General features: G+C 39.0%; 3 protein-coding genes across 6 annotated transcripts; 1 reads left to right on the top strand and 2 right to left on the bottom strand.

Annotated features, from left to right (window-relative positions):
- Window positions 1-13,468: 13,468 nt before the first annotated feature.
- Window positions 13,469-26,966, top strand: IL7 (interleukin 7). Of its 2 annotated transcripts, XM_051611896.1 has the most exons (5): window positions 13,469-13,981; window positions 19,563-19,705; window positions 23,389-23,475; window positions 24,238-24,390; window positions 25,821-26,966. In XM_051611896.1, the coding sequence occupies exons 1-5, from the start codon at window positions 13,972-13,974 to the stop codon at window positions 25,971-25,973; spliced, it is 546 nt and encodes a 181-aa protein (XP_051467856.1). In that variant the 5' UTR covers window positions 13,469-13,971; the 3' UTR covers window positions 25,974-26,966. The 2 variants fall into 2 exon arrangements, with proteins under 2 accessions (XP_051467856.1, XP_051467857.1); XM_051611897.1 differs by lacking the exon at window positions 23,389-23,475.
- Window positions 26,967-29,705: 2,739 nt separating this feature from the next.
- Window positions 29,706-71,730, bottom strand: ZC2HC1A (zinc finger C2HC-type containing 1A). Its single transcript, XM_051611147.1, has 9 exons — window positions 71,658-71,730; window positions 57,307-57,380; window positions 56,471-56,587; window positions 56,125-56,260; window positions 53,765-53,913; window positions 52,124-52,220; window positions 51,037-51,145; window positions 36,254-36,355; window positions 29,706-35,554 (listed from the first exon to the last, which is right to left on the bottom strand). The coding sequence occupies exons 1-9, from the start codon at window positions 71,671-71,673 to the stop codon at window positions 35,389-35,391; spliced, it is 966 nt and encodes a 321-aa protein (XP_051467107.1). The 5' UTR covers window positions 71,674-71,730; the 3' UTR covers window positions 29,706-35,388.
- A 27,350-nt stretch (window positions 71,731-99,080) lies between these two features.
- Window positions 99,081-147,553, bottom strand: PKIA (cAMP-dependent protein kinase inhibitor alpha). Of its 3 annotated transcripts, none has more exons than XM_051610759.1 (3): window positions 147,452-147,553; window positions 106,313-106,490; window positions 99,081-101,641 (listed from the first exon to the last, which is right to left on the bottom strand). In XM_051610759.1, exons 2-3 carry the CDS (start codon window positions 106,461-106,463, stop codon window positions 101,562-101,564), a joined length of 231 nt encoding a protein of 76 aa, XP_051466719.1. In that variant the 5' UTR covers window positions 106,464-106,490; window positions 147,452-147,553; the 3' UTR covers window positions 99,081-101,561. The 3 variants fall into 3 exon arrangements, with proteins under 3 accessions (XP_051466719.1, XP_051466718.1, XP_051466717.1); XM_051610758.1 differs by lacking the exon at window positions 147,452-147,553 and adding an exon at window positions 147,102-147,281; XM_051610757.1 differs by lacking the exon at window positions 147,452-147,553 and adding an exon at window positions 146,225-146,778.
- Window positions 147,554-272,799: the final 125,246 nt, after the last annotated feature.

Raw genomic sequence — 272,799 nt, 5'->3', positions numbered from 1 at the left:
GTAGTAGCCTAAATAGATTTGTAGACCAGAACTTTTAAGAGTAACTAGGAAGATAATAGGAATTTCAGGAACTGGCCCACTTTTGCACAGGTTATTTAATTTATTTTTTCTAATTGCATTATTTCCATAAATGCAGAATCTAGATCCAGGACACACCTGAAAAACATAGCACATTAGGAAAGTTTAGGCCATTTGGAAGGTATTAGTAGAAGTTAAAACTACTATGAAAAATCATCTAATCCATTTATGAAGCACATATAATTCCAGATAGCTACATACCACAGGAGGTCAGAGTATTATGATCTCACATAAACCAGCAGTTATAGGAATACTTCTTAGAACTTCTAGAAGTACACAGCACATCTGACTGTATTAAACCAGTATCCATTAAGGATATGGCCAGTGATGAGCTACTGGGAAGTTCCATACACACTGCAGTGCACAAATTCCATGTGTAACATCAACCACTTACATTTCCAAATTGGTGAGACAACAGCCGCTCTTATCAGAGTACAGTATTTGATGTAATCCCCCAAACATGTTTTGTAGCTAACAAAAAGGTAAACACATCTATGCAGGATTTAACTTTTTCAGCCTACCTAAACTGCCAAGTTTCAGCTGGTATGTGTTGGCCAAAATCTGTCAGAATAAACAAGCATTGCGTAACACGTCTCTCCCAACCTCTGAGCTGGGCTCCACTCACCTAAATTAGGAGACAAAAGACAAGGATTCAGAACAACTGTCGGACACTTGTGGCTTAGGAGATGAGACTGAAGATATATTCTCATTTTTGCAAGTTGCTGAATTTTGGCAACCTTATTAGTTAAAGCTCTACGCAGAATTCTCAAATCTGATTTCAGTTAAGATCAAAACTGCATTCATCTCTACCACAGAAGGGGGCAGTCAAAAGCAAAAAAGCGTATTTGTTGCATAAATCTTTTATTCTGAGCTCAGTTTTTGTTCTACAAAAGCATTTGAAATAGCATGGCATCTTCAGCTGTACAATTATTTACTTCAATGGAAAAATATCAGAGGCTTTATGACCACTAGTATGACTCAATAGCTAAGTGGCAGAGTTCAGAAGTTTTTGGCTTACTGATCTGTTTGACTTGAAGCTCCACCAGAGATACTATCTACAAATAACACAATTCTGGTTTCTAACAGGCCATCATATCCCATAATTATCTTCTACTTTGTGAAACTGTGGAGCATTACCTCTACCTAATGCATAATTTTCATCAGGGCAAGAGGCAAATGACCTATTAGATACAAAAAAATTACATCTTCATGCTTCTTCTCCCAAATCACAGGAACAATCAGGAGGACAGTTAGTAGTGGTAGTTCTGAGTGGGTAGTCATTTAGCCTTAATGACAGTAGTGATTGACAGTGGCACATGCAGTTAATTGCATAATACTCCCTGAGTTGCATGCCATTGGCTTCTGTTAGCATTACACCTACCAGTCTATCAGTTTATCTTTCTACAAACCAAATGAGCTGTCTTTCAGCCTTGGAACTTCTACCGATACAGCTTTTCTCTGTGTATCTTATTCACAGTTATGTATTTCTGAAAGCAATCTGCATTCATGCCCCTACAAGGGCAAAAAAGTGATTGCCTCACAGATGGCACAGAAAAGGGAAAGCAAACAAAATCTTCGCTGGTTATTGGAAAGAAGGATATAAATCAGATTGCTGTTTGATAAAGAACAAAGTAAATAATAAATTACATGAATAAACAGCATGCAAATGATTCCATCACATGCAAAACCTTTTCTTTTGGCCCTACCTATGTGGAGCAGTGAAGTACTTTCCAGCAGCGTTTGCTATGTGCTTTCCACGCTGCTCCAGAACAGAGGTCCTTTTTTCCCATCCTACTGCAAGCACCCCCAAACAGTGAGGGAAGGACACCCCATAACATCTGCACACAGAGGCAGAGCCAGCAAACCCTGACGGGTAGCTGTAAAAGCCAGCACAAACATTTGCTACGGCTGACAGATCATATCAAGATTTAACTGGAACAATAAAAATGCTTTGTGTGAGCTATGCCAAATTTTCTCCTTCTTGTGGGCAATTGGAATTAACAAGTTCCATGCATCTTCTTAAGCATTTTTCTTCAGCACTTGTCCTTTCATACTGTTTTCACTTAACTTTTCATAAAATAGCCTATCAATAATATTTTCAGGTAGGAACAGACAAGGCTGCCCTTACTTTAAAGGGACAGAATAATAAAGCAGTGGCCAAGGAGGTGCTGGATCATCACTTTTACATATAATTAAAACAAAGCATTACAGTCATCCTGGGGGCTTTTTCGAGCTTAAAAACTCTACTCTGGCCTACTTCCTCCCCTCCAAATAGCCTCGGAAGGGAAATCAGAATCATAGAATATTAGAGGCTGAAAGGGACCTCCAAAGATCAAGTCCAACCTTTTTTATTAAGATATTTTTAATAAATAATTATTTGTGAGATATCCTGATAAAAGAAGCAAGAGATGTTTCAGTGAAGCATGTTTTATTTGCTTTTGCCATACCTGGATAGTGTAATTTTGTTAAATCTCATAGCTCTTCAGCACTTAAGACAGAGACATTGAAAAATAAAAGCTGTATGTGAATCCCAGTCCTCACTTGCAGGAGTATTTCCAAATTGTAAGAAACAGATGATTTAATTTTTAAAAAAACCACAAACACCACTGGGAGGAGCAGCAGCCAGATCTTCCCTGATGAGTAGGGCACCATATAAGCAATTTCAAGCTCTTGGGGCCAAAGCATCCCACAATCCAGACTGTCTAGCTTATAGCCTTGTGCCAGAAATCGCCACATAAAGTGGTGCAGCACAAGCTGCACCTTGTCATGTCATACATGCTGGCAACCCACTTCCAGTCTTCCCCTTTTTCATGTACATCTGACATCTGATTCATCATTTTGTTCAGCTGCTGGCTCTCAGACTGACATGCAGCAAATGGCAGCCACTTCCTATGTGGCACAACCAAAGCCTGTCTACCTCCAGAGCAACATGCAGAGAGCTGTCTGGGTAAAAGAGGAGGGTCATTTCCAGCCTACCCACTTTTTCCTTTCTTCCTATTTGTCTGGTTGCCCTGTTCAAATAGGACCAGTCAAATGTGGTGATATAATTTAACAAGCAAAAATCCATGTGGGAGCTGGCTGTGGCTGACACCCATGGTGCACTGCACACATATGCACAATTGTGTCATTTTCTTCTTAAACAACTACTTTCCATGTTTGCACTGAGTGCAGTGATACCAACACACTGTGAAAGGTCAAGGTGCTGAGCAGTGGCTCAGTCCCTGACAAACACACATAGCTCAGAACGTGAGCAGAGCTTCATCCCAGATTTACCCCTGGGGTTATCAGCACAGGCAAGTCATTAATAGACCCACCTTTATCCCATCCAGCCATCAGTCCATCTCCTGCCATGACAGCCCAACTCAGGCTACCTCTTGCAGAAGGAATTTATCACCAGGCTGATTTTGTTCTAGCAGGCATCCTATGGACAACCAGGAATGATGACTAGGGAAAAATAAACGGGCTAGTCCTGGAATTTATTCAAAGAGAATTTAAAACATTTTCATAATTAGTGTCACACAGAGAAAGTCATGGCCACTTCATCTTCTTGCTGTTTCAGATTATTTTTAACACTATTTAAAAAGAAATATTAATCTGACATATTTATGATCTTCAATTCTTATCTCTGGTGGGGTAAGATAACCACAAAGTATTCTCACAAAGTGCTTCTGGAGGGAAAAGCAAAATGCTGTAGCCTTCTACTCCCCTGCGCCCACAGACAGTGCAGACAACCTGGGAAGGGAACGTTGTCACACCCCAGCTCCCTGTGAACACCAGCCACCTTATCATTCACTTGGAGCCTGTTCCTTCCCAGCACTCTCAGCCTCACACACCAGGACGTGCATCTCCGGTGCACACCCTGGGTGCAGGACTGAAAAGGGAGGGAAGGAATCCCTGAGTAATTAATAAGTTTGTTTACCAGCTGGTCTGGCCGGGTCCTGCCTTTGCATGCTCCCTCTGGTTCTTTCTAAGGTGCTCATCCCAGCTGTTCTGCAGGGCTCAGTGGCTGACTCCAACCTTGACAATCCTGAGCACTTTTTACTTTTCTGGACCTGGAAGCTTTTTGAAATGCTCCTAGAAAAGGGAATTAATAGATTTAATTTGCATCAGAAGAAGGTGAGAGGCAGGTATCCCACTGAATTCAGAAACCAAGGGATGGAAGTTGGTATCACATTTGATTTCTACAGATGTGCCTCGGGAAAAATGCCTTGATCATTTTTTAAAGCTTATGTTGGAAACACCTCCTAGGCAGGGAGCAGAAGGATGTCCACTTGTTCCCTCTCCCTAATGGGGCTGCCCTGTCTTGTTTGCACTGAACAATTTCTTGACTGCCTGGGTATATCTCCATCTGGGACCTCAACAAGCTTGTAAGGTCAGTGTGGCATGTAAGTTTCCTTGGTGGGGTCCTAGGATATTTGCCTATCAAAAGTTACTGATGATGGAGGACTTTTTGCAGGGCAATGGCTAAGAAGATTGTAGGTTGTGTGTTGTGGGTTTTTTTGGGGTGTGGTTTTGTGTGTTTGGGTTTTTTTGTTTGTTTGTTTTGTTTGTTTGTTTGTTTTTATGGTTGGACTCAGTGATTCTAGAGGTCCTTTCCAACCATGACTATTCTGTGATTCTGTGAAGGTACCTTTTGAGAGAGTCAGTGAGAGGCAGGTTTCCAGCATCTTAAGCCTCATTTCCAGCACTCAGTTAAAGGTTATTGCAAGATCCTTCCTCAGGTAGCTTCTAGATGAACAGAGGACACTTGTTACATAGCAAAGGCAGCCAGGTGCTGCACACAGGCTTCAACCAGTGTGAACAGGAAGGACAGAATACAAAGAGACTGTTAATTGTTCACAAAACAGAAGTGGAAAAGCTGAAAATCGCTAGCACTTCACATACACTAGATAATTGTTGGTAACGTATATACGCACCAATATCCACATGCCAGAGTGCACCGAGAACCTAGCCCAAGAGAGATCAGTCCTTGGGAGATGGTGTCTAACTGGTGGTGATGACAATGGTGCCCATGAACCACTACAGAATCACAGAAAGAATGATAGAATGGTTTAGGCTGGAAGGGACTTTAAGGATTATCACTTTTCAACTCCACTGCATGGGCAGGGATCTCCCACTAGATCAGGTTGCTCAATGTCCCATCCAACCTGTCCTTCAACACTTCCTGGGATGGGGCATCCACAACTTCCGTGAGCAACCCGTTCCAGTGTCTCACCACCCTCACACTAAAGAATTTATTCCTCATATCTGATCTAAATCTACCCTCTTACAGTTTGAAACCATTCCCCCTTGTCCTATCACTCCATGCTCTCAAAAGTCCCTTTCCAGCTTTCCTGTAGGCCCCCTTCACTATGGCACAGGAATCTCTTTCTAGCGCGTTCCTCAGGAAAACCTAAAGACAGTCTATATGATGCCATGATATCTGCAAGGTTCTGCTCCCATGGAAGATGTGGCAGTTTAACCACTTTATGTAATGTAGGGGCACAGGTTGCCAGTAATGGACTAGCACTCCCAAAGAGGCCTATGTCCCCCATTTGTCTCCCTACATGTCCCTGGCTCACAGTCTTACTTAGACATTTCTTTAGCTGCCTTGTAGCTGTGCCCTAATCTTCACCATACACAGGAAAAAGGCACTAAATTGTATCAACTGGGTCAGACGAGATAACAGACGACACTGGGTGTGACTGGAAATGCCACAGTTTGTCAGTACCCATATAAAAACACATAAAATATAACAGGTGGCAAAATGGAATTCTGCCTGTGAAAGGGCCTGTGAATTACTAGCAAGTTGTTTTTCCTTCCAAAACTGTATGGGCCAGAAATAAAAACATTTTTTTTTTTAAAGGCAAGAATAAGCATTAAAAGATGTACAGTGTATTTCTTCAATACTTCTAGAGAGGAAGGAGCTAAAAACTGCTGAGTCAGGAAACCTTTACTATTGATTAACTTACCTTCATTAGCTGCATCTGCTACTGCTGTTTTTCCTTTAAAATTAAATGCCTTTTTTCTAGGCATCTACCTTGAAAGAGATTCAAATCTTCAATACAAAGGGGAGCATTCTAGAATATACGTTTCTGAAATCACATCAGCTTATTAAAGACTGATTAGACAGTAGTAATTGTGGTGCCAGGCAAAGACAGCCTGGACAACTATGTTTAGCTTTGGTTCTTCACCATCATTTGGAAAAATGTAACTGTTGAATACTTCAAGAACAATTTCTGAATGTAATTAAAAAATAAAAATAAAAAGCTACTATTCACTTCCATTGTTATTTGATCCATTTTTGTATGTTAGAACAACGTATAGCTCTTCAGACATTTTCATTTCAGGTTACTTGCTGTCTTTGAGAGCTGATGTTACCTCTGCTGAAGGAGAGAACATGTATCAGAGCCACTGAAAGACTCAAACACCGCAGAACAACCACACACACATCCATTCACTGCTTCAAAGACAGCCCTTTAAAACGGTTATGGTAAGACAAAAAGCACAGTACCTGCACACTTTTCTTATGAAATATGTTTGCTAGGTCTTCATGCAATATTTAAGTGTACTTTCTCTGGAAAAAAAAAAAAAAAAAAGAAAAAAAAAAAAAAAGAAGAAGAAATTCAAGTCTCTGCAAGCACCGACTGTTTTGATTTGCCAAGTGATGTTTATCGGGTAAACTGCATTAGCACACCATATTTTAATTTTGCTTCATTCCTAAGCCACCCTCATCTGCTCTAACCACACATGGATCTCATACTCACTGCAAGCAAGGGAGAAAGACACATTTGTAAAGGGGATCTTCAAAGAAAGAGATGTGTTTGGAAATATTTTAGGGCAACTTCAGATAGCAGCAAAATAAATGTCAGAGCTAAGTTGAAACTTCGAAGTGGGAATGCTCTATTTTTAGCTGATCTTTGTATCTGCAAACTAATCTTTTGCTTAAAGTTAAGCATGTGAGTTAGACATGCTGAAATCAGGGCTAAGCAGGCTCATGCTTGGAGGATACGGTCCACAATATCCACTTCTACAATGAGTGATCCCTGTTTTAAACAATTTCTTTGTATTGATTGATTTTTTAAAAAATCACTTTGAAGAACAGACTCCCTCTTCAAGATAGTTTACTACCATGCAATAAATGCAGCTCCTTGGTAGTAAAGAATGCACTTCATTAGATTTTTTAAGTGGATCTATCCATGTTGCTGGATCAAGCAAGTCAAGTAAAAGTTGTCAAGACTGGGACGGCATGGTTAGCAAAAGAAAAAAAACCTGAAGTTCACAGAAGTAATTACATTTAAGTTTGTTTTCACAGTTGGAGAAATGAGTCAGCTTTTTTATGGATGAAAGACACAGTAGATAGTATATCCTTTCCTAAAACAAGCATTTATTCAGATAAGGGATTTTACAAAAACAAAAGAAAATATTTCAGATAGAAAAAGTATCTTTCCATGAATTTAATTACACACCTAAACTCTTCATCAGAATGGTTGCAATGGAACATACAGATTTATTAACATACATCCAAAGCAAAGAGAAAATAACCATGACCATCTTGTAATATATTTCCAAGATTTAAGACCTGTAACTTACTCCACAGGTAGACTCTGTTTCAACAAAATAGCAGATACTTAATTTTACTCCCTGGCACAGTAGCTTCACCAAAGTTACTGTCACTTTTCAGGGTGACCTTCTGCCTGTTTTTAAAACCAGAAGGAGGACTCCCAGTTCTTTTAAAAAACAAACAAACAAAAAACTCCCAAACTAACAAAAAAGCAAGCAACCAAAAACAAACAGGAAAAAGGAAAAAAAAAAAAAAAAAGAAATTGAGTATTTAAGGGACAGTTTGCCATGGGTATTACCCACCAACCACATTTTCTCAGGATAAATAGTGGGTCATGAAGGAGAGGGAGACAAAATAAAAAAGGAAGTTCAAGAAAAGTCTTTTTGTACTCATATATGTAACATTGTAAAAAAGAGCCACCACTAAAAGACACATACATTCACACAAATAATAAAATATAATTGCTTGTAATTTTGAAAAATCACTCTTAAAAGCACAACACCAAGTGAACCTCCAAGACCCTGAAATGCAATGAAATTTTCAGAATTTCAATATGGGTGAATATCTGCAAAGACCATTGCTGCGATCACATCGCCTCTCCCCTCCATGAAACTGCACTTTTTAAAGTAGGAAAAGCAAGAGAAAATGCATTGACAGAAACCCATCACTCCCGCCTAATTCTTCCTTCTGTGGCTCACTAAAGCAGAAGCAGGGTTTTCATAATTTGTTCCAACTGAAATAATAATTTATTCCACTTTCCAGGTCCTTGTCTAAGGCACCTAAACAGGTAACAGCTTGGCTTGAAACCTCCACTCGGTGAAGAGAACAACCCCACTACAGCCTCTTCATTGCCACAGAGCTGATGTAAGCAGCTAATGTCACCGATGGGCACAGTAAGGGCTGGACTGAGGACACACCCTGGGCACTGACAAATGGAGACCAGAAATGGTTCTCCCAACGATGGATGCTCCTCAGGTGCCTGCCAAGCACCTCGCCTGCAGCATCGCTGGGAGGAGGAGTAGGAAGAAGAGGAGGAAGAGAAGGAGGAGGAAGGCTGCGTCCTGCGCTCCATGCCAAGTGATGGTGGTGCTGGGGCGCAGTCTGTCGCACCACGGGCTGTGCAGGGACTGGAGCTCGTAAAGAAAAGCTGCTCTGCTTAATTTAAAGACAGATGTTTGAGAGTGCATTTTGGAAATTGAGCCTTCTCCTCAGTGAACTGAGCTAGCACCCCTCTTCCTATCTGTAATCAAACTTCAATTACAAACCTCAGAACATGGTGGCAAGGGCTGTTTATTGCCTCTCAGGTTGAGCGTGCTGACCCACAGGCTGGAAGCCCAGAGGGGTACAAGCCTCCTCACACCACTAGCCCAGCACAGGCAAAGCCCAATTTATGCAGCAGGCTCTGGGATGGATTCATGGCTGGGAATGTGGGTAGTGCCTCTGGCAAGCAGGAGCAAGGAGCTGGCTTCTCACTGCTACTGCCTTACACCATACAATCTCCTCAACATCGGTAGTGCTGCTCTTAGGAATCGTCCCTTCCCAGTGGTAGTTTATCAAAATCCCTTTATTTGGCTTGTTGCTCCTGATAAAATCTTTATTGGCATCCTCCTGTACTGCAAGGAAGGAAGGTAAAATAATCACTGCTTTCTATTGAAGGATTAAGCTTTTCCACAGCTAGATAACAAAAATTTCCTGTGAACTCCCAATGCTTTGCAATTCTTATCTTTATATATTTCCATATATGTATTTTTTTTTTCCTAACCTCCATTGGGAAAATTACCTTGGATTCTCACATTAAAAAAAAAATATTAAAAGAGGTGAGATAGATACATTACACTTGAGTGACTGTAAGATAAAATTCTGCATTACAAAGTAATGTATCAGTCATTTCATATTTTTTCAGGACACACCCCAGTGACAGTACAAATTATTTGTGCAGAAAAAGTAGCACCAGTAAATCAACAAAATGGGTGTCCTGGTGCAATGAAAAAAATTAGGTCCCTCGGTCCTGTTTAAATATGACAGATTAGAACTTCCCAGACCTGAGTATCAACAGGAGTTTTGGGTGCATGATAAACTTAACTCTGAATCCCCGTGAACTGAAGATCTTCTTGTGGTTTTGGTTTTGTTTGGAGGGTGAGGTAGGAGTAAACATGTCTCTTCTTCTCTCCGTCCCCCATAGTTAGATAAGAATAATTTAAGTACCAGACACATTTATTCTTAAAAAATAAGAACATCAATTTCAGTGGCCAGGCTTTCACAGAATCCCAGAATCCTAGGGGTTGGAAGGGACCTTGAAAGATCATCTAGTCCAACCCCCCTGCCAGAGCAGGATCACCTAGAGCACATCACACAGGAATGTGTCCAGGTGGGTTTTGAATGTCTCCAGCGAAGGAGACTCCACAACCTCTCTGGGCAGCCTGTCCCAGTGCTCTGTCACTCTCACAGGAAAGTTTTTTCTGATGTTTATGTGGAAAAGTAACTTTCCTGAGTTCCACCAGTTTGTGATGACTGCAGCATGTATGTTTTACTCCAGAATATTTTTTTAAAAAAAAATTGTAACTTTTCAACTAATTTAATCCAATAATACATTCACTAATGGTACTGTAAATTTGCAAGCAGCCAAAGTAAAATCTAAAGTGATAAGCAAGAGATCTTTTCAACCTGACATGCAGCAGCTGTAGGAAGACAGCAACATTCCCAGAAGTACTTAAGTCTTTTGAGAACTGACTTTTAACAAGAAATCATGTGCTTTGCAATCATGTAGCTATCCAGAAATATTGGTATGCCAGTGGAGGTTAATATATAATCCCAAAATTTCTGAACTTCCAATATCTGACCAGGTCAGGAGACAACTGGATCTTCAAATTTAAACTTTTTTAAGGAAACTATCCTCAGAATATGTACTGAACAGAATCACAGAATATGTTAATTTGTGAACAGATAACATTTCTGGTGTCTTTCAGTTGTTAGCTATGCAATTCACAATAAATTCTTTTTCAGTTTTATAAGTTATTTTTTAAACTACTCTGAAAGAGAAAACAGCACACAATAGCACTAATGCCCTGCATTAGACAACATCTTTACAGAAGTCTCTTATTTGTAATTTTACTTAGTAAAATTATCTACATAGTATAGCTATATTAAATTATATAAATTATATATTATATATAAATTATATAAATATATAAAATTATATAGGTATTATATATAAAAATTATATTAAATTATATAACTTATTAAAACACCCATATAAATTGTCAGCATATTAAAAAGAAGTGGGACACCTAACACCTGGGAAGTTCTACAGAAATATTTCAGGTTTATTCTCTCCCCCAATGTTTTATGCACAGCCACAGTCAAGCTGCAGCTTAAATCAACTCCAGAGGAAGAGCTTTCTGTTTACAGTTGTGCACCAACTGCGTTTCACAAAATGGGCAAACCAGTATCAGTCATTTAGACTAGGTAAGTCTCAGATGGGATAAACTGTTATACCTTCAAGATTCCTTGCATGAGCTCTTCATTAAAATGGGTTGTTAAGATTATTAAATCATCTTAAGATTATATAATTAGTCTTAAATTATTTAATATTTCAATGGGTTGGTGTTGGTTCTTTCTTTTCAAAACAGGCAGTCACATCTGCTGAACACAGTCTTCTGAAGACTCGCATTTCATCTTTCTGCAGGTAATCTTTTTAGAAAAAAATAATTGCTAAATCTCTAAAAGAATTACTTTGAAAATAAAGTGCATACAATGATTCAAAATATTTTAAAAACAACATAAAAGTTACAGTCAAAACTTGAATATTTAACGATCCTACACACACAAATACATCAAAAACATCTATATCGTAAGTGTATATGCCACAGTCCAGGGTTAGGTCACATAACAGGGATTGACTGAGAACAAAAGAAATTACTAGGTAGAAAGCACAGATCACACCATCTATTTGTTCCTTTAACTAATGAAACGGTTCCACATATATTCAACAGACAGACTCTATCTTCTTAAAAACCAGCTGACAGGACCCTGCCACTGCTGAAGAAAAGAGTAAAACTCTAATTACTTTCCAGCATCATCTCTCACAGTCATTTTCTCTTTAATACATAAAGCTACTATGCTGACCTCTTCAATCACTCTATTAAAAAAGAAAAAGTAAAAAAAAAAAAATGAAGCAATATCAGTCTTCTTTATGTTTCAGCCAGAAAACTAGCACAACCAAGGCAACTGAAGTTTATATTTTGCACCCTGACAAATTGTGAGCATCTGCATAAAATACCTCATTTTGTGAGCAAAAGAAGTTGGAAGAACTGCTTGCCTAGAAGAAAAGTTGATTTTGAGGATATGGTTTTGCACGACTAGAGCTTCATAGTGCAGCTTTTTCAAAACCTTTGAGTCTTCAAGTGCCAGACCCAAGAAACAGCTAATCACACATTTACTTGCGTTACACTAGATACTGTTCCTCTCAAAAAGAAGACTTCTGTGGTATTCTCTGACCTGCACACACCAGCAAATTCAAATATACACGGAAGACTGTTTTCAGACAGTATTTGGCAGAAGAGGGGAAAAAAAAGACAACAAATGAAAAAAAAAAAAAAAGAGCGACAACTTAAGACCCATCTAAGAACTAGATCATGTAGCTCTTAGTGAGGCAAAATCCTTGTCAAAATTCAAGATCTGAGCCATCTGTTACATCCAGCCTGCAACACGTTAAGAGAACAAGCAAGGACAAGTGCTTGCTCTTGGTACAGAGCTGCGTTGATATCAATCACTGCCCTTCGCCCAAATAGTATGGTAGTGAAGTAAAACTATTACTAAAGTCAATTTGCTCAAAGTTGAAGGGGTGGAAAACACCCTCACTCTAGTCTCATGTCAGAATACCTCAGAAGAAGGAAAGCGATTTTTTTCCAAAGAAAAATTCATAAGAAATGGATACTCAATCTAAAGCACAGTGTAGTCCCAGAAAAGGTAGATGCCTAATCACCATCTCGTATGTGCATGAAGTTGCACAATTCCGGTATAAAGAACAGGAGGAAACCCTCCTGAGCAGTCTACGCCTTAGCTAAATCCATGTATTTGCTCGTTGATATTCACAGTCCAGTATTGGCCCCCCTTTGATAAGCACCCTTATAAGAAGGGCTTCTGCATTGGCCCCCCTTTGATAAGCACCCTTATAAGAAGGGCTTCTGCAGAGCAGAAAAGTGATGTTGGACTCAAGAAGTATTTTGTTTGGGAGGGGATGTGAAGGGAATGCTACACAGACATTTCGTACCCTATTTTATTCCAAGCCTTTTCAGCAGAGCGTCACTTTTTGCATTCTCAATTAACCTACAAAAATAAATAAATAAATAAATCTCGCTACTTCTGTGTCTTTTAGCACTCGAGCTTCCTCTACACCAAAACCCCTTCCTGAGTCACTCAACTTGTCCTTTTTAATCCTCTCAGATTTCTCAGAATGAGCTACCGCGGGGAGGGGGGGGGGTGGGGGTGGGCGGGGCAGGGACGGGGCCGAGGTCTAAAGAAAATCATCCACCTTGCGCTTTTGACCCGACCGCAGCAGCCTGGGGCAACCCTGGACCTGCCATGGAGGCCTCTTGGGAGCTCTCCTCCCACGACCCACCCAGGAACAGCCGAGCGAGCGACAGGGCGCTGCGGAGCGGCTCAGAAACCGAGTCCCTCTCCTCCAAAAGAGCGACTCCAGAACACGCCTGTTGCGCCTTTTTCCCACCCCTTTTTTTTTTTTTTTTTAGGATTTCCTCCCCGCGGATGAGCGGCTCTTTCCACGCGTACTGCCAAGGTCCATCCTTCCCTCCCTGGCCGCGGAGGCACTGGGCGTGTAGCCGGGGCCCTATGTAACCCCCGCCGAGACGGCACGGCCCCGCCACAGCCACTACGGGCCGCCCGCGGGGATCCCGACGGCTCCTGCCGCTGTCGCCCTCCTCACGGGGCTCCCCGGACCCGCTGCCGGTGCCCGCCGCGGACCCTCCCACGCGGCGGAGCGGGGATGCCTCCTCCCCTGGCGCCCGGCCAGCCGCCCGCGCCCGCCTCGCCGCGCTGAGGCCGCAGAGCCCGGGCACTGGGAGCACCGCGGCTGCCGGCGCAGCAGAAAGTGAAAGTACCTGCCGCCGGCGGAAGCCCCATGGGAAAAGCAGAGCCCGGCCGGGAGTCCCGCAGCCTCCCCTGACAGGCGAGCGGGGGTCGCGGGCTGCTGAGCCCCCGCTCTGCCGCCGCGGCTCCTCTCCACCCCCGGCGCGGTGCTCCGCGGGCTGCAGGCTCCATGGGCGGGACGGCGCCGCCACCATGACCGCCGAGCCGCCGGCGCAGCTCCCTGCCACCCCTCCCCGCGGACCATGTTCCATGGTAAGGAGCGCACCGCCCCGCGTTGCTCCGCGTTGCTCCGCGGGCGGCGGCGGGCAGAGCCGCGCGGGGCGCCCCGCTCCACCTACGCCCGAGCCGGACTGGGCTCCGCGCCGCTCCGCACCCCCGGCCGCGCTGGTTCCTCACCGGTTCCGCTGTCTCTGCGCTCCCAGCTCCGCCGCCTCGCCTGCTCTGCTGGCGCGGTGCCGCCCGATGCCCTTTTAAACCCGAGGTGACTGCCGGGGAAATTCCCAGTTTTGCTTTTTTTTTCGTTTTCCCCTTAGAATGAAAGTAAAAGCGCCCGGTACCGAGCCCGCCCGCTGCCGGGAAGCGGGGCCCAGGAGTGGCGGAGGCGGCGGGACGGTGCGGGGCGGGGAGCTGCGGGAAAACATTGCTCCGCCCCGCTGCGCGCTGCACCGCGGGCACCTGCCGCAGGTGCCGGCCGCGCCGGGAATGCCGCGCCTCGGGCCCCCGGAGCCTCGGCTCGACCCGCCCGGCCGCACCTTCGCACGGCTTCAGCGAGGCAGAGGGAGGAGAAAACCCGCGGTCGAGCGCTTCCCTCGGGGATTGCGGGCTGCGGAGCGGGGTCTGGCGGTCGGGGCGCGGCACCCTCGGGGATGCTGAAGGGAGCTCGATGGGCTCCGGGAAAAAGTGGCATGCACAGAAGGGTTTAGTTTTTTCAATTAAAAACAAACCCAAACCAAACCAAACAACAACAACAAAAAAAAACCACAAAAAACCCCAAAACCAACCGAGAGGGGCTTTTCTGTATTTGGAAATACTGGAATACTGATTCTTCCCGGCTTTTCTGGGCAAATTTCTTGGGGCTTTCCAGACACCATTTACGAGTTTTTTGGGAGCTCACTGAAAGGATGGGGTATTAACAGTAACAGACACTCCTTTTCTTTCGAAGTGCTGGTCATACGGTGCACAATCAATTCCCCTTATTTTGAAGTTGCCTCATTTAAGAAAATTCCTTTTCATTTTCAGTCTAAAGCTCCTGGAACTTTTAACCGCGCTTGGTTCCAGAGGACTAATTTTGGATTATCTGAACAGGTTTCCTTGTGATCCTTCGATGGGTCAAGGGGCTTAATGAGTGTGCAACATCTCTCACAATTACCTGCTTTGATTCTGTAATTCCTCACTTAAAAAAGAGACAATCTGTATGATACACGGAAAGTAAAATAAGTGACTGCAGTTTTCTTTCACCTATTATCTCCACTTGTTGCTGAACAAACCAAGTTTAAGTGATGGATTCTGTTAGATTGATTTGAGTTTGTTATTTTTGTCTTTTGAAGCAGCATATCAAAGTTATTTGTATCACTGTTCTATGAAAACAAGCATTGCAGGGTTTTTTTGCACTAGAATCAAGCGGTGCAACTGGTATATTGGAAAAATGTTGTCCTATGTTTGAGTTCTTGCGGGTTTTTGTAAACTTCTTTTAAAACATTAAACCTCAGTTCTACAAACTGATTATTTGCTTGGCATAGATAGAGTTAGCACAGAGATCTACAAAGGTGTCGGAGACTGAAGATCATAATAGATTCACCTTACCTAGTTGTTATATTTACTATATTTACAATCCATTTAATTCTCAGGCTAGATTTTTTTGAGCTATTAATAAACTTTTGTGATCAGTAAGTGAGAAGGTTAGATAATTTGGTTTTCAGGCTATCAAATTTCCCATTACAAGTTGGCAGGCAGCTCACCACAGAAAGAATTTTGGAATTCACCTTGTGCAGGTAAAAATCTTCCAGTCCTGTTTCTAGGACAGAAGTGTACGTTTTCACAAAAGTGTGTTCACAAATAGTCAATCAGAAAAATTAGTGCCTTTGGTAGTCAGGGTTCACAGTCACTGTGGTTCTTGCATCATAGAGGTTAGGTGGCTTGGGAAAGGTTATGATCAAGTTTCATTACTTTCTTCTTAGTTATTTTCAGTCTCTCCAGGCTGGGATTTACTAGTGATACCCAAAAGCCTAGAGACACCCATCTCTGAGTTCTGGACTGGCTGTATGCAATTCTCTCATCCAAGCTGAAGAGGAAGGGAAGTAGTAGCTGGGGTTGGGACATTCCTTCAGCCATTCCTGGCTTCAACTCCACAGTTACTAAGTATGCAGTGTTCCTACTGAGTAGCAGAGATAGATAGAAACAGCTCATAGTAGTACAGGAACCTGCTGTGATCTTTGCTAATCCTCAAACTTCATTTTCTAGCTGTGTTTTGTTTGGTTGTTTTTTTTTCCAAACCTTCTGTGTAAGCAGCATCCTAGCTAGTCTATCTGTACACCAGAGTCCAATTATGAGCTTCTTAATCTCACTATCATGGAATCACATAATCATGGAATTGTCAGAGTTGGAAGGGACCTCTAAAGATCATCCAGTGCAACTCCCCTGCTAAAGCAGGATCCCCTAGAGCACATTACTCAGGACTGCATCCAGGCAGGTCTTGAATATCTCCAGGGAAGGACACTCCACAACCTCCCTGAGCAGCCTGTTCCAGGGCTCTGTTACCCTCACCGTAAAGAAGATTTTCCTCATATTTAAATAGAACTTCCTGTGTTCCAGCTTGTGCCAGTTGCCTGTCATCCCGTCACTGGGAACTACTGAAAAGAGTCTGGTTCCATCCCCCTTGCACCCACCCTTTAGATACTTGTAGACATTAATAAGGTCTCAGCTCAGCCTTCTCTTCCCAAGGCTAAAGAGTCCCAGCTCTCTCAGCCTTTCCTCAAAAGGGAGATGCTCCAATTCCCCAGTCATCTTTGTCGCCCTCTGCTGGACTCTCTCTCTAGGATTTTCCTGTCTCTATTGAACTGGGGAGTCCAGAACTGGATATATTGTTCTAGCTGTGGTCTCACAGGGGCAGAGTAGAGGGGGAAAATGACCTCTCTTGACCTACTAGCCATACACCTCTTTATGCATCCCAGGATTCCATTGGCCCTCTTGGCAGCAAGGACACGCTGCTGGCTCATAGGTAATTTGCAGTCTATCAGGACTCCCAGATCCTTCTCCTCAGAACTGCTTTCCAGCTGTTCCACCCCTAACCTGTGTTGCCACATAGGGTTCTTCCTTCCCAGGTGCAAGACCCTCCGTACACTTCCCCTTGTTGAACCTCATTAGGTTCTTCTCTACCCAGCTCTCCAGCCTGTCTGGGTCATGCTGGATGGCAGCACAGCCCTCTGGAGTGTCAGCCACTCCTCCCAGTTTGGTATCATCAGTTAACTTGCTGAGCATACACTCTGTCCCCTCGTCCAGGTCATTGATGAATATGTTCCACAAGACTGGACCAAGTATTGACCCTTGGGGGACAGCACTGGTTACCGGCCCCCAACTCGACCCTGCTCCATTAATCACAACCCTCTGAGCTCTGTCACAGCCAGCCCTCAATCCATCTCTCTGTCCACTCATCTATCCCACACTCCCTCAGTTTCCTAATGAGGATGTTATGGGAGACAGTGTCAAAAGCCTTGCTGAAGTCAAGGTAGATGACATCTGCTGCTCTCCCCTCATCCAGCCAACCAGTTTTGTCATCATAGAAAGTGAGCAGAATGGTCAAGCATGATTCACCCTTGGTAAATCCATGTTGACCACTCCCAGTAACTTCCTGTTCTTCAATGTGTTTACAGGTAATGTCCAGAACAAGTCACTGCATCACCTTCCCAGGGACAGAGGTGAGACTAACCGACCCTGGGTCCTTTGTCTTGCCCTTTTTGAAGACTGGAGTAATATTGGCCTTCCTCCAGCCCCCAGGCACCTCTCCTCTTCTCCATGGCCTTTCAGAGATGCGGTGCAGCAGTAACATCTGCCATCTCTCTCAGCACTTGCGGGTGCATCCCCTCAGGGCCCATAGACTTATGGATGTCCAGTTTGGCCAAGTGGTCTCTAACTTGGTCCTCCTCTACTGAAGGAAAGTCTTCCTCTCTTTAGACCTTTCCCCTTGCTTCCAAGGTCTGAGATTCATGAGGAACAGCTTTAGCAGTGAAGGCTGAAGCAAAGAAGGCATTCAGCAACTCTGCCTTCTCTGTGCCTTCCAGCACTAGGGCACCCACCTCATTCATCAGCAGGCCTACATTTTCCCTAGCCTTCCTTTTTCTACTGATACACTGAAAAAACCTTTCCTTGTTGTTTTTAACGGCAGTGGCCACGTTGAGTGCTGCTGGAGCCTTGGCCTTTCTAATTTTCCCCCTGCATAGCTTCACTACATCTTGGTATTCCTCATAAGTTGCCAACCCCCTTTTTTAAAGGCTGTAAACCTTCCTTTTGTTCCTGAGGTCCAGCCAGTGCTCTCTTGTCAGCTAGGCTGGTCTTCTTCCTTGTTGGCTTGTCTTTTGGGTCCTGGGGATGACCAGCCTCCCTGGGCTCCTTTGCCCTTCAGGACTGTCTCCCAAGGGACACTCTCAACCATGCTTTGATACAGGCCAAAATCAGCCTTTCAGAAGTCCAGGGTGGCAGTTCTGCTGGCTCCCCCCCTTTGCTTCTCCAAGAATTGAGAACTCTGAGATCACTCTGCCTGAGACAACCTCCAACTTTTACATCCCCCACAAGACCTTCTTCTGTTAACAAGCAGCAGGTCCAGCAAGGCACTTTTCCTATTTGCCTCCCTCTCCAGCTGTGTCAGGAAGTTGTCTTCCTTCCACTGCAGGAACCTCTGGGACTGTTCCCTCTCTGCTAAGTTATATTTCCAGCAAACATCTGAGAAGTTGAAGTCCCTCACTAGAACAAGGGCTGGTGATCATGAAACCTCTGCAGGGTTCTGTATTCAATCTCCGGTTCTGTATTCAATCTCCCTCATTCCCAGCATCACGCCAGTCACCTGCAGCCTCCAGTTACCCTGTCAGTCCTTTCAGACTCTTTTGTTGTTTTGTTTGTGGGGTTTTTTTCTGCCCATCCTCACAGAATTAATATTTTACTGTATGTAATGCAAGGACAGAAGGCTAGCTGTCTCAGCATAGCAAGATAATCCACTGAACAGAAATACAGTGAGAGGCAGTGAGATTTACTCCAAAAGGTAGCAAAAATCTTGCAGAGGAGCATGTGTTGCCACCTTATCTCTTATTATTGCCACTGGTATAGATTTGTACATTTGGTTAGCTGAAAAATGGGCTTAAACACACTTCCCACATAGAGATGTGTTCATGGGCATTTGTAGAATTTGTCATAAGAAAAATTGACATTTAGGATGAGATTCAGCTGCAGATTAAGTCCCTTGAATGTCTACACCTACTGGAATAAGACACTTGTTTACATATGTGCTCAGTGGCTATACTCCAGTTATGTTCAGTGGAGAGACCTTGTCAATGCTTGCAGTGAAGCTTGGAGATTAATTCATCCCAAGTAGACATCTAGTGGCTGGTCAGCTCAATAGCTGTAGGCTTTTAACCATGCTGGCTAAATCATCCTTCAGTATGAGGGACTTTAGAGATTTAAAGAGTGTCTTAATCTGGAGCTGAATCCTTCCCTCAAGGTACAAACAATTTGGTTGTCCGAAGATACCTTTTAAACCATTTTAGCAGGTACAGAATGTATTTGTTAAGACGGCATATACTCTGTGGCATTTAATATGTATTTAACCGCTCTTTTTCTAATCCAGCCTTTTTTAGAACTATCTTTCGGGTTCTGCCACTGCTCCTTGTTCTGTCTCCAGTGAATTCATCTAGTTGTGCAATGGGAAATAAAACAACTGAAATCCGTATGAAGTATGAAAATATACTAAGCCACGACATCAACGAGCTGGTAGGTAATAGCTCTTGGGCTTTCAAAAAATGTTGATTATTTTTTCATTATGACAAATAATAATTAAAAAAAGCTATAACATTGACATATTATAAAAATCCAATTTAAAATCACCAGTTATCCTGGAATAGTGTCTTTATTTGAGGGGATGCTACAAATCAGTCGCTTTAAGATCTCTGAAATCTGTGGCTGCTGCCTATTAACATGTACTAATACTGTGTTATGGGTATTCGTACCTGTGGACCATATAGTTAATACCACTTGACCCTAAATAATCTAATCTAATCTAATCTAATCTAATCTAATCTAATCTAATCTAATCTAATCTAATCTATTACATTAATAAGTACTATTCTGAAGTAATTTCATTACTATTTCTGTTTATATCTTCTTATCAAGAGAAGAAAGCATTACACAACCTGTAATTTGTTCTAATTGTAGACTTATTGACTGAAGTTTCATGTTGTCCATTAATAAAAACGCAGAGACACAAATTTCGTACAATAAAAGTTTTTTTGTATTTTACCTATTAATACATCTTATTTAGACAACAAATAATGAACTTTTCTAGATAGCAGCAGAGAAGAACTTAACTTTCTCCATTGTAAATCTCCTCCATTATGGCTTTATCTGCCATATTTATTACAGCTTTGCAAAACAGTATAACAGTTTATTGACCCATACCCCAAACCTACCTTCCAACTCTTCATCATGAATTATTAACAATTAATCTGTCAATAACACTTGCATGGGAGAAAGCACTTTCCACATTGGATTAGCAGACTCATTTCTTGGAAAATGGGATTTTCCTAACAGTTTGTCACTAAACAAGAATTCACCATTCTGTTGCAGTCTTACATCAAGATCTATTTGCATGAAGTACAAGTGATACACAATGCTTTTCTGAAGGTGAAATCAGGAGCCATTGTATTTCTTCACACTTACAGTCCACCACCATCTTTCAGAGCATTATGGCAGTAGTTTCCAGCCTTTCTCTACCAAGACAGATCAGCCCTCATCTGGAAGCAAAATACTTTTAGGATCAGGGAACAATAATTTAATCTTCAAAAACATTCTCCTCATGTTGTGTTTGTTGAGATTACAAAGAGAGAAAGGTACTTCTCCATAGAAAGATTACTTTATCCTGAACAAGGCACCAAGGTTTGGGGAAATATTCATGGCCATGTTAGAACAGAGTGCCTTTAGTTTGTCATCTTTATTTCTGACAAGTGTTTGCTAGAGGACAAAAAGAAACCTTCTTGGTGAGTGGTTTTAAGATAGCTGACCTGTAAGAGGAAACAATACGATGGGAATAACAGCCTCTGGGAGGCAGATCCTGCTGTCTTTCTGTGGTGGACAGCCATGAGGTGCATCCCAGCTCTGCTGGAGCTGCAGGGTCAGGGAAGCTGGGGGGACATCCCTGGCTGGAGGTGGCAGGGCCTCGTGACGACCCAAATTGCAGGATGAAGCTTGACGCACTCAGTGCTCCAGGGTGCCATCAAGGATTTGAATGGAGCAATGCCATTCTTCCAGAAACATTTTGAAAGCCTTTCTCTTTTTAACAGAAATAAATATTATACAGTTTTTTAGGAGATAGGTAGAGTTTTTTAAGAGACTGTATGAGAACTAGAACTATTATCTTATTAAATAAATAAATAAAACCTTAATGAATTAAAGGTATTCGGAATGTAACAAGCTCTGAAGCTTTTACTTTCTAGGCTAGGCATGCACAAGCAACTAGTGTGCAAAGTTCTTCATTTCCCTGTTTATTTTTTCCCAGGTTAAGAGAGATTAATTTGTCTGCTATGTAAAATCAGTGTATGGTCTTGTCACTGTAACTTAACACTGAATATTATGGATAGTACTTTTTGGGTGATAGCACCTGCCCACTAGGCACTTTCCTGCAACTGCAGAGCCAAAGTCAGTAACTTTCAGTCCCTCAGCCTGATGTTTGGAGGCAGTTATGGAGATGACTAGTGGATTATATACTAGACCTCCGTAAGTTAATTTGATTTTCACTGAGGGCAGGCTTTCCTTTAGCTTGCTTTAGTCACAGACAATAAACTGCCTTCAGAAATGGTTACTGTACATTATACTAAAGATTATCTGAGGAAGTCAGTGAGAATGGTAAAATCCATTAGGACTTAGCAAACAAAGCCACAGATACATAGGTTTTAGAGTGATTATTTATTTATTTATTTATTTATTTTTACATATTTGTGATGTGTGACTGCAGTAAAACGTAATTCTATTGTGGTACAAGCAGAGTTGTGCATTATCTTCCAAATGGTTGGTTTGGTCTTTTGTTGTTTGTTGCTGGTTTGTTGTTTGGTTTTTTGTGTGTGTATGTTGTGGGTTTTTTGTTTGGTTTGGGTTTTTGTGTGTGTGTGTGTGTTGTGGTTGTGTTTTTTTGGTTTGGTTTGGGTTTTTTGGTGTGACAGAGAGTATTTTACTCCCTAAACTCTTGGTTTTGAAAACACTGCCTGAATTAAATTCTGTTCATCTTAGGTGAACTTCTGAAGTACAGGCAATGTTACAGAAAAATCAGCAGAAAAACTTTCAGTTTTCCAGTGTGTTCACATGCACGCCCAATGTGAGGAGAGTTAACACAATATTGTCGAGAGCTGCTATTTTAAAGCCCTGCTGGCTGTATTAGGTTATCTGGATACAGGCTGAAGAAGAAAGTGAAGGAATTTTGCTGAGTTGGGTTCAGTGATGACAAGTGTGAAAGTAGAAAAGACAACAGAGAATAAACCATTGTTAAAAGATTATGGTCATACAAAGGGAGCAAGTGATACTGCTTAGGACTTGTGTTAGTGTATGTGCAAAGTGATTGCTACTATCTGCTTAGATGCCTAGGGCATGTATTTATTGAGACAAACATTGACATGTATTTGATGTCTGCGTAAGATTTAAATATTCCTGTATGTTTTAAAATGCCAGAAAAAAAAAAGGCAATTCAATAGAATATGAAGGTTTAAAATAGATTTGTGTCCAGTTCTTGGTTTCCCAGTATGAGAGAAATACAGAGCTATTGGAGAAAATCTAGCAAAGGGCCACAAAGATGATGAAGGGACTGGAGCATCTGTCCAATAAAGAAAGGTTAAGAGAGCTGGGACATTTCCGCCTGGAGAAGAGAAGACTCAGGGAGATCTCATCCATGTCTATAAATACCTTCTGAGAGGGTACAAAGAGAACTGAGCCTTTTGGTGTTGCCCAGTGATAGAACCAGAGGCTATGAGCGCAAACTGAAACACTGGAGGTTCCTTCTGAACATCCAGAAACAATTTTTCACTGTGAGGGTGACCAAGCACTGGCACAAGTTGTCCAGGGAGGTGGTGGAGTCTCCATCTCTGGAGATATTAAAAATCTACCTGGATAGAATCCTGGGCAACCAGCTCTAAGTGGCCCTGCTTAAGTACCAGATGACCTCCAGAGCTCTCTTCCAACATCAGCTACTTTGTGATTTGATGTGATTCTGTGAATATGTTTAGGAATCCTAGCTGGATTTTAATTTTCCTTGCCTGTTTTCCAAGGAAAAGTTCAGAACTGTACCCTGACCCTGCTACACCTGAGGAGACACTACAGAACTATTTAATGTTGACATCAGCAGGTGTTCATGAGAAACTTGGCTCACTTGATTAAAAGTACTTCCGTGTTTAAACATATGTGATATTTTACAGGTAAATATGTCTGCAGAGTATCGTGACAGGTGCTGCAAGAATAAAAAACATGAAAATAGCAAAGTGTTTTTCTGCAATGATACTCAGGTAAAATTTAACTTCTCAGAATGTACTATAGAGAATACAAACTCAAATGGGCTCTTTGTACAGGTCAGTCCCTGAATAACATATTGTGATAGTGAGTAATTGTACCTTTAAATAGTCAAATCATGATATTGAGCCTTGTTCCTTTTTTGAATTTGGAATCACACTGTTTTTCAAGTAAATTGATATTTTAAAAATTAAAATATTAAGCCATTTTATATCCAAGATTATTTTTTTCCTACTATAAAGATTCTTTAAAATTTTAAATCCAAAACAGTACTTTCTTTATTTTGTCAATGGAAGGAAACATAAAAAATTCCCAACATCTGTTTTCATTTTTCTACAGAAAATCCTGTAAGCTAAGCTTCTTATTTCAGATCTGAAAAATTTAAAAATAATTTTTTGAACAGATATCAAATGACAGAAGGAACAATTTTCAGCTGTTGCCACAAATTTCATCACAACTTGATGAAAGGACTGACTCCAAAATTCATTCACTGTTTTCCTAACTGCATTGGCTGATTTCATTATAGCCATGACTTCTCCCAGCAGCCTTATGCTATTATTACTACTAAAAACTGATACTTTAAATATTTTGAAGAGTTGGTGGGTAGGTCAGATTAGTCATGTGTTTTATTAGAAAAGATTTGCAGTATGAAAGCGAAAGAAACTAATGGTAACTGATGGAGGGTTAAAGACAAACCAACATTAAGAATTATTGGTGCACAGACTTCTCAGGATGTACTTTTCTTGCTCTCTTCACAGGAAGTAGAATCACTACAGAGTATGGCATGCAACATGCTCAAATTCTTTCATAAGCAAAAAATCAGCAAAGACTTTAGACGGAAAGCAGCGTTAGTCTCATGTGGGACATTACAGGTTCTACAGTGCAAATGTGAAAGAAATAAAAAAGAAAAGGTGAGTGGTGGTGATGGTCTACAGTTTATTGGGAGTATGTGGCTTATTCCTTAGAGCTCTTAAAACACAGACCATTTTATCTACCTCTCAAAGGCTCAACTATCATGCATGTGCTATACATATGACAACTTTTGCTCTGTGCAGCATATGTCTTGGAACAGATATCAAGCCCAGTGCCAAGACTAAGTAAGACAATGATCTAGAAGCCTATAATGATGATCTGTACCCTGGTTTAGTACTGAAATACTTGACTTAATTTTCCAGTAAAAGACTAGAATCACACTTGTGTGACAAAGGCTTTTAACTTCTCTAGTGTAAAATCATAGTTGTTACTTCTCATTGGGGTTCTACCCTAAGATTAATGTCTAATTTGGTTTGTTTCAACAAACAATTATTGGGAGTTTCTCGTTTCCATAACTCTTTTGATGTTTATTTTAACAACAGTACCTCTAACTAAAAAGAACAGTTAGATATGAAAATATTTGGATTTGTAGTCACTGGCAGAACCTGCTCTTTGATGTGTCACTCAAATCTAGCACAATTGACCTACAGACTACCATAGCAAAAGAAGAGCATTCTTTTCTAAAGTTACCTGTTGAACACAAAAAAATATTGACCAACATCAAAAAGACTCACCATAGGCACTAGAGAATATAATTATTTATGATTGGCTTAAATACTGGGGTTGAAGGTGGCATTTAATTAATTATTTTTCTCTTTGAAATGGGGAAACTCATATAATCTAGGACCAGATCTTGAAAGTAATGTTGGTGCCTGTATTTTGCTTAGCCACCTATGGTGAATCCAACATTTGCCTTATCACAAAAGGTATCCCTGTTAAGTTGTAGAAGACAGCGATTGTCATCCTTCAAACTCCTGCACGACCTCGTGGAGGCCTCATTTTATTTAAAGACCAGTTAAAGTAATTTGGTAAAAATGACAGTCACTGAGTATGGAGAAGAGCCACAGTCGTGTTGTCTCTGGATGAGATCCTGAGCACTAGGCCACAGCACCATCCTCTGGGGACAGGTCTTCTACCCTTCTCAAGGCACCACACATGCAGTCATCTCTTTTGAAGTTTGGCTCATAATTGAATTTGCTTTATTGTTCCAGTCTCTCAAATAAGAGAAGATAAATTTTAACCCCCTCACAGAGGATGCACATGCTCTGGTTTGCACACACCCATGCCAGCTGTCCCTGTTTGCTGTGTGTTAGAGCTGCAGCCTCCCAGTTTGGTAGGCAGGGGAGGCAGCAGCCCTGTGCACAGAGCAAGAACATCACTTCTTGTGAGTAGTCCAGCTTTCTAGCTTAATTCCCCTGTAAGGCACCTCCATTATTTAATGAGATGTCATGGAATCAGTTTCTTTTAAAAGATGTGTATATGAAAAGAACAAGCAATTCTCAACAATCCAAACTTATTATTTTTTCAGGTTTGTACACAGGTAAACATACATAGTAAAGAAGATACAGAAACAGGTGAACAGTCAAAAAAAAAATGTAACCAAGAATTTTGTGAACTGAAAGAAAATATATCTAGCCTTCGATCATGCTGGAATAAATTTGAAAAAATAATTTCCAGGTGATTCCAAGTGAATCCTGCTCTTTTCTTTCAAAGTGGCATTACTTGGTATCTTTGCATTTTATATGCATTCTTCGAGTAACTCTGCTCGCTTATATGAAGACTTTATGCTGGAATGAGGATGGAAAGCTACTGTACCTTGTTCCTGGAGATGGAATAAACAGAAATGGCTAAATCAAGCTGCTGAAGTCAGAGAATCACAGAATGGTTTGGGTTGGAGGGGGCCTTTAAAAGCCATCTGGTCCAAGAAGTAGAAGTAAAACACAAAGTGTTGGAAACAAACAACTCCACAGAAGGCTGTGTCTCACCTTCGTCCTCTGGAAACTACTTTGAATCTTCTGATCTTTTGAGTAACTTTATAATACCATGGTATGAAAGCAATCTTTGTACCTGTCTACTGCAATTTATAGTAACATCTTACAAGCTGCAGGTGAAGAAGACAGTATGGAAAAGTATCTGGTTTCTTTGTCTGTATGAAACACATCAAGGACTGAAAGGAACAATTTCCCAAAGAAGCAGCTGACCTTGGGTCTGTTCTGCTGATGGAATAGTGTTTTCAGCATAGGTATCTAATGGGTCTGCAAACTGCTTTATGTTTTGAAAAATAGGGAAAAGGTTGACTTTTTTAAAAACTTAGGAAGAGTACTGTTTTTTGAGAGATGCAGCACACTTCTACTGGCTGAAGTAAAGGCAAGACAGTGAGACCTATGGAAGGTGAAAAAGGAGAATCCTGCATGTAAGTTTGTTCAGCTGACTGGAAACAGCACTAGCCTTGTGTATTTGGTTATCCTACAGTTAGCTGCAGGAGGAGCTAGCATTTCTTAGCTCAGATTGTGATCTCTTATATGCAACTATTTTATATAACGTGTTCAACATGTTAGACAAACATGACTTAAAATGTGTGAATATTTTAAGAGAATAATATATTGGCATTTAACTAATGAAGTGTTCATATTTAATTTTGGATAAATAGAAGTATTTTTATAGTGGTTTGTAACTCTTTGGCAATTTCTTACTTTGATATTACAACTCTTTTGGTAATAAAATATTTGTCTTCTACGAAATTGGGCTGTTGACTTTTCCAGGTGTCATTACTCCTCTTTAGCTTTTGTTCACAGCTAGACATCAAAAGCACAGCTGATAATGTAACCTCCAGCAGCTTGGGTCTTCCCATCATAAAATACCTATTTGTTAATTGCTTATAAGCTGGCTAGTTTAGGTAGACATTTCCATACCAGGTATCTGCCTTGGACTAAAAATCTTTAGTCAAGTCAGCCTGCTGTTTCCTGGTTCTGTGGAGGGTTACATATATTGTTTTATATGTGCTAGAAGAAATTTTTTGTGGATCTACTCAGAACATTTTTTGCTCTTCAGAACAAAGACCTTAAAAAAAGATGGGATGTGCTTCAAACTACTGTAACAACTGTACAGATCTCCTTTGACTGGAATAAGATCTGCTGTACTGAATCCATAAAACACAACATGCCTGCTAATGGTGAGGGAAGAAGTAAAGAGCAAAACAAACATACTGTTACCCTTTCCTGGAATACACCTCCTCCAATCCCCCAACTATTTATGGTGAAGAGACTTCTTGAGGTAGGAGTAGGATCTTGGTAAAACTGTGATTGAGGTTTCACATATTCCCTTTAGCTTTGGATGTAAGAAATTGCAACTCCAAGCACTTAAAAAAAACCAACCAAACCCAACCCACAACTCTCACATTACGGGAAATGCAAACAGATTTCCTAACATCAATCTGCAGATAAGAGAACCACTATTGTAAGGACTTCTCTGGAAATCCATTCTCTGAAAGAAGTCCCAGGAGACTGAAGATTAAATTGGTCTCTGAGACTGAAGCACAATTGTTTGGGGTTTTTTGTTTGTTTGTTTGTTTTGCTTTTTTTTTTAAATTCAGGAACAGTTGAAAGCCACGGTCTCACAATAATCACTTCACAAGGAAAGGTCAGTGGGAATTAAAACACATATGTGACATTAGCTACTACAAACCTGGAAATTCAGACAGCTTGAATGACTTTAGCTGCTGCCCACAACTTAAAACTTGAGGCAAATCACATCATTTCAGGTCTATCTGGGGGAAAGACCAAGGTTAGATCCAGAGCAGAAACCTGAGTGATTATGATACTGTGGGCTTTTTTCTGATTGCTTCTCTTAATAAATATCCTGCCTTTCTGATTCTTATTGCCATATTTTATAAATTAGCACTCACACACTAACTACTGAACACAATGTTTTCTGCTCTTTGATTTGTTCCTTCCATTGGAGAACCTCCTCTGCAATCTCCTGAAATTACAAATGTGACAGCTCTGCAGGAAGGGGTGAAGGGATGAAAACCTTGTAGGGTATCAGCACTACATCCGCCTTGCTGCCACTGCCACTTATTTATTAATTTGGACACTGCAAAGGAGGAATATGAGTAGGTCAAAACCATGATTTAGAAATAGATGGAATTTATGTGAAGGTGGCAGATGAAGACAACTTAGATATCTGAATTAGTAAAAAGAATGTTAGTACTATTGTTGCAAAGGATTATGAGGAAGCAGAAAGGGGCAACTAACCTCTACAAGTAAGGTAATCTTGCACCTTTCTAACAGCAAGAATGAGGCAGGTGCTCTGTGGTTTATAATGAGAAAGAATAATTTCTGGTGCTTTAGAAGCCAGATCATGAAGACCACTGTAAAAGAATACTCAAATCTCACTTTACACCATCAAATGGGTCTGTATTATACCTGTAGTTCTTTAGCATAAGATGCAGGAGTAAAACTCTCCTCGCTAGTTATTTGTTTCCTTCCAGTTCCATCTCTTCAGCTTTGTGCTGAGCAAAACAGATGTTGGCTTTATGATAGGTTTTATTCGGTAGCTACTTAGGTTTTTGTTGGGGCTTTATTTGTTTCTTTGTTTTCTCCTGTCTCCTGTCTAATTGTAGTGGTTCATGGTGAGCTAGAATAAAGAGGAAGCCAGCATGAGGTCTACCGTGGAATCTCAGTTGCAACAAGAAATTTTGCAGACTCAGCACATAAATTAACTTCATCCAGAAAGAAAGGAAAAAGTATCTACTTTCCTCTGAAAAGGGTGTGGTGAAACAAGCAGAAAAGCCCAGTAGGAGGAACTTTCCTCTAAAAAGAGGAAAGAAAAGAAGAATTGGTCTCTACACATCTGTATTTAGCCAATAAAATCAGGAAATCAAACCCTTTTTACAATTTCTGCTCACAGGAAAAATATAACTTCAGCGTTTTTTCCTGCTTAATCATTTAATCAATAAAACAGTGCCCTGACCTTATGAAGGAGAACAAACCCAAATCAAGCTTAGGTTATATATTATACCCTACAGTTAAAAATAATAAGAAGAAAAGATTTAATACAGATGTCACTGTGATAGGCTCTATATAAACTGCCCTCTCCATATAGTTGGGGAAAAAAAAGGTAGAGAGTTAACTTTATGTAAGCTGATCACACTGACTTAAATATCTGGTATAGAGTATTTTTCAAGGCAACTGAAAAAATCCAAATCTCATCTAGCAAGTCAATTAAAAAAATATATTCTTTGAAAGGAATAACCAAGTGATTCTTTCCCAGCCACTAGGGAGAAGACAGCAAATGGTTCTCACACCAGGTCTGGTGTACTTGAGACCAAAGACATCACAATGTTTATGAGGTTGTAATGTTACCTACCCTTATGCTATTTTATTAAGACAATTTCACATTTGGATACAAAAAATTGTGCATCATGGAAAGTTTTATTGGCATATTTGCTTTATGGATAACAAGTGGCAAATAAGCATTAGGTGGTGATTTACATTTATTAAAACAGAACTGACAGTTTAAAATAAACGTATACCAAATAAGATGCAAACAAACCTAAGAATTCTGCAAAAAAAACCCCACAGGATGTTCACAAACAAATACTCAATGTACTGAGGGGCAAGGCAAAACTTAATCAATGCAATGCTGACAAAATTAATCACCTCAAATGCATGAATGAACACTAGCTTTAAAAACATGGAACATCAATAAATAAAATTATGAAGATACATACTAAGTATCATATGAAGGATGAACACGAAGATTTAGAGCAATCATATAAAGTTGGTATTGTAACAGTCATAGAATACTCAGCACTTTACAGGTCGGACCCCAATCCATTCACACTTCTGCTAGAAATCCAAAACCAAATATAGAACTATGGTAATCCATGCACTCCTATGTAGAATTTAAGTTCAATATTCAGCTATATTAAACTGAGTATTTCATTTGCTGACTCAAAAGCTAATATTGACATTGGAGAAATATTTCCCTATTCATTACTTTTGTAAAGAAGAGACACATTTTTATTGTTTTATATTTTTACAGAAAATGTGAATAGGCTGTTTTCTGGCAACATGAAACAAAATGCTGCTATGTACGATCCTCCAAAAATGCGTATTCTGGAATGATATAAGCAAAAAAGCCCTACCAAACAAAATAGTATGCAAGAATAATCCTTTACATTGTGAATATTAGAAAGAAAATACCAACCAAGTAACTCCTGAATACAGGTAGGGAATCTCTTACCTAACATTTCTTCCAACAACACAATTAGTTAACTCAAACCTTACTCAGTGAGTTGAAAAAAAAAAAAAAAGCAAAACAACCCAGGAACAAAACTGCAACTTGGAATGAACTGTTCTTGAAAGGCAATAAAACTATTTTCATCAGAACCACTAAAACCAATTTCACCAAAGATGAAAATTCTAAACTGACCAAGTCATTTGTGACAGAAACTACCACTTCTTGAGAACTTTGCAATATATAAACAATACCATTTCACACTCAGACTAATTACATAGCCTACATCAGGGTGCACTGCTACATGCTTTGTTTATTAGCATTTAAACTACTGCAGTCATACCTCTTTTCACTGATTTGGTAAGTGCGCATCATGAAACAGTTCTCTGTGTGCACTAAGTTTCAGCTGCAACGACGAATTAGGAGCTAGTCTCTTTCAGATGACAGAGAACTTCCAGGATGCTTGAAGACTGGGTGAGGTTTTCAAAGACATTTTGGAGTTTGCAGCCTGGAGCCGGGGGAGCTGCTGCCGAGCCCCGAGCACCATGGAGAGCTCCCGCGGCCACCGGCTCCCGCCCGGCCCCGAAACCCCCGGGCTCGGGCTCAGCCTTGCCCAGAGGCTCCGGGGCGTCCCATGGCGATTTCAACCTCTTTGGCAAATCTAAAACCTTCTGCCTAACTGTTCAGCTCATAGGTACAAGCTGAAACGGTGGTAAAGCACCTCCTCATAGCCACTTCCCCAGAGTGCTGTGTAAGGCTGAGGGTTCAATCATCCATATAATAACGATACACTTAAGTTGCCATATATTTAAAAGCGATTCCAGTTCTGAAACTACTACCTACAGTGCAAGTATCATGCATAAATACAAACCTGTGTAAGATACATCATATAAAGGTTAAGCCTTATGCTATGCTCTTTTTTTTAGCATTGAAGCTGGTATTTTATAATTCCATTGCACTTGTATCAGTCTCGTTCCAATGATCTCACAGCTCCTTTCTGGTCCCTCATTAACTAGATACATACAAAAGCAGAATGCAAGCACCCACAAAAATGGGAATGATAGACCTCAAAAACTGCCAACTAATTTCTTTAGAGGGCATTTTACCTTTGATTTTTTTTTTTAATTGAATGGAAGAATCTTAGTAAGTACATTAGGAAGATACAGTGGCAGACATAGGGTCAGACATTGGTACAGAAACCATGAAAATCACATAAATAAATTTCACTTTAAATGGACAGTAACTACATTAGTCTACTGCCTGTGGCTTCACAGTCCTCTAGGAGCGTTCAGTCCTGTTTTTCATCAACCTTGCTTTAGCAAAACAACTTTTTACATCTGTATAACTTACAAGGCCCTCACAAAATACACGTGCTCATGTGCACACCCTATATATATATATGTTCTGTGTGTGTATATATATATACACACAGAGAGAGAGCGAGCGCGTGTGCTGGAAAGAAAGATGCGAATGGAGTAATCATGCAGTCCTAGTTTTACACATGAACTCTTAAGCGATTTAGGTTTTTAAGTATGTCAACAAGGCATCCAGGAGATAACACTAGCTAAATTTAGACTTATCTGTGTAGTGCATTAGCAATGCATCATTCATCTAGGGGCTTTATCTTCACAACTATCAGTATTTTGATTCTTAAGACAATTTGGAACATTCCTCCCTCAGTATACGAATCTATGGTTCTTCCTCCCATGAAAACCAAGGCATAAAGGCAGGGGGGGAAGATTACAGTAAGAAAGTTTGGACCTAGGTTATTAATAAATTTGGGAACTTCCTGACACATGTAATGTTCCTAAAGATTAATGAGTCCATCTCCCTTAACTAGTTTATTTTGTCTTTAAATATAACAAACTTGTTTCCCCTATTTGGTTCTGCAGCGGCATAGTGAAAGCAAATTTACTACTTCCTAACAAACATTCAGTTGAAATGGAATTACAGCAATCTCTACTGATAACCTGTGTAATAATACAGTCTATAGTCTGTAACATCAAAGACTTCAGAAACCTAATATCATTCAGTAGCAAAACCTCTTGATAAAATGGAAAAGGCCTCTGATAGTCTCACTATACAGTAATAAACTGCATATTCAATTACATTTTCATTGTCTGCTTACCTTTATTGTAGATTGAAATAAATAGACATTATCCAATGTTACTATCAACGATCATTTATGTTTTAATATAACTTCTTGTAAGGTCAAATTAAAAATCCAGGAAATCCTTCTAAAATATTTTTTTTTCAGTTCAGGTTAATCCCCTGTCTAGTCCTTGCTATGAATCATGTAAACATAAATTAAGTAAATGACATGTTATTCAAGTAATATACTAAATGCTTCATTTGAAGAAAGGAGTTACATAAACAGCTCAAAAAGCAGAAGTAATAGTAACTGCATATGAATTGATTCAAAACTAGGAAACCTGCCACCTACAATTCAAAGGAGAAACAGTCCATATGTTTTTTGTAAAGTTACTGCAATCCTGGAAAACCTGGAAAATATTTATTTCCTTACTTAATTTTCCCTTTGTAGAAAGCATTTTCAATAAATGGTGAAACTCATTTTTCCAATAGAAACAAGAACTGGAAATTCATGAAGTCCCACAAAGGAATAGATTCTTCAGTAGATTCACTAACTGATAAAACCTATTCTGGACGGCTGTCTTTGCTGATGGACATTCAACTTGCAATAATTCAGTCTGCACACTTTCATTGCTCAAGGCCAGTGCAAATTTTCTAAAGCAGGCTTACCTATGCAAAGGACACAGGACTCCAATTTTTCCAATTACACATACGAATATGCCAAACTATGGATCACAGAACCTAAGCTTTTCTTTGAATATTCTTTGACTAAGGTTTTGTCAGTTCTAACTATCATTACCAATCTCCATCCTACCATGCTCAGTACCCAGCTTATACAAATTATAACAAAACAAGACTACACTGAATAAAAGAAAATTTCTAAAAACAATTTTGTATAAAAACTGTAAGAAAGTTCCACACAGTTGAACTAATTTGACAGTCAGACATTGGAATAGTCTCACAAGGGTAGCAGAAGATTCCCCCACATTGCACCATTTTAAGTCTCAGCTTGCAGGGTGCTGAGCCATCTCATAAACTGTAGCCTTACCTAGAAAGGTTGGACCAGATGATCCTTGAGGTCCCTTCCAATCTGGCATTCTATGATTCTTATTCTAATTCTAAAGCATCAATTGTTTGTGGCCTCCAACATGTCTACATCAAGTCGCTTAAATCTCTCATCCTCCAAGACTGGGCTTTGGAGATGCTTTTCTTCAATCATGTCCTATTGCTGGTAATCACAAGTTTTGAAAATGAAAACTACAATCATAATACTACCATGGAACACTAAATTATATTTTGCCTAAGTTACAAAAAGATTCTCTAAATTTATACTAATGGTGTTTGTGAGTTGAAAGCGACCATTTCTGACAAAAGAGTGTATTTATTGTGGGAAAGGCACAATTAAGTTACTTCAGATTTTTCTTTCACACATAACTATAATGGTGCCAGTATTTCAAAGCAAAACTTCACAGAAGAAATTACTACATTCAGATACAAGTTAAGTGATTTGGCTTTTAATATCTTGTGTATTCTATAAAAAATGCAACAAATTCCAGGGCCTGACTCTTCTTCTCAACAAATTAATGCAAACTTTGTTGCTAGCTAGAAGAGGCTGCTGCTCAGAGCACAAGAACACACAAGATTGCAAAAAACTCCATGTAAGATATTAACACATAAACCTATAGAGCACAGTTATTCCATTATGCACTCATCCACGAGCTGTGCTATTTGCACAGGAGTAAGAATAAAAACCAGTCACTACTTACATCAAGTTCTACTGTTCTAGTAACATACATTTTTATGGAACTTTTTTTTTTTTTTTAAGGAATACATAAAGAAGAGTGTTTTCAAAATAAGATTTCAACATTTAGATAGGGTAAAAACAGACTGTCCTTCAGGAAGTGTGAAAGAGAAAAAAGGAACAGGACCTTTGGAAATCTTTGAAGACAAAAAACACAAGACTTTTAGTTTTGCTAGTCATGGTGGAGCACAGTGGAGGAAAACAAGTACTTCTGAACAAAAGGAACTTAAATGACAATACCATATATGTCCTTAAAAATACATAGAAATATTAACAAGTTCTTACTGGAAAACAGAACGTAGAAAGTCACAGACAAAAACCTTGCTTTTCTTCTTAAATGTGAACAGAATTGTCAGGTAGTTTTTCCATTTTGATTCTTTAAAAAATCCTAAGAAGTAACTGGAAAGTCCAGCTAAGATATTACTGTTAAAGAATTGGAAGGGATCCAGACTTTTTGCACTTAAAACTAGGAATTGATGAGGACCTGCTCATATTTTCACTTAAAACATAGCATCTTATGTTACTGTCACATATGAAGGAAATGCCTCCACAGAAAAACTCTGGAAGCCCCAGTTCTCAATGGCTAGCTCCCAATGGGTACTATCCTACATAAGTGATTTAAATAATCCTTTCTCTAGTAGGATTTATGAGAAAAATAACAATGTACCACTTGTGCTAAGTTACTTAACATTTTTTTAAGCCTAATTTTAAATATTTCCAACAGAGTTTAGAGTATTTCCTTGAACGGCACAGTTTGAAGTACCTGCTATTTTTATATATAGTATATATATTTGTTTATAAATAACTGTGTAACCACAAGATTGCACTCAGAAAATTACAATAAGATGTTTCAGGATGTTTGCAGCATGAAGTTTAATTGGAAGGAGTCCTCTAGCTTCTCATGCAGCAGTACATAGCAGATGCTTCTGACTTCTCATTTTCTTTTTGCTTTTAAGCAAATGGTTCATACAACCATTCTTCGAATTCCACACTCACAGCAAAACTTCGCCCATTCCACTGGATACCTTGTTCCACATTCATGACAGAACTTTGATAACTGTACAGATGAATTTCCTCCATTGACTGAGGACGGGCAGTCTCCACTGTCATATCCAATTTTACCATCAGACCTGAAAATCCCCAGATAAAGAACATTCCCTGTAATGCAGTTCAGTACAACTTGATGCAAAATTATTTTAATCCTTGCAATGAATTATTGCTATCTTTACCCTCATTTTCAAGCTTATATTTTCTATTTGTTTACAGTGGTATAGCTTATAACTCTACCCAGACTCCCCTAATCATCTCCAGATACCCACCTTCCCTGCAAGAGAACTAAAAGGTCCACAATTTTATGAGCATGGTTAGATATTTGATTCACTATTTACATAAACTACAGTGTTAGAAAACTTAAAACTTAGCTTGACAACGCATGAAAGGCTAAAACAGCAATACAATTTTTATCCTACCCTTTAAATGGGCAGACACTAGGCAATCTGTGAGCTTAGCATGCAAATTTCATTCAACTTAAACTGAAGGTTTCACTTCTCATTTGAAAGAACATTCACTTATTTTTTTCAACAGCTCGTAAGAGGTTTCTGACATTTCTAACACTGTCTTCTGTGCACATCTGAAACAGCTGATGACAAAGGTGTTCTGTTAGATGATACATAAACAAAATGCATTGAAAATGCAAAAATGTATTAAACATGCCAAATAGAATCAACTATGAATCTATCAACTGAAGAAAACAGTATTTTCCCCAACTTCTTTTAGACTAAGTACTCCCCTTTAATGAAGCTGATAAACTCCACAAAATTAGAAGCTACCTTGAGTCTGAATTGCTAGTTTTTCTTTTGTTTGGTAGAGCACCTGAGCTCATGGTTCTTGCCACACTAGGAGGGGTTGATGTCCGTGTTTTTGTTGCGCCTCTAAAAAAGAATAAATATACAAACAGATATATACAGTAATATGCATTTTCAAATTTTATATAGATACATAAGAGTTCAACAATCTACACATCAATACCATCTTTCTGACCAAAAGCTAATAGAAGAGCTTCAGCATCAATGTGCATGCTTTGGACTGAGCATGACTTGACTCTTACAATGACAAGCTAAATGGAACAGTAAGTCCCTTCCCATTCCTGTGTTTCACTTGCTGTCACACCAAAATGCAGGTAGATCCTGCACTACTGGTTGTTTAGTGTGGGCTAACGTCCATCTTGACTGACTACAAGTTGCTTTTGAGGACTGGGAAGGCTTTCAGAGAAATAGAGAGCAGCTGACTGCAGGTCTTAAAAGTTTGAAAAATGTGGAAAGGATACCACATTCCAAATACTTTATGATCAATATGAAGTGAGTCTCAAGAATTTTTTTTTCTTTCAAATCCACAGACACTATTTAGGATGCATACTTCTCAGATAACACTGTGAAGCCTCTCTCTTCAAAACATATTTATAAATATAGATAAACACCAATGCATGCAGCATGGGCAACAAATAGGAGGAGCTGGAGGCCACTGCACAGCAAGAAAACTATGATATAGTTGCCATCACAGAAACATAGTGGGAAGACTCGCACAACTGGAGTGTTGCAATTGACGGCTACAACTTTTCAGAGGGACAGGCAGGGAAGGAGAGGTGGTGGGGTGGCCTTCTATGTTAGGGATCGATATGAATGCCAAGAACTTAATGATGTGAATGACAATGTTGAGTGTTTATGAGTAAGAAACAAGGGGAAGGCCAAAGAGGCAGACATCATGGTGGGAGTTTGTTATAGACCCCCCAAAGAGGATGTAGAGGATGATGAAATATTCCATAAGCAGCTGGCAGAGGTCTCACGATCACCAGCCCTTGTTCTCGTGGGGGACTTGAACTTCCCAGATGTCTGCTGGAAATACCACACAGAAGAGAGGGAACAGTCCCAGAGGTTCCTGCAGTGGAAGGAAGACAACATCCTGACACAGCTGGAGAGGGAGGCAAATAGGAAAAGTGCCCTGCTGGACCTGCTGCTTGTTAAGAGAAGGTCTTGTGGAGAATGTAAAAGTTGGAAGTCATCTTGGGCAGAGTGATCACAAAATGATAAAGACTTCTCAATTCTTGGAGAAGCAAAGGGGGAAGACAGCAAAACTGCCATCCCGGACTTCTGAAAGGCTGATTTTGGCCTGTTTCAAAGCATGGTTGAGAGTGTCCCTTGGGAGACAGTCCTGAAGGGCAAAGGAGACCTCAGGAACAAAAAGAAAGTTTATGGCCTCTGGGAAAGGGGGTTGGCAACTTATGAGGAATACCAAGATGTAGTGAAGCTATGCAGGGGGAAAATTAGAAAGGCCAAGGCTCCAGCAGCACTCAACGTGGCCACTGCCGTTAAAAACAACAAGGAAAGGTTTTTTCAGTGTATCAGTAGAAAAAGGAAGGCTAGGGAAAATGTAGGCCTGCTGATGAATGAGGTGGGTGCCCTAGTGCTGGAAGGCACAGAGAAGGCAGAGTTGCTGAATGCCTTCTTTGCTTCAGCCTTCACTGCTAAAGCTGTTCCTCATGAATCTCAGACCTTGGAAGCAAGGGGAAAGGTCTAAAGAGAGCAAGACTTTCCTTCAGTAGAGGAGGACCAAGTTAGAGACCACTTGGCCAAACTGGACATCCGTAAGCCTATGGGCCCTGAGGGGATGCACCCGCGAGTGCTGAGAGAGATGGCAGATGTTACTGCTGCACCGCATCTCTGAAAGGCCATGGAGAAGAGGAGAGGTGCCTGGGGGCTGGAGGAAGGCCAATACTACTCCAGTCTTCAAAAAGGGCAAGACAAAGGACCCAGGGAACTACAGGTTGATTAGTCTCACCTCTGTCCCTGGGAAGGTGATGCAGTGACTTGTTCTGGACATTACCTGTAAACACATTGAAGAACAGGAAGTTACTGGGAGTGGTCAACATGGATTTACCAAGGGTGAATCATGCTTGACCATTCTGCTCACTTTCTATGATGACAAAACTGGTTGGCTGGATGAGGGGAGAGCAGCAGATGTCATCTACCTTGACTTCAGCAAGGCTTTTGACACTGTCTCCCATAACATCCTCATTAGGAAACTGAGGGAGTGTGGGATAGATGAGTGGACAAGAGAGATGGATTGAGGGCTGGCTGTGACAGAGCTCAGAGGGTTGTGATTAATGGAGCAGGGTTGAGTTGGGGGCCGGTAACCCGTGCTGTCCCCCATGGGTCAATACTTGGTCCAGTCTTGTGGAACATATTCATCAATGACCTGGACGAGGGGACAGAGTGTATGCTCAGCAAGTTAACTGATGATACCAAACTGGGAGGGGTGGCTGACACTCCAGAGGGCTGTGCTGCCATCCAGCATGACCCAGACAGGCTGGAGAGCTGGGTAGAGAAGAACCTAATGAGGTTCAACAAGGGGAAGTGTACGGAGGGTCTTGCACCTGGGAAGGAAGAACCCTATGTGGCAACACAGGTTAGGGGTGGAACAGCTGGAAAGCAGTTCTGAGGAGAAGGATCTGGGAGTCCTGATAGACTGCAAATTACCTATGAGCCAGCAGTGTGTCCTTGCTGCCAAGAAGGCCAATGGAATCCTGGGGTGCATAAAGATGTGTGTGGCTAGCAGGTCGAGAGAGGTCATTCTCCCCCTCTACTCTGCCCACTTCAATAGAGACAGGGAACTCCTAGAGAGAGTCCAGCAGAGGGCGACAAAGATGACTGGGGAATTGGAGCATCTCCCTTTTGAGGAAAGGCTGAGAGAGCTGGGACTCTTTAGCCTTGGGAAGAGAAGGCTGAGCTGAGACCTTATTAATGTCTACAAGTATCTAAAGGGTGGGTGCAAGGGGGATGGAACCAGACTCTTTTCAGTAGTTCCCAGTAATAGGACGACAGGCAATGGGTACAAGCTGGAACATAGGAAATTCTATTTAAATATGAGGAAAATCTTCTTTAAGGTGAGGCTGACAGAGCCCTGGAACAGGCTGCTCAGGGAGGTTGTGGAGTGTCCTTCCCTGGAGATATTCAAGACCTGCCTGGATGCAGTCCTGAGTAATGTGCTCTAGGGGATCCTGCTTTAGCAGGGGAGTTGCACTGGATGATCTTTAGAGGTCCCTTCCAACTCTCACCATTCTGTGATTCCATAAAATAGGAGGAGGAAAGGATAGAAAGCCTATCCAGGTGTGCATTAGGGCCACATTTTTTTCTAGTCTGTCAGCATTCTTAAAGTTGGCTTCAATAGTAAGATCACAAAGCTGTTTTCCTCAAGACTCAAGGGTTTTATGAGAAGTCAGTATGCAATTAATAGTACATCCTACACATACAGAACACCTCACTGCTTGCTTTGATGAGTAAAGAAACACCAGAATCCCCTGAAAATTCTGAATAGCAGTAAGTAAAAGAGAGAGGAAAGGGGCATCCCCTTATCATCAGTGACTGATGTCAGAATTGCTCATCATTACTCAAAAGAATTACCACCCATTGGAATTTCTTCTTCAGCAAGACTTCAGTGACTTTGACATCTTATGTATGACCAACAAAGTTTTTCTGTTCTCATTCTTGAACACAGACAAATAAAATAAATTTAAGTTGGGACTGGCTCATGGACATTAACAAGTATTAAAACAAGATTCCACTCAAAAATTTAGCCATCAAGGGCCCAATCAGCAACAAAAACCCAAAAGTGCCTCGGCCTTTCTTTTTTTTCCTTCATATGAAACTAAACGCTCCTTTCAAATTATGAACAAGTTAGGCTTGGTTTGGTTTTCAAAGCATATATAAGGAAATACATTCAACTCCAGTAACTTCAAATGCAACACCCACAACTGATGAACAACATATTGAGAAATTTTCTTAAGTATTACTGACTTAGTTTTCTCTGGATTTTCCACTTGGAACCTACTTACTACTTTTTCAAAACCAACAGAATTAATTTTTAAACTCAAGTCTCTTCACGGGTATACTTTGAATCAATTATTTTTTAAAATAATACTAGGAGTCCTCAATACTTGAAAGACAGTAACATGAAAAACTGTCCAGCATTCTCATCTGTTTTTCAACTTTTCACTTCTCTAAAATAGGTATAACATAGCCTCTACCCCACAAAGTACTCTGAAAATTCCCTGATGTTGTTATACTAGGTGTATACTGGAGGTATTTTCCAATAATCAGTGGTTTAACTACACAAAAGGTATGGTGGTGTTTAATAGAGCATACAGACCACTGACTGAAACAGGGGAAAAAATTTAAAAAACGGAAATATTGAAAAACCACATCAAAAGTGCACTGTCCAGCCTGTCTGCAGCAGAAGGTAGACTATCAGGAACAGATAAAAGATCATTCGTTGAAGGATTAGCAAAGGTATGTTAATTCTGAAATGTTTAAACATAACATTCTGCATAATTTCTGTACATTTTTGTTCTCCAATTAGTTTTGTAAAAATACAGAAATAAACCAAACCCATTATCAGGCTAGAAACTTTAATGTGAGTCCTAAAATTAACTGCAATGTTTTCTGCCACTTTGATGAGTATATCAACCAAAGTAGCAGGCTGCTCCTGCCTATAACTTTACTCGTCCCAAACCCAGACACATAATTAGCATCAGGTTTCATGAATGTTTGACAACAAATCTTGAAATGGCATCCTTAAATTGCAATCTGATCTCTAGAGACAGATGCCTCTAACAAAGTAATTATCTCTACTTTTGTCTCTACAGCTTGGTCTCTTCTGATCTGTTCAACACCTGCTACTTCTATCTACTTGTCCAGTTCTGTTGTGTTATTCTGTTTTGTTGGATTTTTTGTTTGTTTTTATTTTTGCAAGTTACATAAATCCTTGCTCTATGTTATATCTCATGAAGTATTAATGGAGTCTGACTGCAGATGAGGCTTTGTACCAATACTACCTTGAACTCTTAAAAACTGGATGCATCTTTGAAGACTTTTATTACCCATTCTCAATTTCAAAATGAGCAAGATTGAAGGGGATCTCTCTTTCTAAAGCAGCTCATGTTGTACATATAGTTGAATTACCAGTGCTTGCAAAGCAACAAACTGAAAGACCTTCACAAAGCAGCTTGCCTTTTTCTATTTACACATTCACAAAGTGCTTGGATTTTGCTATAAAATACTGAAATATCAAGCTTGCTTCCTAGATAGGGCGTTTCCAGATATTCTTGACAGCTATCTCTGTCATCCACAACAGCTCATAGTTCTTTGCAAAATCATAATGAGTTCCTTATGACTAACGGCATGCATGCCAAAGTCCAGAAACCTTTTTATTAATTAACCATCCACATTGCTGTGCTGAATTTCACGTCTGGTAGCTATTCACATTTGTCCAGTGCTGTTGGCACATAACGTATTATTGAATAACCTCCTGCAAGGAAGGCAGATTTAATTCATTAACACAATGGACACTTGAATAAGAAAAACAGTCATGTTACAAAAAGCAGAATAAGTGTCTATCCTCTTAAAGAAGGTCTCTTAAGAAGAAAAACCCAATCAATGCTCCAGGGATAGGGGCTATCCTAAGAAAGGTTAGCAAGCAAGGTTAGTAAGCACTAAGTCAAATGTTCAACATCTTAGTAACTGTGAGGGACTGGCCCTCAAGACCAGTACTTGCTGGAATTGGTGATGAAAGGCTATTGTAAACCCTCAAAAAAAGTCTCATTTGCATCCCAAAAGGCCTGCCTAAAAGGATGGAGAAAATGATGATGGCCTGAATATGGCTTGCAGGCTGCATGGACAGTGACTGAGATAAAGACCGAGGGTAGGGGCGGAGGTCCACTCTAGCTGCTCAGTCTTATGAGTCAAACACACTTGCTCATCCTTGCAAAACAAGGAACCTAGGTCTATAAAACAACTGTGGGCTTTGGGAGCCTCAATGACACCAAGTCTCCCCTGTTGGCTGTCCCAACTCTGGATTCAGGACTGGTGATTTTCTGTTCTCTCTCTCTAAACTTTTCTTCTCCTCCTCCCTCCCTTCCTAAAATCAGTAAGTAACACAAGGCCTAACCACAATTTTTTTTCCTCAGGTTGTGCAGCTTAAACATACATGTATTGTACTCTTGTGATCTAAATGTCAGCCGTTTTGATTGTGCAGCCGAAAACAGTAACTGAAGTATCCATATTCCCTCTATAGCTTTAAGTAAACCTAATATTCAAACACAGACCTTGAGTGTCGTTTCACCTTCATCTGGTCAAGGGGTGTTGGACAGTCGAGCATTTCCTTGGACCATGACATTTTAATCTCTCTCCCTGGAAGGGCCAGGTCTGAGACAAAGGTTGGATCCAGCTGCACCTGGGCTCCTATCTGAGAAGGAGTTTAGAAAGCAAGGGGGTGCAATGCCAATCTCCCTGAATTGCCCTACCCAAGTCATGACAGTAATGTATTAGACAATGAAAAACTGACCTAATTTTGATGGTTTACAGGATTTATAAGCTCTAAGCAAACATGCAAAGGAACAACAACAACAAAATGTTGGTTACTCTAAGAAGTGATTCTTCTCCTTCATTTCTTTTGCTTTTTCAAATAGAAACCTAAGTTAAAATATTTTGGTACTGTGCCAAAGATACTTCAGCTTTGGTTACAACCCTAAAAGGGCATTAAGAGATTTAGACAAACTTCTGCTATTTCAAATGTTACATTCCCTGTACATACCACTAATTCAATACTAATTTATCCTTTGTAACATGCTTTAAGGTGTTTTTTAACCAAGAATCAGCTCACTTGAATTTGGCATCTTCCAAATTATACCAAAGGGTTAACTACACTTTAGTATCTATTCCCTTTTTAAAAGATTGGAATACTTTTTCTTCCAAACTTGGATTTTAAAGTTGCTGAATATTCAGAAGTCTTTATATGAGATAAACTGGATTTAATAAAAGACCTTACCTCATTACAAAGACTGCCTTGCTTACATTCTTGGATCATCACAGCTATCTTACAGAAGTAGGAGCTAAATGTTTGACTTGAAGAAATAAAATTACTTTGTCATAGAACATTTGTCTATAAGGCAGGTAAGTGTACAGTTACCAGGCTTAAATGCTTACTTCAGCTTTACATCATGCAAATTCAGTTTCATCTCAGGTTTACAAAGATAGTTCTTTACTCTTAGTCCAGAATCGGTCAGTGACAGAAGAAATAAAATCTGACAAAAGTCTTCACCTTTCTTGTTCTACTACGAAGCTGTTTACCTAGCATGAAACAGATACTTATACTAATTAGATTGCATAATATTCTCCCACAGCATTTTTATTGCAATCATATTGGCCAGCAGAAGTCTGTCAAAGTCACACTTCTACTATTCCGATGCTTTGGAGGAACATTTCTGCAAAACAGATAAACCCCTCTGATTTTTAATATTTATGTCTTCATAGGCAACAACTCATTTGGTCTTTTTATAGCACTGTCTTTTTTTGTATCAGTGTCATAAATCTTTTGCACATCTCTTCTAGTTTGCAGTGGTGGGCCTAACTTGTCCATCTTACTAATAAAAAATATAAAGGGGTACTCATAAGGAGATTGCTAGATTGCTATTTAGGTTATTGAAAAAATAAAATAAAATATAATAAAATAAATTACTCACAATTAAATACTTATATTCCCAAATAATTCTCATTGACTAAAAAAATGTAGAAAACAGACTTTAATAATCCAGCAAAAAAAGGATTGTTCTTACTTTAAAGAGGAGAGGATTACATAGATTTATGTTTAGGTTTCCAATGCATTTAAGTTTTAAAGTTTTTTTTAAAGAAAACAAAAAACCTAGTGCCAGTTATCCTCACAATCTGCACAATGCACTCACATTTGGCATTTTTTCTTTTAAGAATCACAGAATCTTAGGGGTTGGAAGGGACCTCGAAAGATCATCTAGTCCAACCCCCCTTCCAAAGCAGGATCACCTACAGCACATCACACAGGAACGCGTCCAGGCGGTGTGAACATTGCAATCCACATTACATCTGTAAAGGAAACCTTCCTATAAGGAACAAATATAAACAATGCTAAATGATACTCATGTCAGTCTTCTCATGTTCTAATGAAAAGAAGCAACATAAGAGAATTCTGAAAAGACTGACTGTTATGTTAAAAAGGCTCAGTAATATGGCAGAAAATAAACCCCCAGTGCATTCCATCTGATCCTCAGATACCAGAAGGGGTGGGGGCAGCTGGGCTTAGATTCTGAGTGATGCCCAACGCAGCATTAGTACTGCAGTAATGCCCGATCCCTATATTGGACTAGCACAATTCTGGATGCACCACTAGCATCACACTACTTGCCTAGCTGCACTCCACATGAACTAGCATGGCCACACTTAAAAGGACTGGTCACATTCAGTGACAACTCTCATGGCCAGATCAATGAATAGTGTAATTTATTGAAGCAACAGATAAACAAATTCTTTGGATTGCTGGTGACAAATTAGCTGTCTAAAGTATGTGCAAATACCAAGAATATGAGCGAGTAATACAGTCTGGCTCCGAATGTGTAAAGTGATACGAAAGAAAGAGGAAAAGGAAAAAAGAGGAAAGAGGGAAAAGGAGCTCTAAACGGGTTTCTAAGTTTACCAGGGTGCACTCAGTGTCAAGTGTTTGAATCTTGCCCAAAGGCATCCCTATGGAGGGGAAGAGAGAGGCTCAGCCAGTCAACTGATCCCAGAAGTCAAGGGTCATCCTAGCAATATCTTCCTTGATATCAATGGTATCTTCCTTAACATCCTTCCCCTCTTAGGCCAATTTTATAGTTATCATCTTAGAGGTGGAGCTTGAGTGACTCTAATCATACATACCTTTGTCATGATTGGTGTAGAATTCTCTTGCTTTACTTTTAAAGGTATAGACTAGAGAAAATTCAGAGCACATGCTCAGTGAAGGGTGGTTGTCCCTATGAAGGCAAGTAGCTTTTGGGATGGATGTGTGGTTTAGTATTATAATGAGATTATAATAAGCAAAGCTCACTAAAAGACTGTCTTTTGCCAAAAAAAGTGACAGATTATTGGCCAAGGGTATAAAATATGCAACTTGTCAGTTCTAGAGGACGTTCAGATCCCTATGTTTATCAGAGAGTCTAGCCATGATTCCTCCAAATGTGCAGCTTATCAGTTCCATAGTACCTTCAGGTTCCCATGTTTACTACAGAGCCTGGCTTTAGTGTCTCCACTTCACCCTTGGTGTGATGTCCTTTTAAGTCAGCACAACAAGCTCCCATGATGTTGTGAACAACTAGAATTGTCTCGGGAATTACTGTGGCACAGACTCTTTGCACGTTAGCTGCATTCCACTCTAAATGTTCTGTCAATTTTGTACCTTTCCTTAAAAGGTGACTATAGGTTTGATTTCTGAATCACCTTATCACAGCTTAATGCTTGGCTGGCAAATAAACGAACAGCGTAAGATGTTTTCTTAGATCCAAGTAGTGGCCTTGGTTCTGCACACCATTCTCTAGCCATAACTACAAACATTGAGCAGTATCAGTCCAAGAAGCAGACAGCTACTGAAAATATGCTGTTAATTTCAGTAAGTAGAGATACTTAGAAGAGACTTAACCAAAAAGTAAAATTACTAGAAAGAATATTGGTTCTATCCTGGCTCAAAACAGGTCACACTTCCACCAATCATCCCATACCACCACAATAAATTCTTATTTATCTATCAAAATATAATCCTAACTACAATTTCTGTGGAATTAATTTTCCTTTTGTCAGTTCTTTGACATCAAAAAGACAAAGTCCTACTTTCATGCAAGTGAATTAAGGTTTTCCTACTGACTACAGTAGAGAGTCATATGTTCTTCTTGCACTCACACTTGCTTCTCTAGCACACAGAAATTATGCCCTTATACTACACTTTCATTAATACTTACAGCTGGCTGTGCTCTTACACTGTACAAGCAGAAAACTCTCACAGCAGAGCTGAGTTGACACATCCTGAGCTACATGTGCAAAACAAGCCTCACTAACACTAACCTAGCTTACCTTGATGATGCTGTGGTGTGATGTCTCAGCACACCCTTACTTGGAGAGCAGAGGAGGAGAATTCAAATCTAAATTTAAAACAGTATAGCAAAACAAGACTTAAAAGAAAGGAGTTCAGAAAATTTGTTTGCATTCCTGCTCATACAAAATAAAAAATTATAGTGCGATATCAAAGTCGAATTGTATACGAAATGAAGTTCAAGAATCTTTTTTACAGAACTAAACTCCTTTGAGACCCAGTTCGTTTCAGCCTTCACCTTTAACACACAACCACGAACCAGCTTCGTGCGCTTGTCACAAGTTTCAGGCAGCAGTTCAAGAGTGCCGCCTAAAGAGCAAGAGGGAAACTGCACGCCTGTGTATGGCAATCTTGGCTGTTAATTACCAGTCGTTTCTTGCCCCTTCGCATATGCATCACAGAGAACAGGTACCATGATTCTACAGAAAGAAGCACTGTCAGATTAAATTGCCTCCCCTCCAACATACATACAATTAATCCTTGATGCTGGACAACATAATTGTAATTCTACTATAAAGCCTCACTACCTCTCTGCCAAACCTGAATTTACAACAATCTAGGCAACAATGGAAGGTTTCACTTCATTAATATGTAAACCCCCCCAAAAATTACAATTTGCCATAGGGAAAACTGAAGGAGCCTAAAATATAAGATGCTTGAATCTTTAAAATCTGTGTCACTACTGTATTAACTATTCTTACACTCTGACATGAAGTTGACTGTCTGTCCCTGTTCTGATACATAAGATACTGTTGAATTACCTATAAAATTGTATTTCCCCCTCACACCCCATTACGGAGGCTGAAACGATTAAGGGCAAAATTATCACTAGTAACCAATCTGAGCCACCTAATTGTTCCATGTTGTAACTGCTCCTACACCTCTTTGCTTCAATGGAACTCCCAATGAACTTATTCTCAGAAGTGAATGCAAAGTACCCAGAAGAAAAAGAAAGAATTGCTAGGTCTCAGGTAGAATTCTTAGAAAAGAGAAATAGCCATCTATGTGAAGACTGGTTAGTACGACCAGCAAGGTATAATAAGGACTGTTTGGCAAAGACAAGAACAGAACATTAATTTTTTAGGAGAAGTGAGAAGGACTGCAGGCAGAAACACACTAAACATGTCTAACTCTTGCAAAAGCACATCCATACTCATCCATCCATCCCTGCACATGTTTAGTTGTCCAGATGTGGCACTTGGGGACATGGGTTAATGGTTGGACTTGATGATCTTGAAGGTCTTTTCCAACCTAAGTGATTCTGTGAAAAACAGGAAACTCTGTAGGCAATTAAGTGAGGTTATAAGCCTCTCAGCAGAGATCATTGTCTTGACAGCTATGCCAATCAGAAGTCAACTATTTGCAGTTAACAGCATGTGAACAGAGAGAACCTGTGCAAACATCTCTCCATATATTAACTGCTATTTGGCTTGGTCACATCACAAGTCTTCCTCCAAGCTTCGTAAGAGGAAATGGCAGACTACACAAGACCAGGTAGTAAGTCCAGTGAGCAACTGACTGGTAAAATGAAATAAAGCTTCCTTGTTAAGAACTGAAGTCCAAAACCTGTACACCTTCACAAACCAATACCGACCACAATTAAAACTCTATCAACAGGAAAAATACTTTCCCAGACCAGTGGGATTCATCACTGAGGTCAGAAACATGCCTTGATATTATCTCAGCTGACTTGTTTTACTGTGGTTTGCAGACATCCTTGTTTGCCACTTATCACTAGGTGTTAATTCAACTTCATCTCAGCCATCTTGTGCCTTCTCCACATTGTTTGGAATCCCATTATTTCCTTTTCCCAGGAAAAGGACAGCCGTCTGCAACCAGTATTTCCAATTCATTTTTCTTCCCCGTATTGTTGGAAAATAACTCAGAAATTTAGAATGATATGATTATTTTTATGTAATATGTACTCTGTATATATGAGTTTACAATTGCAGTCAGAAAGGCACATAATTGCTACCACATCTAGCACTGAGCAAGGACATCCTGGAATATCTAGGCCTAGAAGAAGAAAAGAATCAAGATGTTTTGAGGGTGGTTTGTGTACGTCACTAACTCGGCAAAAAGACTCAAGGTCTATTTGACCTAAGGAATGCAAGATGTGATAAAAAGAACTAAAATCGAGGAGAGATTGTAGTCTTGGGTGATTGGAGTTACAAAACTTGTGATACTGTGTCCTTTCAGTGAATTTAGCATATTATGTCATTATAATACTAAAAATCAGATCCCAGGGTCAAAAAGATCCCTGCCCAGGAGAAGACCCTTCCCCTGACTATACGCAGTAGTATAAATAGTGATGTAAACATATTATAGCAATATGTAAATTGCTAACCAATCGCTATAGGGAGGATAGGCTTGAAAGCTTGCTAACTTTATAGTTTTATGTATAAATAGGTTGTGAAAAATCTCACTTGTGTTCTTGATTTGTGGGAAGGCACCAAGCACCCAGCAATAAATAACAGTGTCTAGTTCCTGAACAGTCTCTTTTGTCTGCATTTTGGGAGCTATTTTAAACAGTAACAACATCATCATTCATCTCTCACACTGATACAAGGTTTCACAACAGTAACCTAACTCCCTGTCTGTGATAATATTCCTTTATAATCATGCTATACCTATCCAAACCAATCCCCCTTGCTTCTGATAGTTTCCTTTTGCTCACATTCAACTTACATCACTTACCAGAAATGCACAAGATGACCCCTTCCCTTATTCTTGAACCCCATCCATTTGTTGCTTCTGAAATAGGAACGCTGTCTCTGATTCCATCACAATTAGCTATGACAAAACTCTAACTTGATGATTCTCTGTAGTTTTGCATTTCTCACAATAACCTAGACCACTATTTCCAGATTTTATAATTCTGAGAAAATATAGCAAAAGAGAGCAGCAGGAACAGAAAAGATGAAGTCTGATGTAAGGCAAAGAAAAGCAAAGATCTTAATCACACATGGCAACACAGCAACCTTTTTTCTTTTCCATCTCCCATTATAATGTGCTTCTTCATCTAACACCAAGAGTAACATTTGTGAGAGTGGCTAAACCATACGGATCTCTAGCGCATGTGGTTTCTCATTCTATTGTGTCATCTCACAAATAAAGAACTCTACCTCTTGTTTAACTTAATCCCACAACACAGATATTTTTTGTTGGTTTCCTCAAGTCATTCCCTTCCTTCCCTAATCAGAAAACTTGTTTTTCACTAATAGAAAGACTCTGTCCTCTCAACTTACCTTTCTACTCCTTGGATGGTCTTGTCCTTAACATTGGAGACTGAAAGGCTCATTCTCTTTTAAGCTGAAGCTGTTTCATCAACTTTACATCACATTCTTTACCTTCTTCCCATTCTTATCAACCCTTTTGGTTTCACCCCTAAAGCAGGCTTTTCCAGCTCCATCTCTTAAGACTATAAACATATATAACCTCTTCCATCTTAAAATCCTAATAATCCTTATGTGAGCAAAGGGTCCTGATGGGCCCACACTGAGAGGGCCTCTACAAGAAACCTGGACTGCCTAAGGAACAAGTCAATGACTTGTACTTACTCAGCTAAGTAGAGAGATGGGTGCTGTGTGAGCACAACAGCAGAGTATAACAAATGCTGCTCCAGTATGCAAAAAATTTGTTTAGAAGACAAACAAGTGCTTGCTTAATTTGAACAAAGTAGAGGTATAAAGGTTAAAATGTAATTATTTCACTTAGGAAGCATGTAAGTTAAGCACTACATAATCAATGTGAGTAGATAACCCAAGGGGAGTTTGGAGATCTTTTGTGGGTTAGAACCATGTAAAGCAACCTGTACCTAGGTAACCATACCAGTAACACCATATACTGCTGAAGTTACCTAGATCTTTTATCAGAAACATCAAGTTCAGGTACAGACTGGGCAAAAAAAGGGACCAATGGATAAAATAAAATTTAAGGCAGATGGCTTGTTTGGGAGGAGAGTGGGAGGAAGAGTGAAAATGGAAAATGTGGAAGAGTGAAAATGGAGCAGGAGGGGATGGGAGAAAAACAGGAGTATCAGTAACAGCCCTGATCACACCAGCACTTTCATTGAATGCAGATTACTTTCTGGTAATCAACATCTACTGCTTCTTGTTGCTGTTGTAGAGCACTGGTTTCTGTTGCTTCATTTGTGCTCATTCATCTGATGTTCCTTGAGTATTTTAAGACAGGAAAGGGAAAACGTTAAGTATCCATCCTTATGTACTAATAGGGAAGATCCTTTCACTATCGCCTTGTGATCTGTGGCAGAGGCCTCTTATTTCTGCAAATTGCAGGAAATACTTTATCCTTTTTAAAGTCTTTAACTTACTAAGAAAAAGTTATTATTCCATCCACTTCTGCATATTCTGTAACTTTTAAATCTACTTGATATCTATTTTTGTCACTTTACCTCCTTTGCTGTTATTTTAACATTAGAAAATGCATCCTTGCCTACTCCAGTGTTCCTTAAACATTAATTGTATTTATAAATAAAGGCTAAATTCAAAACACTGCACTTCTAAAACTTGCAGAAGAAAAATGCAAGTGAAACAGACCACAGATACTTTGATAACTAGCACAACATAAATACTAAATAAACCATAAATTACAACATCAAATGGAAACTTACCCTGCTTGTGGGTTCACCATTCCCAATGAGTTTTTATGAGCTGGTGATAATGTCTGAATTTTGCTCCCACTGGATCCAGATGAAGCTAGTGCTTTACTTGAAGAAGCACCTTGCAGTTGAAAGCAAGCATAGAAATAAAAGAAAATGTAAGATTTTGCTGTTGGAGTGATAAAATTCATTATATGTATTTAGTATCTAGATTTAAACAAATTTTAGAAAAATTGAGATATGAGCAAGTGGAAAAAATTAATACCAGGAAAAATTAAGTATGTGAATTTTCTATAAAAGTCTTGAAACAAATGATACTTCTAATAAAAAAACCCTGGATCTCATATACTTTATTCAGAAAGAAAAAGGAAAGAAAAGTCGTCTACAATGTCAAAGTATCTACCAACAGAACATTCTCCTATCTGTTGATGTCTGAAATCAGAATAAGATCAGTGTTTGCATAATCAAAACATACATGTCTGACTATGGATTTTCACCAATTCATTATGATGTTCAGCATACAAATTAGTTACAGAATTAAACAACCAAAAAATCTCAAGTGAGAGATCAGTGTTAGATACAATTACGCGTTACTACACAGAATAATTTTGCAGGCTCATTTCAGAAAAAAAAACAACCCACACTCATTTGACCCAATGTACAAACTACAAGAGGATGCTATGTGCTTAAGAGTGTTGTTGAATAGATGCCAATCAGTGCCACTTCCAACTTCACTTTAAACCAGCGCAAATGAGTTTTTAGAAAACACTGTATCAATTTCAACAATAAAGTAAATAGCCATCGTATATGTAAGTAAAAAGAAAGCACAGTCCCAAAAAATTGATTGAAAAAATGTATTATGAAAAACAGATGCCATCTTATTGCACTCACGTAACACATACCTCTTCTTATAAATCTTTTGTCAGTTTAAATAATAGAATCATTTTGGTTGGAAAAAGTACCATATCTACATTTAAATGAGTGGGCAACGCTGTAGAGATCCTTTGAGCTATTAAAATTATACTACTTTTACTGTATAGTCTGAGAACTAACATAAAGAAAGGAAATAGAAAATTCATAACACTCATTTCATACCTACCAACAGTTTTGCTAACAGCACTTGGCTGTGGTAATCGTGATGATGATGGTGCTGCTGATCCTACAGAAGGCATCTTCTTAACTGCAGCAGGTTTGTACTGTAACAAAATACAACCTAGAAATTTAAGCAATTACATCAAACTACCCATATAACATGATAGATAGGCAATTATCTCAGATACCATGGGAAAGCAATGATTATGTACTAGGTAAACTGTTTCTGGTATGGGATCATACAAATAGTTTCTGCTCATCTGCTTTCCTATAAATACAGATGAGCTAGTCAGAAAGATTACCTAACTTCACTTAGTGGTTTTGGTTTTTCATACAATTGTATGTCTTTCTGTATTTTCTGCTCTCCTAAAGCTTTTATCATACTTTTCCATAGCTGCCTGGTGAGCTTAACACTATTATCTGTGCTGGTTTTGGCTGGGAAAGGGTTAATTTTCTTCACAGTAGCTGATATTGGCTATTTTTTTGGATTTATGCTGATATGTTGATAATACAGGGATGCTTTTGTTATTCCTGAACAGTGCTTACACGGAGCCAAGACCTTTTCTGCTTCTCACACCACCCCATGACTAAGTAGGCTGGGGATGCACAAGTTGGGAGGGGACACAGCGAGGACGGCTGACCCCAACTGACCAAAAGTGATATTCCATACCACACAACACCATGCTCAGCACAGAAAGCTGGGGAAAGAAAAAGGAAGGTGCAGACATTAAGAGTTAAAGTGTTTTGTCTTTCCAATAAACCGTTATGTGTGATGGAGTCCTGCCTTCCTGATCATGGCTGAACACCTGCCTGCCAAACCAGGGAATTAATTCCTTGCTTTGTTTTCCTTGCATGCACAGCTTTTCCTTTACTTATGAAACTGTCTTAATCTCAAACCACGAGTCTTCTCACTTTTCTGATTCTATCTCCATCCCACTGGGGGCAAGTAAGCAAGCGACTGGGTGGTGCTTAGTTGCTGGCTGGGGTTAAACCACATCACCTCATTACCAGTTAATTTTTAAAAGGGAAAAATCTTTTTTGCCTTTCAATCTTATCTGTGCACTCCTGACTAGTCCTCGCACTGATTCAGAAAATAATGCAAGAATCACTAAGTAACTGTTTGTGCCTGTAACGGCTTCCAGAAAAAAGAGCATTACCACCAAATGAAAACACACCTACACTTCAATCCCTCATTTGTCTCCATCTCAGGTTAACTACTGCAGCTCTTACTTTAATATGCCTGAATTACTCTATGCTTCTAATTCACCAAAATATTGCTGTCAGTTGACCTGTAGTCACGCATCTTTGTCCACTTTAGGGACAGTCTTGAATTGGACTCAGAAGACAGAAGTTTAACTTTCTTTACCAATGCTGCATCTCTACTTCCTGCTGCTATCCTTGCCTGTCATTTTCACAAATCTCTGAATCTAATTTATGACTGGTTTTGACTTTACAGTTGCTGCCATCTGATTTACAGATCTCTGCAACTCTTTTAAGAAAGCAAAAACCTCTGCCATGCTTAGTGTCTAATATTAGCCTAGTGGAAACAATAAAGTTACAGAATAAAATAGTTAATTCAATTTAAGAGCAACACAATACTTAACAAGTTTGATGCAAGCTACAAGTTAAGAAAAATGTTATAGTTCACCTGTGGTCTAGTAGGAAGCTTCCCTTTGGTGTCAGCTGCCAATTTCCCCTTATTAGTAATTCGTGCTGCTTGTTCCTTACAGAAATTGATGTGTCTGTCAGCAGCATTTTCATTAAATCTTCTTTGACAGTATGGACACTGAATGTAATCTTAAAAACATAAAAATCTAATATTAATAATTTTGTTAAAAGTGATTTAAAGTTTTTTAAAGACCAGCCCCACTCCCAGAGAAAATTAAGGTCTCTTGAATCTTAAAATGAAACATATTGCTGGGGAAAAGAATATTGTTCTTATGTAACACAAAAGATTTTTCTTGTTTCATGGGTAAGAATGAGAAGAATGACTGAGGGTCAGAAATAACTTAAGCAAAATCAGAAACACTTTGAGAGATGCTATTCAGCAGAGAAGGTGCCCAAAGAGTATATGGACATGGCAGGGATGGAAGCTGGAAGGAAGTGGAGAAGAGAAAAGGTTAAACAAAAAATTCACAAACGCAGTTCAGTTTGTTCAAAAATGAAAATGCTTTAAAACTTTTCCCACACAAATAGTGAAAGACAAAAATATCTGTTTTTCTCTGGTAGTTTTAAAAGGACTGCAAAACACTAACTGCAATACTGGAAATTATAATTTCAAAAAATCAGAAATTCAACAAAGCAAAAAAAGAATCAGAGGAAACGAAATAAAAATTAGGAGAGATCTATGGAGGCATGCAAAACGGTAATCTGTGGCTCCATTATTTGTCAAGATTAATTTAGTCACATACAAACAGTACTACTTGCAGGAAATATTATTACTAATATTGGGGAAAAAACAGTAAGGCTACGTAAATGTTTAGAATACTGAAAGATCTTTTAAAGGAAAGACCAGCAGCTAGTTAGTAACAGGCATTCCAAAGACAGAGCTGAGTAGGAGGGGACAGTTATGCTCCATGGTACCATGCACAATTGTCCATCTCTCCTATACACAAAGTGGAAAAGGAGCAAGGGTGGCTGTCCCTGCTCTATTTTTGTTGCATTCTATTTCTGGGAAGGTAATCCATAGATCATTTTGTGCATCTTCTGTTCATTCCTGGTTCCCTTCTCCTAAATCTTACTCACTGCAGCAGGATGAAACCAGAAGACTACAAACAGCAAGACAGAGCTTGGAAAAAAGCAAAAAATGGGCAGAAGTGAAACAGAGACACAGTATCTTTCTCTTCCCTTTACCACCTATCTATTTTCCATTGAGCTCAACAGAGTTATTTCCTTTGCTTCAAACTCATTTGTGGTCTCTGAAATCAAGTGAGCACCATTTTAGTAGCTTTCCAACTTAAGATTTATTTCTGGGCTCTTCTGCTTGTAATTCAGAACCTATACAACTAGATTATTACCAGTCCTTTCCATGATTAAGCCTTATGTTTCTTACCCACGGCATTAGCTATTGGTTTTACTTTAAAACCCATATGGCAAAATAGAGTGTACTGAATGCTGAACTTCACTTCTTAATATAAAAGCACAATTAAAATCCTAATACAAAGCTAAGAGGATTCCTGTAGAGAAACAAGGTGGGGAACACCCACATCCTCACTTGACCAGAAGCAAACTTGAATTTTTTTGTTTTGTTTTCCCAGTCTTACTGAAAATAGTCTTTGAGCTGATAGTTCAGCTACAAATAGTTCAGCTCTTAGGACAAGAAGAAGAAATATATCCTCCAACCTCCTATCACGTCACCAAAGTTAACTGAAAAGTTTATTTTCTTCTTATTAACATGAGAAGAACACTTTAAAAACTTTACCAACTCTCCATTCGGAAGGGACCAAAGGACTGTTACTCCCTTGTTAATGTAAATCCCACGTCTCACATAGCCAAAGGCCCCACCACATGAGGAAGCACCACATGCACATTAGAGCATACACTGCCATGCACGAAACTAAGTATGAATTCAGCAAGAAATGGGAGACATTACACTTGAAGTACACAGTCAACATGCATTCCTACAATATAAATAGATTGTGGGTGTCCAGCATCAGCAGCTAATTAAAAAGGTAGCCTGCTCTTTCTGAGCAGTTCCACTGTTGCAGACAGGAACAAGTTGTTGAAACAACTTGTTCAGTCTATGGTTTATGAGATGGTAGCAAGCTGCAAGTTGGTCACAACTACCCTTGGATGCATTAAAAACAAAGTCATGGGCTTTGAAAGCTACAGCAGATGCTAGTCAGCCACCCAGATCCACTGTCACAAACCAGCATCTTCATAGGGATAATTTGATAGTCACCTTCAAGAACTTTTGAATATTGTATTCCAACAAATGCATTACCAATTCAATGTTTTAGAAATTAAGTTTAAAAAAAAATCTCCAAAGACCTTGATTGCTTTACATACCAGGGTCATACGATGGTGGAGGTGGAGGAGGCAGTTTTCCACCATCTTTAAGATTAAGTCCTTTGGCTGCTCGTATAGTTGCTATAAATTCCTCGTGTTTTCGTTTCCAGTTGGAAGGTTTTTTGGGTGGTTCTGGCTAAGAAGCCAAATAAGAAAGAGTTTTATAAGTTTGAAGTTTTCACTTCAAGCTAAGTACATGCCTTATTTTAGTATACAACATTATAGTTAGATTTCTTCCAGATCCTACTTTATCTAATTATCACGAATTGCCAGCAGAAATAAGCCTTATTATAATGTATACACAGTTTGCCTAAAATGCTCACATGCAGATTAAATTATAACATACCCGTGGCTTTAGAGGCTTTACTGTGGGAATGTCAGTTCCTTCTGCTCTCTGTCGGCTGGAATCAAATACCTTCCTTTTCTTGGCAGAAGTTTTTTGGCAAATGGGTCCATGCTTTTTCTATAAGCAGAAGAAAAACATGAGAAGATTTGAAAATCCAAGTTATTAACATGTTATTTCCCTCTTTCTCAATATGCCAATCAGCAAACAAGGCCCAACTCCTGATGAATAAGAACAGACTGCTTTCACTCCAATATTTATGCCAGCCATTACTTTTAGAAAAAAAACAACAGGATTTTATGAATGCACACCCACAAAAACTTGGGCAAGGACAAAGAAAAATAGGATACACCCGTGTTTGCTCCTTGCAATAAAAATTTGATGATAGGTAGGCAGCATTTGCATTGAGTGGCAAGACATAGCATCTGAAATTTGTTTTCATATTTAAGGGCAAACCAATTTTTTTCAAGACTGGAGAGCACAGTGTTTTGAAGAAGGCTAACAAAACTCCTAATTAACTAGCTGAGACTGCATGACGCTAGGGCTTGAATCTGCAGGCAAGGAATGATTCTGTGACCGTAGAAAAGATGTTTTTAAAAGCATGTACTTTCAGAAAGTGATGAGATCCTGAAATAAAATTAACCTCCTCCTAAGGAGCTTTAAGACTGAAACAACTGGAATAGAAGATTATTTAGCAAAAAAATACAAATACAAAAAAAAATACAAAACCCCCACCAAAACGAAATGTCTAAATCTACTTTATTTAGCTATAATGACCACTGCTTAACTCCCATACCAATTTATGAGATCTAAGAGCCCACAGTGCTCATACCACTTACCAGTGCTGCTGGAAAGAAAGTCCTTCCACAAATCTTACATGGCAGCAGATCTCTAGTTTGCACTGTAACCTCACCTTAAAAACAAACAGAACATACTTATATATAAAAATGTGTTTAAATTGGTGATAAAAATTCTTCCCAAATTGCTAACCTCACATATTTAACAATAACAACAGTTGTTATTGCAAAAGCATACATTCTTTGAACTGTGCAGGTCAAAGAAGAAAAGATGATAATCAAGTTCTTACACTCTTTTGGAAGCAGTTAAGCCCAGTAACATGTCAGCATAAATTCTGATTATTTACAATACGAAACATTTAAAGGGATGCCTGGATGGCAACATGCAAATGACAGATTCACTGTAAGTAACAATGATAGCCCAAAGATACACCCATAATTGCCTGGGAGCAGCATGCCAGTACCAGGGGGAGGGATCCAAAATGGCAGTGATCACACCTCCATAACCACAACTGACTGGGGAATAAACCACACCAAGCAGAGAAGTGTAAAACGTGTCTCAGCTGTCTCCCTAAATGAGAACCAAAACATCAGACACCTGAAGTGTATGTATACAAAAGCACACAGTCTGGGAAAGAAACAGGAGCAACTGGAGTTCCATGCCCACTCAGTTATGATATCACAGGAAAAACTGAAACACGGTGAGTTAACTCACATGACTGGAGGACCATGACAGATGGCTATAGGCTGTCTCGTATAGACAGGCAGGGTAGAAGAGGTGGAGGAGTCGTGCTCTATGTTAAGCAAAACCTTGAATGTATAGAAGTCAACTACAGTAATTATGGTAGCCCTGTTGACTGCCTCTGGGTCAAAATCAGAGGGGATATCACCAAGGGAGACCTTACAATAGGCATCTGTTACTGACCCCCATACCAAGACAACATGATCAATGAAGCAATATTCAGGTTGCTCAGGCAAGCTTCAGGTCAACAAAGCCAGGAGACTTTAACTACCCAGACATTTGCTGGAAGAACACCACCATCACAGTTCACCTGACATCAATCAAGTTCCTGGAATACGTAGAAAAATGCTTCCTCGCACAAATGTTGGATGTGCCAATCAGGACTGAGGCACAGCTGGACTCACTAACCAAGAAAACCTGTTTTGTAATATCTTGGCTGCAGTGACCACAGTATTGTGGAGTTTGGGATACTGCTGAGCATGATGAAGGTTAATTCCAGGACAAAGGTTTTAGATTTTAGAAGAGCAAATTTCAGTTCATTCCAGGCTCAGTTGAAAGGGATCCTGTGGGAACCTTCCATGGAAGGTAAAGGAGCTAGGGAGTGCTGGGAGTTTTTCAAGAACACTCTCCTAGGTACACAAGACCAGTTCATCCCCTTCACAGACAAGGGAAGTAGGCAGAGCAAGAGACCCCTTTGGCTTAACTGGGAGCTTCTGGGTCTGATCGGAACAAAACGGGGAAATGTGCCAGAAGCGGAAAAGTGGAACATTACCTGTTGAAAATTGCAAGGACATTGCCAGCATAAGCAGGGATGCAGTTAGGAAAGCAAAAGCTCAACTTAAGCTGAAATTGGTCAGAAATGTCAACAACTTCAAGAAAGGTTTCTTCAGATACATTAACAAAGCAGAAACAGAAGGATCACATTGGCCCACTATTCAACAAGAGAGATTAACTAGTCACCAACAATGCTGAAAATGCAGAGATCCTCAAAACCTTCTTCACCTCTGTCTTCACCTGTGCTGTTTGGTCCCAGGCCACAGGAAACAAAATTCAGGTTGATGCAGACACTGACCTGCCATCAGTGAAGGAACAGTTGGTATGTCAACTATTACACGAGCTTGACCTATACAAATTGATGGGCCCAGATGCCATCCACCTGAGGGTGGTGAGATGGCTGATGTCACTGCAAAGCTGCTCTCCATAATCTCTGAGAGGTTGTGGAGATCAGGAGATGTTCCTGAAGACTGGAGGAAGAATGATGTCACCCCCATCTATAAGAAGGCTCCAAAGGAGGACCCAGGTAATTATAGACCCATTAGCCTCACTTCAGTCTCTAAGAAAGTCATGGAGCAAATCCTCATGGGGACTGTTGCAATTGTGTCAATTGAAGCATGTGATTGGGAAAAGCCAACATGGATTTACCAGGGGCAAATAGAGCTTGACAAACCTGATCACCTTCTACAACAAAGTAACCTGCTCGGTTGATGCAGGGCAAATGGTGGACATTACCTGAACTTCTCCAAGGCTTTTGATACGGTCCCCCATAGCTTCCTCCTGGAGAAACTGACTCATACCACCTTGAAAAGTGGTCTGTACAGTGGGAGGGGAACTCACTGACAGACCATACCCAGAGGGTGATAGTAAATAGTTCCTCCTCAAACTGGCAACCGGTCAAAAGTGGAGTCCTCCAGGGATCGATATTGGGCCCAATGGCATTTACCTTCTTCATAAGTGACCCGGATGTTGGAAACAAGAGCACCCTGATGAAGTTTGCTGACAACACCAAGATGAGTGGAAAGGCTGACACTCCAGAAGGGAAAGCCACCCTCCAGGATGACCTAGACAGGCTGGAAGAGTGGGCTAGCAGAAACCTTATGAAGTTCAATGGGGAAAAGTATAAAGTCTTGCACCTGGGAACACACAACCCAGGAGTGTAGTTCAGACTGGGATCCACCTGGCTGGAGAGCAGCCCTATGGAAAGGGACCTGGGGATCTTGGTGGATAACAGGCTCAACATGAGTGAACAGTGTGCTGCAGCAGCAAAGAAAGCCAACAGGATGACGGGCTGTAGCAACAATGGCACCACCAGCAGAGATTAAGACATCATCCTACTCTACTTGGTGTTTGCTAGACCACACCTGGAGTACTGTGTTCAGTTTTGGTCCCTGCTCTACAAAAAGGATGCAGACAGGCTGGAGAGGGTCTAGAAAAGGGCCACAAGGATCATCAGAGGACTGGAGGACCTGCCGTTTGAGGAGAGGCTGAGAAAACTGGTTTTTTTCAGCCTTGAGAAACAAGGCTTTGGGAAGACTTCATTACCATGTTCCAGTACTTAAAGGGTGGCCACCAAGATGATGGAGACTCCCTATTTACAAGGAGTCACATGGAAAAGACACTGGGTAATGAGTACAAGTAGCACCTGGGGAGATTCCGACTGCACACAAGAGGAAAATTATTCACCATGAGGACAGTCAAAGATTGGAATAGTCTCCCAAGGGAAGTGGTAGATTCTCTCACATTGGACAGTTTTAAGTCTCAGCTTGACAGGGTGCTGAGCCATCTCATACAAACTATAGTAGTACCTAGAAAGGTTGGTCGAGAGATCCTTGAGATCCCTTCCAACCTGGCATTCTATGAATTTAGTATTTTTGTGTCTTTGGAAAAGAATCACCTATTACAGCATCAAATGCAAGTAGCATCCCATCACTTGTTTTTCTCTACTAAGTTCAAATTTTCCACCTTCTCATGGAAAAAAAAAACTCCTGAATGCTATTTTCACTATTTTATGCAGATTATTACTGACATAAGCATTTCTCATGCCGCCATTCAGGCACTGGTAGCAAAAATATAAATAGTATACTTGACATACATGAGATTCACAGAAACAGATAAAAGACCAACAAATCAAAGTATCCAAGCCTATGCAAGCAAATACATTCATATAGTATGCATTATGCAACAGAATCATGGCAGAGATTAAAATCTCCACAGGGTTTTGCAGTAACAGGCATCTATTATATTTAATGCTGTACCAGATACATTTGTGTATCACATATACACCAATAAAAAGGCTTTAACTTTGTATTGAGAATTACTAGTTTCTTACACTGTATACTCAGTCTGACTATTGCAGACATACAGCTCCCTCTATTAATACAAAGGCAAACCAAAACCACTTTGAATTTACTTGTATTTTAGGCAAGTTAGTGGCTTAAACTAAGGAAGTCATGAGCTACATGCAATTATTTGATTGGGTTTTGTTCCCAGTTCTCCAGTGGAAAAAAATTTACATCTAGATATACATACTTGCCAATTAATCGCAGGACTAGTTCCAAAGAAAATGGAAAATTTAACAAAATGTATCATGGCAAATAAATGAAGATGCAAGCAGTCATGATTTCCACTGAAAAACTCATTTCCAAATATAAAGATTAAAACTGAGTGAGATTTCTAGTTCCCATATGTAACCATTAGGTCTACTTTTGCCTATTTCAATTACCTGAATGAAGCTCATAATCAGTATTTAACTATGTATAACGTATTAATTGTATAATACACTACAGAGCACAATGCATTTTAAGAATCATAAATCATTTCAGAAGTGTTCTCCAGTTTAAAACATTTATGTTCACATCTTTAATTAGTTTTATACTTTTCTCATGTAAACGTGAATAGACCCTTGCAACTCAAGTCATAATCAAGCTTCCACTTGTGTCATCTAAATGTATTTGTGTTTAGTTATACATAAGTAGGAAAGACAGAAAATATGCAGATGAACCTTGTTTTTCTTCTGTACTTGCATCTGAATCATACTTGGATGTTATCAACATTTACTAGGAATTATGTTTTTATTGTTAATTGTGTTTTTTCAATTTATATTTTAAACAATCATGTCTGATTTTTTTCCCATAGGCCTGTTTTCTTAAATGCACAAGTCTAAGCATTATGTTACTCACAAGTAGTAACGTGTACACTGGTCACATATACTTAGATGGATGGAACCTACCCTCATAATTTTTCTCAAGGGTAAGCAGCAATGGTTGGAAGCTTTTCTGTTCTCCCACGCAAAAACACAAGGTATGCACAGATTCATTTTGTTTGTTGGCTTCATTACTTTTTTTCTTCAGAATTCTCAGCACTCAATAGTGCTAACAGGTACCACTGCAAACCCACTTCTGCTAAAGAGCTCAGCTTCCTCTTATCACGTTATTCTAATACGAGCCTCAGCTTTGCAGAAACAAGTGACAGAGGCATTTAATGGAAATGCAAGATGACAACATTTGTGTCTAAGGTATCAGCTGAACTCCATCAGAATTACTGATCTTGAAATCAGGGGTATATTGTAAAATTAATTATTTGACTGAGAGAAGAATTCTTCCAAATATCTGCCTTACTAAAAGAAGAGAAGCTACATTTTCCACCATATTCTTCTGTTCACTGAACTCTGGATTTTAAGCCTGTGTTTAAATTCATCATTAAAAGAAGTAGACTTGATAGACCCTCACCTGATCAAGCAGTATTTACATACGACATACCAATGCATAATGAATGCCAATTAAAACTCACTGCAGCTACAGAGCTGGATTTTCTTACAGCATTCCTAACCTTCCTTTGCTGCTGGCAGGTACTCAATCACATTTGCCAAGAGCTATTTCTCCTGCCAGCACCTCCTTCCCCCTAATACAAATCACTGACCCAAAACACAAAAGGAAGTCTTTCAAAAAGTGGAAGTTCCTTAAGTTTTATTGAAAATGGGAAGCCTATGGTCCTTTGTATTTTCACACTTATCCCTTCTATTTCTTAATCCTTTGTACATGAATTTTCTCTCCTTTAAAGTAACCCTCCCACCCAAAAACCCCTCCACCACAAACATAACAAATCCACCAAATCTTAACACTTTGCTCAGGAAGTCCACAAACCTTCCCTTTCAGAAGGTTTAGCGATGTCATTAACATACAATCAGATAATTTTAAAATAAAACACGGGCATATATTTGTGAAAGCTGGAAAAAAGAGCTGTTCTGTTTTGTTTTTTAAAGGCATTGATACATAACTTATGTTGTCATTGGCTTTACACTCTATTCTCCTACTGTTTGCATCAGACCAGGCCTCAAATAAAAACAGAGTTCAACCTAGTAAGATGCCAAGTACATGAATTAAACAACTAGATCAGGAGTCTTATTAGCAGCACTACAATACTCTCACCACTCATGTTTCTAAACTGTTCCTGTGAGTTCTCTTTCTCCTTCAGCTACTTCCAGAGTACAACAACCTACCACATTATTTTTTTCTACCCACAAATGAGTAACTTATTGCACACATTCCTTTTGAATCTGACACAGTTCAGTTACCCATACTTTCTGTTATTGAAGTTGGAGTTTAACTGTGAAGTTAAGGTGGACCTCAAAACCTGACAGGCTCCCAGAAGAAGCACAGTGCTTTCAATACTCTTACAAATTACCTTACACTTCCTTGATTTCCACAGAACAACTTTTTTCCTTTCTCTACTTGCATGTTCAAATACAGCAACTGATTACAGTGGAAAGTGTGAGCCATCAGTCCTCCAGTTTATCTTTCTCAGTACAACATGTGGATCCATCAATACATAAGAGTTCAATTTGACACAGTCACAGGCATAATGCTAGCTCTTGCTGCCATTTACAAATTAAGCAGTTGTGTAAATAGACCCCATACAGAAAGGGAGCAGAAGTCTTCAGTATGGCTGAACAGCTATTAATTGAGGTTATGTTACAGTTTTCTCTGTTGGAGAACTTTGTATACCCAAGTGTATGTGCACTTAAGATATAAAGTATAGAATGCTTCAAAGAAACAAGACTGCACTTAGTATGAGTAACAGCATTTTGTTGTCTTGTAAAATCTGTTTGATTGCCCTTCAACACCTTTTATTTCTATTTACTCCCACAACAGTAACAGTACTAAACTATCAACGGTGATAAATGGAACCATGAGGCCTCACTGAATGCAAACTTGCAAAAAAACTCATGATTTCCAGCCTTGAGACTACTACCTATTTGAAACCAGTAAGTAACCTACAACTGTTGAAAGTCATCACTCGCCAAATTTTCTCCTGCAAAATTTTATTTGTTGCTTTTAGCATAACTCCCCTCTGACCTCCAAAAGCAGAGAATTTTCCAATTATGTGTTCTCTATATATCATGCACTGTATTTTTTACGTACATGAAATAACTGGAATCTATATCATCAAGCCACAGCAGCTAGTTCTTTGGGGACTGCCACCCTCCAACATACATCCACTAATCAGTACTGACTGGCTTTTATTTTTTAATCAACACGTTAACTAAAAAAGTCTCAAGAGACTAAGGACAAATACTATGAACAAGAGCCACCCCAAACAAGAGCCACTGGCACAGTGACATAGATAGGGAACACTTCTTCAAACTGTCAAATACAATTTATAGCACTAACTTTTAATGAGTAATTTTAAATACTATTAAATAAAATAATGAAAAGACAAATGTATAAAAGTGCAAGCTTTGCAAGTTTTCATTATTTTGCAAAAGGTAATTCTGAAATGCAAATGAAAGTCAGACAAATACATTATACTGCTTAACAACAGGCAGCACTTATACTTTGGTGAAGTCTGCTTGATAACTAACAATGTGCAAGATATACCCCACCAAGCAAACCCCTTCTTGACTATGCTACTCAGCAGTTTGCAGGAAGAGTGAGAGAAAGGAAGAGGAAACCACAGTAAGCTCTGTCTCTTAGTATTCAGTCTCACATACTTTGAAATTTTTACACAATTAGGTTATTTGCAATTATATTAACAACTATAAAACCAACCTACTTTTATCTATCTACCCCTAATTTTAGAGGAAAGCCTCATGAATTCTTTCCTACTTCTGTATTGACAATGCAGTCTCATCTTGTATAAACCTGTCACTTCTGCTTCCAAAAGATAACAAAAAGCAGCATAACTTCCATTCCTTCACACTGACAAGCTTAAGACTTTCATAGTACTTCACCGTGTTTTTATATTAGCTCTTCAGTCTGATAACACAAGTACATTATATTTGCCAAAATTACTACTACTGCATTCAACATGAGACTGATGATGGTGAACTAGGTATTACTTTCTCCAGAATAACATATCAAGGAGAGTCACACTACCTCCAAGTGCCAGCCTGGAGGAGAACTCAAAAATTAACTGCATGCAGTCAAGAGTAGCTGTAAGGGCAGCACATGCACAATTCACTCTATGGTGTACTTCTCTTTTCTGTAGCTGTCTGCCCTTGTTTCCCCCCTCATATAAGGCATAACTTTTAATGTGAAAACATGCCAATGTCCCACTACACATCCTTAAAAATAACCAGCTCTCCTGGACTCATAAGGTAAAACAGAAACATAGAATGGTTTGGGTTGGAAGGGACCTGAAAGATCACGTAGTTTGAATCCCTCTGGATGGGCAGGGACATCCCCCACTAAACCAGTTGGCTCAAAGCCCCATCCAGTCTGGCCTTTAACACTTCAGGGATGAGGCATCCACAACTGCTCCAGTATCTCGCCACCCTCACACTAAGGAATTTCTTCCTAATGTCTAACATAAATCTACCCTCTTCCAGTTTAAAGCCATTCCCCCTTGCCCTATCACTACAAGCCCCTGTTAAAAGTCACTCCCCAGCTTTTCTGTAGGCTCCCTTCAGGTACTGGAAGGCCACTATAAGATCTCCCCAGAGCCTTCTCCAGGCTGAACAACCCCAACTCTCTCAGCCTGTCTTCACAGGAGAGATGCTTCAGCTCTCGGATGACCTTTGTGGCTCTCCTCTGGGCTCACTCCAACAGCTTCATGTCCATATCCTTCCTGTGTTGGGAGCTGCAGGATTGGACACACTGGTGGGGTCTCATGGAATTCTTCCAAGCAGATCCTTAAACAAGTTCAAGTCTGCTCTCATGAAATTCAGGGCTGAGATCCTGATATTTGCCCAGCTCCCTTCTCTCAGAATCCGGAATTCAGTCATTCCATGGTCATTGCAGGTAAGACTGCCCTTGACTTTCACATCTCACATAGGTGCAGTGCCTCTCCTTGTGAGCTCCTTGATACTGGGTCAGGAATTTGTCATTGATGCATACCAGAAGCCTCCTAGATTGCTTGTGCCTCACTGATTTGTCCCCTCCAGCAGGTATCAGCTGGTTCAAGTCCCTCATGAGGGCCTCTGAATATGAGGCTCCTTCCAATTATCTGAAAGAGGCCTTGTCTTCTTCCTGATCAAGTGGTTTGTGGCAGGCACTCACATTTCCCACATCGGTCTGCCAGCTAACCCTGACCCATAAGCTCCCAGGTGGCTCCACAGCAAAGATCTATGCATTCTCACTGCTCTCCCACATAAAAGGCAACTTTTATGACAACTCCTTGCCATCCAGCTGGTTCTTCCTGAAGAGCCTGTACTCATCCACTGCAACACTGCAGTCCTTCGAACTGTCTTACCACCTACACATGATCCCAACAAGACTGTAGCCCTGCAACTGCATGCAGACCTCCAATTCCTCTCATTTGCTCCCATACTGTCAGTGTTAACATACAGGCACTTAAGAGAGGCAATCAGTCGTGATGATTACCCAGAAAAATCTATGAGCTTGCCCCGTAATGTGTATGGAAACAAAACAAAACCAAAAGCAAATAAGCAGTAGTATTTGATCGATCTGACTTCCAAACACATTATCTGGTCTTCTATTAATGAGCTTTAAGATTAACTAAAGCTACTAAAAAGCATGAGACAAGTTACACAATTCTGCTTTGGAATTAAACTCACTATTCTCCTTTATCAGGCTACAAGCACCATGATGACTACAAGCAGGGGGTCAAGTGAAGACTAGTATTCTCACACTAGCCTTAAACCAAGACTGCTTTACACCTGTGACCCTCAAAGAAATTCTGGACTTACATACTCTACTACCCAAAAGTAATTGGACAGAGCAATCCCAATCTAAGTCTGTTTGCTTATCAGAATATTACTTGTCTAACAATAAAATAATGTGTCAAAACCAATGTTGACAGTAAACTTAATTTATAATGTATTGATTTTTAGTTTGCTCTTCCCTTGGAATGTTTTTAAGAAGTTCACTCCTCACGCCCTCCAGTCAACCATTTAACATAGTCCTGGAACTAGGTTTCACTGAAACGCAACAACTGCTTTTGATAATAACCACATCTTGTGTGTGCAGATTAACTACAACCATCTTTCCACTATATTCAACCAACTGAACGCAAGAATTCTACAAAAACTGTAGAAAAGGGTGTAAAATATATTTTAAGTTCTAATATGCTGAAGAAACTAGTCTGAAATGTTCAAATTCCTGTCTACACATAATACCTCTTTTCCTTTACTTGCCTTAGAAAAAGTAAATACACTGACCATAACTATACAGTGTATTAAATTTAAAAATTAAATCACTTAACAGAGAGGCAAGTATGCCTAGTGAAATACAGCAGTTAAATGCAAAATTATACTTATCATTGTGTTTTAATGGCAACTGGTGACAAACAACTTCTTTAAAAGGATACACATTACTATTAGTTTTGCATGTCTATCTTTAATAGTTTTCAACGTGCTGATTTAATAACAGTACTGTAAAGTTAATTCTTCCTTCTGTTGGACAGATAAGATACCTAAAAAAAAGCTGAAGTACTCCAAAACAAACCAGGAACCTCTGTCAAATGGAACTTAGGAAAATGGCTGCCTGAGTAACGAAGCTGTTGCATACATCCAGTGAGAAAAGACAAAGATGAACACTAAAGGAAAAGGAATATTCACATTAATACTGATTTTTGTTTTCAAAACAAAACTAATTTTCTACACTGCTAGGGAAAAAAAAAAAAAAAGAAAAAAGACAAAAGACTGGGTATCAGCTTTTTTAGAAATTCCATGAAAGCAAGCATAAGCACTTGCTTTCAACAGTTACATTACTAATATAAACCCACAAACTAGAATGCTTGCACAGTTCAGGGTGAAGTGGGGTGTCTCAGACATTATCAGTGCTGGTGAAAGGTCCAGGGACAAATGCTGTAACAGCACACATCTGCAGCAGATACTATACAGGGAGCCTTACTCCTATTGAGACCTCAAGGGCACACCCAGATGGCTCCAAGTCTAAATGCTTAATCATAGTAGTCCCTACTTGGCATCTGCAAGGGAAAGCTCTGGGTTTGAGACTGCAGGCTATTGCCTGAGCAAGCAGCCACCCATCCCCTCCCAATCACTACCAGCCTTCCCCGTCTGCGGGAGCGCAGGCTGAACGAGAACGCTGAGGCTGGGTAAGCGCAGCCATTACCTACCAGAGGGAGCTGGACTTTTGCCCTCGGACACAGCTGCCCCTCTGCCCTTTACTCCTTAGGCAGCAGCAGTTCTGACCAGCGGGGATAGGCTGTGAACAAGTGTGGGAAGCAGCATTTAGTCAGCTCAAGCAGCTGTTCCTGGCATCCTCCCAAAAAAATCAACAAACTGGAGGGAGAGAAGCCGATCAAACGCCACCACTGGACTGCTCTGGTTTAAATGAAGTCAGGAATTCAGTGCTTGCATTCCCTCCTCCATTTCCTTCAAGCAAAACACAGAGCAACACACATACCAATGTGACAAGCTTTTTTTCTTGCCATACAGCAGTGAAAGCAAGAAGCAAATGTTAACCCATCAAAAATGGTTCTGAGATTCAACACATGGTGGACTACTTAGGAAAGGACTTTTAAACTCACCTTAGAAATCACTACATTTTCAGGCACAGTCAGTTTGTTCCTCTCAGTATTTTCATCAGTAAAGGAAATGAAAATTGAAAATCAGCCCAACAGCACACAGGCTCCAAGGTACCAAATCCTGAGCTAGCAACTTTAGATTTAACAGCAAATTTGTCACTTGTAACTAGTGTTTGCTGATTCCATTTACAAAACCTTGAAGTTATACATTCGACTTTCAGGATCAATGTAGTAAAATAACAATATTGACATACTAATAAAATAATAAAGAAACAAACCTAAGAAGAGCAACAAAAGTAAATTTTAGAAGAAACTTTGAAGTCACACAGAAATCTACTTTGCCATTCCACTGAACATTCAAACTCACACATAGTAAGAAAATGCAACTGGAACACTAGAAATATTTAGCTTTTTAAATGTCACTAGTTCCACAAGCCAATTCATACCCACTCAACTCTCCACATTATGGAAAAGAACTGTTATAAACCGGGTAAAGTTATTTCTTATTAATAGCATGGTTAAATAAACAGAAATAAACCAGGTCTTGCATTTATAAGCTGAGCTTCAGAAAATAAAAGCACCAGCTTCTGAGGGCAGAAAGTCCAGGCCAAGAGTCCTCCTGAGCCTCAGGGGGTCTTCCACAGTCATAAAAAACAACAGCAGACCGCTGCCAAAAGACAAATCCTGCCCACCACCATAATCGCATCCCTCACATACACAACTGTCAGGACCTGCTGTAAAATCAGCTGGAAGAATCGATTTTACTAAGCACTAACATCCAGTGGGAGCAGGCTGAGCCAGATCTCAGAAGCAGCCCATACTTCCATGTCAGATGGATATGACTCTGCAACTGTGCTTCTAAACACAAATTCAACCATTTACAATGTTCTTCTGAGTTGCTAGTGGAGCAATAACTGGAAAAAAGCATTATGTCCAATGAAATAATTTGTTATTATTATTGGTTTTGCCTACACTTGTCCTGCCCTAGTGACACCTTTCTACAGAAAGTTCATCTGAGCCTAACTTTGCATGCATCAAGGCAGACAGCTTAAACTGAAAAACTGTAAATAAAAGAGAAAAAAACAAAACCTTGATCCAAACGTTTTGAAGCACAAAAGAAAATATTTTGTGTTGTCGCAATTTGTTTAAAGAACAAAAAACACAGCATGAGTTGACTCACAAAAACACAAACTACTATATTCTTCGGTTGCAAAAACTTTAGCATTTAAGGATGCTGGATAACAGTGTGGAATATGAGTATTCACAGTGCAAGGATATCTGAAGTTTTAGAAGTGTTTTATTCCTTGTGCTATTCTCAATCTCATGTGTTCAGAAGAAGCACTTCACATCATGGAAAAATGCTTTGATAAGCTCTAGCTTTTGAAAGTACGTTCGAGAAATGGCTCACTGAGAGAACATGAGATTTCACCTATGATTTAGCAGTTTGTCCTTCCATCACTCCCAGTGTCTACAGAAATAAAAACAAAATGTAAAACATTTCCAGCAAAGTCAGAAGTTGGACAAATTCTACTGCAAGAATGGCATGTTTTTTCAGGCTTCCGCTCTTATCTGTAGATCTGCTTTCTTCCCACCCTCTGTATGGAGGTGCAAGAGCTTATGCAACATAGCTGGCCTTGCTAAATTAGCTCACAGGCAAATCAATTGATGGATGGGCTGCAGATGATATGCAGTCCCAGCTGCAGTCAAACAGAAAGCTGACTCAAAATTAAAGCAAGCTTTCCCCTTCTGGGCAGACACCATACGATTGCCACAGGATCGTCACAAGATTCAACATGCTTGATAAAGCATTATCGGATAAGCCACTTTTACTAGTTAATTACTACTACATTAATAGTTAGAAAAGCATAAACAGTAAATCAAATAAAAGAGAAGCTCTTTAGATTTTAATGCCAAATCATGTTCTCCAGATTTATAGCCTTGATGAAGTCAGAAAGCACGAGAACAGAGGCTGATGACTGGAAAATACACTAAAGACAGAAGACAGGTATTCAGTGAGAATCACTTCCTCTCTCCAGCTGTTCTAGAGAGGATAAAGAACAAAGGCTACTTCGTATTCAGGTCTATTTAAGCACTCTGTTACCCCTAGTGAAGCAGAGCATAGAAGACTTAACGAGTGTTTTGTGGTAGTTACTCAGGTCTGTATTTTTTCTTAAGTAATATGGTTACAGTAGCTTGCAGGACACAGCAATGACAGGCCTACTGGAATGCTGAGATAAGGAAGCCGTAATTTCATAAATTCCAAGCTGAATCCTATGCTATGATGGAGACTCTGAAGGCGGATGATACCTTCATTAACATAAGCGGCACAAAACAAAGTTGCAAATACTCTGTCAGCGCACGGATACCTGTTCTCCGCTGCACCGAACGTCTCCGCTGCACTGAACGTGCATCTTAACACCCACCTTAACCATCCGTTTGCAAAACAACGGCGCCTGGCAAAGACGCCCGGCCGACTCGATGCCCTACCCACCCCAGGGCAGCAGGCTCACGGCGGGGAAGCGCCGCAGCTCCGGGGCTCGGCGGGGAGAGGCGAGCAGCGCCCGAGACAAAGCGCGGCCAGGCCGGCCCTGCCCGCCGCTCTCGCCCCCCAGCCCGCCGGACTCGGCGCCGGGGCCCGCTGCCTCCCTCCTGTGTTTGCGACCCCAAAACCACGCTGTCCCACCTCAGCTCCGGCACCCCCCGGCACCCCCGGCCGCGGAGCGAGGCGAGGCCGCCGCGCCGCCTCGGGGGGCTCCGAGAAGGGAGAAGGCGGCGCCCGGGCCGCAGCTCCTGCCACCGCCCAAGCACGCCCCGACACCGCACAAAGGCGCCACACGACGCGGCGGCGGCGCCAGCCCCGGCCCGGCCCGGGCGCCCGCAGGCTGCCCCGGGAGCAGAGAAGGGCTCCCCCGCCGCTGCCCCTCACCTTCCAGCCCCTCCATGGCGCGGCCCCGCTGCCGCCGCCGCCGGCCCTGCTGCTGCTGGGGCAACGCCGCCACCTCCCGGCCCGCTAACAAGCGCCGCTCCCATTGGCCGGGCGGGCGCGCCTGGGCGGCCCCTCACGGCCACCGCCCGGCGCTGGCGGGGCCGCTGTGTCCCCGGGCTCTGCCTCCTCCCTCATCCCCCGCTCTGCGTCCCGCCCAGGCGTCCCGCCCGGCCCAGGCAGCGCCACCCGCCCTTGGGCTGCGCCCCGCCGGGTCGTTCTTCCCGAGGCAGCCGGATACCAGGTCTGAGCATCTTCCTGCAAAGCCCAGTTCCCGCCCAGCCCTGGCACGGCCTGACGTGTCGGGTGGTCCGGAGCGCTGGGGTTACGCGGCCGCCCCGATCGCTTTCCTTCCAACCGCAGCACTTGTGTCTGAGGAAGGAAAACGGGGGGAAGAGCCGCCCGGGCGGGCAGCGCCGGGGCGGGCAGGGCTGCCGGGGCGGGGCGGGCGGTGCCTGCGGAGCCGCCGCGGGCGGCCCCGGGCTGGCGGGAGGGCTGCGGGCACTCACCGACCAAGAAATAAGGAATGTCGTCTGCAGGTTCTTGTCCTGAAACGAATTTCAAGCCATGGATACCTCCCTCTTTTTTCCTCCTGTTGCTTTCTTAACTGAAAAGTGGTGCTAATGTAAAACAAGGGTCTGAGGGTGTCTCCTGCTGCAGGGGAACATTTGCTGTTGACTAATGAATATGAATAATGCTCGATACATACGGAAATTCTTCTCTCTTTTTTCTTCAAGACATTATGTTGCAGTTAATTCTTAAAGTCTTTTGTTTGTCTTTCTGATGGCAATATGCCGTGAGTAACTAATAACATTTTTCTGTATAAACTACAATAAATTTTACATAAATTACTACTGTATAGTTATATCTAAATTATTTATCTTCTTATGTTAGACAAGTTGTTTGATACAGATTTGCTTGTCCATAGAATCATAGTTATTGTCCCAGTCACACTGTATCTGGGAATGTAACTAAAACAAAGCAAAAGAAACACATTACATTAAATTGGAGATCATGATCATGTTGCTTCTCAGCATCCCCTGAGCACACGACAGATAGATCTGGATGCTGCATGCCAAACTGACAGCATGCAAACCATGATTAATACATGTTTTAAACATGTTTTAAATCATCCTTTGAGACCAGAAACTTGAATATATGGGGTAGTGCTAGCTGCAGTTTTTTCTAGGTAGTTTAGAACCATACTAAAAATACTTTTCTCTATGGAGCTTATGCTTATAAAATTGCAGGCCATGACAGAAGGAACTAGTTTGCCACCATGTTGCAGAGTCCTAAACTTTGAAAATTATCCATCAAATCTTTGATGTAAGACACCAATGCTTGCTAGCAAGCATTTTGCGTTAGGGTAGCATATCAGAAGTGCACTCCCTGGCATGGTATTTCTGTAATTGGACTGCAAAGTGAAAAAAAGAGGTCTAGGATAATATAATCTCTCAAAAAGGCAAATCTTTTATAATGTAAACATGTCATCTTTATCTTCTGTTCTCAATTTACTGAGGAGTTTCGTATTAGAGGAGCATTTGGTTTGGTTTCGTTCATTGTTTGTCTTTGAAATATGTCGTTATTTGGGGGGAGGCAATAACTTCAGCTCACCCATTTTTACGTATTTACAACGTGATGCTGACATCTGAACTACCTGTCAAGTTCCCCAACATGGTCTATAGAGATTTGTCTCTGTAGCTGATATATTCTGTGGGATTGAAGATGCAATCTGCCTGGCCAGATGTTATGCCTGTTTCTGGATGAGACACAAGTAAATAGCCAACACCCACATTAGAGCAGTCAAATCCTATTCTAGATTTCTTCAGGCTGAATCCTGTTCTGAAAACAGACTTAATGCTTAGTTTTGCTCTGCAGAGGTGCCATTGATTGACTTTGTCATCCTATTACTCATCTAAGAAGTGAAAGAAATATGAGCTGGCTTATAAAATGAATGAGCAAGTGGCCATTCTACTGCAAAGCTAAAGGGTTCTCCTGGCTCCTGTGGCTGGTGTATGAACATTTGATGTGTAAGTATGTGTATAGACAGTGTACCTTAAAAGACTCATGATGCTGGAAAGTAGCTGTCTTTTAATTGTAGTGCCATGTGGGGAACAGGGGACTAGCACTCTAATGTCATATCCACTGTGCTACATGAATGCTTTCATAAGTTTACCTTAGCTTCACATTGAGAAAAACCCCAAGCCTGTGTTATTCTGCTGTAGACCTGCTACTGCAAATGCAAATCTGTTCTGCAGTGACATTCCTAAAATGTTTAGAAGTTGTAGTTTGTTTGGTTGTGGGTTTCTTTGGCATGTGTGTGGAGGGTTGATTTTTGTTTGTTGTTGGTTTTTGCTTTTTGGGGGGGGCAGGGGGTTTGTTTGTAGGGGGATGTTGTTCGTTTGTTGGGTTGGTATTTTTTAAATATCCCATGCCCATTAAAATGCTTTGTCTTCCTCTGATCCAGCAGCACTGAAAAAAAAAACACCTCAGCACTAAAAACACAGCCCTGTGTGAGGGATTGGGTTGTGCTGTCTCTCCAGTGCTATATGAAATCCTTATGGGTCCATTATACAAGTGTCACTGGAGGAAATGTTTTTATTACTTAAATGAGCTCAAGTCCTTTCATGGTTTTGTAGCAGTGATTTTAAAAATAGAAGGGACAAAATGAGGAAAACAGGCATTCCTGTTTGATGCTTTTTGGTTTAACTGAAATATGAACTGTTGCTTGTTACTTTTTCTTCTTCCTTATGTTTACAAGAAATCCTGATATTTTGGTCCCCAAGATAAATGAATGCTTAGAGACTGGACCAAAACAGCAGCTATGGAAAATGCTAAACTGTTAGAATAAGAAGAATTTCTAGACAAGTGTGTTTCCCAAATTGTTTGTGCTTCTGCCAGACATGTTCTCCCATCACCCTTTTCCATTCTTTGAAGTACCTCATACCTCATACATATCCCAGAGCAGAGGGGAAAAACCAGAGTTCAGACTACGGTGTCACTCTCTTCTAGTTAGGATAACAGCTTTCTTCTGCAAGCTAAGTTATGCTTGTGGTACCTGTAAAGCTGGTACTGAGAAGCTGAAGTCTCAGGACTGAGGAAACAGGAAGATTATGAAGTTCTTTGCTTGCATTTTACATATTTGCTTACAATTTCTTTTAAAACAGGATTGCCTTTGTACCACCACCTCACTAACCCAGCTGCACAGTTCTTTGTGAAAGAGCTTTTTTTGCTTTGTAAGATCCAGAACTCAAAAAATCAGTAACTCTAAATGTATGCATTAAGCCTAAATTTCTGGTCTCTTAGGACTGAATTTTTCTGCTGAACTTTTAGATTAAAAAAAGCACACACTTTTTTTTGTAATCTGCTTCCAAGTCCTGATTAGAGACATAGCTAAAGTTTCACTGCTATTTTCTTATTTTCATGTGTTGCTGTTTGCAACCTATATATATTTAGCAGTCTTCAAATGTCGGGGTGTTATTTTTTATGGTTCTACTAGCACGGTAGTTCTTAAAAAAATAAGTGGGAAAATCCGAGTACAGAATATGTAAGCCAAACAGATTTAGTAAATCCCCTGCACTGTTTGTGTTTCATATTCAACACACTTCCACTCTTCAGCTTGCTGGTTTAGGATGCAATCTTGTTTTCTAACTCGTGGCACAAACCAGAACTGAGAGATTACTGAGAAACAAAGCAATGATACAAAGGTGGTTTTGCAAAGCTGTTTTATATGAGGGAGTTCCACAAAGCACTTCATGTGTTTCTTTTCCCTTAGTGGCTTGATTAGAAGATGGACTTTGCTGGGTAGGCATTGAAAAATTGCTTGCATCTAAGTATTGTACAGGGAAATAGACCACATGGCTGGTGAAATATTCTGCTCTTCTGGAATTCTGCAAATGCCTTGTAGCAATTACAATTAAAATGATACATTTGTATCATGGTCCTGTGGATAGGATGAGGTGGTTTCATCCTTATAGGAGATTTTTTCTCTAATTGAGAAATTAAAATGGCATTACAGTTTTACCTATGTTTATAATAACTTGTAATTTTATAGTGTTTTTCTTTACTATGCAGAGGGAAACTTTATATTAAATTGTAGTAAGAGTAGAATATATTGACTCAACATGGATTTTGTTTCAGAATAAAATACTTGGACATATTGGTCTCCTTTTTTATTTACCACTGAAGATAATCAGCTTCTTGCCATTTTCTGACCCAGAATGTGATCTTCTACAGAAACCCAGACAGATTATGCATCCCTTACCACCCTGCGATATGCGAAGGTATTTGCACGTTTGCACTTCGTCTCTTGGGGAATACGTAGTCACGGATATGGTGGTAAAAATCCTTCTTAAAACATTTTTACATAGCACGTATATTTTTTACAGAGCAAAGAAGGAAAACACTGAAGTTTCATCTAGTTTTAGATGAACATTTAGTTTCATCTAATCCAAGTGTCATTAAAGTGGATGTGCTTTCCTTAAGTTAAACAAAAAGAGCCCTATGAATGAGTTCTAGTTGTAGCTGATCTCCCAGTGATTGTCTTCAGTATTTTTCCTTCCAAAGCCACAACCTCACTCCGTAGGTGTCTCTCCTCTTACCAGTAGCAATCATGGTGAGAATTCCCTCTGTCTCATAATGATTTGTGATTGATTTTTTTTTTTTTTGCCCCCAAATGCAGTTATCTGCAGACCCCACATTGTTTTCCAGTATTAAAAAATTTCAGTGACTACATCTACTTACAATGAGGGGTGAAAATTCACTCTTCAGCCTTTCTAACACGCAACTCAACAAGGTATTGCAATAAATGGCTTCTTAGGTATAGATGTTTGGAGAAAAAAAGTAATTTCACCATATGATGCAAACTCCACTGATGCTTTCTGATTCACATGAATAATTTACAGGAGAGTCTTGACACATTTGGCACAAACTAGATTGTAAAACATTATTTGTGATGTTGAGTAGTTGCTCCTGAGTGACTTTAGTAATTACTGTAAGTTCTAACCAACGAACTCACAGAATGTTCCACTTTAATGTGGATTTACCATCTGGCATGAAGTTTTTTGGATCTTTATAAAAAGTTACCAAATATACATGGAATTCCACAAGAAACAGAAATATTAGTTAATGCTTTAATTTTGGGCAATGGGCTCTTCATTCTGATGGAATCATTCTGAACTGATTCAACAACTGGGCTGTCTTATACTTCCATTTTAATCACAGGAATCAGAAGTAGAGAGGACATGCTAGTACTGAATCATCTTCACAATTATTCTTAGATACTTTGTGATATTTGATCAAACTGTAGAATTTAGGAGTGCAAAAACCTTTGATTATTTGATTAGACATACCTTAATATTTTCATCTCCTTTTTGGTTAACTGTGAAATTTCGTATTGATTTAAAAGATTTGCGTACCTTGGTCTCAAAACTGAAAATGAGTGAAAGTTTCCATTTTTATCCACTGCTATGAGAAACACTTTGAACTCAAGAGTCTGAATTAAGCTGATCTTTGCTCTGAAATACTCAGTATAAACAAGCCTATTTGGATATAAAAGTTATCAAAATAATGGGCAGCCACTATGGAAGTCTTTTCATCTCAAACTGTTACTGTCGCTGGCAGGGGTAAGACATGGAAAGGGGAAGTGAAATCACACAAAAAAGCACAAGCAGAATGAAGAGCTGCAATTATGTCCCGATTCTTACTCAAAATCACGTTCCTTTTGCATGAAGAAAGCCGAAATACTTGCAAAATAATAATAATTATAAAATTATGTGAGTTTGGTTTTTATTTAATACTAGGTACCAAAGGAGATTTTAAGAAGACAATATTCTACATGGATTACAACAGTCTTTATGATCACCGTATGGTTGGTGGAGTTTTTGTTTTCCTTATATCGCTTTCATGCTATTCTTGAGGAGTTTGTTGATTTAAAATGGGATTAAATTGTATTTTCTCAACAGCTAACATATAAAATAAGGTTAAGATAAAATAAGCAGGGAAAAATTCCTCAAATTTTAATTATATTTTTTTATTTTGTGTGTGTACATCCACATCTGTTATGTGCCTCTTCTTAGTCTTTAACCCATGAACATGTTTCAAGTGCTCTGTTTAGTAGATTTTTATGTCCATTTGGGAAGGCCATTTAGATTTTATATGTATCAGATAGTGCCAAGTATTGTGAATTAAAATGTAAAGGAATTACTCAGAGGTCAACCCTAGGGAGTAATGATGGAAAAAAATGGGTGTTTGCTGACAGGCACTGCTGGTTTTCACCCTCCTTATTGATTCCTTCCTTTAGTTTTTCTTCAAATGCTTTTGGAGAACTGATTATTGGAGAGGTTGGGTTAAAACTGAAAAGGAGAAACAAGGAAATAAAACTGAGCTTCAAGTCCAAATTTGCATCTAGCTGCCACTAAGCCAGCACACATCTTTTATAGCTCTAGGATACTAGCTTGCTACCTCTTGAAAATTTCACAATACAATATCCTTTTTCCTGACACTCTGGCTGCCTCACTCTAGTTCTAGGAACCACATCATCCACTTCCTACCAGCACAAAATTCTTGCTTTCTGTAAACCTAAATTCACTAGCAGTGGAACAGAAAGACATTGCTTAGCAGGTAGAAACCCCACTAAATTCTATTGCTCCTTTGAATATCTTAAAATCGGTCACTTGTGCTTCTGTCTTAGCTTGACTTTCTCTGGATCTTTCAGACTGCTATTCCCTATGTCCTCTGTCCAAACTTTCATGTGTTTCCCTCCAAAGCTTTGCTTACAAAAACAATTCCACCTGCCACCTCAGTTTCTGTTCCTGTTTATTGCTTCCTTCCCTCAGGCCATTATTCCCCTCACTAGTTTCTGTATTGCAAGCAGACCCAAATGAGGCCATTTGCATCTCTGATCTGGCTTGGAAGATTATGTTATCCCTTGTATACGACTTATAAAGCATAAACAAAATTTGGGAGAGAGGAGTCAGTAGAGACTTGACTACTTTTACCTACTTTTTCCTGCAGACTGACTTAAGCTAAAGCACAAACAAATGTGATTTGACCTTGTAAAAGGAGTTTCTTGGGCACTTCAGCATATCTCAAGTTCTCATGTCTGTCCAGTGTCAGACATAAAACCTCCATGTGCAGTTGGTATAGATGGAGGCTGTTCAGCCAGGCTTTGGGAGCAAGGGCTATTTGCACTTCAGTATGTGACTAAATGGACTTCAAAGCACATGCAGACAAATGTGGAGTTTTGCTTAGGGCTTAGTGGCTGAGTCACTCACTGCAAAGCAAGCCCTGTTTGTGTCTTACAAGTCAGCACTCTGTGCCTGCTGAATTTAGCCTTTACCCCATATTTAAATACCCTCCCTACTGACCAGACCTACATCAGGTTACCTCAAGTTTCGGTGTATTTGCTCTTGTGTCAAAGTAAGCAGGTGGTGTCCTGGGCTGCATTAAACAAAGTACTGCCAGCAGGTCAAGGGAGGTGATCCTGCTGCTCTACTCAGCACTGGTGAGGCCATGCCTGGAGTGCTGCGTTCAGTTCTGAACTCCCCACTGCAAGACAGACATGGACATAGCGGACATGCTGTCCCTTCCAGCAATGGACCGTGAAGATGGTGGAGGGGCTCAAGCACCTCTCCTGTGAGGAAAGGCTGTGAAAGCTGTGACTGTTCAGCCTGGAGAAAAGAAGGCTTGGTCTCATCGATGTCTAGAAATACCTGAAGGGAGGGTACAAAGACAACAGAGCCAGGCTCTTTTCAATTCACAAGTTGTGAAATCTCCATCCTTTGATATAGTCAAAAGCCATCTGGACATGGTCCTGGGCAGCCAGTGCTGGGTGTCCCTGCTTGAACAGAGGGGTTGGACTAGATGACCTCCAGAGGTCCCTTCCCACCTCAACCATTCTGTGACTGTGCGTTTCATTCCAAATGTGCAAGTTCAGCACAGTTCCTGGCAGAGCCTTAACATCCTTTTTAGCTAGTATTTCTATGTTTCCATAAGTCCTCCATTGAAATCTCAAATGCTATTTCCATCAGCTGATGTCTTTAAACATCTATTATCTTAATCAGTCATCTTTTGTGTATTTTATCCTCTAGTTGTGTGTATGTCAGTTCAGTTAATACGCTTGATGCATAAACATCTGATAATTGCAAAGAAAACAAGCATTATTTTTTCCATAAACAGAAATAAAAATTAGAAAAAAATGCTGCCACTGACATTTTTTTAGTTGTTTGTTTTTTGTTTATTGCCAGTGATATGCAATTACTGGATAGCTATTTTTGTATATAACAGATTTCTCAGTACTAGCAGAAGGGCTGAGGTTTCTGTTTCATATCTATGGAGATACAGAGCAGCATGCAGTATTCTACTTGATACAGTAATTTAAAGGAGCTCTGCATCATTCCTAGTTGCACTGTGAATTTAGATACCTATGTTTGCTATCACAATAGCATATGCATGCCCTGCGAGGCCAATTCTCCACTACTTTGCTTGCCTAAGAAAATTTATTTCTTTCCAGGTCTGATAACAAGGTTTGTGTTCTCAGCCCTAAAACTCCTGCTATTCCCAGTTTGAGGAAAAAAAAAATGGAATATGAAACATCCACATAACTCCATTAAAACACTATGAAAACAGCAGAGAGGCTGCATTTTTATGACTAATGTCCTTATCGTGCTATCAGTAATTCTTTGGGAAGTGATGCTGACAGTAACAAGGCTTTCTACAGGTGTAGGAAACCATGCAAGAGGATCTGATTGTAGGAGTTGGCAAGGAAACTATTTAGGGTTCATTTTCATAAGGGCAAATTCTTCCTTTTCCAGTACTCATTCTCAGCTACAGTTCTTTTAAATGACCAGTAAAAAGCATTTTTTTGGGAATGGGAATAAATATGGTAACAGTAAAGCCTGTGCTGCTACAGTGACAGTGGTATCTGAGAGCCTCTGCCCTGAGAGGACATTACCCCTGATCAGCAGTGCTGCGTCTCCTGTCTACTCAGTTCCCCAAGAGTGTAAGTTGCAATTGTTTTGGGTGCAGGAGGCTCCTGGCTTACAAGAGGAGCTTTTAAAGTGTTCCTTCCTTAGTGAAATACAGTCAAGAAAAGTGCTTGAAAACCTTGAAAATCAATGTTATTTCTTAAAAAAGAGGAAGAGGATGAGACTGTCATGAGCTGTGATTGCCTTAATAGGCATCCATCTGCTATGTGACTTCATAGCTTGCTCCTCTATGTGGCATCCATCTGCTATGTAACTACATAACATATGACTACAAATGGCTTTCGGAAACTCTCAAAGAAAAGTACCTCGCTCTGTAACTCAGCCTTGAAGGACGTAAACATTAAATGGGACAAGCTGAAGTGTAAAAGGAAGATTCACCGACAATTAGTCAATATGGGAAGCTGTTCTTTTTCCCCACATAAATTCTGTACAATTGTTGGAACATGCTTCAGTCTGGGATGCCTGGCTGATCATGCCTACCAAGGGGCTGCAAGAGAAAGCGAAAAGCCTGTGTGTAGTTGGAGAGGTCCAGCCTAAGCTGTAGCAGAAAGGTAACATGTTTTGTGACCAGCAGGACTGAAAATAAAGCTCACCTTTTCCAGAACTGGAGTTGCTAAAGACACACTTCAAAAAGAGGAACCAGGAAGGGAAAGTCAGAGGAAAAGTATTCACAGGAGCAGTGAATAAGACATGTCCTTGCAGAGAAATCCAGCTGTCCAACCCTACTCTTTAAACATACTGCAGTAAACCAGAAATGAAACGATTCCTGTGCACACTGTCTGGCTGTCTACTCTGTTCTATGGCCTTGTAAATGTTTCAATTTCCAAACATCCTCTGTCATGTCTTTGAAAGCATTTAAACCATGAAGAGTACCTCCAACAGATTTTACACATATTACTGTACTTATATTTGATTGGGCAGTGAATGGTGTTGACAAAGTTACCTTCTTCTTTACATACTGAGTGAAGAAAAAATATTCCACAATGTATCAGATATCATATCTTAGAAGGGCTCTTGTCTGTAGTATGGGATCAACCTTCCTAGAATACAGCATTCAACATCTAAATTGGAGGACCCAGGCTTGTGCCCTTGTGCCCCCAGGCCCACAGGGAAGTAAAAATTTTGTGTGTATCAGCTCATCGTTCCCACTTAGTATAATGGTTTCAATTAGAAGGAAATTGCATTTGCTGGCCTAAATAACCTCTGTTTTGGACAATGAGAAAGTCAGATATACTGAAGAGAGCATTTAACCTCAGCAAATATAGGTAGTAAGTTCCAAAGAGCATTGTATTTCAGGTAAAGAGGATTTAGCATATGAGACCTTCCTCTTTTCTTCTCACAGTAAAAAAGGGGAAGGTGAGGTAGAGAGGTGGCGTCACCTATGTCAGTCACCAGGGTGGATATGTCCCAAGGGTAAAGCTGGGAGGCACATAGAAGATGTCTGTTGCTGATATATACAAGTATGTTGAATTCATTACTTGCCATGTAGTGTATATATACATGCAGTGGTTATTTTTTTACCCTTACATGGATGACACCATGTTTCTACTTGGGTGACAGTTTTGTGGGAATGTCTTGCAGAGTCAAGCTATAATGAAAAAAATGAACTCAGTATTTTATTTTTATACTTGTGTGATGGTGAAGATAATGATAATAATAATATTCCCTCCTCAAAGTCTCAAAGCTCAATGGTAAGTAGATATCACAGAATCATACAATAGTTTGGGTTAGAAGGGACCTTTAAAGGTCACCTGCAATCCCCCTGCAATGAGCATGGACATCTTTAACTAGAGCAGGTTGCTCAGGGCATCCTCCAACATGATTTTGAATGTTTCCAGGGATGGAGCATCTACCACCTCCCTGGGCAACCTGTACCAGTGTTTCACCACCCTCATCACAAAAAATTTCTTCCTCATAGTTAGTCTAAATGTATCCTCTTTTAGCTTGAAACCATTACCCCTTGTCTTATCACTACAGGTCCTGCTAAAAAGTTTGTCCTCGTCTTTCTTACAAGTCCCATTTAAGTACTAAAAGGCTGCAATAAGGTCTCCCCAAAACCTTATCCAGGCTGAACAGCCCCAACTCTCCCAACCTTTTTTCACAGGAGAGGTGTTCCATCTCTCTGATAATTTTTGTGGCCCTCCTCTTGACCTGGTAGAACAGGTCCATGTCTTTCCTGTGCTTAGAGCTCCAGAAGTGGACAAAGTACTCCAGGTGGAGTCTGACCAGAGCAGAGCAGAGGGACAGAATCACCTCCCTCAACCTTTTGGGCCCACTTCTTCTGATGCAGCCCAGGATATGGTTTGCTGTCTGGACTGCAAATGCGTATTTTTGGCTCATGTTGAGCTTCTCATCTACAAGTATTCATAAGATCTTCTCTGCAGGGCTCCTCTCAATCCCTTCCTCCTCCAGCTTGTATTAATACTGGGTTGCCAAACCCAGGTGCAGGACCTTGCACTTGGCCTTGTTGAACCTCATAATGTTCACATGGGCCCCCTTCTTGAGCTTATCCAGGTCCCTTTTGATGGCATCCTGTCCCTCACACATGTCAGCTGTGCTGCTCAGCTTGGTGTCATCAGCAAACTTGCTGAGGGTGCTCTCGATCCCACTGTCTATGTCATTGATGTAGATACTAAACAGCACTGGTTCTAGCACGGACCCCTAAGGGACACCACTCATCACTGATCTCCATCTGGACATTGAGCCATTGACTGCTACCCTCTGGATGCAGACCTCCAACCAATTCCTCATCTACTGAACAGACCATCCTTCAAATCTGTATCTTTCCAATTTAGAGAAGGATTTTGTGGGGGAGCATGTCTAAGGCCTTGCAGAAGTCCATCCAGATAAATGACATCTGTAGCTTTTCCATTGTACACTGATGTAGTGACTCCATCATAAAAAGCAATTAGGTTGATCAGGCAGGACTTGCCCTAGATGAAGCCATGCTCGCTGTCTTGAATTAACTTCACTGTCCTCCAAGTGCCTTAGCGTAGCTTCCAGGAGGATCTGTTCCATAATCTTCCCAGGCACAGATGTGAGGCTGACAGGTCAGTAGTTCCCAGGATCCTCCTTTCTACTCTTCTTAAAAATGGGTGCAATGTTTCCCTTTTTCCTGTCACTGGAAATTTCACCTGACTGCCATGACTTTTCAGGTATCATGGAGAGTGGCTTGACAGCTACATCAGTACTCCAGGATGTCAGGTCCCATAGATTTCTGTATATTAAAATTCCTCAGGTGGTCATGAACCTGGTCTTCTCTTACAGTAGGAGGAACTTTGCTCCCTCACTCCCTAACTTAAGGTTCATCCACTCCAGAGGTGTGGCAAGAGAGATTGTCAGTAAAGACAGTGGGAAAAAGGATTATTGAGTATCTCAGCCTTCTCCTCATCCACTCTTACAAGTTTGCCAGCCTTGCTTATCAGCGGGGTATGCTTTCTTTGACCTTCCTTTTCTGGCTGATGTACCTGTAGAAGTGTATTATTCTTTGCATCCCAAAGTTCAGCCCCAGCTGTGCCTTGGCATTCCTTACCCTATCCCCACTCAACCAGGCAGCATCTCTGTATTCTTCCCAGGAAGCCTGTCTCTGCTCCCACTGCCTGTGCATTTCTTTCTTGCCCTTCAGTTTGACGAGCAGGTCTCGACTCAGCCATGCTGGTCTCTTGCCTTCCTTGCCTGATTTCTTAGATCTGGGGACCGGGAGCTCTTGTGCTTTATGGAAAGCATCCTGAAAGATCTGCCAGCTCTGTTCTGCTCCCTTGTCCCTGAAGGTAGTTTCCCAGGGGATCCTACTGACCAACTCCTTGAGGAGCTTGAATTTTGCTTTCCTAAAATTCAGGGTCCTGACTTGACTTTACTCTTTACCTGACCCATATCCCTCAGGACTGTGAACTCTATCAGTGCATGATCACTGCAGCCCAGGCTGCCTCCAGTCTTGATGTCACTGATTAGCTCACTTGCATGAGGGGAATAAAAATAATTAAGGTTTTGTCAGAAGGCATGGGGTTTTTTTTATTATGTTCAAAATTTATTATTTGGTCTTCTGAAATTTCCAATCAACATGCTGTTCTCAGACACTGCCATATGGCTCCAGTGCCATAAGCAGCAACAATATTGTATTCATATGCTTGAGTGAAGAACTGAGCTCTGAAATAGCTTTGCTGGATTCCATGGAGGATAATTTTTTAGGATAAAGACATTTTGCATAAAAGGAGCTCCAGTCCAATGCTGAAACCCCCACAGTGGACCTGAAGTAGCAATTATGCAGCAAACATGCCCCAGAAATCAATACAAATATACAGAGATGAAAATCCTGCTAAAATATAAAGCTTTTTTCCAGTATGGGCTTGATGCAGAAATTATAGGGTACAGTTGATTCCTGCTTTCAAAGGCTATAAATAAGTGTAATATTCACTTCAGCACTGTTACTCTAGATTTATATCATAGGCACTGAATTTGCCCCGGCAGTCTCACATCTACTCAGGAACAATGTATTGTGGAGAGATGGAATCAAGGAAAAATTTCCACTTGTAATTTTCTTTTTTCAGATGACCACTCAGTTTCAGTGTCTGACTTCATCAGTTTCTCTAGTCATAGTTATAGATTTATGGTATACTTTTCTGTAATATATTTCCTATTTCACAGAATCCCAGAATCCTAGGGGTTGGAAGTGACCTCAAAGGATCATCTAGTCCAACCCTCCTGCCAGAGCAGGATCACCTAGAGCACATCACACAGGAACATGTCCAGGTGGGTTTTTAATGTCTCCAGCGAAAGAGACTCCACAACCTCTCTGGGCAGCCTGTTCCAGTGCTCTGTCACTCTCACAGTAAAGAAGTTTTTTCTGCTGTTTATGTGGAACCTCCTATGTTCCAGTTTGCATCCAAATTTCTACGCATATCAGATATAGTTCTCTGTTAAACATAGCTGTATAAGCTCTATTGTTTTTTTTCTGTTTGCCTGAAGTGTATTTTCTTAGGGAAGAATAAGTATTTATTTATAAAAGTCTTGTCAAAATATGTTTTCAAAATACTGTAAAAGTAACTCCCTAGGTCAGGAAAGGACAAACTCCAGTGATTTTGTAGACTTTTTCTGCCCCCAAATTGTGTTAATTCAGTTGTATGTTTCCCTTGATAAAGGATGTTTTGGGATTTTTTTTATTAACTAGCAGCATCATACATGAAAGAAACAGGTTGTAGTATAAGGGCAAAGACCTTAGGATGGGGAAGCAGTTGTTAACTAACAGCTTCAGAAGCAGCTGTTTATCACTAGCCTCTTCCAAAATTAGCCTGGAATATTAATTCCACAATTAAATCTGCCACAGATTGAATAGCTATAGTTTAAGGAGGTATTATTACTGTTGTTGTAGGGAAAATGTTGATTATATCTAGAATTCAGATCAGTTCTGATTTGCGATCTCTCTTGTGAGAGCTGAAACGGGTTAATAAATGTTGGGCTGCGCTCACAAGGCAGATGCAACTACTGCAATTCCTTGTTCTCTGAGGATGCCCAGTCCAACTCTGAATTATGGACATAGAAATGTGATTTACAAAAGTCATGTGCCTGTATATAACCCTGTAAAGAATAGCACAAGGTAGTGTTTAAGACCTGCTTGTCAAGGATGTAAATCTCTGCCTTTGGGCTTAGGGGTGCCCTTCTCTTCTTTTGCTTGACTTATTAAGCATGCAAATCACTTTGAGTAGTTTCCTTTGAAGATGAGCTTATCAGTCCTACTCTTTTTCCTTAAAGAAAACAATCATTGTGGTTTTGGACCTGCTGTGGGGTAGTCTAGTGGTTAGGGCATTTGCCTGGGAGAAGGTAAGGCCTTTAATTTCTCTTGACACAGTGGGAAAATGCTTTAAAAAGGAGGCTTGAGAGTCTCCACACTAGAATACTTTCTTGCCTTGAAGGTAGATGATGGATATTGAAAGTCTTAGACAAAGGATGGGATTTATTCTCAACCTTTGATGACATGGATCAAAGCTTTAATCTTCAAACTCTTGAGGAAAGAGGCACAATTCTACATGCTTTGATTAAGTGGTGTCCGAGGAAGACTGAATGTTAGACCGACACAGTGTACTGTCATGATCATCTGGCTCTAGTTTTGTTTCACATATACTTTGGATACTTTCTTTAAATAATAAAATGCCCCAAAGCTTCTGTGGTTTTCAACAGGAAAGGAGGATAGGTCTCACCTTCAACCATAAATGGACAGAGCATCTAGACCTTGAGCTATGTTTAGGTCCCTTATTGAAGGTTCTGAGTTTTGACTTTAAAAGGTCAGCTGGCAAAAGCAATTAATAGCTGTCTAAAAGTGAGAGAACCCAACTTTCTGGAAGAATGAAGGTTTTAGGAGGCAGTTCTGGCCTTGGTAGTCTCACATTCAGTGGATGTCATACTCAGCGCCACTAAATGAGTTTAGTCAAAAGAAATCTCTGTAGGAGAACTCTTCCCTCCAACATTTATTTGAACTTTCTGGTAAGGATGAATGAGCATATCAGCTTAAAGCTAAAAGATAACTCAAAGAAAGGGCCAAGGTTTTTCACGTGTGAAGCTTCAAGGTTATGTGCTGCACCTTCACTTCATGTACAGTGCATTTGTACTTCCTTGTGATGCAGCCAGACAGACTGACTCATAGAAATCAGATTTCAAAGCCCAAGGTGTCAAACTACAGCATGAAAGCTTTTAAGAGAAAATTGCTTACTTTTCCTGTAATGTATCTGCACGGTACACTATCTTTACGGGAATATAAATGCTAACATGACATTACATCTCCATAATGTACATGTGATCAGGCATACAGCTTTGAATTAAATAGCTCACCTATTTGAGCAAAACCAAAAATAATCTCAGCCTGGCTGGATTAGTCGAGTATTACAATGTTCATGAAAAATGTGTTCTGCGCTTCCTGTTGCTGAAACTGAAAAAATAATGACTGATTTGCCATGTGATTTTAGTTGGCGAATCAGGCAGTTTTTCTGCTTGGAGAAATGTTATTGTTCTACTCATTATAGAGCATGGAGATATGTAATATATAACATCAATATCTTTCTCTAAATATATCTGTATAAATATAGCTAGTATATCTCCATATAGCTGTACCTAATCTGTATGTTTAGATACATAAATACAGATATTTCATTGATGAGCTGCATGGTTTAAGGAATAAGTAGCAAGAAAGGGAGCCTTTCACTGGTCTTAACTCATTCACATCTTAAGTGGGCAAAACCTCCTAGCTGAGTAGTGGAATAGATTGATTTTCTTGGTTGGTATGCCTTTACATTATGAACAAAACTCATCAGCTTTTCCTGAAACCCTTCCTAATTATTCTCTGTGCTGTAGACAGACCAGAAAAATAACAAAACCTGAATTTTCACCTCAGTGCTGTAAGCTAGAGTGCAAATGCTTCTCTGAAGCTGCAGGTCAAATGTAAAAATGTTTGAACACTGCTTTCCTGTTACTCAAATAGGCCAAAACAGGCTAATTTTTAAGTATTAGAAGTAGATGTTCCAGGCTCAAACAAGCAGTGTATTCAGTCTTCAAAAACTGTTAAAACAAAGTTCAGAGATAAATGTCACTATATGGCACATAACCAGTAAAAAAGGAAATCAGTTTGCGTACAAAACACATATTGGTAAAAAAGCAATAGATTATATGTGATTATATTGTTTCCTCCTACTAAATATCATGTTCAGTTCCAGACATCCCCACGGGTCTAATTTGTTATGATATATTCATGTTATATTCACTTTGCAGCACTTTCAAATCTTAAAATAGAAAAGAACATGGCAGTAAATGGAAAGGGAATATGTTTTTAAGGTGACATATATTTCCCTCCATGGGAAATGGCTCTTCTTCCCCACGTAAGTCTCAGCAAAACACCTTTTAAGCCAGCAAAGCCCTTCTGCTGATTATTCCCAGCTAACGGACCAAAACCAGGCCTGCTGCTCAAGGGCAAATGAAAGCAAAACAACAGGTATGATACAAGGCAGGAAGGATGGGCAACAGGTTATGCATTGCCCCTGCTAGTTACCGCCCTAACCTGGGGCTCATGGGTGCCAGTTGGCTCTGCACATTGGTATGTTCATGCATTGCGGTGGTGACACTGACTGGACAGGGGGTCACCGGGGTATAAAAGGTGATGGGTTCAGCAGGCGATAGGGGGGCTTGCTTAGACTCTTCTTGCATGCAACCCCTCTGCTGCTGCTCGTCGGGCCTGCCCCGGGGATCGAGCTTGAGCCTTCACGGTGAGCGTGCCGGGACTCTGACCCCTGGAGAACCGGGTCCTTCCCGCAGCCGTCGGGGCCGGAGACCCCCGTTTTGCTGCCGGTTACCGGGAAACCAAACCGCTGCCGCCGCTGCCGAGCCGCGAGGGGCTGCCCCCCGAAACCACGGATTTCGGGGCCCTGCTGAGGGAGAAGCCGCTGCCGCCGGCTGAGAGGGGGAAGGAAGAAGCCGCCGGGGACTCGCTGGGGGCTGCAGCCCCACGCGGGAGCCAGCTCCGGGGGAACCGCCACCGCCGCTTTCGCCGCGGGAGGGTAATGAAATCGTATAACCCCCTTTTTCCCTACGATTCCTCTCCCTATACTTGCACACACGTCGCGACCTCTCTTAGCGACTGTCGTCGGGCTTGCCCTCCTCCCTCCCTCCCTCCCTCTCCTTTGATCCACAGCCCTCTCGGAAAGAACGCCTTAAGGGCACAGCGCTTTTGCATTACTTCCCTGAAGGGCACAGTACTTTTGCATACAACCCTGGTAGCCATTTGCCATTTTTTACATTTTTCCGAAACCTCATCCCTTAGTGTAACCGTTCTTTAATAAACCGGTTAATTCGTAAATATTGGTCTCAGTAACAATTCGTGGGCATGGTGAGGGTGGTATTCTCATCTCCACCCTAAAATACAGTCCCGCAGCGGCCGTTCCTCTGTGAGAGGCGAGGCCCACGTGTGACCCTCGGTCTCATTTAAAAAACCCTCCTACTTGTGTGTGTGTGGGGGGAAGTCGCAAAGCCCCCGGACTGCTGGTGGCCTCTGTCGGCTCGCGACATTCCTGCCTCCTTCTACCATGTAAATGCAGAGAAATACAAAAATAAGAAATACCCTTTCACTTCCCTTCAAAATAAAATCACTGGCACAACCCAATAAACAGCTTTTTATTATATGAAATCAACTTTCAAGTTTTCATGTGAGAAAATTTTCAAATATCAAATATCACTGAAGGTTTAAAAGTGAAGACTTGCAGCTGAAGGCACTTGTCAGCTCAGTCATGCACTTTTACATGCAATACGGTTGCTAATGAGAACAAACTCCACATGCCTGTTACCAGGGTTACTAACATCCTTTCTTTAGAACCTTACACAGATGGTCAAAGTAGTGTCTTTTGGGGTACTGCTTTGATAACCATTTCTGAGCATTTTTTTCCAATTTAGTAGATTATTGTAGACTGAGTAGTAGCATCACAGTTTACCAGCTGCAGCTTCATTGTAAATAATCCTGTGTCTAAATCTGCAGAGCCTCATTCACCCAGGAAGCAAATACTGTAGCCCCACTATAAATATTTTACAAATCAAGTGGTTACTAAAACATAATCGTGACTATAGTGAAACTGGAACACTTTGGATATGAGCCCTTGCTATTTCATTTCATGTGAAAGGACAAAATGAATAGAAAATCAGGATGAAAAGACAGGCTTGTGAGTCTTGATTCTCCAATGTATAGGTGTAAGGAAATATTCATGCTAGAAACTGAAGAGAATTGTCTGTGTAACTAAGCTAGGTAGTCCCCCTAAACTCTTCATAGGGGGCATAGTCTCACTTGCCCTAAATAAAAACAGCAGAGAAAAAAATAATAATCCACTTTAATATGGGAGATAAAAGTTTTATGGCTTCACAACACATGAATAACAATCACTGAAGTGCTTAGAGATAAAGAATACTGCTTCAGAGAACAGAGCCTGAAGAAATGGGGATTTTCATGAGACAGCAGGGAGGGACCAAAAAGAGGCTGTGAACTCCTAAGGAGATGTTGACTGGGTCAACAGCTGGGTAGCTGTGGGTAGCTGACATGAAAGCAGGTGTCCTGCAGGTCAAATGCTGATAAAAATATTATGTTGCTTCATCTGCACCAACAGAATTGATGGTAAAATCCATCAATATCTCCAGAGAAATACAGTGACAACACAAGGAGCTGACATTAACATTAGATCTTTTGTGGTCTAAGTTTGCTAGAAGGATGCTATTTAGTAAAGGGTATGGATTTTATCTGTAATAATAAATAAGGGAACTTGTTTTGCTTTGACTCTCATAGGCCAGTAACTAGTACAAAATACGACAAATAAAGGAATGTCTGCCTGTTTTTTTCCAGTCCTTGAATATTCATATATATCAGGATTGGACATGGTTTTCATCAGGGATATTTATCATCGTCAGCTTTCAAAAACATGGATGCTTTAAGGAAGTATGTGTTACCAAAGAAAAGGTACATAATTGGTCATGTTTGACAAAACTTATAGCCTTCTATGAAGAAGTAACTAGGTGGATGGATGATGGTAGGTTTTTTTTTTCAGTGAAGACCAGTGATAGGACAAGGAGTAATGGATACAAGTTGGAGCATAGGAGGTTTAAGAGGAATATCAGGAAAAAAATTTTTACTGTAAGAGTGACAGAGCACTGGAACAGGCTGCCCAGAGAGGTTGTGGAGTCTCCTTCGCTGGAGACATTCAAAACCCGCCTGGATGCCTTCCTGTGTGATGTACTGTAGGTGACCCTGCTCTGGCAGGGGGGTTGGACTAGATGATCTTTCGAGGTCCCTTCCAACCCCTAGGATTCTATGATTCTATGATTCTATGATTCTATGTGGTTTATCCTGATTTCAGTAAAGCATTTGACACTGTCTCCCACAGCATCCTGAGGCAGTGTGGTCTTGATGATCAGGTAGTGAGGTGGATCATGAACTAGTTGAAAGGAAGAAGTCAGAGTTGTGGTCAATGGGACAGAATCTAATTGGAGGTCTGTGTCTAGTGGAGTCCTTCAGGGGTCAGTACTGGGACCAGTACTATTCAATATTTTCTTCATTGACCTGGATGAGGGAACAGAGTGTGCCCTCAGCAAGTTTGCTGATGACACTAAACTGGGAGGTGTGGCTGACACACCAGAAAGCTGTTCTGCCATTCAGCAAGACCTAGACAGGCTGGAGAGTTGGGCAAGGAGAAACTCGATGAAATTCAACATGGAAAAGTATAGAGTCTTGCATCTCGGGAAGAACAACCCCATGTACCAGTACCGGTTGCGGGCTGACCTGCTGGAGAGCAGTGTAAGAGAAAGGGACCTGGGGGTCCTGGTGGACAGGAGGATGGCCATGAGCCAGCAATGTGCCCTTGTAGCCTAGAAGGCCAATGGCATCCTGGGGTGCATTAGAAAGGGTTGTGATTAGTAGGTCAAGGGAGGTTCTCCTCCCCCTCTATTCTGCCTTGGTGAGGCCGCATCTGGAATATTGTGTCCAGTTCTGGGCCCCTCAGTTCAGGAAGGACAGGGAACTGCTTGAAAGAGTCCAGCACAGAGCCACAAAGATGATTAAGAGAGTGGAACATCTCCCTTATGAGGAAAGGCTGAGGGAGCTGGGCCTCTTTAGCTTGGAGGAGACTGAGGGGCGACCTCATCAATGTTTACAAATATGCTAAGGGCGAGTGTCTGGAGGACAGAGCCAGGCTTTTTTCAGTGATGTCCAGTGATAGGAAAATTTGTTGCTATACCTCACTGCAATTTGCTGATTCAACTCACTGCAGCATTAGGTCACTTTTCAGACATTAGGAAAGAAGGTAGAAACTAGCTTTACTCACCAGCGCCGTGGCAATACTGAATATGTATTATCATAAGCAAACATGTTGTCATTGAGTTGAATGGACAATCCTTTATTTTTTGCAAGTATTGCCTTTAGAAGGGCAAGTATTTTAGATTGTGGACTTTTCCAGAGCTTGTAACACTTGCCAAACCATATTAAAATGCAGTGGAATTAACACTGAATCAAATAAATAAGCAGTAACAGAGTATTATGGATTAAGAATGATTCCCTAGAGAGGTCTTTTGGACTGGAGTCAGTTTGCAAAAACGTGTTAAAAAGCTGTATTTCTTTGAAGAAAGAAAAAACTAAAACCTAGATGAGACTGTCTGTCAGCAATAGGGCACAACTTGGCAGGTGAGGAGGAAGAGGTGGTAGGACTCTAATAGCTGCATGGTATTGTTCATCCTCAAAAAGTCTTCTAACACTTCTGCACCTTTGTAGCACAGTAAGACAAGTATGTTTTACCAGCTTTTCCTGGTGTCATGCCTGGGATTAGTGATACAATTTAGAAGCATATTTTATCCTTTCATATCCTCCAACACTAAGCCTCTCTAGGAGGAAATGACAGATAAGCTTGTTTAAAATATTACTAAAATGAAGTGGCTTCTCATCCACCTTTCCATATGAACTCATTTTCTACAGTAAAAACCTGCTCTCTTGTGTTTCTTTTCTCTTTGAAACATTTTGGGCAAGTTGTGGCAACAGCCACCAAATCCCTTCATTATTGGTCTCTTTAACATTTAGTTGCTTAGCCCTGATAATGAAATTAGCACCAGGAAAGAGAGGTCTATCATTAGCACGCTGTAATGCTTCGGAAGAACCCTTCTTGTTCTTCTGAATTTGCCTTGATGACATTTGTTTTTTTCTGTTTGTTTGCTTGTTTTTTTCAGGAATTCCAGTAAGCACAAACTTCAGAAGAGTGTTACTTGGTTTTGCTATGATGACTTAGATTAATTTCAAGCCTATTTGATATACTCAGGTTTTTAATTTCTTGATAGTAAAGATCACCAGGAAGATACAATCTTTTGACTGTGTGGTCAGACTGGTGAATGCAGGCTGGGAATCTGCGGGCTGTCCTCTTAGTAATCAGAGTTTATACGAAGACAAGAGAGTAATCAATTTTTTAATTTCGGTTCATCTACTGGAATCAGTTGCAAGTGCTCCTTTAAAACCCTACTGTAATTCTAGCAGTTATGCAGATCTTATTTGTGATGCCAGATCCCAGGGAAGCTCTGAAAAAGCACAGATGTTTTATGAGATAAAGAACGAAAGCCAAGTCTGTAATTCAATCATGAAAAAAAAAAAATTCAATACCTTTCTCTTACATTTTCCAAAGAATTTTCTCAACACCTTAATCATTCCAGATCCACCATGGCTGTGTGGACAGGTTTCTATAGGTTGGTTTCATTTCCAATCCTTTCTTTAAAGTACTACCCAGTACCACCAGGAGGTGTCCGTGTGCTATTTATGGGTTACTATCCGGGGAACTTGCTTCTTGTTTTGTTTTGTTTTCGTATTTTTTTTATTGGGGGGGGAGGGCTCCATAACAATGCCACAGAGATAGCAGTTTCTATAGCATCACAACTATGATATAGGATTCACGTTTGTACTTCCACATTAGGATGTCGTGTTTGTGTCCAAAGGGATTTCTTAATTCTTGCACTGAATCACGGCTGAAAAAGACCTGTTAAATCAACCATCTTCTTCCCTTACAGCATGCCCTGTTCTCTGAAGTACACTGTTTAATGTATTGAGGGTATCAGTCTGTTGCTAGGGAAATGATGACTGTAATAAGGTGTTACAGTCTAGATTTTGACTGCATTGCAGGATCAAAGATGAAGCTGTGGAAACTAAGATCTTTTACTGAAACACGCTGTGTCCTATTTGCACTTCCAGGATTAGTAAAAAGAGATGAGCATACACTACAAAAAACTAAATATCACACAGTATTTTTACCTTGCATATTCCCATTTGGTCTGTGATATTTCACTGGAAAATATCAGTGTATTTTCAGTGCAAATATAGGCATTAAAAATGTACAGATCCAGAGGACACTGCAAGTGACTACAAGACATCCTATTACACTACAGCCTAAAGTACTGCTGTATTTGGATATTCAGAAGCATATATTAGAATTAATGGTAAATCTGTTTTAATTTGTACATTACTCAATGAAATACTCTCAGCCTTGTCTGGTGACAGAACGCATGGTTCAGATGTATTCCACAGTCTTGTTAAGATTCTGTTTCAACCAAATTAAAATTCAGTGTGTTGCAACAGTCATAAGCACTATCTGCAGATGCTGTATGTGAGGGAGGGCAGAGTGCAGCAGTGACACTTTTTTCATGGCTGTACAGTCAGATTTCTGCTGTCTTTTGCATCTTGCAATCAATGAGTGTTTTGATAAAGTGCATGCCATCCTTGTTAAGGAGAAATCATAATCCTGAAAAGGATTTCCAAATGCAATGGTGTGTTGTATGGGTTATGGTCAAACTTCTTAAAGGGTTAAGATTTATAAGTTTACAGAATCTCATTTAGTAGTCACATTTCACTTTCAGGATACCTGTGTAGAACTGCAAGCTTAACCTCCATGCCCCAAATCCCTCCCTCCCCAAATTTACCCGTAGTCTTACTCTTTTATATTAATCTATTACAACATTTCACCAAAAACACTAGCATGGCCTCTTCAAAGAGTATTTATTGGATTCCCACCAGCAACGGCAGTCCCAGGATGTTGCTGAGTAGTTCCTAACCTAAATGATTCATATATGCCCTGTTCTATTGATAAAGATAAATATTAAAGCATTAGATGACATCATTACTGTACATGAGTTTTTAACTTTCACACTGTGTTCTTGCATCAATAGTCACCTAAATCACTGAACTGAAAAGAATATGAACAGCAGAAATAATTTTACAGATGAGTCGACTGAACTAGTGTGAAACACAGTGAAACTCCACTGAAAATGAATGATAAAACATTCCCACATCACAGATATGACTAACACATTGGCTAGATACTTGCCATTCAAGGTCCCAAGTAACAAGAGAACTCTATATTGAGACAAATGCATGCTTTTGCTGATGCACACACTGCAACACTGTATCTCATTGCACAATCACACCTGTTGTTTTTTTTTAGTGAAAAAAGGGACATACAAATGGAAGCCTACTAGTAATGAAACACATCTGTCAGCATGCTACATGGCAAAACACCCCGTTTTTTCCTTTGATGGCTAGGAAGCCATCATTCCTGTGTTTATACTTAAAAACACTTCTGTCTGTTTGCAATATCCGTGTTTGATGAACACAGTGAGACCTAATTTACATGCTAATGCAATGAAACATGCAGAGTAAGACTCACCTGCTAACACGTGCATTGTTTGGGCCACAGTAGTACAGACTGAATGACAGGGAGCTTTAATCCTGAGAGTGGTTTGCAGAACTGCTCAAGATTTGATCTCTCTACAAGTATCTCTCATCCATCTCTCAGATTATGTCAATATTTCCTTTAAATTACTGCTGAGTTACTTTTTAATTTCATCTCTCATCCCTTTGTATATTAACAACTGATTAATTTTTCAAGATCGGGTGTTTGTTTTCCAGAAGGTAGATTTAAGCTTTACCTGATTAACCATTTATGAAATAGTTTTATTATTTAAAAAATACAAACAGTTATCATCTGCCCTGTGAGCGCAAGAGCGTAGTGTGGATTTTCTGCAAACGTTTTCATCTCAAGACATTCTGGGAGTACCCAAGTGGATCTGCCTTGATCAAGTCTGTATCAGGCAATCACCCATTACACTGCAGTCAGCTGATCAGTATGGATCAGCACCAAAGCACATATTAATAGCAAATAGGATTGAAAATACATACTGATTGCTAAGTTGCTAAAAGCTTAGTTAAGAACTCATAAGTAAATTAATCACTAGCATTACTCTTTTTATAAAAAACGCTTGGTTTCAGGGTACTGCAGCAGAAAGTGCAGCCTGAAAATATTGAGAAATCATTTGTATATGGATGTCATGAGTTAATAAATCTGTTCTGTTCTTCATCCTAAAACATCACCAGCTCCAAGCCATAATGTAAGAATCTATGCAAAAGGGTAGAGTGTGAAGTCCTGCTGCTTTCAAAAGATGGGCATGCTTCTGGCACACTGTATTTGTTTTTAGCTTTACTCTCTCAAGATTTGTTCATGTTTTGCCAAGTCACCATTAGATTTATTAGTCACATACAACAATAGGAGCCGAGTCAGTACCCTGATATCCTATTTGTCCATACAACTGTTTGACCATTATTTTATGTCAGAGAGTTACTGGCCATACATGACATTAATAAAATATTAGTGGAAATGTACCAAGCATCCATACTGACCATCTCTGTCCTTTTCTTGCATTCAGTATAGTATGCCTGATCATGACAGAAAAAAGCAGGAAATAATAAGAGTTCAGCCTGAGCCTGCAGAGAACAGTGAGAAGGTTCCTGATACTACCTTGATTTCTATAATTTTCCTAGCTGTTAAGTTTCTGCTTTTCAGAAAGTATTCTGTATTCTAAGTTATCAAATAAATCTTTCTTTCATTAGAACTTGGTGATTCTCATTTGTCTCAAGGTTAAGGGCCACAGATCTGTGCATGCTTCTCTTCTACAGCACTGCTGAAAACCTGAAGTTGGTTCTGAGGTCAAAATATCACCTAAATTGAATAATTTTTCTCCTTTTTAGCTACAACCAACACATCCTGACTGTCCATCATATAATGGAGGAAACTATTTTCTGCATTGGGCTCCACCTGTCTTCTTACTATTAAGAAAAGATACCCTCCTTATATTGCTGGCCTATCTTGTTGAACCCACACTTCCAGGCTCTATTGCTTCTCTCATGCAGAGAACTTTGAAGCGGATTCCCCTTTGTGCGTTGACCAAAAAGATGAAGAGAAACAACCTTTCCACTACAATACTTTAGTCAGCTCAATATAAAGAGAATCCAATACACCACTCCATTATCCATGTATTTCTAGGGTATTATTTTACACGAGGGAAGTGTAGGACAGAAAATAAAGCAGCCAGGTAGAGAGGCAGAGAGAAACAAAGAAACACAGCAGCTTAACATAGAAATACTGCTGAGGTAAGGCAAAGTTTATCAAATTCACATATCAAATTACATCACAGTTACATTACTGTGCTCAGTTTCAACTGCAGCTCTCAGTCTTTCCTTTGTAAAAAAATAATAATTGATGTTTTTGAAACATAAAATGCAAACATTAAGCCTATCTGGATTTCTTCACTGTTTAGCTGAGGAAAGCATTCGTACTGTAGAAGTTCCAGCTTAACCACTTAAGTAGTTGTTCCCTTCTTCTGCACACCAGATAATTTCATTGTCCATTTGCATGAGATTTAACTCCTCAGGACCTGTCATTCATACCAGGATGCACTTTTTCCCTATTCCAAGATTGTGAAAAAAACATGACAAATGAAACAGCAGGGACAAGCAGCAGGTATATTGACTTTTTCATATTTACTTAATTGTTGTATGGAAGGTCATGGTGAACATTTGGTTTAAAATGATAGTTCCATGAAATAATGGTATGTGCATCCCTGCTATCTTTTAATAGGAGCTTTTTCAAGCAGTTGGAAAACATTAATGAAAATAAGCAGAATAAAGAAACACTAGTATCTCTGTCCAATTCGAGTTCTGGAATCTTGGAGTTTCAAGTGAACTTTGACTCTAAAGAATCTAAATCCTGCAAGTGATTGCGAACACAGTCATAGACTTGCTCATCAGCAACAAGAATGTGGGTAGAGAGACTATTTTTTGAAGCAATGGGGCTGGCAGGGTGAAGGAACCACTAAAAACATACAACCACAGAGACAATAAAAAAACCCCAAACCCCACCACCACCACTAAAAAAACCAACACCAACACAAAACTTAACAAGTATTTTATTAAGCCGATAGTCCAGACCTAACTTTGTTGCTTTTATCTAGCTTTTGATTTTTTTTTTCCTAAGATAATCCTGGATTAAATGAACTTTTGAACATTTTACCTACAATGAGAACAATAAAATATAAAGAAGATACTGGAATAGATGCCGGAATGGCAGGTTTGCTGGAAAAAAATAACTAGCAAAGGGAAAAGATAACCCAGTTAAAGTTCAATTCTGCCACTGTTGTCCCTGTCATATGATACAGTCAGGCAGAAATAAAGATGTGGCTATACTTAAACCAGCTCTTCTGTAATTGCTTGGGCAATAATGGTACTCTAGATACAGTGCTGTGATTTGGCACAGAGTAACCATATGCTAACATAAAGTGAGGTCTGCTTATAGATGCTACAGAAATACCCTAAATAAAGAGAGCAAACAGAGTTAAAGGGATAAAGCAAGCACTCAAACACTTTCAGGGGACAAGGAAAATCAACAGTCCTTTACTCTATTGAAGCTAACAATGCTATTTTCCATCACTAAGAGATGTGTTTGAAAAATCAGCAAAGGCCTCTATAATTGTTTTGAAAACAAGAGAAGAAATAGAAGAAACAGGTACAAAATAGAGAAGAAAGGCCAAAATTAATTTTATTTCACAACACAGAAGAATTAAAAAGGAAAGTGTATTGAAATAAAGGAAAGCATTGAAGGAAAATAAGGAAATCCAACTCTTCAGTGTACTGTAATTACTTATTCCACTGTTGCCTTTTTCCATGACATTTTATTGATGATGTTTCACGGATCATCAATAAAGTAACATTATAAAAAGCCCTAGATTTTTATTTCCTTCTGGTGTTTGTGCTAGATTGACAGTAACTAGACCATGTTAAAGGGGAAACAGTTCAGTTTGAAGACTTGATGCAAGAGCAAGGGGGGAAAACAATTAAAAGAAGATAAATAATAATGTGTTAACTTTGAAAGGAACACCAAGTGAAACAAACAAATAAATAATTAGTTTAAGGATAATAGTGTTTTCAAATAGTATTTAAAAGCAAATGGACTACTTCTGTTACCAAGAAGATTGGGCATTTGACAGCAAATAAGACAGCGAGGCATTCAGCTTCCAAACAATAAAAGGTGACAGTTAATATCACACTAATTAGCCACAGGCATACTGCTGGCTTTTTTTTTTTTTTTTTTTTATTAACACTAATAAATGAGCTCATAATACTGATCAGAAGTGGGGTTTTTTTCTCCCCATATCTCACAAAAGAACTTCTGGTGACAAGTACTATGATACATATGGTAGAAACACCCAACTCTGGCCACAGAGATGTTTTCTTAACTGATGATTAATATATTCAGGAAGCAATCACACTATTTATTAGTAAAAGTTTACAAACATTAAAAAGTGCATAACATTTGAAACCAACAACAACACAAAAATATATATTATATATATATACTATATATAAAGAAAGTGACATCACCTCCAGTTAATAAAAGAAAACAAATCTGACTTTGTGATTGATGCTTACGTGATTGCCATGGTTTACTACTCAGTTACTACTCACCTTACTCATACAGAGGATGCTCCATTTTGCAGTATTGAGCTTCATGTATGGCCTTGTCTATTAGGGTGGGATGGGGGAAGGAAATCAGTCAGCATAGCTACTGCAGAACAGGTAATTAATTTGAGGATATTTTAAGTAACATTTTAAGTGATCCACAGGATGGACAACCTATCCTGGTATTTCAGTGAATGTCCAGTTTGGACTGTTGTTTTGAAACAGATGAAATGAGAAAAATCCAGTCTTTTGGGTGCTAGATGCCAAGTGTCTCACTTCCCTCTCCATATCCTAGCCAAAAGGCTGCTATACCAGCTTCTAGCACTTCGCTGTACCTGGTGTAACAGAGTACTGAGTGTGCAAACCCAACAGACTGATCAACTGAGGCAAAGGCAAGGAATAGAATAAAATAGTCTCCCTGACTGGATCCAGCCCAAGATCCAGTAGTTGGTCTATCCCGCAATCTAAAACTCATTTCAGAATACATAATTGGCAATAACCTATGCCAGTTATTATCCTGTGTAAACAGGGCCCATCTTTAACAATGTGAACCAGGAAAATCTCTAGCACCACGGAATTTTTTTAAATTTTAACCTATATAAGGTTATAAATGTATTCTTAAAACTACCATAATAATAAAATACTTGGACTAACATTTAAAACAAAATATGTCAGAGAAAGGTTAAGAAATTGGGAGTAAAATTAGAAAAATGGGGAAGAAGAACATAGAAGATTAAATTTGCGTCTCTGATATGCAACTAACTACAGGCAAGTGGCAAAACTGTACCAAGGACACAAAAAACACTGAACTATTCACATTAACAAATCATTTTGAAGGCTCATCTAGTAACAAATTAGAGTGTTGCTGAGTAATTTAGGTTTAGGCATGATCAATTTAGCAGTTGACTTTTTAAATCTATCATGTGCACATCACCACATTATGCAAAAAAACAGCCCTTTCAAAACGCGTGGTAGAAAAATTCACAGTAACAGAAATATTCTTCATAAGCAGTTGAGAAGGGGCAGTGTGGAGCATTTAAGTTGTACGATACAAAAAACATTGTAAATAACAGCTGTAAAACAGACTCAAAGTTCTAAAAACAGTGCTTTCTTTACAGTTCTTTTAATGGGTGAACACTTTGGCCAGAGAATTTTAAACTCTGAGGATCACACAAGCCTTTGCCTAAGATACACAATTAGATCCTCTAACATTTCAAAGGCCATTTGCTACAAGATTTACCTGTTCTACCTTCTAGAAGTGTTCCCATCAAGGAGTCATTATGAAGGGATCCATCTGATGACACTATCCCAAAAAATCAATACATGTTCAACCATTGCTAATGACAGAGGTAGAGAGAAATCTGTCTTCTGCCACAGCTTGTACCCCCATTTTTAGCATTGTGTTGAGCGGGTTCCAGCAGTGAAGACACATGCACTTTCTTTTCCACCAGCTTGCTCATGGAAACAAATTTGTTCCAGCATGCGCTTGTAGCCTGAAAACATCCAGCAGCTGCTCCAGTCGGTCAAAGTCGGATGTCAGCTTTCTTGCTTTGCTGCCTCCCCTTGGGCCTCTCCCGTTTGCTCGCTTGGATTTCGTTGTGCATCTCCTTCTCCTTCTATAACACACAAAGAAAAGTCAACTGTTCCATCCTAATGCAAAGAGGTCTTGCTCCCAGAACCCCAACTGATCATCCACTGGTCTCAAAAACAGAACAAGAAGAAACTGAAATTGAAATCTTGCATTAAATATGAAACCTTATACTACAAAGCCATACTTCACATCTTAAGAGACACCTTCTAAAACAAATTCCTATCTGCAACCGCCACTATCATTTTGAGTACAGACCTAAAGTAGCTAGAAATGCAGAATTTAACAAAAAAAAGCAGGGTTTTTTTGACAATTTATTCACTACGATACTATAATAATATTAGACCAAAAAACCTCATTACACCAAGTCTGAGCAGAGTTTAATATAAAGAGATGCAGCTTCAAATAAAAGCAATAGTTTGTTAAAGCTGTATTCATTCTTTGCATACATTTTCAGTACCATGCCCCAGGGCTTTCAGTCCAGCTGTCTCACTGCAAATCACAGAACGATCTGAGGAATAGAAAACATCTTACAGTGGCACAGTGAGCAGACAGCTTATAAAGCCTGTTGAAAGCAGGCTAAGTGCATCGAGAATGGTCTAGTAGTATCCATATGCAAAGTATTGTATTTCACCTAACAACTGAAGTCCTAGTAGGTTCAGACAGCTCAAAGCTAAGTGCAAGTAAGACAGAAGACCCTGAACACCGGACTCATTTCCTATAGGCACATAATGTTAGGAGAAGAATAATTTTAAGGTGTAAGTTGTCTCTTGTATCTTGCAAGACTTCTGAGTAATTTGTACTGAACTGGCTTGACACAGTAATTAGGAGAAAAAAATTCCATGGACAAAGCTGTAAAGAGGTTTAAGTAGAGGTAGTAGTGTCTCTTTAATGTATAAATTTTTAGAATAAAGGTGGGATTCTCAATTAATTTATTTATTGTTTCCCCATTTAAAATCACACTGTACATCTGCAGGTTTATTTCTGTTCATGGAAATAAGCACCATAAACACCTTCTCTTTTCTATACAGAAAAAACCTTACATTGCTAATAGAAAAAAGTTCTTCGCATTGCAAAGAGCATTGCAAAAAGCTCAGGCGTGATAGCTGTGTTTTGTGTGCACACTGAGTATTTAGGCAGCAAAACACCTCTGAGGGTATTGGTTATCATCAAATTGAACCTGATGAAAAGCTGCATGGAAGGTTGATTAACCCATTAAACACTGAGGTTTGTGAGGTTTGCTCTATTCGTTATGAGTTGAGTAAAATAAAAAATTGTTTTTCAAGGCACTTGCTCAGAAAACTCTTTCTTTCTTGGTTTTATTTCCCACGTTATAAAAAATTCCATCAGGATGGATCTACATGCAGTTATTTCCAATTGGACAGAAATCCTTTTTACCCAAGTCGTCCAAACACCTTCTAAAAAGCCTCCTACTTTTGGTCTGATAATGCAGAAGTCCAGATGAATGGAATCTGATTTTTCAATTCCTTTTTTGTCTGCTCCATACTCTATCCATTTTAAGTATTAGGAAGCCTTTAATATCCCTTATACTGTCTGATTGAGTCAAGCTTTCCTGAAATAATTCAAGACCAGGTTATTTAGTTATGAATACCTGTGAGATGAACTACAGTTTCCAGTTTCTTGGAATTGCATTGGTTCCCTTGAGAGAGAGTTGAAAACGTGAGCTACCTGCTGATTACATACTGAAGACTCTCTTGCTTTCTGTCTGATAATTTCTGTTGCAGTGTTCTACTTATCAGAGGTACACACTGTTGCTTTTACTAAATTTAGATACAATGTGTTGCCAAAGAGTATTTGAAACCTGTATTTTGAAAGTCGGGTAAACACATCAGTTCCATAACCATTAGCAGGTTGTTACCTAATTATAGACAAAGAACACTGGAACAGTTGTTAGAAGGGAGAGTATTATACAGTAAATATATGTATTATATATAATTATGCAGTAAACTCTTGATTATCAGTCACTGGCTCATCAATGAGAGGACTAATCAGCACTTCAGGTATTAATAGTGTGGTCTTTGAACAAGGCCTCACTGCCCAGTACTGTTCAAAGCTGTTCCTGCTATTCACAGGAAATGTATCTGCAGGCTTTTCAAAGCGAACATACTAAATATGCTTGGGTAGCTTAATTTACATATGTTTTATAACAATCCCTTTTTAAAATTTTTTTAATCAGCATTTATTCTGCCATTACTCTATGCAGTTGAAAGCAAATGTACTTGAACTTTTCCAAGAAAATGCATATTGCTTTAATAAGAACAAAAGAAAAAAAAAAAAGAAAACTTGATATCTACATTGGTATAATTAGGTAGTACTTAGCATACATTTTTTGACATGCATCTTGAAAGAAGAAAGATATAACCACCAAATGTGTGTTTTCCTCTTAATCCTGTCAGGTGTGATGCTCAATGCCTCTGCCTTAGGAACATCTGAGCTGCAGCAAACCTGCAAGAGCATGGTGTAGAAGTTCTGGGGCAGTTTTTCTGTGCTGGAGCATGCCCACAGAAGGGCAACAAAGCTGGTGAAGGGTGTAGAGCACAACTCTTACAAGGAGCAGCTGAGGGAACTGAGGCTGTTTAGACTGGAGAAAAGGAGGTTGGAACATTATCAGTCTCTACAACTACCTGAAAGGAGGCTGTAGCACGGTGGGGGTCTGTCTCTTTTCCCAAGTAACAAGTTATGGAAAAAGAGGAAATGGCCTCAAGTTTGCCAGGGGAGGTTTAAATTGGGTATTAGGAAAAATTTCTCCCCTGAAAGGGTTGTCAAGCATAGGTACAGGTTAGCCAACAGTGGTTGAGTCACCATCCCTGGAGGTATCTAAAAGACATGTAGATGTGGTACTTAGGGACATGGCTTAGCAGTGTTATGTTAATGGTTGAGCTCCATGATCTCAAAGATCTTTTCCAACCAAAACGATTCTGTTCTATTCTACAATTCCACATATGCATCCCACAAGCACTAGTATATTCTGAACTGGAATTTGGAATGCAAAGTATTTTTTAGCCTCTCTTCTGTATGGAAAGACATGATGGGATAATTCACAAGTACCTGTATGAATTATAGTATAATGCATTTTCCAGCATTTGTGGTTTGGAGGCTTTAATCTGGCACCTAAGTTAACTACTAATGCAAAATTCAAATATATTTTAAATGTATCTCATTCAAACCACATAACCTCCTGAAGAAACATGCAGGAATTTTTGTATCTACTACATAAGGTAATTTTATTAGCAACTGTGTACACTTCTGCAATGATGAAGTTACCCAAGCTTCAAAAGAGGTCTCCAAGAAAAACCAAACTACAGAGCTAACTGCATGTACACAATGCATACCAACATATATTACAGGCAAAAAGTCACATTCTTTCTACAGCCCACAAAAAAACACAGTTCTGGCTTAAATTACTTCAACAGATTAACTTAAAAATAGGGATTGTTTCCTTTCTTCTACATGGACAAGATCAAAGACAATGTTGATACGTGTAAATTTGAGACTTAAGAAAATTATAGCAATAAGGAAGGTTGGCATTATGCATTTCAAATGCCACCTACTTTGTATTTTTCAACACTTTACACATATTCACACATTACAATAAATAGACACGCCTACGCACGTACTAATAAAGCTTTTCTTTTAAAGTAGAATTAAAAATAAAGGCCTTGCCCAGCTAGAATTGCATGCACCTAGAAGCTATAGGCTCCAAACTGACAACTGCAGAAGGGACTTAGGACGTACATTAGTCTGAAAGCCAAAAAGAATCCCCCTCTCCAAATAGCCTTACAACCACCCAAACCTCATGCTGCCCACATCTGACTGTCCAGTGATGTGACTGTCTCTCAGAACTCTTGTTGTTTTCTCTGAGAAAAGTATGTGCACAAACAGGGCAGACCTCTTTCCTAAAATGTGAAAAGGGCTTTCGGATATCTCTAAGATCCATTCATTAACCTCCACCCACATAACATGAAAATAATTAAACAGGTATATTTCTGTTTTTAGTTAATGTGAGGAGGCTCTTCACTATACGCTGTCCCTCCTTTTTTTTCAACTGAAGGTGCACAACTAGCTTAAATTTTTTTACAATATTGGAGGTGAAGTAAATTTTAGGATTGCATTAGTGCTAATGACCTTAAAAGGAGGACAAAGTACCAGCAGCAGGGGAAGAGAGACCAGTTACCCAGAAACAAAGATCCAAGTAAAACAAAACAAAACAAAACAATACATTGCTGTTGCCCTGTCCTCTTCCAGCTAAAAACAAAGTAAATCTCCACAATCACCGTTTCAAGCAGACACATGGCTTCTTCTACAGGCTTCAAGCTAAAAAGCTTCCATTAAAAGATATTATGAAGAGTTAGATTTTACTAAATACTTCCATATTTTCTTCCTTGTATTTGATTTTCCATAAAATTTATCCTGAGAGGGACCTGCCACTAGGCATTCACTGCAGAATGACCTTTCTTTTTTCAGTAATACATTGTACTTGCAAATAATCACCCTTCTTGTTTATGAAATCTGGGCTTCTTATTGCAGGCAACCCCTACTGATCTTTCATTATCAGAAAAAAAAATATCACTGCTGCTGAGGGACATGGGAATAATGCATGCATGTAAATTTAGTTTTGAGTACTACTATTTTTATTTTACTTTTAAATAAATATAATAAAAGACCAAAATGTACTCACCTGATTTGTTTATGTCAAGCTCTGATAACTTTAAGGATAGTTCACTAGAGTTCCCACCTGGAGAGGATACAAGTATGTCATGTAACGCATTTCTTCTACCTGTTCTTCCTGAAGCAATAAAGTCTGCATATGTAGATTCCACATCAGTCATTGCTAACAAGTATCCACATAGCAGTACCTGGATGGGAGAAAAAAACAAACACTTAGAACACCAGAAAAACACATGACATTATGGAACAGGAATAGAAAAAATTGAGTGACCTCACAGTGGAGTAGATTGACTATACAGTAAGAAGCAAAAGGTTATGCCTCAGTCTCAAAATTTAGAGAAATTGGAGAAGAAACAGTAGAAAGCAAAAAAATCTGTGCGGGTTTTATGCAATCTGTATTCAACAGTATCTTAAACAACTTCATTTTCCATACTTCATAAAGTGCTAGTGAGTACTTTATAAAAGCAATGACCTCAGCAACATAATTTCTTTAGAGAGCTGTCTCTTCTTTTAATATTAGCTGGGAAGTAGGAGGTAGGTAGGGGGTGGAAGAAAGTTCTTTTCTGCACAAAATGCAGAGCATAAGGAGTAAGAAAGTACAAATTGATAATGCTTTTGCATGCAGAACACCGTGCTCATACACAGGCACAGATATGTTCTGTGTATTTTCCTTTCTGTTAGTATGATTGGTTTTGGCATTGTATATAGATCCTGTCAGACTCAACAAATTTATTTTGGTGTGGTAGCTGAACCAAAGTGAAGGCATAATACAAAGTCACTGTAATGAGTGGAGACATGTGAACAGAGCAAGCTGAAGATCCAAACAATAATGCAGAGATTAGAAAGTTATGCTCTGTAAGCAAGCTATAAACTCATAACTTTCATTTCAAAACAAATTATTTCTCATGTTCTTATGGAAAACTGTGATGATGTGAAATAACGTAAGACCTGCCAAAGATACAAGCAAAGTCTTCTTTCTTACAGAGCTGTAACCAGAGCTCAAGGAGGGGGGTGGAAAAAGCACCTTCTCTTGCTGATCATTCTGCTTTTACTGTAGTTCCACTTGTACTCTCAAAGGCTTTTTGCAAAAAGCTAGGCTACTGTGCTTCAAAAGTAGCTTCCCTCATGTTCTGTGTTTGGATGTAGCAGAGGATTCAGGGAAGCATTCTACCAGAGCAGTACTCCAAAGAGAAGAACCACTAAACAAAAACAGTACTCCCAAGCTGCATGCTTCCTTATTACCAGTATTTCTACAGTTTTGCATATTGCAGAGAAAGGACACAGCCATAAGTACAACATTGCTTAAGCTATTATAACTTAAGTAGCTGAAGCTTCACATTTACAGAGTGTACAAATCTTTTTAATCAGTTCTTACTGCTGTTTCTGGACACTGAAGGAACCTCTGAAGTCATCACAAACAGTAACGGCAGGAAAAGCCTCAGCTTTCTCTCTTTAACTAAAACCCCCTCATTTTTATAAACACTTTTAATTTAAAAAATAGATATATGAAAGACAACAGCCAACCCTTCACCCCCCTAAACTCTGAATAACTTCATAAATCCTGTCCATCCTTCATCTTCATTCTAGTCCTCACCTCCCCAACTTCAGTCAGCTGTATGAGGGTGTATATATATATATATGATGTGTTTGAGAAGCCAAGAAAAGGGTTCTACACCATATTATATTTAGTCTAAATATAACTATATCAAGTATCATTACAAGACGGACTGACTTAAAAAGAAGTTCATTGCTATCGAGCTTTGGTGTTCCATGCCAAATGCTGAATGGCTCATAGGATAATTTTACTCCTAAGAACAACCACTATGAAACAGGAAACTGCTTTTAAAAAACCCTAAACAGCACCAACAAAAAACCCTAAACAACCAAAAAAAACACCCCACAAAACCTAACAACAAGCACCTAGCATTGACTGAAAGCCTGCATGACACACATAACATAGTGCAGTGCCTCTCAATCAACAAATACTTTGATGAGCATGAGAGCATGTGCATTTCTTCCCATTAAGTGCCCTCTTATTGAAACATTTTAAGAATATTGAAAGAAATTCGAGGTCTATCACTTGTTCCTTGCCCTATGTACAGACATCTCAATACCAAATAGATCAACTATCATAGAACCATAGAACGGTTTGAGTCAGAAGAGACCTTAAAGATGGCAGGGACACCTCCCACTAGATCAGGTTGCTCAGGGCCCTATCCAACCTGGTCTTGGATACATCCAGGGATGGGACTTCCACAACTTCCCCAGGCAACCTGTTCCAGTGTCTCACTACCCTCACACTAAAGAATTTCCTCCTAATCTCTATCCTAAATCTCCCCTCAGTTTTGATCCATTACCCCTTGTCCTCTCACTACAAGCCCTTGTAAAAAGTCCTTCCCCAGCTTTCCTGTAGGCCCCCTTCAGGTACTGGAAGGCCACTATAAGGTCTCCTTGGAACCTTCTCTTCTCCAGGCTGAACAGCTCCAATTCTCTCAGCCTGTTTTCATAGGAGTGGTGCTCCAGCCCTCAGATCATCTTTGTGACCCTTCTCCGGACTTTCTCCATGAGCTCCACGTCCTTCTTATGTTGGGGGCTATGTAGTAATGAAGCACATAACTTGCAAAGGTGAATAGTAACAGTGAGGACAGTTGTGATAATGTAAGAAAACAGCACAAGTTTTCACTTATCCGACCTATTCACTGAAGAATATAACCCAACAAGATCAGAAGGTATTTTAAGTGAAAGTTACATGAATTATATTTGTTCATGCCTGTTATTGCAACTGGGCTGTAGAAAAGGAAGTGCAAAACTTGAAAGTTATCAATGTGCAGGCTTGGATTTTGTTATTCGTGTGACACCAGCCTGAAGTCATCAGAGCTATAACTCCCACCAAGACATTAATTTCATTTGAGCATAGAAAAAAAACGTAACAAAACAACAGAGAGAACTACTACTACTACTACTACTTGCTACTTTGGAAGCTGCATATCAGTGCATCAGAAACAGAATACGCAGAGAAGGCTAACTAGGACTGAGGTGGAACAAACTACATGGCTGTAAGGGTGGCAAAACAAAGCAGTGCTGTATTCCACGAGCAATTCCCTGGACTGTACAAACTGCATTGCACAGAGTACTCTTCTGTAAAATTATATTCTTCACTAAATATCCCACAAAACATGGAAAGCACTGAGGGAAAGTTTAGTTTATTATATTAGTTTATACTCAAGCTTAGTTTATTTTAGCTATGAAACAAGCTATTAAGCCATAGGAAAATGCTCTTGTGGATAAGTTTGTTTTAAAAGTTTGTTTTCTATAGGCTCAAATGGCATTACTAATAACATTTTGATCAAAAAAGAATGTTACCAAACATACAATTATTAACTCTTCCAAGTTTTCCTGTCTGCATCTTCTCCTAAATGTCAAACACCATTCTGTTTTGTATTGGCATTATCTTTAGACATTACTGCATAAATATGGAACTCCAATGACATCACCCAAGAGTTCCCCTTCCAATGAATGGCTGAATGCCCAGCAGTCTGTAATTATTTACTGAACCAGTGATTAAGGAATTACCATTCACTCCAAACCCCCCTTTTTTTCCCCCTTCAATCTCTGTGGAAAGAGTGGAATTTGCTACTAATTCTGGGAAACATAATTTTAATTTCCTAACTAATTGCATTTGCAGATATTCCTGCATCAAATCTTGCATTTGCAGTCCTACTAGTTCCAGCCATTTAAGTGTTTTTTTTTTTTTTAAAGTTGCAAAAACAGTCCTCTGCTACATGCTACTGAGCTGAAACAAGAAGGCTGCAAACCTTACTGCTTCTGCCAACTGAACCAGCAAACTAAAGAAAGCAGTTCTATGAGCAGAAGGACCAATGAAACCTGCTGTCACAGGATTGGATTCCTTGTTCAGTGATAAGATACTATCCCATCTGAAGTCTCCCACAGCTGTGCTTTGTCTTTGTTCCCATGTAGAGCCACTTTGCCTGATAATGGGTTACAGTTTGCAATACAGCCCTGGGGTGGCATCTTTGCTTTCCTCAGCTTCATAAAATTACTAGTTGTGGGGGTATCTTAGACTTCTGTCTCTTTCACCTCACAACTTCTTTCTCCCAAAGTTGTGTTGAAAATTAGCTAAAATGACTTAAGAATTATGGAGGGTGAGGAGGGCAAATAGGCATAGTTGCTTTCTTGAATTTTAGCCAGTTTAACAAGACATCTCTGTATTAACAACAAATATTCTGGATAACATATACTGCTACACCTGCAAAAGGCATATATTCTAAACAAATGAAGTAATTTTATGGGTAAGCATCATAGGGAATAGAGTTAGTATCCAGAGAATGCAGGAGAAGAAAACAAGGATGGCAAGAATGTTATAAATTAATAGGTACAGAAATAATCAGTATTCGTGTTTTCAGAAAGTTCCCAAAATAGCCCTTGATCTCCACAATCCAACTTCTGTGTTAAAATTTCTATTTTCATGCTATATATAGAAAATCATACCCCACAAGTTTCTGAAGGTAACTGTCAGATTGCTACAACTGTTCTTCTATGTACTTTGTTTTTACTGAAAGAACTTTTAAAAACCTAAACATTCAGTGATGGCTTCCCAAATGAAATCTGAACTTGACTGCATTCCATAATCATTCAGTGAAAGCAAGTGTTACACAGTGCCATTGCTCTCAAGAGTTTGGAAATGCAAGTACAGAAATCATGTGGCATACCAATATGAATTAAAAATTAGTGTCAGCACAGTTTATGGGCTAGAAGTACCCAGAGTTATTGAATTTAGCCTGTTAAAAGAACTAGCTATGTACAAGAACCCCAAAGGCATTTAAAATGCCTTCACTAATTGGTATTTATCATAATTTTAAAAGGAAGACAGAATAACAACAGCACTTTACACATGACTTGTCTATGGGATTTGGCATACGTTGTTGTTGGCTACCATAGGAGAGCTGCCATTTCCTTGGCAAACTTGCAGTGTAAGAGGTATGATCCTTCAACCTTTACTCCCCCTCTTCTCCATATATGCTTAATGATAGCATTGAATAAGGGATTTTCAAATAAAACTCTCTCAGGCTTTGGCTGCTAAACATTGTATCATGCTCAGCTCATTATTTAAATATAATTATCTATATTCAGCTTTCATAAGGGAACAAAAAAATAAAAAGAGAACTTGTCATTTAATAGCATGTCTGTTTGAGAGAAGGTGTGTAATTATGCTTTTAAAATAAATTTTGGTTCCAAATCTAGCCTTAGCTTAGAGACAGGACTCCTTCCAGTGAGGAGATTGCTCTATTCCATAGCAACCTATACCTAGATTCCCGCCTCATGCATGGTCTGCTACAATGAAAACAGAAATAGAGAAAAAAACTAACCAAAACATTGAAAACAGAAATAGAGGAAAAAATTAACCAAAATATAGTTTGGTTTAACAGTTATAACTTATTTAAACTGTTGTGCTATACAATAGTATTGCTTTTGCACAGTGACTTCTGCAGTGACTGCCTTCTAGAAAATCGTAACGTAAATGTTGGTCATTTACCTTTATGACAGCATATTTTTACTGTGAACAGAGTTTAAGTTTTATTCATAGTACTAATAAAATCTTAATGGAAATCGGTGGGCAATTCAACAGGTTAAACAATTAAACAGAACAAATAAAAGAACCACCTGATACTATTTTTTTAACTAGAAAAAAACAATTACAAAGTTGTTTTAAATCTGTATTAAAAAGCACCATGAAGTTAGGTAACCCTCAGCTCATAACCTATATGAAGAGATCATTCACTAAGACATTTCATAGGTTTTCTTTCTCCATTATCTAAGTTATGCTTTATCTAACAAGATCTACAGAACTAAAAGCCAAATAGTTAAAATTCTTACCATGTTGCTGCTCAGGCAAATTTTGTGATGCCCATGACCATAAGGATTTGGTCTCTCATCTACCACTTAATTTCAGTTCATAAATGCAGTTTTATCTTCACTATACCATAAAAATTGGCAGTGAAATAACAGCAGCAAATAACACCCCCCCCAAACATAATAAATGAAGCAATACTAGAGAGACCTTGGTTCTTTGGAAAGATACAGTATGTAAGTTGTAATTCCCACAGACAAGTACTGAGGCTTTTTGGAATTAATTATAAAAAACAATAAATGTTTTGATATTTTGAAATTAACATCCTATGCAGGAAACAAATCACAACATTTAAATATCCAGATGAGTACTTTGTGTTAGGCAATGGAAGAGGGTGAGCCACCGTCTACCATGACTTGTCACTGCTCAGCCTTAAGAGAATACTAAATGGCAAATAACACGTTTGATAAAAGAGGCATCTATTGCTGTGTGACTTTTTTACTTGCAGTTGGTGAATGGACCTCTTGGCCTCTGAAAGGAAGAAGCGAGTTAAAGCATCACTTTGCAAGATGCTCTGATACTCTGTTTAGTTATTCAACTAAACCCACTGCTATAGCACCTCATAACAAAAAAGATGGATAAGGGCCTCAAGTAAGATGGAAGCTGTCAAGCTTCCCATGTGACACACATCTGACAGCCTTGCTGAGTATTTCCATGTCTATCTGAGCTTTGGGAAAGTTGATGTTATAGGGGTCTGGGAGGATGAGGCCAGGTATACAGCACTGCAGTTTGTTTAGAATGGTGTGGTGCTCTGAACCAGGGAACAGGGTTAAAACAATACTGAAAATTACAATGTTTTTATTCAAAAGGAATGGCTTCAGCCTTTCATAGAATCACAGAATGGCTAGGTTTGGAAGGGACCTTAAAGATCACCTACTTCCAACCCCCCTGCATGGGCAGGGATACCTCCCACTAGATCAGGTTGCTCAAGGCCCCATCCAACCTGGTCTTGAAGACCTCCAGAGAGGAGGCATCCACAGCCTCCCTGGGCAACCTGTTCCAGCATCTCACCACCCTCACAGGAAAGAACTTTTTCCATATGTCCAACCTGAATCTCCCCTCTTAAAGACTGAAACCATTGCCCCTTGTTCTCTCACTATACACACACTATTTCGTCCTCTGAATAAAGACTGTCCACTGGGGCCTCTGTATGGCAATCTAGCAGCACTCCCTTCAGAACAAGAGACAAGCCCACAGATGAGTATGAAGACACAAAATATTCTCCTCAAAAGGAAAGAGGGAGCTCTTCCTCAATGGCTTGATTACTGGAAAAGTCCAGCCTGTTAAGGATTCACAACAGACTGACAGCTTGGAAATAGTCTGCACAAAAAAGAAAATGCTTTCTGCAGAAATGTAAAGGGTATGTCTGCTTAGAATCATGACATTTAGTGGGAGAGAGGGAGGAAGTTGTGTGGGCTTTGCTCATGAAGCACCTCTGTATCTTCATAACCTTGCCCTTAAGTCAGCATTCCTGCTATAAGCAACTTATTTCAGACACTTATTTCAAAAAGTGCCAGCCTGCATAGCCAGTGCTTTAAAGGTATCAATCAACACAATTCTCATTAGAAAACATAGCTGAGTCGCTGATGTCTATTCTTCAGAGGACTTGTTATAAACACTACAGTGACTACTTCTGTAACAGACACATCTCCTATATTTACTGCTACATAAACCAGCATGCATAAGGCTTTATGGGGGGAAAAAAAGAGGACTGAACAGTCATGATCAATAGTCTGCAAGCATTTTGGGTCAAACTACTGTGAGCCACTGTAATAATAAAATCACAGGATGGTTTGAGTTGGAAGGGACCTTGAAGATCATCTACTTCCAAACCTCTGCTATGAGTAGGGACACCTCCTGTAGAGGGCTTTTTAGTGAGCAGTGGACATGTGAGCAATCCAGCCTTTATTGTAAACATCTGGGCCCCTGAGCAAGGACATTCCCATGGTTACCAACTGAGAAAGTGAGCAGCGAAGTAAACAACTTCCGGATGTGCCAAAGAAGGAAGTGAGGCAGAGAGTCATGACTGCCCATGCGCGTGCTAGGAACCAATCACTGCTTAGGTCATGGCAGGCTTTGTGAGAATTGACCAATGACAAGAGTGGTTTCGGACACGTGTACACAGCAAGGGGCTATATAAGAAAGGTTGGCACATAAAATAAACGGCATTCACCTGATCATATTGATTCCTGCGTGTCTGTCCATGATGACCTCCCGCAATCTCCCACTAGGATCAGGTTGCTCAAAGCCCCATGCAACCTGGCCTTGACAGTTCCACGGAGAGGGAATTTACAGCTCCTCTGGGCAATCTGTTCCAGTGTCTCATCACCCTCACAGTAAAGAATTTCATCCTAATATCCAATCTAAAACTACCCTCTTTCAGCTTGAAACCCTTCCCCCTCATCTTATCACGACGTGCCCTAGTAAAATTATGGGTTTAGCCAACTTTTAAATTAAGGTCTGATAGCAAAATAGTTCTGTGAATCACCTGCAGAACAGTATGAGCCTTCTAAACAATCAGTAGTACAAAGGCAAAAATGTGGAAGCCACTCAGGTAACAGGATATGTATTCAAACAGATTTTCACATTTTGGCAGCTTAATGCTATGGAAGGGGCTAAAATGAGAATAATTGGACTAAACTTAAATGCCTGTGTACACATAAATACGTATGTACCTATATGAGGTGATTAATCTGATCCATATTAAGGATTTATTGTATAATGAATGTAACTAGCACCTAAATGTGCTTATCTCTTCCTAGATACCTTCCTGAATAGAAAACAATCTAGAAGGTGAGCAGATCTTTATTATACATTCATCAAGTTATGTGACATTAATCCTGTTCTACGGACTCAGAAGATTCTAGTCCATTGAATTTTTAAATTCAGCATATATAAAATGCTTATCCACACAAGTTATCCTCTTGAATATATTCCCCCATCCTGCAGATACACATCATGCTAGATGTTACTTCAGTAGTACTAATGCTTTCAAGGTCAAAGCAAAAAAACCCCACCTAATTCTCATTTAAAAAAAAATCAAACAAGAAATGGCACACAGAAGAGTACACAGTGCTTTTATTGTGTAATTTTACAGTTAAATGGGAACCAGCTATTTTTTAATAGCTCCATGGTGCAAGGCAACTTCCATTCATTTATAAGTGCTGAAATGCTCAGCTGAACTATAGCTTTGAATGACTAAACATCCCTAAGTAATTTATTATAGTTGTGGTAATTCTTAACAGCCAACCATGAAACTAACAAGATTTATGATCTTAAGCTAGCTATAAGCCAAGAGACTTAGGCCATCTCTTCCATATATGCCCAATCTGATAAAATACATGGCTTTGTTATGCTAGGGTAAGAACTAATGTGAGATTGCTCTTCATCGTTTTAAAATGTCAGTAAAGATAATGGTTAGCAAGAAGGTATTAGCTAGCACTGCCGGGACTCATTTACACGTGTGCTGAGTTGGGGGATTATGATGAAGTACAAAACCACAATATGGGCCTGAAAAATCAGGTTTCAGGTGGGGAGATACCATCCAAAAAGTGTACTCCGCCTAGAGGTCAATATCAGAAAGATTAATAGCAGATGGAGATGGTGAAGAAGCAGTAATTGCACTAGAGAACACAGAGTTCAGTTAGTGAAACCAGTTAGGCCTGCAAAACCAGAAAGATTACTTCGACTGTGGTGGACCCCTCCAGCTGTTCTACCAAGAGGTACCTGGCGAGCTAACTTGACTCAAAGACTTCACACAGAGACACCAATTTCGCAGAATCACAGAATCATTCTGGTTGGAAAAGACATTTAAGATCATAACGTCCAATCATAACTTAACAACCATTACCCTAACTCCATTGGACATAAGTTCAATGATTAAACCACATTCCTAAGCACCACATGTACATGTCTCTTAAATACTTCCAGGGATGGCGAGTCAACCACCTCCCTGGGCAGTCTATGCCAGTGTTTAATTACCCTTTCCATGAAGATTTTTTTTTCTAATATCTAATCTAAACCTCCTGTGGCAGAGCTTGAGCACATTTCTCCTTGTCCTATTGCTTGTTTCTTGAGAGACCTACCCCTACCTCTGTATAACCTCCTTTCAGGTAGTTCTATAGAGCAATAAGGTCTCCCCTCAGTCTCCTTTTCTCCAGACCAAACAACCCCACTTCATTCAGACACTTCTCATAAGGCTTGCACTCTAGACCCTTACCAGCTTTGTCGCCCTTCTCTGGACTCGCTCCAGCACCTTGATGTCCTTCTTGTAGTGAGGAGCCCAAAACTGAACACAATACTTGAGGTGGGGCCTCACCAGTGCTGAGTATTTCCCTAGTCCTGCTGGCCACACTATTTCTGATACAAGCCAGGATACTGTTGGCCTTCTTGGCCACCTGGGCACGCTGCTGGCTCATATTCAGCTGGCTGTTGATCAACACCCCCAGGTCCCTTTCTTCTGGGCAGCTCTAAAGCCACTCTTCCCCAAGCCTGTAGTGTTGTATGGAGTTGTTGTGACTGAAGTGCAGGACCTGACACTTGGCCTTGGCACATCAATCCAGGCTGACCAGGTCCTTCTGCAGAGCTACTCTCAGCCAGATTAACACTCCCTCCTAACTTAGTACCATCTGCAAATTTACTGAGGGTACTTGATCCCCTTATACAGATCATTGATAAAGATATTAAACAGAACTGGCCCAAACAGTGAGCCCTGGGGAACACCACTTGTGAGCAGCTGCCATCTGGATTTAACTCAATTCACCACAACTCTTTGGGCCTGGCCATCCAGCCAGTTTTTTACCCACTGAAGTATACACCACTCTAAGCCATATTTGACCAGTTTCTCCAGGAGAATGCAGTAGGAAATGGTGCCAAAGGCCTTACTAAGGTTCAGGTAAATGACACCCACAGCCCTTCCCTCCTTCACTACGTGGGTCACCTTGGTTCATCAAGCAGGATCTGCCTTTTATGAACCCATGCTGACTGAGCCACATCACCTGGTTACAGCATCACAGTAACACTCTGGTTGGAAAAGACCTTCAAGATCATTGAGTTCAACCACTACCCCAACTCTGCCACCTTTCCCAGCACCAAAGTCAGACTGACAGGCCTATAGTTCCCTGGATCCTCCTTTCAGACCTTCTTGTAGATGGGGGTCACATTTGCCAATCTTGTCTACTGAGACCTCCCAGGTTACCCAGGATTGCTGGTAAATAATGGAAAGTGGCTTGACAAGCACTTTTTGACTTGAATTAAGGTTTCGGCTCTCTAAAAAGACATTGTATGAAGAGGTGGAGAGTGAAGCCTCGAACATCTTACAATGGATAAATAAACTGGTCAGGTGTCTAACAATACTTGATACTATTTCTTTTTATAGCATCCTTGTATTTACTAGTCACCAGAAAGACTGCTTTTAATACTGTGAAGCCTATTTAAAAAAAACAACACAAAAAAGCACTTTTCTCTTCCTGGAGTATTCCGTCTTAAATATTTTAATTTTCCATCCTTGGCACACAGAGTATTTTCACAGTTTACTGCTGGACCAAGATCTAACACAGTTATGGTGCATACTTTATTTCCAGGCAATACTCATATTGTTACAACACCTCTGAAATTGCAATGGATGAGGTTATCTTAGAAGACCTTTCTTCTTATCTCACTGCAAGAGATTTGGCTTAATAGAGTCACCATTTCTATTATACTGCTCCCATTCTCAAGTTAACTGAAATCTGTGTTTTGTGACATTCTGCATTCTGACAATCTGATTGATGTGTCTACAGCCTTTGCATCAGCAGTTTGTAGGCAACAAAAGCATTTCAAAGGGAAGTATGCAGTTAGAACAGCAAAAAGAAAATGTCTAGCTAAGAGTATCATGACAGCATTCAAAACTTGGCCTATACATTGTCCTGTGGGGGTGAAAGTATGCACCAGCACTTTCATAAGGTTTCTTCCAGACCTATTTGCTGGGATTCTTCAATGTTTCAGTACAATGTGTGGTCTAGCTATCAAGTATTCAAGATACCTATATGTTTCACAGTTTACTTATCTCTAACCTCTTCCTTAGTATTAAAGACAACTGTCCCCTTCCAGGACACTTTCCTCAAATCTTTAAGACATTATCAACTACAAGACAGATGAACATTTGTTGAATCACATATCTTTCAGCAGGTTCTGGTGCAATAGCTCTACTGTCTGCATGTGACTACCTTTTTTAAATCATGCAGTCATGACTCATCGTGGAAGTATGTGTTCCAGCATCCAGAACAGATGAGCTTGAGCTTACTACTGTTTATTCTTGGGCAGTGGCAAAAACAGTACTGGAAGGAAGGGATTTACCTTTTTTGATAGCAAGATCATCCACAACTGTATGTTACCAAATACCGAATATTAGTTCCTACATTTGCTTTTAATATAATGACTACCTCTTGCAAAAACAAAGCTACTGTAGTATAAAATCTGCTTCTGCTAAGATCTCACATTTCACATGCAAGTTTGGAGTTTGCCAACAATACACTCAATGACACCATACTTTTCAGATAAATACCACTGGGCCTGCCTAGAAACCCGGGAACAGTTTTTAATATAAATATTAGAACCTTTGTGCCAAAATACATTTATCAGTATTTCATCCATGGTATAGTTGGTCAATTTTTGGCTCATCAATAATAAATTAACTTATCTGAGTCAATTTTTTCCTGTGGCAGTAATTTAACATCTACTTCACACTTGAATTAGTTTTTCCAGCCAACAGACATTCTGCCTTTTGTTTAATTACTATCCAGAAGTTACAAAACCTCACAGAATATGGCTGACAACATTTCAGTTTTTTAAACTTAAAACCAGTTTAATTTATTGTACCTCACATGATAAATTCATATTTTATATTGCATGTCATTTTACTTCAGTCTCCCCTTAGCCTGAGCCTTACATTTTTCAAGGTTTCCATAATTTTTGCATTCTGTTCCCATGTGTACACTGTCTACTTTAGAGGCTAAGGACTGCCTGGGTCTGTTGCTATGCAACAGCATAGCCTACTTAGGGCTTCCTGAAATAATCTTCTGAAACGTGCTTTTTTTAGACTTGTTTCTAGCAGTAATACTTTACCCTTTCTCTCTAACAGACCACTGATATTATTACCACAGTATTAGGCAGTGGTCACCTGGGAAATTTTGGTAGCTGCCCAGGATGATAAAAAAATAGTATTATCGCTTGCAAAATTCAGGCCATACCTCTTGTGCTAGCACAGGAGGGTAAATATCTCACTATCTCACATATTGGTTTATGTTTGTCAGATGTTCTTCAGGTATATGAGAGCCATATATTTATACAGAAAAAACATAAACTTAATTATTGTATGTCTTACTCTATATCATTCAATAAGCCATCAGTCAGAAAAACAATAAACCCTCTTTGGATGAAGTCTATTTTAAATGTAATCAGCTCAACAGAAGGAATGTATATTCAAATGTTCCATGTTGTAATTCATTATAAAATAGGTTGATTTTGAAGCCCTTTAGGACAAGGTTCCAAATTTGTGAAATCACATTACAGATACCATTAACTGGGGATGCATTTGCTTTTTGATGAACCTTTGAGCAGTACTTGAGAAACTGTCCTGTGAAGCACTTAGCCTTTGCAGCCTCACACAGCATTTCTCTTGTTACAACCTTCTAGTGCTGCTGCTGCAAGGGTGGACCAAAGTGTTTTGTTTTCTTATTGCTGGCTTATTGGGAATCTTAAGTGAATTAATTTCCGTAACAATACGTAGAGCAATATAAACACAGAGCTCTTGTTAAAGCACCAATCAAGTCTATTCAGAATTGAGGTAGAGAGAAGAAGGATGTTTCCCAGATCCAGAGAAAATAAGAACAAGGCCCTTGCAGAGGCAAGTCCACCTGCAGTTTTTAAAGAAGGACGTGGAAGAGAGGAGCAATTTCATATTGCTTGAAAGAAACTAAGTCTTAAAGATTACTTTTTCTTAAAAAGAGTAGATTGTGGTAGGTGCAGGAACGGGCTTCTCAAAAAAACCCCAAAACAACACATGAGGCGGTGTAAAGGGGTGATTTTTCAAATCCATATGCATAGCCACATATATAAATAGAAGCCAAGCTATTCCAGAATATGATTCAGCAAGGTTTAGTGAGTGTGACTCTCCCAGAGTGATGCATTTCAAGTCTCTGTTCTTTAAAAGCACATAAAAAAGTACAGCTTGGGCTCAAGTTGGTATTAATACTGTTTGGAAAGCAGAGAGGTCAAGACCTGAAGAGCAGCAATCTGAAAATTATGCATGATCAGCTGGAGGAGAGAAAAGCATTAATCAGGAAATCTTTTATAATGGAAAAATCCTTTAGTATGTTTAGATTGCATGTTACACTTTGCAGTATTAATGGGCATTTAAAAGACAGGTAAAATAATTTCTATCATAGAAAGACAAAAAGAAAGCCCTAACATTTGCCAGTGGAGGAAGACAATAAGGTGGGCAACTTACAAGAGGAGGTGGCAGAAGCATATAAAGAAAGTAGAATTTTCTTGACATTCATAGAGCTAATTGATTCAGCCAGCTATAACAAATCACTCAATCACTTTAAGAGATGGCCTATTAAAAAGCAGACAGTAGACATTTTATATGCATGCCAAGAAAGTTATCCAACTGAACTAAGACATTTTCTGCAGTCTAAGTTCTTAATTCTAGCTTGCAACTCTTTCACAGCAGTTGCTGAGTACTAAGAGATGTTTAAAGAGCCTAAGAAGAATCTGAACACAAAGTTCTTTCTACATGCATATAAACAATAAAATGCAATAAAATGCAAGCCACATTTTTTGGATATGAGCATAAACTCACAAGTAGGAGCAGAAACAGATCTTACAGAAAGCCTTATACAGATCCTGAGAGGAATTAATGTTGTCAGACCTCATGAGTATGTCCATACTTGGCCTGGATAGCTTACCTGACCCTTTACAGGCTGTGCAGAGCACAGAATCTCTTCTTTTATGTATCTGCTGGTGTATTGTAGATAATAATACCAGCTGTCTGCTTATGGTAAGAATTCATATGTGGGCAGAATATTTCCTAAGACTCCCAACTCTGAAACCCTGAGAAAGCGAAAAACTCTCTTAAGAATAAGAATCAGCTGCAGATGTCAGTTTCTGGATACCATTTTTTCCGTAAAAGGCAAGCTGTAGGTAAAACCTCCAAGAGGAAGAAGGTAACTATATAAAATATGTTGCTCCAAATCTAAATAGAAAAAGACACACAGATCTCTTCCAGCCACTACACAAGTGCCTTGTTCAAGTAAAAACTAAACTTTAGAAGATAATAAAATAGTTAAGTGAGAACCAATGAAGAGAAAGGACATACATGCAGGCCACAGTAAGAATACGCATAGATATTAACTCCTTTATAACCATTATCTTCCTCTACCCCATCCCAGCTAAAGCTGTCCACCTCTGGACCTAGATGAACATGAGAAGGACCATACCAAGAAGGTTTCTTATACAATGATTTGAGTGTTCAGGGAACTTTGAAAATGACGGCATCTATCCATGTAAATTTACATAGATATACCATTAAATATTCACTTAATCTGCATAACTACTTGTATCTAGATGTACTTACAAGCAGAGTCTGTGAGCTTAGTAATTTTTCTACAAGTTGTATAAGAAGTACCTCATATTCCAAATGTTTGTCTATCTTTTAAAAATATCATTTGGTACCAAAAATAATTAGCTTTAAAGAACCATCTGTGGTGGATTGACTTTGGCTAGCTGCCAGATGCCCATGCAGCTGCTCTCTCACTCTTCATCCTCAAGAAGAGAGGAAGAAAAAAAGAAGAAACAGACAGTGAGTCCAGATGAAGACAGGGAGATCTGTTACCAATTACCAGCACTAGCAAAACAGACTTGACTTGGGAAAAATTAATTTACCGCCCATTATATTAGGTTTGGATAGTTAGAAACAAAGACAAGTTAAAACAACACTCTACCTCCACCTCCCTCTTTTTCCCAGGCACACCTTCACTCCTTCAGTTCCTGACTGCTCTTCCTCCTCCCCAGTCTCCTGGCAGCCCAGGGGGATGGGGAAGGGGAGGGAGCAGTCAGGTCAGTCCATAACAGTTCCTCTGTGATGCTTTTTCCTCCTCACACTTTTTCCCTGCTCCTGCATGGGTCCCTCCCACAGGCTTTTCCCACAGCCTCCAGCGTGGGCTCTCCTTGCACTGCAGCTCTTTCAGGAAATATCAAGCAGGTCTGGTGTGGTACATACTGGCAAGCAAATACCACCTCCACTGTGTTCTCCTCTACTGGCTGCAAGGGAATCTCTGCTCTGGTGCCTTGAGCATCACCTTCTCTTCTTCCTCCCCCTTTTTCTTCGTGTTTCCTCTGCTGCTTCTTAATCTTGTCTCCTCTTTCTTCACCTGTGTGGCGTGTTTTTTGTGCCCCTTCTTAAATACGTTTTCCCAGAGGTATTACCCCTTTGGCTGCTGGGCTCAGTTGTGCCCTGCAGTGGGTCCCGTGGACGTGACCAGAATGGTCTGGGCTCATCATGGGGCAGCCCTGGCCTGTCCTCACAGAGGCCAACCCTGCAGCCATCTCACTGCCAACACCTGGGCACTGATACCCAGTATACCCACCAATACAATTAACACTCTTCACAAGGTACTACATAGATTTAATTGTCCACGAGAAGCACTTAGTATGCTTTCTAGTGTATTTGTTAAAACTTCCCCAACTGCTATCCTTCTGTAATTTTCCTTCACTTCAGACTGGGAAATCACAGGCACACAATGATCTACCCTGTTACACATACCTGGTCTCTCACAGATGATATGAGGCAGTTTTTTTCCAAGTGAAGGGTGTGTGGCAAGTATGTTAATACCATGAAAGACAGACAGTAAGGCATTACGTTCTACTCGCCAGTCTTTACAATGACAGACCAAGAAAATCTCAGTGTTCTCAAAGATCATGATCACTGTAGCCATGACTTTTATAGGCACCAGAAGGAATGTGTTTTTCCTCAAGACTGAAGCCCTTGTTTTACATGAGAGAAGACAAAGAATCTTTTCTATCTTATTTTAAATAACTTAAACATGATATAAGCTTTGACATTTTTAGGTTCTTGTACCAAGAAAGCATTCACTATAGAAACAAAACTGCAAGATTTTTCAAGATCATACCACATTACTGAGTTGAATTAATGCCTCTCAGAATAGCAAGAGTGTCAAGAACGCTTGCAGGAGGTGCAAAAGGTGACATGTTTGCTTGTGGTATACTCTAAGCATTGATTAGTTTCTTTAAAAAGTAAATACTCCACAAGAACAACAGGTAAAAAGAAGACACTTGCCCATATGCCAGTACCATGTTACGTTTGGGTGAATGAACACAGTGTAGACATTCATATTTTCAGTTTCAGGTGGCCAATGTAAGATACCTTGTGCTTCAGAAATGAGTAAGAACCAACATTTTTTTAAAGTAGCTTGGGATAACTAATGAAATAACTAGCAAACCCAAGCCTTTTATCACTTCAGAAAATTTGACTTCATATGATGTTGAAATGTAGGGCACCATCCATGAAACCTGAGGATGCAGTGCAAACTTCAACACCTGAAGTTCATGAAAAAAATACTTCAATTTTAGCCAAGTCAGAAATTCACCCATACTGTAAATAACATCACAAGAAGAAAGAGATGGGGGCCAGAAAGCATTTTTCTTTCTACTACTAGGCATTTAATGCCCGCATTTCTAACATGACCATTTACACTGGATGAAAAGCTTAACTGAACATGTGCTTCACAGGCAACCTTTCCGTAAGTAAATTTTAACTTTTATTGCAATGTCTTTGAAATTTGCCATCACAAACACTAAAAATGGTATATTCTACTCTGCCCTTGAACAAAATGTTCTATTACTACTACATACCGTATGCCTACAGCCTTCTCATGATCCAACAGAAACACAGAAGCACAGAATCTTAGCGGTTGGAAGGGACCTCAAAAGATCATATAGTCCAACCCCCCTGCCAGAGCAGGATCACCTAGAGCACATCACACAGGAACGTGTCCAGGCGCATTTTGAATGTCTTCAGAGAAAGAGACTCCACAACCTCTCTGGGCAGCCTGTTCCAGTGCTTTGTCACTCTCACAGTAAAGAAGCTTTTTTCTGATGATATGTTCCAGTTTGCACCCACTGCCCCTTGTCCTATCACTACACATCACTGAAAAAAGCCTGGCTCCATCCTCCTGACACTCACCCTTAACATATTTGTAAACATTGATGAGGTCGCCCCTCAGTCTCCTCCAAGCTAAAGAGACCCACCTCCCTCAGCCTTTCCTCATAAGGGAGATGTTCCACTCCATCATCTTTGTGGCTCTGTGCTGGACTCTTTCAAGCAGTTCCCTGTCCTTCCTGAACTGAGGGGCCCAGAACTGGACACAATATTCCAGATGCGGCCTCACCAAGGCAGAACAGAGGGAAAGGAGAACCCCCCTTGACCTACTAACCACACCCTTTCTAATACACCCCAGGATGCCATTGGCCTTCTAGGCTACAAGGGCACATTGCTGGCTCATGGTCATCCCCCTGTTCACCAGGACCCCCAGGTCCCTTTCTCCTACGCTGCTCTCCAGTATTTTCAAACAAATAGTATTGATGTTTGCATAACAGATAATATTGCCTATTTGTTTTCATCACAGACTCCAATGAAATCAGAGCTGAACTAAAAATAGAAAAGCAAAACATATCTGCATTTCAGAAAAGCTTTTCAGCAAAGTCTGAGTGAAATAACATTTAGATGAGATAGATGTTAACTATACTGTGCCTGTTTTAAATCTTTCTTTCCAACATGCTCCTCCTCCCCCTAAGAAATTTGCTTGTAACCTCTTGTAAGGAATATATTTAAGTATGACTTTCAGGATCAACCAATATTTTCCCCCTTTTGTATTCTGCCACTCTTCTTGCTCAAGCCCCTACAGGGATTATTCATATATTAATACACAAATATTAAAATCAGTGAAAATTCTACTATTAATTATTACATTTAAAACTTTTTAAAAGCTTAAACATGCAAAACACTGAAATTAAAAAAAACCACAAAACCAGTAAGAATCTGGAAGGCTAATTGAAATATAAAACCATTTCCCCAGAGCTGACCTTTGGATGAAGCCTGACACAGCCTGGGCACTCAGTTTCTGTGTGAAGCACTGCTTGAATCCACATGTCTTGACATGTGCTCCCTCATTTCCACAGAGCTATTTTGTATTTGTCATTACTGGAATAAGACATTTGTAGGCAAGCAGCAGTGATCTACATATGCCAAGATGTTGTTTGAGAATCAATACAAATTGTTTAGCCATTTGACTTACGTGCCAGACGAGGCAAATTCACCCATAAAGTCAAAGGGAATTTGGCTATTTGCCTGAACTCCCATATATATCACATTACATAATGTGAGGATTCTTAGGTCCATTAAAGCTATTTTTAAGTAAATTATTCTTCTATTTGGCATACTTCAGTATACCATTTAAGGGACTACCAACGCTAATGGGTTCAACAGGAAGCAACACCAAACAATCCAATTTTCCCAACAAAAAATACATACAGGATTTCTTTTTCTTTTCTTGAAAAAAAATATACTTGACTGCAGAGCATGTGGAAAGTCGTGCACATTATCTGAGTCTGACAATTGAAACAGGATATTATTTGAAGGATTAAAATGAAAAGCTATGCCATTCTTATAACAAAAACAGTGGCACAGAAAAAGACAGACACCATATTCACCTTTGGAATTTAAGCACAAAGAAAAGAGTTTATTTTTAAAAAACAAACAAAATCCCCACACTCTCAGGAGAAAAGCAACCACACCTCTGCCACTCATCATAAACAACCCCAAACAAGTGCTTCTTACCCAATGAAGGTTACTTGAAAAGTTTTCAGTCAACTTTCCAGTTAAATGATAACACAAAGAAAAAACAAAACAAAAAAGACAGCAACTTAAAAAACCCCAAACCAGATAAGCTAAACTAAACAAACCACTACCTCTATCTTGATTAAACACAGATGGTGATTAGGTTGCCAACAAAGGCAAACTGTTTCAGTCTGATTATTAAGCATATAATTAAGTACTGCAGTGAGCTCTAATGTTACTGCATAAAGCTTTTATGAAGCTGCATAGCATTTTATCTTTCAGATGCTACAACAGGCGTAATCAGGTATTTCAGAGCTAAACATTACAATTTAGACAATTTTTGCTCTGTTCAGCTCCATATTAGATTGTTTCTTCCACATTCTCTGTATTAAATTTGGGCACTCTAAAACAACAATAATAGGGCAGAGCAGCTTTATAGACAGTCATGCCTGATATTAGACAAAAAGAAGGTTCTTTCTTAGAAACAAAAGGCTGATTAGCTACATCTAGAAACGTACCTTTAAGTCAGATCACATGCTTCATTTGAAAAAAATTACTCTCAGTATACTATTATAAGGCTGAATACATTTTCCTTTGTCAGAGACAAAGCTATGCTAAGTTGCAAGGCTATTTCAATTTGCTGTGAAGAAATCTCAAAAAAAATTCGTGTTAATCTTGGTTAATACTAAACAGAGCAGCATAGAATTTAGTAGCTGTAATCCTACACTAGCTATAAGAAAACAAGAATTATAAATAGGTAAAGTATAAACTGTAATTGTGCAGGATTATTAGACAAAAAAAAAAAGTGCTCTATATTAAAGTGATTATGTTATGACACTAGGACTAATGTTGGCAAATATACCTTCTCTGATTCTCAGGAGGAAAAAAATGCTTCCTGAGTCCAGAACAAGAATTTCTCACTAGCTTTCCTTAACAAGCCTGTGCAGAAAGACTTCGGCAGTTGTTGAAAGCGAATACACTTCGGAGAGGAAGCTACAAGGTCTGCTAGATCAGTGCTGGTAACATTCACATCCTGGGGGGAGTACACACAAGTTGTCAAGAGAAGCAAGTCATCGGGTAAGGAAGGCCAAAACACAGATAGAGATGGACCTGGCCAGGGATGTTAAAAATAACAAGAAAGGTTTCTCCAGGTATGTCAGCAATAAAAGGAAGGTAATGGAAACTGTGGGCTTGCTTCAGAAAGAAAATGGACACCTGGCCATGCAGGACATAGAGAAGGCTGAGGTTCTCAATTCTGCAATACTCAATGACTACTTTGCCTCAGTCTTCACTGGTAAAGGCTCTGGTCACACCATCCAAGATAGAGAATTCGCGGTCATGGACTGTGAAAAGGAAGATCTCCCCTCTGTAGGAGAAGAGCAGGCTCATGACCATCTGAAGGACCTGAAGATGCACAAGTCTATGGGATCTGATGGGATTCATCCGTGGCTCCTGAATGGACTGGCCAACAAAGTTGCAAAGCTTCTTTCCATCATATTTGAAAAGTCTTGGCAGTCTAGAGAAATTCTCACTGACTGGAAAAGGGGAAACATAACTCCCATTTTCAAGAAGGGAAAAAAGGAAGACACAGGGAACTGTAGACCAGTCAGTCTCACCTTTGTTTCTGGCAAGATAATGGAGAAGATCCTCTTGAAGGTTCTGCTACGGCAGGTGGAAAGCAAACAGGTGATTGGTGACAGCCCACACAGCTTCACCAAGGGCAAGTCCTGACTGACTAATTTGGTGGTCTCCTACAATGGGGTCACTGCATCGGTGGAGAAAAGGAGAGCAACCAACATCATCTACCTCAACCTGTGTAAAGACCTTCAATAGTGTCTCACATGATATCCTAGTATCAACAGTGGAACAGCATGGATTCAATGGATGGACCACTTGTTGGGCAACTAACCAGCTGGATAGTCACACTCAAAGAGTGGTGATCAATGGCTTTATGTCCAGATGGGAGACCTGTGATGAGTGGTGTTCCCCAAGGGTTGGTACTTGAACTGGTGCTATTTAACATCTTTGGCAGTGACACGGACAGCAGCATTGAGTGAACCCTTAGCAAATATGCCAACAACACCAAAGTATGTAGTCATATTGACATGCTGAAGGAAAGGGAGGCCATCCAGAAGGACACTGACAGGCTTGAGAGGTGGAAACTGCATGAAGTTCAACAAGGCCAAGTGCAAGGTCTCACACCTTGGTTGGGGCAATCCCAAGCACAAATACAGGCTGGGTGGAGAATGGATTGAAAACAGTCCAGAGGGGAAGGACTTTAGGGTGATGGTGGACGAGAAGCTCAACACGAGCCAGCAATGTGTGCTTGCAGTCCAGAAAGCCAACCGCGTCCTGGGCTGCATCATAAGAAGAGTGGCCAGCAGGTCAATGGAGATGATTCTCCCTCTTTACTCCACTCTCGTGAAACCCCACCTGGAGTACTGTGTCCAATTCTGGAGCCCCTAACATAAGGACATGGAGCTCATGGAGAAAGTCCAGAGGAGGGCCACAAAGATGAACTGAGGATGGGAGCACCTCTCCTATGAGGACAGGCTGAGAGCAAGGGCTGTTCAGCCTGGAGAAGAGAAGGCTCCACGGGGACCTTACAGCAGGAAAGCTGGGGAAGGGCTTTTTTCAAGAGCTTGTAGTGAGAGGACAAGAGGTAATGGATCAAAACTGGAAGATGGGAGATTTAGGACAGAGATTAGGAGGAAACTCTTTAGTGTGAGGGTAGTGAGACACTGGAACAGGTTGCCTGGGGAAGTTGTGGAAGTCCCATCCCTGGATGTGTCCAAGACCAGGTTGGATAGGGCCCTGAGCAACCTGACCTAGAGGGAGGTGTCCCTGCCCATGCAGGGAGGATGAACTATATGATCTTTACAGTCCCTTCCACCTCAAATCATTCTGATTCTGTGAATTTTTACACCCTCTGCTTGATTTCTGTTGTTTCTTGTTTCACACCAGTACAATTTGAATGATATACAGTTATTAAATTAATTTACTTCCCAGGACTACTTTAGATTTCACAGACTTCAGCATGTGATGGAGCATTTCTTGAGTATCTTCTACATGGTAGATTTGATAGAAGGAGAAATTTCATCTGTCATGCCTGTTGTCATGTATTTGTGTTATTCTGCCCCAGAGTACATTAAACAACTCATTAACACCTAAATACGAAATTGCTTACTTGGTTTGTGTCTTGTCTTAGTGAGAATTTAACTTCATGCAGCAGCATAAGGAAAACAGAAGCAATCTCTTCACAAAGAACACTATGGTCATGTCCAATGGGTTCAGGAGAATACAGCCTTGCCACAGTTCAGTTCCTCAGGAAGTCTAAGAACCTTGTCTTCTGGGCAGCTGAGCATTGTTCTGCTGCATTTGGACACTTTCTGTGGTGCAAGTGTAACTGAAGCTTTGTGACTTGCATAATCTTAGATCAGTTTATTCCTGAGTAAACAGAAAAGCTTGTCTTGTGCATAACACCTGGAGCTAGAAGGACTTCCAGAATCACTCATATATTTTATTTGAGAGTCATTTAAAAATAACAAAAACTACCTAAGGAGCATGAATCAGAAGTGGAGGCTTTTTGCTTTTCAGCATACAAATGCTAAGACTACAGAGTCAGGCATCCTCTTGTCTGTAAAAAGGCACAGGACCAGAAGGAAAGCAATTGCTCTTGTACACAATAAACCAGTTTCAAAATACCTTTTATACTGGTCGTTCTGTCCTCTGTTTGGATATGGGTTCAGGTCCCTTGAGGTTGAGGACAGTGTGGAGTCAAAGTCTCCTCCTTCCTTGACATGAGGCTATTATATGGAAGATGAGCAATGAGATTCTCTTCTTCCCTGTCTCCACACTGAAGGTATTAAGTTAACTCAGACCCTGAGTCAGGATGGACAGGTCTGTATAGGCACACCTAGTAAATCAACAGGTCTCTTCGAATCATAGAAAAACTGGTTGGAAGGGATACCTAGAAGCCACCAAGTACAACAACTGTTCACTCTAAGCCAAGCTAATTTCAAACTTCAGTCTGGTTGCTCAGGGGCTCCAGATGAATTTTAAGTATCTCCAAAGGATGGAGGCTCCCCAGGCACTTTGAACAACCTGTACCAATACTAAACCATTCTTGCGTTGAAATATTTCCATTTCATGTAGTTGGAATGTCTCTCATGGCAACTTGTTACCATTGCCATATACCTTTTTGTAGTATACCAATGTTGTCCTCATTAACTTCTCCTTGGGTAGTGCAGTTAAATTTCCTTGTAGTGTCTTCTTCACACTGAACACACCCAGTTCCCTCAGCTTCTGCTTGTACATCCTGTACTCCAGCCTCATTATGTCTTTGGTAGCTTCCACTGAACTTGAGTTATGTCTTTTGTACCCAGTGGTCCAAATGACTGCAATGACACACTGCTGCTTCATCTTAGTGAGTTTAGGATCAGAGAGTCCCAGTTACCAGATCATAAACAGTCTTATGTGAGAGACAGATGGCATGCACATAGAAAGAGTCTGGCCAACAGTTGTAGATGCTTATAGCTTTTAAGTAAGAAAGATTACAGTCTTGAATCCAGTCTCCTAAAAGATACATGTAGTTCTGTCCTGGTTTGAGCCAGGATTAAGCCAATTTTCCTTTAACTGTATTTCTTTTTCCTTCAGTAAGCTTTCTTTTAACTAGTAGCAGAGTGTTCCAACTAAGACTGGTAACAGCTGGAATGTTTTTCTAACTGCTGGGTCTTCGAGGTCACGTCTTTGCTCTGCTGGCTCAGACACTATGGGGAGACCTATGACCCCCCCGTAGGAGGCTGAATTAGACGGACAGCAAAATTGACCAGAAATATCCCATTCTATATATCTATGTAAGCTCAGAGGAAGGTCAGAGATCACAGAAGACAACTTCCTTCCTGCTTCTCCTTCCCTTCTCTTCTGTCCACGGCTGGTGTCCAGGGAGGACTCCATCCATCCATCACCATTGACCCCCAGGCTTGAGCTCTCCTGACCCTCATCACTCTCCACTTTCTCCAGCAGCTCCAGGACTTTTTGGGACTGTTCACAGCTAAGGAGATGCTGTGGGAGTTGCTGGGGGGAGTGGGGAGGCAATAGGGGTTCTGTACATTTCCTGAACACACCTGTACATAATTGTATATATTTTCTTTTATCATTGGTGTTTAATTAAAGCTGTGTAGTTTAATTTTCAATCCAGAGCATCTCTCTCCTAATTCTCTCTCTCCTTCCCTACCTGGGTGGGAGGGGATTGACAGCATTGTTGTCAAACTGAGTTAAATGGTGACAAGTTCCAAGATACCTTCTTGGCTCAAGAGCCCAGTCTCATTAGAAGTACTGTAGAAACAAATGGTACTTGTTGACAAAAATATTGTTTAATTTGTGATTAATGAATTTAAAAAGTTGTCACTATCACCATCTTAGGTGAAATACAGTCCTCAACTTACACATACAACTGAGTCTTGGCAAGGTGATTCCCTGACATTAGTTCCTTGCTCCTGATTTGTAACACAAGTAACTAGATATTTTCCTCTTAATCGCACATCTGCATAGAATTAATAACATCAGATTTTTGCTCTCTACTTGGTGGAAGATTGCAGTCCAGGTTTAGACTAAAGTTGATACTCCTTTGTGTCCCGGTACAATTCAAAATGTCAACATAACAAGCCAAAGCCATTAATCTACAAAGGAATATTCTACAGCACTGATCCACAAAGGATGAGAGTTCTTACTCTTCAGAGGGCAATCTGTTCTCTCAGCTTTTGGTCTCAGGCAAAGACCACCTAGATACCTGCTCACAGGCATAAAATGTAAGCAGACACTGCATGAAGCAGACATAGAATGACCTAACTGTGAGATCAAGACAGCATGTTTTAAATTACAGTTTGTGTAATTAGGCATGGTAAAAGCCACCTTCTCTTCTGGAGAAAGACCTGTTAATTACTCTGAAGTCTGCCTTCTGCTGCCACTTGTTGCCCTGAAGGTGAAGCTGCCCTTTACCTCTTTCTCTTCCCCCTGCTCGGACTTCAGATTCTATTTTCTGTTTGGAAGAGGGGACCAATACCTACTCCTCCCCTTCCCAGATCCAAGTATTCAATTAAGAACATGTCCCTTGATATTTTTTAAGCCCAAAACAGTGCTGCAGACTGAGTAGCCATTAAGATTTTATTAATTAAGGTTGCAGAAAGTAGAAGCATAATCTGATACAAAATTAATGCAAAGCATTCTCAGAACACTAGCTTTAATTAACTTTACTGGAGAATTTTCACTGGTTGAATACTCATCAAATTCTACCCATACAGTCAAAAATACTTAATTTTTCAAGAGAAGATGAATAGTTGCAAATTTAACTCCTAAATTTGCAAGAATAGACATTCTTTGGCCTTAAGCTCGATGACAGCTGAAAGAGAAGTCTGTCTAATAAAGTCTTACATGTACATCTTCTCTACAAGGTGGGTAGCATCCTACAGGAGGCAGAACAATGATCTCCATTATAAACTGGCACACAAGAGAAACACACAGGGCAAGAAGGCACTGAAATAAAATCTTATTTTAAAATCAATTTTTTAAGTAGTAAACCAAAAAAGCAGTAAGGAAGTCCATCAGTTAGTAGCATCTGGAAAAAACATCATAATTATTTCTGCAGTGAGGTCTTGTAATTAATATATTGTAATTACGAACTTCTAAAGCTTTTGACTTAGCTTGTTTCTAAACTACAATTTTGTAAGATAAGCTAGGAAAAAAAAATAATAAAGCAATAGATGTATAGTATGAATCAATCACTCATACATGGTCCAGAGCACAAAGCTGACCTTCAGATCTCTCCTTTGAGAGAAAACAAGAAAAAAAGGGAGGTGTACAAGAACAGTCAGCTGGAATTGGCGGAGGCTGAAGACAAAGGATTCCACAAAGGCAATTCTCTTACGGAGTTCTGGCCACAGCATTGAAAAACAAGTCCTTTATAAATCAGGGTGGTTTTTCTGTTGTTTTATATTTTTAAAAGCTGCTTCTCAGAGACTACTCAAAAGATCTCACTCATTATAATTGGTGACTTTTTTTTGTATTTCTCAATTTTGTGCTTTTTGTGTCATTTTCAATAATTAATTTGAAAGACACAGCATCCTCTGACTGCAACTTACTCAAGAGGTTCTCTTCATGCTACTAGATAACATGTATGTGGCACAGCTGGCAGTCTTCTCTTTTTGCAGCAGTCAAGTCTTCATTATATCTATTACAAGAGAAGTAGGGAAGATAACATGACATTACAACCCCCTCTTGATTTTTAGGCAACATCCTGATGTTTGCAATAATTTTATCCTGTTGTAGATGGAACAAGGAACTGCAATGGAGAACAGCATGTACCAAAGTTCAAAATGCAAAAAGACAAGTACAACGAAGTTCATATTGCTCAGTACAAACAAAGTAGAAAGAACCAAGACACACAATGTAATCACACGGAATTAATTAGGTGTAAACATTAGGTGTTTACATAATTAGGTGTAACATTCAAAAGGAGGCAAAGTCATGAGTCATACGGAAAGAAACAGAAATGACCAGTTTCAGCATTTCAACGATTTCATACTTTAACAGCAAGACAGTGATCAGTTTGGTGGATTTAATACAGAAATTCACAATGAACATGAAAACAGATGCATTACATATAAACAGTCAAAAAAGCATGAGTCATATAGGTCTTCAAAATGGCCTGGGAGAACTCTTCACACATTTTGTTTTGTCTTTGAATTCATCTAACAAACAAGCTTTGTGAGCCTTATGAAGAGGCATTTTAGGGTATTGTTGACAAATTTGCTACATTTAAAATAACCCATTCTGACTACCAACACTTTTGAACAAGTAAACTTAATTTGCATTTTTTTAGTTTCAAAGTTTTAAGATAAAGTTTGAATGCTTCTGTGTTAAGGTTAAGTATCAACAGGAATTCTCTTTCTACTTCCTACTGTAGGAAAAACTTCCCCCTTGCTTTTCTTTCTTGGTGTGGGGAGAGATCAAGGAGGAGAGAAAAAGGTAAGGGAACACCCACAAATATTGCAGAACATTGTAGAGAAAGCAAGGGAAAGAGAGAAAGGGAAAAACAGATACTTGGCACAGATACCTGTAATCAGATAGACACTGTTTTTTTTTCTGAGCAGGTAATACTCTTCTAACTACTCCATCTTTTAGAAATCTTTTCACAGTGAATCCAGAAGCAGCTGCTTACAGCCTGGTCCAGTACTGATCTAAACACCATAACTTGTTGGGAAGACATTCATCATACCTCCATGACAGGCACAAAAAAGTTCCAGTGGGTAAGACTAACTAACTAGCAAATGTGGCAGGTAGCATAGAAGAGGTGTTTGAGTTGGCAGATATGAAGCAGCATGAACTTCAGTCTTCAATGAGTAAAATACATTATAAAGCCTATTTCCTTTAGCCAAATTTGTAACTTCCAAAATATATAAAGTGAGCATGTCAGGGTTTCTTTGATAGGATCCTTTTTTCATTAACCACCAGTGATTTGCATTTATTACAATCCTGTCCTTCAAAGCTGTAAGTGAAAAGTGCATGGCTTTTTCTACTGTTTTTTTTGTTTTTTTTACTGGGATTCATATCAGATCAATAGACCTCAGTAACTAGTCAATACATTTATCCATTTTTAATAAAAAACATTTTATTAACTTTATTTTGACTCCTGTACTTTCCTTGCTATTGCTAAATATTTAAGTGAAGAGTACAGGAGCCTGGAAGAAAAAATGGTGAAGAGTGTAATTTAAACTTGGGTGGCAATGATCGCTTTTTTTTTTTTTGGGGGGGGGTTCTTTTTTTTCTTTTTTCTTTTTTTTTTTTAGCAAGTTGTACCCAACAATGTGGGACAAAAATTTGCCTCTTTTTGGTAGCTTATATAAGCATAGTAGCAGAAATAAACTAGCAAATCGGTCACAGATGTCATTAGAAGATGAGAAAGATGCTGTAGAAGTAACATAGTCCATAAACGGACTTCATCAAAGCCTTGTAGAAAAGTCTCCCTTGGAGATAATATTCTTTCTTGCCTATGTCTTCTCCTAAGAAGCTTGAGGAAGGAGTCAAAATCCTTTCAGCTTTTATAGGACGTATCTTGTCAGCAAGGCACTTCAAATAGCAAAGACTACAAACTACAAGTTCATAAACTACTATCCTTCTGAAGTCAGCTATTTGAAGTAAAGCCATTTTAGCTCCCTCGAAGCACCTGGCAAAATGTTTGCACGTTGAGATAAGCCTCACACGTGTAAATACATGCTTTGCTTTCTGCTTCAGACAGCTGAGAAAGCACCAAACACACTGTCTTCCAAGCCATTGTGGAAATATAAATTACTTGCCAAAACAGGTCTTTCATCAGAATGCTACGGCTAAGCCCTCCTGTCTGATAGATCCTGCTGAAGCTGGTTCTGCAAATAAAAAGCCTGGAGCACTGTTCAATGCAGGCAGTGGAGCAGCTTCTGTCATTTTGAGATGAGAAGAAACTAAAAAAATCTTGCCTGTAGAAAAAGCAGCAACACATACCAGTCACTGAGACAAAAAAAAAGAGATCTCAATTACATTAAAGTTGCATGTTTCATGAGTACTTTGCAGGTTTGCAAATGCCATGATGTGAGACCCAGGCATTCCCATTCTCTGCATCATCATTCCAGTTTCCATGGAAAGGAAATATACTTGTGCAAAGTCCAGGTAGGTGTGCTGCGGATGATGCAAATGCAGATGGTGAGGCACTCAGCTTGGCATTTTAGAGCTTATTCCAGTCTTGGTTTATTCTTCTTGAGACTAGAGACAAAGGATTTTCAGAGGAGAACAAAGGATCCTTCAGGAGTAACTGGCTACTGTCAGATACATTTGCGTGCATATTTCCCAGGTGAACCCAAGCAAATGACAACCAGAGCCAGAATGTGTTTTCTTCAAGTTGTGCATGAAGCTCTCAAAGCAGTCAGTAAATAGGGAAGGAGAGACAAGCAGAAAGTGACCTATGGTCTGCTTTAGTTAGATTTTGAACAATAAAACACTTGAATCAAGAAGATTTGAATTAAACTTGTGATATTTATCCCTTTCAGTAAACAGACAAGCTGGCATTCATCAAGTTCTTGCATGCAATCCTCTTTATTTATAAAAACACATGGATACTGACTTCACCTGTGTCTCATCCTCATGTGTCATCCATGCCACCTTAAATAACCAAAAATTCTGCTCAAATATGTCTAAAACCATACTCTAGGGTAGCAGAGAAAAGACCCTTTCCACAGACAGCTGACTATGGGTAGGTACATAACAGTCACTTCAATAATTTTTCCTTATCCCTAACATTCTTCTTCTCTATCTCTCTTTATACTTGATCACTTACACTTGTGAACTGAAGACCTCTGATTCGATGCTTTCAGCAGCTAAAAAAATTTGAAGAATCCTCTCTTTTGATTCCCATTTTACATGTTAACTTCCCACAATTAATGCCTCTTTCTTTAGCTTGCTTTTAGCTTTCCAAGGCTGCTCCTGTGTGGAATAAACCCTCATGCTTTGCTATTTAATCCTACTGAATCTTTTCACACTTCCCTGAATGCTTTTACTTTAGTTATACATCAGCTGAGTTGAATATGAACAGCCTCCGTGCCAACTACAAGATTTTAGCTTTAAAAGAGCTAGCTAGTTGGAGAGTTAAGCAAGAACCTAAAAGAAAAACAAAACAAAACAAACAATTCAACACAGAAGCCTTTGTTCCATCATTTGTAAGAAGTCTTTATGCCCAAATGATAAGGCAGAAGCACCTACCACCCAAATACATACACATACAGAAAAGAGAAAGGAGGGCAAGTTCAGAGTAGAGATCACAGTTACCTTTACTTTTGGTTACTAAAATTTTGCTATTAGTAATCTTTATAAAAGGAACTACTTCCCTCCTATTGGTCTCACTAATTTGTTCCACAGAAGATGCACTTTGTGTGGAAGAGGAGGAAAAAACTCACTGGACAAACAACTAACATACCAACATTACTGTGCAAATACAAGTAAGTTTTACAGCTCTATATTTGATTTATCCAGAGAGACCCTCACTAGATTCACCTTTGCATTCTTCTGGTGACAATTAACCCCTATTTATGTTATCCTGACAAACCTGTTCGCATCTATGTCCTTACTTACACAAGAATCTCTTGAGAGACAACTCTTGGTGAAAATAAAAGTCTAGTATTTTGGCCACTGTTACCAGAATTTTGGCCACTGTTACCAGAATGTTAATTACTTTTATAAATTATGCCTACCTTGGGAGAATCAACAAAATTGAGGTGCCACATTATGACTTCTCTTGGATTTTCACATCAGACCTTAACACAAAATAAACTCATGCAGACAGTAAAACTATTGAAAGACTCTACAACTGCTACTATGAAAGCCATGATGCTCTAAATTTTATCTGTATACCTGTCTTCCTTGACAAGGCCTTCAAATGTGCCCAGATAATAGACATAAATTAGAACACTGCACTGGAATTGCTGATCTCTACTTCAGGAAAGGGGATGGGAAGTTGTAATTTCTTCAAAAGAACAAACAGCAGATACAATTAAGTGTTCAAGAAGAGTGCCACAGTAGGAACGTCAGTTGAAAAACAGGTATCATGGGATGCACAGAAGGCTTTGACTGTTTTCATCAGTTTCAACAAAGAAAACCCAGACAAATTAGCTGAAAATCTGGCCTGCCTCAACAGCAACCACGTCAAGGAAAATTCAGACAAACTAATAGGCTTCTAATAGGAGAATTTATTTTTTAAACAACATTCATATTACCTACTGGGAAAGGGCATGTAATCTACACCAATTCCCAAACCACGTTTTGGACTCGTTTGGAAGAAAAAGTTGACGCAAGCCAAAAATGTACCAAAATCATGGCAACAATTTAACAGTCATATATTTAAAGTGCTCTAGAGCTCAGCAGTATTTAGACACTTTAACTTAAAGCAAAGGCTGCAATTCTGATTCTACTAACACCAGTTCCACAACAACGAAAACCCCTCAAAAACCCCATATTTGTCACCAAAAATCATACAATAATAGAACTATGAAGGATGACGCTGAAAAGCAGACCTGAGTGCGATGAATCACACTAAGCACAGAGATACGGACAACTGCTCCTCTCAGGAGGAGCTGTACAGAACTTACTTGCTAAGAGCATGCCTAGACACTAAAATGAGGTGCTCAGGTGCTGCCTAAGGCTCAAAGAACACAAGACATTCAGTAATTGGCTCAAATGACAGCCTGGAAAGCAGGGAAAACTTGGATTTTGTTTGGCACTTTCTCCTCCCTCTGCAGTAGGAAATTAATACAACATACCACCACAGGAAGACAGGCAGTCATTTTGATGACGACTCCATAACAGTGCTAAAATTTTCTTCTTTTTAGAATTCTGCTTTGTAGTTTGCTTAAGAAATCACATGGATTTGTTTAAGGTATGCAATGTGTCAGTGTTCAAATAAACGTATATGAGAGTAGTTAAGTACACATATTTATAAAATGCTGTGCTACCAAGGGAGACTCAAATATAAACTCAAAGCCTTCACTTAATGACAAAATTAAGTAAAAAACCCCAAACTTCTAAAATCTGCAAAAGGATACTGGTAAGCCTGACTTAGCAGACCTAGAAGGCTACAGGAGGTACAGAAGCAGAAGCTAGAGGAAGAACAGAAGCACTAACAAAGAGTGGACTTGGAGGATCTAGACAACTTACACAAAATATATTTTGCATAGTGTCTTGTCCCATTAGAAACACTGCTTAAGAAGCACAGCTGCACTCTGTAACGGACGAATGGCTTTCAAAAATTGCTTCTATGAGGCACAAAAGTGATAGGAAAGAATTTTCTGCTTGGAAGGAAACAGCATGGTTCAGAGTGCTGCAGCAGTCATCAGAAATCAGTATCTTTTTCTGGTGATTAGCATAACCCCTGATTTGTAGTCTTATCAGCTACAACTGTGAGAAATTAATGTTTAAGTAACAGCTTTCATCCTGTACTTGCAAACGTTGTCAATGAAAATGGAAGTGCTGTCACGTGTTTTGAGGTCTTTCACAATGAAAGGTGTTACATAAATAATGTATTTCCCCAGTACCTGAGAAAAGAGGATAACCAAAACGTTTCTTCTTGTTCTTTGGTCTGTACAGCAATTGCATAAAAGTGCAAAGTGAACAACTGAAAAGTATCTTCTTCTAAAGTTACAATTAGCTAATGCATCATACCATGCAAAATATCTTTGTGCAATTCCTTCCTTATTGGCTAATTAAGTCATTCCCCATAATTAGCTTTCTATATATACAAAGCCTATTGTGACATGAGCATATAATTAATACTTTAGTATCAGTAAAGAAGTAATGTTACATGCTTAAATTTCTTTATAGTATCTGTGTTCCTCGGGGTGCATGGCTACCATATTAATTTTCTATAAATACCCATTCAAACTCTGTTCTGAAGTTGCTCTGTGCATGTGCTGGGGATGGGAGTGAAGGCTTTGCACCTGTCTTTCACCATTTATCAGTGGTTTTGCTTTTATAAAATAAAGAGAATGTTGCCATTGCCCCAGTCAGGCTCTAGTAGTACCACACATTCTGGAAGGACATGCAGTGGTGGTAGCATCATTTTTGCACATGGCCACTCAGAGTTAATGACACTAGCATTATACAATTCTTTACTACCTTATAATATTATAGCTGCCATTCAACAGATCAATACCTGATGTCCCTGCAAGCAAACAAATGCATTTTTGAGATATTTAAATGTGACCAACATGGCCTTTAGCTATTCAAGACAACTTAGAGGACCTCCTATTCAGGATAAATAATCTGCTTGGAAAATGTTTTGGTGTTCATTTAAGAACTCAGCGTAAACATAAGTAGCCTGTATATAAGCAAATATATGATAAAACTGGCTTAGTTCACTGACAAAAGTCTGGTTTCCTTAGGCTTTTAAGGCACCCTGTAAAAAATTTTGACAAGCTACGTCTCCTTCTCAAGGCATACAGCTTCTATAGTCATGCATACTCCATTCACATCTCTTACTATGCTTTGACTCCACGAGACTCTACAAATAAGTTACTTAGATTGCAGCAGTCTATTTTTAGTTTGTTGTTGTTTTTTTTTTTAAATAGTGTTTCACATTATACCTACCTTTTAGAGTCTGAAATGTTTTCACATGCTCCAATTCTTATATGCATTAACAAATCCTATTCTCTTTTATTTTCTGCTTGCCATGCTTGATGTCACAAACATTAGCCCAAGTCAGTAAAGCTGCCATCATCCTACTACTTCAATACAGGAGTAACACAAAACAAAGGAAGGTTTAGGACTGTATCTCTCTTGCTCTACATGACTACACACTACAGTTTGCTCTTTCTTAAATTTAAAACACACTTTTTTGATATGGAGTTACCAAGTTTTACATCTCCTGCTGATTGTACTGGTTCCTTCTAGTCACAGACACATATATACTGATCCTACAATGAAAATGAACCTAATAGGGACACACAAGAGATCAGTACAAATGAAAAATGTAATTAGCAACTGGAAAAAATATGCATAATAAAAAAACTGTGAAAGGAATGGAACAGAAATAGAAATTATAATGCTGCTAAAGAGACTTCCTAATTTCTGACCATTGCATATAAGAAAAAAATTTGCAGGAAGTATATTAAAAAGTGGCAAATAATGAATCAGATATGGAACAGAGTCTATATATGCTGAAAGACTAAATAGACCAAGATGACCCTGTTTTTGAGAAAAAAGAGAATATGTTAGATGTGTGAAACTCTAGCTTATGAGAAACTGAAAAGAAAACAATTGCTTGACATTTCTCACATTATGACAATTAAAGGGCCCCCGAATTAAACCATTAGGCAAAAGAAAAAAAAAAAAAAAAGGCTAAACACAGAGACTTACTTCCTTACACTCCACATTCCATGATTCCACTGAATCATGTTAACTGCCAAAGGATGCTGTGGAGGCTGAGAATATAAGTCAGGTCAACCAAACGCATTCAGTGAGGACACAATACCCCCTGCGATTAAGCATAATAGTGCAAACATTACTTTATGCTCACAGAACACCTAATCAATGCTGAGCACCAAACACTGGAAGACTGGATCACAAGATGGTTTCTCCATTTAACTTATGCATTACTTCTCTAAGCATCCTTTCTAGAATTTTGCCAGTGGCCTTATTTTAACAGCAGATTAATATTCTTACAGGCTATGCCTATAATGATGTGCCACACAGCTTTCTGAATAAGAAGGAGGTTTTGTCTATCCTATACAGTTTGAGCAGGTGTTTGACATTCACCATTCTAGTGTGAACAACTTTTAAAAAATTTCCTGGCTTTACTAAACCAAACCAACCAATGTCAAATGTCATGCACAACAGTGTCCATATATACTTCATTAAAAAAAAAAAAAATCACAAATAAAAGACAGTCATTCTAGTAATTTCTAAGAGTTTTTGCTAAACTTAAGACACTTAATTCTTTTTTTTTTGTTGTCATATATATTTGCAGTGTCTAATAGTGTTTTCTTGAAATTCACTAGCAATATGCAGATATCAAGAACTTTCTGTACCTCGAGCAAGTATCTTGGGAAGTTTGAAAGTAGCAGAGTCTATTTACCCTGACTGCCCTTTCAAAAAAATTTGCATCTTAGTGAAGTGAGAGTGGTAGTGAACTGCCAGTTAATATCAATATTTTTTCCTTATCCACTTGTGGAAGGATAATTTTAAAGTAGAAATACATTTTCTATTTCTACTTTGACCAGGTTAGATAAAAAAAAAAAACAACAAACTCAAAGACAAATTTAGAAAATTACATACCAGATTAGGAAAAACTCTAGAAATTCTTTGAAACCAAGTAACTCAGTAGATTGGGCAAAAAAAAAACAGGGAACTGATAAAACAATTGTTCATCTAAATTTAGTTTAGTCACTTTAAAATTAACTTTTCCAGGAAAAAAAAGTATTAGGAGACACTCTTGACCAAGGTTCAAGTTTTGCTATTATTTACTTTCCCTTGCTTTGAAGTGTGAAAACTGCTTTTGAGCCTTGCCCTGCAGAAGTTCACATTAACTGAGCTCAAGATTTCTGAGTGTAGATTCTGTGTACTCCTCCTTTTTTACAGATCTTTGGGTTGATCAGCTACCCAAACAGCAGCAGTCATCTTCACAAAACACTTCGCACAGGATTCACTGACAGCTTTCTTCTTAAGCATCACAGCTTTGACTCTCCCATAAAGTTAACCCCTCTCCTAATCTACAAACAAACAACAAATTAAATAGAGATGTTGAACAGGAACCAATTTAAGGCTGATGCTCAAGTAATAATATCCTTTACCAATATGATCTGCAGTATTTTAAGTGAGGTTTAACATGTACTATAAACAGTATCACGGAAGGACCATTAATAAGCATCTATTCTATTTTAAAACAACAGGTGGCAAGATAATTTCACCACAGTTATGTATTCACCATATGTGTAAGTGGAAATTCTGTAGGAGGCAGAAGGCAAATGAGTGAATAGTTAGCAAATATATATATTATATAATATATATACCATTATATAGATACATTAAGATGTATATGATCTCATTATAGGTGCAGCACATTTTACAGGCTAGCTAACAGCTGCTGACATAACTCTGATATACCTTTGGATCTTCTGGAACAGTTGCTAGTATAAAAACATGACAAAAAAACCAGTCAAAATAAGAGAAACTAAAACTGTCGGAGTTACACCTATTTGCCTATCACATCTGATGTATCACTGGGACATTAGTGAAGAAAAAGATGCATAACCATGCAAAGACCAGCCAGTACTTCTGAACACAGGCCAGGTTAAATCGTCCATGAGTCATGTAAAGGCAAAGACCAGCAACGTAGCCAGTTTTAAATTCCGTTCAATGAAGGTTAGAAAACAAGAGAGAACTACACCCTGGCTGACATGGAAATTCTTCCACTGCAGGTCCTCTGCATAGTTCATGTTTTATACTTGGTTCACCCAGGCAAGAAGGGCAGATACACCATGGAATCATTTTACCACCGCAGAAATGCAACCATATCAGAAGAACAGCATTGTCTTCAGTATGTTAGGAGGACAAAAACCACTATCATATCTTATTGATTCTACTGTAAGAACAAAAGGAAGAAAAAAGAAATAATTTGATCTGGCATTTGCCTGGAACATTTGAAACCAAGTTTCCCATGAGAGAGTCCATTTTGTATTACCATCTCCTTTGGTATGTTTAAAGACAGGGATGTATACTGGAAGCATACAGATCTTGTACAATCAGATCCTTTCCTTTATAATATTTTAATAAGTGTTATTTTGCAAGAGTATACACTATGAAGACTTTCTTGAAACTAGTCTCCTATTGCATCATGAAAATACTATGTATAAATGGATTTATGTTTGTGTTGCTGCTACATTTGTTCTTCAAGAGAAAGGCTTAAATCAGCTTGCTTTTGCTAGAAGCATAAACAAACTCTGCACTTCTATCTCCCTATTTCAGATATTAAACTCAGGGGCTCACAACCTGGGTTGTGAAGTGCTGACTTACTTGATTAGGTTGAATTAAAGATAAAGAGATACTTAATGCCTGTCCTCCTTCCACGATGTATATATTATAAATTGCTAAAACTCTTAGTTCTCCTTAATAATTGCTAGCTTTGCAGTTGACTGGCCACTCACATAGAGCTCTTCCAATGACAGTAATTCAAGTCCAACATGAAATTAATTTGCATATTAGGAGATGAAGCTTAAGTTTATGTCTGATATTTATTTCTCAGACAGAAATGTTTTTCTTCACCTAGAAATGTTAGCCACAGCACATAAAGGTCATGCATTTGGAAAACAATACATTTGTTCTTCAGAAGACAAAATGGTATCACTACTGTTAAAATACCCTTAGTTGCTTGCACATGCTGCACTACACAGTTTTAAGCTCACTGTATAATATCTGTCTACTCAGACTGCTCAGGTCTTCCTTTAAGGAACTCTTAATTTAAGGAAGATAATTCAACTCAAAGCCTAATAACAATATAATGTATATAAAGTATAATAACAATATTACGTGCTCATTCTGGAATGTGGTTATTTCAGCCAGTTCAAACAGCACTTAGAAACATCAACTGTAAACATTCTCATAATAATAGAATATATATAAACTGAATTGTTCCATTTCAGTGCTTGGGAAGAACTAGAAGTGAAATTAAACCTCTGCAACTTCAAGTGCACTCAAGGTTACTGGGTTTTCCAGTTTGTTCTCCTAAGGAAACAAGCCTTATGCAAATATACCCATCTGGCCCACAGTCATAAATTTGGTCAAATGAACCTGCTGGTTCAAAGGCTGACTGTGGCCTAGAAATCTCAAAGATAATTAAGGTCTTACAAATTTGAAGAACTAACCCAGATGAAGAGTTCAAAAATAGCAGACCCTCTGAGGAAAAGGCAGCTAAATCTAAGCTGCTACCCAGTCTGTCTGGCATCAACCAGCTGGCCAACTAGGCTGCTTTTCCAGTCAGCAGAGATGCTGCCCCTGTTTAACCATAATAAAGATGCTTTCCTTTGCTTGGCAGAGGTATGGAAGTAACTGTAACAGAAGGAGGAAGAGGAGTTCTGCTAGAGAAGTCTGTAGGAAGTGGATTTACATGAGTTACACCACTGAACTACAATAACACTGATGATTAGAAATAAATTTTTTTCTTCGGACATGTGTACATGCACTCTTGCATTTTACATTATTATACCATCTGTCTTTGGAGTACATGTAAGATAAAATCAAAAGCAATTTAAGTTCTCAGTGTCAAACCAATCAGATGTACATTCACACCTATGACAATGTATGATTCTTGGTCAAGGACTCCCTCATCCCTGCCACCAAATTGTTCAAGAAATGTTAACAGTGTTTTGAAACATTATTTATGTTTGCTAGGAAATACAAACAGCTGTATTTACTATGCTAATGTTATGTCAACATTAGTACTACTCCATATTTACAGTAACAGAAAGGGAGACCATTATCTGATGCTCTCCTTCAGTGAAGAAACTGACTTTATATAAGATGGGTGGACTAATATGAGAAGCATCTGAACTGAGTACAACATTACAACTGCTGCGACAGCCAGCCATGCTCTTTTCTTGAAAGGAAAAAACAGTAGAGATGCCATAACTCAGATTTCCCAGTGTTTTACAGGAACAAAGTAAATGTTTGGTAGATGAAAAACACAGGTTTGGTGGAATGAGAATTTTCTTCTAGCTTGAAATGCATACACTGGATGTGCCATGGAGTGCTTAACAGGAGTAAGCTTATATGGTGTCATAGTTAATGACTGTTCTACAGAGCAAAGATTTGTCTGTTGAACCGATTTCTGACACTGCAATTCAACAGTCACTCTTTGTTTCAGTCTTGCAAAGCTTCAATTGTCTTTTATACACATTTCCTGTCTTTGGCCTCCTGTATATCCAGAGACAATACTGATGCAAAGATACGTATTTAAACATCTTCCCAGAAATCATGACAACAGATCAAGCAACTGCCTGTTACCTTCCTAAGTATTAGTTTTATCCTTCTAGCACCACAACAAGAGGCTTCAACCAGAACTGGGAATCCCACACCTGTGTGAGCTGCTCTGTGAACACATTAGACAACAGGATCCTTTAAGATGAACATGCAAGCAAACAGACACTGAATAAAATAACCTTTGGCTTCTAATATCCTACTTCCTTTTTTCATTAAGAACAGATTAATACCCTACCCTTTTCTTCGCAGAATATAATCCCTGTTTGTGCTTCCAAACCAAACCACATAGAGCCTTTAACCATCATTACACACGGATACTGCACATTCTAATGATCTGTCTCTGCATGCCAGCCTAGTCTCCTGTACTAGTCTGTACTAGTCTGACTGTACTAGTCGCCTGCTTTAGAGCAACCTTTTTTAGAGCAAAACAAAGAAAAACAAAACCAAATAACACCAACATATCAGACAGAGACACCGGCCAGGCAGATTTTTCCTTTCTACTCAATCCCAAGTAACCATTCATCTAATGTTAAGACCTGTGTACATACCACAAACAACATGCAATGTCAATGGCCAAGCTACAGGGCTGCATGTACTCTCGTTTTTCCACTTCTGTAGGTGATGTGATGGAAGAGCAACTCAGTAATTCTTCCATTTAGCAAACACAGGCATTTTAGCTGTGCTGCTTTTTTGTCCCAAACCTTGTGCAAGATGATAAAAAGGGAAAACAACCAAGAAAAACAAATACACATCCACAGAAGTCCCCGAAAAAGTCAACAGAATCCATTTTGGTATAAGGGCTGGTTCTCCAGCTTCTACACTCCCCTCAGTTTCCTGCGAAGCAACTTCCAAATCCAAGAATGTAATTGAGACAACATCCTTTTTCACTCCTGCTCCCCTGAAATCCTTCTGCTCTAAGATGTCTTCCCTGCCACTTGAGGAACGCACATCGGTCTGCAGAGAGCAAAACGAGCCCCGAAGCGCAGTCCTGCACCTGTCGCAGCTCCACAGCTCTTTCTGCCTTCGCGCCCGTCCTGTGTCAAGCCACAGACAAAATGTCCCCTCCACCCCAGTGAATCCCTTCTGACAAGGGTAAAGAAAACAGCCCGGGCTGCTGAGCAGAGAGCTGGCACGCAGCCACTACACATCCTGGCAATAGGAGATAAAATGCAACACCGTGGCGCTGCTGAGAGGGCAGGCTTTCTGCTTTTGGTGGGAACCACGGGAGAAGGAAGGAGAAGGGAGCTACATGCCTGAGCACAGCTACAGACCCTGCCTGCGCGCACGCAGAACGGCGGCTGTTCCGCAGGCCGCCAGCCCGGCCTTCCCCGGCTTCCAGCAGCGGCAGCGCCGCGGCTCCCCAGCCCGGCACCGCTCAGCGCTCGCCGCCTGCCCCCGCACACGTCCGCGGCGGCTCCCGCTCACCTTTCCAGCGACCGGCTCAGCGCATCTTCCTCCCTGCCTGCCTCCTGCAGCAGCTGCTCGCCGCGGCCCCGAGCCCCCGGGCTTGGCGGAGCGGGATGCCCGGCGCTGCCTCTCCCTCAGCCGGCAGCAGCTCCCGCTGTCACTTCACCCCCACATCCCGCCGGCGGCAGCTGCTGCTCCTAAATTCACGGCGCTCCGGCGGCATGAAGTCATCCTCCCCGCCCCCTCCCGGGCCGCCGCACTCCGCCACCGCCGCCGCGGGGGAGACGGCCCCTCCGCGCCAGCCCCGCGGGTCTCCGGCGCTGCCCTTCCCGCCCGAGCGGCCGGCACCCCCGCGGCACTGCACGCACCCCGCGGTCCGGCTGTGTGCGAACGGCTGCCGGGTCCCCCGGCGGTGCAGCTGCGGTTCGGGGGTCCCTCCCCGGGCACGGCGGCACGATGGGCCGCTCCGCCCCGCGCCGGCCTTCCCCTGCCGGGTGCCCGCTCGGCGGGCTGCGGTGCCGCGGCGTTCCCGCCCAGGGGCTGGTGGCTCGCGCCTCTCCAGCCGCCCTTCCCCGCACCCCCCGCGCCGTGCCGGGCTAAGAGGCGAGGAACGGGGAAGGGCAGGCCCCGGCGGAGCTGCCAGGCCGGAGCCAAGGCGAGCCGACCCCCGGGAGAGCTACGTGTGTGCGCGCCTCTCGTTTGAATAAAAATCCGCCGCAAGCCCTCGCGCTAGCGTGCGGCCGCCCAACTCTCCCGCAGCCTTCCCGGCCTCGGGGCGCGCAAGCGCTCCGCAGCTTGTGCCCCCCAACATGCAGCCGGTTCTGGGGTGGAGGGAGTTCGCCCGTGGCTCTTGCCGTGCGCCTGGGCGGGACACCAGAGGAAAGGCACTGCGTTCAAGGTCACCAAGGCACGCTTCTCCCTTACCAAGGGCATCCTGGTATTTTTAAGATCCACCAGGAGGCAGCATGTCTATTTTTGCTATTTAGGGAGTGCTGCGCACATACTGGGTAACCGACAGGCTCGTAAAGAAGGCAGGATTCCTGTCACAGTGTACAATCCCATGAACTCATCTCGTGTGTGGGACAACCACGGCTGTGCTGCTGCATAAATAACACCAGGCAACCTGGTTCAGATAGGTATGCACGTCACCAAATCAACGTAGTCTGAGAGCTCTTCATATTTCAAGAGCAAAGCAGGGTTGAGTCCTGCTGGACGAACTCCCAGGATAAGACAGATGTTGTGAGCACAGGTGTTTCCAAGACGCTGTGCCTGCTCTGTTGACCAGGTAGCCAAGTGGTGCTTCAGCAAGGTTTTGGAGTAGACCCCAGCTAGAAATGTTGATGTTTTCCATGGTGGTGAGAGCTGAAAGAGAAGAGCTGCTTCAGTGGCTCAGGTACAGTAGATAGGAGGGGTGTCTGTAGTGGTAGAGGAAAGCAGAAAAGGGGAGACAAATCTCATTAAGGTAAAGATTTTAATCTCCGTCTCTAGAATGAAGTATAAAAATTATGAATCTGAGTCCCCCTTTAGAAATTCGTCCTGTTGATAGTGGTTATGATAAGGCTTTTAATGGTGCCAGTGTCTTTGTTTTGATTCCCCATGCTTGTGCAGTCCTACAGTTGCGCTAATTTTGGCTGCTCCTGTTTACTCCTTACCTTGAACCTCTCCTATTGATTGGCATGGCAGACCTGAATGTGCAGCACTGCCAGCATTTCAACGCTGATACTTAATCTCTGTTTACAGAGTGTTAGGTTAGATGATTAAAGGCTCATCTCACAGAGGAGCCCAGAGGCACGTGGGCAGGCAGGGGAGCCCCAATAATCAGGTCAGAAAAAGGGAGCCCCTGCCCAGCTTCTCTGAGGGCTGTTCCAGGGGAGCCTCAGCCCCTAGGGCTAGTGGGAGAGACACCCAAGCAGTCAGCCAAAAACCTGTATGTGTTGCCTCACAGATTACGGCGTTACTACGTAGGGATACAGGACACATAATGGGATTCATAATAAGAAAAGCATTTTGGGATTGTACAAGGGTTATTATGGGATGCTGAAGGGAAGAACCAGAGCTGGGGAGAGGAAGAGATCACGGTGATCTGGAAATTAGCAAGTGTGGGAAAGCAGTGGGATGAAGAGCTAGATAGCAACAGTCCTGTATAACAGGCTGCTAGTCCATATGCTTGTCTGGCTGTGCCCTGCACCTGATCAGTGCAGTCTTTCCTGTTTTCTCACTGAACTCTTACTTCAGTCTTTTAGTGGGTGAGAGACTCTGCATTCTATGTGTCCGTGTGTGTGTATGGGGTACACGCCAGCAGCAAGGGGACACTTCAGGTCACAGGGACCCATGCCAGAGGGGAAGACAGGATGACACCATTCATGTCAACCATGTTTGCTTGAGTGTTTGTGTTGATCTGTGTGGTCAGTCATGCACATATTTATATATTTTTATATATATGTATATGCATGCATATTTATGTACATATTCATATATATATATATATATGTATACATGGTGTGTGTGCCTATTAGGAATGTGTACTACCTCATATTGCCCTGTTTATGTGGCAGTTACCTATGTTAGGTTCTTTTAGTATGTTCCAAAATTCTAATGCATCTGGAGTCTCTGCAGTGCAAGCCACTGTGCTGTTTTCTGGAGAACAGGAGTTAATTACGTTATAACCAGTTTATTTATCATACTTTGGCATAAGCTTTTTCCTTTAATGTTAAACTAAGTATTGATGTACACTTTATTAGCATGAGGTTTTCTGGATTTCTTCAAACTGCATTTATTTTAAGCAAAACAACAAATAAACAATTCCTAGGAAATTTTACTAGTTTTTATAACAGATCTGTGCAAAAATTTACACAGTAATTAAAAAAAAAACCAAAAAACAGAAAAAAACAATTGCCACATGTCACCACCAGTGAAATACAAAATAGTGAACATTATTTTAGAATTCCCTTGGAGAATATAGTAAATGCATAATAAAACAGTCTTGCTGATGTTGAAATGCAATGTAAGAGTGCATCATAAGAACCCTTAGTTATCCCACTTAATAAGTTAATGTCCATCTGATCCCTCCAACATTTTAGATGAAAAACGTCAGGTCCCACAAATAAAATTATTCACAAAATAAAGACTGCTATAGGTTTTCTTCTAAGAAGAAACAGTACTTTAAAAATGTTTGAGTTAGAAGTATTGTTTCAATAAATACTTTTTAAAAGCAATTAGAGTAAGCTGTCTCTCTGTGACCACAATTTCACTTCCTTACTCTTTTTCTTTTTTCTTTCATTGCCGTTATAGCTTCTTATGTATAGATATGGCTCCAAGTAAATCAAGTAAATGAGCACATTTTGTTCAATTGGTTGTATTTATCAGGTGTAAAGTAGTGATATACATCTGCAATAATTTCCGAACCACTTGGGAGGGAATAATTATTTAAATAAGTTCTGATTTATTACTTGATAACTCTATCAAAATAATATGAAGAAAAAGCAAACAAGTCATGCTGCATTAGCTGTCTCCAAACACAACTGGAAGATGAAGAGCACAAACTGAAAGCCATGAGAGAAATGACAGAAACTTCTCAGAGAGAAGTCAGAAGGGACCATGGAAAAGACAGGGCACTCTCTCAAGTCCAAGTAAGTGAGCCAGCGAATGGATTTCAAAGCCTCTCAGAGTCAACTTGGGCAGAAGATAGTCCTAGGTCCTGCCTTTTTTCAGAGTAGGACCCCACAAGTGAGACAGAAGAGCCGGTAGTGGACAGTCGTTCATCCTGCAGGCTCTGGGACAACAACCAGGAAAGCTTCACAGAATCACACAATATTGTTCTGGATGGAAAAGACCTTTAAGATTAACAAGTCCAAATTTAAACTAACTCTACCAACCATTAACCTAACTCTACCAAGGCCAGTGCTTAGACCACATTCCTAAGCACCACATTTACTTTGAGCATCCATAGCTCAATACAGCTACAAACCTTGTGATGGTCCCAGTGAGCAGCCTGAGCTAGAGCTTCCTGTGACTTCTGGACAATATTCTTACATTGTTGGACAGGTGGATGAAGACAAATTATCTGTGGGGAGAGCTGGTGGACACCAAGGAGTATTCATCCCCTCTAATTTTGACCAAGAAAATTCAGATGATGACCTGGAAAACGAGGACTGGAATGATCCTCCTTGTCTTTTCAGTCTCTCTTAGCTGTTTTGGAGGAAGATGAAGAGGATTGGGATGTGGGTGTTGGGTGCTAAAAATCATGAATAAACATAGCCTATTCAAAACACCAGAATATCTACACAAGCAAATTCATATTTTAAAGGGGGTTGGTTTTAAACTTTCAGATATTTTAGAATGGGAGGACCTCTGGAGGGCAGCAGGCACCTCCAACAGTCTCCAGCAAGGCCTGGATAAGGCCCCAAGGCACTCTTGAGGGTAATAAGGGTCCTGCAAAGGCCCCTAAAAAGGCCATTTCAGAGCCCAGCTATGGTTGTGCACCACTCTGGAGGGTACGTAGGGCTGTGCACAGGCCCCTGCAGAGGCAGCAAAGGCCTTTTAGGCTTTTGGAGGGCAACTCTGCCATTTTAGAGCATGACTGCTGTTGGCAGTGACAGGGACGCTCCTGTTGGGGCTGGTTGCTGTGCATGTTCTGGCCATGGAGAGCACAGAGCAAAGAGAAGTAAAACAGTAAAACAGTGAGCGACATTGCCTGAGGGAGCATCTGCACAGACATTGGTCACACACGAGGAAAGGATGTTTGCAGGGCACCTTGAACACACTGCTACCCCTGCATTCACACCCTGGAAGTAGGCTGAAGGAATGGGCTTTCCAGGGTATCCTCGCTCCCTTTCCCCAGCCCAAACTGGCCCCACTCTGGAGGTCTTTTGGCTCAGAGATGTTTCTGCTGTCTTCCTGTGAATGTTGCCCATTAAAGCACTTCTGAGTGTGAAGCGTGGTGCCTGGCAGTATGACTGCTAATGGAGCAAACCTTGTGTGTGTGTGTGCATGTGCAATTGCTGCTCACACACAAAACACCCTCGGGAGCATGTGCTTGAGGACATCCCCTGTGCTTGTTGCTTGTCCTCCTTGGGAGCATTTCACTCCACATTCCTCCACAGTCTGCTTTTTCCCTGAAAAAGAGAGCGCCCTGGTCTGCCCCTGTTGCTCCTTCTAGAAAATAAAGAGCACCAAGGCTTTCCTCCTTCCTGGACCATTGCACATCTTACTCCTCTGTGGCCCTCTTCCATGAATCTTCTAGGTCTGCAAGCTTCATCTCCAGCCTTGGGGAGGTGATGCAGCAGCAGATCCTGGAAACAACTTCCAACTTGTCCTGTGAAGGACAAGAAGGCGGTGGGGAGCAGTCAACGAGCATTTACCATCTAAGGCAATTCTGCCTTACACTGTATCTCATATGAGGCAGGAAGGTCAGCTTATTCATATCAAATGAACCTTCCAAGGGCCAGGGCTTGAAGGGTGTACTCTCCCAAGTTCCAGTGAGCCACTCATTGTGGCAGAGAACTACAGTTCAAGGTTTACTGAGCCCTGAAGAGCCCCCAGTTTCCATCTGGTTTCCCAGAATTCCCACCAGCGGCAAACCCCATTTTACCTTACTTGTTAAACCCCCTGTGACTGATGCTGCCCCTGGTTTTAGTGCCTTCCCAAGGAATGTGGCTCCTGCAAGGACAATCAGGTGCACTCAGAGAGTATCAGCTGTGTCCTACATGGTAGTCATGCTCCACAGGTTGGAACTCTGCCCAGGTTGCCACGTTGTCACCAAAATTAATTAACATGCAGTTTTGGATTCTTCTAGTTTGTGTGCAGGTACTGGACAACAGGCATATGCATTAGCTGAAACCCCTTTTTTATTGTCATCAATAAAGATGGCTCTTGGCTGCAAAATGGGGCAACTCTCCACAGCCAGCTCTACACTGGGCAACTTTACATGGTGAGTTGGGGGAATGCCAATGAGGTCTTCCCTGCCGTGCCTGCAGTATTCATTACATAAGGGAGAGTAGGAGTGTCCAAATGTCATTTTGACTTCTCACCATATCCCTTCATCTCCTTCTGAAAAGCCTGAGCCACTGTACTCCTTTTACCAGAACCTTTTCCTTGCTTATGTCTCCTTTGCATTTGAACTTTGCATCTTCCTCTTCCGTGCAGTCTGATGCCAGATAGATAGAGTTGTCTGTCAGAGAAGAAAAGAGGTGAAAACATCAGGTTTCCAGAGCTGGTGCCAGGTAAGTAGTTAATGAAAAGTCCTACTGACTCTGCTCTGGAGTATGCTTTGTGAGAGTGGGAGCATAGAAGTGGTTGTTGCTAAAACTCCCCAGTTCTCTCTCAGCATGTGTAGTTTACAGACTTTTAAGACTTTGGATATATTTGAATCTGAGTTGTTAATTCAGTTCCTCATCCAAACCATGTGGACTAAAGAGAGCTCATCGGTTTCATTTTTATTCTAGTTGGACTTACCCTGACATTTTTTGGAAATAATAATATTTCTTATGATGTTAAAGTACATTTGAAGCTTGCACAATTCTGAAATTTGTAGGTTAAATGGTTAAAACTGGCAAATTTATAATCAAAAGAGTCCAGTCCAGAGTGGTGAGTAACTCCTAGAATAGATGGGCCATTCTCAGCATATATCTGTGAGCTGTGACCACATGTCATTTTTACTGTGATGCCTTTCTATCTTACTAATACTCCCAGGAGTTCAACCTGCAGTCATATTTAGTATTTAATGTACAAGCTGTATTTCTTTGACATTAATTGATACAAATTTTTTTTTTTTTTTAATGTTTTAATCCTGATTTTCTTTCAGATTTCTTCCCTTATACTTGTTTGTTTTAGTGGAGGAACCCCGAGACTGGAGTCAGTGAGTCCAAGTGCTTATATACAAGCCTTTAAAAAGAGATCTGTCCACAAAGATTATTCCCTTCACTCATCATTTTGCAACGAAGCAGGGAGTATCTTGCAACACAGATTAAGATCTTTAATTAAAAAAAGATAAATTACTGCCAGAAGTTGCAGTGCATGAGAGGGAAAAGAGAAGCAAAGACTGTGAGAGTTGCCAAAATCTGGTGCCTTTGCAGATGCAGAGAATATCACAGCAAAAATGTGCCACAGGAGTCTTTAGGTTATCATTCACTGGCAAAATGGTTAAAACCAGCCAAGAAACATGAGAACACTCTGTCTGACCAAAGAAAATACATCTTTTCCTAATCCCAAATGCAGCACAATCCCTGAGTCAGGTGTTAGGCAGATTTCTCAGTAACATGCCATCACCTCTAAAACTTTGTCTAAAGCAATTTCTAAAACAAGAATTCTTGATGTGATTCTGTGTATTAGCTTTGCTTCCTGTTTCACTTTCTGTATCCTTTTCTGTTCAGTATTCTTGGACAAAAAAAATTCTGTTTGAAATTTAACAAAAAAGTCAATTTTGGATGGTAGCTAATCTTAGTTTTCTAAATAACAGAAGCTTGTGGGTTGCTTGTAGTTTTTAAATGTTGGTGAGTAGGTGGCAGTTAAACATATGTAGATCTCATGGTTTTCAAGGCATTTGCCATTTTCAGTTGTTTCCTTGGGTACCATCTAGTGAAACTTTGATTTAGGTCCCTGTTCCAGCCTTTTCTTGTACAAGTGTAATTCTTCTTAAGTGCAGTCAGGACAAAACTGGACATTTGGAATTTGAGTTGTTGGTAGTCATCTCTAGGAATATTTTTGCATTGGTTCCACCTGTTTCCTGAGAAATCTTTTCATTGTTGTACAGATGTGTGTGTTTCATTATTTTTTGCCCAACAGAATAAAAGAAGCAAATTCATTACTGATAAGTGCTGTGCCTAAAGCTGGTCAGTGGTTTCAGTTGATGCAGTTGGAGTGTTGGAGCTTTCTGCTTAAAAATAACTGTTTCCCAAACCAAGTACTTAAATCACAGAATCACAGAATCAAAGAATGTTAGGGGTTGGAATGGACCCCCAAAGATCATGGAGTCAAACCATCCTGCCAGAACAGGACCAAAAACTAGGGCAGATCACTCAAAAAGGCATCCAGTCGAGTCTTGAAAGTCTCCAGAGAAAGGACTCCTCAGCCTCTCTGGGGAGCCTGTTCCAGTGCTCTGTAATCCTCACAGTAAAGAAGTTCTTCCTCACATTGAGGTGGAACTTCCTGTACTGACATTTGAGTCCATTGCCGCTTGTCCTGCCACAGGGCACAAGTGAAAAGAGGTGGTCCCTGCCTTCTTGACACCCAGCCCTCATGTATTTGTAGACATTAATTAGATCCACTCTCAGTCTTCTCCTCTCCAGACTAAAAAGCCCCAGGTCTCTCAGCCTTTCCTCATAAGACAGGTGTTCCAGTCCCTTAATCATCCTTGTAGCCCTCAGTTAAACTCTCTCAAGGAGATACCTGTCCCTCTGGAACTGCAGAGCCCAGAACTGGACACAATACTCCAAGTGAGGTCTCACCAGGGCTGAGTAGAGGGGGAGGAGAACCTCCCTCGATCTGCTGGACACAGTCCTCCTAATGCACCCCAAGATACCATTGGCCTACTTGGGCATAAGGGCACATTGTTCCATGGATAACCTGTTGTCTACCAGTACTCCAAGGTCCTTCTCCACAGCGCTGCTCTCTAGCAGATCACCTCCTAACATGTACTGGTGTAAATGATTCTGTATGAGTGCCAGTTAATCTTCTCCTCCAAAATACAGTTTTATGAAAAGTAATTGAGTTGTATTTTTTTTTTTTTAATTTGCTGTTTCATTTTTGAATATATATTGGAAAATATCTTGTGCCTGCCCACTCAAAGCTAAATGCCTCCATAGGAATCTCATTTTCAAGTCAATCTTCTGTTGTGACTGTGGATTTCTTTGAGTCTGTTTAGGTTCCTAGAGCAAACTGTGTCAGTCATGAAACAGAAAAAAAATAAAAATCTTTTGGAGATTACTTTCTCAGAAATAGGTTAATGGGATATTTGTTTTGTATAATGGGAATAAAAAGAAGACTGGAAAAATAGCATGAATTTCAGTAAGAGCTGAATTGAAGGTGCAACTTTCACAAAATCTTTCTGCAAACATTTTTTCTCCAGTCAAAAAAGGAAGGATTACCAGGGAAGAGCTTGTAAGAGATTTAGTTGCTGTTTGAATGAGCTCAGATATTATTGGCATAAACTTGGGAATAAAATGGTACAATAGGTTGAACATTGACATTTTATGATGTGTGGAATTTCATTGTACTTGTAGAGATATGAACACTCAGACAGAAAGAAATTATATGAGCCTACAATATCCACACAGGCAGTATCTTCCAGAAGTAATACCAAATTACATGACAGTAGAGCAGCAGTGCATGTTCCATCTCAAAAGAGCCTTTGGAGAGTATATGCTACCTATCTCAAGGCAATAAAAGAATAATTAGTGGATAAATGGCTAAATAGCAAGGGCTGGTAACTTGATATTTGTAGGCCAAATATATCTTACTTCTGGTTTCTCTGACTCAGACTTCTGAAGCTGATGCCCAAAGTTACAACTTTATTCACTTTAGTTTCACAAGCAGCTACAGTTTTCATAATTCTTTGAACAGAATTTAACCAATACATATAATCTAAGCTACCTCCGTTTTGAAATTGGGATTTTGCTAGAAATGTCAATGAAAAATGTTATTTGAATTGCCACAGCATGAAAAAGCTTTGATCCTACATCAGGATCTGATTAGACCAGGCACAGTATAAAAAAAGCCACAGGATCACAGAATCACACAGATTGTTAGGGGTTTAGAAGGGACCTCTGGAGATCATCTAGTCCAATCCCCTGCTAAAGTAGGTTCACCTAGAGCGGGTGGCACAGGTTTTGTTTATCTCCAGAGAAGAAGACTCCACAACCTCTCTGGGCAGCCTGTTCCAGTGCTTTCTCATCCTCAAACAAGTTTTTCCTCATGCTTAGATAGAACTCCCTATGTTCCAGCTTGTGCCCATTGCTTCTTGTCCTTGGCACCAACGAGAAGAGTCTGACTCTGTCCTCCTGACCCCCACCCTGCAAATATTTATAAGCATTATTAAGACCCCCTCTCAGTCTTCTCTTCTTCAGGCAAAACAGACCCAGGTCTCTCAGCCTTTCCTTATAAGAGAGATTCTCCAGTCCCCTAATTATCTTTATAGTCCTCTGTTGGAATCTTTCCAGTAGATCCTTGTCTTTCTTGAACTGAGGAGCTCAGAATAAGACACAGTACTCCAGATATGGTCTCACTTGGGCAGAGTAGAGGAGGAGGATGATCTCCCTTGACCTGCTGGCCACACTCCTCTTAAGGCAGCCCAGGAAACCACAAAACAAGATGTTTTCCTGTGTAGCTTGCATTCAAAGGATCACTGGATTGTAGAGTAATTCACTCCTGGTCTTCCCCAATAGGCAAAAATCATAACACAGGATCAGCCTAAGAACTATTTTTAAAAAGGCATAGTAAAAAGAGAGGGAGTAGGGATGGTGATGAGATATCTTGTGAAGATGTCCCATCTTAGGTCTAGAAGCGTTACGTGTGAAAACACAAATGTACTTGTACTGAAAATACAATCCTGCAATATGGGCCAAGCAGGAGTGAAAGCGGACCTCATGATGTTGACTATGACTAAAGAACAGTACCTTCAGATAATTCTGAAAGTGGGTAAAGCAGTTTGATGTAAAGAAAGGAGATACAGGAATCCACAGAAATGAGTACTGCAATCAAAGTGACAGGACAGAAAGTTGATTGTTGCAACAATGCTCTGACTTTTTAGAAGCAAAACATTGCCAAAGCCAAAAATGACATTGTGATAATTCATAAGACCTTAAATTAGATTTTTTGATTGTATGGCTAAAAAAGTTGTCCTTAGATGTGGAAATTCTAAATCTTTACACTTGCTGTATTTCAGGTGTCTCTAAGAGACTTTGGGGTATTATCTTCCATTTAATTATTGTAGAAAACATTTTCTAAATTAAAACTACATCCAAAAATGGATCAATTTTTGTAGTATGGGCTTTGCAATGCTTAATTATGAAATGTCAAACAAATATATTAGAAAATAAGACATTAAATGGAATCCTTTTACAAAGAGCAATGGCAACATTTTTACAGTTGAAGTTTTTAATGCTGGTTACCTATGAATGTTTGGCATGTATAATGTCCTTTTGTTATTTTGCAGCTACAACAATATTCCTTAAGGTAGCTAGTTAGTTGAACTTCTAATGTTAAAAGAGGCAAAACTGGTAGACCAAGAAATTTGTCATTATTGCTGAAATCTTCATTGAGAGACAACTCTGTTGAGCAGACTTTGAGATACTGTTTAAACCTTGGAGTAGTATTGAATCAAGAGAACCAAACCTATGTATTTAATTTCCTGTGTGATAAAAAAACCCCACGTATTCATGATGAGGTTTAAAATATACACCAGAAAATAAAGGCAGATCATTGGTAGTGAGAATTATTAACTTATTGCAGCATGAGGACTTCTCAAGTCTGAACCCCACAATGTCCTAGATGTACATAAACATACTAATAGAACCAAGTTCCATGTGACCTAGATTCTGCCTTACCTTAACCCTCCATAGCTAAATTTTGCTCAAGTGTGAGCTGGAGTTGCTCTGCAGACACTACTTATCTTCCTTGTCTGGCCTTAGAATTCCTTGTATACCTGAAATTGGGGCCTGGGAGTACTCAGGGAAAACCCTGACTGAGCAGATAGATCCTTGGCTTTTGCCTAAGCCCTACTCAGTCTAGAGTTTGTATCTGCTTGCTTAAGCCCTAAAGCAATTATGTCTTACAGCCTGGAGAACACCTGACTGATGCTGACAGCACTGGCGTCACTAAAAAGCTTATCATAGTACTCACCTCGTGCAGCTATTCAATATGATTAGTATATATATATATAGGTGTATTTCTCAGATGTCTTATAGTCTGAATCATTAATACACGGAGGGGCAGAAGAAAGGAAAGCAGCATCTTTGTTTCTGCTTTACAAATGAAGAACTGGAGCACACTGAAATTTGTGCAAAGCCAAATACGAAGTCTGTAACAAAGCTGGAAATGGAACTGATAATTTTGAGTGCCTTAACCACTTTATTTTCTGTCTGTGGTGGCTTTCCCCAATCTAATGATTATCAGAAAATAGCTGTTTGTTTGTTTGTTTGTTTCTTCACCCTAAATTCTATTTGCATTACTGTTTAAATTTTAATTTTTCAAGAACTGCTATTCTTGCAGCAATGAAGGACAATATTGTGGAGCTGATCTTCATTTCCAGATGGAGAGCAGTTATCAACAGATTTTTTAATCCTTGTTCCTTGTGACATACAGTCCTGTTCAAACAGTGTTGTCAGAGGGAGGTGAAATCTTTTGGAAGGTGGTTTTTACAGAGGAAATGTGTAATATATTGAACCAATCTCATCTCAAATTTCTAACAATTCACCAAAAGAAGGAAGATTTATGAACTGTATTATCTCCTACTGAAAAGCTACATCTTCTGGATACTGCAATTACTTTTTCCAACACACATCAAATTTTCTGTTGGTGAGAGTTTTGCTGTGAACAAGATCTCTTCTTGTAGTATATGATTAGGTAGCAGAATAGGTTTGTATCAACCTTTTGTAAGGAAAAAACACAGACCTAAGTGTGTGGCAAGTTCTTTAATTTCATTTATGTCAATGAATTATGTATGAAGAGTTTTAATTTTAATTAGTAAATAATAAAAATAAGATAATTTTTATTAGATAATTGTAGTTCGATTAGATGTTTATTAGATAATTATAGTCCAATGTTATTTGGCATAATGAACTTCCAATAAAACATGATACATGTTATTTCAAGGCACAGCAAACTAGAAGGAAGGTCCTCACTTTACCCCTCCAAATGGTTGTTTTTGCTACTGAGGTGTCTTCCCATAATTCAAAGATTTTTTTTCAACAAATCTCTTCATCTTGGCATAGATATTTAGTCTGCCCCAGGAAGCAGAGGTAAGCCTGAATTAATCTTTATTTTTGTAAAAGGTAACTGGCATTTACATTGCTTCCATCTTTTTGAAAGGGGTTTTTCCCCTACAGGTTTGGAATCTGGTGAAGAAGTCCGCTTCAGATAGCTATTCTAGGTAGATATGGTGGCTTGGTGTGAATTTAAAGCTTTTCCTACAGTTTTCTCAAAGCTTCACCAAAAATAAAAGAATGTCAGGGTAAAAAATTATCTGTGTGTGTCTGTCCCTGTCAGACCACTATTGACTCTGCATAATTCCAGTTCTAAATTGAACACAGCCTCAGAGGAGGAACTATCTATATAAGAGGGCTGCAGTGGAAGGATCTCCATAATAACCCTACACATGAAGAACAGGCCTTGGAATTTAGGCTAATTCTTCCTCTTGATTTTGCCATTCTTCCTCTTGCAGAAAAGATGTTTCTTTCTTCAAGTTACTAGGGACCTTGTGGTGGTGGCCCCCGCCCACGCCTCTGGGCCACCTTGCAAAGCCAGCACCAGAAAATACTGTTCTTGCTTCAGTGACAAGTGTGTTGAGCCCAATATTTTTCTTGTTTTAATTTCAATTGCTGTGGGGAGGGACCATCTGGCACTTTCTGACTTTGCCTACTGGGGCAGTGAGTTGAGACAATCTGGAACCTTCTTCTCCTGTTATAACCATGGTGATTTAGGGCAGTCAGAACTCCCTAACAGTACCTGGAATTCCTGTTGCCTGGGAAACATGCCCCAAACCACAGCTGACTCTGAGAGCTGCCAACATCACCTGACAAGAACTGTGGCCACAATGGAAAAATTAACAACCAAAGTCAATTGATTTGTGACCCTCTAAGTTTGGAGCACTCTGGAACCGCAGCAGGCTGCTACCCTGTATTTCACAATGAAAAAGTGATTCCATCGAAAGAAAAGAGTAAGTCACTGCTTTTTGTATTTCGTGACAGAAGACCGAAAGAATGAGTAATTCACTATGATTCACTTTTTTTTGGCTATGGTCTATCAGAGAAGTAAGTAATTTACTTTAAGTCAGTCTGGTGATGTCCAAAGGTTATCGGATACTAAAATTTTCCAAGATCTTAACCATATGTTAACCTCTATGTCTGTGTGCATATATGTGATTTAATTTAGAAACTTTGTTGATTCTTTAACTAAATTGCTGTGTTTTGTAATCATGATTTGTTGCTTATTGACCAATTACATGTTGCTAGAAAACTGTATCATCTAATTTTCTAATTTGTTATAACAGTGTTAATGAACCTCAAATTACTGCTATTCTAAAGTAACAGAAGACCCATGATGAAATGTTGAAGCACCACACTGAAATCCTGACACCTAATCCCCTTTGACATGAACAGTTGACCAAGTCTGGGAGCAGAAGTGGATTTGATTGATCCTAAATTCCTCTCTGAGAAGGAGTTTAGAATGTATAGGGGTCTACTCTGAACCCCTTGACTCAATGACAGGGCTTCACACATGCTCTTTACCTGATGTTTATGTAAATTATTTCTCCTGATCCCTATGTAAATCACTCCAACCTGCTTCCAACCTTTATATGTTCCTTCTTCATAGTAAGAGTGGACCTTGACATTGAACTCTGTTAAGTTGATCATTTACATATATACATTAAAATAATATTTTCCTAATCCTTTTCTTCTTTAAGAGACCTTAAATCCTTTCACTCCCATCTATGACAGACCTTTACGGTGTTCTTTCTTTCCTTTGGCAGAAAAGACATTCAACTGTGGAAACTAAAACTGAGCAAGTAAGAAAACAGTCTTGATAGAATAATTAATTCTGTGCAATATTTATGTACATGTATATGTGAACGATTTGTAATCCCCATTTGTGTAGGGAACATTCCTTGGCAATGTTATTTCTTCTCTCTAGCCAGGTCTGTCTTTTTGCATTCCTCTGTTTATTTACAGTTCCAAGAAACATTGGGAATGGCTATTTGTCCTGATTTTATTGGAAAGTCCTAGCCTATTTTGATGATTTCAGTAACATGTAATAAAGAGACTCAGAATGCTGGTATTTTTTTTTTTTTTCTGTTTTGCATTAGTTAATGATGTGTCATATCACATGAACATAATTTCAGTAATGGCTGATGTCTCAAATTATGTTGATTTTAAGCAGCTTAACATTAAAAACCACGCAGTTGCTCTAGAATAGGTAGCTGCTGTATGTGGCTATTCAAATCTATATTATGCAAGAGAACATCATGGAAGAATTAAGGCAAATGTTACTGAAAATTATCCAGTTGACTGTTAAAATTCAGAAATACAGCTGGTGCACTTAATCACACAAAAGCTAAGTTCATCACTTATTAAGCATTCTTTGTCTCTAACAATGCCATGGAAAAACAATAGCATGTTTTTTCTCTTAGAATGGACTGGGCAGCTCTATTTCTTTCCCCCCTTGTTTGATTTACAATGTATGTATTGTCTGAACACTTTGCATGAATATTTTTACAGTGGATGCCTTGTCTGTTTTGAACTCTGTAGATCCAGTGCTTTATTATTTGAAGGTTTTACTTGCATCAGAATCTATATTTTATTGCTAAACTTTGTGTATAAGCTCCAGGAAATGGAGCAAAATAATAATGAAAACCAGACTTTGCTGTCTGGTAGCAACATGCACTATGAATTAATATTTTAGCTGAAGTGTTTTTTTGTTTTTGTTTTTGTTTTTTTTTCCCCTGGGACATCTAGTAAAGTAAGAAAAGCTGAATTATCAGTCTGTTCCAAAAAAATGTCTAACTGTTGCAGATAATGAGTAAGAGAAATCTTCATTATGGGGTAAACTAAAAAGGTTTTATTAATGATTGAATGATGACCAAATGGTAATTAATCTATGACTGAATATCAAATAATAATCAAATTATGATCAATCTATAATTGAATGTTAGATTAACAGTGATTTAACAATTATTTGAGAATGATTTGACAATTATTTAAATTTTAATTTAAATGATAATTTAAACAGTGATAAGGCGATAATTTAGAGAACAACTTCGCTGTCAAACTCTCTACTACTTACTACACTTCCATTAATCAAGATAGAGCTGGATATTTACAAATGTCATTAGCATACAACATAATTTTATGCCTACTGTAAAATGTCACTTACCTTGTGTTAGATATCAGATGCTGGATAAGGGGTTTCTTAGCTTTGAGGACTAACCCTGAGAGGCAGTCCTGCTCAAGGAGATGGCCACCTTGCCCTACAGGAGAGCTCAGTGGGCTCGGAGGGTCTACAGATATCAATAGCATAAAGTGTTTGACTCATGGTCACCCCACCACCGCCTTTGGTGTAAGCAGGACTGTGCAACTGTAGCAGTTTTAGTTTTGTCTAGGCACAGCTCAGGTTGGAAGTGTTAGCTCCTGATAAGACATGGCGTAGACTCTAGCTCCTGAGAAGATGGGGGTCAGCAGAGTCCTCCCAATTTGCACATCAGGGCTTGTTTCCCTCAGGCCCACTCGTGGGTGATGCCTGGGCCACAGTGGTGTTCACTCATGCCAAGTGGGTACAGCTGTCACACCAGCTTACAGCGTAAAAGTGCGCCAGCAGCAGGCAGCAGCAAAGTTGGGAGGTATGGCAGTGATATTTGTGACATTTTTTACTCAAAGCTGCTGTACTCTGAGTCATTGACTACTCTAGGAATGCTATATATCAACATGACAAAACAGGTTATATGCATTTGAGTTTTGGTTTAGTTTTGTTTCTGGTAAATTGGAAAACTCGGATGGCATACAGAAAAGGGACTTTTTGAAGACTGTGTAAAATCAAGAGAGAAAATGAGGATACAGCTGACCTAATAGTGCAAGAATGCTGGGGGTTTTATAAAAGATCAGGTTGTGACTTGCTCCAGATATCAAACACAAAGAACTAATTTTTGTTGAAGTAATTAAATTTGCCCAGTAAAGGAAATTTGTCAACCCACATGAAAACTTACTGAAGAAAATTAAGTTCTTGGATGGCTTGTGAGAATACAAAAAAGAAAAAGAAGGAAAAAAGCAATCTCAAAACAGAAAAGAGAAAACAAAACAAAAAGGGGAAGCAAAGCTCCAATGTGGAGTCTGTGAACATCATGTTGCCAAAATCACACCAATTAGCAGATCAGCCAACTCTGATGTCTGTAAATAGGTAGCATAACTGCAAAGGATTGTGCCAACTGCAAGAGTCAGCAGAATGTATTTACCGTAGACAAAAGAGAATCCTCCAGCTCAGAAGAGACCTTGGGAGCAACAGCAACAGTGCAACACAAGACAATTAGAAAACTACTTTTAAAAAAAGAATATTTAAGTAATGGGTCTGTGTTAGAAAAATCCCTTCTGCCTCAGAAATATGAAATGTGTACAGTAAAAGAAAAAAACCAAAACAAAACACAACCCAGATACATGTTTAGTTTCTTGTGGTGAAGTTATGCCTGTTATTGTGTTAGTTACACCTATTGTTAGAGCATGTAAATTAAATACAGGGATAAATATAACAGCCAAAATATAAGGAAAAATAATGATGAAGAAGTTCTATGGTAGGGAGAAGCAGAGAAACCCCACTTTTAGAATTAAAATATGGCAACCTCTTTTTGGTTACATTAACAGGACACACTTTAGAAGTCTAAATAAAGACAGCATGGAGACAGGTTAACTGCTTCTTAATAACATTTGCCACAGTAGAAAATTTGCTGAGATTTTCTTGCGCTCTAAAATAAAAAAATTAAAATGCTACATGTTTTACTATTGCACTAAAATAAACTTTCTAACAAAACAAAAGCCTTAACAGTTCTATCAAGAGATTTTTCTTTGGTGGATTAAGTGTATCCCAAAATGCCTCTTTTTAAACTACGTTCTTCCCTGACTATGCCCTTAAAATATCAAATTATCCCCAGGCAATTAATTGCTATATATAGTTGTAAACTAAAGACGCTGGTTATGTATCTTACACCATGATTTAGTAATCTTTATTCTCTTGATAAACTTCAGTTCTATCTCTCCTTTGTCTATATGCATGTGGTGTTTTAAAACATATACCACAGAAAATTATAGAAAATACAGCCAAACTTCATTAATATAGAAAGCTGAGACTAAAATATTCTTTGTGGTTTGATGACATAGTGTATTTTGCTCTGTCAGAAATGGACAATTAGCTGGAAGTGAACATTTGTTTTTATTCTCAATTAATTTGCAGATAGAGTAATATCTTGCAGAGTGATGTTAACACTATCTGCTGAAAATCATAATTCTCTGTCAGAGTGCAGACCAGTTGAATGCAGTATGCTTTTTCGTTTTTCAAAATTCCAGCTGCAGTTTCATTGCTACCAGCAAAGGAAAGATATGATCTCTTGAAATAATGATGAGTCCTTCAAATAAACAGTAGAGGGTTGCAGCACTTTCCAGGCCATTCTGTATCACACAGCATTTAAGTTCAGCTAACAGTATAGACATTTGTTACTTGGTTTTATTAATTAAGTGAATTTGAATATGCAGCTTAGGAAAGTTGGGAGGAACCATAATTTAGGTATCTGTGCCATAAGCCAATTAAAATTTGTTGTTATGCTTTGCTGAAGCACACATTAATTAAAGTGTATTGTTTGGAATGTGCATAACAGGAGGAGCAGAGCTCTCGGTTGCTCCAGCTTGTTCTAACTGCTGAGCAAACCAAATTAGGTAGAAGCATGAGAAAAAATAATGATGTTGCAAAAAAACTGAGAGAAATAAACAGATTCCAAGCACACAGTAAGGTTTCAATAGACAGTATAGTCCAATTAGCAAACTATTGATTCATTTATTTTTGCTTGGTGTTCCTCTCAGCCAACCGTCATTAAATATTCCTGTATTTGAAACCAGCATAAGCTGTTTTCTGGGCTTTCCTTGTCTCTGATTTTATAACAGCACAGAAATGTGGCAAATGTTAGTCTTTCTGGATCTCCCTCACTTTTACAACAAAAAGCTTTAGAATTTGGAGTATTAGTATTATTTCTCATACCATCAGAACACTTTGCAAAATAATCAATTAGTAATTAAGAAATGGTTCAGTCAAAATTACACTCAATTTAGTTTGCAGTAATCTAAACACTGAAACAAGGCAAATAGCATTGCCATGCAAACAGCACTATCTATCTATCTATCTATCTATCTATCTATCTATCTATCTATCTATCTATCTATCTATCATGTTTGTGTGGGAAATAAAATTAAGATATAAGATTTTCAATCACAGTCTTTTGTACTTAAGCACTCAAAAGCTTTTATTATGCACCAGCTGTCGGGTCCAAGAGGCTTGGTATCTCATGATGCTGGTTTATGTCAGGTTATGCAATAGACACTCGTCTGCACACCTGCAAAGGAGCACAGAGACCATGGTAGTTTGGCAGACCCCAAATAGGACTCTTCTGGGCTACTCCCAGACCCATTGTAGGAGCCACCAGCCCATCAAAGACTCGCCTTCACAACCTCAGAGGAGCACAGGGGCACAGTGGGATGCAGGAAGCCAAATTAAAGACACAGGATGAGCAAATACTATGTCAGGACTTCTCTAGGAGACCTTCGGTCCTACTGTCTAGGCATGAAACACATCACCATTAGTCATTGGGAGCAGCTCTCCAGATCACCTTTCAGACTAAGGGGGTTTACTGCCTGGGGGTGGGATGCAGAATGGGGTGCAGGGAAAAAGCATCTTGAGATCACACAGGAGTCCTCATGCAATGTTTTAGGGAGGAACCAAAGGTGATAAAATGAAGGGATTTTGGTGACCTGGGGAGGAACAGGAAATAGGCAGATAAGGAAATACAATAGGATTGTAAAATGTAAATAGTTGTCTAGTTGGTGCTCTTGTCCAGCCACACCCTGTGCCTTATCAGAGCACTCTGTGTAGTTTTACTAAATTCCTTGTGTGAGTGCAGCAACTGGAGTCAGGCTATGGGATGGAGGTCCTGTGTGTCTATGGCACAGTGACTGGAGGGAGTATGGGTGTGTGATTGCTAGTGAAGATTAAACTAGATGAGCTGGTGAGTAGGTGAAGTGGTCTGGGAGCAAAGGATCTGTACAGGCCAGCTCTGTGAGTGAGGATGCCTGTGCCTCTCTAGGTGTGGCAGCACAGGGGGTCAGCTATGGGACCAGGGGGAGTCCTGGCCAGCTCTGCATGTGCGTGAGAGAGAATGTGATGGTCTGTACCACCAACTGGAGTAGAACTGCAGTCTCAGGAGCTTGTATGCCCAGCTGCTAGCAATTGGGGAGACTGGGATCCAGGGGCAGGTACTGGACAGACTGAGCCCAGTTGCTGCAGGGATCCACATTGTTCCTCTGCACATATGTATTTTCAATAGCAGACCTCTGTCCTGCTCAGTCAGAAAGGGGGACAGGATGAGATGGTTGGTGCCATCTGTGTTAATGTGGGTGCTCTCACTGTCTGTGATCTGTGTGGCTGGCCATGTATGTATCTGTGTCTGTATGCTTATGTGGTGTATGTGTTATGTGTGTGCTTACTGGGAATTTATCTTCAGCATCCCTACTTGTTGGACATTGGGGCATGGAGATGCAGGAGCCTCCCCTCTCTTGGGCTGTTGGAGTTGGCATGAGATAGTTTCCTCTAATAGTTTCTGTGCAAACATGTACAAAACTATTCATGCACTCTATACAAACTATTTTTCTTGCCAAGATATGTTAAAATTTATATTTAAAAAAATTAAGGCAAAATTTTGTTTCAAATTAAAAAAAAAATTCAAAGTGGTGAAAAAAATGTTATAATTGTCTCTTTTTAAGCTCCTTTTTTAAATACCTATGAGATGAGAGGGACAGAAAAAAAATCTGTATTCTATTTGCTACTTTCAAACTGTAGTTTAGGTGTAGCTCACAATGAGAGTGATGGTATCGGTTTGGATGTGTTTTTATTTTGCATGTTCTATGTTTTTTAATTCCATTTAACCAAGAAAATGCCTACTTTTAGCTTTAAAATAAGGAAAAGATTCTGTCAAATTTAATTATTTTTTTCCCCTTTTTTTCTGAAGTTGGAAGAAGCAACACTGAAAGAATCCAGTTGGTTATGTCTGTAGTAGAAACAAAATCAAGTCAGGACTTTGAGGCTTGTTCACTGCACATTGCTCTGTAAGGCTGAGCTCTCCCTCCTCCCCCAAGCAGGGTAGTGTTTATCCACTCTGCTAGCTTGGCCCATACTGTCCCCTAAACTAAGTGTGGGCTGTGTCAGGGGAAAAGCTAGTTGGTTCCAGCCAAATTCAAGCCAGGGAGCATGAGACCAGCCAGGCATTGTGTGCTGTGGCAGAACAGCATCAAAGCTGTGCCTTGGTGATGCTGAGTTTTCCGTAGCCAGGTTGACCCTGAATGGGCTACCCTCTTGCCTAAAGTGTTTACCAATCTGAATAATCAAAACAGGCAAAGGCTGAGTAAAGAAAATGGTGTAGAGCCTACTGTGCAGCTGTGTGCATCTGAATCACCAAAGGCAGTGAAACTTGTATCACAAGCAGTTGGCAGAAGCACTTTGAGCTCAAAGATGTTGTATGGGGCAGTGTGTAGCAGCATATGGTGTTTCTGATTTAGCACCAGTGAAGGTCTTGGATGGACAGGCAGAATGAGGTAGTTTTCACAACTAAGATTATCCTTTCCTACTTAGAGTTGTGGAAGTCTGCAAAAACTGTCCTTTGATGGCAAAAATGAAGACTAATATCTGCCTGTATTCAGTCTCATTCTTCACAAGGGTAAAAGTCACTTATGTGTATTTTGTTCAATATTTTATGTTAGTTAAGGTAAAGACAAAAATTAATATTATAAAGCCTGAGATACTGGTAGATGTGGCAGGAGTTTAATTTTCAGGTATGAAAGATCCAGCTGCTGATTCCTCTTTCAAAACTCTGTATTCTACTGAAGACTCTGTTTCACTGCTGATAATACTTGCCACAACACAGTAGTTACCCCTGACCATCTCCCCCATCACCTCCCTTAGTCCACAGTAAGGGGATGACAGATGTTGTGGCATGATGATGTGTTCCAAACAGCATGAATTTTACTGTGCAGAACAAATGCACTTCTAAATATGATCAGTGTTGGTATTTTCAAATGTAAAAGAGAAGTATTTATAAATCTGAAGCTTATGGGATTTTTTGTTCTTTCATTGAGTTATGCTTTTATCCAAAACTCACTAGTTCTTCACTAAAGCACATTTTAAACCCAAAACTGATGTCTCTTGCAGTATATAATGACCTATAATTTTCCTCCCACTTCAGCATAATGAGTACAATAATTTATTTCATCTTTTATTCATTATTTTGTATGGAGTTCTTAATTATTGAATTATTAGACTTATTAGGAATGCAAATATTTTTTTATTTCTGAAATTTGTGTTTTGATTGACTTTTTGTAAAGAGCATGTAGTCTTATTCAGGTAGCATAAACCAGACTATTCTTTGAGCAATGTGTAATTTGCCATGTTTACTTGACATTGGATCATGCATGCCTCCACTTACTGAATGCCATCCTAGGATAGTGTAGGTTTACATTAGCTAAATAAATCACACAGTATTTCTAGAAATATCCTGAAGAGGGAAGAATACTTTCAAATTATTAATGCTAATATATCCATTTTCCTTAAAACACTTATACATTTCTATCACACAACATAGAGAAAGCTCTATTTCTCCTGAATAGATAGACTGGAATATACATGCTGCCCATAACTCAAAACACAGTAGGAAATTGTCATTAATCTGATGACATTCCTTTAAGATGTCAAAAAGCATCATAATTTGCATCAAAATAGCTGCAAATGAAATAATGACAACAATTATAAAGGCAATAAAATAGCACTTTTATCAATACTGTGGAAACATTACTAGGTCCAAAGTTCGTCTTACTCCAATTATTCCTTTGAATTTTTTTTCCAAATTTAACAAGATATAATGCTTTGCGAATTAATGTTTCACAGACTACATGGAATGAAATCTAGTCACTCAATAGATGAAACCAGTCCTGAAATGTGTTTCAGCATGTTACAGAGGACCAGTTGAGCAAGTACCAAAGAATCAGTTTCATAAATTAAAAGATAAAGTGTATTTTGGGGTATCTTTGTAATTTAGAGTTTCAAGAATAATTCTCTTAGTAAGTCCTTGTTTTTCTTGCAACAGTAGTTAGCTACACCATTGCTGTGGATGAACTCTGGAGTACCTAAAGGGCATGGACTACACTAAAGCCAGGCTGACTATCTCTGTTCAAAAAGCTTTCCCACCTTTTTCAGGGCCTTCAGAAGGCTTGTTGCTAAGTTTAGCAGTCACTCTCTATCTCAAGGAAGATAATAAACTATATTTAAAAACTTTGAGCCATGGAGCTCTTCTTTTAGCAATGAAATAGTACAACTGGGTCAGCTCAAAAAGTGTAATTTTTTAAAATTAGAATTCTTCCCTGAGTAAGGCAATAATGTATGGTTTTTTCTGGGCTGGTTGGCCTGTCTGATGTCCTGCTAAAACTCTGCAGGACTTGGTCTTGTAACTAGATTACCTGAAATTTTTTTGCAGTTCATTTTGGTGTCGGATAAAAATAGAAAAAGCAAACAATTCCTCTCTCTCCACTCCCTCTCCATGTTCTGCATAACCTTGATAGTCTATCATTGCAAATACAATACAGATTTTAATAATATCCCTACTTCATATCAGTCTTATCAACCGGACCAGTATTTCACATCCCTGAATCCTTTTGAAAAGTAGATATCTGCAGTGTCAATAAATGTGATGCTGCCTTCAATCAAGAGCCGCCCAGCCTTCCAGAGGCTTAAGGTGCTTACAATGTTACAAGCTTTCCTTTGCTCTTTCAAGAAAAAGATCTCCTAGGTGGATTGTCTGCAGGTCATTTAAGGATCTATAAAAGTAAAACACCTGAACATCTCCTCTATCTTCTGATGCTTCATATTGTACAATGTGGTATCCCTGAAGGAAGAAAAACATGTCTGATCATTTCAATACAAAATTAGTACTTTTGTAAAATTTATTACTATTTTTTATTCAAAATAATAATATTCCCAAGGTTATTTCCCATAGTCGGCCTGAATTAATACTTTTTAACCTATAGTATTGGATCGAAGTTCGGGGAAGTCGTTGAAGGGAGGTTTCTATCATCCATTCATCTCCTTATTGCTGCCTGCTTGCCTCGTGTCAATGCAGCCTTTACAGTAGCTTCTATATAGAGAAAATAACTGGTTAAATGCAGGGACTGTGCTCATTGTAACTGCACAGTTTACATTTATCACAGAGTGCATGCAAGTGTTTCCCACTCATGGCAGGAAGTCGTGTGAACAAGGAGAGTAGTCCTTTAATTGCTTCAAAGCTTGGGTTTGCTGGAAAATTTACTATGGCTATATCATAAATTAATGTATCTTTCTGCTGAATATGTTGAATAATTAAGATTCAGAAAGAAACCCTGTAATTAAAATAGGAATCTCAATGTAAAAGCATATAAAGGTTAAAATAATCAACACAGGTTTATGGCAAATAACATTTGCTCAAGTCAGTATCAAGACATGCAAGATTTGTGGAGATTGTAAAACAGAGACAGCAGGAGTAGCTAGGGGAAAAGGAGAGGTTTTCTCTGTGAATGAGTCTAGCAGTAAAACAGAATGGTTGAACAGAGTAACAGAGTCATTGTGAAAACCAAAATGCAAAGTTTATTACAGAAAAAAAGATCTGTAATGTGTTTTGGATGAACCTCTGACTGCAATACACAAACTCTGCGTCTCGCTTTAAGCCTGATATCCTCTGCAGGTTTAATAAGGCCTACAGTTCTGAAGTGAGTTGGCTAATCCATCATACTTTGACTTCTCCTAATTTTACCCTGCTTTCAAGATCTTCTATGGGGTTTTAATTTTTGTCCTGGTTTTTAGGAACTTCACCCATTCTCTATTAGTTTTGATCAACTACAGCTAACTGCTGACAATGCTGAGGATGCTTCCGCAAGTGCCTTCAGGGCAAATCCCTCAGGCTTAGCTGGCTGAAGACATCTGATTTTTGTTAGTAACCTTTAAGCTGTTCTTTTTGAATTCTCATTTAAACACTCATTCATTGGTTGCTGATTTTGTCACAGCTCATTAGCTTTCTCTCCCAAAGGCTGACTGAGATGAAGTTCAGACCAGTTTGGCTATTTAGAATAGATACCTTGTGATTGTTTTCTGTTTCTGTATATCATTAACACAGTTTGGCTCAGAACAGGCAAACTGCAAACCTGAGAATTTGCTAGAGTTATTAGCGTTTGATTAGAGGACAAGAAATGACTGCCCTCAAGCGGCAAAATGCGAGTAATACCACCTGTGGTATGTCTGAAGATTCACCTTTCCAGACAAGTTTTTATTAATAGCAAAGATCCAAGGATTTAAATTACAGCATTAGTCAGGGACTGAGAGCTAAGCTTCTCTTTTGAAGAGAGCTGAACGAACACGCATTTCCGAACGTGTGGATTCTTTGTAAAAGCTGCCGTTTCTCACTCAGGCAGGGTTTGTTATCACTTTTCTGTGCTATTTTGTTTCCTTTTGTACCGTTTATTGAGGCATATTAAAATTGGTGATGGATGAAATTATTAAGAACAGTAAAAACCCTCTAAGACTGATTAAGAACTTAATACAACAATGAAAAAGGTAGTTTTAAAATTTAAATGTGTTTATTTGGATTATCGTACATACTGTTTTTTATCACTGGAAATTCAGAGCAGGGGTCCAATATTAAACTCTTTTTCACTTCTCAATCAGATTTTCTTCTACAATAGCAAAGGCTTTATGCTGCTGAAGAAAAATAATCTTCCAACTGTACCTGTACTTCAGCCCTATTCTCAGAACCATAGTACTTCATCCAGGCAGATTTGAAACACTGAAAAGCAAGCAAACAAAAACCCACTGAGAAACTTATTAAATGTATTGCTCTATGACTTCTTCATCCCCTCATTTTGGAGCTGCTGTGATCCACTGTTAAGCTGTGACGTGCAGTTAATAACATAGAGAACAGAAAATCCAGGCAGAGCACAATGGGAGTCTGGGGTTTACACTGGTGCTGAGTAGTTTGGGAAGTACAGCAGTTGTGGTGAGGGGTCCTCGTGAGGCAAGATATAAATAACGCATACTGATGGGCAACTTAGATTTTAATTGCCTTTCTTCTTGTCATTTGGAATGAGGTGTCTTGTCTATGTGTGTGGGGGAGTGAGGCTGGGAGGTAAAGTCACAAGTTTTTTGTTGTCAGTGGTTGTTCCAGGATGAGGACTATATGTGACTAAATATTCCTTATTTAAAGAAAATATGTATCTGAGGTAATATTAGGAATGTTTAGGTGAAGTGAGATGTGCTTTAGCCATGCCATAAGAGAATTTTCTCTAGTGAGAACATCTGAGTAATATTTTGACCAGATATATAATACATGATATAAATTTTTCTTTTCTGCCTATTCAAATGTCAAGGTACAAGTGCAAATTACATTTTTCAGAGCTAAATGCTGTCCATTCTGGATGATGGTGAACATAGTTTTGGGACAGAAATTCCATGTATGGGAATGAGTCAGAAAAAACACACCTACCATTTTGATTTGAAGGAAAAAAACAAAAGTTTGTTAGTCTTCAAAATTTTAGAATGGTTGAAGTAGTCTTGGCTACTTCAGAATAGAAATGGACTATTTGCATGGTCCTGCTGGGGCAATTCCACACAATAATGCAAGTTTTTCATAATGCTAATTATTGTTCCATTATTTTGAGTGTTTGTGCATGTGTGCATGTATCATTATATAGAATATGATGCTGTAATGGTAAAGTGTAGGCTGTGTAGACTTGACCACACAGGTTGTGAAAGTTAGGATGATCTAGCCATAGAAGTAATGGTTTCCAAAGAGCCTCTCTTTTCCCGAGTCAAAGCTTAAAAAGGAACAGAAAGTCAAAATAAACTGTACTGCATCTAACTGGCTATCTCTAAATTGCCTAGAGACAATCAATGTGTGTGAAATTTGATATATGTGGAAAAAAAAATCTTTATAAAGAAGCTGAAGATGCATTTAAGTGTCTGTATCATTTTCTCACAACAGTCTGTTCAGTAACACACTGGGCCAAATCCATTTGCCTTTCTCTCTTGAGAATTTCAATTACGTTCAATGAAACTAAGTGCAAAAATAAACTGAACAATCTGTGGCCTAATATATCTTTCTACTGGCATCAAAATGAAAACAAAAAAGCTTTTTAGTTTTTCTTTTTACTTGCATTTCCTGACTTTGGATAGTTTCATTTCTGGATGTTCATGCTGAATAAATTACAGCCTATTCTATGATATGTCCTTGGAAAGAAAGACTATAAAATGTTAATAAGCTTCTAATGTACCAGAACAGGAAAGTACCTTCATACACATCACAATGCTCCATCAGTCTGCTGCATCCATTTCTGTCTGCTGCATGAGAAAAAGTACCCTTTGCTGAAATAACAAGGACCATAGCTATAATATATAGGATAGGTTTTCCTGATCTGTCTTTCCCAAATTCTTACAAACTTATCTTTTCATAATCACAAAAGCTGCTAAGATCAATAACAAAATAAACTCTGTCCACACAAGGTCTTGTTCATTATTCAGTAATGCAGGGAAGGTAATGTATTAAAATGAGGCAGTAATCTCAAATAATGGTACTTTTCTGAGACAGTCTGAAGGAATACTGAAGTAAACTGAGGGGGAAAAAAATTGTGCAACAAAAGAATTTCACAGGAGTGGATGGGTACACATGGATTCCATACTACTGTTCTGTCTAAAAATAATTTTGGTTTTATCGGTAGGTCTGAGGATAAGATTTACTTTTCCTCCATTAGCATAGGTAGCTATTGCTTTTCATAGTGCTGTGCTGTGTTTGCTAACCCTGTCAAGCCTTGAGGTTCAGCATTAACAGTTAAATGGATCAAACTAGATCTTTTGGGCCTTTATTTTTTTTTAAAGGAAAAGCCTGTTTTTGACTCCTGTCTTTAGTGATGTAATTGTCGTGATTTAACCCCAGCTGGCAACTAAGCCCCACATAGCTGCTGGCTTACTCCCCCCTAGTGGGATGAAGGAGAGAATCGGAAGGCTGAAAGTGAGGAAACTTGTGGATTGAGATAAGGGCAGTTTCATAGGTGAAGGAAAAGCCGCATGTGCAAGCAGAACAGAATCAGGAATTCACTCACTATTTCCATGGGCAGGCAGGTGTTCAGCCACTTCCAGGAAGGCAGGGCTCCATCAGGAGTAAGGGTTACTTGTGGAGACAGATGCCATCACTCCGAACATCTCCCCTCCTTCTTCTTCCTCCAGCTTTTATTGCTGAGCATGGCATCATATGGTATTGAGCATCCCTTTGTTCAGTTGGGTTCAGCTGTTCCAGCTATGTCCTCTCCCCTCTTCTTGTGCACCCCCAGCTTACTCACTGGTGGTGTGGGGCTACAAGCAGAAAAGGCCTTGGCTCTGTGCAAGCACTGCTCAGTGGTAACTATAATATCCCTGTGTTATTAACTCAGGTTTAGCACAGACCCAGAACACAGCCCCATACCAGCTACTATGAGGAAAATTAATTCTATTGTAGCCAAAATAAGCACAGCAATAAAGATGATATTTTCTCAAGGATCTTTTAGTGAAAACAGAAGAAATGTGTGCCACTTTAATTTATTGTCCATTCTCCAGCAGTAATATACTGTCCTTGTTTGAGCCAGGATGAAGCCAATTTTCTTATTACTGATTTTTTTTTTTTTTTCTCTTCAGTGAACTCTCTTTTAAGCAGAACTGAAGTTTTCCAGCTAGTGAACTGATAACTCAAAAATGTTTATAGATACTGCCGAGAGACCAAGGACACTGCTCTACTTGTCGGATTTGCTCCTTCAGACATTTCTAAAGCAGAAGACTCTTATCTACTACCCTCCTGCAGTGAGGAGCAGACTAGACAGACAGCAAAGTTGGCAAACCAAAGTATTCCATTCCATAGATCTACGTAGGTCTGGGTATAAATTCAGGCATCACAGAAGTCAAGCCATTCTTCTTTGTCTTCTTCTTTTGCTTCCATTCATGGCTGGCACCTGGGGAGGACTCCATCTATCTGTCTCCTTTGATCCCTAGGCTTGTGCATTCCTGACCCTCATCAGTCTCCCCTCAGCTGCTGTCTGCTCTGCCGCTCTCTCCAGCAGCTCCAGGACATTTTGGGACTGCTTGCAGCTCAGGAGGTGCTGTGGGAGTTGCTGGGGGTGGAGGGAAGTGACAGGGGTTTTGCACATTCCTGAACACATTTGTATATAATTGTACGTATTTTCTTGTATCATTAGTATTTAATTAAAGCTGTCTAGTTTACTTTTCAATCCAGAAAGTCTCTCTCCTTATTCTCTCCTTTCTCTACCTGGGTGGAAGATGGAGGGGATCCCGGGCACTGTCGTCATTGGTTTAATGGTTGATCCTGAGTCAAACCATGACTTTTCTTATTGTTCTTAACATCCCTGACAAGATTTAATTCTAGCAGGGATTTGGCTCTCCTAACCTGATCCCCAGCTGCTTGGACAACCTCTCTGTAGTCCTCCCAGCATACCTGCTCTAGCTTCCACCCCCTGTAAGCTTCCTTCTTCAGTTTGAGCTTTTCTAGGAGCTGCTTACTCGTTCATGCCAGCCTCTTGGAGTTTCTACTTGACTTCCTCTTAGCTGGGATACAATGCTCTTGGGCCTGGAGAAGGTGATCCTTAAATACCAGCCAGCTTTCATGGGCCCCTCTACCCTCCAGGATGTTATCCCAAGACACTCTCTTGAGCAGATCCCTGAAGAGGCTGAAATCTGCCCTTCTGAAGTCAAGGGTAGTAAGTTTGCTGTGAGCCCTCCTTGCTGCCCTAAGGATCTTGAACTCCACCATTTCATGGTCACTACAATCTAGGCTGCCCTTGAGCTTAACATCCCTCATCAGCTCTTCCTCGTTGGTGAGGACAAGGTCCAGCACATCTCCTTTTAGGTTCCGCAATTACTAGGAAAAGAAAAAATATCATCTTTGCACTCTAGGAACCTCCTGGACTGTTTGCGTTTAGCAGAGCTGTTCTTCCAACAGATGTCAGGGTGGTTGAACTCTCCCATGAGGACCATGGCTTGTAAATATGAAGCTGCTCCTATCTGTCTATATAGTGCCTCATCTATATTATCCTCCTGCTCAGGTGACCTGTAGCAAACCCCCACCATGATGTCACCTTGGCCTTTCTTCCCATTAATTTTAACCCATAAGTTCTCTGTTGGCTCCCCATCCGTCCTCAGGGAGAGCTCCATGTATTCCAGCTGGTCTTTGACATAGAGGGCAACACTCTCACCCTGTCTCCCCTGTCTGTCCTTCCTAAAGATTTTATAACCCTCCATTCTGACACTCCAGTCACAGGAGCCATCACTGCTTCGGCAGCTCCCTGGACAGGGCTTCTTCAGCATCATTGTTTGACTGGTCCCCTATCTCCAGAGCCCTGTATCTGTTCTATAAGGGCACCTGGAAACGTGGGGAGGGTCCGGTGAGAACTCTTCTGCTACCCCTAGTAAGGACCTGCTTCCATTCCCCTCCATCCTCTCCTAGTTCCCATCCTTCCTCCTGGTGACCAGAGGGCTGGGTATCTTCTGCCTCTTGTGAAGCTACCACGTGCTGCCTTTCCCTAAGGATGGCAGGGTGCAGCTCCACCGATCTATTTCCCTTTCACATTCCCATACGGTTCTTAACCTCTCCACCTCCTGCTTAAGCTCAGCAACCAGGCTGAGCAAATCCTTTACCTGGTCGCAGCGCACACAGATGTTGTCTTCACTCTCATCCTGTAAGGGTGACAGGCTCAGACACTCCTCGCAGCCCGTCACCCGGACAGCTGCCTGCCCCTCAGGCAGACCAGCCTGGGTTCCCACACCGCTGTGACCCGAGGCTTCGGAAGGAGCACAGACCCCCTCCCTCCCGCCCGCCCTCCCGCCTGCCCAGCCCCCCCAGCGCCTCCTCTCGCTGCCGCCCGCGCCCCGCTCGCGCCGCTCCCCGCGCCAGCTCCCGCGCCCTCTGCCCGCGCGCCTCGCGCTCTGCGGGAGCCCCGCGCGCCGCCGCGTTTCAAACCCGCGCGGTTGCCCCGGCAGCGCCCCCGCACGTCACGCGCTCCCCCGGAGCTGCCCAGCCCCGCCGCGTCTCCCCGCGCCCCCGCGGGGCTCCCGCTCCCCTGGCTCCGGGAACCCCCTGCACGTCCTAAATGGGTGAAGCTTGCCCCTAAGGCAGAGCACCCGCCGCTCCCGCTGCCTCTGTTCGCCCTCCTCGCCGCCAGTTTTCCTTATCTTGTAGTCATAAAGAATAACAGTAATGACTTTAAGAAAACTAGAGTGTCAATATTGAGTTTTGTAGGTTTTCATTTGTCAGTCTTGGGAAGGTCTGGGAAATGCAAACAGGCAAAAACCGTCTGCCCGTAACCGCCACTCAGGCTTTTCACCGTGCCGTCCTGGATACCGACCTTCCTTGTACAATGCATGAGAAATACCAGACACCTGTGGTAGGATCCATTAGAACTGCTCCTCCTGAGCAAGGGATCATCTAAGCCAGTTTGTGGGGATTTTCCAGAGAAGCAGGGCACATGAGTGTCTCCCTGTGGGTATCAGTTGGGCTGGGATTTGGAAATTTGGCTCACAAAAGCTAGTGTCCTCTAGCTTTCTTATTCAGGAGGGAAGAGCAGCTGAAGCTCTCACTGTCATTATGAAAGCTCAGGAAATGGCATCCAATTTCTTTTAGTTTATGGACACCTAAATACTTTTCATTAGAGGTGCAAGACCTACAATATAAAATAAATCTCTTAGAAGTAGGTTTTTATGTAGTTTGCTATATATTAGCGTATTATTTTTTAGCTATATATTTTTTTGACTCTTTAAGAAGTGTTCACAGGTCTTCCAGGATGAAGAGCAGTGGTAAGAGTTAGGGCTCTCACTGAGGGAGGGGGATAATCCAGCTCTATCTCCATCATATGTGAAGACTGCATTTGAGTCCAGTCTCTGGTCTGGGAAGTTTACTGCTGCTGCTTCCATAAACAAACATTCATCTCAACTGGAATGTATTAAGTTTATTGGAATCTTTATTTAGTGCCTACAAAAAGGTATTTACTGCCCTCTGAGGCACACTGGGATATTCAAGGCATCTAGATGGAGTGTCAGAGATGACACAGCATCTGTGGGAAGCTCCAGCTCTTCTGGAGAGGCAGCTAGGATCCATGTTAGGTATCTGAGAGCACCTCAAAGAGCACTATATCCCTTTAGCTGGCTCTGCAGGTGATCTACCAAGTTGCAAGCTCTTGTCAGCTCAAACCTTAAATAGGGGAAGTAGTTCTCAACTGAGAGACTAAAATGTAGCTTTCTGTAGGCAATTGTCTACATGGGTCCTCAATATGTAAGCTTTCAACATAGCCAACTGAGATTTAGAGCGCAATTCTGTTGCCTAAGTCTAGGTGTTACCAGAAGTCGCATGCAGATCCTTTGATTCAGTTACAGGTTCCATGTAGATTTGTGTTACATTTGCCAGCATCATGAGGTGTTTCAGAAATCCTGTGAAGTCTCAAAAGTCACTACATACTATGAAGACCTCTGCGTTGAGCCATAATGTTGGTGGAACCTGGAAATTAACTGTCCCCAAAGCAGATACTTACCTTGCACATGGACAATGACAGCGAGTGATCTTGGCTTTGTTTTGAACTGATTGTTCTTTCTTGTGATCTGTCTGAAGTGAATTCCTTATATGGACTTTTAACCACCTGTGCTTTTAAAAATAGGTGTAGGATTTGAAGTAGGAGTAGGGTAACTCTTGCTGTTATCACTTTGCACCTCACTCCTTGCTGATGCTCTGGAGGTATTGGAGATGGGGCTAATGGCAGCCACAGGGGCTGAGCCAGCACTAAGGCTGTAGCATGTCAGTGGACTCAGTGCTGCAGGGAGAGATAATTGTACAAGCCACACTGCCAGCCCCAGAGTCTGCATACTGCCTCCCTCATCCTCCTACTCATTTTCACCTTAATTGCAGGGGGACAGGCTCCACTGTAAAGTTTTATGTCTATTTTTTAATTGAAAGGGCTCAAGTCTATGTTCTGTGAGAGATTACCCTGCACAACAGGGAATCCTTTTAGCTGGGAGCAAAAGAACCACTCTTCTGTTGAACTTGAGCAGTATGGCTCCTTAACATGGTGATGAGACCAGCTGGATGGGAGTGGAAGACCTGAGTTCTGATCTCTTCTCCCTGCTCTCTACATCTTTTTGTTAAACAGGCCTGAGATACAGTATGAAAACAATCTTTAACCTTCTTTCTTGCCTGCCATTCCCATTCTATTCCTCTCTGCACAATCCATACCTCAACATCACTACATGCCACTATGTGATGGGAGAGGTGTCCTCCTGGCAGTGGTTCTGGCTCCCTTCATGGATGGAGAAAGCTGAGAACCCTTGTTCCTCTTTGTGGGAGAAGCTATTCAGTTATGATATGGAAGTTGAGACCTCTATCTTTATTTTGTTCCCTCATGCACAAAGCCATGGCTGCTGCTTTGCTTTTTCCTTGTCTTAATACTATCATTATGCATCAAATGTTTTCTGTGAGCTTACATTTGAGATCCTCATATAGTACAATGTGTAGTTTCTGGGCCCCACATGACACTGGTAAATGTAATAGATGCTGAAGCTACATAGGTTTAAATTGCAAGAACTGGAAAGAAATTCACATGAAGGCAGCCATCCTTAGTTCATGCAGTCCTCACTACCTTTATTCTTATCCCTCAAGTAGTAATTTCTTGAACTCTAGATACATAGCATTAAATACAAAGGTAACTAAAGAAAAGCAAAGTTGGTGTTCATTCTAACTTAAACTTTTTCAAAACATTTGTGATGTATTTGGCATAAAAATAGTGCGTCTTTCATGTTGGTTTTATAAACACATTTTGAAATGTATAAATTCCTGAAACAAATGTTTGTAAGTTATGTGCTTATGAAAGCTCTTAATTTTAAAAACATTTGGTATCAAAGCCAAACTCTGGTGTTTTTAGTGCGTTGGTGTACTCTGGCCTCATGGTGGCACAGTCGGTTAAGGAATCACTCATGTTCCTGTAGTCCCATGTCGTTCCCTGAGTTCTCAGGAGACAAGAGGTGTACACTGGAAAGCAATCCTGCCTGCTTCTTCCTTTACACAGAAAATAGTTTTCTCGGGCAGACACTTTTTCGTTGATAAAAAAACCCCTAGTTTTTTGTTTATAAAAAACCACCTAGTTTTGCAGCTACCTTCAAGGACACTGTTTGAAGATAGCTCGGTGAATAAATTAGCTAGAGATAGGTAATATTTGCACTGGTTCATGAACCTGTATTTGAATCTGTTGTTTGTAGAATTTTCAAAACGATAGGTATGCAGACACTTAATAAGCACCTAAAGTGCTGCATAACAGGTTGACTTGTGGCAAAAAAAGTTTTAAGTCTGCCCTGGAAGAACACAGGTCAAAGCCATGTTTTGTTACAGCCAAAGCCAATTTTTTCACTGATTTTTTGTGACTAATACATTATCTGAAATTCTTTTCTGTATGTTGCAAAACTTAATTCTTTGGGACATTGATCTCGTATTACTAAATAACATCCAAAATACTTTTCTGAAAAAGTTTTTCAAGGTACCACAGTTAATATGGACTTTAGTAACATTTCCCTTTTTTTTTTTTTAACTCTGAATTTTGCTGTTTGCTGACACAGTTATTCAAGTTTTCTTCATTCCTGTCTATATTGATGGAAGTTTTTACAGAATGAATAATATTAAGGTCCCAATCTTGAGGCCAAAGTGAGGCCAGTTATTCCTCGCTGGCATTGTGAGGGAGCAAGTATGCTTTAATGAACATTCTTTTGTATCATTAGGATTTTAGTCTAATTTTTTTTTTTTTTTTTTTAAGCAAATGAGCTATATCAGACTAGGCCTTGAACTGAGGGGTGACTAGATTTATTTTTTTTAAATTTTGTTTTCACATGGATTCACTTGCTAATTATGTTGTACCGTGCATTTGTACAAATTCCAGTGCAGCAGAAAGGAAGAAATACAAACAGCTTGCAGAGAGGGACTGAAGGACTATCCCTTTTTTATGAGCAGCTCTGAATGATCTTAAAATGACTAAATTGAGTTTCATAGACTCTTTTTTTTACCTTTTTTTTTTTCCTTTTTGATGAGTCACTTAAAAGATTTTTGCTTGGTTGCTGTCAGAGAGACGGTTTTACTCAGGAAACTGTAACAAGAAAAGCTGGTATGCTTCTGTTTTTGAGGAGAGAAAGAGTTAGTGGAAAGGGAGAAGAGGAAGGAGTTTTTGTTGAAAAGACCTTAATTTTCAAAAGAGGAAAGCAATCTGATGTTTTGTAGTACATAGGAAAGCTGAAATTTGGATTGAGACTGCTTGAGGGATTTGTTTTTCTGCAGTTTCATGAAAATAATTTCGTTTCTTTGCATCATAAATCATGTAATTTTTTAATTTTTTATTTCTGAACCAGATTCTCTGCTTTGACTCCATATGAAAGTAGATACATAGGAATACAAGGTTTTGAGAAAAACCTTTTCCTACATGCTCTTAATGACAGTGTGTATAGACTTGGAGTTATTTCACAAAGATATATTTTTCTCTGATCAAAACATTTTCTTTTCAAAGCAAATGACTGCTAAGCTGCCTTTTGTTTATTCTTCCTTTTCTGTTGGCCCATGAGAAGTCTTTATTTTCCACTGGAAATCTATACTACAAGAACAATAAATTTGGCTAAGGAATATCCTCATGCTCAGCTATGCCCCATTGTTATGTGTCACGCCCCCATTTATGGGATCACATTCTGCTCCTACATGAGACCTCCACCTCCTTCAGATCAAGCTCAAGGACACTGAAATCTGTAGAAAGATCCTTACTGACTTCAGTGGCCTCATCATCAGCCTGTACCTGCTAAACAACAAACAAGAACAGTGAATTGTACTAAAGTGCCTGGAGAAGGGCTTTGGCAGTGTTTAGGAAATAAAACATGTGGGTAAAATAGAGCATCAAACTTCTTGTGTTCCTTGAGCACAGTAAGTCCTGGACAGTGAATAAGCAAGCAAGAGGCTTTTGTTTTAATAAGAACAGTAGGTAGCTATGTACTGAGAAAGACAATGCTCATGTACAGGAAGGGCAGAGTTGAGTTTATGTGGTACATTTCTTATGTGTGCTTTTTGCAGACTTAACGGTCTTGAAATTTCTTTGCCATTTGAAAGCTTTGTAAAGGCCTTCTTTGTCATGTTACCAAAAGTTGTGACCTCATTTAAAATAAACTGAGCATCCTGGGTAGTTACCTTAGGGCATCTTGTTTCATAATAGGGGATGAGCTTTATAAATAAAAGAGAAAATTATTAATGCTGTGTCATATGAGTCTAAACAATGGTGTGTGAGTAGGTCACTGTCATAGCAAACTTCATAGAAGTCACTGTCATAGAAAACTTCAGCACAATTAGAACATCTGGGGATCACAGTAGCTATGTTTCTGAGCTCCATTCCTGAGTGGGAAAGAAGCATACTGTCTCCTCTGTTAAGTATTAAATTGTTGGTATGTGGATATTTTCCCAGGCATTTACTGTATCTGGAAGAACCATCTTCTGTAGTATAACTAAAATTGGAAAACTGTAGAACTGTAAAGTGATGAGTGTCTTAATAACTCAGCCTCTCATGGCAACCTATAATTAAGATTTCCACTGGGAATAATGGGAATGAACCCTTATTCCCACAGAATGTTATACAATCTTTAATGAGATTATTCCCAAGCAAGAGATACTGATTTTCTGTGAGATAAACAGAAAAGCAATTTTTTTTTCCAGGAGAACTACCCCCAAATATGGATGTATGAGGACCGTCATCCAATATAGCGTATGGGGAATTGGTTTGTTTATGGTTTTCTTTCTGAAAGGTGGCAAAAAAAAGCAAGCCCAATCTCATTTTGTTGTAAAATGAGTATTTTTATATACAGCAGGTATTCTATTCCATTAAATCCCTAGGCATTGTGCACAAATGACAGCAAAGGTGTGGCTATTGGTCCATTTCCAGATGAATCTTGTATTGACTGATACCCTCTCAACTAATATAAAGCCTTTAAAAATAGGATACAGAATGTAAAATGTTCAATCAAAACATGTATAGAATACTTTTCCTAATGCTCACAACTGTCATTACATCTCAGTTATTTGGATTTGCAGACAGGAGGGAATAATCTGAAAGATATTTCAGCACCAGAAACTGAAGAGAAATAAAGACTAAATAATAACAACAGCAACAATAATAATAAGCTCAAAGTTTTGGAAAAAGCATCTTTAAGCATTCTATTTTAGTTTTATTTTCATGTCTTGTCTTTAACAAAATTAATTTCTACATGCTGTTGCAGAGAAATAATGTCACTGAAATCCAGGCAGTCCTTCCTTATCAGTCAACAGCTGTCCCCAGATGCAGCATTTTAATTTTGAAAGGAATATAAGAGCAATACATTTTCACTGACAACCATGCAGCAAACAGCCTTCATTCTATAATAACTTGTCTGAGGTGTTTCTATTCATAGTTGCTTTCTGCCTGTTTCATGTAACTGAATTTTATATTCACCTTTTTACATTGTTTAAAGAGAAGATTGTCCATTTCTGTTTATAATTTAAAAGCTCATTATTTTTGCTGGCTTCTTTTCTTTTCTTTTCTTTTCAGTACTGCTTCTTGTTTGATGTGTTCCTGTTGTCCTACCAGCAGGAATTCCATTGTAACCAGACTGCTATGCTCAGTGTTCCTGCTGTTCTCCATTTTAATTGCTGTTATTATGCTTGCCCCTCTAGTAGAAGACTTGGTAAATAAAGCAGTAACTATACACCTTAATCTTTGCAAATATATAAACTGTAGTAAAAATTCCGCTTATAAACTCTTTCACAAATTCATAAGATCTCTTCAGAACAAACTGTGGATCCTTTAAAGCTAAGAATTATACAACATATTAGCATTGTTCCTAAGAACGTACACCTCTTTTAACTAACTGCCATAATTCAATTAAATTTATAGGAGTGCTTTCCAAAGGAAGGTATCATGATTATGATGAGAGAATCTTTAACTGTCATTATTTGTCGTTCACACACTGATCTCAATGCAATTGATGTTTCTAATCCTTTTCTGTATCAAACTCTCAGGAAGCTGTTTCATTAGGAGAGATAGTACTGCTAGCTATGCCTTGAGTGTGTACTATAAGGAATTTGAGTTAACTAATATGCAATTTGGTAAGATATTATCTCCAATGTTCCTTTATGTTAAAATGTACTTGGAAGGGAAAGACTTTTCTGCATAGTCCTGACTAAATTTAGTTCTGCTTGGCTGGACCTGAAATAGAGAAATTATTGAAAACTAGGAACTCTCAACCCATTAAAAAATATCCAAAGCTAGAAAATGTATTAAGGGTGAGCCAGAACTGTCACTGTAAAAGCCAGCTGGGAATTTGCCCAAACTTTGGGACATGATTTGACTCAGTCCAGTGTAGGTTGGGACCAGACACAAAATCCAAATTTTCCTCAAGGGCCTGATGTGTTTTCAGTCAGGCTTTCCTATTTGTATTACAGTCATTTCACTGAGTCTGATAGTGAAATCCATAGCAAGCATAACACTAAGAATACAGGCTACTGGATTATTCATATGTCTGGAATTCGGGAATTCCAACTATCAGGTCACTATGACACTACTGGATTGATTTAGTGTAATTAATCTGATCACAGATTTCATGTTTCAAAGTGACTGTGTTCTGGATTTGAAGGAAAGAGAGTGTGCCAGAGAGGATTCCTTGTAGGTGCAGCTGTCTCTTTCTAGAGAACTGTCAGGGCTGCAAAAGCAGTCTGAGAATCAGGGCCTGATTCATCTAGTTTTTTTTCTAGATCCTGAGTCTGTGCTGAAGCAGTCATAAGACTGCAGTTAAGGTTTTCATGGCGATTTTCAGTTTCACAGTGTAAGGATTTATTTTTGCATTCAAAATTGAATATTGAAGAATATTGAAGCCCCATATATAACGTTTATTATTTTGAAAGTGCTCCAATTTCTGTGCTTGATTTTTTCCCACTTCTGTTCACAGCCCAGGCAGGGGATGATAGATATTTGTGAACTCTTTTGCTGAAAACATCATGAAAAATTTGAGGCCCCAAGTACTCAGCTAATCAGATACTGCTTCCACTGTTCCCTGTAATTAAATACACTAGAATGATGCAGTCCTGAAATGCTGTTTTTATGTTTAAAGCAGTTTTTCTTTATCTCTGATTGCATTTTAAACCTGCTTTTTTTCAGACTTTTTTAGTTACGCAATTGTATGTGCAGAATGCTTGAATACAGAGACATCTGATTCAAGCAAGCAGAGATGCAGGCACTGAATTTAAACATTTTATGCATAAATACGTCTGATCAGTCATTTGTGTGAATAGTTACTCAATTTATTTACAAATTGGCAGTAATTCTATGTGAAGATTAAACATATACATTGCATATAACAGGCAATGAATAATACAGATGGGCTGCAACTGAATGGAGGTTTACTCAGTTATTCATTGCTTTGATCCATGCTCTGCCTGGTATGTATATTATTTTATCAGACTAAGATATGGAAGTGGCTGTGTACGGGTGAGTAATATTGCCAATGAGTCTGTGGGTAGTCCCTGAATGAGCAACCAGCGGAAGTTTAATATTTTTAGGATAGGAGATCCCTTTATATTATAATATACAGAGTTGTACTGGCCAGAAAGAAATCTCTCATTTAAATTAGAAAGTGTAAATGTTTTCTACTTTATAATTCACTAGGGAGCTATGAAATCCAGAAAGAGCCACCTGTCTAGTTTATAATTATTTGTTCTCATACAATATATCACCTATTGTTTATTCTTTTTGTAAAATAGGTTTTTTGCTCATTCTGATTAGGAAGTTGAGCTGAAGGATCAATGGCATAATTAGATCCAAGCAGTAAATGCAACCTTTGATTAGGCTTCTACCTGATTCTGCTCCAACTAGAAGACCTCTCTAATAGATCTGGATGCTTCCCAGGAAAATAGAAGTGCTTTACTGCATGTTTAAGGCTCCATTATCGCTGAGAGTCAAGTAGCACTTCTGAAATGGAATTCCAATAGAAAAAAGAGAACCTAATGTGGAAAAGATTTTTACACATCTGTCCAAAGAAAATTTGAGCAAATGGGTATTTCTTGGATACTGAGTGGCAAAGACTCCAGGTAAGTTATTAATAATAATTCAGAATCATGCTAAATATGTAGTGGCTGTGGTGAAGATCCTTTGCAGATCACATCTGCAAGAGAAGAGTAGAGATATATAGCAAATTCTTGTACTGAGAGACAAATAATATATGCTAGGTACATGCATGTATAAGTAGGAAATTATGACTCACTTCCACTTCAGCCTTCTCTATAGTCTGTTCTGGCAATATGTTTCTTTTTCTGCCTTTTTTTCAGGAGAAGCATGTTCCCAGAGCATCTCCAAATGTCTTGTATTGTGTCAAGTTTAGTCGTCTGTCACCCAAAAATACAAATGTTAGCTGCAAGCTGTAATCTGACTGCATGGAGCTAAATGATCTTTAAAACAGAATAGACTCAGAGACCTTAAATAATTCCTTTTCTTCTTTGTCAGCATCCACACAAAGCACTTAATACAGGTAATGACATCAGATATGTGCAGCTCGCTCTGAATACAGTCACATGCTATAACCATGTCATGATTGTGTTCATTTATATTGTTTTAACAAAGGTGATTGCCCCTCTATTCATTTTATACCTGGCTGCATCTTCTCACTTAGTCAAGGGGAGGTTGTGGCCTGAATCCTTTTTAAAGTATGTATTCATGCTTTTAGGCAGTTACCTTGGATTTGGCCAGCTGTCTATGGTAGCATGTGAGGTATAGCAGCTCAGGAGCTTGTGGTGAATTTATTGTACTTGAAAATATTCCCAAGCATATTTGTTATAATGGACTGAATATTAATGCACCTCCTGAGTCAGTACAATTCCTCACTGTTCTGTTGTTACTGCTTTCTTTGAAATTCAGTCAACAGCCTGCAATACCAAAACAAGAAAAATATGTGCACTTATCTTCAGGCCATTAAAATCCTACAGCTGTGTTTACCTTCCTTTTTGTGCAAGGAATGAGTAAAAAGCTTTCAATCAAGTACATTTTTAAAAGAGGAAGGGCAGGGGAACTCCCTAGCAGGGATTAGACACTGCAGCCTTCTTGGCACTTGCTGCAGAACAGACACATCCTGTATAATGTTAGCTACCCTTTGCATTTCTATTGAAGCAGTAGCAGAGTTTCTAGCACCCCATGCTTAATGGGTAAGGGGCCCATGGGTACAAATCTGCAATCTAGTCATTCCAGGTAATTTGCCATATGGATGATTGGGTTAAGGTAAAGTGGTCCCAGAGACTTGAATTCATTTCAGCCTGGACTCATCATCAAAACTGGAATGAGATTCGTGTTTTAATTTTAATTTTTTATCCATATATATTAATGATTCTTCTCTGCTACCTACTACACCACGTGCAAAGGCAAATGATATACATTTGTTGTTTTAATTTCAATTTGGTTGGTGAAAGGAGGCAGAGAGTCTAATGTATGAATGGGAAATAAGAAAGACAGCTCTCTAGACTGATCTGCTCTTTTAATAACTGTGCAATCCAGCAAAAGTCTATGCATCCCATACTTGTATTTTTTAAGAGCTGTGAATGTCTCCTGCAGACACCTTACGTGCTCCTTTTGGTACATGAACTATTTTGATCTAGACATGGATTTTTTTTTATTACCTTCCCTTTACTCAAACAAAGCAAACTGGCTAAAACATACATTTTGAAAACTGAAACAAAGAAATGATATGATTCCCCCCACCTTTCTTACCGGTGTAATCCAGTATAGGGAAATTTTATTTATAGAAAATTATTAAGTCTTTCCCCCTCTCACATTTCCCTCAGAAAAAAACCAGAAAAGCCTAACTCCTCACTGAGCAATTTTTGGAAGGTAAAAAAGGTCACTCATTTCTCTTTTTATTTTCAAGTCCCAAAAGGAGATTTTCAAGGATACTAAGGACTGTTAAGCACCCAATTCCCACTGAGAATCAGAGAGAACTGGACGACTGACTGCCCTTTGTGTCTTTGATTTATTTCCCTCTTTGGTCTTTACTAACAACAATTTTTTCTCATTTAGAACACATTGGTTGAAAACATCCAAGGTCAAATTCATTTTGCAGAATTCTACTGAAGTCAACAAAGACACACACCAAGATGGAGTGGAGTCCATAGCTGTACTTTTAGCCTCTCATTAGTATCAAATCTTTGGGTTTTATCTCCATCAGAGCCACTTGGAGTAAAAGAGGAAAAGACAACTTAATAAGTGGTTAAAACCAAAGTGGGCTAAAAAATAAAACAAAATATTTTTTACAAAGTGCATTAAAAAAATCTGGTCATTAAAAATGTGTTGCCATTTGAGGTTTATGTTTTTGTCAAGTGTTTCCTCTGAAAACTTAGCAAGAAAAAATCATGGGCTTAACTAGTTTTTCTTTTTATTCCCTTTTCCTGCGTAACTTCTGTTCGGTTGTTAGGAGTGCAATCCATCTCACATCACCTTAGAAGTCTTCAGTTTATCTGTCTACATATGAACTACTTTTCCTAGGCTCCATTTATGGTCTAAAGGAAGACAAAGGCACTGCAGGACATAATTAATCTGACCTATTGTAAATAAGATGTGAGGAATAACACCCTATGTGTACTTGTTTTTCTCCACTAGCAAGAAGGGTAATCCAGCTGGCTAGATCAGATTTGCACTGTAGGAGTCTACATTTGATCAGATGAATCCTCCCCTGCTGCTGTCACACATTCCTTCTTCCTTCCAAGGCTAACCTTGTTCAATCTGGTGTGATTGCAGTTTGTTTGTATGATAAATTACATTTGTGAATCTTCATCGGTTCCACTGTTGGTTCTTTTGTTGATGTTTGTGCATTAAAAGGGACAGATTCCAAATTCATGAATGTTATGAATATGATGATGTAAAATTTGATATGTTTGTCTGTCTAACATATTATGTTGGCCTCTGTAACAATAACGTATGGGCACTTTAGCCATCCCTATTCGTTTATATACTTTGTTAAAAATCACTGCTTTTTATTCAAGGTGGTAGCACTGTTCAGATCTAACATAGAGTTATCTGTGTCAAAACAAAATACACTTTCATTCTTATCAAGAATATAAGGAAAGCTAAGTAGAAGGGTTATGGTTCAGAGACTTGTAGCATCTATCATGGTGATGAGTGCAGGTTTCAAGTGATTGGAGACTGGTGGTTCACATCAGACTCCTGAGATCTCTCTGAACAATTCCTTCAGAAATGATGTTACTTGGAGTTTGTTACTTCCTTGGGGAGTTTCCAAATTTCTCAGTGATGTTGCTGAAGGTACTGTTCAGCATTAACAGCTATTTCAGACAAAGCTTTGTACCTTCAAACAGCATATCAGAATGAAATCACGCTGCATCCACTGTCGTAGTTTAAGTTTAATTCTCTGTGCTCTGCTGTTGCTGTGGTATCCCATTGATGATAGTGGTTTTATACTTAATCCTTGCCTCAGTATTTTAAAATATGGTTTTATTCAGTAAGTGCCAGTCTCCCTTGATTGTAATAGTATGTGCGGATGGGTTAGGGAAATTTGTCTGGAGCTTTGACACAAACAAATACAGTTTAACAAGCTTGATTTTAATCACTGGGGCCTCACTTAAATAAGCACTGAAAATATTATCTGTGTTCATTGATCATAGCATTTGAATTCTGGCTGAAAATGACAACTACCTACCTGGTTCATTTACTTATTTGGGAGTATTGCTTCAGGAAAAATGGCAGATGTACATGACTACTCTGCTGCTTACCTAATGTCTCCATCAACTCTGCAGTTTCTCTTGAATTGGAATTGAACAGTCTGATTGGGTTTACAAAGCCACAAGGATAATTGAGAAGGAGGTGTTTTTTTTTTTTTTTTTGTGGACCAAAAATATATATCTCAAACAATTTAGTTTTAGATACTGTCTCAATCATCTATTAAAAATATTTCCCAAGTAGAATAGTGAGAATGAAAGGTTGCTTCACAGAACTGTTGTCCTAGATCTCCTCATCCATAACTCAAGCATAGTCAATTTTAATTAAGAACCTTCCTGATGGTTCATTTTTTATACAGTATTAAAGACCTACAGTTAGGAAGATTTCACAGCTTTCTTGGACAATCTCTTTCAATACTTCATTTTCTTTTACTATTATAATGGCTATTTTTCTGACTATCTAACCCAAGATTTCTGCCATTTAAACACAATCCACCATAAACTTAGAAAACAGTATTCTCATCTTTATGTATGTATGTATGTATTTATTTATTTTTGGGACTATGTCACTATAGTCTCACTCTGATCTCTTCTCAGTGTAAACAATCATTTCTCACAGGTACTATTTTCTAGATACCTGATGATTCTTCACTTTCTCTTCCTTGAGGTGCAAGGCCCATAACCAGTTAACACTTACTGAATGGATTTAAAGGACTCTCCAAGGTTTTTGCAGATGGCAATTCTAGTTGTATATTCTAGTATGATGCTTCTCTTTTTTTTTTAAGTGGGAGGACATTGTTAGCACATGTTGAATGTGTGACCCACTGTATAGGCCAACAGCCAGCATACAGAATGTTTGTATGGACATGCAACATCTGCTTGGAGTCTACCTGATGTACAAGACAGATATTTTGCATATTATCTCATAGTGTCAGGGCTTTTAGTATTCTTATGTTTGCCCTAAAACTTGTACTCTTTTTCCACAGGGGTTTTGATTAGATGTCATTCTAGTATCGTGAACAGTTTGTGAAGCTGATTCTTTTTAGTACTATTGTCATTGGCACAGTGTTTTTCAGGCTGTACCTCTAGTTTCTTAAGATAAGTTTTAATTCTTACCCTGTATGCCAAAGTCCTGGCTGTCCTTCCAATCTTATTATCTTAAACATGTAATTATCTGCACATTTAATAAGTATACTCTTTATTCTTTCATCCAGGTTAATGGATAGCAGAACTGGAGCAGACCCCTATGGATATTCAAACAGTACTTTCTTTGACAATGAACCATTGTTAACTACTTTGAGTACAGATACAGTAGTGATTACAAAGTGTTTCATTGAAAATGAGACCAGTGGAGTAGAAAAAAATAGTAATTAATATTTTGTTAGCTTCTGTTGCAAGTTAGCTTCTTGTCTTCACTCTTTGTGTAATTTTTTTCCTTTTTTTCTTTCTGTGTTTTTCTATTATTATTTTTTTTGTTTGTTTGTTTGCTCATTTGGTACTTTGGTTTTTGTTTCTTTGTTTTGTTTACATAAAAGACAAATTAAATAAAAACAAATGAAGTAAACTTCTTGCTCTGTAAAAAGGGATATTATTAAGTGAAGAATCACTGTTATGATATGTGTTATTTATTGAAATTTCTACTGTTTATTTATGGCAAACTGCCAGCTTCAAGTAAGCTCATTTGTATATTGACTAGCAGAGGATTTGAGGAGGAGCATGTTCCTTTATAGAATTATAAACCAAAGAACTCTTAGGAACTCAATTAAGAATGGCATGGTGTATAACAAAGAGGGGTATCTTGAGACTGTGGGGCTTCAGACTGAGCTCTTATGAGTCTTTTATCTTCAAGGAAACACAATGTTACTGAGAGTATCTGGGATACTCTTGGGCACCATTGCCCAAATATAAGACACAGTGTTTATGATCTTCTTTGGCTTGCATTGTGAGCTTCTGGTTTTTAATGCTTGACATTCTGGTTCAGTTCATTGTTTAGATAAGGATTTTCCCGTATTTTGATACACAGACTCAGAAAGCAGCACACACGCACATACATACATTGAGTTCTTCTCAGGACCCAAATTCTGCCTCTTATTGTATGGATAAAACCCCATTCAAATCTTCATAGGGTTAGACAACTGTAAAATTGAAGCTACAAATAAATAAAATAGAAAGTAAAACCTATGAAAAACTGTCAGATGAAGCTGAGCAAAGAACCCTGTCTTCTTCCATTGCTTATAGAAACCAGAGTGCAGATGTTCAGCCCTGACTGCTTATTTGCAATGTTACTGTTCAGGTCATGGGTGACCATCTGTTTCCTTTCACTTTATGACACAGCACTTGCCCTCCATGAATCTTCCTAGTTCCCTTCTGATATGATGGCAAAAGAGGAATGAAAGAAACACTTATTTGGACAAGAGGCAGAGAAGCTTGAATGAATAATATTATTGTAGCAAACCAGTGTGATTCTTTTCTTTAGTTTCCAAGCATCCCTAACAGTGCTGTTAACTACTCTTCAAACAGGGAGAGGAGAGAGATACACAGCCCTAATGGTTGACTTTAGCTGTTGTAGGGCTCTGTTTCTTCCCATTGACTAGATTGGCTGCCTTTGGAAACTGACAAACATGGTACCTAAATCAGCTGCCATAGCTTGAGTACCCCTCTAAATATCCAGTCTAATGCTTAGAGGGAGCAAATGTTTGTCTAAACTTTGTCACAGTAAAACATTAGCTCTTTCAGAAGGCTGAACTGGCAGTCAGTATGGTTTCATGAATCAGAGGTCTTTTCTGTAACACAGATGGACATTTTTTTTAAGATCGATTCTAACTCTGTATTATGAATAGTTCTCTTCATGAGTGGGTCCGGGTTTATTTCTACAGGGAAATAGTATCTTTTATTTTTTGAACAAGATACTTCTAAGCCTAAGGGGAGAGAACAATGAGACAATGTTGAAAAGAAAAAACAAAATGCAAAGTTAACCACAAATTTCCATAATGAGGAAACAAACCACAATGTACTCTGAGACAGTGCCAGTCAGTCCCTCATTGGTTTTCAATATAGAGGGAAAAAAAAACAACAACAACAACTAAGGAGCTTTCAAATGATCTAGGTATCTAGCTGATTATCTCTAAGACCAAACTTCTCTTGTCAAATATATGTTTGCAATACATATGCATGCAACCCAATTCACTTGGATGAAATGACAAAAAAACTGTGTCCCATGTATGCAGGATGCAGGGAAATGACCTCTTATGCCACTATTCTGACTTTCAAAAGCCTGCTTTAAAACCCCAATACAGCAATGGACTGGAAAGATGGGTTTTGTTTGTTTGTTTGTTTGTTTTCATCATCCAGTAATCAAGCATTTTTAATGTTTTGAGTCAGATTTATATCACTAGAACTACTTTATTCTGGCTGCGAGTACAGGACAAATATTTAAGTTATTCTTTCCTACAAATACTTGTTCTGACTAAAAATGGTTCACATATGAAATATGCAATTTAAGTAAGTGGCTGCAAACTCTCAGAGATCTTGTAGCTTAGCCACAAGCACTCCTGGGTCATTACTTGGCTACACCCACTGTCAACTGAGTGAATGCGCTAAGAGTGGAAACCATTTCATTTCTAACCATGTCATACTGATTTTAAGTCTTACCATTTTTGAGTCAACTCCTGAACCTGCAGACTTACACAAAATTAAGTCTTTGAGTTGATCTTGCCAATCTGCACAAACACTAGATATAGGTAAATATAAAAATGGACCATATATAACAGAGTGCTCTATAAGCATTCACTGGGACTTGATATACATACATGAGGATTTTTAATGTATACTGTTGCAAGAGGGAAGTCCAGCAGGAACTTCTGTATTTCTGCACTCAGACTTTGACTACTGTACATCATATTTCTTTTAAATAAACAGTGGAGAGGAACAAATAATTCCTTTGCTTTTCTAAAGACTTAAATATTCCTTTAATGGAAAAATGTTTTATCTCAAATAATTCCTGGATGTGCAGGAATTATTCTTTTCAGTCAAGATCTGAATCTCATGGGATCTGCAACTGACAAAGCCAAACATGTTGATAAATATTTAGCCACAAAAGGATTGGTTGTTGATCAATATTTTTATTGGAAGAAGCTGATATTTGGTGGACACTTCCTCAATTTTTTATGGTTGTCTAGATACAACAGAACTTTCTCTAATTATTTATTTATAGCCCTGAATGTCACTGATACTGTTCGATTTGTGCATGCAGTTCCTTAGCAACTTTTTTTATTATTTGCAGAAAACTGTAGGAAACTTGGTATCTACTAATTAAGTAGCATCTCTAATAGAGAGCTGGCCTTGACTTGAGCATCATTTGTACTATTTCCATATCATTTTTGTGATCACTGAGCCAGGACCTAAATATTAGTATTATATAATTGTGCCCTTGATCACCTTTGAGTCCTAAGAGCAACAAAGAACAGAAATTTCTGTATTTTTGCAATCTATGTATGCATACAAACTTAGAGCTGGGGATGAGGGTCTCAGTACCTTGCAAAAATAGGATACTACACCTTCTAAATTCAATAGATTTCCTACAGATTGATGTCACAATAAGTTAAGTGAGTTATTACTCAAAACACTGAAACAGATACAGACACAGAAAAGAAGTATTTAATTTAGGAACATTTAATATAGAACATTTGTATTGGACTGGACTTCTTATCAAAATACAGCATAATACCTATTGCTTTCCATGGGAAAATTTTAAGCAGTCTAGCAGTTATAATGCTCAGGGTGATTTTTCTCTTTTTTCTTTTTTCTTTATTTTAAAAATTATTATTTTTTTTTTTTTTGTATTTTAATTTCATTCTATTAATTGTCATTGCACAAGTACTGTATACAATTAGTCTTATATTACTTTGATATTAGTGCCATTGATATTAATGCTGCTATGTTTTTATCTCTCTTGCCTACTGAACAGAAACATCACATTATAGTCCTCTTTGGCAGTAGACGAGACAAGTACTCAAGTGTTAAAAATGTCATTTGGGCAGCATGTGCAAATTTTTTTATCCACAGTGTAGGTAGTATAAAGCACTTACTGACATGATTGCATATATGTTTTCTAAATGTTCATTCAGACCAACAGGGTCAATTTAAACATGTGATAAGGAAACTTTTTAGTGATAATCTGGAGTTCTAGTTTAGGAAAATCTTATTCGCATGTCCTGGGGTATATGAGATATCCATGTTGTGTCAGACCCTGGAGATGAGCAGCTAATTAGAGTCTATGAGATCATATTTGACTGCATGAGTGCAGGAGGAAGTTGATGCTGCTGGATGCATTTGCATGATAGCCTAATAATTCAACTGTTTGCCAAAGGACCTCTTTGATCCAGCTCCTCACTTTAAAATGATTTCATATCCAGGTTTTGTATTCTAGGAGGGCATCTACCAACAGGTCCTGGGGTGGTCTGACCACAGCTTTCCTTCTCTTCCTATTATCACTGAGATGTATTACAATCAGAAAAGAGAAGCTGATCAGAAAAGGAAAGTGATCTCAGACACTTGAAACCTGGAACACTGAACTGTGAGCATGAAGCGGGTGTTTGAATTGTGGCAAGACATTTTAGGCACACTGAAGGTGTCTGATAGAGTGGGATCATGAAACTTCATGTTTCACATACTGTCTGCTTTGAATCACAGCCTAGGGACTTAATTTTTCCTTCAGACAATGTGGGACAAAGTTGGATGTCTGACTCAGCTTTGCAAATTATTTATTTTAATATGCTGAATGCAAAACTTTTTTTAAGCATTGCAGTGCCAAACATTATTATGTCAAAAGCCTTTTGCTGAACAATTACCGCAGTGAGAAATGCTCTAAAATTATGCTTCTAGAATGATGGAAAAGTATTTTCATTATTTGACTTAAGGCATAGATCCAAGTCTCTAATTTCCTGCTCGTTATTTGCACCTTTTACATAAAGGGACTCCGTGGTACAGGCAGAAATAGCAGATAGTTTCTCAGGTTGTCTCCACTGTCCAGGTTACTCATGCCCATCTTGTGTCCCGTCTCTAGTCCCATCTTGCATTTTTCCCAGTTTCCTTCTTAAATAATTTCTAGTTCATTCCAGTACCTATCTCTCTGTTCTTCTTTGCTCTGGTTCTTCCTTGATTTTATTTTACCTTTTCCTATTATGTGCCTGTAAAACACTCTACTTGCTCATTCAGTCCCAGAGTCCTTTAACAGGCCTGGCACACTAATCCTGACCCGATATTACTTCTAGTTTCCCACTCCCGTAACCATCTACCCTCAAGTAGCAGTCCACTCTTCAACTCTCCAAAACCTGTTCTCATCTATGACAGCTACTTCTTCTTCTCTCTTTCCCTTGTCTTTGATAGACTCTTTTACACTGGGAGCTCATGGCTTCTTTCTCTATGTTTCCAAGTGTGGGGAAAAAACTGATTTTGTGCTCAGGAGAAACACACATACTAGAGCAGTGAACTGACATGGCTTGCAACTGGCTACAGGTTATAGCATTCACAGTTTCATCCCTGGAGGAATTGTGTGCAATGCAGAGGAAGTTTTCAGGGTATTTATTCTCAAAATCAAAGCATGATGAATCTAATACATGTGGACAGTAGATTTTTCAGTGGATTTCAAGATTAGAAATCAAGTCTCCAAAACACCATTCCATGGCTTAATGGTAAGACCTTACTTTGTCTCTTACTTTACTCTTTGAGCTTTTGCAACCAATGGACTATGGACGTCCTATAACAAGAACATCTGGTTCTCTGATGGTCGGCTGTAATTCATGAGAACAATTCAGGTCCTTTTATTCAAACATTTCACAACTCTTCCATTCTTCTGGATGTACATTCACGCATTACCAAAACGCAAGTGTTCCCTCCTCTGTCTTAATCATAACATGAACAACATCTGATCACGAGTTTTGGTGTGTGACTCTCCTTCCTTCTGTCTCCCTGACATTACAAAATACGTTGTGGTCACACGACAAAAAAGTCCTTTCCTTTTGTTTGAGGGATGTAATGTGGGAGAGAGATTATATGGCATATGAAATATCTTGAGTATCTCTTAAGAGTCCATGCCTCCCCTTCACTTCCAAAAGGGTGGGCATGACTGCTGTACCTACTGCTGATGGTTCCCCTGAGAATGATTGTCCTCACCTTGTAATCAGAAATGGTGGATACCTTGTGTTCCTAATTCTCTGCAAAAATACTGTCTTGAATCTGACCTGTGAAATGAAGTCCAAATAATTGGAATTCCTTCAAATTATAAATTTCTGAAACCAAAGACTTACACTATGAAGGTAGCTTTTCTGGTGCATCAATGTTAATTACAATTTTGCTTTTTAGGCTTTCCTTATAAATGAATTCCTCTAAACCCAACATGGCAAATGGAGCCCATTATTTTCTTGTTAAGAGTATGACTACTATAAATATACATACAGAATTTGTGCTTTTCTGTTGCCAAAACATAATGCAGGGTATTGTTTAACTGTTTATTGAAAAATTCTGCTGGGATATGTGTGTATATGTCTGAATACTTGAGAAGGTGTGTCTAAATAATACAAGATTGATACTTCCAGTGAAGCCTCTTTCCATTTTGATTCCATAAGCACAAGCAGTGTGCTGTAGGAGAGCTTCTGACCAGGCAAATAGTTTGCTTCTCCATTGCCCAGCATAGATTGACAGCCCCTTGGGAATATTTTAAGGACTTGGAGAGATGAATCAACCATTTAGTTTGCTTTGGGAGTCTGGGGTCTGGTCAGAGGTTCACAGATCATGAATTACACCGGTCTTCCACTTTCCTTCTGCATTGTTTCCTAGATTTGCAGTGTTCCAAAAGGGAAAATTCTTGCTCTGAACTGAAAAATGTGGTCTGCAGGTAACTAGGATATGTTACACCTGTGGTAGTCGATACTATATTCCAGAATTAAGGTTTTATTCTTTTTCGCCAGCCCATTCTTCTTGCATCTATATATGTAGAGAATATACTCATCCAAACCTTCCTTCTTTCCCTCCTTCCCTCGTTCCCTTTCTCTCTCTCTCTCTCTTTCTCTCTTTCTCTCTCTTCCTCTTTCTCTCTCTTCCTCCCTCTCTCCCTCCCTCTCTTTCTCTCTCTCTTCCTCTCTCTCTCTTTCTCTCTCTCTCTCTCTTGCTTGCTTTCTTGCTTTGTTGCTTTCTTTCTCGCTTTTTTTCTCTCTTTCTCTCTTTCTTTCTTTCTTTCTTTTTTTTTTTTTAATTTTATTTTAAAATCTCACTGAGCACATCCTTCTCAATTTTTATTTCAAATATTCTTACATTTTAGATAAGGCTGATGAAAACTCTCGAGCAAAGGGCCTTGAAAAGCCCTCTGCGGGTGACTCTAGCACTGTTTATAGAACTAGTAAATGGGTCATCACAACAGCCCAAAGCTCCACTAGTTCCAGCCTTACCGGCTTCCTGTCAGAATCATATTGGCTTTTCTTCTTGTGGTGCCAATTTAGATGAAAGCAGCAACACACAGCTGTGCATGGGCAGGCTGAATTAATCTGTCCATTAAACTCAATGGAATTATTCCTCAGGAGATACACAGGAAGCAGAATTACAGACACTAGAGGTCTCATGAGCTCTGTAGACATGACGTATTTTATGTGAACGTTTAGTAGAAAACTCAAATTGCTTTCAGAAGTGAAGTGCAGCTACCTTAGGTAGTAGGCAGAGGTGGGAATTTTTCCTTGGACTTCAGAGGAAACCATCCAATCCCTGAAGGAAAACAGGGATTACTTCATGGTAAGCAACTCCAATTTTTAGCCTTCTTAAAGCTATTTCAGCTCTTAAACAAATAAAAATTCAATTGTGTTGGAAATTCTGGAAAGTGAAAAAAAAAATCACTCAAAAAGCTAGAAATAACCTTATGCTCAAACTAATGACTCACTTTTTCTTTCCAATCAACTCCTTAAATGAGATTTTATCATTTAAAACAGTTCACCTAAAAATAATGAAATAATAACAGCCTTATTGAAAAGTTCACCCCCACACACCCTAACTTACAATTGACTATTTATTTTCTTCCAGTTGTATTATAAATTCCCATAGGAACATAGATCCCTTTTTGATTTCAGGCAGGAAATATAATTCTGTCAATATGCTTGCCTAACATACGCTAAGTCATTTTTCTTCCAAAGAGGTGACATTTTAACATTGCATTGCATTTACACAAAGACTACAATATTAAAAAAACCCTTAATGTAATATTTTTTCTTGTATGAGTAAGAACCCAGATAGCCACCTGGAATGATATTTTTCCAGTAGTGTTAAAGGTAATAATGGTTAGCTTCCTAACTGCTGATGCTTCAGTCTTGTTTCAGCTTTTCCATTTGTGGTTGATTAGCTTCTGGAGTAGCTGTAAGTAGCTTTGTTTTACTACTTGATATTGTAAGTTTACTGAGGACTCAATCCAACAAAGCTCATAAGTAAAATTTAAAAAAGTAAAAGACCCAAGAAACCGTTGATTTACTTTTACATATGCTTTGGCCTTCTTTTTTTTTTTTTTTTTTTTTTTTTTTTGTCTGACAGAGGGGCTATGTCCTCTTTGGATATCTTGTTTGTCAGCTTCATTGGTGGGTCCCAGTCTGTGAGAACTGTGTATTCAAGAAAAAAGAGAGATGTTTAAGGTGTTCCTAAGCAAAAGCTAAACACAAAGAAGACATGCTATGGTGGTCTGTACAGTTTATAGCCAATACAATTGCTTGATCATCCTCCTTATCTGACTATGCCACAGTCATAATTTCCCAGGCATTAAAAAGCCATTATTATAACATAAGGTGTTATGAAAACATATAACATTAATATATAGTATATCTGAGAGACAAATGATAGAAGAAATACAGTTGACTGCATCTTAGCTAGAGACTGGCATAATCTTTTGCTAAGTAAAGAGAGCTGTTTCTGTTCTGTACTTTTGGGAGTTGTCCATGTAGATGCCACTTATGCAACACCTACGTTCGCTTAGTCCTTTTTTATGTGTAGTGTCTTAATGGCCAAACTGCAATCCTGTCTGCATTACGGAGTATGTCTAGGGTCAACAGTGTATTTTCTTTGGGAAAAAAAAGCCATTACTTTTTTAATCCCACTTTCTAGCTTTCCAGCTAGAGATGGAAGTTAGCTCCAACTTAAGAATTCTACGTTTAAGTATCCTCATATAAGTGCCTGTATGTCCAGTGACTGTCTAAGCTGACACTGTAATCAGTGGAGATTTAGCCAACATCACCAGCAGAGCCTGAAGGTTCTTTCAGCTGGCATTAAATCAGGTATCACCGTCCTGTCTCCTGAATAGTGCTGTACACTTAATTGTTGAGGGGACCAATTCAGCAGCCCTCAGCCCTAGAGGAGAGACCCAGCATGCTCCCAGCTCAGGGATCTGGACTCCAGCCTCTAAAGAATGAGCAGTCTGGCTTGCTCCCAAACCACTGCTCTACCTTGAACTTCCCTTTCAGAAATCTTTGGGTGTTAAATTAGTTGTTATTTCGAGAGGAATTGAAGGAGGAATTAATACAATTTTTGTAATGTATATTTCAGGGCTACCAGCAGTGGCCAGGAAGGGTTTTTTTCCACTTTTCTGATGTTTAATACGGTTTGTGGGTTTTAAATTTCCCACTTTTTTCTGGACCACAAGGTGTTGCAATATGGGCAAGAAGAGTTTAAGGTCTTACTGGTGTTTGAGAAACTCTAAGAGATCTGACTGATACATGTTATTTAGGGCTAACCTAATCACTAGATTTTTGTTTAAGAATATTTGCAAGGTTGAGTTCACATGAACCTATTGGATTTTGCCTCTTGCTTGAAATATGGGACAGAGTGCACTCAATGGAGTTGCCTGGCTAGGTTCACTCAGCAATTTTTTTTTATTAATGCAGTGACTCGACATCAGTCATTAGTATGACCAATAAGGCTATGAAAACAGTATATTTGCAGTGTCTTCACTGTTGGAAATGCTTTTGTATGAATCATAGCATGTGTTACCCAAACACGCTGAAATTAAAATATACTGTGTACAGCAGAGAGAGCTCTCAGTATCTTAGCTCCCTCTGTATTACAGCAATTTGAATCAACAAAATATCAAGTATTCAAAAATATTGTTTGCTTTTCAGACTCCTAGGTGATGAGTAATTTCTGTTTTCTGTTTGATTCACTCTCTTCCCAACCAAAGTAGCAAACTCTCGGGAAATTTACTTTTTATTACAAAATGTCAAGGTACTGGTATAGTGTTTTTACTACAGAATCATGTTTGTTATGGTCATAGATGTTTTTTGTTAAACCCCAGCATCATATACACAACGTTCTCATACCCAGATGCATGGTGAAGAAGAAGAAGCTGTTAGAGACTTTTTTTGCACCAAAAGGTTTTGTAACAGAAAAAGCCCCCACATATCGCAGCTTTAGATTTTAGTATTTTTTTACTCTGAAAAGATAGGCATGAAAAAAAACCCCAAACTGATCTACTTAGAGAACAAAACTTTATTTGTCTCCAGGGCTTGTTGTTGTAGTCAGCCCATGGCCAGTTTATACATCATGCTACCTTCAAGAGCAGTTAGCTTAAAAATATTTCATTTGTTAAGGAAGTTTCACAGCACTATGTTGTACTACATGATGCACCACATGAGCATTCATTTTGTGAATGGTAATATTGTTTAAAAGCATTATAAAAAGATCAACTGCCTGCTTTTGTTCTCTCTTGACTGGTAATTTTGTACTGTCTGCTGAAATGGCAGCATTGGTGGCTCATTACAGTGCTGATGTCAAAGAAAGAGATGTCAAAGAGATGCTGCATCCTGTTAAAAATGCTACCTTTATTACTAATCTGTTTGGTCATGTATATTGCAAACTATTTCTGAGCATTAAATAAAACTGCATGGCATTGTCAATAAATTGTGCTTTTTTAATTTAGTGAATTTTGTCCCCAGTCATTTCTTCTCATACAGAATGACAGAAATATTTCCATGCTAATAATAACCATTTGATTCACAAAACTTTGTTATTCCAATCACTCAACAATAAGTGTGTTATCTTAATCTTTTACTGGAAGCAACTACATTGATATATCACTACTAATCTCTTACCTCTCTTCTTAGAAGGCAACCATTGGAATGACCTCAGAACTGCAAGGGTAATATTTTTCTTTTAATATATTATCAACCTTGAACCTTTTAAATAGAAACATTGCAAAATGTTTCTTCCTTGTCTAATATGACTCCTCTGCATCAAACAATTCTGTGCTGGTTATGGCAGTTTAACTAAGCTCACCCGTCCTCCAGTGGTGAATAGTGTGAACAGCATCTGAATAAAGTGAAATCCTTGAAACAGTCGCAGATAATATAAAGATGAAAGCAAGAGAGAAAGAAAGCAAGAGAGAAAGAGAAGAAAGCAAGAGAGAAAGAGAAGAAAGCAAGGAAGGAAGGAAGGAAGGAAGGAAGGAAGGAAGGAAGGAAGGAAGGAAGGAAGGAAGGAAGGAAGGAAGGAAGGAAGGAAGGAAGGAAGGAAGGAAGGAAGGAAGGAAGGAAGGAAGGAAGGAAGGAAGGAAGGAAGGAAGGAAGGAAGGAAGATTTCTTCAATATTTTCCCTGTATTTAATATGTTAGATCATTCCTATATTTTGGAAAGTAATTTAAAAATATATTCTAACTATGGCCATACATCCTCTGGAGCTGCTTTGTCTTACTCCTGGAAATGCTCAGAGATGGTCAGCCTACACAGCCAAGACTTCCATATATTTAAGAAAGGGCATGTAAGTTCAGGGGCAAGAATAAACAGACACTTAGAGAGGACAAGGCAGATCATTTGCACCTGGTGCTGCGGCAGAACTAAAATGTGTGTCCTGACTGGTTTTGTGTAATGAACTGTGCTGTGTCACTGATTTAGTAATTAGGTGCTTAAGAAAGCTAACACTTTGCTTGGGTCTGCTGAATGCCACATTATAGGTAACTAATAGCTGAAAAATTCCTCATGGTGATGCTTTCAATATTTTCTATGGATGCCAGTGCTCACAAAACAAAACAAAAATGAAAACAAACAGAAAAAAATCCCCTGAAACAGCTACAACCCCAATCTTCACATCTAATATAATTTTAAATTTTGTTTGGCATTCTAATCAGAAATGGCTAATAGTGGAAAAACACGGGTAATTTTTTTTAACCTCTTCACAATATAAATTATTTTTCTTAATTGAAGGTGAGGCAAAGTTGTGAGACAATACATGGAATACAATAATTTCTCTGTTCATGGACACCCAAAACACTTTTGCCATAAGTGTACATTTATTTTATTGATACAAGCAACTTGTTGAAGCAGAAAAAACAACCAATCAGTAAAGAAGAGCTATACCCATTCAAATACACAAAAAAGAATGAGAGAGAAGAAATGCATCTTGCCCCATAATTCATATGCAAAGGTAATTTAGATAATATGTAATAATTGCATTATTTTAAGTTTATACAGGACAAAAGTAAAGGTAGTTTCTGTAGGTCTATATTTTTTAAGTGATATGGATCCATCTCTGAAATATGCATGATTCTCATATGTGTAAATTTTGTTAACTACCAATTTCAGTAAGAATGGAATTTATACCTGACTGATGAACTAAACTGACTGTATCGAGGCTAACTTTTCTATCATCAGCATTATTTTGACCAAAGCAAATGATATCATCTTCTGTCATTGAAAAGAAAGAGCATATACAGTTGTGTCAAATGTGTTATCCTTTGTTTTAAAATATTGGCTGCCGAAACTCTGCTGAGGTCTAAACAGAAACATTTATCCCCCTTCCCCCATATGCACACACACTATTTCCTACACATCCTATTTACCACCCAGAGAGAAGGATCACATTTCCACTCCTCCCCTGCTCAGACAGTATTTCAGAAGCTTTTTGAAAAACTCTTGACCTCACACGTATGTACTACGACTGCAGAAAGCTCCTTTATTTTTCCTCTGATACCTACTTCTTGGTAATCTCATACAGAACTATAATTAGGGTAAATAAAGAATGCTGTCTTTAGAGAGCTATTATTTTTTTTCAGATACTCATGTGAATGATTACTAACTACAGGTTTAAGTAAAGTGCCCTCCCTCCATGCTTTATAGGAGCTCTGACTTTCATTGCTACATCTGAAACATCTTTCATCTCCATAGTAGCCAGGCTGTTTTGGACAACGTAAGCTCTGTCTGAGCGCACTGTAGTGTGAGTGTAGTCAATTTTGTAAGTATGTGTGTGTTTTGGCGGTACTCATTTTATAAGTACTAGCTGTTCCAGGAGGTCGTCTGGAGGAGGTAGTTGATGGAAGGACCTCCAGCACTGCAAATAGCTGGTACTGCTGGAATTTTTCCTTATATTCTGGGTAAAAGTCATCCCTAAGCCCAGCAGACCACTAGTCTTGAGAGGCTGACACGCACCAATTTCTGCAGCAACAGCACATGAGGCAGTAATGCAGCTAGCAGCACAATCTAGTTGTGTTCAACTGTCCAGTCTTAACAGCCAGCTGTTAAGAAACTGTGTAGAATGTTGCACGCAAGAAATGACCTGGTAGGTAGAGAATTAGTTTTTACAAGCTGGATGCCATATTGTACAACAGAGGAATGGACACACCCAAGGTAGTTTCTTTAAGTTTCTGACCTGATCTCCACCTGTACAGATGAGTCTTTTCTCTAGTCCCCCATATGCTCTACAGAAATATCTGAGATTCCTTTTCCTCCTGAGCTTATGTCTTCTGGATTTTTGGCTATTTTAATAAATAAATCTATCCAACTTAATGTTAATTTTCCTTTGTATTCTTCAAAATGAGATTTTTTTTTTTAATCCAACAAGGCCTGAAGAATAATTCCTTCTAGACACCATACGGTCAACTGTTTTCTGTCTTCAAAATGGCTGTAGCTTCCTTTTCTTAGCAAGTCCAAGGCATCAGGCTGCCCTCAGAGAAGATGGTGACCTCTGTTTCAACCTGGTCACTTCACTTCTTATCCTCAGTGCTCTCCATGGAATGAGCTTGACAGCTCTGATCTAGGTGGAATTTCCACTAAGCTTCTCAAAGCCCCTTTACCTCCAGGATGCTGAAGGACTGCACACTCATCTGCCTACACAAAGAACTGAGGCATTACAGCATTGGACAACTCTGATTGATTGAATAGACCCTGAGGGCAGGACCCTATTACCAAGCCAATGCTCAGAACTGATTAACCCCTTAGCCAGTGTCAAATACAGTACATTGCTGTAAGAAGACTATAAATCATAGGATAACTGTAGGGTCAGGCGTACTATGGCCCTCTTGATTGTCTTGCCTAAAGCCTACTGTTGATCTTTCTGAACAGAGTATGTTATTCTGGCAGAAGGAAAATGCTACAGGAGCTTCCCATCTAGATTTTTATTAATCAGGACATTTTGTAACTTGTTCACTTTTTCTCGTTTCTCCTGATCACAGAGGCGAATGCATTATGTGTGAGACAAGGTGCATTTATGTCTTGGGAAATATGTAGGAGAGGTTTTAAATAGTTCCAGTATTCTTGTACCTTTGAAAAGCTGTTATCTGCACCCCAGCACTGATATGCAAATGAATTCAACCATGGTTTTAAGTATTTTAGAAGCTAAGGGTAACACCAACTGTGCCAACCCACTGTATCATAGAAGGCAGAACAAGGTTCTGTGTTTGTCACTGGTGCACTGAGTGTAGGCAGTTGGTAGTGTTGCCATTCCCTCAGAGTGGGAATTAAAAAGTTGATTAATTTAGCAAAGAGACACCTCAAGCTAGCAACACCTGACAATAGACAATGAAAAATATCATGTGAAAAGGATAAATTTTTACCTGTCCTCAAGGGTTAGGAGCCTTACTCAGATCTCCTACTTGGAATTCATGGACTGTTATCCTCTCCTTAAAGCAGGTGTTTTCAGAGAAAATAGCTTTTTCAGACAAAGAGCAGGATCTGCACAAGGGAAAAAAAAGAGCAGAGAAGGTCCCTATGACTGTGGTGGTGCCAGTGTTGGCAACAGTTCTCTTTTATAGCTCAGCCCAGTAGTTAAGGCACTACCCTGGTGGCTGGAGGCCACATCGACAGCTATACTTGCCATAATATATCAATAATACAGATGAGGAATGAACTCAAGCAAGGACCAGAATCCATTTGCCTCTTTCTTTTGATGTGTGCAATGTTTCTGCTTGTTTTCTCTCTCTGGCACAGTGAATCTTGAATTTTCTTTTTTTCATGATAGGGCAGCTGTGCAAAAGGCAGTGGATAATGCACCCTGCCCTGGATAGTGTAGAATAGAGCTTAGCATAGGGTACTGCATAGAGTGTCCTCTTGGGAGACAGATGATGTAATTAGAATATCCTCAGAGAGAGGAGAGGCCTGATTCCAACCATCCACTTCCTGGATGAATTCTTAAAGACAAGTGCCTGCAGTATCACCTCCTTATGAAGGAAAATTAAAATGGTCCCTCATCTAACTGCACCTATCTTTATCAAGAGAGACATATAGGGCAAATTTTTAAAATATGGGTCAGGCCCAGGTCCTCAAAGACATTTAGGCATTTGATTTTCTTTGATTGTAGGAGGAATTAGTTTCCAAAGTGCCTTTCAGGATCTGGACCTTTGAGATTTAAGATACTCAACATCATTTATCAAATGTAGAATCAGTAGGAGTCGGGCATCTAAGAAGAACCCCACAGTCTGTATGTTTCCAAATTATATATGCGCTTTGAAAATGCTAGTCCTTCATCAGGCAGGAAATCAGAATAGATGACTGATGATGCTTTCTCATTTTAACACCCCTGGTAAAGATGGCTGAGATCATGTGAGCAGTATGATGGACACATCACAGTCATGTTTATGTTGTGTATCCTGAGATATTTTATATCTATATACATTTCTGATGGACAGTCAGTTTCCTTCTAATACAGCATGTCTTATGATAGGCTGCTTTTTAATTATTTAACTTACTTCTGGATTTTCTGATGTATAGATTTTTCAATTATATATATATTTCAATTTAGAACGAGAATTCTGTGCATCTTTACATTGATTGCCTATGTTTTCTAGAAGTGGAGTACTTCAGTATTGATTTATCTTAGCAGAGCCAATTCTGTGAATAATGTCTATTTAGTTAATTGAAATAAAGGATTTGTGCTGTTTACCTCGTGGTGTAATTTCTTAAGGCTGATATATAACATCCATTTTCTGTTGGGGTGGGGTTTTTTTGTTTGATTGTTATTTGTTTGTTTTTGCTTTTGCTTGTGTGTGGGGTTTTTTTTGTTTGTTTTGTTTTGTTTTGTTTGTTTTGTTTTTCCCAACTTTAATCTCCAACTTTTAAGGCCTTTACGTTACCCATTTGTCTTCTCTCTCATGCAGGAAGCTACTGACAGTATTTGTGTGCTGAATATTTCCAGAGAGGTGAGGGCTGTTTGCTAATTGGCTTTGTTTCTGTTTGTTGGGTTTTTTTGTGTTTTTTTGTGTTTGTTTTGTGGGTTTTTTTGTAAGATTGTATTTTAGCTAAAATGCTCTTAGAATTTCACAGTAACTTGGGATGTTTTTGAGATCCTTTGCTCCAAATGTTGTCAATGTAACACTGATAACCTTCACCACCTGCTCAATGTTGGCCTGTCTTTCAGTGATAATTAAAGGGAATTCAGCATCTTAGAAACTCACATAGACTCCACATCTGATACCAAAAGCAAGATTATGTCTTTGCTATTCTACTCATATTTTATCCTGCTTATTCTTTCTTTTTTCTTTCTTTTTTAAAAAAAACAAAACAAAACAAAACAACACACTACTTAAAAAAAAAAAAGAAAAAAAAAAAAAAAAGATTGTTTCTTTCTCTTTAGTGATAAAGCAGTTTCCCACCTTGAGGGCAAGACTGGGTAGGTTCCCTATTGTTAATACGTGATTCACCTTCTTCGTCTTGGGTTCCTTTCAGACATAACAAGCAGTATCACCTGCCTTTACCTTGTTTCTCATCTTCAGACATTCTGAAATGAATTTTCTTCCTGCAATTACTCTGTTCTTAAGTTTCTATAATGCACCCACTACTTTACAGGAAATCTCACAACTTCATGTATGGCCTGGCATGTAATTCTAAAATAAAACAGAGGATAAAGTGTTTATGAAATAGAAAATTATTTGTAAGAGGAGAATTATTATATTAAATATCACTAGGGGTATAAGAGGAGCACAAAACCCCAAGAGTTGGAAACAGAGAAGCGATAGAAGTGATATCTGTAGGTATTTGTATAAATAATGATGTGTTGTCTATAATGCTCTTTATTAGTACTGATAGGACTAGCTGGTACTTTGAAAGGTGTTTCTAATAAAAGGAATATTATAACATAATTAAACTTGTTACTCAAAGTCAAAAAGGACACTAGAAATTTGAAGTTAGTATAGGTATAAAGTTAGTGATTTACAACTGCATAGTGGAGAACATTGTTGTGAAACTTACTGAATTTGTGAAAAAGTAAGGAAAAGCACAGATATTGGGTTCAGGTTTTTCAGACTTACGGAGAAAGATGGAAAAACACTATATATTTGGAGGGAGTGAGGATAGCAAGCACTTTGCTAATAAAAATAGATAAATTAAACAAAGGAGAATTACTCTTGATTCTTTATTTATGTTTTTATAAAAGTAGAAAGAAAATACAACAATAGTACCAATTTTGAGTAATTATCTTCTCAATTCCAATTAGTATTTAGCCAATGGAGTCTTAAGACATAGAGGGTAGGACAGTTCATATATATCTCATCTAAATATACAGTACAGAAAACATTTTATGTAAATTATATTAAAATATATTTAATAATTTAAGTATTCAACATAGCCTTATGGTGTCACATGGGCACTCATTTATTACGTTTCTCTTATGCTCTTTGTTTGCAGGATTAGCATGTGGAATAATGCGGCCTTTGCCATCTGGCACAACAGAAATAGGCAATGAAGATGTCTTGAGCTCCAAGCTTTCCCAGTTCTATTATACTGGTCAGGCTCTACACCACTGATAAGACAGAAAGGGAGAACCCGCTGCCAAGTATCCCTTGGTGCAAGAGGATATGATGCATAGGTGAGAAAGTGTGTTTTTCATAAATAAACCAGCAGCTATTCTGTGAAATCTTAAAAACAGTAATAAGTGCTGAATAGATAATTTATTTTAAGATTCAAAACATTGAGAGTAATTTAAAAACTGTGCAAAATAAAAGGAACTAATTTAAAAATAATTTGAAACACATGTATATGTGTGTGATAAATAATTGGTTTGTGTGAAATATGGAAAATATGTGCAATTGTAAGGAAATAGCACTCATAACTCATGAGATTTCAACTGGCTAAAACAGTATTACAGGGCCAGCAAAACCACTCACATGGGGAAAGTGCAAAATTCCAGTAAAAGTTAAATGAACTATTTCATTCATTTATGATTAAAAAAAACCCTCTACTATATATCACAAACTACATCCAGGTAGCAGAATAATTCAGTGTACTTTGGAAAAAGAAAATTATCCACCAAGTAGGTTAATTTTTCTAAGCTTTTTCCCCCTCTAAAAGAAAGAAAGAAAGAGAGAAAGAGAAAAGAAGCAGTTTAAAAGGGAAATGGAATATTCATCATCGCAGACACTATGTGATTTGTAAGCTAGTGCCCCAAAGTAACAAAAGCTATAGATTTGTTCATCCTACTACGTATTAGAAGATTTTATAAGCCTTTCAATAATGAGTGACCCAGAATTTGTGACTATAATGTTACTGCTGACTTTATATTTCATTCGGTACGTCTCTGAGTTATGCAAATTACTGTCAATGTGGGTTTTCCATTTCCTTAAAAAAAACAAGCACACGTGGAGTAATGTTTAGACTATGATTTGGGATGTATTCATTCCATAACCACCATTCTGAGAGTCTATCACCTGTATTTGTAAGCAAAGCCTGTGTTTCTGAGTGTGAGCTACAATTCTTGGCTCCCTATCCCTACCCTGCAGATCTGTTTGTGCACTGCAGAAGAAGAACATTATAAGATAAGTTTATTTTATTTATCTGAATATATATATATATATGTCTATGCTTATATATTTATTCACTCCTTAAGTGTCAGTTTAGTACCAGAGACTGAGTTTACCCTCAGCATTGACAGACAACTCTATTTTAACTCTCAACATTGAAACAGACAACTGAGAAAACTCTGACAAAAAAACATCTTATCACATCTCAGATTTTTTTTGCCAGTTACTGTTTTAGCCAAAAATGTATCAGTTCAACATTTACCTCTTTCCAAAATCATCTCAGCAAACCAGAGATGCAAGCAATGTTTTCCAGTATTGGCATTTTCGAAAGTGCTGCCCGATACAAAAATGCTATGACACAAAAAATAACTAAAACCTCAAAAAGAGCCCAGAGTTCTCAGTAATTTCTCTGTACTCACCTCCTCTGCATGCCACTGTTACCATAATCTAAAATACTTCTTCAGATTTCTACTATTAAAAGGCAGCCGTAGAAGAGATAGTTTCATAAAAAAACCCCCCAACTTTTAAAATTCTAGCCCCAGTTTCATGCAAAACGCTAGAGAAAAAGTGTGTTTTAAGCAATGCTTATATTTGTGTTGTCTTCTGCAGCCAACTCTTTCATCCAGGTTTTGTGCAAAGACTAATTCCAACAGTGGAGATGTAAAGAAATGATTATTACTCAATCTCGGGGAATACTGAAATTGTTAGAGAAGAGCAGTCTCTAACCTGCAGGTCCCTGGATCTTCCGGAGTACAATTTGATGATTGATAACCTGACCTACACGCCTTGGATCACTTGGCAGATAGAAATATAGCAGCTGCTCTACAGTTAATGCAATAAATTAAACCACTTTCAAACACTGTTTCAATAAATTAAGCCCACAGACCTGTAGTAGTTTGCATAAACTATGTAAATAAGTGCTGTGACTTACATGTTGCTCCTTGGGCATAAATTCAGTCTGCTTCTTTTAAAAGGCAGAAGTTGGGTATGGAAATTTAAGATGGCTTGTGCAATCATATTAATCTTTCTACTTCATATTTCACAGTTTTATGAGAACTTTATTACTAAATAATATATCTCCATGTTCCCTTTTGTAGCTGTGCTGTCCATTACTTGCCTAAACTACTTGCTGTCATTAGTTATAGCAGTTTTATGCTTCATATACTACACAGCCTCTGATGGCTGTCTCCATAATAAATTCTTCATCACCTTCAACATGACCATCTGCATTGCAGCTTCATTAATATCCTTTCATTCCAATTTCCAGATGGGCAATGTCTTGCTTAGTTAAAGCTTTTTGTAAATTATTAATTATTGCAACCAAGAAACCTCCTCCCTGGGCTCTCACTGGTATCATGAAATAGTGATTTCATGGATATTACAGAAGTGTCGCTCATCGCTGCCTTTATCTGTTAGGTTAATGAGGATCATTCTGCTTGAACACAATGGATCAAAATCTGGCCTTTGGTGCACACAGATATTTCCCATTGATTTCACTGAGCTCATTGCATCTGAAGCTTCAGGCTTAGCAGCCTATTAAAGTAGCATGGAGAGTGCAAAGCAGAGATAGAAAAGTTTGCCCCGGCAAAGCAGGTGAAGCAGAAATTGAACAAGTCAGACTTGAAAGAATCTGGACCACTACAATCAAACAGTGAAAGAACCTTAGGCCACTGGGCAGGAGATCCTGGGTGATCTCAATTTCCTGACTGCATAGAAGGTTAAATACAGCTCTTCAACAGACAGACCCTATGTTAATTGATTCTTTAAGGACACTTTCTGTTTGTTATAATATTTGAGTCAATACAAATATGAGCACCAAAACCCACAACATATGTATTTAATAACAAACAACAAATGCTTATAATTCCATCTTGTAGCTTAAGGCTTTTGAGCATTCCTGTTAGCTATTTGAGTAAAACTGCTCTACTGTGTCAAGACAGCGCAACTTCTTTTCTCCTGTTACTTTGGAGTCAGTTTGATGGGCTCCACCAACCAAGGAAATGCATTTGGGAAGACTGAATATGCCCTAGTCGGTATAGACTGAATGAAATGTGTTACACAGTTTTTCACCGTATGTTTTCTCATATACTTTTTCACATGCTTGTGACTATAATATTTGGAAGAGTCACAAAAATTAATTTATCTTTGCAACGTGTGGTCCAGTATAAAATAGATCAACTCTGTGAAATGGAATAATATGCACATTATCTCCAGAAAATGTGAACATCTGAGGATGTTCCATGGGGTTGAAATCTGTAGAAATTTTGCCTGATTAAAAGGAGAAATTAATGTAGGTAGAGTTTTTTCAGATGCATGGCTATGTTTATCCAGGTGTTGCAACAGAGACCACACCCTTGTCAAAATGGTCCATCATGATGCTGAGTTTTATATCTCTGTTTCAATCCTTTGAGAGAAAGAAAAGGTCACCAGATTATTTTTTATACTGATGAAAGAAGTTATTCTTTTACCTTATGAAAATAGTTAGCCTGTTATAGCTGGATTTTTTTTTGTTATCATTCGTTTTCATGCCAATATGGGAAATAGTTAAAATTTGACAAAGTTAAAAGCAGTATTGAGTTTTTAATACAAAGTGCCCAGGAGTCTTCTCAGGACATAGATGATGCACTGAACCCTACATATATTATGTCTAAATTCCTGCCTGTGCAGATTTGGAGGCTTTGCAATACAATTCTCCCTCAAATCCATTAAAAAAAATATATCCTCTGTAAAAAAATCGCCTTTGTTCTATGGCTTGCACTGTCCCTCTTTTCAGTGCATTTGAACTTGATTTTTTTTTCTTCATATTCTCTTTTTGTCCTCTCTGCTTCTGCAGTCACTGATTTTGTCTCTCCAACCTGACAGAGAACCACCCAACCATGCATGCATATCTGAATTTCAAACTCAGGCAGATGTCCAAATCAGACACCCTTTCTTGATTCCAAAGTGATGATGGTTGATATGTGAGACCACAGAGCAAAGCAGAGGTTGTCCACAAGCCCCAAAACTGTCTTGAGAAACAAAGAATATAAGAAAAGAATAAAGTAGCTTGGTGAGCCAACAAGAAACCCTTCTTTTGCTTTAGAAATGAAGAATAGGAAAAACTTGGTTTAGTTTGAAAAGAAGATACTCCTGACGTGATAAGAGGAACATTTTTTTTTAGTTAAGTGTGAGCAATTCCTGCTGTAAACAAAAAATACTTTTTCCTTGGAACAGGTCACTGAACCATCATCATAGGACAGAGGAAGATTTTGAGCCAGGCATGCACCTGTCAAGGGTTTGACTAGTTCTACTGTCAAAACCTCATATTATTCTTGAAGTAAAAAGTATAGTTTTATTTGACCATCAATTAAAGACCACTTCAACTAGGTGGCTGGATCTTGGTGACCCAGAAAACAGCAGATTCATAGAAGTTTCACCATGCTGAATGTATTAATTTCCTTTTCTTGATTTACGTAATGGAACAACCTAATTCTGTACACACTCAAAATCAAACTGGCTTTTCCTAAATGCTCTTTGTTTTTTCCCCTCTGGTTTTTATTTTGTTCCCATAATGCTAATCCATGGTTTAGACAGACGGTGGGGCCCACCTACCGTGGAAACCTTTTCCCCAATAGAATCATTAATGGAGGCTCCAGCAGTTTGAGAGAAATGAAAACAAAACCTTATTATCCAATAAAGGATCGTTAAAAATTCAGCAACTAACAGTTTTTGGCTGACAAAATTGCTGAACACACCAAGAAGTAGAAAGCAAAATTGGCTATTTTCTGATCACAGGCCTAATTAGAAACAAACGGTTTAACTGTACCATTATGTGCCAATGACTGTGACCTACATGGTATTTTCATTTCTGAATGTCTTTGTATAAATAATTTCCTGTGAGATTTTGTTACTCTCTAAATGCCTCTGTATAGTATTGACTACAACTGAGGGCTGGGTTTTGTTAATAAGAAAAAGTTTGGGTTTAATGGTGTGGAAGTTGAATGTACATATATATTTTTTATTGGGTCAGGTTCTAAGACTGGATATCCAAAAGCACCAGTCTTGTGGGTTTAGGGTTGTTTTTTTACAAATTGATTTTTACAGCTTAGAGCAGCCAGTTGAAAATACGACAATAAAGGTTACGTGAGAATTGCAGCACTTGAGGACTTCCTGCAGTCTCAGGAACTCAAATGCTGCCCTGGCAGATGCAGTTGCCTCTCTGAGACTGTACTCAGTGTAAAATAGAGCAGAACTGTGTTTTACGGGCTAGATTACTTCTTATGCTAAATCCTCTGAAAACAACCAGAATTGTTTTAAGAATAAATTTGAACCAGCCCGTTTAGTGCTTCTGATCCAGAGGTCTACAACTAGTGGAGTTTCATGATCAGTTGCCCCATTCCATTCCCTGTGTGAGCCTGAGACAAAAGTCTTGCTGAATAAAGCTTCATTATGTCATATAGATATCATAAATAATTTAGCAGAGTTTATAATAATTGAATGTTTCTTCTCACAAGGGGATTAATCTGACCTGGGAGCAGAATTAATTCCCACCTCTGGAGATAACCAACTGCCAGATCAAGTTTAAGTTGTTTTTAAAGTCCTTATTCTAGAAGTGCATCCTGCTGGACATCACAGTTTCACTCAGTGTTGAATCATGCCAAGAAGGAGATGTACATATAGGAACTCAGGGTGTTAGAAGAACTGTCTTTTAAATGTAGTTTGGTCTGTTTTTCTGTTTCTGAAAAAAACCCATTGATCCTAAATAGACCCTCAAGTGCACTGAAATAGTTGTGAATGTCATATTTCACTATAGATGCTCCATAATTACAGAAATTACAGAATTAGAGCAAGCATAGCAAAAAATTATAGAAGTTGTAAAAAGATAGAAAACAAGAAGTGTTCTTTCACCAGCTTTCAAAACTGAGCATAGATGAATTTCTTGCTTTGTTCATTCAGGTGTAATTTCAGATTAAACCGCCTTAAAATCTACACACCTGTTATGTTTTCCTGTCACAAAAATAAATTATAGAATTTGATGATTCTGACCCAATAACGCAACTTCTTTGTATAATAGCATGTTCTTACACTTATGTAAGTAGAGAATGCCACCTCTTGCTATATTGTAGTGCCACTGAACCATCACAGAAGTGGCAAACCCATATATTTTTCTATGTATATGATATATTACATAGTAAGGCCCAGTTTTGTAGCTGCTCTGATACATAAATAATCCAAACACTGAGGTAAACCCACTGTTTTCCATCAGACAATTCTCATCAGCAGTGATGGTTATGGAAGTAACATTTGCACGTTCAAATCCCACGTACAGCTGTAATAGTCAGTCTCAAAACTAAAGACACTGTTTTTTCCCCAATGTACATGTGTAGCAGTTGCTGTTTCTTACTTATATTTTTTGGCACAGTGCAAGACTCAAGTTTATTGTGAGGATATTCTCTGTAAAAAAAAAATAATATATATATATAAAAAAATGAAACAGGTCAGGTACCATTGTTCATGTATACTCAAGGTGACATGAAACTACACAACTTTGTTATCTCCTGTTTTATTAAGAGCCAGCTACTTCAGGTCTGTTGTGACAAATTAAATTACAGTATGGTCTGACTTTTGTCAAGCTCTAGCAGAGATCTGATAGAAGAGTTATTTGTTTCCTAAACAGAATTTTTTCTTTTGACCCTATTCTAAGGAACTATGTTGCTAGAAAATGCAGAGTAAAGAGATGATAGAAATCTATGGGCTGCAGAGCTTGTATCACCAGCTCAGGTGGCTTGGATGTCACCCTTATGGTCTTCTGATGTTACTTCAGAAAGATTGTACTGTCAGCAGGAAAATGGGTCTTTTTGAAAAGATTTTCTCCTTTACCAAAGGCGTCTTATGAGATGTTAAGCTCATTAGGAAACCAGAAGAAAATCCAGCCGAACTTTTAAGTCTTTTTTCTTTTCTTTTTTTTTTCTTTTTTTTTTTTTTAACTTTTGGTCATTAAGAATGTGAAAAGGGGTTTAGCTTTTTGAGCAGCTCCAGGGAAAGATAGGGAGGGGAAAAATGTTGAGATCTTATGACTACAGTTGTTAATATACAAAGATGATACTATTCAAGCTGCGATAGTTAAAGGTCTGTCAGCACTTCCATTTGAAACAGAGTCTTTTTAATGTTTATTTTTCCAAAAAGAAGTCCAATGTTTGTTGAATTTTAGCATACAAGAATGCATCCTGGGAGAAAATTTGCTTTGAGACATTTCAAATAGATGGTGTGCTTTGTACATGTTAGCAATAATTCAAAGTGTCCCAGCCTGAGACATATTTTTGCATTTTTATCCAGCTGTCAGCCATTTATTTGTGTGTGTATTAATTTATAGAGATATATGAGAATGTGTTTGTACATATATGTGTGAGTATATACTGTCTTATGACCTGCAGGATGACTACCCTTATGTTTAAACGTTAATATAGGCCACATCTTTCTACAGCTTAACTGCACATTGCAGGATGTACAGCTGCTCAATCAACAGAATGGAGATCCAGCTGTTCTCTTTCCAGGTCAAGCAAGCAGCCCATGTTTTTCACAGAAGTCAAAATTTTAACATTACATTTTTTATTTTGTGGTATAAAGTGCACTATGCAGATAGAGAGAGCAAGAATATTCTCCTTAAAATACACATTGGTATGATAAAGGAGAAGAATTCCTTCAAGAAGAAGGAAAGGAGTGGATCCATCCCTATATTCTCATGTGTGGGCAGCAAATGGGAAGAATAATTCTTGGAATTGCTGCTGTTCTTAATTTTTTTTCAGACAATTTAATTTACTAATCATTCATTTACTAAATGTTACACTTAGACATGTAGAATGCTATTTTTCCCATTTTGCAGAATAAAATACTGAGACAGGGTAAACAACACATTGGGTTAAAGAAAGTGCTAAAATCGTTTCACTCATCATCTTACCCTCTTTCATACTGAGTAGATGATTTCTGCTGACCTTGCAAAGTTAAACTCTGTTGATAACGATTTAGATTGATGAAATATTGGAGTGTGTTCTTATTGCATTTTGAGAATGATGTGCCTTGTGTGGTTAAGATATGTATTGTGATCCTGAAGAGATTTCAATAGCTTGTCAGGATCAAGACCCTTTGTGAAAGACCTCATACTCCATCTACTATATTGATTTCTTGAAAAATTAGAGAAAATACAAACAAGTATATTAGACCTGTTACAGCAATCACGGTTTTCTGCTTGTTCGAGGTAGCTAATCGTTGTCAGGGAGAAGTGCTTTTCATAGCTCTCTGGGTCTTTGCTGTGTGGTTTACTTTCTTTCAGATGGGTAGTTCCTGTTTTTCCTTTTGCTTTCTGTGGCAAGTAGAAAGAGAAGTGCATCTTGTATGAGAGTAAGAGAGTATAATTTATGAATTTGCCTTATCACTTATTACTGTCATTGGCAACTTCAAGAGAGTACATGGATCTGAGACCGTGTGTCTCCAAACCAGATCTCCTGGCAATAGAAGCAAAACTAAGTTTCCTGAGGTATTTCCTCAGGAAATAGGTGGTTAAGGGAGGTAAAGATCATATGCAGCAGTGATGAATACAGATAGCAGAAAACAGTGTCTTTGAACCAAGAAAGGGGCAAGACCACTGCCCACAACCCTGGTAAGTGGTGATGCATGCAGGAACCGCAACAGAAGCTTGTAGCCCAGGGATTTGCAGATGTGGGACCAAAGGCATAGTGGCCCAAGGGTGAGGTAAGAAAGAGTTTCCACCCATTGTGATAGAGCTGTGGAAACAGGGTTTGTACATGGTAGCTCTCTGGTATTTTCTTTTCTTGTTCAAGGCTTAGATTTTAATGTATGTATGAATAACACAAGCCCCACAGTCTGGAAATATAATGTACTGTGTGTTGTTTTCATCAGAATCTAAATGATGAGAACTGAAAGACAGCTTCTTACCTCTTAATAGGAGGTTGATTTTTATTTTGTTTGAGACTGTTTGTTCATTTTGAACCTTTTAAACATATCCTATTATCCATTTATGAATTTGTTCTTTTAAATGAATGTGAAAATGGATCTCTTGTATTTTCATGGGGTTTTTTTCCCTGAAAATTACACAAATCTGTGCTCCTCTAGTTTGGATATCATATGCTTTTATCATAATGTCATAGTGTCTAAAGCAAAAAAATGCCAGAGATCATTATCTAGTTACATATAAATACTGCAGTTTGCTCCCTTTTCACTTTTCACTTCTGTCTGCAGTTTAAATTTAATTTGACTAAATTCATGCTTCAAAAAGTCATTGAAACTTGATCTGAGGAACTGGAGAAATTACCAATGTATTTATTTCCAAATTTGGTCTAACTGTTAATAAGTCCCACAGTTAAACACTGGTGCCTAATTATACTAATTTTGTAATTCGGCTTTTCTGGGACTTGCTTGCAGTGCTGGGAAAATGGAGAAGAGGAGAGGAGCTTTTCTGCTCAGCACTTGTGACACTGGTCTCCAGATTAGTTACAAAAAATGCTATGATATATTTGTATGTTGAGGGTACAGAATATTTTAAGTAGGCTGTAAAACAAGGGGGGAAAGGGAAGCTGCCTTATAGTTTATTGTAACACAAAATATTGCAGCACAAGTAATCTGATGTTAGGGTGATGGCTTTGTGCTTATGGCCCTATGAAAAATCCTGTCTAAATGCAGATTGTCTTATTTGCTATGTTAATACTATTTAGCTTTTCTTGTTAACCTGATGGGCAATCTAAGTATGAGTGGTAAACAAACTGAAGGCACTGTGCTATGTCAATGCAGAAGTGAGACAGCAAGAATAAAGCCAAAATTTATGACTAAAACTAGTGTTCAACTGTTGAGAGGGTGCAAAGACTTTAAATACATTATAAAATCCTGATATTAGGGCGATATCAATGCCTTCAACAGTAGAGATATAGCATGGAACTGTATTTCAGGCCTTCAGGTGAGATGAAAGGATGCAGGCTATTCACATGAGTAATACAAATTATTATAAAATCAATACCAATCTTGAAAGACTATATTTAGGTAACAGGTGTTCCTAGTTTACATAGTACTTGTTAGAATTATACATTCAATATAATAGTGGCACGGTAAACAAGCAAATTAATTTTAACTCTTGGCTAGGAGCTATAGGTAAGAAACAGTTGTCTAAAAAGGTGTTTTCCTGTCCTGAACAGGGATGGCCATTTTGCAACCTTTCAGTCTTGTTGCTGATGATCTTACTCTTCCCTTATATTCTCTTTCCTCCATTCCCTCTGTCTAAAAGCAAAAAAGAAGGTAAAGAGAGCTCTTTTACTCTCTGGAGATTTTGCAGTACATCTCATGGGCAGAGGACAGGTGAAAATCCTTGAGAAATGGTGTTTTACATATAGCCCAAGCAGCAGTAATTGGGTCCTTTTTTCTAACAGTTGATGTTGCAGTAGAGGAAGGCATTGTCTGGCATTCCTATAGCAGCTTGAAATCTTGCTCTTCAGTCTACAAGTGACCCATGGTGTGAGGTAATGGGAAAAGAGCCAAACTTTAAACAGTTTTTGTTTGGGTTCAGTTGAATGCCAGGTGAAGATTCAGGCTTTTTTTTTTTTTGCTTTTTTTTTTTTTTTTCTGTCCCAAATATTTCTCTCAGCCTAAGATGAGAAGCAAAGTCTCATACTCCATTGTTCCTTTTTCTTCCCCACAGCGGCATATTTTAAAGATGGAAATTCAGCTATCTATATTTCCTTACTTTTGTCAGTTTGGGTCATAGCCTTAATGTTACTTAAACAGTTTCTTTAAAGTAATGGAGCCCTTAATATAGACTTAATAAAGCCATGTAAGGCGGTATGGATTTCCTTCTGTCTAAGGTTCAGAGGCCTTTATCTGAATAATACATTAGATACTTTTATTCACTGGTGAGGCTTCATAACAGGAAAAACTTTGAAGGGAACGTCTGTCCTATCATTAAATTGATAATAGACATGTTCTTTACTTTTTATCGCTTTTGTAGCACATCTTTTACCTCTGACAGGTTTCTCTGGGAATTAAACAGGGACCATAGGATACTTTTACCAGCATATAACAATGTGGTCTCCTAACCTGTTGCAAGCATAAATAACTGTGGTGAGGAAAACCTTATCAAAAGGTTCTTTGATACTTGCATGTTACTTGTGTTGTTACACACAGTGCTGTAATGTAAAGTAGAATACTGTTTTAATAATTTTTTTCAATGTAAAGCGGGTTTATTTTTAGGGCTTAATTGAAAATTTCTTCTATGAGGGGTATGTTGGTATTAGTATAACAAATTTAGATTCACTTATACCTACATAACAAATATATTTTTTTTCCTGAGTTGAATATCTGTGTGACTTCCTTTGAAAATAGAAGGTTTTAAAATGACTTTTAATGTACCAAAATATGATAACTTTTCCAACTTGAGTATAAATAAGAAAACAAATGCAAATGTTTCACCCAGAATGCTATATACTCTGTATCTTTTTTTCTTTTGTAGGCATATCTGTTACCAGGCTTAAATATCTTGCAAATGTCCACCAAACTGCCAATTAGCTGTTAACAACTCCTGTCAGCCAGTTTATGCTGTTGAAGAAATGTGAGTATAGCTTGGCTTTCTCTGTTTGTTTCCCTATTAAATCCATGTTCAGGTTTTCTACTTATCAGTAAACCCTCTAGCAAAGATGTTTCACATGAAGAGCTGCCAAAAATTCTTACAATTCTGGATGAAGTTGTAAATAGTGTTTTTGCTAAACATTTCAGACCAAATTCTCAGCTGTTGTAGACCAAAACAACTTCAACTTCAGTGAGCTGTTTTGTGTTTGCCAGAAAATCTGACCTAAAAGGTGTAATGAAAATGAATATCTGGTTCTTCTGGCTGGATCTAGTGCTCTCGTGTATCAAAGTAAAAAGAACTGAATATGAAAAAAGAGTGCAAGAAGTGGCTCAAATTCCTTGTCCAATAGAGGCAAAAAAGACATAACAAGATACCTGGTTAGTTCCAGGTTCCACCTGTGACAATGATAAGTCCTTGAATTGTTTACAGTGAGGAACAGAAATTTTGCAAGAATCTCCCTCTGTGAAATGGGTTTTTCATGCTTTTTGGCATTCAAATGGTAAAATCTTTAGGGTTCATTATATTAGTACCCAGCTTAGCTTAACAGAAATGTATTGAAATATACTTGATTTGCAGTAGGACAGGCAGTTTTGAACAACACTTCATGTCATTTAGAGATATATATTCTCATTCGAGCTGAATCAAAATGATGATAATGAGTGTTTTGTGGTAAGCCATATACTACTGCAAATCCAAATTGGAGTGAATAATGTTTTGCAGAAGTTGATGTTGCTGTTTTGTGAAAATAAAAATTCTCATTCAGCTTTTGAAAGTAACATAATTTACCTTAACTTATGGTTAAAAATTAGAAAAAAAATTTCTACACTTCTTTGCATGATGAACAGTAACTTCAGTTATTTCTAAAGTTAAGTTGAAAAAAATAAAGAACATTAATTCAAGTAAGGTGTATCAGCTGCCTTATTCTCTTCTATTTCAACTATATCAACGAAATTATTGATAGCATAAATAGCAAACGATCATATTGAGTTGAACCCCACCATGCATGATTTTGGATTTTTATTGTTTGCATTTATTTGTAGCTTTGCATAGTGGATTCAATAGTTTTCATCAATTGCAGCTCTGAACTGAAATGTGTAAGGCAGCCTTTGACTTATGACATTAATGCGTCTTATTGGTTCTGGCTAAAACCTTTGCAAAAATTTGGCCCTTTACTTTGGTGTTCCTGTAGATATCATATACTTGTAAAAATATTCAGTCAAAGGGTTCTGTGAGAAACAAGTAAGGAAAAGAACTGATAACATTCCCTTTCATAGTTCATCATGTAGAAAGAAGTGAAAATATATGTCCCAAAAGCTAAGAATATACACGAGTCTGTAAGTCTCCCTCTTTCCATGCGTAAGGAATAATAGCCTTCTGCTTCCAAAAAATATCTTTGAACTTAAAATAAGATTATTTTATTTAATATGTCATGTTAATGTAATTGAATCACTTAATATTTCAGTTTTGATCAGTTCCCTTCTTTTAACTCAACAGAACTTTTATAATGCAGACAGAAGTGTTTCTAGAACTGATGTTGACACTATACTTACCAACTAACTCTTTTCCAAGGAAATTATTAGTGAAGGAGAGTGGAGGTGAAATGGGTTATTACTGATTTCAAAGGTAATGAGCTTGATTATTTACTTTACTCTCGAGTTTGAGCCAGCTATCATAATAAATAATGTTACTAATTTTACAGAGGATTCATAAACATATATTGGGATGGGAAAGTTCACAGTTTATTTATGTTGCATGAATGGACTTTTCAGGTATTTAGAAAACATTATTAACCTTTAGTATTTTAGCTGCAACCCTGAAGCTAACAAATATATGGGACTGACTGCAAGAAAGCAGTTTTGAAATAAGTGAATTAGCTAAGGCAGAAAGAGGACTGGGAAGACAGGAATCTATTCCCTTCTTGTAGATCTCCCTACTTTATGAATCAGAGGAAGCTGAACTCATCTGAGATATGAAAATGAGATACAAGAAAAACAACATGGCTGTACTGGAGCATATTGCTGAACTGTTCAGTACTTCCTGATGAATGAGACTATTATTCTGGGAGTTCATGACAAAATCCTCTTCCTTTGTTGACAAGGGGACTTTTTGTTGAAAATTCATATTCGGATATAAAAAAAAAAAAGTTGGCCAGCTGATGCTTGGCTTGTCAGTAGGGAATAACTTTTGATCATGGTGCGGGTAAGATCTGGCTGACACCCAGTCCCTCTGGGAAAGAATATATTTATTCAAACAGAAGACTGAGCTTTCTGGAAGAATCATTTATACAAAGCCTTTTAAATATGCCACTCCAAGGGATCCTGGTCTCTATCCCCCCAGCTGAATTCCTGGGCACAAGTAAACAGAGCAATGCACTGATAACACGTCAGAGAGGTTAATTTCACGACCATAATGAAAGAAGTTCTCAATATAGTTGAACAGACAATCATGAAAATGCTCATAGAAATAAAGTAGACACACTAAAATTCCACAACCCAGAAATATACATTACAATAGTGAAAGCGAGTATAACATTAAAAAACAGGGGAACCAGGTTCCCTCATTCCCATGTCTAGGAATATATTCGACTTCCAGTGTGATACTAAACTTTCTGTCACCTAAGTAACAAGCAAAAGGATGTGTCAGTTCTCAGGACAGTAATACCACTAAGTCTGGGTGGGAGTCTGGGGGAAAAAAAGAAGGGACTTTGCTGATCACAGGAATTTTTCCCTGTGATGCGACAAACTATTTACTTCAAGTATCTAGAGTGTCTCAGGGATCTAGCAGGAAATTTTGTATAGTTTAAATATAGCAGGAGCTAATGCCTGTTTCTGCTATGTTTTTATGCTTCTAATGCATCATAAATATTAACTGTGACTCCGCAGTGGAAGTTTCTGCACTGTAAAGTCTCTTGTGACTGAAACTGCAAATTCAGTCTCAAACTAAACAACTGAGCACAGTTAGCTATTTTACAGTTATATGAAGCATGTGGGCTCATTTAAACTTTGTGCTCATTTAAATGGCTGAAGATAGAAACTTGACTTAGCTTTTCATTCTTGAAGGGAAAACAAATATAAATATGGAATACAATGGTTGTTTCAAAAATATAAGCTGTCTGTATTTTTGTGTATTAGTGTTAGCTTACTGTACTTTTTCCAGTACATTTTAAAGCTTGCATTGAAGATACTTTTACACACACACACAAAAATACTGCTTTTTATGGTATTTCTATTTATGTAGGCATTTCTTAGAAACTCGCTTTACTGGAGAAGAAGTAGTTAACAATTTATGTTACTGACCTTCAAGTTAAAACTGACTCAGTTAACTACATCCACCTTACTAATAGGTCAAATAAAGAGACCTCGGTAAACCTTGTTATTTAAAGAACAAATCTTTCTCCTTTACTCTCTTGAAGACCACAGAGTTTTGGTTTATTTGTTTTTCTGTCTCTCAAGTACATTTGAGATAGGGCACTGAGAAAAAATAGTGGCACTTTAGGGCAGATAATTGCTCTTGTTGCAACTTCAGCAACATTTTTCCTGTCTTACTTGTTTTTAGAGAGGAAAATAAAAGTTTTTTCTTACCTTTCCCCCCATTCTTCAGTTATTTAGTGATCACCGTAAGTTTAAAATTGGTTAGAAATGCAACATTACCTGTTAAATCCATACTGAGGTGGGGTATGAAGGCCTAGTTTTAAGAATTTCTTTGCTATGAAGTACTTCATTATGCAATTGTAATGTATATGGCTTTTAGATCATACTTGCACATTGTTTTTACTTCCAGATTTTGCTTTCTGACCTGGGGCAAATCACTTAACCTCTCTGTGCTCCCACTTACTCATCTGCAAAATGGGCAAAACAGAATTAACCTAATAAAGATTCACATTCGTCTTGTGCATTACTGTTAATGGGGATGTGAATCATAATGGTGGAGTGCTTTGATGTCCCCAGATGATGCTGTAATCATGAAACGATTATTTTGTATTTGGGCAAAATAGCTGAAAATGGATCTGCATAAATTATGCAGGAACAAACTATACATCTAAATAATTGCATGTAGTTGTTAAGCTGCTAGTGGCCCATGGAGAGATTTGTGAAGCTGTTCTTGTGTGTAGATCCCTCACAGCTCAGCTCTTGCTGAGTTTGGCAGTTCCACCTAACCGTTTTACATTAATAGGGCCTAAATCAAGCCTAGACTACTTTTGTTCCTCATCAGTGATTTTCTTTAGCGGCATTTAAAGGTTTTCAGTTGATCCCATCTGGAAGTGGACACATGGTGGGGTAAAGCACCATCGGGAAAGGTCAGTGTGATTTGAGGAGGGGACAGCAGCAAGAAGGATCATGTGAACATCCTGAGAGATTCCTGGCACCTCTCTGAGGGGCTGGGAAGGACACAGTGACCTCCCACTGGCAACAGGCTGTTGCATTTCTCCTGTCCACACTGCTACAGCTGAAAGCCTTCCCCACCTCCACTTTACTCCCATGCACATTGAGACACAAAGGAGGGAGGGATGGGAGAGACGCAGGCTTTCAACTTACCCACTTGAGATGAGAAAGGGGGAGCAGTCAACCATCATTAAAACGATCAGGGCTCAAGTATCGCTAGCCTACAGTTGTGCCATGACAACTGAGAGACATCCTTCTTTCCTTCCCCTACCAGGACAATAATTAATATTCTAATTTTTTTTTAGACAACTACCATTTTCCCATCTTGCCAAACAAATCAATCAGTAATGCATAGATCAGAGGGCTAATATTAGTAAAACTATGAGGGGTATCCAGATTATGTTGAAGCCTTCACATCTCTACAGTTAATCACTTTTGCTTTTACATGAGAAACTTATTTTCTCTAACTGAACAAGATATTACCAAGATGATGCTACCGGTAGGAAATATAAAATATGCAATTAGCTCCTTGGCTTGTGTAGTTCTGTTTTTGTGTGAGTTACCTGCAAACTGCTGGCAATAGAAAATTTGCAGTGGGTATTTCTTATGGAATAGAATGATAGGGAATTATGTTGGAAAGCACAGAAGTGAAAGTTATTATGTCCATCCTCTGGATTCAGAAGAGCAGCAGCAACAGTTCTAGCCCTGAGTGATGACTATCTGTTCCTGAATTTTTCAATAGTGGAATCTCCTCAACTTCTCCAGGTAGTCTCTTCTGTTATTCACTGCTCAATCCTTGGAAAGGTTGTATTAATATTATCATTATTATTATTATTATTATTATTATTATTATTATTATTATTATTATTACTATTATTTTAATGTTACTCATTATGTTTAAGTGCTGTCTGTGCTGTCTGACATAGAAACATACTTCAACAGAAGCTTGAGCTCAGGTCATGTGCTGTATCAAAGAGTCATAAAGATAAATACATCTACTCGCCTGACTAGGAAGTAGATACTTATACACCACTGACTTCAGCAAGAGTTCAGTGCTTCAGCTTCCAAATACCTTTGTGAATTGGACCATAATTATTAAACTGAGTTGGTTGCTACTTGTCAGGATGTTAAAATCATGTTCAGTAGCTAGGGTACAGTATTTGTAAAAAACTAATTCAAGAAATGTCCTTGATAGAAAGCTTTTCATCGAGCTATTGATAGAGAAAAGGTGGCAGGGTGACATCATCCTAAGTACTTTTTTCTTTTAGAGTGAATCAATTAGCAAAACTTTGGAGTCTTTGCTTAATCGTATGAGTTTAAGAATATCAGTTCTTTTCCTAAGGACCCTTGATTCTAGAGTGAATTCTGAAGGGAACGAAGGATGCTTTGGTGGCATTAGCACCCGCTACAGGAAAGCACCTTAACAGTGGTAGGCAAATAGCGGGAAATTCTAAAAAAAGCCCCATATATAATGAGGAAGTAAAATACAATTTCATGTGAACATTTTTTCCTTGTTTGAGAGAAACAAGGATAAGCTGCATTGGCCTAGTGTCAAGATGTTTCACAGCTCATCTCTCACTATTAATCCAGTAAATCCTCCCCCTCCTCCTACTTCTCCTCCTCCAATGACCTGAAAGTACCTCCTGGACAGGTTTCTCCACTTGTTGTAGTTGCTACATGCTGATGTTTTATCTTTTGGGCTCTGTAAACTGCTAGAGAGCTCTGAGGGTAGTAAAAGCACCTGACAGGAGCAACATCTGCTGCCATTTCTAAGTGAACACCACCTCCAAACTTAGCTATTACCCTTTCCCTTTTCTGTTATTTAATGTCCTGGCAGCAATCAGTGAAGGAATTCCCTGTCATAGCTGAACATCATGAGGTTATGGTATGTGTTTGTGACCTATAATATACTTTGAAGAAGAAATCCTTGATGTGCAGTTTGGAGTCACTGTCAGTTGGGCCTGCTTCCAGGCCTTGCTTCACGGCTGATAATCTTGTGTTTCTGCTTCAAACCTGGGGCCTTTGCCACATGCTGAATTCCTCATAGTCCCAGCTACACAAAAGAGAATATTGTGAGACTTTGTATTACCATTACGTTATAGGTTGGAATAATTCTGGATCTCAGGAGTGTGAAACCACAAAAGAGGAAGGAAACCTTCAGATTGTCCTCCAAAATAGGGGCTATAGCTCTGGATCAAAATGTCATGAACATATGCAAGCTCTTATTTTTGAGTTCCCTATTGGACGAAAAGCCTGTGTTTAATTCAATAATGACACTATTTTTTATTCCGCTTAAAATGTCCCTGGACAATAATGCAGCTGAAAATATTAGTCTTAAAGGACTGCTGCTTTACCTTCCTCAAAGCTGGACATATACAACTGTTCCTTATGCCCTCTACAAGAGCATCTTATGCATTTTTTCCATGTTAAAACCTTGTGTTACTTCCTGCCCATAAGAAACATTTTCTTCTGGGCATTTGTGAAGTCCTGTGATATTGAAAAACAAAACATCTGTTCAGCCACCCAGTAATACAAAATCTGTTCCTGGAGTAGAGATGTCTAGGCCTCAGATACCAAAAGTGCATCCATCTTCTTAGCATGTTCTTTCCTATTCTGTAATAAAAGCACATGTGCTTCTGCCACACATTTAATTACTGAATCTTTTGGGCTTATAAAAAAAGTATTTGCAGGTCCTATTTGAAATACAAAGTCCCTAAGCCAAAATCGTAACTCTCAGAAAGGAAAATGTAATTGTTAAGTGACACTGCCATATGGTTTGTCAATCTTAAATTTATTGTTGCAGGTTTTTTTAACCAACTCTTTAAAATGTTGGAAGAATGTGACAGTGTGAGAGAGAGGCTATCAGCTTAATAACAGTCATTCCACAGTGAAAAATAATTCCTGTTAAAAAGAGTAGGTGGTTTCTCATTCCCTCTGAATATATTTGTTAATATACTTTTAAAAGTACCTGAGATCTCAAGATATTTAAACTTCTCTCATTTGTCCCCAAAAGCACATTTCTTTTGATGACAAATTTTCCAGTTGTCAGTTTCAAATCACATGAATTGCTGGTGCCTCCCAGTTTACCTGTTACTTAAGGAAATATATTCAGTCACAATGGAAAGACACATTTGGAGAAGAGAGACAGTTAATCAGCATGAGCCAACAATGTGCACTTGCAGCCCAGAAAGCCAAATGTGTCCTCGGCTGCGTCAAAAGAAGAGTAGCCAGCAGGTCAAGAGAGGTGATTCACCCCCTTTACTTGTCTCTCGAGAGACCCTACCTGGAGTACTGTGTCCAATTCTGGAGTCCTCAACACAAGAAAGACATGGAGCTCATGGAGAAAGTCCAGAGGACGGCCACAAAGATGAACTGAGGATAGGAGCACCTCTCTTATGAGGACAGGCTGAGAGAGCAGGGGCTGTTCAGCCTGGAGAAGAGAAGGCTCCAGGGAGACCTTATAGCAACCTTCCAGTACCTGAAGGGGCCTGCAGGAAAGCTGGGGAGGGGCTTTTTGTGAGGGCTTGTAGTGAGAGGACAAGGGATAATGGATCAAAACTGGAAGAGGGGAGATTTCGGTTAGATTTTAGAAAGAAATTCTTTAGTGTGTGGGTAGTGAGATACTAGCACATTTTGTCCAGGAAAGTTGTGGAAACCCCGTCCCTGGAAGTGTTCAAGGGCAGGTTAGATGGGGCCCTGAGCAACTTGATCTAGTGGGAGGTGTCTCTGCCCATGCAGGCGGGTTGGAAGTAGATTATTTTTAAGGTCTCTTCCAACTCAAACAGTTCTATGATGCTGTGATTAAAACTTGCTTTTCTTTGCACCCTTTTGCATTTCTCCCCACCTTGTTTTCCATTCTAAACTGCTTCTTTGTTTTCCACTCCAGAAGGACATCTCTTTCTTAAATCTGTCTCACTGTCTCTTGAATAGAAAGCACATTTGCATGCATAAGCAATGGATTCCAGAATGTATGTCTGAGAATCAGCAGATTATTTTAATATCATAAAGGTCTCAGTAACTGCAATTCTGCCTTGACTGTGTCCTTGGCCATCCATACTAGATTGTGCTGTAGCTATTTGCAGTAATGTACTCTTTAAGGGAAAAACACAATAAAATGTCTTTAGTAGTGAATTGAAAGAGGAACCTAATGCAGTACCACCCAGACCTTTCCCTTTTCTAAGCTGTGGCAGTTAGCAGAAGAAAAGTAGGCAGGTCACTGACACTCCTTTCATGTGCAATAGCTAAAATCTCTCCTTGGATTCAAATTCTGCTTGTTCACAATAATCTCAAGTGGTGGTTGGAAGTGAGTTGAACAAGAAATAAAAAGTAAAAATAGGCATCAGGTAGTCCATCTGCTTAAAATTATATCCACTCTCAGTCATGTAACTCAGACAAAAGAATGAGTTTTTTCTTTTTCTTTCACACATTTAACCTTTGACTCCTCTGTTCTGTTTGTTTGTATTCTGTTCTGTTCAAACAATGCAAATATCTTTCTGGAAATATGGACTTTACAAAGCTGCCCCCTAGCAATGATTATACCTCTTTTTTTCAAGTTATTACAGTTTTTGTGCAATGCTTTTATATTTGATGTGTTCTGACCACCATAGGTTAAAGCTTAATCTGTATCCTTGCAATGCTCTACCTGTAGAAGCATTTTTTATTGATGTATTATAGCTAAAAAATGGTGTGACCTAGCATTTCCACAGCAAAAATATACAATGCACATACCATTCCTGAAAAAAGAAGCCTTCCCCCCCCCCCCCAACACTGTAACATAAATGGTCTCCATGTTGTGATGATGTCTTCATCTCCTCTCTATGTATATGAACAGCCCATTCCTCCAGGACTCTGCTTTGTTTACACAGGGCAAGGAAAAGTGGGGCTTTTTAGCTGGGGAGCCCTAAAATACTAGTAGGATTTCTGCTATCTGAATTATAGAAATGGTCTGCTGGGAGATAGAGGCCTTTCAGCTTATTCAGAAGAGGAGCAAGAGTTGCACATCTAGTGTTGTGGCTGATCTCTTCAGAAGCAATAGGTTCAAACAGGATTGCAGTACATTTTGCCTGGGAAAGTCTGGGTCTGTTGAGATCCAAAGTTGGGAAGCGCTGGTTTCTTCCTCTGTGGTGGGTGTAAGAACTGTGTAAATGATCGTGTTTTGAGTTGTGTGATTTGTTTTCAAGCAGCTTAAGTCAGCTGTGGAAGGAGGGGAAAATCTTTACAGAGACATTCCTTTAATATATTTTAATTTATATGTAAATGTTCAAACATCAGTAATTTGAGAGAAGCTCTTTCATTAAAGCAAGTCCTATTAAATATACCCCTCTTTTTTCCTTTCATTACTTTTCTGTGTTTTTGTGTTGTTTTTTTGTTTCTATCCCAAGTAGGATGCTCTATAACTTGCAGAAACAGTGCTGCAAGAGGACAGCAAAGATAAAGAAGGACATCACTGAAGAAGGCAGATGAGGTAATTAGGTCTGGAATAATAAAAACAAATGCATGTTTTTGGTATTACTCTAATGCTTTCACCAATTTCTCTCCTCTCCCTACTGAACTCAGGCAAGCGAGTGACATCTATGCTTGCTTAATTATAAAGCTTCATTATTTCCTATGCCACAGTCTGCTTTTTGTTTTTATAAGGGCTTGGTATAATCTTTTTTGGTTTTGTTTTGGTTTTGTTTTGTTTTGTTTTTTTTTTGTAAATGCCAGGAACAGTGCCAATTGATGTGAGTCTCTCAGTGACAGTGATCAATTGTATCAGAAAGAAGTCAACTCTGAAGTCATATAGTTATTTGTGCACCTTCTGCTCTGTCTTGTGCAGATCTGTGCTGAGTTGTCCAATCCCTCCATCCTGATGGAGCAGTAAGCAAGACTGACGAAAGGAGAACATCCAATTATCCTGCAAAATCAGAGGTATGATATATGCATGTTTATATATAGACCATGTTTTGCAGCCTGGAGACATACAGACTATGTATCATCAAGTGGTTTTCTACCCTTTTTCAGTACTGGCTGGCATTTTCTGAATGGAAAGTTTAAAATGCTTCCAAGCAGGACAACCACAAAGCAGTTTATTTCTGCAGCAATTATTTTTGGAAATAGAGCCCTTCCCTTTCACATTCCTTATGCTAATGTTCTTTAAACACCATTTTAAATGTATATTGCCACTGGCTCCTTCTCTTAATTAAGCTTCCAGCATTTCTAGACAATGTTCTACTCTTCCCTTACTGTGTGCAGCACATTCTTGAATCTGATATTTGTAGCCTTCCTGGAACAGTCTGCCCACTCCAGAATTATCTGGCAGTCCTGCATCAGTCTATTTATTCCATCACATGATTGTTTTAGTGTTGTTTGAAGCACTATTTTGGAGCCAGACATAATCATATTATACAGTTCCTCACCTTATTAACTGTCAGAGAACTGTTCCCCATTAGACAATTGATCCTGGGCAGATGAAGCCATTAAAAACAGTACTAATTAGCTGAAGAGTGGAGACAGTAATACAGGCTGCATCACTTCCTTTCATACTTAGGGAAGTTCATGTTCCAGACAAATAATAATTGATATGTAGTCTTCCTTAATTGTGGTTGTTAACAGCCAGTATTATAATGACAGGCTGACAATCTCTGTCTAGCCTATTGTATGTTTATTTCTGAATCCAAGAGCCACTGAATAACACTTTTGGTTTTACTTGAACTTCATAGAATATATTTTAAATGTCAATGTAATGGGAGTTGGGCAGCTAACCTTAACTTGTGAGTTATTCCTTACATGTCTCCAGGTGTCAGCTGTTTGTCTTGGAAGACCGGGTGCCCATAATGACATGGAATTATGGCATGATGCATTAGAATAAAATAAACAGATAGTTTGAATGGAAATCCAAAAAATACTGCATTAGATCCATGAGCAGGAACTCTAGGCATCTAACTAAATGTCAGTCTACTAACTGTAACCTATCAGGTAAGAAAATAATACATATAGTCTTTTAACAAAAGAATACTTTTATTTCCTCCTCAAAAAATGTGTTCTGCTTTTAAAAATCTACATACATGAACATATATCTATATATACGTGCATTTGTATGCATATGCAATGCATTTATTACAGGAAATTGATAGGGCACTCTATAATTTAGTTTGTAAAAACATGTTAATTGTTGTCCTCTATCTTCACTCCTAATAATCAGAAATATTTCGTTCTGACCTAAAAATCCTAGACTCAGGTTGATTTTTTTTCTTCCTTCAGAAAAGTAGGCCTTTCCTACAGCTGCCCTAGAATATAACAAACTAGAAAAAAATCACAGTAAAAGCAGAAAACTTAGTTTCAACAACAAAAAATTAATATCTAAACCAGTAAGCGTTAAACATTTTTGTTTAATTTGATAAAATTGCCTTGGTGTTAAACAGAGTTAAAGCCATTTTGAAACTGCGTTGAACTTCAAAATATTTTTTTTCTTATTCTAGCTGGTTTCCTTAAAAGAAAATGAACAAAAAAAATAAACTCTACTCCAAGAAAATTAAATGCAATCAAAATAATATCTGAGAGAGATTAAACTAAAAGAGATACTGAAATTCTAAATGTTACACCTCTGAAAATAACTAAATAGATTTGGCTTCTCACCATTTCCTTTGCTGTCCCTTGACTTACTGCTCTCCTATTATCAAAATGTTCTGTATTTTTGGGTTTGGAAGAGGTTGTTTGTGGTTTCAGAATAATGTTCTGATTTAGTTGATTTGGATTTTATTGCTGACTGTGAGATATTGCATATCCTTCCTTCCTGCCTGCCTGCCTTCCTGCCTGCCTGCCTGCCTACCTGCCTACCTATCTCCCTCTTTCCTTCAGCAGGTAAGCATAGTCCCATCTTGCACTTCAAGATGCAGATTACCATTCACATTGCCAGTATTCAGCCACACAGAAAGTGACAAGCTAGTCACACTCTACAGATTTCAAGGGGAAGAAGAGCTTGGCCCTTGTTAGAATCTTGGCTCTCATTCATTCTTGATGGTTCAGGCACTTGAGGGGAAGGTGCAAACTTTGTATTATATAAACACCAACATATGCCTGGATTTTAGATCTTCTACAGCAATGTGAGTTGCGTATCTTTTTAGTTAGTTCAGTACCTCTTTAAGAATCTTAACACTTTCAATTTTTACCTCTCTATTGTCACTTTTTCCTGCTGTTCATCAGATAGCTACTCCTTTTAATTCATGAGGGTCTTTTGTGAGTTTAAAAAGGGAAATTGGGCCTTTTAACTCAATAAAATTGCTGTGATTTTGCATCAAGTGTACAAACCCCATCAAAGTCACTTTGACTTTGGTGGATTTTGGATTGGATGCAATTGGCAGAAAGAGCTTAGCAGTGGACAGGGGGAAAGAACATGTGGGGACAAGAACAATAATTTATGATACTCTCCTACAAGACAGATGGTTGTGATTCATAGCATGAGATGCATCCAGGGTCCTTTTGCCTTTTAGAACAGCAGTCATGCTCACTAAAATGGGTGAGCAACAGGGAGCTGTACTAATTTATTTTTTCTTTGGAGGATGCTGCATAGAAATATCTTGGAGAGAAAATGAGAAGGGTGCCTGTGCATGCATATAATCACACACACTTGGCTATAAGAAACAATTGGGCTGTGATGAGGTAAAAAATCTACATTGGTTTTGATATTATTTCAGAGTAATCTTTTTTCCTTTAAATGGGCAAGTGGCTTTAGAAGGAGAGAATTTGTGCACCACATATATTTACATGTAACACACTTTTCTATTTTTGCATGCTAATTGGAACTTTCTTAAAGTCCACTTTTTCTGTTTTACTTACACCGTTTAAGTTACTCAAGTTAACCCAAATATTATATAGAAAACTCTTTGCTGGAATCAAAAGTTACAACAATCTAGTTCACACTTCTCACAGACCAAAGCACAGGGACCTTGTGCTTCATGGACATGGAAGATAATTGAAATCTCACCTGATGTGTGTTCAAATTAGGGAGTAGTTCTGAATATTAACTAAACAGGAAATATGGTATAAAATATAATAATTCAAAACCCTACATAACAAATGAGTTAAGCTGTATAAGATATGAAAGTGCCTTTTTACAAAAAGGACTGGAGAATGATGCAGAAGCAAGGGAAGATGATTACTGAAGTACAGGTAGAAGAGCAGTGTGTCTGCCATGCTAAGGGAACTCATACTACTTTTTTGCAATGGTCAAATTTTTAAAGACCCATTTAGAAATTATTCAAACCCAGGAAAAATATTTGACTGTATTAAGGTAATGCATGAATATATTTTCATTTACACCTATACCTATATCCATACATACAAGAGTAAAACTAGATGTACAATTTACTGTGAAATATTAATAATAGTAGCAATATTAAATAATAATACAAAGACATTACTGAGCTTTCTGGATCAGATACTGTAAGTCATGGTAGTATCATTAAGGTCACAGAAAAAACACTGATTCATACCTATAAAAACTGACCTCTCAGCAGCACTTCACCATTAGAAGAACCTTTGCTATGTTTTAATGTATATTGTTTTTCTACCATCCCTTCCAATTACATTTTCTGTGATGGAAAGATCAGGGAGGAAAGAACGTAGAGAACTCTGAGTTTTTACAACTTAAAAAAAAAAAAGTAGAAATTACTCAGTGTAACTAAAATGTTTTCCCAATGACAAGGGTCACAAAACCCTTGGACTTCTGTCTGATATATGGTTTCACTGTCTGGGTCAAACTTGTAGGGTTAGTTATTTCTCTGAAGGAAGTTTCTTGATTTGACTTTCTCTCAAGATTTTCTCACATGTGGTTCTGTGTTGTCTTTTTTTCCCTCTTTTGCAGTCGTAAGCTTTCTGTTGTGTAATACTCTTGTTTCTGACCCAAATTAACTGAAATGTATAAACAAAGACAGTCCTGGGGAGGGGGGGAAGGACATTTCTCAAAAAAAGTGGTCACTGGATCCAGGTCTTTCACTCTTCCTGTACTGTTGGGGTTGATGGTATTGGTGGTGTTTTCAAGCTGTCTATGTCTAAGTCTTTTAGCATGCCATTTCTTAGTCTCTGTCCCCCACGATTGCTCCTAGTTGTCATTCAAATTGTTTCACTAAGAGAACAAATAAATGCATGCCATGAAAACTGGCAAGATGATATAATGAATGAGCTACAATAAATGCCCCCAGCATAAAACAATTATGTACCTGCTATTGTCAAAAACATTCAACATTCCCTTTGTTGAAAAGGAAACAGTTATAAATTATTCACTGGGGTGCTGAAACTCTTTTATTTTTTTCTTTCTTTTTTTTCTTAGTTGCTTCCAATTAATTCTTCCCTGAACATCCCTAGGTATTTAGCTGAAGGTACAAATTTACATGTTTCTTGGGGTTGTCAGGCTGAGTGTCCAAATAAAAAAAAACACCTAATAATTAAAAAAAAAAAATTACCATATTTTCCTGTGTATAATCAGAGCTTAGTTATAAAAAATGTCATTCAGAATCAGTATAGGCTATATGTGTGCAGGGGTAAATATAAGAGGTCTTTTACCCGAGCCTCTCTCATTCCCAATAACTCCCCACCAGTCACTGCCCTCAAGTCTTGTTCTCATTACAGAATTTGTTTCTTCCTGAAGTGTGTACCCCAACCTTACACTATCTTTATTTCCTTAATGACATTTTTGTGGTTTATCAAACGGTATAGATTTCCTGAAGATTTTCAAGAAGCAGTGTTTTTAAAGAGGCTTACTGAAGTTGCAGATTATACAGTTGTGAAAACAAAAATGAAAGGGCTTTTTATATATGTATCACCCCAAGTAAGGAGCTTCCTGTCAAACAGGCTTAATGCACTGAGTCCCAAAGTAATGTCAAAATGCAAAGCTGGTGTTCTGTCCTCACTCAAGAAGCTGTGGCATGAGTTCCAAATAGGGTCCTCATTCCTGTTGATTTAAATAAACATGGAATGTCTCAGCAGGGCACCTGGAATTTTTATTTTATTAATGACAAAACATCTTATTTTATTCAGTATCAAAAGTGTGCTCATTTTATTGTTAGCAGTATTTCATTTTATACTAAAGGTGGGCCAAATAAATGCCTATAATTCTTGATGGCAGTAAAAACATGCCAGCAAAAAGGTCTTTGGATTTCTGCTGCTGTTAAAGGTCTAGTCCTTGTGCTTTGTGCTTGTGCCTAGAGAATAATTTGTCCATGCAGAAACAGTGATGCTTAGCTGAATCTGTAGATTTGTAGCTTTCTAAGTGTGAAGAGAATGTATTCAAGGTAAGCCATGCAAGCTGACACAAGGCTGTGGGTCCTGTTACCTCCCCAAGCCAAAGGACAGTTCCTGTCTGCCACGGCAGGTGTAAGGTTGCAACAGTAGATTTTACAGCCCAGATACAGTTGTTAGACTGGACTGTCTGTGGTAAGCTAAGGCTCAAATGAGGAATGGTCTAGGCTAAATTCCTCTGGAATTATTAAACCACACAATTAAGCTAAGAGCCCTGTAGTGGCAGAGAAAAGCTGCAATTACTTTCCAGCAGAGTCCAGTCTGTTCAAAGTCATGCTCTCCTGGTTCACTGGCAGCATCTGAAGAAGCCATGAGAGGCCCTGGTCATGCAAGAAGAACGCAAAATGCTCTGATTCAGTGTGAGAGACCCTGCAGTCATTATGAGGCAGTAGTCCAAAATCCCAGAAAAGCAAAGCATAGAAAATGGGAAGGATTTTGTTTTCCTTTGTTTTTGAGTACACCTTTTTATTTTATTAAAAATATATTGTTTATTTTATATATACTGGTTAGGCATATGGTGGTTTGTGGGGAATCAGTACCACTAATGGTTCACTAAAATAAATCATATCCTTTAAACTACTGAATGCCATCAGACATTTTTCAGTGATATGTGGTATAAGCCTGGCTTAACAGTCACTTCTGTTTAAATTTCCTTTGTAATCTGGTGCTATTGTCTGTGAAACAGATGAAGTAAGAAGAGTACAATCAGTTTATGAAGGATGTTATGTATTCCAGTACCTGCAGGGAGCCTACAAGAAAGTCCGGTCCTGAAGGGTGCTTGCAAGAAAGCTGCAGAGAGACGTTTTACAAGGACGTGCAGTGGTAGGATAAGATGGGATGGTTTCAAACTGAAAGAGCGTAGATTTACATTAGCTATTTTATGTTCATAACCATATTTGACTTTACTTCACATACAGTGTTTGAATACCTGAACTCACATATTTCAGCAAATAAATTGTTACCTGAAAATTATTGGTTTAATTCTACTCACTGGTACTGCGAAGCATCACTATTCAGAGTAAGAATTAAAATCACTAAAAATTTGGAATACGTAATTTGGATACAGTTATATGAATGCACATTTTCCCATGAATATTAAAATAAATAGTTTTCAGGAGGATCACAGGTATTGGAACCTCCAGTCATTGAATGGTTTGTGCTAATAACAAAAGACATCTTAGGACCTCTATTTTGAAGCACTTATTTATTAATTTATCTAGCAATGAACTTGGAACAAGGAAAAAGGCTAGGTTAAAATGTATTTCCAGTATTTCCAGAAATGAAATAGTGTTAAACTATAACTTGATTAAGCCAATATAGAGTGCTTTTAAAATACATATGGTAAGTGGTAAATGACTTAATCAAGTCTGCTTTCTAAGACTCAAATTCCTTACTAGTTGTTCACAGTCTCAATAAAAAAAAGGAAAAATCAGAACTGGAGAAGCTTTCCTCAGATTTTGGGTGAGGTTGAACTGAACCTTTTGTTTATGCAAGATAGCCCTGGCAGCTTTATGCGTACTAATTCATAAGGTGTTGCCCTATTTAGACATGTGTTGGCTCCTTGGCCCTTAGCTTCTTTATTTCTTCTTAAGGATGCCAACATGTGAGTTTCGCAAGCATTAAATGTAATTAATAGCAGAACATTGCTAGAAAGTCAGACATAATTGATTTCTTATTTTTTCTGTGCTAAAGATCAAGGGGCTATATCCTTCTTCCGCCATTATGCATGCAGAGCTATAGCAGAATGGACCCTCTGGGACAAGGCTAATATCCGGTGCACTGCTGTCAACCAGATCCTTATTATAAAAAGCTTTCTACTCTAGTCAAGCTGTGAAAAAGCTCATGCTGTAGTGGCTGCAAAATGAGCAACTTTGATTACGTAGGCCTCATCATCAGTAAGGTTTTAAGTTAGCAAATTGAATTCCTGAACAAGACCTATTCATCAAATAAATCTGAATAGCAAGTGTTTTCAAGGAGATTATGACCCGTTTTGGGACAGTAAGAAAAGATGATGTGTTTGATGGAGAGTTTGCTCTTGACTGTATCTGTTACTTGTGAAAATTAGAGCTAAGTGAATTTTTCCATGAATATTAAATCAAAGGAATTTTAGAAGGACTACAAGTACTTAGGAACTCAAATGGGTGGACAGTTTGTGCTAGAAACAGATGTTTTATTTTAATGCTTTCAAACAGGCCAAGTTTAAATGATTCATTTGCAAAAATCAGAACAAAGCCTATTTGCTTTCTTCATCAAAATGAACTTTTCTACTTTAGCTATAAGATGAAAGCAAATAAAGGGCCTCATTTTAGGTGACTCCAAGGTGCAGAAAAATCCTACTGCACCCAATACTTCTATTAGATCTTTTTTCAAAATGTTGATTAAAATTTAGGACATTTAAAATAACACATTATTATGACATTGATACATCTTGATTGGTTGATACTGCCTAATACAAATTATTAAATCTGCCTGTAATTAAGAAGAGGCCACTCTTCCTTTTGTCCTAACCCATTTCAAATAACCTGTTACCTGTTTTCCTCTGTGTCAAAATTTAAAAGTTTGTATTTTCTAATATCAAAACAAAACAGATTCTGTTGATCAACGAAAGGCTGAAGAAACTGTGATAGCAATAGCCTTCCTTTTGGATCCTGTATGCATCAGGATCAAGAACAGAATGGTATTGCTTATTGCAAAGGAATTTTCATGTTGGCCCTGCACTGCGATAGAGAATAGATGGGATGTTAGTGAACTTGCTCCTTTGCAGCAGGTACCAGAAAGAGAATTTTTCCAAATGGTGGAAGAATCAAAACCTTTTCTTAGTGAGAGCTGTTTCATATAATTTAACACAAACCTCCTGTTTTCAGGACTTTTATTTTTATCAACACAAATATGAAATCCCATCTGTACTGAAACACATATGAGTGTGCCATTGTCTTATACAAGTGCAACGCTGCCTTATTGTGAAGATCATACCCTATAAGAAGAGTTTACTGGTACGACTTAAATTGAAAACTTAATGGTTGAATTCCAGAAGGATGCTGGAATTCAGCATAGAGAATCACCACCTTTGTGTGGGTCTTGCTCTGTTACATGTTGCTCTTTACAAAGTATGTAGAAGATTAAGTGATGTAGCAGGAAATGTATTGAAAAAAGGCACCAAAATACAAGGAAACCCAAAGAAGAGCTACATAAAATTAGTTTACAAGAATATACTGAAGACTGTGTCTTCTGCATATCATCTTTAACTCCTGAGCACTAGCTTCCAGCAGCCCTCAGATAAATGCCTGTCAGTCCTCAGCATTTTCTAAAAACTAGGCTATGCTTCTCTCTGTGCAATGCTTGTGTTCCTGTGAATTCCACTCAGAGGGACAAAGGATGAAGAAAAGCCTCTTCAGTGTGGGCACCTGCCATTACAGGCAGTAGGCTTTGTCATCTTTCAGAAACGTAAAAAAATCCATTTTCAAAGACATATTATACCACTATTCCAATGAGAAGAGTGATTGTCCTAGTGTGTTTTGGAAACTTCTTCTTTTTAATGTAAATTCATTCATGGTCAGTTTGAGTTAATTTATTTTCTTGAGAGCAGCAGCACCCTTCAGCTGAAGTAGTAATTTTCTTTCTTTTATGTGTACTGCCATTGCATATTCATATACAGAATTCATATTGCCCCTCACTCCTGGGGGACCTAACAAGTCAAGTTTCCTTATTTTTTGCCATAAAAAATAGAGTTGTACATTTACAGTTGTACTTTTTTTTTTTTTTTTTTTTTTTTTTTTTTTTTTTTTTTTCCCTCCAGTTATAATTAACCTTTTTAGACATAGATGTCCCAAATGGTAATCAGGATTCTGGATAGAATGCTTTTGAAAAAAGAAGCTATAAAATGAGAAATGCAAAAATTCAGATGGGTGGTTGTCCACCTCATCTTTGGAATTTCATTATCTAAAATGGGTCAAACTCACAAAAAAAGCAAAATCACAAAATGGGTCAAATAGAGCTTTAATATTACACGTCTTGAAGACAGATCTCTCTAACACTGAAAAGGCTTTTTACAACCACTTTAGCCACTCTCTAAAAGCTCATTAAACTGTTAATTGAATCCAATTCATAATATAAAAATCCTCTGTTTTCACTTCTGTTTCAGTCAAATAGAACTTTTGCTTTTCCTGCTTTCAAATTAAAAATTGCCTAGTCACTGAAGCATGAGACTGACAACATGGAGAGTACAGTTCTTCATTTTGTCCCATGGACTACGCTGGAAGGAACAACAGCCTCGGATCCTAAAATCTTTCAACTACCTGTGGAGAGGTAAGTGCAGAAAGAACATCAAGCCAAGCTCTTTCTGAGGCAATTTAGCTGTTTGTTGAAAGACTGAAATGATTAAATACAGCACATAATGGAGAAGGGCCTTAACTGATATACAGAGGCAATATAACTCAGTGCCACAATTCAGTCTCACCCTCTAATACAGGCTGATGTATTTTTTGTTTGTTTGGCTTTGGTTTTGTTGGTTTGATTGTTTTCCTGTTATTTATATAGTGAGCTTTCTGCCTTATCAGCTGTGGAGCGTGGTATTAAAATATGACTTTGAGTCATATTAGGAGTAACTTTGGGAGTGAATTAAAAGGGACAAATCAAAATATCTTGAAGTTTTATTCAGCAGTGTATTGCTTATGAACAACTTTAATGGTCCTGCCTGGCATCTCTTAATATTTTTTAATATATATCTGTGGCTTTTTTATAGAACTCCTTACTAAAGTTTTAATAGTGTTTTAGTGAATTTCTGTTTTATTATTTACTTACACAGAGAAATCTCTTTGCATGGAAGATTTTGTTCTCTGATTTGGGAAGGCAGCCCATGATCCCAGGATAATGCTTCATATTTTTCTTTTACCTCACCCTTTCATCACAGAAAAGGAAAAAATACTACCTTACCATCTCTTGCATGACCTTTCTTTCTTCACATATTACATGTAAAGATTATTTTCCTTTCTTCTGCACTGTCTATGCCTGGATATTCAGCAGAAATTATTCACCATAATATAAAACAATTAATAGTTAGATATTAGTACTTTATTATTCAGGTGATTCACTGGGCGAAAAAATGCTGACCATAACAAAGTACTTTTCATTTGCTTTGAAGGCATACTTTCAGTTTTAGCTAACAAAATCCATCTTCTCAAGGAAACAGATGCCAGCAGGGCCAAAAAGTATGTATGGTTTCAGATTTCAGTACATCTCATAAGAAAAGATATAGTGAATGCAGAATTTTTGTATTAAACTGCGTATTTCACTTCATACTATGTGACAACTGATGAATCTTAATCCACTGTCCATTTTGGACTTGGTAGAGTAGGGTACATTGTTGGACTCGTTGATCTTGAAGGTCTTTTCCATCCTGAGTGATTCTGTGAATAGAGGTGATTTGGTAGAAATGATCCAGCTGGCAAAGCTGGAGTCAGGAAACTGAGAAAATAAGGTCTAAGTTATAGTCTCTTCCCATTTTGTGACTGCAGAGGTATGTATGGAGTCATTGTATTTATTGTATGTATTGTCAGATTAAAATCCATCTAGATTGCAAATTTCTTGATTTAGACAAAACTTAAGGTTTTTATATGATCTCTCAAAATCTTCCCAGACAACATTTTCAGGATGAGAATAATAAACAATATGTGCATTGGCTAATGACATTGTGACTGTACCATCTGTAAGTATGCTGATAGGTGAGAAACATTAAAAAAAGAAAAAACCCCTGTATTTTTTCATTTTAAATACTCAGATATTTCTACAATAAAATTGTCTGCACTCTGAAAATAAACATATACCATTGATCCAAGTTCTACTTTCTATCCAGAGAAACCTTATAGAACCACCAGATTATTTTATTTTGAAATAAAACTAAAATAAAAATGTATGTGTTCGTAACAGTTCACACCCATATTCATGTGTTCACAAACACCAAGATGTTGGTATCCAGGTCACCTGTCTGGCGGAACACCGGAGACAAGAGGTACCAGTTCTTGGGTTCTCCTCTTTATGTGCTTGGGTTCTTTTTTAGACTGATAAACACATTCTTTCTTTCCATGGGAATATCTTTCCCATTTAGGAACTGGACACCATAACTCTCTCCACCCAGTCCCACCTCTGTCAGCATCAGGATTTACTCACTCTCCTTTGTGTCCCCACCTGGGAAGCCCTGTGAAGCACAGCATAAACATGTGGTAAGTTCTTGATGACCTGTTAATGCTAATGCATCTGTGCCTGCTCATCATGTAGCCCTTTTCCTGCCTTTATTTTTCCAGTGTTTCCACAGCTGCGTATTCTCAGTCATTGTCCTTTCATACTAACTTTAGCATTTCTATTATAATTCTCTGCATAATTGAACTGTAACTCTACCACATGAACTGTCTTTCTGATGTCTAAACTCCCTAAATTCAAGTTTATGTAACTCGAATGCTAATTTAATTAGTTTTAGGCCTTTCTAATATCAATATTTAGTATCCAAATGTAACAATTTACAGTGAACTTTTCTTACTCAGAGGCTAGACTTTAGGCTTTATGAGTAGCAAGACACATGTCAATAATCAAACTGCACTCTGAAACTGTCCTACAAACTATCACTGTATCCAGGGAGACAAGGTTGATTTAACACAAACAAATAACAGAAGTAACTGGGCATTTTATCAGGGCCTTTTTTATACATATGCTTCAGAGCCGAACCCCTTTTCGTGTATTTTTTGAATGTTTTGAGCTTTTTCTGTAACTGGGACTTTCATTTGTAGCATGACCAGTGTGCTGCAGAGGACGTTAATTGTGCATGAGAAACGGAATGCTGTTTCTGTTTGGGGAAGTTCATTCATAACAAGTCTCATACTCAGTTCATATCCAGAACTAGCCTCTCTTCACATAATGTATAGAATGAAGATGAAACGAGGAAATGCTGAGTATTCAGAGTACCTGCTATCTGTCCTTAAATTCTTTCCTAAAGCCAGAAATCCCAGTAATTGAAAAAGAAAAAGCATAGCTGGCAAATTGTCTTCCTATATATTTTTTGTATTTGGAATCAACAATAATGCTGGAATTGAGGTCCTTTTCTATGAAGGAGGGCTTCTTACCTCTGCAGTTTATGTCTCCTTTCTTGATACACCACTGCCAAATGTACTGATTATCTGGACATACTGCAAAGCCTATTTCATCCCTTCCCCCAGATACATGAGAAGCTGTTGCTACTGCATTATGGGTCCTACTGCATTTTGGGACTTTATTTGGTCCCAGGAACACTGGGGGAATGAAATTTCCTTGAAAGGATGAGAAATATGTTGCTATTATGTTGAAGCATGCTTCTTAAAGAACTGTAAGTGTGCATGCTAGACACCTGTTGAACCACACACTCCTGTAAATCTAAATAGGTAAAAACAAAAAGTCCAAACATGTTACTGAAGTTTTAGAAAATCCATCAGGTATATTTTAGGTCTAACAATGCAAGACAAAATAACTATTTCTTCAGATGTCTATGCAAAAATAAACAATCAAACACATGACTAAGGCTGTCACATTACAAATAGATATACACTTTTGAAGTAATGCACTAGGAAATATTTGTTACTGTGCCTGCTTAGTGTATATGTGTGTATATTTGTAATCTGTATATATTCACATTAATCACTACAATTCTGAATTGTAAATTACTGATTTAAATAAATGATTATGAAATTGGAAGTAAATTACCCTTTTAAGAGGTAAACAGATTTTATGTTTTTATCTTATTATGCATTTTCAGTGGCTGTGTCTAATTGTATACAAAAGTTTTTTTATTTGTTGCTAAATTGATTGCTGTTGCTTTGTAGCTTGTCATGTAACATCTCTAGGAAATGTTTGAAAAACAGTCAAGAGTAATTTAAAATCAATTATCTGAATAGGGAACAATTATCCCTTGTCCTGTCTAGAAAATAAAGTTCTGGAACCATGGAAATGCATCATGTTTTGGAACTAAAATCTATTCTGAGAAAAATAATGCTAGTCACACAGACAGAGAAAAAGTGTCTGATCAAGGATAGTTTTCTAATATTTAGTGAATGACCTGTCTTAGATTTATTGTGAAAAGCCAGATGACAGAACATAAACACAGTCCAAACTTGTGCCTGGCATCTGATCTGTAAATATGTATGTTGCTTTAAGAGGGCACTCTTCTGTTACCATGCTCCCAAAGGTTGATGTTATTTCCTCATGTAATGTAACCTAATACAGCTAGCTAATCATAAATTGTAAGTGGAAACCATTTTTTCATATCACCTGACCCATAAGACAGTGATGTCTGAACATCTGCATTTTGAAGGGGCAGATATCTATGAGAAAAAAGTAACTTTTGTTTAAATAACTCTGCATGCAGTTTCTTATGACAAATGTTTTTATTTAAGGCACTCGTCTATAAAAATTATCCAGAATAAACTGATAAATAGATAGTTAATACAAAGGGTAGAAATAAATACAGATTTAAAAATGCAGTGAGGCTTCCCTTCAACCTCCTCCTTTAAAAATAAAAAGTGTCAGTAAGTAAGTTTACACAAATAACCTAAAATACAGTGCCTGAGCCATGATATAGTAAGAAACCATAACTCCAGATTTTCTGGGGTTGTGCCTGAGATCCAGCTCTATACTTGAGGTTCAGATTGTTAAAATACATAGGTGTTAAGGTACTGCCTTTTAAAAACACAGTTTTATTCATCCATTGGTCCACAGCAGGATGTGTATGAAAAACAGAATGTGTATTTAATGGAATCTGCATACAGAAACCTTCAAGTATAAATAGGAAAAAAAAAATAATATCTTTTGTCTATATTCCTAGATTAAACCTACATAAAAATGGAATCAGATTTGAGAGGATGTATCAGTAAGCTAAAGTGAAATGCATTACAAGAATGCTACAATTTTTCTAGAAAGGGAAAGGAAAAATTCTTAAAATTTAGATTCAAGGCAAATCTTAATAGAAATCTAAGCCTCAGAAGGACACAGCTAATGCACTCAGATAACCTTAACTCTGCCCATTAGCAATCCTTTTAAACAATCAGGCAATTATTTTTCTGTAATTGTTTTTGCACACTCCAATTAGACGAAACCATTCCTGTTAGATTGTTTTCATTTTTATTTTCTCTTACAGTGTCACTACAGTGTGAAATTAATGTTCTCTGGATCCCTCTGCATCTTAGGTCTTGTTTACACATGGGAAAGTTCTGAAAAAAAATAATTCTCTCTATTGATGACACCAATTCATCTGAACAAATGCTGGCAGCACTGACAAAAGTCTTAGACAGCTTGCTGACTGCCAGCATCATTTCAGTAATGCCTTAGTTAGGCTTGCTCCCAGCTGGGAGAGCTGGCATGGTGTTGAAAAGGGTGTTTATTGTCTAGATCAGAGCTCTCTACTCTGCTACATTTAATTGCTGCAAGATGTCCTTTTTAGATAAGTGTCTTCAAAGTTGTTGTCAGACTAGTGATAGACAGTGATGGGTCTGAGACAATTTGAATAGTTTAGGCCACATGAGAAATGAAACCTTAACGTGTCTGAGTCTTTGGAGGCCTCTGAGGTAGGTATACACTCTGGAAAGGAATGTGATAATTTTCTGGCCTCTCTTTTTTTTCCTGCTATTACATTAAACTTTTAAGGAGTCCATTAAGATTTCATGTTCAATGCAAGGGCATGTTTCCAATTCAGACTGTTGCACACACCAATAATGTAAGGTTTTAGGTTTATATGTAGGCAGGATGTAAAAAAATTATTACATTTAGTAGTAATCACCTTAGAAATCACTATTTACTGGATGCAGTTTGGCTGAAATATTCCCTGTACTTCCTATTAAACCTGTTTACAACCCACACTGCTTCCCACAGCTCATCATGCAGGAGTGGAGCCTCCTAAGATTGGTTTGTGAGTGGGATCCTTTCTCCTTATTTTTCATAATTCCTCCATCCAATCAAATTTTCAACAGAAGTTTCTCCCTGTATAAAAACCCAGCTCACCCTTTGTTCTGCCCCAAAGCAGGTGATATGTAAAAGGACAGCAGGGTTTTAGTTGACTATCAGTATGTTGGCCTTTCCAAAGTGCTTCTGTAATGATTCTGTAAGTAGAGGAAAACTGATAACCCAAAGCTTTGTTGACTTTGTTAGGCCATGAGTAAAAATGCACTAGTGTATCTCTGTTTTCTGTACTTGCACTTGTGTATCTTTGCTCCCTGGGTTAGTGTGGCATGTGAACACAGGTTTGAAACCTATTAGATGAATGCCAGAACTCAAAGTGCTAAAAGGAAAGTTTTCCTTCTGGTAATTCCAGTGTTTATGTAAGTTTTCCAGCTGCTTGAGGTTTCATAATTATTGTTCTTTTTATGATGTGGATCAGGTTTTGACACCATTATCTACACCAAGAAATCTGCAATACCACTATTTGTTCTATAGATTTTAATATAACCGTTCATGTAATGATGTAAGTAAACATGTCATAGTAAAACTAGCTATAAAAATTCTTTCAACCGCTTTAAAGTTCCCTTTCCTAAACAAAAGACAGAATAAATTTCTTTCCAGCATCTAGAATTAATGAGTTCAATTTAACAAAATTTTCCATGAATAATAAATGTAATTAAGTGGATTTGTGTTTTGTGTACAGATAGTTTGACCATGCTTGTCTCAGTTTCTGCTTATGTCCGATATGACCTCAGTTTTATTTCCAGTGAGAACTTCCAGTTTTCTTCTATGTTCCTAATAGTCCATCACAGGATCCTCATCTCCCTGGAGTGTTTCTGCCTATATAGGAAGGAGAAAAAAGCCAAGATGATTTTGAAAATAATTGTGTTGATTGCCCAGTTGAGGTAGTTGGTCAAACACAGCAGAAAACTCTTAAGCTAGTATTGCTTTTTAAAAATTTTCTCATGGTGAACTCATTAAGTCTCCCCCCAACACAGCTACTGCTTTTCACAAATCATGTATAAGCTTCACAACTTGGAAATTTCTAACGCCCTGTTAAGTCTGGCCAATTGAAATCAGCCAATGGTTTGAAAAAATGGTGAGGGAATTGACAGACATACAGAAAGCTGAACAGCCAGGGTCCTGGAAATGTAATGGGATTCTCCTTACACACCTATCAGCACAGCTTCCCACTGTGTGTGAGATGGGGGCCATACAGGTCATGGTTCTATAGCAGCAACTAGGCTCAAGATGACAGCAAAGAGGGTGATGCCTTGTTCTTGCTATGGCCTTGTGCCAGAACTTATGTCAGGTGGCAGAAAAGAGCTTGATCTATCTGGAATATAATATTTGGTACAAAAAAATAAAAGAAAAACAAACCCACAAAAAAACCCCCAAAACTAAAAAATCCCCAAACCCTGTGATCTGCTAATTTCCTGGACTTATACATTAAATCATATCTTGGTGTGACTTTAAAACTGAAAGTGGAAGATGTGAATGCAAAGAAGCAAGAGCTTTCCTTACTTTTGCAAGGGCTGTGCTCCCAGACCTTTCTGGAGCTCCCACAGAAGAGTCAGAGGTCACCAAACATCAGCACACAGAATCACATAATCACTATGGAAAAGATCTTTAAGATCATTCATTCCAACCACTGACCCTACTCTACCAAGTCCAGCTGTAGGCCATATTCCCAAGCTCTACATCTAGAAGACTTTTAAATACATCCAGGGAGGGTGACTCAACCACCTCTGTGGGCAGCATGTTCCAATGTCTGACAAGCCTTTCAGTGAAAAAGTTCTTCCTAATGTCTAGTCTAAACCTCCCCTGGCACAGCTTGAGGCTCATGTTCTATCACCAATTACTTGTGAGAAGAGAGCAGCACTGACCTCTTTACAGTGTCCTTTCAGGTAGTTGTAGGGGGCGATGAGGTCTCCCGTCAGCCTCCTTTTCTTCAGACTAAACAGCCCCAGTTTCCTCAGCCACTCCTCATAAGACTTTTTCTCAGGGCCCTTTAACAGCTTTGTTGCTTTTCTTCAGACATGCTCCAGCACCTCAATGTCCCTGTATTGAAGTGCCTAAAACTGCACACAGTGCTTGAGGTGTGGCCTCACCGGTGCCAAGTACAGGGACATGATCCCCTCTCTACTCCAGCTGACCACAGTATTCCTGATGCAGGCCAGGATGCTGTTGGCCTTCTTGGCCACCTGGGCACACTGCTGCCTCACATTCAGCTGCCTATCAACCAGAACCCCCAGATCCCTTTCTGCTGGGCAGCTTTCCAGCCACTCTTCTCCAAATCTGTAGTGTTGCATGGGGTTGTTGTGGCCCAAGTACAGTACTCAGCACTTGGCTTTGTTGAACTTCATACAATTGACCTCAGCCCATCAATCTAGTCTGTCCAAGTGTTTCTGTAGAGTCTTCCTACCCTCAGGCAGCTCAACACTCCCTCCCAACTTTGTATCTTCTCCAAACTTACTCAGGGTGCATTCTATCTCCTCATTAAGATTGTTGATAAAGATGTTAAACAGAAGTGGTCCCAACACTGAGCCCTGAGGAACACCACTTGCCTCCATCTGGATTTAACTCCATTCACCACCACTCTCTGGGCCCAGCCATCCAGCCAGTGTTTTACCCAGCAGAGCATGTGCCCATCCAAGCCATGAGCAGCCAATTTTTTCATCAGAATGCTGAGGGAGACAGTGTCAAAGGCTTTACAGGAGTCCAGATAGACAACATCCACAGCCTTTCCCTCATCCACCAAGCTGGTCATCTTGTCATCTAAAGTGATCAGGTTTGTCAAGCAGGACTTGTGCTGACTGGACCTCATCAAGTGGTTGTTCTGTATATGCTGCGAAATGGCACTCCAGATGATCTGCTCCATGACCTTCCCTGGCACTGAGGTCAGACTGACAGGTCTGTAGTTCCCTGGATCCTCCTTTCAGCCTTTCTTGCAGTGGGTACCACATTTTCTACCCTCCAGTCCACTGGAACCTCCTCAGTTAGCCGGGACTGCTGGTAAGTGATGGAAAGTGACCTGCTACACCACCTAAGCATCCATGTCTATGGGGCTGGATGGAATGCACCCAAGAGTACTGAAGGAGTTGGCAGATGTACTCACCAAGCCTCTTCCCATAATTTACCAGCAGTCAAATGTGTTTCTTTACTGCTGTTCAGGTAAACTGATTGCTTAAAAATAGATGCACATGAATAAACCCTATCTTTTGGTTTGGTAAATTTATCTTGAGAAGTTGTAACAGAAAAGCAACTGTCATTAGTTTTGAATAAAGAACAGTGCTTGTTTCCAGTAACTGGGATGCAGTATGCAAAAGAAAACATCTCGTCTGGTTGGCTTTTTCAAAGCTCCTTGTTATGTAGGCCAGTGATACAGTGTGTCATGCCCTAAACATGTCCTTCTGCAGTGTCTGGTGACTGCACAAGGTAGAGAATGCTCCAACGTGATATACACTGTGTCTCTTACTGGGTAGGGGTTATTCATAACTGCACTACACTTGACTGTAAGCATAGTTTGGTTTCTTAAGGGTGTTTGGTATCTGTCTTTTTCTCTCTTTAGTAGTGTTTTTTTAAAGGCTTCATGCCTTCTTCTCCCTGTGGGAAGATTTGTGTTGGTTTATTTCATGACTCAGGATTTCTTTAGCAGTGACAATCAAGAGGAAGAAAGAAAGGAGGAGATAATACTGATCTCCCTTAGCTGTCCCTATATCATATTTGAATGTGTTAAGAAATAGTAAAATATATTCTTACATTTTTTAAAAAAAGGGAAACAAAGTTCCGTTGTACAAAGAGAACAAGAACTACATAATTGTGTTATAAATTATGAGACTATCCCCAGATTCTTGCTATTAAAAACACCCTCTTCCTGCCTCCCCTCAAATCTAACGAGCTGCATAAACTCTCTGGGGAATTTAATTGATCCTTTGAGGAATTTATATATAATTTGAAAACACCTGCATCTTAAAAAGGTGTTCAGAAGTTCTTGAAAGCATTTGGAATAATGTTTTCAGAATGTGTAGTGCTTAGCAGGTGCCAGCTGAGGCAAGTTCTACAGGTATTAGTCTGAACAGTGTTCACCTTGTTTGTGCATTAAGGTTGCTCTTTATAAGCCAAGGTACATAGACTACATGCTGCTTAAATTGGAGTTAAGGCCTAATGAATTGTACATATGCATAATAACCTATAACATTTTCCTTCTAATCTGTGCTAAAACCAATGACTTGCAGATGTTTTATATGATCCTATCATATGTTTGGAAGCAAAAAGTAATTGCTTTGTTTTGATATAATTCCAAAGTCAGATGTTTCCCTTCCTTGCAGTATTATTAAATCTAAAAAGGGAGAGCATACTAAAAGAATTGCTAAAAGTTATTTCATTGCAATTATTAAATACATTAAAAACACACTATATAAGTGTGCATGTCTACATATGTAACTTAGAGGGTAGAAATATGGAGATTTGTACTCAAGTTTAGTAGAGTAAAACAGGACAAAAGTACTGATTTTCAAAGATAAAATGAGTTATCAGTGTTCTTATAAGCAGAGTATGGTTGAGGTTGGAAGGGACCTCCAGAGGTCCTTTGGTCTAAGCCCCTTGCTCAAGCAGGGCCGCCTAGAGCTAGTTGCCCAGAACTATGTCCAGATGGCTTTTGAATATTCCTGAGGATGTCAACTCCACCACTTCAAACAATGTTAGCCATATTATTATTTTTTTTTTCTCACTTAGATGCAGAATTTGTAATATATAATTAACTGAAATTAAGAAAAAATAAGTGTCAAGAGCCTTGAATCTGTACATGAGTTCAACTCTTGTTTGCTGTGTACCCTCTCCATGTCCATTCATCTTTCTGTGTTCCTTCTGTTACTGAAGGACTGTGTTTGTTACTCAGATTGCAGACTCTTTGGGAAAGGGCTCTCTCTTCCATCTATTTACGTAGTGTTCAGCATAGTGGACTGCATGAGCTCAGTTCTTTAGCATAACAGTACAATTCTAAAGGCCAGATTTGCTCCTGTAAGTGGCACTTCCACGGGAGTATTAAGCTGAAGGGCCGGGACCTAAGATACAGAATTTGCTTGAGTGCAGGTTAGCTCCTTTTTAGGAGCTTCCTTCTAGCCCCTGTATCTGTTGTACAAGTATAATAGGACTTAAATAACTCCCAAAATGGTCCAAGGATCCATGCTTATTCCCTATTTGCCTTGTGGAGCGTGGATCCAAAGGCTGCCTGATACACATTCTATTCCTTGAGTTCCCTGGGTACTCACATACTGGGAAGTGAGGAAGGCCAGATATTGCACCAAGGAACAATCACTAGTCCCAGAATCAAGTGGTGCAGACTGAACTGGGGCCATATTTCTCAGAATTAGCTCCCACTGGATTAAATTTACCATATTTGTACTAGGTACTAAGGCTTATGTTTTGCCTAGGTTCACTGTATTCTTTCTCTCACCCTGAGAAATAACTATGATTTTGTGTGGGGTGGTTATTTTTGTTCAAAATATCTGAAATAATGCGAGGTTGTATTGGCAGCCAAGATCAGGGTCAGATGAAACTAAGAGTACATGCTGCACAATGTGGAAAGTGGGGTTATGTTGGGGTACAAATCCTGTTATGATGTTGCTGGAGGAGGTATTGGGGAGGAGGAAGTAAATCTGGTGAAGTCTCACACGTGGTAGCTTTTAGGAACAATTAATGGTATGAATTATTCTTGCAAAGAAGGCAAATTTTCACCAGCTCTTATTGGGCAGATGTTGGCTCAGAGATTGCTAATATACCTCCTTGCACTAAGCACGTATGTATTAAGTGTGTAAAGAGTGCAAAAGGGAGTAGCCCCTGTTGCTTTCATTTGTTAGCCTGGGTACCAGTCTCCCAGTCCTTTATCCGTTTACAAATAGTCACTTAACTATTTGTTTACACGATCATCTTGCCTCTCATTATTTTTAGTGCACATTTTCCTTGTGCAGGAAGGTTGTTATGCTGTGATACAGCATAGCATGTTTTTGCATGTCCATGAGTGCAAGTTGGAGGCCTCTCTCTATCTTCTATCCCTTTTCTACTGAGACTACCCCAGGTCCTGGGGCCTGGGATAGTATCTTGGAAAGAAGGAGAGTGACGTTTGATCTCCTCTGGGTGAGGTGAACTTGAAGCTCTGGTCTTACAGAGTTATATTAAGTGTTCTTTGTGTTTTGAGAACAAAAGTAAGATAAATCTATGTCTTCTAAAACAGACATACAGATATATTCTTATGCCTACACACATATATTCAGTTCATTACTTATTTTCATGTATTTGTTTCAGTTTATGCAAAAGCTTCAGTCTTATATGCAGTTTTAAATGCATTTAATAACTAAAAGTTTTACTTCAAGCAAGACTGAAATCTCACTTATCTCATACCCAAAAATATACTCGAAAATAGGCACCAAGCCTTTAACACTGCATTCACTGTCATTGTCGGGATTTTATCCCAGGTTGTCAAGATACTCCAGAGATAAGTGTCCTAGAAATAATTATGTTTTGAAGGCAATACATTAGTGTTTGAAACCCAGAACACTTCTTATAGTCAGGATAGTTTTTGAAGATGAAGGATAAGTATCTTAGTTGGTTATATTTCTTCAATCGACTTGGAGGAAACTCTCATGTAACTATACCACAATTTCGGTTATAAATAAAAGGATATCTAGATCTTAAAAATAAGAGGTATTTTGTGATAATTATTTTTCAGGTAATAAAGTAGTTATTTGAAAGAGAAATGTATGCTGTAATATAAATGTTCACTTATGTTGCCTACTGCTAAATGCTTACTGTGTGTGTCTGTGTATTTTTTGGTGTGGAACATTTTTCTTTAATATATGATTTTGTTGCAAAACATAAAGAAATATAATGTTGACTCTGAGCAAAAATCCAATGCTGATACTGTCAGCATTCATTCAACTCTTCACATTCACTTGTTCTCTTGCATCCAAATATTGTTCATCATGGCAGCATTCATTCTACTGGGATTTCTTCTCATAACACCAAAAAAAATTCTACTTCATACAGTATTAATCTTGTAGAAATTTTTGATAAGTACTAAAACTGCATATCTAAGAGACAGGATGACACACTGTTGTGTGCCAGTTGCTCAAAAAGTGGTTTGCGTCCTGGAAACATTATTACTATAAGGAAGTATATGAAATTTATAATGTCGTATGTCACTTTTCTTTTTTTTAAAAAAAAGCATTTATTATTAAAAAGAAAGCAGGGTATTGTTTTGCTGACACAAAGCTACCAACAGGTGAATGTCCTGACCATATGAATTTGAAGCTCAAACTTGTGGGATATCAGGTAACACATTAACAAGGTATACGTACATTAATTTGTTTAGACCACATAACATCTTCCCAAGATCTGAGGGTTAAGTTAATATAAAGAAATTTGTAAAGCAATGTTACAACAGCCCTCTATGTGTCATATGTCATAGCTTTCCTTCCTGGAAAATGAAAACATGACATTTTGTTTCTTTCAAAGTAATTTGAGGTCTACCGATTAGAAATGGCAGCCAAGGAATTACTGTTCCTCAGGAGTTCAGGGGGGTCCAACTTCTATCACAGATTATTACAATAAAGCAACTTACCAAGTGTATTAGTCTATTTGCAGTTCTGATGGGTCCTTGATTTTTTGGTGTCTGTTAGGTTTTCCAGGGTTTGTAGAGTGACATCCATTGCAGACAGTGGTAAGATGTTTAGGGGCTACTCTGCACACGGGTTGTTTATGTTCTGAGCTAGGTTTTCACCAGCCTAATAAAGCTTTCAGTGGACTTTTATTGTCATTCGTAGCTTTATTAGTCTTTTATCTGACTGTTGCTTTGGCCTTTTCCTTGATTGACTGTGCCTATAGCGGGAATGCCATGTCAGCTGAAATACTCTTCACTCTTTAATTGTAATGCTGCCATTCAGGGAACAGAGTTTCCAGAGAAGTCAGCTGCTGTTGTAGCTAGACTTAATGTTTTGCTATAAACAGCTCCATGCCAAAAATGGATCAGATTATGTAGGATATTCTTGGTCAAAATGTTGCCTTTTTATTTGCTAATACAGATATTTATAACTGTCTTGCAATATCCTTGCTTGACAGAAGCATTGGATTATAATGGTCCATGGTTTGGTGGAGACATGCTTATACATGCAGAGAAGTAACATGGAGTTTATAGGTATCTTGGGTCAGAATTGTAGGTATGATTTTTCTGGATCATTTCTATGGCCTGCCACACGACACATACTTTCCCTCACCAAGTGCTCCTAAACATTGGTATGACAGTCCCACCACTCAGGCAACATGGCTGCTACCTTGTATGTATCTGGGAAAGAGAGATGTTTGAGATATGCCAGAGTTAATCAATTAGCAGTTAATCACATAATGTATTTGATTTAGGTTGGTTTACTGATCTTAAAATTTTATGTGCAAATCTGGGTTAATCTTTACATGGAGAGCTACATGGGGGTTGCTTTATTCCACTATGTAAAATCAGCTGTTTAAACTGGTTCACTTGGTTGATATGTGTTTCTCCAGCACCTCTTCTCACAGGTACTGGGTTCTCTGACAGGACTCCCTCCTCTCTCCATCAGCAGTACCTGCTCTTCCTTCCCTCTCCCACCAGACTCAGGCTTTAAGTCCCATGTCCCTTTGGGAGAGCACAGCTCTTAATGCTCCTCTACTCATAGAACCAAACTGGATGAAGAGGCTGCTTTGCTTCCCCACATCCTTTCCACCAGATCCACAAATTCCCAGATGGTTTCCAAATTGGGCTCCCTTGCAGGTGCCTCTTCCAGACTTCCCCACTGAGACTCACTGTTAGCTGACATAAACCTTGTTGTCTCTCCTGTCTTGGAAGAAATTGGTCTTGGCACTGGTAGTGTAATATATTGAGGTGCTGGAAAAAAGCCAGATAATTGTGTTTCCATAGGTACAGGCTGTATGATTTGGAATGAAGTACTAGGAGACTTTCTTCTTATGGGATTGCTAAGTAGATCCAGTTAATGAGATAGATTATACTGTTTTAGCTGTTCTTTATAGAAATCCAGATGAAAAGCATTTTTTAATTGGAAATTTTAGGAGCAGTTCATGTTTTGTATAATCTAACACTCCCTGGCTTATATTGCAGTAGAAGTGGTGAAAGACCCTGAAGCAGGATGTCCATTTAGTAACAGGGTGGAAATGTTCATTGTCCCAGGGTCTCAGGGACAGCCCCAGAAGAGACATGTAATCCTTAATGCTGAGCTTCATGCATGCGTTGGTTATTGTGAGAGCTAAATACTTAGGTCTGGCATTCATATACCAAACACGTTGATGAGGCAAAGCACCCAAATCAGCCACTGGGAAATACCAAAGTCCAGGAAGGATTTGAAACATCTTCTTGTGCCTCTAATCCCGTGCCAAATTGAGGTTGTTTGCTTTTGCCAAATGTGCATTCAGGTACATATAATACATCTGTGTGTAAATGGTTGTATGCTCATAGAACTTGTATCTGCATTTCCAGTCTTTTTTTAACAGCATATGATGTCCAGCCACCTTCTGAATTAGCATAAACTTTGAGAGCTGTCTGCTTGCCACTGTTATCTAGGGCCAGCTGGATGCCTTTCTCTTCTGTAAATGGACATATGGATAGTGCCAAAGGCTTTTGTGTGAAAAACTACTTCCTTTGTATTTATATTTATATTTTGTATTGTTTTTCTAATATTTTATTTTGAACTCATTACTTTGCACTGTCATTTGATCTCTCTGTTTTGTTTTTTTTTCATTGAAATGACACAATAAATATTATGTATTTGCATGGCAACAGCAGGCACAAAGCAGGCCTCAAGACAAGTATATACCATGACCACATGTATTATATGCTAGCAGGAGCTAGGATTAATCTTCTTGGAGGGTGTCACCTACTGACAGACTGGGGTCAGCCTGGGCACCCTGTTGCTGCAGAGCACTCCCAGTCCCAGTAAGGGGAGCAGGGATGCAGCCTGTGAGCATGCAAAGCATGGGCTTTTACTTGGGGGTTGGGAAACTGCAGGGGGAATTGTCTTACAGCTGAGCTGTTTTTCCTTGTTTCCTTTTTTTCCAACAAGCTTGTACAATCCATGCTTTAAAGCCCTTAAAGAAAGGGATTACTCTGGAAATGCCAAAACAGGATGACAAATAGTGGCATTTTGCAGACAGCGTGAGTGAAGACAATAAAATCTGTATATCCTTTGTTCCTGATAGTTTGATATTTTATTTACATTCACTTTACAATCGCTGAGAAAAATTCTGACCCATGCTACTAACATCAGTGCTAGTTATACCATATGTGGAATTGGCCCAGCCAGTCCACATGCACATCAGTGCAATGAGATGATATGGGCAGAAACCTGAAGCAAGGCACAGCATTCACAGTTCATCAGTTTTCTGCCAGTTGCATTAGACAATATCACTTCTTAGATTCCGCCCAGCCCTAAGCTCATTTCTGTAATATTTACACTGTCAATTTATCCACAACACCGATGCACTAGAGCAGAACTCCCAGAACTAGGGGTTACTGGATACCAAAATTGCACATTTTTTTCATTCTGGCACTTAACAGACAATGCTTTTACAAAGAAAAGCATTTTAGTAAACAAGTGACCTAAAATAAATTCTGTGCTAAAACAGAGAGAGAGAGAGAGAGAGAGAGGGAGAAAGAGAGAGATATGCTAACAAAATATTTATTTCAAAGGTGATTCTTTCTTTCCTTGGGCAATAAGGCAGCTCTAACAGGTGGAAGGTTATTAAAATCATAAGAAAGATGAGCAGAGCAAAAATTTGTCCTGGAATATTGCGTAGGATAATCAGAAAAATATTATAGGTCCAATTCTTACACTGTTTGACCTCAGGAATTAAGGTGGGTCCAAACAGAAGTAGTGCTAAGATTTCAGTATTTAGCTCTTGTTTGGTATAGGTCACTTTTTTCATTTAGCACAAACTATACTTTACTCAAAATTTGTGTGATTAATGCATTGATTTAGCTTCCCAATGTGCACTGCTGCTAGGCAGATTCAGATATTATTTATTTTTATTAGTTTATAATATGTCAATTTTTCTTGCTTATCTGTCAGCTCCCACAAAAATACATAAATCAAAAATATAGCAATGTGGACACTAACAAGGCATAATTATTGTAGGGTCTGTCCCCTTTTAAAGAAAAATACAATTACCTACCAATATGTTTCTGGGATTAGGTCAGAATTTGCATAATACTGACTCATATTTTCTTAACAATTTTAACATCAGACAATAGGTTTTGCAAATCTATATTCCTTTCCTGTTTTTCAGTTTTATTTTTCAGGCTAAAATAATAAGAAGCTCAGTCAAAACAAGATAATTATTGTAGTCTATCCCCACAGAAAACTTTAATTACTCCATGGCATGTTTCTAGGATTAGGTCAGATTTTTATAAGGCTGATTTAAAAAAAAAAATAACAATAGGCAATTAAGTCTGCCAAACTATAATTTATTACAGTTAAATTGATTCATTTTTCCATGGATAAATATTTAATAGAAAATAACTCAATCATTGCAGGAGATTAAAGAAGACTTTTACCTCAATATAATCTTAGAAAAACAGCAGACAGTTTTCTGTTCTTGGCTGTAATACCAAATAGCATAAAGGTAAATGACAAGATGAAAATTGTTGAAAATTTTTAACTTCAGTGAAATAATAGCTGCTAATGTATAAAACCCCCAGTAGCAGACTAGGTAACAAATAGATCCCTCCTGAAATACTGAAAACTATGGTTGGGATCTAGGGTTAAATAACCATGATATATTTATAGAGGGCAAGGGATCACCATAAAATAAAGCAGCAAATAGTAAAGAAGTCAATGTAAAAGAGAGGCCAGGGATTTAGGGTATAGAGATCATAAATTTTCATCGATATAAAGAGTCTGTGTACCTCAGGAGCTGAGTTTTAGCTATAATTTCAGGTCTGACCTATAGGCTTTTGGTGTTCACAGTGCATGCACGATCAAGATGCCATCTGAGGAGCTGAAAAAAATGTTTCAGATCTGTGTGATTTACTCATTTAATCATCCCCAAATCCACCCCAAACACAACAATACTGTGTTGAATATCAGTACTTGAGAAGATTTTATTGTCCCACTAAATTAAATTTAATTCTTACTATAACATCTCATATAAACAAGAATAGTGAATGATTTCCTCCCCAGTGTGTTCTTCGAGAGGCAGGAAAAAATTGTTATATGGAATACATAGATCTGGAAAAGGTCACCTTTTCTCTGTCCCTCAGATGTCCAGAATGAGCACAGATACTTTCAGTTGAAACGGATGGTTTTCTGCTTTAAGGTGATATTTTCTGGCTTAAAATAATAATTATGAGACCACCACAAAGAACCATTTGAGGCTTTTAGCTTTTACTAATTGCTTTGAAAGAGAATTCTAAATGATTTCCAAATGACTTAAATGATTTGGCTAAAGAGCATCTTATTACAAATGGGCTGAGTTGAAAACATTGTGTCAGCACTAAATGAGGTGTTTTTTTTTTCCCCCCGGTTTTCTCTAATGGGCAGATCAGAATGCGTAAGGCACCCTCCCTGCAATGACTTTTAAATGGGCTTTGGATCAAGCCTTTATTTAGACAACGTTTTCTTTTTAATGGAGTTTACCACACTGCAATATTTGCCATTACTGCAGTCCTTGCAGTATTCCCAGTCCTTTGAATCTGAAATCCTCCAAACAATGTGGGCAAACTTAACACTGCTTTACAATAAATACCCAGCTGACTTAGAACAGCTGACTTCAAGCCTGTCAGTGGCCCTGCTTTGGTACTGATGACAGCTTGCTGCAGAATATCCGACATGGGGACTGGTCCAGTAACCCTTAAGCAAGAGATAAATCCTTACACGCATGAATAATCACATTAGTTTCATCCAAACCACTTGCATAAATTACACAACCTGAGTAACAGCCTGCAACCCAGTGCCAGCCTACCATTTACCCTCCCAAAGTTCATTGCTCGTGTTTTGCCAGCTTTTTAGAAATTCTATTATGCTAATGAAGAGATCTCTCTCCTTTGCCCGTCCTAACAGGGTGAAGGAATCACTTGTAAAGCAAGAGTGCTTGATGTAAGTACTGTTTTTCAAATACTGAAATATCTGAAAAAATGTCCAAGAGCCTGGGGGGCGTATGGTAGAGCTTTTATTCCTAGCCACTAGGTCGCACTGTTGTATTGAGAACAACCCCTCCTCTGTCATGCTGCACACAAACAGCCTCATGCTGTGCAGAACCTTGTAAATACTGTTTTACAGTTTTCACTGACAACCGAAGTATATGAGATCAAGAGAGGAAGACTGGCATTTGGAAATCTTTGGTTTCTCCTCAAAGGCAGGTCCGGGTCCTCGTTTCAGTTAGGTGTTTTTATTCTGTGGAAGGTGCCCTGAAGATAACCATATTTTGGAATTCGTTTGTGTGTGCATGTGTGTGCATGCATGTGCTGGGAGGAGGAGAAGTTGCTGGGGGACAGGTTTGGAAGGGGGAACCAAGCTGTTATTCTTTAAGGATTCTTGACTTGACACACGTGTTCCTGAAGACCCATCTAAAGCTGCCATAGGCCTTCCTATATATGTAAATTCTGAACATGTGCTTCCTGTTTCCTACCTGATTTGGCACTGTTTGATGGTCCAGACAATACACAAGCACTCATCAGTTACTCCCCTATGTACATTACAGACTCTGGGCAATCACAAACATTATATACTGTTCATGTGTGAACAATTAATTATAGTTGTATTATTTAGTCATGCTTTCCACTACCATTGTCCAAAGTAAATTTTTCCTTGAAGTATAATATGTTTTTAATTTAGGAAGCAGGGTTTCTTTAACCTATTTGACAGTATGCAAACCATCTTAAAGGAGGTTTCATGCTATTTCCACTGTGTGCTAACATAGCTCCCCGTCCAAATGTGAGCTGTGTTTTATCAAGCAAATTGCTTACAGAGGGTATTGTTCAAAAAGATGTTGAGTTCATTCCTTTACCCATATTTACTTAGCTCTGGTGTAAATCTTTTTGTATTTCGCTCTGTGGATTAACACCTCTCTCATTCTCTCACTACCCCTCTCTTCAGGGCAGTAAGCTGAGACGATAATAATGAGGAGCAGAGCTGGTGACTCCCTCCATCCTGAAGCTCTGGGAGGGAATAGGTCATCCCAAAGAACTAAGGAGTCTGTGCTGGGTTAGTTTAGTTGGCCAGCTACTAGTCTTACATTTGGGAACTATCTGCTTCAGGTTTTGACTCTTTCAGTAACAATGTTTCTGGCTGCTGATTAAATTTCTTACTGCTCCAACACCAGAGAAGACAGGCCAGTTCCCCTTAAAAGGTCACCAAGATGAAAACAAACTTCACTGATTACAAGAACATGTGTTTCATGCAATTAACCCATTACTGCACCCTGCAAAGGAGAAAGCTGATATGAGGAGAAAAGGACAGAAAAAAAGGGAGAGAGATCTAATAGACTGAAACAGAATTTTGTCTACTGGCCTTTTTAATTTGGGGCTGAGAGACTTTTTGCCACAGATCAGGTATGGTTACCTCTTCCACTTTAATCAAATGAAGTTGATGATCCTACTTCATTTCACCTAATATTTATTTAGAATTAATATTTTTGCATAGGATCATGGGCACATACAGATCTTTATTGCAGAAAATATTCTGCATTAGAATTCCCGTAATGTTTGATTGCACTTGCTTTCATATACACGTGCAATTTCACAAGTATTTTACAGTCAGGCAGGTTTGCCTGCATATTTGTGGAGAGTGAATCTGCAGTTTTATTGGCAAGTATTCTCACATGAAAGTGCAAATGTGCAAGTGTTTATCTTCAAACTGTATGCTCATCCAACCAGAGAACCCCAAAACTACTATAATCTCCCTGACCAAATATAACTGAGCACTGGAGACAGAGTGGTGGGTTCTTGTAGAAAGTGATTTGTGTTCAGCTCTGGAACTTGCGAATTTCCCTTGGAAAAAAAAAAAAAAAAAAGAAGAAAAAAAAGAAGAAAAAAAAAGAAAAAGAAGTGTTTAATTTGGGATAGCACATAGCCTGCTATGTTAAGTATGAATCAGGGTGTGCTGTAATAAAACAACACATAAGGGAGGTTATCTGCTCCCCCAGAACTTTTTCTCTATTTGCACGGTATGGGCAACATAAGCGGAGACAGCACAACTGGGGCTCTGCAGTTTCCAAATGGAGAGAGTTGTTTGTCCCTAGAATAAAAGGAATATGTGGTGTTTATTTCACTATGAGCTCCATGTGAGTGCAAGTATCTTTCTTTGCAGTTTTCTTCATAGGAACAGGGCCTTTGTTAGAAGTAGCTAAAGGAATACTTGATTTTTACTGCCACATCTGCAGTGACCTTTGTAGATCCAGGAGTTTTATACTTTGTTTGATAAATCATTGCACACAGAATAAACAGCAGCATTTTCTTTTCTTTTCTAAGGAAAACAGTACTCACAATTTATGTTTTCTGAATGTACAGTAAATACATTTTTATTTCTTTTTACTGAATTTCTTAAGCAGAAAGGGACATCTTAAGGCAGACTGTATTTTAATGGTCACACAACATTCATAGTTGGATAGATTGCTCCAATACAAATACAGAAGCAGAAATAGCATGTGTTCACAACCATGTTTATTCAGGGATCAGGCAGATGTCATGGTAAAGTCTTTGTCTGTATATACTGTACAGCAGGACCCAGCTGTGAAGGACAGAGCTGAAATGAGGAATATTTCTTGCCTTACTCAAATGAAACTTCTGTAAATAAGTTTTTTTGCTTGGTTAATATATATATGCATAATGGAAATTGTATTCATAGCATGTACGTCCTGCTTGGATCCTGACTGTAAGCACTAGATAGGGTGCTGGCTCTGCACATTAGGGCTGGTGCTGTTTGGAGTGGGTCCAGCGTTATTGTGAGTGAAAAACTGCATACACCTGATGGGAATGACTGAGATTTTAGCTCTGGCCAAAAGGCAATATGGATGTAACTAGTTCAAGGCCCTGGGCTCTGAGAGCTGGGACATACAGTTTTCAAATAAATGCAGGCTTATTCAGTGATTCTCATTGTAAACAACCCATAGAAGATAGTGTAAAAACACACAAACTCACACACACATCTGTTCTTTTCAGCCTTAAAAAAAAAAATAAAGTGAAGTGAAATAGTCTAGCCCACACTGATGTAGAATTTGTGCTAATTAATCTTTAAAGGTAATGGATACCAGCAATGTATGAGAAACACATATCAGAATATAATGGATATGAATTTGGACAACAGCTCCTGCATTTAATGCTGAACATTTTTTATATAAAAAGTGGAACACATTTATGAGAAGTAGATGCAGGATGTATATGACTAATCATACTGCACTTTATGCAACAGATCACATCCTTTTATTCCTACTTCCTCAGTCATTTTGATATGGTTTCTCCTGGCTGAAGGTAGTTTATATTTATAAAAATAATTCGCTATCTCTTTTGCTTTCATTCTCTTTTAGTAGAAATAATCAACTGATTAATGGTTAGAAAATTATCCCAGGGAACTCTCTTTAGTTTGCACTCTCTTTCTCTCTCTCGTCTTGCTAAACCAGTGAGCAAATTTAACCTGTGACTCTCTCACACACTTATTGTTAGACAAGCCTGTTTCCATCTCATTTTTAGAGCAAATTTGTGCGGGATGTGACTGCATTTTTGTATTAGAATTCAAGAGGGCACATGTGTGTGTATACAGCACTGTGTATATTATGCATACAAAGTTATTGTTCAAAAGATTTCTATCATCTATTCCCTTGTAACACCTCTATACTTGAAACACGGTGCTGTAATGTGCCTGTACCAATCAGAAAACTGAGCAATCATAACCTCTTGCTTACATCTAAACAAAAAATATTTCAACTGTCGCATCAACAGAGTAAATCCCATTTTATTGAGTATACTCAGAATATAAAAATGATAAATGCTAACAATTAGATGTGAGTCATGTGTGTTTTGCAGGGCTTTAGATTCTGAGCATACAGAATTCTGTAAGCCTGACCTTCCAGAGCCATCCATAGTATACATCGAAGAGCTATGCAAGCAGGTTATGGAAATGTGTGATTAACCCTTGTCAAGGTGGACAGCCAAATGAGTGCTTGCTGGCTTTCTCATTAATAACCTTTAGGTCTAACTTGCTTAAATATTTATTCTCTCTCCATACAATAAGGACCTAGAAAAACATTGTTGTCTTAGAAATTCTATATGGACTTTTTTTTCTTCAAGATTGTGGCAGTACAAAAGCAGGCAAATATTATCCCTGAAAAGCATGTGCTCCTCCAAAAACCACAGCTGTGTTTCCAAGTCTGAAAAGGCTTGACACACAACTTGACCTTATGAAGGCACTCCTCAGGCAAGCTACATACCTATGACCAGTTATCCCACTTTGTTGTAAAACAGACAGACACCAAAGCCTTCAGATGTAGGTAGGAATACAGACAACTTTCCACTTTTTTTCCTACTGATCTTACATGGCACTATCCAGTTCTGCCTGTGACCATCAGCAGAACAGAGAAAATATCTAGATCCTAGAACTGAAAAAACCCTAGACACCAGGTAATAGTTATTAACAAGAAGTACATTTGATGAAAGTAGGAACTTTGGATGCTGTCCCTGGTTCCCATTAAGCTTTCTTTAGGTTTGTGTTACCCATAGACTCATTCTGTGGGAATTTAATAATGCAGATCTTTATGTTTCAGTATTTGCTTGCTAGAAAACAGAAGGATCCTTCTGTCATCCTCCTCTTCTGACTGCAAAGCTGTTTCAGCACACCATGTCACATTAATGACAGAACTGGGGACCTGGCTATAAAAAGTATGGAGTAGTAAAACTCCTTATTTTCTCGCCTGGTAAGATTTTTCTAATCAAGCAAAACAATACCTTTGTTCCTTGCACTTGGCCAAAGGTCGGAAAAACCATATATATATTCCTTCCTTTAACTTGAACTCTGCTTTTGGACCTTCTGTGAATAATGTGAGTCCTTGTTCATAATTTACCAGGCAGCAGCAACACGACTATGATATGACTTAGTTTGGATACTGCCTACAAATGCTTTTGTTTTATGTCATTATCCATGCTTGATCCACAGAAGAAACAGACATCAGAGTTTATTCTGATCTTAAAAAGCCTGGCCCGAGTTGTAGAGATGCATGACTTCAGCTCACGCTGCACCACAGTCCATATAGCAGATGTTCTGCAAAAATGCAGGACTTTTAAGACCAGCACTTAAAAAAAGTGAAACTTTAAGGAGTGTCTTTAATTTCAGCCTCTAGGGCCTGCCAGGCGAGCAGCTGCTGAGGCACTTGTGCTGCTGGCTGGGATGGGGAAGACCCATGTGCCAGCAACAGCACAGGAGTCTGCAGCTTGCTCCTTGGCCTCTGAGCACATGTAAGCAGAAACCTTGGATCATAGTCACAACAAACTGCAGATACTCCAGCTAGCACAGGGACAGTAATGTTCCTATGCTTGAAATCACGGTTCCCTCTCAACTGTGCTTGTTTCTGAACTGAGACAAAGTTTTGCTGTGTCTGGGAGTGGTGGGTACTCTCTCTGCAGCAGCTGTGAAAAATGCAGCATCTAGGTTAAGCAACGGGTTATGTCCTGACACAAGCAAAATCACCTGTCGCGAGCCAATGCCAGGGGGCTTGTTAAAGAGTGGGTAGGCAGAGAGCAGAAGCTCGATAGAGACTCCAGTTTGACTTCACATTGATAAACACATCTTTTACTTTAATAGTTACACATGAACTACCTGAATCCCCTCTTCTAGATGTCCCTTCTTCATGCTAACGTTCTCTGCCAATGAATATAAATGACTAATCTAATCAGTTTCCCTTAACCACCTCAACATATCTTATGTTGAAATTGAAATGCCTACAGCCAAATTTATTTCAGTGCTGACCCCTACCCCTTCCAACATACCTTATTCTGAAGACTAATATGCCTTTTCTCATAGCTTTTATTTATAGGCTTTATTTTCTATTGTATGCTTTTCAATACCTCAAAAAATACAGGATGCCCTTTTGTGTCCGCAATTCTCCTTCTCATTTCACAGGTGCATCTTGAGGCACACAGAAAGTACAGGATTTAGCCAAACTCCACATGATGTTAGGAATAAAATCAAGCTTTCAGACATCCAAAACTGGTCTCTGGCATTCCTCTGTTTGGAAGCTGGCCTAGCATAATGTTTTATGTAAAGAGTTATTTGCTGTGTAGAGGTAAGCTCAAAAGCCCCTGAAGTCTATGCTCATACATATGATGTTGGAGTATAGTAAGTGTATATGTGTGTGTGAGTGTATACCCCCAGGGGAAGGTGGAGAAGTTATTAGTTAGGTAAGAAGGTATAATAAAGTATTCAGGCAGGAACAGCCACCTTTCCAGAAGGAGCAGCATGGGAAAAAGCTGATGAGGACTTAAATGAAAGGATTTGTATAAATATAAATGCAACTGTAACAGTTAGGATGACTGGAAAGGATGGAAATACACTGTGGAGTCTTATAAATACTGTTTTCAGAGTGTGTAGTGTTAATGGAGATATTGTGATCAATGCTAGGGGTAGTTGAGGGCTGAAAGGTAATTTTTTTCTTGCAAAAAGGAGGCATGCTGGAAATTATGTTTAGAAAATAATAAATCAGATTTCTTTGACAAGATCTGTTTTCCATGAAACTGTGTTGACTGTAATTGTGCTGCAATCCCTTAATTCTTTAACAGTTTTATTTTTTAATCAGCATTTCCATGCTTTTGAAGATGACTAATATTACAGTAGCATGTTCATGTCTGTTGCCTAAAACTTTCTTTTTCTTTTCTTTGAAAATGCTTCTAAGCTGTAAAAAAGTGCTTTTAAATAAATAAATAAATAAATAAATAAATATGGAACCTTGGGAATATTTTCTAGTCTACAATCAGTTTGTGGGAGCAGGCTTCCAGGGCCCTGCTAATTATCCAAAACCTGTGTTCTAGCAAGGTGAGACTTCCAGCCTAAGAGATTTGAGACTGTACATTCAGTCCCTAAGGGAATAGGTCTATAGGCTTGATAAAAACCCTTATGTGAGAACCACAGCCTTGGACAAATGTCCCCTGAGGGAAATGTTTCCTCCAGTTCACGTACCCCTATTTAGTGTTAGAAGTTTTCGAGTGAAGATCAATAACCTGCAAATAAACCTGAGGAGTTTAGCTTTGTATCAGGTTTTGTTCTCTCTCCTGAAACTCAAGAATCTGACTGTAGAGCACTGGGTACATAATATAAATATGGTTTTTGTTGTAGCTCACTGTTATTTGAAAGAACTCATATCCAACCCCTGTCTTTCTCAGTTTGTCCAGTCTAATTTGGATCAGTAATCAGTGTCTGAATTACTGTTAGTTCTGCTGTTTGGGTTTCTTTGTCTTCGTTCACTCCTAACACTTCCAGTGTGTAGCTTAAGTAGAGCCCTCATATGCTGAAAGCATTTGGAAAAGCTCATACATCATTCATCCAGGGAGGAGAAATGAAGTAAGAAGGAGTGTCTTTGTTTCTTCACAAGGACTGAACGCACTACTTGAGAGACTGATAATAATGTTACCATTTAGACAGACATTATTAGAAATGCAAATTAAGACTAGGAAATACTGAATATCTCTCATTTTCAGAAGTAATTTTTACCAGATTTGCTTACGAATTTGTTAGAAACATAATCCCATTAATGATGCTATTGCTTCTTATGGATGGCAATGACAAAATGCAAAATAATAGTTCCAACCCTTTTTTTAAGGAATGCAGCCATCTTTTCACCCATGTATTCAGAGTTCTCATTCAGAAAAGAAGCATTTATATCATCATGTGGCAGAGCTATGGCAATAATAACATCTCAATTGCCAGAATACACTTACAATGGGTGGCTCTGGTTCTGAACACTCAATTAAGCGCATTTTTTCTTATATGGTCCCTGTGGTACATTAAGTTTTACTGATATCTAATAGCTTCAGCATCTCTAAGGGAGCTGGCCTTGATTTTATTAACCTGAAAGATTGAAGAACAAAAGGCATACATTGCTGACAAGTTAAAAATTTCTTAACAAAGGTATCTTAATTGCTTTCTTATTTCCCTTTGTATATGCTGTGTTAACCTCCACTGCTCATTCAAAAGGCATTATTTTTGGACTCAGTCATTTTCCATGAAGGATGTCTTGTTAGGTTTCGTAGCTGTTGGTTGGATTTTTTTTTTTTTTTGGTTGAGAAAGATTTGAACAAAGTTGTAGATTGTGTTAAAGGTTAGAACCTTTCCCTCCCTCTTCAAAAATCATCTGACTGTCTGCTTCACTCCCTCTCTCTGTCAGAGTGACTATTAAAGCTAAAGTAGTGTGCAGTGATACATAGGTGATAATCAACGACTTTGGCCTAAGAGCTTATCTGTTAACGGTGTCAAATGCTATCTGATAATCAATATAGCTGTTCTTGTGTTATGTGCCCATGTTTCTGGAGGCATGACTGTTTGCAGATGCACATTCTGCTTTCTATCCTTTTGCCTCTTGGTGGTTGTCAGCCTCCATATCTTTCAGCAGGTTTCATTAAACCTGTCTATGGCAGTCAGAAGGAACCTGCAGCTTTGGAAGATCCCCAAGCCTTAGCGAGCTGTGTAAATGGTGTAAATGTATTTAAGGCTAAGTTCCCACAAAAAAACCTCCAAACGTCTGCTCTGTATACTAAGGAATTGTGGAGGAAAGAGATTTCTTGAAATGAATATGCTGCTGTTCTCAATTCCTGTGGCTACCGAACAGCAGTCGTACTTTTTTATCCTTATCATGCACCTCTGTTTGGCAGCATAAAGATGAGGAGTCCTTTGTTCCCTAGGGATGGAAATAAAACCAATAAGTTATCTCAGGATAAAGGCATGAGTTGTAATCTTTCTGATTTTTAAGATGAAAATGAACCAGTGTGATAGTAAAAGCATTTCTCTTTTTTCCCTTTTGCAGTTTTAAGGCACATCAGAATAAGTGTATATATTTATGAAGGTGAAAATGTTCTATAGGATTTTGCAGTGATAAATACCTTGCAATGACACAGCCAACGCAGAGCAGGCAGTTTGAGTGTCAGGGGAAACATTAAGTATTTCTGATATCACACCTATGTGTGGGTAATTTGCAGGTTTGTATATATTTCAAGTTTCATTGCTCCACTTGACTTAAATATTTCTCCCCTCACCTCTTTCTTTCTCCCCATGTGAAAGTTTCAAATGCCGAAGGGATATGACTGAGGGACTGTTCAGGAGATACAGTGAAACATGAGAAATTCTCAAATTTGGAAAGTATTCTGGAAAACTGTAGAATAATTTTCTGTCCTCTGACCTGAGGAGATCTGAGGTGCAGGAGAATGATTTGGCCATGAATAATGCTGTGCCTTCCAAATTTTTTGGACTGAGAAGCATCACCCAACCAAGCTTTGCCCCTGGCATGTAGCTTTAGCTGGGGAACTACTGATCAGTGCACAGGCTGTGTGCTACAGCTGGCTGAATCCCACAGAGCAGCAATGTGCCTGTGTGCTGCAGTCAATTCAAGATTGCTGCCTTGAGTAAGCAATGGAAAACTAAGAATTCCCATAAGAAAATATATTTTGTCCCTTACAAATGCAGCTTTAAGGGATGTGACAGGGCAGTTTCTTTATAAAGCGAAAGTAGAAGTATTTTGCCTTGCGACACAACTGGCTCTCTTCAGGTTTGGTGAATCCTCTTCCTCATTTTGAGGATGCTGCTCATTTGGGCCCTGCTGTCTTGTATCCTGAACTCCGTAAGTGCTCGTCAGCAAGAGACTGGTTGAGAGAAGGCCAACAGCATCCTGGTTTGTATCAGGAATAGTGTGGCCAGCAGGACTAAGGCAGCAATTGTCCCCCTGTACTCGACAGTGGTGAGACTGCACCTCCAACACTGTGTTCCGTTTTGGGCCCTTCACTTCAGGAAGGACATTGAGAGGTTGGAACATGTCCAGAGAAGGACAACAAAGCTGGCCAAGGGTCTAGAGCATGTGTCTTATGAGTAGTGGCTGAGGAAACTGGGGTTGTTTAGCCTGGATAAAAGGAGGCTGAGGGGAGACCTTATCCCTCAACAACTACCTGAAAGGAGGTTGTAGTGAAGTGGGGCGGGGGGGGGAGGACGGGTTGGTCTCTTCTCCCAAGTAACAAGCAGTAGAACATGGGGAAATGGCCTCAAATTGCACTAGGGGAGGTTTTGATTTTATATTAGGAAAAATTTCTTCCCTGAAAAGGTTTTCAAGCATAGGAACTGGTTGCCCAGGGTAGTGGTTGAGTCATCATCCATGGAGGTATTTAAAAGACATGTAGATGTGGGAGTAAGGGACATGGTTTAGTGCTAGGTTAGTGGTCAGACTTGATGACCTCAACAGTCTTTTCCAACCTAAGCAATTCTATTATTCTGTGATTCTAACTGAACTAAACACATTAAAATTTTTAAAAAATTATCTCCTAACGACTGAAAAATTGTATTATTCTTCTTGCCTAAATAAAATGCTGAGGGTTAGAGCACCAGAAGTCTCTTTTCTTTTTTTTTTTTTTTTTTTTTTTTACAATATTATCATGTTTCGTAAAGATGCATGGAAACTACATTTTTTATTTTTTTTTTTAATGGAGAGCAGGAACATTGCCTCTAATGAGGACAAATGTAGCACTTTGGTACTGTTGAAATCTGGGATACTTTTGTGTGAAGAAAGGCAGCCTGCTAGGGGGCTGTGGTGGGGAGGGAAAGCACTGGTGGAGAAGCACTGGTGGTGCAGCCGCAGGGCTTGCCAGCCACCCCGGGAGAACAGCTGGGGAGAAACTGCTCTTTGCTTTTCTCCAGAAACATTTTCTGCAACACATCAATGTCTGCACCAACACATTCCCGTGATTAGTGTGGCGGTCTTTTAGCACTGACCTCTACCTAGTGTTCAGCTTGACATATTAATCTTCACGGAAGTAAAAGTTAATTCTAAAATAAACTTGTTAACCCCTCTATTTCTGTTAGCTCCACTTGCTGCAAATTCTTCTGGGATGGATTCTGTTGTCATGAAGCTGAGTTTTCATGGGCTCAAGTAGGAGCACAATTAGGCCTTTACTGGATCTTAATTGACTCCATGGTTGCTCTCTTTGGGAAGGATATTTAGGCAACCCTAACAAAAACAGCTGTACCGTGTGTGTAAAGATGGAACATTTGCAGGTGTGCAAATATTTTTCACATGAATGTTTTTCAGTGGCAGCATGAGTAGCATGAAATTTAACTTTTTCTGCAGATTGAACACCACCCTTTTTTGTGATCACTCCATCACTACAGATGGAGCAGAAAATAATATTTTAATAGGTTTCGAAGGAGCCTAGAAAGTATAGTAGAAAAATATGTGTGGCTCCTAAACAATTAAATGTATTGGATTTGAGTGTATCAAATTAATGTAATTTTCCCTTACATTTTGTTTCCAAGAAAACGTAAATGCTTTCTGGATAGCTTCTGTGGAATTTTACCATTTGCACTCCTACAGATTTTATTCAGGATTATTCCATGAGGCTATTTTAATAGAATTGTTTGGAGAATCTTATTGGAAACCATTAGCCCAGAAAAAAAACCCATATCTGGCTCTCTCGATAATTGTCCCTATCTTTAGATGAGCCAGGTCTTTAGAAGAGAGCCTAGCTCCTTCCCTGGAAAGTTCATCACTGCTAATCTTTCCAAATTCCACTTCTTGGATTCTTTTTCACTATTGTACATGGTGATGGTGAAGCCATGGTTGGCTTTGTTTTTAAAACAGCAAAACATATGAGCATGTTCACACTCAGACACGTGAGAAGCAGAGTTATGCAAGTCCTACTATTTCTGTAGTTGACAAGATAGTCTTTGATTTTGTCCCTGCCCAGTTGAAAGGAGAAAGCATTTAAAAGAAAATCACTAATTTTTAAATAGCTCTTTCTCCAGACTAAGTCAAGTAAGTATGTGAAGGTTTTCACTTTGCTTTCCAGAAAAATATGGCTTTGCCAAAGACACAAAAACACAAATGCAATCTATTACAGCTCATCTTCTTGAAATTAACCTTTTTTGTATCTGGAAGTATTTGAATGAAAGAAATCTTGTGCTGTTGATACCCTGCTCCAAATGCCAAAACTCCAGAGTAATCTCTCTACATGCTGTAACCTCCACTCTCTTCCCCATACCCCGCTCTGTAATCTGTATCCATGGTAATACATTACTATTTCCAGCAGCCAAGGGGTTTGGGGGAAATTATGGGAAGAAAAATCTTTCATTGTTAAAGCTGTGGTAAATTGTCATCAGTTTGACAGAGAGATAGAACACTTTCAGTATGAAGCCCCAAACAAATTGGAATTTGGTTTGTTTCAGGTTTCATTATAGTCTTTGAAATATTGAGCCTAGGATCATCAAAACATTTTCTTGAGTTTGCTTTTACACAGACCTTAGGCCTAGTTTCAAAAGAATCTGGGCCCAGTTTTGAGCAGTTTATGGGCTGACTTTAACATAAACCAGATCACACTTAGTGGACTTGGATGAAATTCACTCTGAACTTTTAAGTGGGGTTGAACCTAAAAGTGAAATTTTGTGAGTTAGAACCCAAGCAAACTGGAACTAAAAAAA

The sequence above is a fragment of the Apus apus genome, chromosome 2 (genome assembly GCF_020740795.1).
Source record: "Apus apus isolate bApuApu2 chromosome 2, bApuApu2.pri.cur, whole genome shotgun sequence".
Classification (NCBI taxonomy): Eukaryota; Metazoa; Chordata; class Aves; order Apodiformes; family Apodidae; genus Apus; species Apus apus.
This window is presented reverse-complemented; position numbering and strand designations above follow the sequence as displayed.

Coding starts and splice junctions, on each gene's coding strand:
- PKIA (XM_051610757.1), bottom strand. Junction 101,642..106,312: donor GCTTGACATAAACAAATCAG/GTGAGTACATTT, acceptor TGTGTGTTATAG/AAGGAGAAGGAGATGCACAA.
- ZC2HC1A (XM_051611147.1), bottom strand. Junction 36,356..51,036: donor ATGGTGAACCCACAAGCAGG/GTAAGTTTCCAT, acceptor ATTCTTTTTTAG/AGGCGCAACAAAAACACGGA. Junction 35,555..36,253: donor ACTAGCAATTCAGACTCAAG/GTAGCTTCTAAT, acceptor GGGGATTTTCAG/GTCTGATGGTAAAATTGGAT.
- IL7 (XM_051611896.1), top strand. Junction 19,706..23,388: donor GCCACGACATCAACGAGCTG/GTAGGTAATAGC, acceptor GATATTTTACAG/GTAAATATGTCTGCAGAGTA. Junction 23,476..24,237: donor TTTTCTGCAATGATACTCAG/GTAAAATTTAAC, acceptor CTCTCTTCACAG/GAAGTAGAATCACTACAGAG.